The 205700-nt window shown below is 40.8% G+C and overlaps 5 protein-coding genes across 5 annotated transcripts; 3 read left to right on the forward strand and 2 right to left on the reverse strand.

Annotated features, from left to right (window-relative positions):
- Positions 1 to 29106: 29106 nt before the first annotated feature.
- Positions 29107 to 174942, forward strand: LOC140368099 (copine-8). The gene is made up of 20 exons (XM_072454978.1): positions 29107 to 29337; positions 62310 to 62350; positions 66399 to 66445; positions 72454 to 72557; positions 82291 to 82330; positions 95802 to 95878; positions 111294 to 111357; positions 111468 to 111571; positions 113663 to 113767; positions 120046 to 120087; positions 121619 to 121694; positions 132436 to 132489; positions 133026 to 133087; positions 148742 to 148788; positions 153283 to 153464; positions 155426 to 155553; positions 163932 to 164034; positions 166236 to 166293; positions 167301 to 167374; positions 171445 to 174942. Exons 1-20 carry the CDS (start codon positions 29123 to 29125, stop codon positions 171631 to 171633), a joined length of 1812 nt encoding a protein of 603 aa, XP_072311079.1. The 5' UTR covers positions 29107 to 29122; the 3' UTR covers positions 171634 to 174942.
- Positions 174943 to 194477: 19535 nt separating this feature from the next.
- alg10 (ALG10 alpha-1,2-mannosyltransferase) lies at positions 194478 to 198450 on the reverse strand. The gene is made up of 3 exons (XM_072454985.1): positions 198097 to 198450; positions 197331 to 197528; positions 194478 to 196449 (listed from the first exon to the last, which is right to left on the reverse strand). The coding sequence occupies exons 1-3, from the start codon at positions 198259 to 198261 to the stop codon at positions 195394 to 195396; spliced, it is 1419 nt and encodes a 472-aa protein (XP_072311086.1). The 5' UTR covers positions 198262 to 198450; the 3' UTR covers positions 194478 to 195393.
- Positions 198451 to 198608: 158 nt separating this feature from the next.
- Positions 198609 to 199870, forward strand: tprkb (Tp53rk binding protein). Its single transcript, XM_072454988.1, has 4 exons — positions 198609 to 198850; positions 199259 to 199381; positions 199446 to 199622; positions 199726 to 199870. The coding sequence occupies exons 1-4, from the start codon at positions 198710 to 198712 to the stop codon at positions 199810 to 199812; spliced, it is 528 nt and encodes a 175-aa protein (XP_072311089.1). The 5' UTR covers positions 198609 to 198709; the 3' UTR covers positions 199813 to 199870.
- Positions 199871 to 199885: 15 nt separating this feature from the next.
- On the reverse strand, positions 199886 to 202493 carry srr (serine racemase). The gene is made up of 7 exons (XM_072454987.1): positions 202407 to 202493; positions 201750 to 201927; positions 201493 to 201674; positions 200973 to 201103; positions 200743 to 200891; positions 200565 to 200654; positions 199886 to 200347 (listed from the first exon to the last, which is right to left on the reverse strand). The coding sequence occupies exons 2-7, from the start codon at positions 201925 to 201927 to the stop codon at positions 200106 to 200108; spliced, it is 972 nt and encodes a 323-aa protein (XP_072311088.1). The 5' UTR covers positions 202407 to 202493; the 3' UTR covers positions 199886 to 200105.
- Positions 202494 to 202511: 18 nt separating this feature from the next.
- On the forward strand, positions 202512 to 205698 carry trmu (tRNA 5-methylaminomethyl-2-thiouridylate methyltransferase; the record flags this gene model as incomplete). The annotated part of the gene is made up of 9 exons (XM_072453511.1): positions 202512 to 202716; positions 203340 to 203505; positions 204459 to 204565; positions 204655 to 204777; positions 204852 to 205024; positions 205126 to 205179; positions 205261 to 205327; positions 205401 to 205501; positions 205615 to 205698. Coding segments are annotated over exons 1-9 (957 nt in total), but the record flags the coding sequence as incomplete, so codon positions are not given.
- Positions 205699 to 205700: the final 2 nt, after the last annotated feature.

Here is a 205700-nt window from a genome sequence, read left to right on the forward strand (position 1 = left end):
CGCAGAGACCGTAAAGAATATCATTTTTTTTTTTGGAATACCTATTCAATTTCAATGTATTTAGATGCAAAAAGTACAAAGGTAGCTCTATCACTGTCCCACGTGTCATGTGCCTCGGCCAAAGATTAAGAGTTCTGTGTTTTTTCTTTTTTGATCTAGTCGGCACTGTTGCGACGGGCGTTCTAGCAACCTCCATTTTATTTAAGTTCAGGCCGAGCCGAGTTCAGGGGGTCAAAAATGCCCGAGTTGTGGCAAAATGACCATGAATAATAATAATAAGAAGAAGAAACCAGGCAATAACAAAGACTCGTCGCATTCCATGGACTGGCTCGAGCCAAAAATAGTTAGCTCACATCGAGTTCTTGCAGAAATATCAACACACGTCCATGTTCCTGTTCCTGCTGCTGATGTATGAATGTGGACTCACCTGCTGCAGATTTGTGTCCACATAGAACTATTACTAGGCTACATAAAGCTATTTATTACATTTATTTTCTATTGTTTTATTTTTTATGTTATATGCGGCCCACAACCCAGCCTGAACGTCAAAATTCGGTCTGTGGCTCAAAATGTGTGTTGTTTTCTCCTAATCCTTGAACGTCTTCTCTCAAACGCAGCCACCGTGTTTACAAAGCCTCAATAGTGCACTAAACCCACACTAACGCTCACATAATGCACTTTGAGAGGAAGCATACAGTATGTGCGCAGTCTCGAGCAAAGGAGTACCGGTAGGTGTATGCCTTGGAGCTGTTACCATAACGACCAGGACCAAGGACTTGATAGAAATCTGGTCACAGATCCTCATAACTTGCAATTGTGTTTCTTGTGACGCAATATGAAACAGATGCTGGTTGTTTTATGGAAGAAAGCAAACAAATCTAATCTAACCTTAGAATTTTGATGCCATTTAGAAAAGTGAAGTGAGTTATTGATCCACCTGCCTTCATTTATTCAACGCCGAGTTGCTGTAGCACTTGTATAAGAGACTTCCACACTTCCCTCAACTCAGGGACTGACTGCAGTTCATTTAAATATGGTTATCCCAGTATTTATCCAGCATTTATTCCTTCTGTTGACCTGTCAATATAGATCTGACCTAGGTTTTAGCCTAATTCACTTTGTCTTCTTCATTTTACGGCTCTTTAGTCCTGGTTTTGTCACTTTTATGACCATGTGGTCGTCAAGATTAATCCCTCTAGGTTTTCTCATGTTCATTTAGTTGTGTTTGGTATACTATGCACCAAGGTTAGTCAAGTGTTTGCGGTTAAATACATCCGTGGCAGTATATAGTAGATCCTCTGCCTCTGGGGATCAGTCAACAAACACATCTTCAGTTTTCGAGCGCACAATGAGTCATCCAAACACCCCACACTCCAGACCTGAGTGTCCTGATGGAGGAAACCGCTGCAACCACACTCCATTTTTAGCCCGTACTGTTCACGATCCTTTTGGCACTAATAAAGCATCCATCAAGCCAGTGTACAGCAGTCTGAGTAAAATAAGGACAAACTATTTTGAATATGTCTTACCAATTTATAAGGACAGTCAATGTTCACTCCCCAGTATCTCCAACTCAAATGTGTGGAATTGGATTTTTGGAGCTTGATTGTTTTCACTGTTTCCTGGTGGGTTTCTAGGTAGCATACGCGCGATATGCTAATCCACCAGCCGACCGCTGTGAGCTACGCTAGCGGAATCAATATGGGTCAAATGCAGAGGACTATAAATTGTTGCAACTCTTTGACACAATATTCTATACAAATAAGTCGCCATCGTTGTCACGCCGGCGCTTTTGATTAAATTTATGTTTTCAGATACCAATTTGATCACATATACAGGGCTGTTGACAAGGGGGGGGCAAAGGGGTCTGTTTCCAGGGCACCAGGCATTTAGGGGCACAGAATTGAACCCCTAAAATCTTATTAAAGGAAACCTACTTTGCAAAATTCACTTATAGGAGCTTTTACCACATTATAATGATTCCCCCTTTTTGAATCACCATTTAGAGCGATTTTATGCATGTTTGAGTGATGTTTATTCTCTGGCAGCCCCCATTTCACCACTCCTCAGATGCGCCTGTACGTTCTGCAATTTTACCTTTGTGAACAGTGGCATATGAAGGATTCAGGAGTGTGAGCAGCTCTTCTTCATAGAGCAACATAACGTTAAGGGGCACAGAAGTAATCAGACTTCGCCTGGACTCACCCATCCCCCCAGCACACAGTCCCCCTGCCAACCACTGACTGTCACAGCAGCACAGGTGAGGAGTGAGCTGAAGAGGATTAAAGTGAGGAAGGCAGCAGGACCTGATGGCATCAGCCCCAGGCTCCTTAAGTCCTGCGCAGATGAACTGTGTGGAGTTATGGAGCATGTCTTCAACATGAGCCTGAAGCTGAGGGTGGTACCACAGGTCTGGAAGACCTCCTGTCTGGTACCTGTGCCTAAGACACCGCGCCCCAAAGACCTCAACAGCTTCAGGCCAGTGGCTCTCACGTCCCACCTGATGAAGACACTGGAGCGGCTAGTCCTGGACCACCTCCGCTCCACCGTGAGCTCAGCCATGGACCCGCTGCAGTTTGCATATCGGCCTGGAATCGGAGTGGAGGACGCCGTCATCTCCCTGCTGCACCGCTCTCTCTCTCACCTGGAAAAGCCTGGCAGCTCTGTGAGGATTCTGTTCTTCGATCTTTCCAGCGCCTTCAACACCATCCAGCCGCTGCTCCTGAGGGACAAGCTGGAGACGGCTGGTGTGGAGTATGACCTGGCAGAGTGGATCCTGGACTACCTCACAGACCGACCCCAGTTTGTGAGAGCCCGGAACTGTGTGTCTGACACTCGGACCTGCAGTGTGGGGGCGCCCCAGGGCACTGTCCTCGCGCCCTTTCTCTTCACCCTTTACACTGCAGACTTCAGACATGACACGGACAGCTGTGTCCTGCAGAAGTTCTCTGACGACTCTGCCATCATCGGACTCATCACGGACGACGATGACGAGGAGTACAGAGGACTGGCGCAGGACTTTGTGGACTGGTGTCAGCGGAACCACCTCCTCATCAACGCGGGGAAGACCAAGGAGATGGTGGTGGATTTCCGCAGACGCCACCCCACTGCCCCCTCACCAGTGAACATCCAGGGACGGGACATTGAGAGAGTGGACTCATACAAGTACCTGGGTGTTCATCTGAACCACAAACTGGACTGGACTCATAACACAGACGCACTGTACAGGAAGAGCCAGAGTCGGCTCTACCTCCTGAGGAGACTCAGGTCTTTTGGAGTGACAGGGCCACTCCTGAAGACCTTCTACGACTCTGTGGTGGCATCAGCCCTCCTGTACGGTGTGGCCTGCTGGAGCAGCAGCATCACAGAGAGGGAGAGGAAGAGGCTGGACAGAGTCATCAAGAAGTCCAGCTCCGTCCTGGGCTGTGCTCTGGACTCGGTGCAGGAGGTGGGGGACAGGAGGGTCCTGGCTAGATTCACATCTATGCTGGACCATGAGTGTCGCCCCCTGCAGGACACTCTGTCCGCTCTGGAGAGCAGCTTCAGTGAGAGACTGATCCACCCTCGATGTGTGAAGGAAAGGTTCCGTAGGTCTTTCCTTCCTGCTGCTGTCAGACTTATAACAAAAACTGTTAGTACTGAACACTCGCAATACTGACCTAACCTAATACTGATGTGCAATTCTGTCATATGTGCAATTGCTGTTGGAATTCATGTGCAATTCATGTGCAATTACTGTGAAATTCATGTGCAATCTATGTGCTGTCGTGACACATATTCATGTGCAATTGCTGTCGTGATCACATGCAATGGTATTTATGTATTTATTTATTTGTCTATGGGAGTTTTTATTTATTTATAGGAGATCTTCTACTGAAAGTGTTTTTCAGACTTCCTATAAGTGATCTGTTCTTCTGTATCTACCTCTGTATCTACCTGCGTTGCACCAATGAAATTTCCCTATGTGGGACAATAAAGGAATATCTTATCTTATCTTATATCTTATCTTATTTTTTTCGTTTTTAACCTCAATATTGCAATTACCAAAATACAACATAATTATCCACGGTGTCGTCGATTAGAACTATATAGCGGACAAAGGCACAGTATGTCTTCTTTAAAGGGGGGCCCATGTGAGAATTATTGCCTTTCTGTCCACGGCTTGTTTATCTTTTATCTTCCTGTTCAGGGGCATGTGTAAAACTCAATAAACAGAGCGTTCAAATCAATGTCCGGTGGGACTTTAAGCATGTGATGGGGGCATAATACTGCCTGAATGAATGCAAGTGTGTTTCAGAGCCAGAATCCACAGGTGGATCTCCTCTCAAAGATAAAGACATCCAGACGATCGCCGCTCAGATAAGACAGGAATGTGCATCCAAAGCACCAGCACAGATGTGAGAGTGGGGCTCTCTCTAGTGGGCGTAAGTGTTCAGTAAGATTTGTAGTTTTCTGTTAAAAAAGGAATAGAAATGTATCTGAAGAGGCAGATTTCAGCTTACATGATACATTGCACTTACATAGTTGTAGCTGTTATCAATAAATATCTGGCAACATGCTCTGCAAAATAATAATACTTTGGTAAATACTGATAGAAATTAAGAAAAGAAAAACAAGAAAATAATTTGTGGAATGTTAAAGTTCTATCTGAACAAAAAAAAAATATATATATAATAATAATAATAATAATAATATTACTTTGACGTACAAAATAGTGGTTAAATATTGCCACACCAGTCAAGCGAGCCAGCTATAATTTGCAAATGTATTGAATAACACTAGAGCACTAAAATGCTCTCTGTAATGCTTCAATATACATATAATTTAAACTACATTTTGTGGGAAAACTGTGGATTAAAATAATTGTAGAATGAAGTCTGCTGTTTGTGCAGTTTACTTATGTGGACCCCAATGAGTATCATTTTCTGCCGTATTATGATGGAATAAAGAATTAGATATGGATTCATGTAATAATTTTGAAATGTAAAATATTGCCCCAGTATTCTTACATCCCATTTTGGTAAATCTAAACATTTAATTCATCAAAGTGCTAGTTGTTTATAACTCCTAAACCATACACTTCATAGTTTCTAATCATATAAAAAAAAACATTAAACCCTCATTCAGCCGCTTTAGTTCCTTGCAGATGTGGACAGACGTGCTCAAACTTGCCGTCGATCAAAGATGTAGTATTATGTCTTTAAAAATGTACGACGAAGAAGCTGGTCCAGATTAGAATCAGGTTGGCACAGTGTGTGAAGAAACAAACAATAAAAGACACACTGCTGTTTGTGAAGGTTAACCCATGCCAAACATTCCCCAGATTCTTACAATTGCAGCGTCCTAATGGTGCAGCTGCAAAATTAAATGAAATCAGATCAAGAAACAGAAAGGAGAACAACCCGTCCCAGAGCAGAACAAGATATTTATCACAGCATTAGGCCTAATTCTCTGACAGTGGTCATGGAGGATCTGAGACGTACAGCCTGCAGTTGACTGAAAGAGGAAGGTTTCTGAGCACAAAACTGCTGAAAAAACAGAAAAATGGATGCAGCTAGTTTTAGCTGTCCAAGGTTTCTGGATTTATATAAAGACAGGGCAGAGTAGTGGAGGCAGACAGTCCTTTAGGCAACAAGATGTGCTGGGTCATTGGTAAATAAGAGAAACAGAGTCCAATAGTGAGGCTAGTGGGGAATCAGATATGCTCCAGGTCAGTCCTCTCACACTCCAATCCTTAGCAACCAGTGCCCCATGGAAACAGACAACAGAGGGACAAAACAGGACACACCGCGCACTCTTTAATTCCATTTATATTAACAACGTTTCCAGGTCCTTGGGCAGCAAAACGGCTCCAATCCCAGATTTGACTGGAGATGAGCAACCTACTTTCAGGCCACCACTGGGGTTTGTAAAAGTCTTTAAACCAGGTGACATCATTTACATGTATTTGAGCTTTCATTTTCCAAAAGAACCACCTTGATTTTTCATATTTTATGATATTCTCCAGTTTCTCAATTGAAATCACATTGTGTTCCACTTCATATGACTCCATTCTGGAATGTAGAATGTGTTTAGGCCCTTCTGGCACCATTTTCGGTTTTTGGATTGCATTTCCTACTGTCAGAATTTTTTTGTAATACATCCTCACTGTAGACATAACATTGTACTATTGTTCATTTGATCCACCTAATTTTTATTTACATCATTTGCACTTTATGAATTGTGTAAAATGATTATTTTGGGTTTCCCAGCCATTAAGAATACAATATATATGCTAAGTAAGAACACAATGGCAGGTACATTTTTGTTTACATTGACATCACTGACAAAAAGACTAATAATATGCAAATGCTACTCACGTTGCATCCTTTCATGGGAAATATAGCATAATCTAGTTTTTTGATACATGACATTTATTGACATGTTTCGAAGGGTAAAATTATGGAAACTTTTTTTGGCTTGAAGAGAAAAAATCTTTCAAATAAATTGTGTTTGGGCTCACTTACATGAGCCCCAAAACAAAGTTGTGCAGCTCCAACGAATTTATTATTATTTATTTATTTTTCAGTTTTTTATTTTGATGTAGCAATTACCCGTTATCTTATTGAATTGTATGATATGTGATCAATTATTATAATGATGAGCTGATTTAATGTAAGGCTGCACTGAATCTCATACATTGCATTGTATCAATGTGTCCACCAGATGGCGCCAGATAAAAGAGCTGCCGCAGAGAAACACCTGAGGAACACTGGAAGGTTAAAAGCTCATGAAATACATTATTAGAATAAATAAAACATAAAATACGCACATACATACTCAACGTGTAACGAGTAACTTGAAATCCTCAATAGCTGTAGTGAAATGTTACAAAATGCTTCATTTTGAGTGAGACAAGTCTTTTTTTTTACCTGACTGTTTCCACATATTTTGCATATTTTAGTTGAATGAGAGACTAACACACATCAATGGCCATCAACAATGTAAACCCAAAAAATGTATATTCCAGACAATTAAAATGTAGGTTACTCATTAATTATGGCAACGTAGATCTGTCAGTGTAGCTTAAAATTATTTCCAGGCTTTATTATTAAAGTGTCATTCTTCGAAACATTGCCTTGAGTCCTGAGGTTTTGATGCTATCTAATATGTGTTTGAAAGTTGAAGTTTTTTATCTGTGGTGTGTGGTTATAGGATCATCTCAAAATAGGTTGAAGCCATCATATTTTTCGTCTTTTTGTTGCTTTGTAGCTTCAATACATCGTTGTGGCAGTAATTGTTTTGAAATGATAAAAAACTCTCTGAGCAACGAGCATTAGGCCAACATCCATGACATCAGGCACTCAGGCCTTTGCTTGTTGGGCGGCGGGTGCAGGGTGCGGGGAGCGCGGCGGGTGCTGGGTGCGGGGAGCGTGGCGTGTCCAAGGCAGGAGTTTTGAGGCACGTAGTTCTGAAGTGCCAAAACACATGATACAGTGACAACTGTACTGTTTGGTACAACACTTTGGCCTGTTTAAAATGTAAGCATCTTTGTTTAGTTGATATGTATTGATTAGCTCCTTCCAGGTCATAAGCACAGATTTAACCCAGGGATTCTCAGTTCCCTCCATCTGACCTAAACATTTGTCATCTGCCAGTAAAGCCTGTACAGGAGCGTCAGGCACCAAATTACACACAAGATTTTACCATTGAGATAAATTGGTTAAAACGTGACAAGGTTTAATCAAGTTTATTTTTGGTTTGATCAAAAAATATTGAAAACAGAGTAATATTTACGCCACACTGTCAGTTTTAACTTTTTTGTTTTGAAAAAGATTATTTTAGCTTCTACTTTTCTTCAAAATATTTTTTAGGCCCGCAGTCTTTACTAGACAGGAGGGAAAAGCATGAAATGGGGACAAGAGAGATGGGAGGACACACAGCAAATGTCAGGATTTGAACCCATGACACTGAAGCCAGCCACACTCGGAACCCGGCACATGTGCACTGCGTCCCAACCACTCCACCACCGGGCAGCACACTGGCCTCTGCTTTTCAAACAAATGTGCTGATTACTTGTTTGTTTGTTTGTTTGTTTGTTGGCTTATGTCTGGAAACTCTCCAGAAGAATCGATTTACCTTTTCAGTCTTTGCCCAGAAGAGGGCGACATTGCTCCACTGTTTCCAAAAGCCTATCTAAAGGAATCTATCTAAAGACATTGTGCAAAGGCAGTATTACTCAGAGGAGCTGAGGTACAGGTGTTTTGTATGATGTTCACCTCCACTTTAATGGACCTATTCAGTGCCTGAAAGTGGCTCAGACCAGCTCAGACTGATGCTGGACTGAAGCAGACGGATCAACATGCCTCTCAGAACCTGTTTCACATTTTGAAGAGAGCACTCTCCGAGATGAAAGTGGAAACATACAGAATTACATTTTGGACACTGCTGTCCTTGCTGCCTGGTGGTCGAGGGGTCTAAGCAGCAGCATTTATGCCAGGCTCTGTGTGGCCATTGGCGAGAACAAATTCCAGCTCTGACAATTTGCTGTATATCCTCCCTGCTCTCACCCCACCCTCAATTCCTGCTACATTGTCTTTTATTAGACACAAGAATCCTAGAAAAATCCCAAAACAAAAAACGGCTGTTCATTCAGTAACATTCAGTACATGGTTTATTTCTCGTGCAACATCTAGTATCAATTGATTTAGAAAAATATATTATTAAATACACACTTTAGTCCTGACTTGTCAGTTGGGAAGGATTGGTCTCCAAGTAGGCTGTTTCAGAATCAGAATGAGAAAAAGGTTTATAATGATACTCAAAATGTACAGTTGGTCAGAAATTAGGGCAAATATTGGCAGTGAAATGGATAGTTTATTTTTATTTTTGTATCCTTGTTAAAGTGGCCTGAGGGGAGTGGCCTCCTGCCTGAGGGGAGTGGCCTCCTGCCTGGGGGGAGTGGCTCAAATAGTCTGTGTCCAGGGTGAGAAGGGTGATCCGACCTGTTCGTCCCAGAGCCCTGGAGACGTACAGGTCCTGTAGAGATGGAAGTCTGCAGCCGATCACCTTCTCAGCAGAATGCACAATGCGCTGTAGTCTCTGTTTCTCCCTGGCTGTGGCTCCAGTGTACCACACGTGATGGAGGAGGTGAGGATGGACTCAATGATGGCCGTGTAGAACTGCACCATCATCTGCGCTGGCAGCTGGCTTTCCTCAGCTGCCACAGGAAGTACATCCTCTACTGGGCCTTCTTGATGAGGAGCTGATGGTGGCTCCCACTTGAGGTCCTGGGTGATGGTGGTGCAGAGGAAGTGGAAAGAGTCCACGGTGGTGATGGGGGAGTCTGTTAGGGTGTGGGCCTCAGATTTGCAAAGTTATGTGTTGAAGCCATGAATTAAGTAGTATTTAAACTGTCATATGCTAACTGACCTGACCGCTTTCCTTTGGGCCTGTTGGCAGACAACCTAACACAGATGGAGGTGCCCTGTGCCAGCAGGGTTTTGTGAATCACCCACTGGAGACTTCCCCGCTCCTCTGCTGCCTCTGATGAGCGTCTGACGAGCGTCTGGAGGTGCCCCGGGTCACATGACAGGCCACACCTCGGACAGAGAGCAGGCTGTCTCCCCATCTGGAGGGTCAAAGCGGTCCAGCTGAGATCTCAATCCTGCAACAGGCCAACATATGCAGAGAAACAGGAATAAAACCGATTTCTCAATGCAATTTACATTCTGTAGTGTGAAATGGTACTTAGGAAAGAGCATACTTTCAGCCAGTTTAATTTTTTTCTCATAATTCTCTAAAATTGATTCATCCAACTAATATAATCCATATTTATGTTTATCAAGATTTTATTTCTGTTTACACATAAATCCAAATTATATGAACACTTAAAACCAGAAGTTGATGTTTCATTGCAAAGTATTTACCAAAACATACCCTGTGTCATATGAATTTGAAATACCATACTACTTTATTTGTATATTCTGTTTGTACATTCTGCTTTTGAAGGGACTCATTTCTATAAAAACTCCTGGTATATTTCCGTGCACAGTGGTGGAGTCGGATCTCCCACAGTGAAAAGGCAAGTGCGCTCACCACTGAAGCACAGGAGGATTCAGGAGAAAGTATCGTTCCACATGCACTTATTAAGTCAGCAGAGAGCAAAACTGAAGGCGTCTGAACTAAAGGCACTCCAGAGCACGGGGCAAAGTTTTAGGTGTCATTCATAACAGTCGCTCTTCACTTGTGTAAAACTTTGCATTTGCTACTTCAGGTTCAATGAGTCTCCTGCATTTGAAGGGTGATATTTCTGCCATATTTTATGCACAATTCAATTCAACCAAAAGCAAAGGTTCACCTTTGGGGTAGGTGAGTTCAGGAGACAACTGTGCCTCTGTGTGGAGTTTATCCATCGAACCGGGAATACCCTCTGAATCCAGCTGGCACCTTCCAGTACGCCACTGCTGCCAACGCTGCCCTCATCATTCATTCATTTTGTTTTTGTAATGCCCAAAAATTACATTCACAGGAAATAAGCAAATGCCCTAGAGCGTCCTTCTCGGCAAAGAAGAAACTTTTTAAGTTTAAATTCTGAACTCGACAGGAGAAAGGAATCCAGCGCCAAGGCGATGTGCTCTCTTCCTTTAGTTCCTGGTAATACTCTTGCTGCTGCATTCTGAATCAGTTCAAAGCTTTGGTATAAAACAGGGAGTTACAGTAACAATAACCTTGTTGTAACAAATGCATGGATATGTCTTTCAGTGACACTTTTAGACAAGGAAAGGTTTTATCCAGCAGAACTAGAGGCTACACTGACACTGTCCACTGTGACTATCTGGTCAGAGTGTCTCGCAGACGATTAGGGCCTTTGCTTTTTCAGGGTAAGAGGCAAATAACTGTCATTTAGGTTTTTATATCCTCCACATGCACTGAATCTGTCTATTTGAGCTCTCTGATCAGCCACTTGTGTGTCATCCGTTTTCTGATTATCTTACCTAATAGCAGCATATGACGTGTGAACAGAATAGAGGTTAAATATGCATATACATTCTTTGATTTGAATAATGATCCTCTACATTCCGACTGATTGGCAGATGAGTCAGATCAGACTGATTGGCTGATTGGCAATGACATTGCAGAGCTAAGTTTGTTTTAACAGTAGTTGCAGATTTAGGACACTTCACAACAAGTGAAATCAAGAGTAAATCTGTATTTTATTTGTTTGGTTTTCTCCCAAAGAATATGGTAAAAGCAGAAAGAAAAAGAGCTGAAAGCAGCGCCCTGATGGTGGTTGGCACGAGTTTCTGCCTGAAAAGCCGTTCTCAAGCTGAGCTCGTGCCTGAAAATGAATGCTCGAGGACACTGACAATGTGTATTTGTGAGAGCTAGTGGAGGAAAGTTGGAACATTTCTATATATTTAATATCTACTTCCAGTATTATTGTGTGAAAATCGTGTATGCCCGATTCAAGGAAAGAAAGATGATTCACAGTTCACCCGATCAAAAAGTCTGTTTCGATGATAAATGTGACACTGCTGCATGCTGAGGTTTTCTGCTTCTGTTCACTTGATTTTCTTCTTCAGATGTCAAGTACAAACCAAATATTTAGCAGAGAATATCAATTGCAGCAGCTCATTACAGGAGAAAATGTCATAACTCACCATCGACACGATTTTTACCACTCACAGCTAAAATTCTGAATGCTGTGATGTCATCCGCATAACTCATGGCCAAGTACGCTACACCATGGTTATTAGAGAAAATAAATGCTGCTTTATAATTAGATTTGTATCCAGGGGGAAGGACAGGACATTTGAGCCCATTATGTGTTTAATAGTAGATTAACAAGGAAATAGACAAAACATTGTGTTCACTGTGTCTGAGGCTCATTATATCAAAGTAGTAAACAGTAAACAGCATTATAAAGACTTAAGCGTCACTCTAAGTTCCTCATGATAAAGATTGCATTGAATTTTCTTCTTTGTTTTCTGGATAGAGGAAGGTAATTATTGAAGAGGTCTAGGTACATGTGCTAATGGTGTTTTATATTGACCGTCCTGCACTGGCTTTCACTTGCTCACGTCAACTAACTAATCTTTGTGAACAACAGAATCACTACTTCATAGATCTGTTTCCTCACAGACAATGAGGCTGCAGACACTGAAGATTGTTGAGTGAGAATCATTAGCGGTGGTCAGATGGTGCGGTTTGACATCCTCGCCTCAGCCTCTACTCCAGGGCAGAAGCATGTTTTTTAAGGCGAGATACTACAGGCATAATATCATTATTACAGTTTGATCTCACAGTGTATCTGCGTTGACCTGGAAACAACAACGTTCCACAATCTGTACCGGGTCTGTACCTAAATATATGTCATTGTTTCATTTAATCCACTTGCGTCCATAGATTTGTATGGGACATTGTAACATTTTCTCAAAATACATTTTTCTCCCTTTGAAACATGAAGATCAGCTCCTAAGTACAGTCTTGTCGGCTGCTTAACACGATTTAGACGTGCAAAAGGGTTTGTTGATATCTAATTCTGAGATTGTTATATTTAGGTACGTATGAAAATTCCCTTTACTACCTTTTTTGTATCTAATATGTCACTATTAAAACACAATTAATCAATACATTTAAACCTAACTCTATCCATTTTTTCTGATTTAAATGTCCCAAATGTGTGCAATTTGGGACATTTACACATAAAAAGCCTGACAGGACATGAAACTTGTAATAAATGTTTTTCTTGCATGTGTGTCAGTGTTTAGCCGCACACATGTCCCTGACTGTTGCTTTGTTCTGTTCACAGTCAGTCACTGGTCACTCAGACTCGGACAGTGGTCTGGGGCCGCTGTGGCTGTGGCTGTGGCTGTGGCTGTGGCTATGTGTGGCTGTGGCTGTGGCTGTGGCTGTGGCTGTGGCTGTGGCTATGTGTGGCTGTGGCTGTGGCTGTGGCTGTGGCTATGTGTGGCTGTGGCTGTGGCTGTGGCTATGTGTGGCTGTGGCTATGTGTGGCTGTGGCTGTGGCTGTGGCTCTGTGGCTGTGGCTGTGGCTATGTGTGGCTGTGGCTGTGGCTGTGGCTATGTGTGGCTGTGGCTGTGGCTCTGTGGCTGTGGCTGTGGCTGTGGCTATGTGTGGCTGTGGCTGTGGCTGTGGCTGTGGCTGTGGCTGTGGCTGTGGCTATGTGTGGCTGTGGCTGTGGCTGTGGCTCTGTGGCTGTGGCTGTGGCTGTGGCTATGTGTGGCTGTGGCTGTGGCTGTGTGTGGCTGTGGCTGTGGCTGTGGCTGTGGCTGTGGCTGTGGCTGTGGCTGTGGCTGTGGCTGTGTGTGGCTGTGGCTGTGGCTGTGGCTGTGGCTCTGTGGCTGTGGCTGTGGCTATGTGTGGCTGTGGCTGTGGCTGTGGCTGTGGCTGTGTGTGGCTGTGGCTGTGGCTGTGGCTGTGGCTGTGGCTGTGGCTGTGTGTGGCTGTGGCTGTGGCTGTGGCTGTGGCTCTGTGGCTGTGGCTGTGGCTATGTGTGGCTGTGGCTGTGGCTGTGGCTCTGTGGCTGTGGCTGTGGCTATGTGTGGCTGTGGCTGTGGCTGTGGCTGTGGCTGTGGCTGTGGCTGTGGCTGTGGCTGTGGCTATGTGTGGCTGTGGCTGTGGCTGTGGCTCTGTGGCTGTGGCTGTGGCTATGTGTGGCTGTGGCTGTGGCTGTGGCTGTGGCTGTGGCTGTGGCTATGTGTGGCTGTGGCTGTGGCTGTGGCTGTGGCTATGTGTGGCTGTGGCTGTGGCTGTGGCTATGTGTGGCTGTGGCTGTGGCTGTGGCTGTGGCTGTGGCTATGTGTGGCTGTGGCTGTGGCTGTGGCTGTGGCTCTGTGGCTGTGGCTGTGGCTATGTGTGGCTGTGGCTGTGGCTGTGGCTGTGGCTATGTGTGGCTGTGGCTGTGGCTGTGGCTGTGGCTATGTGTGGCTGTGGCTGTGGCTGTGGCTGTGGCTATGTGTGGCTGTGGCTGTGGCTGTGGCTGTGGCTGTGGCTGTGGCTGTGGCTATGTGTGGCTGTGGCTGTGGCTGTGGCTGTGGCTATGTGTGGCTGTGGCTATGTGTGGCTGTGGCTGTGGCTGTGGCTATGTGTGGCTGTGGCTGTGGCTGTGGCTGTGGCTGTGGCTATGTGTGGCTGTGGCTGTGGCTATGTGTGGCTGTGGCTGTGGCGGTGGCTGCGACTGCGGCTGTGGCTGCGACTGCGGCGGTGGCTGCGGCTACGGCTGTGGCTGTGGCACACCGACTCACTGGCGCCCCTCGGTGAGCTCCAGGGGCACGACAATCCCATCAAGAGTTTGGCCACCAACAGCAGCCAGCTGTTCCTCGCCTAAGAGAGAGTCACTAAACATGTTCTTCCACCTTGTTCTTATTGTGGAGCAAAGTGGTCGTTACAATACACGGACTGGACTATTATAGGGAAATAAATGATTGTGTGGACGGTCATTGCGGTTTTGAACTTGCCCATTCGTTGGTTTTACTGAAGGAAAACGTCTATACCTTCACATTAGCTGTTATTTCATATCAGGTACTTTGGTCTTGACACCTTTATTATAACTGCTGGTGCAACAGATGGAGTTGTGTCTAGTTCAGGTGATTTCAATTCACTCAGTGGTCAATATGGGTGCTGTAATTGCTCCAAATAAGCCAATATACTTCAGTATATTTAATCTTTATGTACAGAAACAGTAACAACACTGTTTATTATGTACGATACTAGATCAGGTACGATTTTATTAATTGTTTTCTTAATTGTGTTTCTTTTTCAATTGTAAATGCATTTTTAAAAAAAACAAAGCATAGAACACGTCACAGAGAATAAGACACAGTTAAGGCTGATATTGTTTGATTCGGTCCAAAGTTGGTCAAATAAGTCCATTGTGATTTGGGTCCAGTCCTTGATTGTTTTTGTCATGTTTTTGTTTTGGTGATGGCCTTTTCTCCTTCTGCCAGCAGTATACTCCAAAGGTATCCATTTATTGTATTCGTGGAAGGAGTTCTGAGGCCCAGGTACATACCGATAGTTCTGAAAGATTAAAATGATTAATTATTTAAAGTAATAAATAAATCAGATTTGGGGAAAACTCATCAAAACCTTCAGTGCGAACATTCTTTTCACACTATACTTTACACTTTACTTTTGCTACAGAACACTTCCTGAAATATGCTACGTCATGAGCTGGACTGAAGTGGTTGTAAAATGGGTCAAAAGCTCTTGTCCTCTGCTCTGCCTCTTATCATTCCCTACTTAATCGCCTTAACGCCGAAACTGTAATGAATTTTCTCACATATTTGTTTCTTCCAGGTTGAAAGAACTCCAGTTTCACTCCAGTTCACTTCAATTTATTTTTGTAACACCTAAAATCACAACAGTATTTGCCTCGATGGGCGACAACAACATTGAGAAGCAGATTAAATAATGTTCAGAGGAATTTAGCAAATGGATAACTGTCTTAGCATCGCCTGTCCTACAAAAAAACTACAAAAACCTAGTGGGAAAAAGTAGAAACCGCCAGGCTGTGATACAGTATCCTTATTAAGTCAGAATAAGTCGAACCAGAGTAAGAGCTCACTGTGAAGACCCAAATGGATGTGAGCAGAGATGGAAAGATCAATATTTAATGTTGAGCAGCCGCCAGTGCTAATTTACCTCCAGAGAACAGAGGACTGACTCACTCCCAACGCCTGGCTGTGTCTGAACTTTATTATTATACGAACCCGTCACGTGGTATAATACTCCCACACACAAGAAACTGGAGACAACTTCAGCGGATTTTATTACTAGACTTCGAGCTTCACTATCTAATAAGGTCACGAGATAAGTTCATTTGTGACAGTTTAAATAAGGTTGTCATAAATATAATACCCAGATACAATGTTGGAAAGTACTGGAAATAATGATGAGTAACTGTGTTCTTGAAAATAATGAGTGAGAACAATTGAAAGTGTCGGTTTTTTGGTGGGTGCGTGTGAGGTTCCATTGATTTTTCTTCGAATTAAATTAAAATGATCCAATAAACATACAGTTGTTTGTCTTGAAGAACATTTGCTAATTATCTTTCTGTTTTTATTTATTTTAGTTTTTATGTATAGAATTTTTCATTTAGTTTTACGGTGATTTCCTTTCATAAAAAGAATGGATTTACAAGAATCTTCTCCCAGTTTCCTGGTAAACCGGAGAGTCGGGTTTCCTGTTTCCTGTTGCATAGTTCCACTTTCGCTTCTACCAAAGACACTCCTTTACTGTAAAGAAAAGTATGAACTATCAGTTAGGTATTTATTTTTACTTATTGAAGATAGATTCATGGACAGTAACACATCAAATGCCTCCTTAACATTTTGTGTGTATGTTTTTGAATGAGCTTACAGTATGTTTAAAGGCTTTGGTATGCCAAGTACAATGCTATGTGTAGACCTCACACACGTACATACCCAAGCCTGATCTGATTTGCATTTACATTACGTCTATGTATATAATGGAAGCATGTCCATATAATTGGGGAGCAGCTTAAGAGTGGCTAAGGTGATTTTGCTCCTTCCATCTCAGTTTATTTCATGAGAATAAATTGGTCTTAAATTACGCTTTATGGCAAGAATTTTCAGATTTCTGATATTGAGTCCAGCCACAAAAATGTAAATGGATGGGCTGAATTTGATTGGTTTCTCTCTCTCAACGTGAAAAACAATTGTATAGAACTAAAAACATGTGCAACAACCTCCTCCTCTCTGGGGCCAGGATTCCCCTGAAACAGAGAAACTAAATCTCAGTGTGACTTTCGTGGTTAAAGAAATTCAACAATAATAAAATAATAAAATCAAAAAGTAAATAATAAATCAAATATATATCAGGACCAAATGCCTGGCTTTAATTCTGTTGTCATAATATATTGTCACTGTGACTCAACAGCACCCTTTTTGTGATTGAGCTGCTGATTAAAGCTGAGCTATTACAGTCAAACATTTAAACCACGTTTGGAAGTGAAAATTGAGACAGGAAAATGTACCAATGAATAAATTATCAACACCATTCAATCATAAAACAGCAGTACCTCAGTTTATTAATCCAAAGCATATGTCTTATTTGTTGTGTCCTACTCCAATAGTCCATAGTCTTTAAACGTGTCAGAACAGTCCTTTATAATCAATGCAATTTGTGCCTTTTTCGCTGCCGCCAGGAGGAGACTGCTCCAGAGATGGATGTTGATTGTGTCCATGGCAGAGTTTTTGTTTAAATGACCTAATGACGTTCCATCCTGAGTTCTGTACAAATACATGCATAACACAACAGTCATGTACCTTTACACCCGACACAGTGAAGACATGGACACCCTGAGAAACTATATAGCTTATAGTGCGGGTCCAATACACTCTTCCGCTCTCGGCCTCGAAATATTCCCACTTGAACCTCTCCGCTGCATTTGGTGTAAACGGTTTAGAGCATTTCAGAAGTCCATAGCTCCATGTTTAAGTGTCTAAAAGCTTGAGAGTGGTACAATATTCTGCTCACAGTCCACACACACGAACTAAACCAAATATGCTACAAGAGATCTACAAACTGCACTGTTATTCAAAGTTACAGAAAACAAATCTCTTCTGCCCTGTTGAAAAGAGAAAGATAATTCAGGGAAGGGAAAGTGGAGGAGATGGCAAGTGTTGATTGTGAGAGACCTTTATCTGGGAGCCAGCGAGGCCCGGGAGAAGACAGGGTCAATATTCAAGCGCTGCGGCTCCACTCTGCGAGCAACCACTGTGTGAATCCTCCATCTAAAAATACCATCACCGCCACAGTGATCTGACCAGAACTGATGAGCCGTGCAGCGTGCTCAGCTAATGCGACTACAGACACCCGGTCCCATCTCAGCGCGCCTCAATTATCTACATATATACTGATCGGGAAGAGCAGAGCATATTACACGCCGCTTAAAGCAAATTAAAACGCTTCTATACTGAAGGGGAATGAAAGCGCATCAATGGAAAAGAACGATTGGCTGTCACGAAATGCAGGGTCAATTGGGAAAGTTATTAGCTGCAGAAAGTGTATTAAGATAAGATAAGATAATCCTTTATTGTCCCACATGGGGAAATTTCATTGGTGCAACGCAGGTAGATACAGAGGTAGATACAGAAGAACAGATCACTTATAGGAAGTCTGAAAAACACTTTCAGTAGAAGATCTCCTATAAATAAATACAAACTCCCATAGACAAATAAATACATAAATACCATTGCATGTGATCCCGACAGTAATTATTCTTTGTATTTCAGGATATGTGGTCTGACATTAATGGTATGTGACTCAGAGGTGGGTAGAGTGGGGAACATGTGTACTCAAGGAAAGTTACTACAAAATGATGCTACTCGAGTAAAAATAGTGGAAAGAAATGACTTTAATAAAAAAGTACTGTCAGGATGTGATATCTGATGTATAATTTGAAGTTCATATACATTTATGGAGGGATGAAACAATAATATGAATAATGCATAACATGGTATTTTCGAAACACAAAAATTAGAAATAAAAAACATGTCACAGGAGCAGTACAGGAAACACAGACATAGGCTATAGTCCACATACATTTACCTCCAGAGTAAACAAAACCTTTCCTTCAAAAAACTTAGTAAATACAACTGTACCCTCTAGTTTTATATGGTATATCAAAGGTTTGTTTTTTTTATCTCAACAAGGTATTTCACATGTTGTTTCACCAAACTTTAACATGGTAATTCAAATGTTCTTTTCATTAGAATTTCAATTAACATACCTCTTATTTTTCTGTGGGTTGTTACTTGGATGTACTGATCACCAGGGTCACAAGTGATGCTTTAACTCTACGTTTCAATAGAATTCCAGCCTCATACATTAAAATGGCTACAATGCTTTTTGAAAACATTTAATTTACAAAAAGAAAACATCCACTCATTTGATACTTTCACACCACATCAAAAATGCTTCTAAACCTGGTGTAGCACACAAAGTCACCCCCTGCCCAGGTTTCATCTGGGAATAGTGTGAGTCCAGCCGGATAAGACCCTGAGGACAAACATATATAGAATATATCCCTCTGGGCCACCATACACTCCTCATGTTAGTATTGTATGTTAAAAATATTACAAAACACATGAATAGGGGTGCACGGTGGCAAAGGCGGTTAGCGCTCTTGCCTCCCAAGAAGGGGTTCGATTCCCGGACCAGACCAACATCACATGATCTCTCTGGGTGGAGTCTGCATGTTCTCCCCGTGTTACCGTGGGTTCTCTCCGGGTTCTCCGGCTTCCTCCCACCGTCCAAAGACATGCATGTGTTAGGTAAGATTGGTGACTCTAAATTGGCCCTAGTGAATGAATGTGAGCGTGAACTGTCTGTAATGTCTATGTCTCTGTGTTGGCCCTGTGACGAGTTGGCCACTGTCCAGGATGTACCCCGCCTAAGGCCCGAAGTCACTGGGATAGGCTCCAGTCACCCGCGACCCCGAAAGGGAACAAGCGGTAGAAAATGGATGGATGGATGGATGGATGGATGAATCAGGCCTGACTCAGTTTGGTTTCCATCACAGGCTGATTTTCCTCTTCTTTTTTAAAACTGCTGTTGGGCATTTGAAAATACCGAAAATGTAGAACACAAAAATACCTATACTTTAAACTTACATGACAAACAATCCTTTACTATTATTATTAGCAGTATTATTATAATCATTATTATCATTATTATCATTAGTATTATTATGTGGTTTTTGAATACTGAATATATGCATTAAAATTTGTTTATTTATTCACATATCTCGATGGTCTAATCAGAGTCCTGTATTCTAAATACTTTCACAATGAGTTGAATTATTACAGTGTAAAAACACAACATATTAAAACAACATATTTGTGGCACCTTTTGTTATACATTTATTCATCTCTGATTAGATTTGGAAAAAAACAAACACATATTTTAGCTGTTTGAAACCAAACCTTCATGATCAAACACCATCACATGTATTAGTAAAGTATGATACAGTATAATACTACAGTATAAGTACTAAAGAACGTCACAAAGGCGCCGGTCCGCTCTTTTTCCCCACTTTTTTAACACTTATTGTGCTTTATCTTTTGTATTTTGTAAATATTTTTTCTACTTTAGTTGTACGATCGGGACACACGCTGGAATCGCTTTAATTCAACTTCTTTCGACTTTATTCGGCTGGATTATTGAGTGTTTTTCGTCGTGTCGTTGCGATGTGCGCTAGCTCCGAGCTAGCCGCCCCGGCCCCATCGCGCCCCCCGGCCACCGCCGCTGGTGCGCGTTTCTACAAAGGAGGAACTCATGAAACTGAGGGGGAAACCATCGTCTTACCCGGAGATCGTCACGTTATCCCGGCGGACATCCTAATTTTTCCCCTCCATCCCTTGTTGGGAAATGGGAGGTTTTGTCTATAGGAGTTTTTGTTTATAAGAGTTCTTCTATTAAGAGTGTTTTTTAAACTTCCTATATTCTGTTATCTGTCCTTTTCCTCTGTATCTACCTGCGTTGTATCAATGAAATTTCCCCATGTGTGGACAATAAAGGAATATCTTATCTTATCTTATCTTAATATGCATACAACCAAATGAAAGAGTAACTGTACTGTTATAGATTGAGGCCTACACACAATGGATTTTCTAAATATGCTCTTCTGGTAAATACTTGGTGACTAAAACTGAACTTTACTGTAAAGGGGTATAATTTAGTCTGTGGAGGTATGAATTAGCCCAGACAATAATATACCCACAGTATAAACCCCAGTAATTGTGCCGAGGCCCTTTTATCCATCAACATGTTACACCAAACGAAACCAGGAGAAAGGACTAAACCAGAACTAGGACAGGATCAAACCAAGTCTACATCAGGAGTAAACCGGGCTCAAACTAGATGATTTTAAGAGTTATTTCTAAGTTATCTGTTTTCATTATCATACTTCTGTGCCTAATCTGTGTTGTGAAATGGAAAAATGTCAGATCATTTTAAGTTAATTTACTTGTTGATGTTTAGCGTTTGATTGTTTCAACATGGTCAGCTCAGTAACCTTTGTTCTGTGCTTTGGTCAGTGGACACTGGGTGAAGGACAGAGGCCTCTGCCATAAAATACTATCCTGTATGTGAAGGATTAGGAAAGGTGCCTTTGTGGACATCCTTGAGTGAGCGGCCTGATAACCCACAGCCAGGGATGAAATCTTGGCCTCTAACAATCATTACATTGTGACATCGCGTTCTGACTGTGCCTTTTTAAGCTGGAGTTTGTGACATTCAGTCAGACCAGGGAGGGAGAGACGACTCTATCAGGGGAAGCATTTTGGCTTGTGCGCGGCTAAAATAAAGACAACTTGGTTCTATTCTGCCTTATTTCTCTGGCACTGTTTATAGTATATTTTCCGCAACAGTTGCAACACTGGGATTTCCCAATTGTCGGACAAATAATGGGTATCTGATGTTATCAAATTGCTGATTGTGCTTGTTTTGTATTGAGCATGGCAAGCTTGGACCTATGTTCTACAACAACCACCCGGTTCCTCCACCGCCCACAAACCTCACCTTTCAGTGCACATAATGATATGTCTGATAAATTGTGAGCTTTGTCCATGCTGCAAGCTAAGAATAAATGTCTAATCCAACACTTACAATGAGGACCGATACTCCATGTAGCATTCACTGAGAGGAACAGGGCTTGAGCTTAAGGTGCACTTTATGAGATGTGGGGACAGAAGCATTCACACAATTACAGTTATTGTTCTGGTCCTTCTGCCCTGTAACACATCAGACACAAGAGGCGCTGCTGTGCCAATTAAATAACCATGTTGTAAATCTTTGACATAGTTACTCCCTTGTGTCCAGATAAAAAAAGACAGTTGAACGTTTTTCCCCCCATAAACACAGTTTACAGTATTAAATCTGCTGATTTAAGCCTATGATTTGCAATCAATAGCAATCAATGTATTCATATAATGTGTGGCAAGTCAGGGGTGTTTTAACTTTAGTTACTGTTAAAACCCAAAGCAGAAGATCAACAACGCCACCTGGGCATTCATGGGCCCAGGACCATATTGAAAACATTTTAAAAGGCGCACAGATTCGTTGTTGACGCAAGGCTCATAGACATTTTTTAATACAAGATATGATTTATTTATCAATAACTTATTTCTCTGAACAATAAATTCCATAATAAAAACATTAGTCTCAGTGAAATTACACAATCAGTGTCCATAAAAACAATCACACTTTTGTTGAGGTTGAGAAAAAGGCAAGGTGGCGGAGCGTTCCTGTCCCATCCTGTGATAAAATGTAAATATATGATTATATTTCTGTGATGTATTTTATCTGCATAATAGTGATATATTATCTGCATCATTAGTCTAAGAGAAAAACAGGATGTGTGACAAACTGCATTTGTGAAGGTGTCGTAAAGATGGGCCAAAAAACGTTTGGCCCAGGGGGAGTTTGGGTAATGTTTACCCAAGGCTTTATCTCTAGGAAAAATACCAACTGTTGTAAAAGACAAGTGCCTTGATGTGAAGCTGACCAATGAGAAATGTGACCCGCCTATTCCATAATATCTAATAAAACCAACCTGCATGAGAAAAAAACGTTGTGAGACGCAGGAGGGTCAGCGGGCTGCTTACAACAGCCGGGTGACCCGGCCCGGCGGGCCACACAAACGTCTTGACGTTTCTGTGTCGTTTCCTATTCTAAGTTGAATTGTGTTCTCTGTGTGTTAAGGAATAGCATTGGTGTATGTCTAATTCCATGACACATCCCCCATGACCTAAAAGTTAAAGTTGGTTAGTTTTAAAGATGGAGCAGATATGGGCCTAAAATGCAGCTCTCTTTTACCTCTGCTGGGAAACTTCTGCTGCGCACCCTTGACGGGCAGCGGACGTGGCTAGTTCAGCCGGCTACACACACACGGGACCCCAGGTTCCAGAACAACCAGTCGCCAAAACGCAAACCAGGAGTTCCCCATAAGCACCAGTGCAACATAAATTAGTGGTGGTAGAATTAAGAGATTGTAATGGAAAATGCCGAAACTACCTGAGGACAGGAGAACAGGGCATCCACACGGCCCAATCTGAGGCGGAAGTGGGAGTAGCAGAGGAAGAGGAAGTGGTAGAGGGGGGTTTTTATAGAGCGGGTGACACCTTTTGGGCCTTACAAAAATAAATTGATTTGATTTGATTTGATTTGATTTGATTTGACCTGTTGGCCAATTTGATCCAAGACCATCCACTCTATCACAAATGGATATTCAGATTTAGATAATACATGTTTTAACAGAAGTTAAAATGAAAAGTAAACCTTTTGACCATCAACTAGTTTGATCTGATGAGAAAGCTGAACTAGACTTGATTTGAAAATGAACTGATAGACTTGATGTAACTTAATTTAATGAAACTCATCATTTTATTACACAGTGGGACATAAGGGGTCTCACTCCCAGAAGGAACGATAGCAGACATTGAGGACAGTTACAAGTACCTTGGAATCCCAGAGGCAAATGGCAACCTCGAAGAGGCAACAAGGAAGGTGGCTACGGCCAAATACCTACAACGAGTGAGGCAAGTCCTCAGAAGCCAGTTCAATGGCAAGAACAAGTCCCGGGCAATAAACAGCTATGATAATGGCTACACCCTGCCAGTGATCAGACCCTGCAGGAATAATAGGGTGGCCAAAGGAGGAGATACAGACCACAGATGTTAAGACATGAAAGCTCCTGACCATGCATAGAGGATTCCATCCCAAATCCAGCACCCTGAGACTGTACACTAGCCGTAAAGAAGGAGGCCGAGGACTAGTGAGCGTGAGAGCCACTGTCCAGGACGAAACGCCCAAGATCCATAAGTACATCAAGGACAAGGCTCCTACAGATGACGTGCTTAGTGAATGTCTCAGGCAATGCGGAACAGAGGATGATGAGATGCTGGAGGGACCATCATGGGAGGACAAGCCCCTACATGGGATGTACCACCGGAACAAAACTGAAGTGGCTGATATCATGAAATCCTACCAATGGTTAGAAAGAGCCGGTCTGACGGTCTGATCATGGCAGCACAGGAGCAGGCCCTGAACACCAGATCAATAAAGGCCCAGATCTACCACACCAGACAAGACCCAAGGTGTAGCTGTGCAAAGAGGGCCCTGAGACCATCCTGCACATAACTGCAGGGTGCAAGATGCTGGCAGGGACTAACTCACCACTGCCAATTATAATCTAAAGTAGAATGGCAATCATGCGAGAAGAGAACAGCACTGCATTTTGTGCCACATGGGATTTTGTCTGATTATTTAACATATTTGCTGAGATCAAGTAGTCTTCGATTAAGATCTCAGGACATTCTTATTTTACAGTCCAACACAGAGGTAGGAAAAAAGTCTTTCAGCAACCCTACAAGTCATTTTAGATACAATTATTGTATGCCTCTTAATGAATCCAGAGCTCTGGTTAGAGACCCTCAGTACCAGTGCTCCTGCTTTGCATAATCCTATCCCATTTTCTATTTGTCAGTGTGTTTTAGCTATTTGTTAATTGTATTGATTGTTTTATTGGATGTTTTATTTGTATTTCATATTTGATAAGTTACCAATGACTCTCATTTGGTTTCCCCTGTATAACTAAATGATGAATAAAATATGAACACTTTTCTGTGCGTGCAAAGTACAAACGTACGGAGGCAGTACTATTATTATAATTAAATGTGTACCAATGTCCTTGCCTCTCGATGGTCAGAGAAGGCCATCCACTGAACACAAGTCGCAGTGATGTGTCATGGCTCTACAGATAATATAATGAAGCATGATAAACCTTTGAACACATGAAGAAAAAAGAGCTCCATAACCTAACGCATATAGATTGTAATCGTTTTTCTGTGTAGTTTAAAAGCGAGGGAGTCATCACTCAAGACACCGAGGTATTTGTATTCATGAACCACTTCTGTGACATTCCTTTCAAGAGTGGACCCTTCTGGAACCGACTGAGGCACCGTCTTAAAGTTTGAATACAACATTAGCTTAGTTTTGTCAGTAATGAAGTTTTAACAGCATAATAAATAAATAAATAAATTGTGGCCCGTCGGCTTTATTGACAGGAAAGAAGAGAGTGAAATGAGGGATGAGAGAGAAGGGAGGATGTGCAGTCAAATTGTCGTAGTCGGAATACGATCGAATTCTCGACACTTGGAGCCTGGCATATGTGCTGTGCCTTAACCGCTCGACCACCGGGCAGCACGTATCGGAGACGTTTTACCAAAGTCATTGATGTTCAAAATATATTGGAGAGGCCCCAAAACCGAGCCTATTTAGTCCTGTTAATATAATTTGAGAGCCATGTGACACTCTGACAATACTGAGCAAAATTATCTGTTTAGAAAAATAAAATTTGTTTCAAAAACAGTTTATAGATCTGTATAAAGTGAAGCACAGCACTGTTTCATATCAAGTGCCACTATAATAATATCTGCTATCAAATCCACTGCCGGCTTAAGAAAGTAAGGTTCTATCAAATCTGGTCCAGGGATTGTGTTTTTAGAGCTTTATGCTGTTCATGGACACTAAAAGGTGCAGAATTAAAACGGTCTCCAGAAAACATTGGGGATTCGATACAGGGATTTAATGAGGAAGTTCCTGCAGAATCAAATACAGAATCAAATACAGAGCTAGAGGTTAAATCGTGTTTATTACAGCACTCCAGGACCTCACTTCTTTCATAAACTGGGACACGATCTTCAACAAATGTAGAAAGAGCCTGAGAGAGTTCATTCACAAAAAGATCACTTCAATCACGTTGTCGAATTGATGTGGATCATTTAGGTTTTCAGTGGTGACAAAGAAAAAATGTCAATATGTCTGACAAGAGGTGAAAAAGAAGTATTTCTAAGCTGTTTGAACACATACCTGTCAATCACTGTTGCGCAAATTATTAACACATAAAAAAAAGCAGTTATACAGTCACATAGTTAAAGTAAGTTACATATTTGAGTGATGGATTCATAGTACTAATGGTGAAGTATTTGGTGAAGCCATTACAAGGGTGAATCTACTCTGTAGCTTTTGGCTTTTATCTCCATTGCAGTGTGAAGCAGGTGTACATTATAAACCACGTTAAATGAAAAAAAAAATTAAAAATTCCATAACATTCATGGCCTCTCTGCAGATATTCATCACTGGTGTACAGCTGTAGTAATTATGAGGCAATTTAACCCTAACAAATGGCTTCATGTTTTATTCATGTCGGCCTCCGGGAGCTGGATAATGATTAACGACTATTAGCACAGTCCTGGGTTATTTTTCACTTTGGTTTATGGTGCCATTTAAGACCAGTATTGCGTCTGTGATGAGATACTCACTTCCAGGCAGTCTCCACGATAATTCCTCATCATTGTCGACGCCGATGATCCTTTTGCCCTGCCTTTGACCATGTGACCAGAGAGAAGGCGTCTGATTGGCCCAGAGGTGCTGTAATGGCCGGTACCCCGTGCCACATTGTGTCGGTGTGGGCTGGTGGTGTAAGCGCGTGTGCATTGTGTGTGTGGGGGCTATAGTTAGACGAGCATTTGGGCAGTAAACACACTGAGTAATACAGAGATGCGTCATGTTGGGATCTCATGAAGTGCTACTGTACACCACAAGAAGCAGATACTAAGAACAGACGACTTGAATCTGCTACAAACTATTTTAAGACGGAAAGGTCAGATGGGAAAATAATAATAATAATAATAAAGTCTTGGGCTGTTTACGGCGTTGTTCTTCCTTTTTCTTGGAGGTTCCTCAATCTGGACACCTTCTCAGTAGCGGGTGATCGTATTGCAGCACCTGTGAACCCAATTACAAATCAAATCAAATCATCAAATCAATTTATTTTTGTAAGGCCCAAAATCACAACAACAGTTGCCTCTGAGGGCCACAGGGAGAAATGAATCAACAATGTCTGTGGTGGCGATGGAGTCAGACAATGTCTGTGGTGGCGAGGGACGATGTCCCAGGGTCCTCTGTCCTTAGACTCTCCTTCTCGGCCAGGGTTACAGGGTTGCTCCAGGGTTTTGGTCAGGAAGAGAACCTTGCAGGCGGCGTTGACTGGTGTTTATGTAGTTTAGTTGATGCAAACGCCACACACACCTCGAGCGGAGCCAGCCTCTTCCTCCGAGATGTCCCAGAACACACTGGAGGAACTCTCAGCTTCTTGGGATCCCCCCAGAAGAGGTGAGCGTGGAAAGGGATGTCCGGGTTCTCCCTGCTCAAACGACTACGGAAGAAAATGAATGGATGGATAGATTAAAAAGGTGAAATCTGACAAAAAGAATAATACTGGTTGATAATAATAATAATACTAAATGCTGTCGGAACCAACAGATCAATGTCAATCGATACGGTTCAGCGACAGATTTTTAATTAGCAACATCACAGCGCTGAAGACAGAAATCCACGAGAAAGGTGCGAAACACAAATGGGAGTGTTGGGACACTGCTGTGGGGTTCTGGTGACGACACGTGGCCTTAATAACGTACAACAATATTGCCATCATGTCCCATTATGTCTCTCAGCGCTGTCACAAACCTGAGTCATTATTCTGATCTATAATCTTTACATTAACACTGTTCCAATCCCGGGAGCTCTGGTTGTGTTGTATCCTATTGTGAGATCTTCATAACACTACTGACCCTTATCCTTTCACATTCATCTCACTGTGCTCGTATTCTCCTGCAGCTTAGAGTCTTCTTTTTAATTAAACTCAGATGTGTATCCTCGCTGAGCAGTAGTGCGCGGGGGGAAAAGCGAGGTACACACAAGGGCACTGAACATTTCATTTTTTTTGTCTTCTTTTTTTTCTAAATCATCATATTTTGGGGCTGTGAAAGTGTGTTGAAGCAGCATAATGTGGTCCACTCAAGTTGCTGTTTGTGGAAAATGTGTTGCAGCCGCAGGGGTCCGAAAGCTTAAGGTCAGAATGAGTCACTTTGGTGTATTTTTTTTCACGGTCCCAGTGCCAAAGCCCACCTTTTCTCACACCCGGAGTTCACTGCTGACACACTTGTTACTAAGGGCTGGAGGTGGGTCAGACGATGCCTAAAGCAGATTATGTCTTTCGAAAAATTGCATGTACCAAAACGATTTAAAGTCGCATTATGTATTTTTCTGATGGATGCCATGTGCTTGTCTCCATGGAGAGCTGAGGAGACGCGAGTCCACTGGTAAGAATCACTGTTTTTCCATTTTGTGTGTGTGTGTGTGTGTGTGTGTGCAATAAAACACCTGTAATTTAAACAAAAAATGCCATAGATAAGTTTAAAAGTTGCACATGCTCCTCTAAATGCACTTGTTTTATGACCAACGCCACCTCTAAATAATGGACGCTAGTTATCACTGAGTAGAGGGATTTTCGGGCTCATCCTCTTTCCAAATTTATCACAGCCGAAGGGTAAGGGCAAAACGGCCCCACGTACAACTCTGGACAGAGGACACCAGAAAGAGAAAAAAAAGTACGCAATTAATCACCAAACATGAAGTTGGAGATCAAGAGGACACAAGGTGATTTACCAAATTAGGCCTGACACCAGATAACGCCTGTTTATAAGAGTTCTTCTATTGAGAGTGTTTTTTAAACTTCCTATATGTTATCTGTCCTTTTCCTCTCTATCTACCTGCGTTGCAACAATAGAATTTCACCATTTGTGGACAATGAAGGATTATCTTATCTTATTTGAATGGGGAACAAGTTAACTTAAAAAAACAAATAATTCTAAACTTTCAATAGCGTGTGAGCCGTCTGTGCAGACACATGCATAACCCCGCGCTCGTATTATCCTTATTTCCTTTGGGTAAATGGTGAATCTGCCAAATTTAGCCCGGGAGAGAAGTCAGCTGACGCGTTATGAATCGGGCAAGGGAAGGATATGGGAGAAAGGCGTGCAAAGAAAAGGAGAGGAAACACAAGAAGAGGACAGAAAAGATGAGGAATAACGCCGAAAGGGAGAGCGAGAGAGGGAGAGAGAGATGGATGGAGAGAGGGGGGGATAAGAGAAAGAGCGGTGACATCACATCCAGCCCTCCGCCTGCCGCGCGATCACTTTGCACCTTTGCTCCACTTCCCGCCGCGGAGAGGAGGCGCGCGCGCATATGCACGAAGCGCCGCACACGGGAAGCGCCGCACCACTTCTCCTCCGTCCGTCGCGCGAGAAGGGCGCCGCGGACCAGTACGCCGAGGCACGCGCGGGGGAAACGCGCACTTTTGACAGGATGAACAGTTTTCTGAGCATGGCGTCGATCGGCGACTTCGACCCGCTCAACGCCACGATCCCCGCCACCAAAGTTGAAATCACGGTGTCCTGCAGGTACGGGAATACGGTCACTGTTTGGAGCCGCGGGTTTGTGTTTGGGAACGGGCGCTTTGGACGTGACGGACCCAAACTATGTTCAAACTTTTTTATCTGTTTACTCCCGTGTGGATTTCAGCACCGTCACAGTTTCACCTTTTAAAGCTATTTATACACCTTGTTTAAAAAAAAAAGAAAAAAAAGAAAAGAGTTGTAATATTAAACATAGTTGTTGACGAGCTTTTATTGTGAAAAACAACACGTTTCGCTGTAGCGTAAAATGTCTTATAAGAATGTAGGCTACTCTTGTCTTCCAGAAATAACACAATTGCTTATTAGACACTATTTAAACGCGGGCTATACTGTTTACATCCATTGTTGTTGCCATTGTTCTACTCAATCGAGATGAGAAAACTTATTGCGCGCGTTCTTACTGCATTTATGTCACATTTAAACGCTGGGAAAGCCTCGTGTCAGAGCTGTCACTGTGTCCTTGCTCTGGTATTTTTGCTCTGACAATGACATCAAAAAATAATATTGTCAATGATGTGTTCGCGTGGATAAATCGGGGAGTTAAATTGCAGATGGATGTCGCGCTGCATTATTTGTTACCAAAGCATAATGTGAGTGTTTATGACTGTGAAACGGGAGGCGCGCGTGTTCGCAGGCGCGTTCCGCTTGTGCGCGCGCGGTCTGACGGGATGAGGGCTGACGGCCAGAGCAAGGGAAGATCCTGCGTGTACTTAACCCACTTCAATGGGGGGCTTTCTCTGCCATTTGGGGACGGCTTTATCCCGTGAGAAATAACGGGATGCGTGAGCTGTAAACGGGTTATAGTCATGGATCTTTTTTTCTTATAGTGCCGGCTCTTTAATGTGATGTTAATGTGTTGGAGAAGATGTCTTTTTTTTTTTTTTTTTAGATCGATATAAATGTGTCACCTGTGTTGATTGAAATAGGCTGTACATCGGCTGTGCTGTCACTCATTTTGTATAACGCGTTTATTGGCAGAGAAGAGATCCTAATAACAGATAATAGAGTATGATTCATTGGATATTGGCATATACTGTAATGTGAGAGACCTGGCATAATGCTCTCATGCACTGCTGCTTTAGGCAAGATGATGACTGCAATTCTCTGATGTAGTTTCACTTCTGTTCATTATAGTTCGAAGTTACCGTACACGGCCATATTCAGTATTTATTAAGCGATCAAGAAAAGGCATTCGTTTTGTATTTTATATATGTTTTAATGCTATTCAATGTATTTTTGTAACACTTGAAATCACAACAGTGGCTGCCTCGAAGGGCGACTGTGAGATGCAATGTGAGTTAGCATGACAAAATACAATTCAGGCCACGATTGGGTGCATTTATTATTATTATTTTTTACTGGAATCACATCCATTGTATTATTTATAAAGGTTGTGTTGCTTAAAAGAAAAGTTGATAATGATTATCATTTTAGTGCTGTTAGTGAAACATTGACTGGACTTTGAAGTCATAGTAAAAACTGACATTATCACAGACAATACTTCTGTTTTTTTATGGTATCATGGCGAGTGTGTGTCTTTATATCATTGTTTTAGTACCTTTCATATACTTTTTTAAATGCTTTCATTGTAAACTATATATGAGCCTTATAGTCATTGTATGTTGTTGAATTTAGTCTGAGTCATGCCTGTCCCTTCCCACCTCACTCTCCATGGTTACAGACTGGCCCCTTCTGTTTGAGACTTATATCATTTGTTTTGTGTTGTTTCCAATGGACATAATGGGCAATAACGCCCAACATTTCCATGGAGACAACTGTTCTAATGTGTTCTCCTTCAGTGTGAGTGCGGTGGTGAGAATACCACCAAAGACACACCGATTCCAAGGACCAATGAATGAAGGCCTTTGTGCCACAACAGTTTAAATCTGTCAAATGTGGACAATAGCTTAATAGTGGATTTAAAGCTGCAGAAGTAAAGTACAAAATACAGTTTAAGAGCACAATGTTTACATTCGACAGCAACATCGGAATTTGGCTGATTTATTTATGTTTTCAACAACTGCAGTGCAACTGTAGTACGATGGCTCAGGAACCAATTTATATTAAGATTTAGAACATTTCCAAATTAGGAGAAGAGAAAGAAGTCCAAATGAGATTTTGTGAATTTTAATGAAGGGATGAATATTGAATGGATGGCCTGTTAATTGCTTTTATAAAGTATTTTGTCATCATTACTGTTCTATAACATCATCATATTTCTTTCCTTATAAGACAGTAGCCTCTCAGGTAGAACAAGGATGATTGAGTTGCCATTATATCCACGAGTGAAATAGGGGTCACTTGGAGAAAAGGTTTGGAAACCACTGGTCTAGAGAACCAAATGGGTAATATTTGTCTATATAGTGCTTCGATTATACTATGACATAGTATGACTACTATGGCTTGTTTAGTCTGTGTACTTTGGCCCAGGGCATCCTCGGAAAACAGGTCTTGATCTCAATGGGTTCTCATCTGATTAAATAAAGGTCAATACATTAAACAAAAGGTTAAGCTGTAGTTCGGATGTGAGCACATACCTTTACCATGCGAGGAGCAGTGCTTTTGGTGGAGGTCTGTCCTGTGCTTTCAGGAGATATCGGCTGTTATATGTGTCATATGGGAATCGGTTCTCTCATGATGCTATTTTGGTGGATTCATATCGTGATTCATCGCTCTTCTGTTTAATGCAATGATTTAACACACTCAGACACGACCTCTCCTCCTTCAACCTCCATCAAGCTCTGAGTGAATGACAGCAGGTTTTAACCAATCACATTCATAGTGAGGTATGAACTCTCTAAAGCAGCAGATGACACATATAATACTCATGACTTTAATCAGGATCTATACTGTGGGAAAATATAATAAAATAGTAATAGAAAAAATAGCTTCCAAAAATCCATTTATTATAGTATGCAAAATACAGTATCTCCCTTTGTGTAAAATGTACTTCTGTTTTTACTGATCTCTGTTATTGCAAGAGTTTGAAACATGTTTTACACTAATTAAATCATTTTTATTGACGAAATAACAAAGTATAACAAATATTCAAAGTGTCGCCTGCTTTGTGGAATTGAGCTTTGTGGAGCAGATATTCTTGTCCGGGAATCGTTTTTAATTGCTGGTGACATAAGTGCAACCACAATATTGACACGCCCTTTTGCCAAGCTTCTCCTGCTAATTCACATAATAGTCAGATGCTATGGCAAAGGAAGTTTAACTTCAGATTCGGTGACTTCAGACCGAGTGAGAATAGAGACACACGAGCCGGGATAATCAATGCACAGTGCGTAATGTCAAACTAAATCGATACACCTCCAGCAAGGCCACTTTGTTGTACCATCGCACACATGCTTCTAATGTTAACACAGGCTACGCACAGATACACGTGAAAAGCTCTTCAAGGAAATGGAGAGTTTTCTATTTTGCCATTCCTCATGCTGAGACGTCATACAAAATGAATGATACATTTTAGCTTATCCGCCTACACCTGATTCCCCAGGGGCACCACTCTGAAAGGCCCTCGGTCCAAATATTGCATTATAGGCTTCGATCGGTGGAGACAGCTCACCACCTCGCACCTGTTTTTACACTCCAACAACTATATAGAAAGAAATAAGACGTGTGGGAAGCAATTCTGACGTATGCCGTGTAGCATGGTTCACGTCATTCCCACTATAGGTCTTTCTAATGCTAAATCTGAGCAGGGGAGTTCTGCAGATGGAAATACTGTGGGTTTTCTAAAACAGAGGTGTTATTTTAAGTTCTAACATGAAACACTGAATTAGAGGTACTCAAAAAGCACTTTAGGAGGCCAATAACCTTACAAAAAGCTTAATATGTCAAATTAAGCTTATTTATATGTTGAAAAAAGTTATTTGTCACCAAACTGAAAAACTGTTTGCACACTCATCCCTCTCTTTGTGATATTTACTAATATACCCTTCAATGGAGATTCAACTTTTGGGGACCCCTAGTGCCTGGTGAGGGTGCAGTGCATTTGCTCACTCTGCTAATTCATGGACTCTACTCTGCAGTTTTGCCCAAAGTTCTTCTATTTTCTTTTGAATCCGTCTAAACTGACATGAAAAAGAGGTGTTTCATGATGCAGTGGACTCACACACTGAGAGCATGTGCAGCCTGAACAGTACTCACGGGTTCTGCGCTGTCTGCTCTGGGAAGCACGCACAATCAATAGACTTCATTTGTATGTGTTTCAACAGTATTATCTACTGAATGAGCAATTTAAGTGCTGTTTATTCAATTTCAGTCCCAATTACATACAAAATATTCATATCCCATTTTTAACCTTCCCAGCTAGGGCTGCAACTAATGATTTTTTTTTAAATTGATTGGTCTAGTGATGATTTTTTTTATTACCCGATTGCCTGTGTATATAAGATTTTTACTAAACTAGACCCAGATGAAGCTAACATGAGGACATTCTTGAGGAGTATGTTTACAGACAAAAAAGGTTTTTGGTTATTTCCTTAAATTTTTAATGTAATTCCTACTCATCATAATCATCATAAAAACCTCCTCTCTCAGCACATGGCTTTAGAATCTATGTCTAATCCAGATAATGATTATTTGATTGCTAAGTTTGTTGACAACTATCTCAATAATCGATTAGTTGCAATTAATCAAACTTGTTTCAGTTAACATACTACTACACAGAGAATCGTGAAAGAGTTTAATGCCCCTCAAGGGTACAATACCGCTGTAGGGTTGGTTTGTTTCCTTTCAATTCCCCCACTTTTGGAACCATTAACATTGATGTAAAGGACAGTAACTAATTTTAAATAAGATAGCATTTTTCTTATATATATTATTATGTTATATATTACTTAAAAATATATATTTCCTCACAGCAATAGCAGTAATTGTAGATCTTATTGTAAACATACTTTGAGTTGTTGGTTTGCTTTGTAGTAATGTATTCCATGGTCAACACCTTTCATTTTCTAAGAAGGCAGTCAGTCTTCTGAGAAATGCTCCTTATAACGGGAAGTATTGCAGTAGAGTGGTATCTAAAGCTCTCATCGGCATTGGTTTTTCACAAAATATTTAGTGCACACGTTGATGCCTGAGATGACTATCAAATGTAGGTCAGAAAAACAGCATTTTTCATTGAAGGCATGGATATAAATACAAACCATCTGTTGTATCTTGATGCTAACTCTATCTTTGAAATGTACATTTAATTGTGCTACAGATTTGTCGCAAATAAGACTGAATTGATAGTGGACTTGCGTTTTCTGTGTGATTCCTTCAACTCAACCGCTTCATAATTCACAGAGTAAAAGTATCAAACGAATACAAATGGCGTGTGATTTATTGTTTCTCGATTACACATATGAATGAAGTGTAAAGTACTGTTTACCTGCAGGTCAGGCTGGGGCGGGCCAAGAAATGATCACGAGTGAGAGAGAGAGAGCGAGAGAGGATGCCAAGGAAAGTCGCAAGATCCCAGTTCACTTAAGAAGGGTTTTTAGTCTTGATTAATGTGTTAAAATGCATTATTTCTCAGTGGCAGATAAAGTTGAGAGCTTTCAGGAACTTGTTAGACTGAATCACAACCTTTATTAGGCAACACGCACTCTTTTTAATAGACGCAGGACAGATAGAAAAGATAGCGTATGTGACTCTGCTCTCTTGTCAAGTTATATTAGCTGTAAGGAAAATTCAACTTTTTCTGTTAACATTTGTTTGTGTATAAGGCAGTACTAGCTACCTTGAAAATGCAATATAACATAGGCAATATATATGCAAAGGCTTAGTCCTTGGTGGACCGAGCCTTTGCCATCGCTGCTCCCACCGTCTGGAATTCCCTTCACCTCCAAATCAGGAACTCTGACTCACTTTCAAAAAACAGCTAAAAACACTGACCTTTTTCTAAAAGCCTATAAGCTCCACCTGTTTCATTTGTCCTGTGTTTGTCCTTGTTGCTTCTTCCATAATGTAAAGCATCTTTGTGTCCTGTATAATGTATTGTTTTCATTATAAATAATAATTATTGTGAATATCCCATTATCCCAGACCACCTCCTACAATGTTTGGTACTTCTCTATTTGGTTTATGTACCGTACATAGTAACAAAGTGCATCCATGAATCTGTTCGATGGTCAATGTGGTTCCCTTACGGTGCCGATAAGACATTGACTGTACAACTTTAGTCAAAGAGGTCTGAGAAAAAAGGTGACATTGACTTAACAACATTGATTTTCCACAAATCGTTACAATCAACATGATCAGCAGTGCAAAGTTCACCCTCTGTATTTATAAGGAGTCAGAAGCACATGTATTAATTTCCCACGACAAAGACGCCATGATATAAAATGTGCTTTTTTCATTTAATAACATAAAATAAACTTGCATAACTTATATTGTAAAAGCATTTCTTAGTGTTAAAATGGGTCCATTGTGCGCTGTTTGCATTTAATCCTAGAGTGTTTTTTTTTCTCTGTGAAGCAGGAAGTGCGTTGTTAGCATGCTAGTTGTTATTAGCTTTAATGTGACGGCAAAACTCACTCTGGCCATCAAATCAACTAGTTTCATGTTTTTAAGACCGTACAAATCAGATACAGCACCTTTATGTATAAAGACTAAAGATGTGACAAGTACTTCATTAGTTTTATTCCTAAACATAATGTATTTAAATAAAAAGTAATTTTACTGTTCAGGAAACACAGATGAAAACTATGAACTAACCTTTTTCTCTAAAACATTGAACATGAAATTAAGCTTGCTCCCGCCACCAGAGGTTGGACCAATCACAGAGTAGCATTCGCCAAAGGTGCCCAATTAACCTAAACAAACATAGCAATGCTGATATACTGGATATACTGGATATACTTGGATATGATGGATATACTTTGGCCTATAAATGCAGAATTATGGACGGTTATGAAGTAAAGAATGAAGCACTTTTCTGCATTTGTGGACAGGATGAAATAATTTTCTCTCATCTGCGTTTAGCAAAAGTTAGATTTTTCAGCTTGTTCCGCTTTCACCCAATCAGTTTGAAGTATTTGTCGGAACGTTCTGCCTTTTCTCGATAGCTTTCAGCAAGAGCCATCCCAGATTGATAATGTGTAAAGCTCAACTCACGAGAGCTACACTTCTGCCAGGTTAACATGACATTTTCTGTGCATTGTCCCTGATCAAATAGATACATTCAATAAGTCTGGCAGATTATTAAACCTATGATAAGATATTTGCTCTGTAAATATCAAATACATTTTAACCTGGTGTTATCCATAAGAGGATAGCAAATTATACCATGCAGTGTCTCATCATGAAAGATACATTAGTAAATATATTAGCATGGACAAATAAACACCCTTTCCATCATGCTGACAGTGTTTGAGCTTTGGAGCGTGACATTTCAAACACTATTTATCCTCCTGGCTATTTCCATGATGAATTCATCCTTCTTATGTTTTTTTTTTCTTTTGAAACCTAGTAAGGATTAGACATTTCCAGAGTTGGTTCTGTCTGTATTTGGAGTAAGTGTTTATGCTGATAAGCCTTTTCAAGTAGATAAGAAGAATCAATCCCCAAAGTCACATGACTTTGTTCTTTTTTTGCCTCTGTCGACTTTGCACTGATTGATTTGACAGATTTCGTTTTAGGCGTCATTTTCCTGCTCTATGGAAGAAGCACTTAAAAGGGTAGAACAATCACAACACATCTACTTTTTACAATTATTCTAAAATGAAACACCACCATTTTATATATATTTTTGCTCACATGAAGATACTTTTTAACGTAAAATATGCTTCCTAACACCTCAATGAGTTTACATATAGAAACCTGCATGTTGACACTTTAAACAAACTGCTCTCGCTGTGCTGCCTTCAATCTGGACCCAAAAGCACAAAGCGGGAGGGATTGACACTGGTAACTTTCCTCTGTCTGTTTACACGAGTGTACACAGCGGGAAGCGTCAATGATTTTAGGACGACAGCTGCACTTTGGTACTTTCAAATACTAAGACAAAACTATTTTGAAGAAACTGCCACTTACAGCCACCATTGTCTACTATTCCCCCTGTGTTTTGGCTGTGTGTGTACTCGGTAATGCCTTTTTCGAGTCCTTTCAGTAAAGATTTATGCACTCAAAGGAAATTACTATCGACCATCTTGCGCCTCTTATTCCCGAACTGTGGGGGGCCCTCTACATAAGTCAACACAGTGGCTAAATGCACTTGTCTTCTTCTGTGCGAGGGTAATTGCTCCTAAGCCTATACATCACACTGTTAGCCAGCGCAAAGAAAATGGATTGATAAAGATCCGGGGGAGAGAGCGAGATGCTGCGGAAAGGTCAAAGGGCTACGCACAGACAACAAAGTGGCAGTGCTGCGGGAACATGCAGCAGTGATGAACAAGCAGCATGTTTTATAGCACTCCCACGGACCGGCGCCAGTGGCTACAAGCGCTGATACCTGCGTCAGATTATCACATGTTAATCTTATGTTCGTCGCGTCCAATAAAGAATAAAGAGCAGAGTTAACGCCGTCCGGTATGGCTTTAGATTCAGAGGGCAGGATTTGAAACGCTAGCGATGACAAATGCGCTGTGATAAACGATCAGCTCACACAAATGAACCGCACTCTCTTTTGGGCTGTTCTCTTGTTATCTTTTAGCACTCGCGAACCTCTGATCTCTTGCATTAGTAGTATCAGCAGTATGACATTTGCAGTTTAGTCCGTTCGGCTTAAGATATGCTGTGGAATGACCTTGCTGTCTCATCTAACTTAACTGGAACAAGCTTTTTAGATTTCATCTACCAGAACCTAAATATAAAGAACCTAGAGATCAAAACACAATAAGGTTTAAATCGTTTACCCGCTGATTCTCCTGATCAGATAAAATGAAGTTGTCCCTCCTCTGGGTAATGCAGCCTGGGCAGGACGGTCTCGGGGGGAGCCAGGGGATCTCTGGAGACACAACATACTCTCTCTTTCTGAACCTCTTTCTCTGACTCTCCCGCTAGTCCATGTTTTCGGTTTGGTGTTGTGAAGGTCTTATCATACTTCGGACACGTTCAGCCGCATTTGGTGTAGAATGTTCATTGCTAACATTAGCTCTATGCTGGGTCTCCATGGATATGGGAAAACAGTTCAGTTCACACCATCCAAAAGTCCTTAACTTTTGTCCCTTGACCTGCACAAGTTGCTTCTCGCATTTGGTCAAAAAATGCGAGGAACTCATGTTAACTCATAAAAATGTATCAAAAAATGAATCAACTTACTCAGTCTTCCAGCTACAAGATCAGTAATCATGTGGCATTGTACTGTAAAAATAAAACCTTAAGTGAGTTTCTTCAGTTTCTTAAAGGAGACATATGCAAAACCCACTTTTAAATGTTTTTACCATGTTAAGAAGTTTCTCCTCATAATTTTTCCTCCAAAAGTTTCAATTAGAGTGATTCAGCCAGTTTTCGGTCGTCTGCAGCGTGGGGGGCTCTGTTTTGTCTCATCAGCAGCGCCGGTTCATCCAGTTTGTCGGAAAGTGAGTTCACGTAGTTGATAATATACCGGCACAGCCAAAAATCTTCTGGCTCTCTAAGCTTAAATGATCACACTTACACTATAGTGGGATGCCAGACATCATCAGCAGCACTTAACAATAAGACTGGTTCTGCTAGGAGGAGGGAAATTAAAACTCTGAAAGCTCAGCTGTCCAAATGCAGAAGTCAGAGGCGAGCCAGCAACATTACATCTGCTCTGCTAAAATATGCAACCGGCGGAAGCGTGTAAAGATGCTTATGTGGTGACATGCAAGCATTTTTCCCAGAAATGGATGGATATCTAGTTGTGATAAATTCAAAGAAGGCTGGTGGATAACAGGTGAAAAGACAGGTAATTTTATTCCTGTATAGCGGGCTGTTATGCAGAGAGACAGGATGTAGAAATGTGAGGGGGATTATTCTGGGGGGCTTTCTATGGAGGGCTACATCCAGGGATTGTATAAAAATATAGCTGTTGCAAGAAAATGGTGTGTAAAATGTACCATACAAGTCCAAGTCCAGTTATAGTCCACTTTGGTTGTTATAGGTGGGCAGCATGCTTGTTTTGTCCTCTTAGAACCTAAGCAGAATGAAAGAGCTTTTTATATCAGGCTAAAATATGCAATTGGAGGAATGTTTTTTCTTCCCCGGAATTTGGTCTGTTTCTGATCTGTGTTGTTGAAATGTATTGGATGGAACCTATTTGTAGTTTTAGTATCAGTTCATTTTGTTTCCCGTGTCTTCAAAGAACAAAGGAACCATTTACAGTGACATTTGACGAGCACACATGCTGAATAAAAGGTTGTTGTATTTTCATTTTGAATGGAAAAGAGTAATAAATGAAATCACAATTTTGTATTTGATTAATTGCAGAGCCGTAGGAGGCAATAGCACAACATCAGTTTGAGAAACGTTTGCAGCTCAACTTGCTCTAACGCTAAACTGGTCATTTCACTTCAAGAGATTTGAAGAATATGATTATAACTTTATCGATATCATCTTAGATCCACACACCATGGCCCTTTAAGTCGAGGACACCGCTAGATTTGCGGCGACAAACATCCTGATAATAATTACGCCGCTGGCTCTTGAACGAGGAAACATGGACGTCATTACAAACCCTGCAACGCTGCAAATCTCAGCCCATTTTCTGTTATCATTTCCTTTTGCTCCAGGGAGAATACTTACTCTTTCTCCCGTGTCAGAACATATGACATGGAGGGCATAACCTACCCCATCTGTCCAGTGCGGCCCCTCTCATCCATCAAAACACCGGTGACATTTCAGCAGGAGACGGACCGAAATGAAAGCCCACATTCGAAGCAATGGCATTTTATTTTTTACTCATATTGCATTCCTGAACAATAATAAGACAAATCAAAACATCTTATATCCTCTCCGCCCAGCCCGCGGTTCGGTGACATTTGCAAATATGTGTGATATGTGAATGGAAATTGCCTTGTTTTGTGTTATTTCGGTTTTACACGACAACAGATTGACGTGGCAGATTGTCGGAGGATCGCACTGATTGAGACTTTTTGACAAGTCAGATTACGCGACATGCAGTAAATCACAGTGTCACAGGCCTATTTAGAAGCACAGCGCGAGGGGAGAGGGGAGAGGGGGAGACGGCAGAAGGGGAAGGCCTAATCAAGTCATATCCATCCCGGTCACACTGTGCCGGGGCAAGCATGAATACCACCAGGGATTTGAGCTCTCTCTTCTCTCTATCCGTCTTCTCTATCTGTCTGTGCGTCTGATGTCTAACCCCATGGCCCGGGCCAACATTTCCAAGCCTGTCGTGTCTCCCTGTTCCCTCCCGAATGCACTAAATACACAGGAAACTCAGATAAAAGGCTCAAAGCGATGTGAGATTTTCATGTCTGCTCTGCGGTGTGAGCATCTGTTGAAGCTTGTGCAACTAATGATGCAGTTTATTTCTAATTTGTAGTTGACGAGACATAATGAATTCGGCTTGTGCTTGAGATCTAAAGCCTCAGCCGAAATTGTAAATACAAGAGTTGACAAGCAAGCTGCCTTCTTGCCAAAAATCTACAAATGAAGATGTATTTTACAGTAATGATCTGGTCATGTACAGTTTAGTCTGTTTTGACCCGATGCTCTCTTTTAGATTACGCAGCGAGGCTTTTCTTGAACGGAGGAGGAAGGTTCAGGAAGCATTGCTGTTATCACATAAATCTACACATAAAAATCATAAATTCCCCCACATGGATGAGCGTTGGATGCATGGATGTTTATGAGCGTGGAGTGGCAGAAAGCGGCGCGGCAAAACAAAACGAAAGACGCTGCGGAAATCTCAAGCTGCATTGTGCTAAAACAAATAATATGGGCCAAATATGACTCCAAACTACTACAGAACAATGAGAAATGCCAGAACCGCACTGCTTGTATCCGTCATCATAAGAGCCAGTGACACCCGCAAGCGGCAATGAAGGGCCTTACATCCCACTAAATCTGTTGTTTGGTCCTGCACATGTGACCACACAGAAATAAACTTACACCATAGGCGCTTTTAAATAGCCAAACTGATTTAGATTTGTGAAATAATTGGTGTTGCCCGGCTGTTGAGTGGCGGCAGCACACATGCCAGGCTCCATGTGCAGCCAGCCGCAGTGTCGAGAGTACGAAATCCCGCCTCTGACAATGTACTGTATGTCCTCTTAAAAAAAATCCTTAAGAAAACGTGCAGAAATACTTCAAGGTAGAATGTTTTATGTTATTGTGATCATATTTCAAAAGTGTAATTGATTAATGTGATGTAACAGCACTAGTAATAAACAAAGGGTTAGAGTTCAGTTGTTGTATGCAATAGACTCGTTTTGGGTATAAATACGGATAATGTTTAAGCTGCCGCTGTAATATCGGGGAAAAAGGATTTTGATACCAAGTTTCTATACCAGGTTCTTCCTGACACAACAAAGCATTGCTCAAATTAAAATTATTTTATGTGTTCTTCGGTTTCAGGCTGAAGGATTCCTGATTTGAAAGACAGTTGTCAAAGCAACAGCACAATTCAAATCATAATATTATATCTTGTGAATGGGAAAAGGTCCTCACAAAATCTTCAAATCAGCAAAGGATCATATGGCTGAAATCCATTCATCTACGAACCCGATTCTATTTTATGGTTCAATATAATGATTATCACAGCATAGATGGTGAAAAGGTTCTGTCCAGGTTCCATAAAGCAGCTCTCGTGTAGCTTTCAGGACTAAAAAATAAGGAACCCAGCCCAAGTTATGGATGACAATAGTTCAGTTGGTAGAAAGATTGGCTCATTTACAAACGAAGCAGTTTGTTCCCGGTTATTAATACTGCAGCAATGTATTTTCAGTTTTTGCTCTGTGATGTATTAAGCAACAGATGGATGTTGTCTGTTTGTTCTTCTCTGTCTTTAACCTGTTCAAATGTGTCTTTAACCTGTTCAAATGTGTCTTTAACCTGTTCAAATGTGTCTTTAACCTGTTCAAATGTGTCTTTAACCTGTTCAAATGTGGCTTTAACCTGCTCCTCTCTGGCTTTAAGCTGTTCAAATGTGGCTTTAACCTGTTTAAATGTGGCTTTAAGCTGTTCCTCTCTGGCGTTAACCTGTTCAAATCTATACCTCAGTGGCCCATGATAAATAATGTGAATGTGAAAGCCCTATGTCCTTGCATATGTCTGTGCTTAAGCTTGGATAACTGCCTAACCATAATTCAATGTTTACCACCCTCACCTGTTACTGGTATATTGCCTATAGAGGTGTGGCAATATATCGAACAATGCATAATATCGCAATTGTTGTTTTTAGGGGTGTGCCAAAATATCAATACAATTATATTTAAAATTATATATTGACATGATCATTTTTGGCATAATTTCCTCTGGCCGCTTTACAATTTAGTTGCTTGTTTAAAGAAAAGAAACATTTTGACTGTTTTGATGATAAAACTAATGTATTTATTTTGAGTTTGTGCAGGTTGTAGTTTAACAAAGAAAAATATTGTTAAAATGTATTGGGTTCTCTAAAAAATAGTGATATATATCGTAGAATATTATGAGCAATATATCGATTATCGCATGTATCGCAAAATAGCTATATCATCGTATCGTGAGCCGTGTTTCGTGTATCGCATCGACTTGTGAGGGACCCTGTGATTCCCAGCCCTATTGTTTTGGGCATATGCAAAATAAGAAAATCGCCTTTAATCCAATCTATCAAAAATGAACTAAAAAAGGGACGGAAACATTAAGTATCATCTCCCAAACAAGGTTATAAAGTCATGTTTTGTGCTGCACTTAAACCTGAAGCAAGGCTAACAGCACATTTCACTGTAGCACATTCCATATGCTTTGTTAAATATTGTCTGTACATCACTATGAAGATAATGTAAAAAACAAAGATCTAGATATTATTTTTTTGACAATATTACCCAGCCTTCGTTGCCTAAGTAAATTTAAATTTTATATTTGGAGTCATTCAATATGTACTTTTAAGAGCTTTTGATCATTATATAATATTTTTTAAAAATACTTACTCAGAGTTATATTTTGATTAATTCATGTATGCTCAGTTTTCTTCTACCCATATCACCGCCCATTGCTCTGTCACTATTAGGGGGCGGGGCTTATCATCTCCGCAGCGTTGAACAGGAAGTCACAGACCCATCTCTATTATTATGCCATTTTACATAAAAAAAACAACGAACAAAATGCAAGATCGTGTTCTATGTTATAGTTTATTAATGAATACCAGCAGGAAAAACACAGTCTGCTGTTGTGTTGTGGCGTGGCCTTAGTTCGGGAGCCTCGCGCTCACTCACCGCGGCTCAAAACATGCCGTGGTTTGCTCTCACATCTCATCAGTCGTCACTTGTTCATACAGACGGACATGTGCAGACCCCGTCACTAACCGGCCGCAAACACAAGCAGCCTGCTACACAACAAATACATTCACACTTATCACATCAGAACAGAGAACCCGGCTCAATCCGACCCAAACTGCCGTGCCATATTGTGAGAGGAATAGTCTTCAGGGAAAAGATAATGAAACACGTATTTACCACGATAAATGTTGGACATAAAGGAAAATGGATATGCTAAATGTTTATTTTTAAACTAGGCTATGATAATGCGTTCTCAAACATAAGATAAGATAAGATAGCCTTTATTTGTCCACACAATGGGGAAATTTCGGTGTTGCAACGCAAGTAGGTACAGAAGTAAAATAACAGATAACTTATAGGAAGCTTTAAAAAAACACTCTTAATAGAAAAACTCTTATAAACAAAACTCTTAAAGGCAAAACCTCTCATATTCTTAATAAGGAATAGAATAATAATATAAAAATAAAAAATAAAAAATAACCAAGCATCACCCCGTAAGAACCATCCGGAACTAGCTCTGACAAGAATGCAATGTTAAATTATACAGTAATTTAATCAAGTTGAGAAGATATGAAAGACAGACAGACAGACACAGACGTAATCGAGCTTTTATCCGTACCATCTTTCTAAAGCAAAGTATTGTTGCAACATGCAATATTGCAAAAGGTTGAGGTATTACACCTTTGCCCAAATGTCACTTGGGCGGTTCACTTGTTCCTTCATTTGTCTGTGTGTAAAACAGATGTTTGGGGCTTGTCAGAATCAGACCATCACGTTCAGACCGAGGCCTGCACACATGTGTTGATCCGGGAAACAGGACACTGCACTAAACTGTACTGAGAGCGCTGACAAAGACGATTAAGGTGAAATGCCACTCCAGCTGATGTGAGCCTGAATACCTGTGTGTTTTGGTGTGTGTAGACAGACAGATTGTGAGATAGAAGCGCGTGTGTGTGTATTAGTGTGTCAAGGCCGGGATGGTCTCTTGGCTCTCTCCGCTCCTGTCACCAAGAATTAGGACAGCCCCCTCAAAGCAAAGGAAATACAAGCTGTGTATGCGCAGCGCTGAGGAGAGAGCGGGACGGAGTCTGGGGCAGGTTTTGAGATTATGATTAGGTGATTATGACACAGAGTTCTAGAATGTAAGTGGGATACTCTGCCATTTTGAAATATAGGCATTTTAAATAGACTTTAAAGATGCACGTTTTATTTTTTCCGTTGGAGGTTTACCACCTGCTTGTTTCTCAGTTTTGTCTGGCAATGGTAATGAACTTACTGCTTCTAACTTACATTTTAATTACCGGTGTTCTATTGCTGAAAAGTACCATAAAAAATAGGCAGAGCAGAGTCACCTCTCCATAGGTCTGAACTGTAATTTTGCCCAGTGGTGTCACCTTCTTTTCTCCATAACTAGATATATCTAATGCTATATTGTTGAATATTCCAGGCAAAGCAAGGACAGAGACAAGAAGGTGGCAGGCAGTGGTTTACCAGTGGCACCGCTAGGTCCACTGTCTCATCTTTAACTACTTTATACCTTTAAGCGTGACTCTGAAAAAGGGAAGTAAAGACCATAACTGTGAGCTGTAGCTGGGCGCCGCTGTTCACAAAGCCAGTTTGGACCTAAGGTCATTTTTAACACTAAATGTTCTAATTTGGCATATCTCCAAAACAACAGTATTATTTATTTATATACATATATCGCCCACGTCTAATCTATTGCTTCAATATTCACTTCATATCACCAATAAGACAAGATAAGATAAGATAAGATATTCCTTTATTGTCCCACATGGGGAAATTTCATTGATGCAACGCAGGTAGATACAGAGGTAGATACAGAGGAAAAGAACAGATCACTTATAGGAAGTTTGAAAAACACTTTCAGTAGAAGATCTCCTTCAAACAAAAACTCCCATAGACAAAACCTCCCATTACCCAACAAGGGATGAGGGGGAAAAATAATAAAGATAAAAATAAATAAATAAATACATAAATACCATTGCATGTGATCACGACAGAATTGCACATGAATATGTGCAATATATGAATATAACAATATGCATCAATTGCAAGAAAATTAACATTTCCAATGCATTGAACTTACACATAGGGACTCAGTAATGCACAGTACCTTATAGACTCCAGGTTGTTGAAACTTATTGTTTCTTTTATATAAAGTTCAAGGCTTGGATCAGAAGCTATTATGGGTAATTCACGCAGTTCAAATCTGTAACATTACAGTTCAAAGCTGCATTGTTGTTTTTTACCACCCACATTTCTGCACACGGCTGCACACAACTGGCCTTTCATGCTCTTGTTGTGCTCGCTGCATGACTTCTGACATCTTTGTGTTTGTGTGGATAGATACTTGTGCTTAGCAACAGAGCATGGTATTCTGGGAGCTGTGGAACGAGAGGACTCTACTGAGCATGCTCAGATGCATGCCACAGGTGCCACCAGCTATTCCATTCATTCACCAGGATTCATCTGTTCAAGTATTTCCTCTATGTCGGTGTAATCCCTCATTCATTCAGGAGTGCTCCATTTTAGAAAAGGATTCAAGTGTAGTCATCCAGACACCAATTTAAATTGTTTTGACTTTCATCCAAAAGTCATTCTCAATCTGTGGACCTGGTCCGAGAACTCACATGTTATGCCACACTGGGCTGCGTAAGCCCTGCCCATTGGGAGGAGTTACCTGATATTAGCTTGTCTTGTTCATCTGTTTATTTACACTGTCTGTTTTGACCAAGTTTAACTCATTTTCGATTAAAACTGTTGGAGGAGCTGTTAAAAGATGATGATGTGTGACTTTTTCATTCCCGTCTTTGATCCAATATGGTGAACTTTCTGTAGGGTTTAGGGCGGAGTCATGATATAATTTTTTACTTGTCCTGACACGACCTTTTTATACCAAGTTTCATTTTCGTACGATTGCAACCATGTACCGTATTTGCAGGATTATAAATCGCTCTGGAGTATAAATCACACAAGCCAAAAAATGCATAATAGAGAAGAAAAAAACATATATAAGTATTGGAGTATTGTTTTGATCAAATCCAAGACCAAGAACAGAATTATACATATATGGATCTTATGGCAAAGGTCTTAAAACCTCTGGACTCAGTTTTTCAGCACTGCTTTTTGTTTGATTATAAGGCTCTCACTGGTATTTTTGCCTGATTATTCAAGTATATTGAACATCAGATCAAGTGTTCATATTCCTGGGACTGGAAAAAAAAAAAAAAAAAAAGCTCAACTCTTGTGAACAGTTCAAATATTTGTGTCTGTTACGAAACTCGCTGAACAGGAAACGAGTCCTGCTTTGCTCCAAGTGCATGTACTTATGTGTATGAACTGGTTCAATGAACTACTGCAGTGTCCAACCAGGTCACGGTCAAATTGAGATACAACCAGACAGACAAGGGGATGGGATTCAGGGGGCTTTTCTTTTAATTGTATTTATTTATACAGGTGACGATTAAAAACAGAAATCATGCCTGACTCATTTAAAAACAGTTTTCAGTTGGTTCTGTTCTGCAGCAAAGGACAGAGAAACAGACAAAAGCCAAAGCTACAAGAGCAGACCGCAGACCGTACAATACCCACACACTTCATTTGACAAATAGAGATGGTGACTGGGCAGTTTGTTTTGTTGATGCAATGCATTCATGAATGATGTTACAGAAAAACAGTTTCTGCTGATTTGGGGAAAAAAACAAAAACAAAACTAAACTAAAATATAAAACTGAAACATCATATTTTAGTAAACTGCTAAATGACAGCTGTGAATTATTAGTACATTATTAGTGTTTTAGTCAATTCAGTCAAGTTATTTAAATAACTTTTAAACCTGTCAAAATAAGAATTTTCTAATGGAAACATATTTTATAATATACTTATAATAATATACTTTTAATATGGGAAATCCACAATCAGACCTTCTCATTTTCACAACTCATATCTCTCAGTTCAAACTAAAACACAGAGAACATGAATAAACATTATTGTTATTAGGAAAACCACTCCGTACAAGAAGCTATATAATCCTGAACTTTTAGATAACTTTTAAATATCCATTCCTCTTGAGAGCTGAAAGAAGCAATTTATTTCTGTAACATTCTGTTACACAGCAGGAGACAAACTCTTCCAAAAGCCGTTACAGATATAGTAATTCAGGTAAAAGAAACGTGGGAGTGGAGAGAAAATAGACAAATGTGCAACTTTGATTGTGGTTTTATCAAGAATTCATTGTGCTGGACTATATATCATAATTATTTCATTCACTGGTTTGTTTGATAAATAATACATACTGTATGATGCTTTTGAGGTACTTAATATTGGATTATTAAGTAAGTAAGTATTGAATTATAGCATAAGTAGATCATCATTTTACATTTTGTTTATTGTAAAGCAAAAACTGCAGATAAGCTCTGCCTCTTTATGTAACATTTGACCTCAGGGATCATCTCAAAATAGGTTGAAGCTGAAAAGACTTAATTTTTTTCGTCTCTCTCTGGACCCCCTCCCCCCCAAAAGACTTAAGACTGGCTTCACATAAAATTTTACGCGTTGATAAAACGATAGTAGCTTGATAGACCCTGCTCACCTCTAGTGAACATCCTTTGGTAAGTTTATATTTAGAAGTTATGAACTCTCCAAATAATGTCACCTGTCGCGCATGTTTGTTTACTCAATCCACATGGTCCACGGGCCCTAGGGGCCCTACGGCACATCCCATTCAACCCAAACTGTGAGATGACCACAGAGGATGAGAGAGTGAGAAATTAATGTTTCTTGTCAAAACCTGTAATTGTCAATTGCCTGAGTTTAGACCTTTGACGTGATGTCAGAATGACAGAAGTTTGTTGCTTGTATTTGTTGAAGGTGTCCACATAACATTTTAGAAGTATTTCTAAATTTTTTCAAATAATAATGACTTAAAGGCGTAATGGACGATTTTTGCCGATTTGAGAACTCAAGCAGAAGTGCTTATGCGCACTCCCGCCGTGCGGACCTGCACAAGAGCATCGCGGCTAGAAGTGCGTTTGTTTATTAGCGCGACGGATCGCATCGCATCTCTCGTCTCCCATAGATTTCCGTCTCAAACTGTCTTTCTCTTTCTTAATTTTGTCCTGTACACTGAGGGAACTATATTATGATAGATCCATGCGCTTAGACACGGGGAAACATGCTGCTCTCCCGGGGACGAGCCGACGAGGCTGCAGGTGAGCGGTAGGTGTGTTTTATGATTGATACGTGGCAGGACTAATCGGCAGTCCACGCTACGAGGAAATGAGACTCAGATTTAGGCCAAAAAATCTTCCATTATGCCTTTAAACAGGGATGTGGGTGGACATAGGGGATAGGTGAAAACAATAATTTTCTGAGCACTCGAACCACAAGGTTAAAAGCTCATACAGTTGATTTTGCATTATATCTATCTCCCATTTTAAGATAAGATTTTTATTACTGAAACAACATCCCTTTATCCCTCTCTCTGTCTCAATAAAGGGGTCTCCAGGTAAGGAGAATAACACTTGAGACATCACAACACTGATGGTTTCCTTTATATACAAAAACAGCTGTCAGTCAAGTCACTCAAGTGGCCTGTGATTGGCTCTGGGTAGTTTCCATGGTAACTGTCCTCCTCGTTGGACATTATTGTGAGGTGAACCTGATTGAGCAGACGCGCAGAGGTGGGTCACTGTGGGAGGGGAGGGCTGATAACCCCCCCGACCCGACATGGAAGGCATTTCACATAATTACAGACCACAGCAAAGTCTCACCGCTGCGCTTTGTGCCTCACAAACTCTTCTGTGGACGCAAACACAAGAAGAACCATTTGGGGCCACTTTCGACAAGCTTAGGTCTGGATGGAGGAGGGCTGAGGAAAAGCTGTGATTTATCAGAAGTGAGGTGTGAAACACAATTATTGAATCGCAAAGGCTCTGACTTTTTGAGAGGTATAACATTGTATATCTTCTATTCAAGATCGCCCTTTACTGTATCTATAATGGACATATTCATAAACATAATCAGGTTTAAATGTCCCTTTTACTGCTGCGTTTCATCGAGTCTATTTCATCAAGTCTCCCCCATTAACTTACAACATTAACACTGGAAAAATCCACTAATAGATCCTTTTCTAAGATCTGGAGCCGACTCTATGGTCTCTTCTGCTTCTCACACGTCCAAGTGCAAAATGCAGTGGTTCCCAAAGGAGGGTCCGTGATCCCTGGGGGCCGTCTGAGACAGACAGGCCCCCGAAGGTTGTCTACATAAGAAGCCTATGAAATAAAATGTTATTTGAAATACGTTTTATAGAAATGTGTTCACCTTTACTATTTAAACATATGATTTAGCCTGTATAATAGTCATTATTATGTATACATTTAATGTAAATCCAAGAGGAAAACAGTAGAATAAAATATGAATTATCAATGTCTTGTCCCTGGAATCATTATATTGACCAGAAGGGCTGCCACGTTGAAAATTTAATTCATTAATTTAATTTGTTTAAAATCTATTTCTTAGTGCTACCAGTGGTGGAGTGGTTAAGGTGGTAGCACACATGCCAGGTTCCATGTGCAGCCGGCCGCAGTGTTGTGAGTTTGAATCCCTGCGCTGACAATTTACTGCATGTCCTCCCTTCTCTCATCCCCATTTCACAGTCAGCTGCCCTGTCTAATGAAGCCTACTGGCAAAACAAATCTTTAAAAAAATAAGACATATTTCCGAAACTTTATAAACTGCTAAGTTATTAAAGCATTTAGCAGAATTGTACATGTATTTTGTAAACTGACAACCACTGTGTTATGTGCATTAGTTACCCCTTAACTGCTTAGCCTCCGTCGTGCTTCAACTAGCTACACATTTGAGCGACTAAAACTAAATTTACTGAACAATTAAAAATGATCATTAGCTTCATCATATCTGCAAGACCACATGCAACATACATTAAGCAGTAGTATTTGTTTTGAAAATTTCCCTTTTAAAAATCATCATTGTGGTATCAAAATAGTTATTCTCGTCTTTTTTTTTTCACAACACAGTTCTGCCGTGTCCCGGTTAACTAACCTGTGCCAAATTAACTGTTCCTAAACCTAACCATAATATTGTGAAAAAAACATGTTGTAACAATTTAACATTTGCTAGCATAGCCACCAATGCAAAGTGACGGTTGTGATAAATAATGAACAAGCCGATTCTTTGGTGTTATAATCACGTTTGAAATATAGTATTGTGCCTTTTTAAAATTTCTGAACTGACCGATGCTTTTATCATCTCACCAACAGTTTGTCGTTCAGAAGAAGCTCCTTTCTGTTTCGGCCCAGTCAATGATTTAGGCCGTTTCTAACCGTCTGGTGTCACTTTTCTCTTCCTGTTGTGGTGATTGACAGCTGTCAGTTGCGTCAGTGACAGATGAGACTCTGGGGAATGACTGACTGTGGACTGTTGATAAAACCATAGATCAACTCTGTCAGTTTCACCCAGCCATCCTTCACCCTGATGGTGGTTGTGATGGTATGAACTGGGTCAGTTCAGAGACACAGGATTATATTTGGCTGAGTTACACTGTCCTACGTAATATTTGAGGTTATTTATGATTTATGAGGGTTTTAGTAGATAAGAAAGAGACAAGATATGATTCCCACAAGGCGAAACAAGTCACAAGATTGGGTTTGGAGGACATAACTAATAATAATTAAAAAAATGTTGCAGTTAAGTGTACAATTTTAGCATCACAATGACTCAAATCTACTTATCGTATATTTTGCCTTCATTGTCAGAACTCGTTTTTCTTCATTTTCCACATGTGAGGACAATTTTTGCAGTTTTATGTCGTGAAATTGTGTGAAACATCTTTTCCCGTGCCTATTAGTAGTGGAAGTGTACAGTTTGACACAGTTTGACAGCTGTGTTTGATGTGTTTGTGTCCCTTCTATCTCCACACGTTTGACATCCAGAGGAGAGAGGGGCGTTCCAAGATGCAAAACCTCCAAATCTCTCTCGAGTTATTGACATACCAACAAAACAAGGGTTCGTAATTGTGTGTGATGAATAGCATTGAGTGTGAAACTGGTTTGAGTGGTAGATTAAATGGATGAGTGGTTGTTTGTACCGTTATCGATCTCACAGTTTTGATCCTGAGCCTCAGCGTGGGTCACTTCATGGTCACTTCCTGGTTTTGTTCAAATTCACCGTTATTGTCATTGTATAGCAGATAAAAGCACAATGTCTGTGACTGTGTACCTGCAGCATGTCCACTGCTCGTGTTGTGCAGCCTTTTTGTACGTGTGATGGGAGGTTTGCGTCTCTCCGAGGGCAGAGTAGAGAGGGGGCTGCTCTTAGGGTGCGTGAGGGTCCGGCAGGATGTTTGAGGCACTTGTGAGAAGACGAGTAGATGCTGGCCAGGAGAGAAGAGCCCACCACCTTCTCAGATGTCCTCACCGCCCGCTGCAGGTCCTTCTTCAGAGCAGCTGTGCACGATAAGTACCATGATGTATAACACTATGTCAAAATACTCTCCGTGGTAAAAGTTCATCGACAGCTTCTGGGAAAGCCCATTGCGACGTCTCCAAAGACTGCTGGGTCGTTTGATGATGCCAGAGGTGTTTAGGCTCCAGGTCAGGGTTAGCAGAGGATGTGTCTCTGCTGTCTAGAGGTAAAGCAGCCTCTAGAGCAGACCTGAGTATTTGTGGCCCAAGGGGCAGGATGTGGCCCTCGGCATGTTTTAATCTGTAAGTCTGTAACATCTATCTGCACTTGTATCCTTAAGGAAGATGACATGAAATTAATTAAATAATAGATTCAATAGCCTATATTTGACATAAAAGTGATATTTAATGTTATATTTAATTTTAAATTTTGTTCACACCAATGATTGCGGGCCGGCCCTCTGCTACTTGCCTGGATTCGAATATGAATAAACACATAATAATTCCCCACCCCTGCTCTAGAGCCTGGCGGTTGGACCTCAGCACATGAAGAACACAAAAGTCTGTTCAACTGTGGATCCCTCAGCACGATGCATGATAAGATGAGTCTTTATTTGTCCCCTGTGCCATGCCGCTTGGTCAGGAGAAGAAGGATTTGACCCTTGGTGCATGTTTTGGGTTGACTGTTGGTTTCTTTGTGCGTCAAAGCGGTGTTGAGCGGGTCACTTGCATCTACATCATTTTGTATGTTGGTCGATTCGTCCATGTTTGAGTATTCCTGTGGTGTACTGCTTTTCAGGCTTGAGTTCTCTGAAAATGTCTGTTTTAACCTACCCCTTATCCCCACCCACAGTCTTGTACTTGTGATTATTTGAAAACAGGTCACATGCTCGTGTTGATGATACATATGCACTTTAATCCCACACTTGCATTGTAATTATGTGTGTGTCTGTGTGTGTGTGTAGGTGTGTGTGTGTGTGTGTGTGTAGGTGTGTGTGTGTGTGTGTGTGTAGGTGTCTGTGTGTGTGTGTGCGTGTGTGTGTGTGTGTGTCTGTGTGCGTGCGTGCGTGCCTGCGTGTGTGTGTTTGTGTGTGCGTGTGCGTGTGTGTGTGTGTTTGTGTGTGTGTGTGCGTGCGTGTGTGTGTGTGTGCGTGTGCGTGCCTGCGTGTGTGTGTGTTTGTTTGTGCGTGTGCGTGTGCGTGTGTGTGTGTTTGTGTGTGTGCTTGTGCGTGTGCGTGTGTGTGTGTGTGTGTGTGTGTGCGTGTGCGTGCCTGTGTGTGTGTGTGTGTGTGTGTGTGTGCGTGTGTGTGCGTGTGCGTGTGTGCGTGCGTGTGTGTGTGTGTGCTTTTAATGTGTTTGAATGTCCACTGCTCCATGTGCCTTTTAATTGCCCCTTGGTTATTGAAGTTATTAAGTTATTTGAATTTAATTTAATAATAAAAAAATAAAATAAATACAAAATAAATACAAACATAAAAATAATACATAAATAATAATAATAATAATAATAATAATAATAATAATAATAATAATAATAATAATATACAATTAAATATAATCCTAAATAATAAAATAAAAATACATTGCTTGCTATGGTGAAACGCCACCTTGAGGAGGCAGGGTCAGGAGTATTAGTTCTGCAGTTTGGAACCGAAAGACCTTGGATCCATAAACCATTAGAACTATATGGCTGTTTTAAATTACAAAAATGTTAAATTATGATCCATGTGTGGTAATTAATCACAAGAAAGTAAGAACGACACGTTATTTCATAGATTCATGTTGGATTTAATAACAGTAAGTCTGTCTACATAAAAGCTCAATAAATACTTTCACATGGAGTCATGGCAACAGGAAATCTCCCCAGTCCTTTGTAGATGGCACATATGTTCTGTATTCCTCTATCTTTACCATGAATCATTTGCAGATTATTTCCAGCTATTGTTTGAAGACAGTGATGAGGGGCGTCTCACTCTGGTTTATATGCTGTGGGTTGGACTGTTTGACATTGGCTTCACTTCCTCCTCAGACGAATGGAAGAGGACGTTTTTGATCAGCTTTGATGTGGAAGTGCAGTTTTAATGTTGTTTTAAAAAGCTGCATTTCTGACCAAAGTTATTTGTAGAATCAATAGCATTGTTTATCTATTTTCATGCTCAGTTTATTCATCATGGCTGGAGCTTGGGGGGCATTGGAATCATGAAAAGTGAGCATTGTTGCCATAGGAAACTGAAGCCTGTGAACAGACCCAAACTGTCTTTGAGCAAGACACTTCTTCCAGCAAATGTCTTCAGAATAATTGACGACTCTTTGTGGGACATTGGATTGAGGGAATTCATTTTGTAATGGCTTTTTTGAAATGTTTCTTTCTGGGCTGAATCCAGATCAGTGTTTGCCAGAGCGGGGCAAAGAGACAAACCCCTCCCCCTCAGATTGATCAATAACTATTTTATTTTTTCCGTGATCTTTAAACTGCTTTACAATGTCTGGGAAACAAAAGTGCAGATGGAGATTGTGTATAGTTTTTTTTATTATTATTGCTCTAACCCTTGGCTGTTTTAAACCAAGCACGTACAAGCAAGTAGGGAATGAGTTTGGAAAATCAACAGAATTTTTAAATCATATCTGAGCTAAATACCTTTTGCGTTGAATATTAGTAGTATAAAGTCGTAACAGTGGTTCTTGTTGCATTGGTGCAGGAGAGGAGAGTGATTGATGTTTCTGATTTTCAGTTTTATTTCTTTAACTCAGCTTGAAGTTTCAACCACAACATCTATATAATTTACAGAGTATCCCCCGAAATGGTCTACCTCTGTACAGAGTTCTCTGCCTGACTTTCTTTGAGTGCACTTTCAATAATTTAGTTTTTATAGGTATTTGTTGTGTCAATAATCCACTATATAATACGCACATGACATTCTGTGTATTGTATAATATGAAAGTGTTTTAGTGTCTAGTGCGAGCTGTTGGATTGCTGAAGTGTTTGAGATATTGGCCGTGTGTTTGTGCACAGATCTGTGTGGCGGAGACAAAGGTGTAGTAATGAATTCACACAAGAGGAACAGGTAACAGGAACAAGCAGAGGGGAAAGCATCAGAGCTACTGAAGAAAAACTGCTCGGTTGGGGATCTCTGTACATAGCATCAGTTTCTACCATTTGAATAGATGCTCGCAAAATGTTATTTATGATGACAGACTGAGTAACTGTGCTTATAATGTAATTGGTAATAGGTCCACCAGCTGCTTGTCTCCAGGGATAAAAACATGGATCAAACGAGGGATGTCAAGAGTATTCGGTTAATCCATACATGTATAATCATGTAATCATGATTATACATGATTTGACATGTCTCAGTATAACTGTAAGTAGGGCTGGGCAATTAATCAAAAGATTGACAGATCGAGTCATGTGAAATCGTCAATTATTTAAGTGAGGTTTTGAATCGAGAGTCCACAGTTGATCACAGGTCAGACCTTGGAGGAAAGAATTGATGTATTCACCATCTGCTCCCGCTCGCACCTCGCCTGGTCCCAGAGTGGACAACATCATGGAGCAGCCACGTGTTTCTGTAAACACGGGACTGCGAGCTCACCTGCTTATCTTTTAGTTAAAAGAATAATAGAGGTTCAGACCCAAAAGTGTCACGTATCAGCCAGATGAAGCTCAGACTGTGACAAATGGTTTCCGATTGCAACCACAGAACGCAAGGGCCTGAAAGCTGTCATGTCTTATTTTGCTGAGAAAATTAGCTTTTTAAAGCTGTTCAGTTACCAAATGGCTTTGTATGAAAAGTGAAAGTGCAAAGCGCATCATTGTTTTGTCAGAGTCACGTTTGAAAGTGGCACCTCACAGACACTGCAGTCGTCCTCTCTTCTGCACGTTTTACTTCCTCAAACAGTCCAAACTGCTCAGAGGATGAAAGCCTGCTCCTACATCCACTATGTTTGGCTGTGCGTCATGCAGCAGATATGCACGGCTGCACATCATGCAGCCGTGCATATCTGCTGCACATTATACAAAAAAAGTGTTATTTTTAGAAAAGCAGTTAGTGTGATCGGTATTGGCAGATCAAAATTTCAGATGATTAGTATTAATTGAATATATTGTACCAAAAGATGCATCTTAATGTAAAGTACTTTATTTTGACTGTTTTTTCACATAACTTTATCTTGTCATTCAGAATGTTTAGTAACGAGTAGTAATTAGTGGGAATGAAAGAAAATGAAAGATTTCACAGTTGTTTGGTTATTATCTCAGTAATTGTGAATACTCATTAAATTCAGATTTTTTCTAACAATAATCCTAACATTAAAATGTAATATCGTGACGTCCCTACTTGTATCAAATAGATGTGTTTTTAATGCAACAAACACTAATTCTTAATGAGAGATGTGTCCATGTTTTCCTTGGCTTCCCGCTGTGTAACTTTGTGAAGCCTCCATTGGTCGTATGTTACATGTGTTACAAACATTTTAACTCTCTGTGCCACATATGTAACACAATGCGCAGCAGAAGACACAGTCGTCTACATGAATAACTCTTACTTTGTGTCACTGTTGTATAGGGCTATTTTATTCTAAAACTATTTTATTCTTTAATTCAATAGCAAATTAGCCACATTGGGAGTGGTATGGAAAAGATACCTGTGAAAAGATAAAGCCCAGTCCCACTGAAACTAGTCTGAAACTTGCTGTGCTAAATGTCAGATCCTTATGTAACAAATCTCTCTTAATTAATAATTTTATTTCTTCTTATAATCTTGATTTTATGTTTTTAACTGAAACATGGCTTGACAAAAACACAGGAAATGTAGTTCTGATAGAATCTGCTCCACCCAACTTTAAGTTTGAATCTGAAACACGAGAAAACAAAAAAGGGGGTGGAGTCTGTGCTGTCTTTAGAGATGAAATAATTACCCGCAGGTTGTCTTTTGGGGTGTTTTCATCATTTGAGTATGTATCCTTTAAAATGGAGCTAAAACGGTCTCCATCCATTCTCTTCATTGTTTTATACAAGCCTCCCCAGCACTGCCAAAGTTTTATTGATGATTTTACTGAGATGCTTTCAGTCATATGCAGGTGATTTCAACGTGCATGTTGATAATGTTTGTGACAGAAACGCTAAAGAGCTTGATGCTGTCCTTGAAACCTTCAGTCTTACTCAGCATGTGAGAGGCCCCACCCACAGCAAAGGACACACTCTAGATCTCATAATTACAAAGGGGGTAAATATTTCAAATGTTAATGTGATTGATGTTGCTCTGTCTGATCATTTCTGTGTCTTCTTTGACCTGTCTGTTTCTCCCCAACCTCCGGTTGTTCCTGCAGTTGTTCAAAGGAGACACATAAGTGATGGCACAGGTGCACTGTTTATGGAAATGATAAACTTTGAAAATGTCTCATGTTCTAATGTAAATGATTTGTTGAACTCTGTTACATCTAGTGTTTTGAATGTTCTGGACACCATCGCCCCTATGAAGGCTAAAATGGTTAAAAATAAGCAGAAGGCGCCATGGAGAAATGATGATTCGGTCAGGGCACAGAAAAGGGAGTGCCGCAGGGCCGAACGGAAATGGCGCAAGTCAAAGCTCCAGGTTCAAAAAGAGATTTACAAAGAAAAGCTGAACATGTACAACCTAATCTTATGTAGAACTAGGGAAAGATATTTTTCTGAAATAATTGGAAGCTGCAGTAACAACTCGCGTGTCCTGTTTGCCACAGTAAACAGATTAACAAACCCTCCAGCTCAGCTGCCGTTAGAACTCATTTCCACATCCAAGTGTAATGAGTTTGGATTATTCTTTAATGACAAAGTTCAGGGCATTAAAAATGCTATAAATCCCACAATGCAAAAAATTACCCTAAAACCACCAAGACACTTAGAGCTAACTCACTTTGCACCAGTAACTGACAAAACTGTCCATGAGATCATCACCAGTCTGAGTTCATCTACATGCTGCCTCGATGTGTTACCCACCAGATTTCTAAAGTCTGTGCTGAACAGTTTGTTAGCACCATTCACTAACATAGTTAACATGTCGCTTCAATCTGGAACATTCCCAATGTCTTTGAAAACTGCGGTCATAAAGCCTCTCCTAAAGAAGAGCAGTCTTGATGCCGCAGTACTGAGTCATTACCGGCCCATCTCTAATCTGCCATTTTTGGGCAAAGTCCTTGAAAAGGTTGTTTACCAACAGCTCACAGATTTCCTCTTAATAAACAACTCATTTGATGTTTTTCAGTCAGGTTTTAGACCTCATCACAGCACTGAGACTGCTTTTGTCAAGGTGACAAATGACATCCGCCTGAACACTGACACGGGCAAAGCCTCAGTCTTAATTCTGTTAGATCTGAGTGCTGCTTTTGACACTGTCGATCATGGGATCCTCTTACAGAGACTAGAGGACTGGGTGGGCATCACTGGCACTGCCCTAAACTGGTTAAGGTCCTATCTGGAAGACAGGAAGTACTTTGTTGAAATTGGTAGCTGTGTCTCAGACCACATGACCCTGACCTGTGGAGTGCCCCAAGGGTCAGTCCTGGGTCCCCTTCTGTTCAACCTCTACATGCTGCCGTTAGGTCAGTTGATACGCAGTGAAAATGTGTCCTATCACAACTATGCAGACAACTCTCAGATCTATGTTTCACTGTCGGCAGGTGACTATGGACCAGTAGATTCACTCTGTCACTGCATCCAACAGATCAGTTTGTGGATGCAAAACAACTTTCTCCAGCTGAACTCAGACAAGACTGAAATAATCGTTTTTGGCCACAGAAACAAAGAGAAAGTGTTAGCGGTCACCTCCAGAGTCTAGCTCTAAAACCTACAAACCAAATTAGAAATCTGGGGGTAATAATGGACTCAGACTTGAACTTTAATAGCCACGTCAAATCAATAACATCAGCAGCTTTTTACCATCTAAAAAACATTGCCAAAATCAAAAATATAGTGTCAAAACCAGATTTAGAGAGACTTATCCATGCGTTTGTCTCCAGTAGATTAGACTACTGTAACGGCCTGCTCACTGGCCTCTCCAAACGAGTTGTAAAACAGCTGCAGTACATCCAGAACGCTGCTGCTCGGGTCCTGACTAGAACCAGGAAGTATGATCACATTAGTCCTGTTCTCAGGTCTCTGCACTGGCTCCTGTGGCTCAGAGAATAGACTTTAAAGCAGCTCTGCTTGTGTACAAGTCTCTCCATGGCCTAGCACCAAAGTACATCTTGGATATGTTAGTGCCATATGAACCATCTCGGACTCTGAGGACCTCAGGGACCGGCCTCCTGCTGGTGCCCAGAGTCAGGACAAAACATGGGGAATCTGCGTTTCAGTTTTATGCAGCTAAAATCTGGAACAGTCTTCCTGAAGATGTGAGACAGGCTTCTACTCTGACAATGTTCAAATCTAAGCTAAAAACAGTTTTGTTTAGCTGCGCAAATGACTGAAAGGATTTTTTCTTTGCACTCTTCTCTTTTGTTTGTGATTTAATTAGTTTAGAAAATCAGTTGGAATTTAGTTAATTTTATTGTATTTCTGTTTCTGTAATTTCTTTGTGATTTGAATGCATTTTTCCTGCTGTGAAGCACTTTGAATTGCCTTGTGTATGAAATGTGCTCTACAAATAAACTTGCCTTGCCTATGGCGCGGAGCGGTGAGGTCCTGTGGTGTGTCCACTGCACAAACTGATCTGTGCTGCCCCGGTTGGCTTTTTGCCCCCAGAACCAGGGTTTCCAGGCTTCAACAGCCAAACCTGCAAAGAGTGTCTGAAAAACAACCCAAAACCTGCCAAACGTCCGGCGCAGCTTTATTTTCCACTGTATTTATGAAAGTAGCACTCCTCAACGACCTGCCCCTCCTCTCACGCTCAAATAAAAGCTCCACAGAGATTTCATTTGAGCTTTGGATTGGTGGATTAGGACTTTCATTAGGTTTATTCAAAAAATTAATACATTTACATGGAAAAGTGCTCTGGTCCAATCCCTGGACAAAATGTTGGCCTGAGGCAGCTCTTAAAAAGCTGCAGACTTTAGCACTCAATGATGGACAAGAGAGAACACAGACTCATTTGAAAATGAAACGACAAAAAGCCAATATAATTTAATTTCTGACCGAACAGTAACTTGATCTTGTGATGAACTGACTAAATTCCAGTGATGCTGTAGAAACACAGAGAAGTAAAATAAATGCAGAAGAAACTGATAATAAACCAGAACTTGTGTCTAGGTTTAGCCACGTCTCAGCGCCACAAACTTGGAATTACTACTCATATTTTTGTGAATTCCTGAGATCAGCATTATGAAGAAAATACAGTATAAGTCAAAGTATAATTTGGAAACGCAGACCTCCATTAACAGAAGTGTTCCAAGATGCTCTGAAATGAACCGGTCTGAGTGACCCGGGCAAGTTGAAACGTGGCTATTGAGAATATACTAAATATAAAGTAAGATTAAACTGAAATGCACATGGTTTTTTCTGGTTTTGTCTCATAAAATAGTTTGAAGTTGTTTTGTATGTGTTTTTATAGCCCCATATAATAAAATGATAAAAGGGTCATAATATAGACTCCATTATATCACAGCAAGACACTGGAACTAAGTTTTAATGGTTTAAACCTCCTACTTTATTTTATAGCTTCTATTAAAAAAACATGTTCTTCTCCAAATCCCATTGCACAAAATAATAACCTCTTTTGACGTTATTTCCACTAATAAAATGGTTCCGTTCGTCTTTTGAGTAAATCAGAAATATCTCGTATTGCTAATGTCACTTGTGGCCCAGAGCGCTTCGGTTTTTCAGTCCCTGAGCACTCGCTTTGCCGGTACTTTAAGGTCTTAATATGAAATTAGATGTCATAACTGCTTTTATAAACCTTTTCACGTTTGCGAAGTATCCAAGTTGATTTTTTCTGGATTGAAAACTCTTTGCTCCCCCTATTTGAGATGACAGGTACGTTATTAGAGAAATAGTGAATCACAATGATGATATGACCCGCACAGCAGATGGTCATAGGGATGAGCTCAAGAGATCGCCGCGCCCTGATTACACCTGTTTTTATTGCTCAAAAAAAAGCATTCTTGCCATGAGCGAGGTCGCCTCCTCACAGATTAGACCTGTAATGTGGCCTAGAGGTGCCAATTGCTTGTCTCCATGGAGATAGAGATAAACTATACAACATAGAGACAGTTACAATGTCATATTAAGATAAGATAAGCTATAAAGATATGCCTTTATTTGTCCACACATGGGCAAATTTCGGTGCTGCAACACAAGTAGATACAGAAGAAAAGAACAGAGAACACTCTTATTAGAAAAAAACTCTTATAAACAAAACTCCTATGTACAGAACCTCTCATATTCTTAATAGGAATAGAGAAAAATAAATAAATAATAAGATTGAAAAATAAAAAGATAAATAAAATAAAAATATAAACATAAGCTAACATAAGACAAATAATACTAATCATAGAGGTAAAGTAAACACTCTTATTTACAGCAGTTCTATGCACATGAATGTGACATTATTGTGTAAAGTATGACAGTAATTGCACATGAATATTACAGTATTGCACATGATTAAGTCAGTATTGCATTGAGTGTTATAGAGCTGATGAATAAATAATAATAATGATAATCTTGGCAAAGCAATAGCAAGCATCTCTATGGAGACAAGCACATAGTGGACCATCCACCAGAAAAGTTAAATAATTCACCTTTAAAGGCGCTGTACCTGCTTTTTACTGTCTTAAAATTGTGAGAAAAACTAGGTCATCTTAAAGTCTTTGCAGCTGTCCACATGTTCATGTATTGCTCACTTTCCAAATGCCTAAATATTCACCACAATGAGTTTATAAATGTTTTTCACAACTTTCAGAGTCCACAGCAAGTCTTTTCCGTCATGGTAAAGCTAAGACCAAGTAGCCTGCAAGAATAAAATGCTCTATAATTAGATGTCGAAAGCGCACAATGGTCTCATTTTTGCCCAAATACAGTAGATGCTTTTTCAATATGTGCTGGGGCAAGTCTGTTTTTCATAAATAATAAAGATTATACCATTTCTTTACATTTTCCTGACAATGCTCTCATTCTTTTCTGTGCCTCCTCTTGTGTTCACAGAAACCTGCTGGACAGAGACACCTTCTCCAAATCAGACCCAAGTAAGACCCACCACTGCCTGTTTGTCTTCCTGTCTGAGCTTGGTTCTGTCTGAATAACGTGTGGTGGAAAAGTACAGGGGGAGGAACTAATCTTCACTGTGTAAACATGTTGACTCTGCGTCTCATATTACAACTCTGGTCTTCAACTGTGACTGAAAGACACATTATTCAAAATGCAAATAATTCTGCTCTCAATGGGATGTTTTCGATCGTCAGTATTTTTACTTTAGTTAAAATTATTATACTTTCCTTGTAACTATCTTTATCCATATCTTGATTTTGATTGCAGGCACGCTTTTCTTGCTCACCATTGCAAAGGTTGTATCTTATCATATCCAACCATAAGGTGCAAACAAAGATAAGCCCATCTGAATCTGTTCATATTTAAAGGTGCACTAAGGACATTTCCTGGTACTTGTGATGGGCACGCTATCTTGTCTCCGTGGAGATGTTATTGCTTTGACTGGAATGTTCCACAGTATAAAGCCTTTAAACATTTATGAACACAACATTGTAAAAGCCGGGATGAAGGCAGAAGTGAAGTGGAACATAATGTGATTTCTATCGAGAAACTGGGCAAACTTCAGAATATCACAAAATTTGAAAAATTTGATATGTTGTTTGACAAAGGAAAACCACTCGGATACATGTGACTGATATCAGAGCCTGGTGTAGACACATTTACTACTGTTCTTTGAATCATTTGTTTGTAATTGGAGATTATTGCAGACACATAACACCCAGATTTTTTTTATTTTAACGTTTTACTGGTCAAATAGTTTTTCTGTTTTTCTACATACACTTTCACATACATATCACAAAGTATACTTTTTTTGAAGCTCAAGTACAATTTTGAGGCTAGAAAATGATATTTTGTACAGAAGAGCTGACAGTTCTACCCTGGAAATGGAAAACTGTTGCTTAACCTCTATTCTGGAATTTTAACACAGAGCATTTCAAAAGGTTTATTAAACATTAATGATAAAACTATAATAATAATATCACATACATTACATACATATTATTTCTGGGATCTGGCTTCTTCTAACCTTCTCAGAGACAACACTTAGGATTAAAAAAATGCATTTGGGAGGAGGATGTGAATGTATTTTAGCTGAAGATACAGGCTTTTCCTCCTCTGCGTCTGAATGTGACTCACCTCTAGGGTTATATGTCTAAGTGTGCATTTGGCTCAAGGCTGATCTGAGTAATGCACGGACCAGCTGAGACCACCCTGCCTATAGAAATATCAAGTGGCTGTAGCTCAGCTCTCCCTGTATGCTGTTTATATTTATATCACTTTATCTCAGTTGTGAACATGTTTCTCATCTATCTTTCATATTCACTTTGTATTAGGCCTGCCACAATCTTTCTTATACCATCTTATCGTCCAATACATTACATCAACTAGACCCCCCCCCCCCCTTCTCGCCCCCTCTCCCCCCCCCTCTCTCTCTCTCTCTCTCTCTCTCTCTCTCTCTCTCTCTCTCTCTCTCTCTCTCGCTCGACTGGCTCCGTCACAAAAGCCTAAAGAATAAAGTCTAAAGAATTCCGCAGACACTCATAATACCCAAATTCATTTAAATGGGGAAAAAGTACTAATACTTTTGAAGATTCTGCAAAACGTACAAGTTGTTCAAATGTCAAAAGTAATAGCACACGTACTACTGCGAAAGCGATCATAATGAGGTATAATATGTTGAAATCGGTTAAAGCGAGTTGAAACTGGCTAAATGGAAAATCATGGAAAATATAATAATAAAAACACTCACAATACAAGAACATATAGTGTCTGCGTGACATCACGCAGACACTCAATTATATTATTTTGGCCTTTTTTATGTACCGTGATATTTTATCTAGTATCTCGATAACAATAGTCTGACAAAATTATGTCAAACCAAAAGAAAACCTGTCATTACACACATTAGTTGAGGAGTGAAATGTCTTAATCAGCTCATTTTGCTATTAAAGATAATGCTATGAACAATATACTCAATGTTAAAATGTTCTATCTTCAAAACGACATTCACAACATTATCTAAATTCCGATATATTGCCCACCTCTTGTAGTAAATCATATTTGATACATTTTTTATCAATTTATGATTTACATAATCATAATTACTGCTTACCTGAATAATCTTGGCTTATCTATAATATAATAAACATGCATATAGAGCGATTTAGCACTAGCTACTGCTGATTGTGTGTATATTTTTGTACAGAAAACATTGCACTCCCCTGCAATAGAGGAACATTACACCAGTCTTGTGTGTGTGACAGTCAATAGTTCATAGACAGCAGTATTAATCCACTGGAGTTGTATCGTCTGCTACCTTTAAACCCCAAAGACACGGGGGGAAACCTGAAAACTTCCTCGTACCGTGCAGTCAGCAGCAGACACTGTGAGTGATGAAGGCGATGCAAGATGTAGAGTTGTCTGTCTTTTGCAGAGCAGCTCTTTGATTGTGCTGAGTGTGGTGAATCCAGGGCCCTGATATGAAACAAAATGGCAGGAAGAGAGCTTCAGTGGAGAGGGAGCAGTGGAGCGAGCAGATGATCCACACATGTGTCACCTGCTGTTCAAAACACACCTCCGAGAGAGAAAACAAACCAGCCGAGGCTCCATGGAAACGCCTTCAGACCGAGCATTAACTGTTGTGGCAAAGAAATGTTATGTACTGTATTTTTAGTACTATTATGAACTGATGTAGATGCTGATGGGCATACAAGCAGCTAATGTTTTGATTCGATTTTATTATTTTAAAACCAGTAATTGTCTAGTCCGACTACATTCTATCCGTCAAATAACATAACATAACATAACATATATAACAATAAACATATTCATCTGACAAACCCACTGGCTTTGGAAAGAGGGATGAGACAGGGCTGTGCTTGGTCCCCCCTGCCATGACAGTAAATGCTGTTGAATGCCGTTCTGATCAACCTAAATTGTCTAAACGTTTTAAGATAAGATAAGATATTCCTTTATTGTCCACACATGGGGAAATTCATTGTTGCAACGCAGGTAGATACAGAGGAAAAGGACAGATAACTTATAGGAAGTTTAAAAAACACTCTTAATAGAAGAACTCTTGTAAACAAAACTCTTATAAACAAAACTCTTATAAACAAAACTCTTATAAACAAAAACTCCATAGACAAAACCTCTCATTTCCTAATAAGGAATGGAGGGGAAAAATAAAGATAAAATAAAATAAAAACAGCTAACGTAAGACAAGATAATACTAATAATAATGGTAAAATAAACACCCTATTTACATCAGTTATATGCAGATGAATGTGACATTATTGCATGTGAGTACGACAGTCATTTGTAATTTGCCAAACCCTTTGAGTAGTCATGGAGATGCATTTTTCCTCAACGCTGCCCGGCTTTGAGTTTTGAGAAGAACTTTGGACCGTGCTGCTTGCTTGACGTGCTGTTTACTTTACTAATCAAACACTCCGCTATCGCTAAACCGTTTCCACTGGGTTAAAGGTGTGAGCATTGGCGCGTGTGGTTATCAGACTGCTGTTCCATCAAAACATCATCCAAATCCTTCAATGACTCACTAGCAAGCTTTGATACCTCCAGCCTCTGTTAATGCAGCATTCACAGACATTATACTGTCAACTGTCATCTTCTGAATCTAAAATAAATCACACTTACCAATAATATGTACCTTCACTCTTAGAATCAGTGTGAACACAGACACTTCTTCCTCTACAAATAACATTAAAGACCTGCTGAAATGAAGCATGATAAATGACTTCAGTAATTTGCCTTTTAGTGGATTGTTTTGTTTTGGAAAATTGCAAAAAGCATGAAATTATGATTTTTATGCTCCCAAATAGGACATTATGACTTTCTGTTCTTTGATGTTGTTTTTATATTATGCTTTCATACATAATTTGTCAAACTCTGCTGCCTTTGTTCTTTCAGTTCTTGATTTAGTTTACAGACAACAGCCTATGAACTGAAGCAGGTGCAGTTTAATCAGAATGTATTACTAACCTACTTTTTCCTCTTTTATTACAGTATGTGTCCTCTACTCACAAGGAATGGGCAACAAAGAGTGGCGAGAGGTAGGTACATGACCCATAGATCCTTGCAGTTCTCAAATGGGGGGTCGGGCTCCAAAAATAACCTGATTTTCACTGTCTTAGATGATGTGAAAACAGAGCCTGTTAGTTTTAAATGTTTTGCAACTGTCCAAATGTATTGCTCACTTACAAATTACAGATTGCCTTCTTACCACCGTAATAATTCACCGTGATTTGTAGTTAAATAGTTTATAAGCACTTTTCACTTCTTTCAGAGGGAGCGAGAGAGTTGAGTTTGGCCTCATGGTAAAAACAACAGTGCACAACAGTTCCTGCTCCATGAAGAATAAAACGCTCTATAATTAGATGCAGAGAGTGCACAATCGATTTTTAGATTTGACTTCTAATAAGAAAAAAATGATACAGCTCGTAGGTATTATGCAGGATTTTCATTCGTTTTTAGTTGTCAATATCTGCTAAAAATAGATGTGCAACAGGCTTGTGCTTATAAGATAAGATAAGATAAGATAAGATAATCCTTTATTGTCCCACATGGGGAAATTTCATTGGTGCAACGCAGGTAGATACAGAGATAGATCCAGAAGAACAGATCACTTATAGGAAGTCTGAAAAACACTCTCAGTAGAAGATCTCCTATAAACAAAAACTCCCATAGACAAATAAATACATAAATACCATTGCATGTGATCCCGACAGTAATTGCACATGAATATGTGTCACGACAGCACATAGATTGCACATGAATTTCACAGTAATTGCACATGAATTGCACATGAATTCCAACAGCAATTGCACATACGACAGAATTGCACATCAGTATTAGGTTAGGTCAGTATTGCGACGGGATAACGTGACGATCTCCGGGTAAGACGACTGTTCTCCACAGTTTCATGAGTTCCTCCTTTGTGGAAACGCGGTACGGCGCCGGCCGGGGGGCGGGGCCGGAGCCGGGGGACTCAGAGCCAAGACACATCGCAACGACACGACGAAAACACTCAATCCAGCCGAATAAAGTCAAAACAAGTTAATTTAAAGCGATTCCAGTGCGTGTCTCGATCGTTCGTGAAGTTCCTCTTTCATATAAACGTGTATATAAACGTGTACCGACGACACGCCGTACTTTAGCGCGGCCGGAGGGCGCGGGGGGAGGGGCTGGTGGGCTCGCTCTGAGCTAGCTCACGTCACAACAACACAACGAAAAACGCTCAAATCCAGCCGAAAAAAGTCAAAAACAGTTGAATTAAAAAACTATTCCAGCGCATGTCCCTATCGTACAGTAAAATAGAAAAAATATACTAACTATATTTACAAAATATAGGAGATAAAGCACAATAAGTGTGAGAAAGAAGAGAGAGCGTTTACACCGGGCTGCCAGCTGTACCAGCGCCTTATGACGTAACGACATAACAACAAACTATAAAAATACATAAAGTGTGGACATGGTGTGGCCAGTAAAACTTTCCCCAATAGAAAAGAGAAATACCTGGTTACCTATTGGGCGTTGGCTCGTCAATCAAACTCACAACGTTCCTACCGTAGCTAGGGCTGGGTATTGCCAAGATCCAGCGTTCACGATACGATACGTATCCCAATACAGGGTTCACGGTACGATACATATCCCGATACAGGGTTCACGATACGATACATATCCCGATACAGGGTTCACGGTACGATACGTATCCCAATACAGGGTTCACGGTACGATACATATCCCGATACATGGTTCACGGTACGATACGTATCCCGATACAGGGTTCACGATACGATACGTATCCAGATGCAGGGTTCACGATACGATACGTATCCAGATGCAGGGTTCACGATACGATATGTATCCAGATACAGGGTTCACGATACGATATGTATCCAGATACAGGGTTCACGATACGATATGTATCCAGATACAGGGTTCACGATACGATATGTATCCAGATACAGTGTTCACGATACGATATGTATCCAGATACAGGGTTCACGATACGATATTTATCCAGATACAGGGTTCACGATACGATATGTATCCAGATACAGGGTTCACGATACGATGCGTATCCCGATACAGGGTTCACGATACAATACGTATCCCGATACTTGTATATTCCTATACACTTCTCTCATTACGGTATGTATCCCGATACATTTTTGAAAAAAGGGTAAGAAGGGAAAGAAATCACAGGCAAAATTTGCCTGACGAAGGCCCAGTTGCCGAAACGTTGCCTCTTCACTAATACATTTTTATTTGCATAAAATTTTTATTTCTTTCCCTAATACAATTACGCCATTCTCCTACGCACCTGTCACAGAATCTGATGTGCGGAGCACCGTCTTGATATCTGAAAAAAGGGTCTTAAAAATGTACGAAATGGGTCATGTTTTTACTAAAATGTAGAAAATTTATGAAATTTCATGTTTATCCACAAAGCACTTATTTATAAATCCATTATGCTCTAATAACTTCACACATCCAACCAACTGATCCAAATAGAAATATATGGAACACATTCTAGTAAAGTATTGCATGTTTCTTGCCAAACAATTGGCATCTTCTGATCAGCTCCTTCTCACCTCGGCCGAGAGGAGCACGGCACAAATGGCAGATCAGAAGTACTATTCCGCCTTGTTTAAAGCCTCCGTGCCACAAAAATCTTTAAAAAATAATATATATATTAATATTATTATTATATATATTTTTTTTAATCGATACTGTGACTCTCGATAAGGAGTCTGTGGCGATATGTCGCCGTATTGATATTTTGAACAAAACCCTATCCGTAGCTGACTAGTCTACGTGCTTTGACACTGCTAACTCCAATGCCGTAGTACTTTCTATAGCACAATGTTTGTTACAATGGCAGACAAGAAGAAGCGGCAAAAGAAAAGTAGGGGAAAAGGGGCAAAGCCAAACTAAAGTGTTTATAGGAGATTCTTTCCTGTGATTGAAGCAGACCAAGGGCCTAAAAACAGGTGCTAAACTTCTGCGGGACAAGTATGTTTTATTTATCATTTGAAAGCTTGAGTGTGTTTTTTAATTACACACATGTGATATGTTTTGAGGTAAAATTGTGTCATCAGCAGCGTCATGCTGCGCCTGGTGTTCATGAGAAAACAGGCGATTCTGTGCTTGTTGCCTGGAAACATCATAGATTAGTTTAGAATTGCAAAGTAGCCGAAGTATTTGTGTCATAAATAATTTTTTTTTGCACATTTGCACTTGTCATTTCAAACTTTGCAAGCAAACAGATGAAAAGACGAACATATTTGTGACTATGGCTCTGTTTTTGTCTATCTGTTATTTGCGCAGTGTTAAATTATCTTTTCTGTCAGACCTTCACAATAAAGCTGCTTCTCTAGCTGGAAGACTTTATTTTGTAAGTGTCGTTGGGAGATGTTTAGTTACTATTTGCCAACCTCTCACAAATGGCAGAGCAACTTCGTTCTTGGATTATTTTATTGTCCATAGACGTATAAGACAATAAGAGGAACATTTGTGGACAGTGTCTGTGTAAAACAGGGGTGTCAAACTCATTTTGGGCCAAATTTCGACGTTCAGGCTGGGTCACGGGCCGAACATAACGTAAAAAATAAAACAATAACAAACATAAGAAATAAATAGCTTTATATACCCTTGTAATAGTTCTATGTGGACACTGTTGCAGAAATCTGCAGCAGGTGAAAGACTGAGTCCATATTCATGCATCAGCAGCAAGAACTGGAACATGGACTTGTGATATGATGTTGATATCACAGACATGTTGATATTGCTGCCCAAACTCAATATGAGCTCACTATTTTTATAGTTTAAGCTTAATTTAGTGACAAATTATTCCTGTAGAGAGTCAAATGAGTGCTCACAGCAGCTTCACTCTGTCATGTTCAGTTTATTACACGCTGACCTGTTGCCCCTGACCTGTTTTCCTCACAGAGCTGTCATCACAGAAGTTTGTTTTCTTGTTGTTAGCTCCACATTAGTGCCATCAATTTCCCAAAACCGCAGGTCTTTTTCCTGCACGTTGGCACTTCTCAGCCCTCGGCACTTGCACCGGCAGCACATACAGCAGCGCCGAGCAGCGCGGGGGAGGGGCCGCAGCAACAAAGGATTGTGGGACTTGTAGTTCTAGCAATAAAAACGCCATTTATTGGAAATTAATAAATATAAACTAGAAATGTTCCGCGGTTGGGATTAAAACGTATAGAGGGCTGGATGTTGCCCCCGGGCCACATGTTTGACCCAAGTGGTGTAAAACAAAGGGAGCTCGGAGCGTGGCTGCAGCTGCGAGCATGGAAAGCGCACGGGAAATAGCTGAGTGACAGAGACAGACAGAGCAGCTCTGGGGCCCTTGGGACTTGCTGCTCTCATGCTGTCCCTGCCTTACGCCGGTTCCATACTGGCCGTAAATGTTACACCTGGGTGTCCAAGGCCAAACGTAAGGAGGTAAGGAGGAGGTTTTACTTAGGCAGCAGTGGAAGAGGAGGGGTGGGGATGCATGCACACCATTTGACAATGGACTAACAGTTGGACTTCTCTTTCCTTGCAAAAGCCTCTTTATTACCTTTAAGGGATAATAATGCTCATGCTCATAAGAAAGTAGGTTGCCTGCACAAATAAGTAAGTTAGGATCCTGAGAAAGTGTAGGTGTTTGCACAGCATCCCTGATACAGATGGCAGATTGCCTGCAGCTTCTGTTCTGATGCTGGTTAACAGATAAAGATAGAAAACAGACAAAGCCACAATTTGTAATTATATCCCTCGCTCAAACCCTGCTTTGACCCCGCAGAAGAACGCAGCACATGACTACCTCACCTCACCTTGCACAGAACATTTTATAAGTCTGTGAGCTGAAAAAGCATCTGACCTGCAGGTGCAGCTTGAGTTGAAATCTTCTTGAAATGCCACTTTATCTATAATTCCTTTGTTTTTATTCCAATTTCAAGTGATGGGCAAAATGAAGCCACACTTTGAAACGTGATCAAGCTAAAGTGGCCATGCAAAATTCTTGGGCTTCATTTTCCACTAAACTTCAACTGCTGAAGACTATTATGCGTTCAGAGAGCCTGGAAAATAAATATTCTGTCACTAAAACTTCAAGGTTCTGAATGCAAAAGTATAGTGCCATGACTTACATGATTTATATCATTTTTCAATTAAGTAGGCCTATAATCAGCATCATGTGCTGTACATTTGATCAGGTGGGTGAGTTGAGTGACAGGTGAGCCTGGTGCCACATCACTGATACAAATAAATCAAATAAACTTTTATAATCAACTCACTACTTACTGTTGGAGGACAAGTTTCCAAATAAAAAGAGATTCACCCACATCTTACTTTTTGATAACAAATGTAACTTAAACAAATTAAACCACATCACGAGCCAGACTCTAAAAACAGAAACCAGTTGCTAAGGAACTAAAGCTTTGTGTTTAAACGAACATAATCTCATTAAGGTCCTTCTAATTTCATTTGACTATAGCAGCCGTGCTTCATGCTGTAAATCAAAGTGAAATAACGTTGTATAATGCACCCATCAAAATGAAACCGCACTTGAACATTTGATGAACAATTGAACTGGACAGAAATGAGGAAATCCCCTTTCATGGCCGTTTATCTAAGTGGATATTTTAAAGTGGCATTTAGCACAGGTAATGAATTCTAATCTATGTAAATGACCACAGACATGTGCCGCCCCTATCATTGGCTCTTCAGCACAGAGGAGAATGGTCTGTCATCTGCATGCATTATTAATAAAGCTTAGCAAATGCTAAAGTGCGACCTCGCTGACCCCCATTGACTTGATGCTTGAGCTTCATCCTGGTCCATTAGTCCAGAGGTGAATAATCCTCTGCAACCACTTAAAACACTAAGGCCTCTCCTGGGGAAAACTGTCAAATTGTTATTTCACTATGTTATTTCACATGGTGTAAGAACTAAGAAATATGAAATATATCTGCTCATGCACACAAACTTACATAAATGAATACGTAACATACGTCCTGTAATGTAACGATGTCTTCTTTTTGTTTCCTGTCTCTAGTTCGGGAGAACAGAAGTGATTGACAACACGTTAAATCCAGACTTTGTTCGGAAATTCATTTTGGACTACTTCTTTGAAGAGCGGCAGAACCTCCGATTTGACTTGTAAGTAGATATATAATACATATATACACACATATACATACATATATATATATATATATATATATATATATATATATATATATATATGTGCCTGTATATAAAACCATTTTTTCCCTGTATGTTAATTTGGAGTCAGAGTTGGTGCTCGTGCTCTTCTCCACTCGTCATATGCCACATTACTAGGCTCATGTGGAGAAGGTTAAGTAGACTATGGTTTCCAGTGGTACTTCAAGTCATCACAGTAGAAAAATGTCAGTTTAGAACATTATTCAGGTGAAAGATTTATTTTGGGGTGATGGTACATGAACAATGTCACTGTTTTAGATTCATTCAAACACACCAAGTGATGATAGTATAATGTTTATACAGAGTCTTGACTTTGTTAACTTGATACTGATAGTAGTGTCTTCATGCGCTAGGGATGCCACAATATCACGTGACACAGAGTCACGATTATTGAGGGAAAATATTGCAATTTTACAATTAATCACAATAATCAGCAAAATAAAAAGGAAACATTTATACTGTATTTTTTATGTTTCAACTTGCACATATTCCTGTGTGAGTAAAATGTGTTCATTATAACAATTAACCTGCCAACCATTTAATACAGCAGATTATTTTGAAAATAAAATATAATGGCCACAAATGCATTAAATCTAAAAAGTTAAGATTATTGGCACCTCATTTTCACGCTTTTAAGTATTATATCAGTTATTAGTGAGATGACCTCCATTGCTGAGAAAGTCAACTTTCTTTTGGCTTACATCAACAACAAACTACTTTGTGAAGAATAAAAACTGTGCTAACAGGTAGGATGACGCTCTGGCACTGCCTGTCTCCTCCTCTTCTCCTTTCTGTCTCTCTTCCAAAAGCTCCGAAAGCTCCACTTTCGGCTCGTGGTGAGCGGCCGCTTTGCCCCAACAAGCCGCCAGCGCCATGAAGCAGCGGTTTAAAACATCTGCCGCTCAGCATGCCACAGTCACACGCTGGACAATCATTATAAACAGACAAAGGCTTGTGGACGCACTCTTTCGCTCTCACTCTTTCTCTCACTCGCTCTCACTCTCATTCTCTCACCTACTGATTCACTTTCACTCACTCAGTCAGTCTCTCACCTGCTCACTCACTCTTTCACTATCGCTTACTCGCACTTTTTTCAGGGCGTCTCGAGGAGAATATAAACCATAAGTTTCAAACAAATCAGAGAATGTTGAGTTTTTCACACAAATGTGTTACATGGGTATTTATTTCCAATCCGATCATAAAAACACATTAGTGAGTGAAATATGAGCTCCGCAGATCAATTCCAATAGGCGTGACTTGTCCTTTAAAAAACAGGTAATAAAGCCTTTTTTTTGGGGGCGTGTTACGCAGAGACCGTAAAGAATATCAACATTCTTTTGAATATTTATTAAATTTCAATGTCTTTAGATGCAAAAGGTGTTGTTTTGAGCGCGATCGGACGAAAAACCTAGGACAAGTACAATTTTGAAAAGCGGTGCCACTTTGATTCGACATGGCCGACTTCCTGTTTATCATAGAGCGATGCTGCCAGGTGCGTTTTACTCGTCAAAGGTCAGAGGTCAAAGGTAGCTCTATCACTGTCCCAAGTCTCATGTGCCTAGGCCAAAGATTAAGCGTTTCATGTTTTTTTCTTTTTTGAACTAGTCGGCACTGTTGCAACGGGCGTTCTCGCAACCTCCATTTTATTGGAGTTCGGGCCGAGCCGATTGCGTCTATGACCCCATGTGTGACCTATGACCCCATGTGTGACATTCATCAATGTTAGGGGGTCAAAAATGCCCGAGTTGTGGCAAAATTTGACCATGCAAAACTATAATAATAAGAAACCTGGCAAGAACAATGTCTCGATCCATTCCATTCTGGAAGGCTCGAGCCAATAATAAGAAACCATGGCAAGAACAAAGACTCGTCGCATTGAATAGCTCGAGCCAAATATTAACGTTACTAACAAGTACATCAATATGGTAAATATGTTACGTCTTATTTGCATTAGCCCTGTCTCAAATGACTTCCTCTTTTAATGTGCTGTAGCATGTCCACAATGTGTGTTCATGTTAGTGCCTCTCTCTCATTGGATCAGGCTGTCTGGAGTGTCAGTCGGGTCACGTGATTCTGGGACTATGACCGAGACAGTATTACTTCTGTATTCACCTTATACCAGAAGCCCATCAAGCGCCTTCATACGGCGTAATCCTTCTTCCGGTTGTATTAGTTAACATAATGGCTGCTGACCTGAAGAGAAAATAAGTTCTACACAGACAAAAATGCGTTTTCATTGCTTAGACTTTTACCGTGTTCTCCATTTCCACAAACATAGACTGGAATTGCAATAACAACGGGAAAAAGAGGGGAAAAGGTAGGCAAGATATAGCTTGTCAATGTAGCCTGGCAGCCAGACTGGTGCTCTCTATTCTATAAAGGATATCAGTCTGGTCATTAACAGTGTTTAGTGCTTGATTTGACTGAGGTTTGTGACTTTTTTAAGTTCTCTGTTTTCTTGCGAGGTGTTTTTCTCTTTCGTTCGCATTGTAATCCAATGTTTGTTTCGATACCAATGAACAATGTGTTTGTTTGGTTTATTCATAACATAGGCTCGTCAATCATGCCCATTGGAACTCTGGGAGATAAGAGCGGACATGACACATCTTTGTACGGTATATGGTTTAGGCTGCTATAAATGTGTCCTTAGAGCTGGAAGAATTTGGGTTCAGCCCCCTAGAATTACACTCTCACGATGGTTAAGTCTGTAAGTTAAGTCTCTCTTCCCCGTTGTCCATTGGCTCAATAGTTTGTGTGAGTTAATCCTGCTGTGACTAAACAAATGCCACTCAGGTATTTGCTGTAACAGACGCCTGCCACATTTCTTTATGCCTCTCCTTCATTTGGATGCCGTTGTGTTGGGCTTGGAGCGGGTGTGATGCAGTGAGAGGCACAGCACTGGAATAACATACATAACTCTTCTCATTTGCTCTGGGCAGTACATTTATGCCATAGTTTACAGTCCTCACATCTTTGCACAGTATTTACTTACCACAGTACTTACTAATATGTATCTTTATAGTGGGGCCCTTTTTTAAATGTCGCTAGTATTAATTAGGGCCGGGTATTGCCAAGACATTTTGAATAAAGTGTCTTAAAATGTACCAAATGGGTCATGTTTATATATGGAAATATATGGAACACATTCTTGTAAAGTATTGCATGTTTCTTGCCAAACAATTGGCCTGGTCTGAACATGCTGCAGCAGCATCTTCTGCACAGATCAGCTTCTGATGTCCACAGCTCCTTCTCACCTCGGCCCAGAGGAGAGCCGCACAAACAGCAGATCAAAAGTACTATTCCACCTCGTTTCAAGCCTACGGGAAACAAAAAAAAAACAATATATATATATATATAGATATAGATATAGATATATTTTTTAATCCAAAAAATATTGATACTGTGACAGAGTCCGTGACGAACGTCGTATTGATATTTTGAACACAACCCTAGTATTAATATTAAAATAGCTTTTTATTAAGAATTGTTATTAAAAATGTATTTTTAGGGATTCTCACCTTTTCTATTAATGCTTTAGGCTCTTCCTCTTGACACAAAAAAGAGTTTTAGTGTTTCCAAATTGCTTCTCACCTTTTTCATTGTACTATACAACAAAAAAACATTTAAATTTACTTATTTGCCTCCCTTGACCCCTAATCTAAATCACTACTTGTGCCACAGACAAATATACAGCAGTGAAGTGAAGTGTTCTGTGTTCTTTGTCTGAATGTTGTGAAGACATATGCACACACACATGTTGTGGCCATTTTGTATCATTTCTGCCTGTTTATTATACAATGTGTTGTGTTCAACAGTGAAGAGGTAACTTATAAAGCAGTACCAATCAAAGCAATACTGCATTCCACTGCTTGTATTCTTACATGTTTTCAGTCGGACATGCTTCTTATGTGCCATATGTTTCTAAAAATAGAACATGACACAAGATTTCATTGGTTAATGAAACTGTTTGTCGCCTCAGGACAAGATTCCTTGGCCTTAAGTCCACCACGAAGCTGTATTAATATGCAACATGTCTTTTAATTGTTATTTATGAGACCATTTTATGTGTAATAGACCTGTGTCCAAATGAGAAAAAGCTGTCGGCCTGATGTTAAGTGCATTAAGGAGAGGAGGAAGCTGGACAGAGTCATCAAGAAGTCCAGCTCCGTCCTGGGCTGTGCTCTGGACTCGGTGCAGGAGGTGGGGGACAGGAGGGTCCTGGCTAGATTCACATCTATGCTGGACCATGAGTGTCACCCCCTGCAGGACACTCTCTCTGCTCTGGAGAGCAGCTTCAGTGAGAGACTGATCCACCCTCGATGTGTGAAGGAAAGGTTCCGTAGGTCTTTCCTTCCTGCTGCTGTCAGACTTTATAACAAAAACTGTTAGTACTGAACACTCGCAATACTGACCTAACCTAATACTGATGTGCAACTCTGTCATATGTGCAATTGCTGTTGGAATTCATGTGCAATTCATGTGAAATTCATGTGCAATCTATGTGCTGTCGTGACACATATTCATGTGCAATTGCTGTCGTGATCACATGCAATGGTATTTATGTATTTATTTATTTATTTGTCTATGGGAGTTTTTATTTATTTATAGGAGATCTTCTACTGAAAGTGTTTTTCAGACTTCCTATAGGTGATCTGTTCTTCTGTATCTGCCTCTGTGTCTACCTGCGTTGCACCAATGAAATTTCCCCATGTGGGACAATAAAGGAATATCTTATCTTATCTTATTAAACGAACCAGCCACACTGACCAATATGCAACCTGCATGAAGCCCATGCCAGAGCACACCTCTCCTGGTTTGGAACAAAGGAAAATTGTACATGATTTATAACAAAAAACGTTGAACATATCAGTGAGCACTGTTCAATCTGTCATCCGGGAAAGAGCATCCCTGATCAGCCATGCAGCCAAGAGGCCCATGGGAACTCTGGAGGAACTGCAGAGATCCACAGCTCAGGTGGAGGAATCTGTCCACATTACAACTGTTAGTCACGCACAACACAAATCTGAAAAACAGCCATAAGAAGTCCTGTCCTGTGTCTCAGTTTGCCAGAAGCCATGTGGAGGACACAGCAAACATGTGGAAGAAGGTGCTCTGGTCTGATGAGACAAACTCTATGTGTAGTGTAAAACTAACATGGCATATGACTCTGAACACACCATCTGTCCCACTGTCAAACGTGATGGTGCAGCCTCATGCTGTGGAGCTGCTTTTCTCCAGCAGGGACAAGGAAGCTGCTCAGAGATGATGGGAGGATGGATGGAGCCAAATACAGGACAAACTTGGAAGAAAACCCGTTTGCAAAAGACTTGAGACTGTGAGGTTCACCTTCAGCAGGACAACACCCAAACATAAAGCCAGAATTATACTGGAATAGTTTAAAACAAAACATATTCATGAGTTAGAATGGTCCTGTCAAAGTCCTGACCTAAATCCAATTGAGAGTCTGTGGCAAGATCTGAAAAGTGCTGTTCACAAACGCTCTCCATCAAATTAAACTAAGCTTAAGTTGTTTTGAAAAGCAGAACAGGTAAAACTTCCAGTCTGTAGCAAAGCTGGTTAGAGACATACCCGAAAGTCTTCAGCTGGAATTACAGCAAAGGTCCATCAAGTATTAACTCAGGTCCTGAATACCTGTGCATGCTGCACTTTTCAATTGTTTTTATTTATTTCTGTTTTATTATATCTGTAAATCATGTGTAATTTTCCACTTCACCTCTTTCACAAAAAATGTCAATCAAATTTACACAAATGTGAAAGTTCCATGGGTACAAACAGTATTGCCACTGTATATGTTTGTGCTGAAGGAAATTACAACTAAGATTTCCCTCAATATTACATATGGCCCCTTTAAATAAGTAAAAATCGATTGGCCAACTATTCTTGATATTATTTAAAAAATTCAAACTTTATTAAACTAAATTATTAACTGTTGGGATTATTATGTTCTTCTGGTCATAAGATTCAACACATAAATACTTTTCAGTGATTTTTGTATAGAATAATAACAACACAAATGATATTTGTATAATTGGTATGATGACCTGTTTTAGCTCCGGCTGTAGCTGTTCTGTTTGTGACCTTTGCCCTCGAATGAATGTGGACTGATTACCTCTCTCTCCTCCTGGACGGACATGAGGTTTCTGCTCTGACATATTTATCAAAGCTCTGCTGGTGGAACTGGGGAATAAAAAGAGAATAGGCAGAGCAAGGACTTAAACACGCCCTGTGACCCGTCGCTGTGGTGGGGATTCTTTGTGATTGTCTGGACTTTTAACTATTTCTCTTTCAATATCACTGCTGAATGACTCAAATGAATGGATACAATCAAAAACAGCCATGCTTCAACCCATTACCATTGCAGTAGTCAATTGTCTTCAATATTTCAATATTTATTTTCAACCACAAGCCTAATAAATTATTAGATAATATATATTTAATGATCAATGACTAATTGTAACAATTATGTTTAATATTGGACTCTTACGACGGAGTATAAGGGCCAACCCCCCCCCCCCAAAAATGCGGGGAACTACGAGAATAAAGTCATTCATTAATTACTTTATTCTCGTTAAATCTCATAATTTAAAGAGAATAAAGGCAGATACACGGTTCACTTTCAGCACCATGTTATGGGCTCCCCCCCAGTGTTGCATAATGGTACAGTCCAGTAACAGCTCTGTTTTGTATGAACTAAGTTTAAAGCTCTGAAGCTGATCTTCACTGAGCCAGATGCATCTGTGGAGTCTTCATTACACAAACACACCACCGCCAGGACGCAAATGGCGCTTGGTTAAAAGTGAATACAAATGCCCACAATAGATGTTGATCTTTATAACGCGGGTCTTTTAGACATCACAAACAATCATGTCCCCGGTGCAGTGTCACATGTCAGGTCCTGATGCCATGATGTATGGATGATGTGTGGATGTTGTATGGATGATGTATGGATGATGTATGGATGATGTATGGATGATGTGTGGATGATGTATGGATGTTGTATGGATGATGTATGGATGATGTATGGATGATGTATGGATGATGTATGGATGATGTGTGGATGTTGTATGGATGATGTATGGATGATGTATGGATGATGTGTGGATGATGTATGGATGATGTATGGATGATGTATGGATGATGTGTGGATGATGTATGGATGATGTATGGATGATGTATGGATGATGTGTGGATGTTGTATGGATGATGTATGGATGATGTATGGATGATGTATGGATGATGTATGGATGATGTATGGATGATGTGTGGATGTTGTATGGATGATGTATGGATGATGTATGGATGATGTGTGGATGATGTATGGATGATGTATGGATGATGTATGGATGATGTGTGGATGATGTATGGATGATGTATGGATGATGTATGGATGATGTGTGGATGTTGTATGGATGATGTATGGATGATGTATGGATGTTGTATGGATGATGTGTGGATGTTGTATGGATGATGTATGGATGATGTATGGATGATGTGTGGATGATGTATGGATGATGTATGGATGATGTATGGATGATGTGTGGATGATGTATGGATGATGTATGGATGATGTGTGGATGATGTATGGATGATGTATGGATGATGTATGGATGATGTATGAATGATGTATGGATGGTGTGTGGATGTTGTATGGATGATGTGTGGATGTTGTATGAATGATGTATGGATGATGTGTGGATGTTGTATGGATGATGTGTGGATGATGTATGGATGATGTATGGATGATGTGTGGATGATGTATGGATGATGTATGGATGATGTATGGATGATGTGTGGATGATGTGTGGATGATGTATGGATGATGTGTGGATGATGTGTGGATGATGTATGGATGATGTATGGATGATGTGTGGATGATGTGTGGATGATGTATGGATGATGTATGGATGATGTGTGGATGATGTATGGATGATGTATGGATGATGTGTGGATGATGTATGGAGGATGTGTGGATGTTGTATGGATGATGTGTGGATGATGTATGGATGATGTGTGGATGATGTATGGATGAAGTGTGGATAATGTATGGATGATGTGTGGATGATGTACGGATGATGTACGGATGATGTGTGGATGTTGTATGGATGATGTATGGATGATGTATGGATGATGTATGGATGATGTGTGGATGTTGTATGGATGATGTATGGATGATGTATGGATGATGTATGGATGATGTGTGGATGTTGTATGGATGATGTATGGATGATGTATGGATGATGTGTGGATGATGTATGGATGATGTGTGGATGTTGTATGGATGATGTATGGATGATGTATGGATGATGTATGGATGATGTATGGATGATGCGTGTGCGTAAAACTTATCGCTTTTAGGCTGTGCCAAACACGATCCGGGCATCAGGAGCTGAGTGGAAGCTCAGACAGATGTTTGTGTTCTGTGTGTTTTACTGAGTTTGTCCAAGGGATCACAAAAGGTTAGAATCGGAGCATAAAACTTAAGTGCACACAATGAGCGCGTGAGAAGAGTGACTGTGCTCAAAGTGCCCACGTAGAGAAACAACACTATAGAGGAGCAGAACATGTGTGAATATAACAGCGAGGCTGCTCCTCCTGTCTCTGGGCGGCTGTGGCGCGGAGCACGGCTGCTGTTTGAGCCCATGATGCACTACAGCTGCACCATGGAGAAAGTAAAGCCTTTATCCAACTGTCTGTGGATGAGGAAAGGTGCTGCTAAAGGCAGTGTCTTGTCTTGTAATAAACACACGTAAGACATCGTTTTAAAGAACAGGAAACACTTTAACATCTATTTCAGGCTTTTATGTAGTTCTAAACTGTCAACTCATCCAAGCCCGTTCTTTTGCGTCCTGACCGTGGTGCTGAAAGTGAACTGCTCACGTCACTTTGAATCGGCCCCTAAACTACGACTTTTTTCTCATCAAGTAAGGAGTTTTTTCACATTAATTAATGACTTTTTTCTCGTTATTTTATGACTTTTTTCTTGTTATTTTATGACTTTTTTCTTGTTATGTCTTATTGTCGTTAATTTACAACCTTTTTCTGACTTCAACTTTTTTCTCATTAATTAAGGAGTTTTTTTCTCATTAATTAATGACATTATTCTCGTAGTGCAACGCATTTATTTTTTTGTTGGTTGGCCCTTATACTCCGTTGTAGACTCTTGCTTTAGGTATTGAGGTTGTGTTGCTCAGCCAGAGCAAAACTATCCTAGAGTAGGGGGTCAAAAATTGACATTTGAATGTGCAAACCTGGTTGTTCTTTCAAAAGCCCTCGTATAATGTCATAGGTGTAATGTTTAATCTTCATAGTCATAGGTGTCAGTCACATCTTTGCCCCAGGTCACCCTTGGAAAAGAGGTTTCGATCTAATAACTTATTTGTTAGAGTTTGATTAAATAAAATGAGGATGCCATATTTATTCCAAAAAAAACAATATTTGTTTTCATCATGTATTATTTAATTACTGTCCATTTAATGCATCCACTGTAGAGATGGAAATGCCCTGCACTCTCCCATGATGCACTCTGACGTCCTGTTTGGACTTATTACTGTTTCATACGGGTCTACAATTCTCCCCAGCTGAGCCTCTGTCACAACCTATAGCTCTGCATTGCACTGAGCCTCCCCTCTGGTTCTCTGCCCTACAGGTATGACGTGGACTCCAAGAGCGCCAACCTCTCCAAACATGTGAGTCCAAAACACACTCCACTACATTCTTACACTTGTAGAGCTGTCGGGCAATACATTGTTTTTTACTACTTTCAGTCCAGTACATGATGACGTGATTTGAACAAATAAATGTATTGTATTGTAAATGTGTTAGTGACAGTATTAGTGGTACTTGTGAATAGTAGTAGTGGTAGCAAGACATTTACCATTAGTAGTGGTAGTAAAAAATAATCAAATATGTAGTATAAGTCACACCTTTTTTCATAGTTTTGGCCGGGGTGCGACTTAGATTTATACTTTTATACTTATAGTTATACTCCCGAGCGACTCATATGTGATATTATTTGTTATTTTCACACTTGCAACAGCATTTCATACTCCAGTACTGAACCTATCTAATACACAGTGATTTCCTTGGCCACTTTTTTAGCTCTGCGTCTTGCCATAGTTGTGATTAGCAAAGCAGTAATTAGAAAGAACAATACAATCATTTAGTCTTTGAATAAAAGGGGGATTGTCGTTCGAAGAGGCTTGCGGTACTGAGAGTCCCCAAACACCAAGGCTAATTGTATGCAAGCAGACATGAGCCATATTAGAAATGCCTTTGCTGTTATTTATAGCATGGTTGTTTGGGTAAATAATTTTGATCTTTATGCAGTGATGGGTCATTGACTCCTTTTTAACAAAGCAAAGGAGACGGGCCTAATGTACCTAATACTTGTGTAATGAAAGCATTATTCAGTCATTATAATCCATTTGGCACTTTAAAAGCAACTTGTCCCGGTCCCTGTCACATTTGAACTGCTGCCATTTTCACACCAAGCAACGAAATACAGTTCCTGCTTTCAGTAATTATGAGTAATAGTTCATCTGGGAAGAGTAGATAGATACTTTCACTTTCTTTGTCATCGACAGAAAATGAGGGCTGTCAAGATTAAGCAGTTAATTACTCGACTCTCTATTGTAATTTAACAAACCCTGTTTGGGACCCTTCCTTGTCTTTTCTTATTATCTGAAATCGTGTTTACCGTTAATGTTGTTGTCTAACCAGTTCCTCCCCTTAAAGGAAACGCACTGAGTAAGCTTCAAAGCATGTAGACAATGTCAGTAAATTTAGTGTCGTCAACACCCTTTAGTGCACTGGATTAATGACAAGTCATTTAACTTGTCAGTAATATTTAACACAACAGGTTTTTACTATTTTAGCAAAAATTACAAATTCAGCAAACAAAATAGTTATTTTTTCTTTCCAGTGGCTCAAGACAAATCATTTACTACAACACATCTTTTCTTTTAGACTCTGTGTGCGATAGAACAGCCCTAAATACTATTATTGACTGTTTTACGCTGATGATACTACACTATATGTTGCATCTCAACAAATGTTCTCACAGTCAGAGAAAGAAAAGCATGATATTTTAGACATTGCTCCTGAGGAATGCATTTCAATCCAAGCAAAAGAAAAGCAAATGTTTTTCAACCAAATGTCGATATCAGATTCAGTGGCGGCTGGTCCATTAAGGGCGATGGGGCGACGCCCCTCCTGTCAATCAGCCAATTATGTCAAATGGTCTTCAAATGTTTGCCTCTGCGACAGTAGAAGTGTTTACACCACGGACCTACGCTGTTTACGCTGGAGACACAGACACATGGATCATGGCGGCGTCAGGGAAAGTGACTATAGTGTTCAAAGCTATGTCCAAAATCATTCAGAATGGACTCCTTGACTGTGTGCTGGCTGTGAATCAAAACTGTATTTGTGATGAAGTGAAAGCGGCTGATTTCTTATCAATCCGAGCCGATCAGACACCTGATGTGTGCAGCGACTGCAAACACACCAAACAGGAGTATTTTTAGTTTATTACATGGATAATGCCAATGCTGAACGTTTATTCATAAATAGATACTTTGGTTATTAGAAAACCTAAAGAATGCTATAAATGAAATGTCTTTAAGGACAAATTTCCATATTGCAATGTTGATATAAAAATCCCACTTAGAAGCTGATCTTTTTGTTTCATTTTCTGTATTGTTTTATGAAGCTGGCACCAACAATTCTTTTTTTTTTTTTTTTTTTTTATCTTAATATAGTAATTGCTACTATGAACTATAAGGTACAGTATCAGTGAGGTTTTTGTATTGCTCTTTACAATCTTTATAACTTTATAAATTATAAAATGCAATTTTATGTCAAATGTATTTTCTCACAAATGGCATCTGCCTCTAATGGCAATTAGCCCCTGGTCATGTTGCAAGGCTGGTGTTCCACCCAGAGACAGCAGGGGGAGACAACGGACACTTGACAAATGTACCGAAAATACATAAACCGTTGCAGTACTTTAAAGACGTTTCATACTACTTTTCGGGCTGTACAGCGCTCCTGAATAAAAGCCGCGCACACGAAATTTACGAAGAAAATATAAATTATACATATACAGGCCGCACCTGACCATAAACCGCAGGTGCCCACGTTGTAAAATGAGATATTTACACATAAATAAAAGCGGTAGTGATGTGTCTTTTGACCCGGGGTTCTGGCGATGCACCTGAGGTCCGCTGCGCTGCGGGACTAGTTAGACTAATTTCTCAGTGATTATGAGTCTAATTGCAATAAAACACACAGCATTTTGAGGCTTAAAATATATAAAATACAACGCGTCCCCTGACGTCTTCTTCTAGAGTGTGTCAAACGCTTCCTGCTAGAGTGTCCCCCGGTGGTCGTTAGCCAGCAAAATCTATAAATTAGACGCACCATTGTAATGACCGCAGGGGTGGGGGAAAAGTGGCGGCTTAAAGTCCGAAAAGTACGGTAGTTAGTTCTCCTTAAATTGGAGAATACATGTTGTCTTGATGTTCTATGAACACAAGCCGGTGCATGGAGTGCTGCCTCGGACTCGCCTCTCATTTAGACCAATAACAAAACCTACCATTATTGAAACTAAAAATCCTCATCCAGCCCAGCATCCTAGCAGAGCATTAGACTGCTCACCCATCCTTTGTCTAACTCAACGTTTAATCCATGTTCCAGAGCTGTGGGATTGTTCCACCCTGGAATATTTAAGAAATATCTTTCACGCACAAAGAATGCTGTACATGGCACATGATTTATCATAATTGAAAAAACACCCTAATTATAGTCAATGTACGCTGCTTAGATGATCATTACTATTTATCAAAGTTAGCATGCTGGGGCAGTTACTACTCCTACATATCATCAATAATGAGTAATTAGTAACTATCATGTCGCACTTCATTTCGACACATCTGTCGTCCGTCAACACACGCTGACCAATTAAGGATCGTTTCAATGCTAAAAATAATATTTCTATTTCCATGCAGCAAATTGATGACATGATTCAGTGTAAACCAGTTGTACTCAGTCCCAGAAACAAGCCTTTCATTTTATCACATCTCTGTCAGCTTTTAAGTTCCATTCAGCAGGAAAACTCGAGTTTGTCGCTTTTATCCATCTTCATTTGTGCTTTTCTTCCCCCGGCGCCGCCACCTCTTCTTTTTAAAAATCAATAACCCTCATACAGGAGACAGGCCTGCAGACTGGGGAGCTGACTCTCCTGGGAGGAGTTGGAAGCTAATGCATTAGTGTGTTGGAAATAGTGGGCTGCACCTGGGAACAGATGAAAAGCAGAGGCAGCCCTGAGGAGAAAGTAGACACTCATAAATCATATTTTAGACTTTTGTTACAGATACTTTATGTCAATATCACAGAGTATATTCAAGTGCTGAAGTCCTTTAGTCGATTAATCCCATGATGTTTTCTTGGGACGAACAAAACCCTAACCCTTAAAGTGCATTTCATATTTTTCTAGTTATTACTTTTGGTGTGATTGAACCCTAAAATAAAATAATTGGCAGTTTGTGTTAAAAAAAAGAAAGAAAAAGAAAATAAGAAGAATAAAGCAGTTCTAAAAAGGAATCCTTCTATCAAAATTCAAGGACAATGTTTAATAATAATAAGTTTACATATTTATTTTACAAAATAAAGGTGATTTATTCTTCAGTTGTGTGAAAATTGCTATTTTTACAGCATGGTTGCTAGGTAAAAGTAAGGTAAGGTGAGGTAAGTTGAACTTTATTGTCACTGAGAGAAGAAAACTTCTGCTACAGTGCCACTTAAATACACGACACACATAATTCAAATCAAGGTATATTCATATCATTCCAATTAAGATAAACATACTGCACGCATCTATGGTTCATGAACCCTGTCACAACTTTTTGCACATAAAGTACATGTATAAAGTACAATAGAGATGGCGATAATTTCAATAAGTTACAATTATTAACCGCCCACTTTCATGTGGTTGAATAGCATTATAGTCCAATAGGTCCCCATAAAATGACAGTGACAAGGTTCAAAACAATGTGCAACAGCAATTAAAAGCTGAGCCTTTACACATGATATTAAGTTAATTATTTAATAACTTAAAATCAAAATCACATTTGTTTAATTACACCAACATGGGTCAACTATTCTTGTTTAAAAGTGCTGCTGCTTTAGGGACAAAAGAGAACCGATAGCAGTTTGTTTTATATTTAATGGCTCTAAATCGTTCAAATTTTGAGAACAAAAAGTGATTTGGGTTATTAGAGATTTTCATTATGAGCCTGAGCATTGGTTCCACAAAGATTGTTTGAGAGTCCTCACGACAAGCCTTACATCTCTTCACCTCATCAAAGTAAAGTGATGGGCTGTCTGATTAGATTAAAATAATAAATGTAGAATTACTTCTTTGTATGTTGCATCTGCGGCTCATGTCCAACCACATTACAAAGTTAATTTTGAACTTAAAAAGAACAAATAAATATGCAAAATAGGCGTAGCAAAATCCTTAATATGATCAGTTTATGAAACCTGTCATATGCACTTTAATAGTTTTGATAGCTTTTGTCAGGTCTTTAGTTGACTACAGCTCTAGTACATTCATCTTTTACAAAGCCCATTTCCTCTCCCTTTGTAAAACCTTTCATTATTCATTTTCCCCGCAGCTCTAAGTCCAGCTTTATTCATATCCACCATCTCTCTGTTGTACTTGTTCAAAGCTTTTCAATCCCTCACAAATAACACAACATCAGAGCTGTCCCTCCCTTGTGGTTATTCCTGTCCATTGTTTCCATCCCAAACAGGATCACAATACTTTACATTTGTGTTGTGCTTTATAAACTTGGCAAGTATTCTGTTCACTGCGAGGTAAACATGGTGGGAGGCGCTTTCGGCACCCAGGAGTTGTATTAGAGACTGTACCAGGAGCTGCCAAACTTATAACTTACAAAAACACAATCAACCAGCGCTACACTGATATATTTAGCATGTTTCGTGTCCGCCCTAGTAGACCGTATATAATATCATCAGTTGCTAGGAGATCGGTAACTCCATCGCACCACCTCCATCCATCCATCCATCCATCTTCTGCCGCTTTATCCGGGGCCGGGTCGCGGGGGCAGCAGTCTGAGCAGGGACTCCCAGACTTCCTTCTCCCCAGACACTTCCTCTAACTCCTCCGGGGGGATCCCGAGGCGTTCCCAGGCCAGCCGAGAGACATAGTCTCTCCAGCGTGTCCTGGGTCTTCCCCGGGGCCTCTTCCCGGTGGGACATGCCTGAAACACCTCCCGAGGGAGGCGCCCAGGAGGCATCCGGAACAGATGCCCGAGCCACCTCAGCTGGCTCCTCTCGACGTGGAGGAGCAGCGGCTCTACTCCGAGCTCCCCCCGTGTGGCCGAGCTCCTCACCTTATCTCTAAGGGAGCGCCCAGCCACACGGCGGAGGAAACTCATTTCGACCGCTTGTATCCGCGATCTTGTTCTTTCGGTCACTACCCAAAGCTCATGACCATAGGTGAGGGTAGGAACGTAGACCGACCGGTAAATAGAGAGCTTTGCCTTTCGGCTCAGCTCCCTCTTTACCACAACGGTCCGATGCAGCGACTGCATCACTGCAGCCGCTGCACCGATCCGCCTGTCGATCTCACGCTCCATCCTTCCCTCACTCGTGAACAAGACCCCGAGATACTTGAACTCCTCCACTTGGGGCAAGGACACCCCACCCACCTGGAGAGGGCAAGCCACCTTTTTCCGGTCGAGAACCATGGCCTCGGATTTGGAGGTGCTGATTCTCATCCCAGCCGCTTCACACTCGGCTGCAAACCGTCCCAGTGCATGTTGCAGGTCCGGGTTTGATGGAGCCATCAGGACAACATCGTCTGCAAACAGCAGAGATGAGATCCTGTGGTCCCCAAACCGGACACCCTCCGACCCCTGACTGCGCCTAGAAATTCTGTCCATAAAAATTATGAACAGAACCGGTGACAAAGTGCAGCCCTGGCGGAGTCCAACATGCACTGGGAACAGGTCTGACTTACTGCCGGCAATGCGAACACAGCTCCTGCTCCGGTCATACAGGGACCGGACAGCCCTGAGCAAAGGGACCCCGTACTCCCGGAGCACCCCCCAAAGGACACCCCGAGGGACACGGTCGAAAGCCTTCTCCAGATCCACAAAGCACATGTGGACTGGTTGGGCAAACTCCCATGAGCCCTCGAGCACCCGATGGAGGGTATAGAGCTGGTCCAGTGTTCCACGACCGGGACGAAAACCACTCTGCTCCTCCTGAATCCGAGGTTCGACTATCGGTCGGATTCTCCTCTCCAGTACCTTGGAATAGACCTTACCCGGGAGGCTGAGGAGTGTGATCCCTCTGTAGTTGGAACACACCCTCCGGTCCCCCTTCTTGAACAGAGGGACCACCACCCCGGTCTGCCAGTCCAGAGGCACGGTCCCCGAACGCCACGCGATGTTGCAGAGACGTGTCAACCAAGAAAGTCCTACAACATCCAGATACTTTAGGTACTCAGGGCGGATCTCATCCACCCCCGGAGCCCTGCCACCGAGGAGTTTGCGAACAACCTCAGTGACTTCAGCTTGGGTGATGGATGAGCCAGCCTCCGAGTCCCCGGTCTCTACTTCCTCTTCGGAAGACGTGACTGAGGGATTAAGGAGATCCTCAAAGTATTCCTTCCACCGTCCGACGACATCCCCAGTTGAGGTCAGCAGGCCTCCACCCGCACCGTAAACGGTGTTGGTGAGACACTGCTTCCCCCTCCTGAGGCGCCGGACGGTTTGCCAGAATTTCTTTGGTGCCGACCGATAGTCCTCCTCCATGGCCTCCCCGAACTCCTCCCAGGCCCGGGTTTTTGCCTCTGCGACAGCACGAGCCGCGGCTCGCTTGGCCTGCCGATACCCGTCGATGACCTCCGGAGACCTACAAGCCAGAGTGGCCTGATAGGCCTCCTTCTTCAGTCTGACGGCATCCCTTACTTCCGGTGTCCACCACCGGGTTCGGGGGTTGCCGCCACGACAGGCACCGGAGACCTTGCGACCACAACTCCGAGCAGCCGCATCAACAATGGAGGCGGAGAACATGGTCCACTCGGACTCAATGTCCCCAACCTCCCCCGGGACATGGGAGAAGCTCTCCCGGAGGTGCGAGTTGAATACCCTACTGACAGAGGGCTCCACTAGACGTTCCCAACAGACCCTCACAATGCGCTTGGGTCTGCCAAGTCTGTCCGGCTTCCTCCTCCGCCAGCGGATCCAACTCACCACCAGGTGGTGATCGGTTGACAACTCTGCCCCTCTCTTCACCCGAGTGTCCAAGACACGCGGCCGGAGGTCTGATGACACGACAACAAAGTCGATCATTGACCTCCGGCCTAGGGTGTCCTGGTGCCATGTGCACTGATGGACACCCTTGTGCTTGAACATGGTGTTCGTTATGGACAATCCGTGGCTAGCACAGAAGTCCAATAACTGAACACCGCTCGGGTTCAGATCGGGGAAGCCGTTCTTCCCGATCACCCCTCTCCAGGTGTCACTGTCATTGCCCACGTGGGCGTTGAAGTCCCCCAGTAGAACAACGGAGTCCCCGGTCGGTGCACTGTCCAGTACCCCTCCCAAGGACTCCAAGAAGGCCGGGTACTCTGCACTGCTGTTCGGCCCGTAGGCCGCCACAACAGTGAGAGACCTGTCCCCCACCCGAAGGCGGAGGGACGCGACCCTCTCGTTCACCGGGGTAAACTCCAACACGTGGCGGCTGAGCTGAGGGGCTATCAGCAAGCCCACACCAGCCCGCCGCCTCTCCCCGCGGGCAACACCAGAGAAGTGGAGCGTCCAGCCCCTCTCGAGGAGATGGGTTCCAGAGCCCAAACTGTGCGTGGAGGTGAGGCCGACTATATCTAGTCGGTATCGCTCAACCTCCCGCACAAGCTCAGGCTCTTTCCCCCCCAGCGAGGTGACATTCCATGTCCCCAGAGTTAGTCTCTGTGTCCGGAGATCTGGTCGCCGAGGCCCCTGCCGTCGACTGCCGCCCAGATCTCTCTGCACCGGCCCCTTATGGATCCTCCTGCGGGTGGTGGGCCCACGGGAGGGCGGCCCCACGTCGCTCTTTCGGGCTGTGCCCGGCCGGGCCCCGTGGGGTAAGACCCGGCCACCAGGCGCTCGCCATGGAGCACCCATCCCAGGCCTGGCTCCAGGATGGGGCCCCGGTGACGCCGATCCGGGCGACGTAAACGGCCTTGTTCGTGTCGTCGTCATAAGAGGCTTCTGAACCGATCTTTGTCTGACCCGTCACCTAGGACCTGTTTGCCTTGCGAGACCCTACCAGAGGCATGAAGCCCCCGACAACATAGCTCCCGGGATCATTCGGGCACTCAAACCCCTCCACCACGTTAAGGTGTCGGTTCAAGGAGAGGTGCACCACCTCCTTCATATGAAGGAGGCACCACCTCCTTCATATGAAATTACATGATCTTAAATAAAATGACCGCGTGAGACAGAACAAAGTTGCACATTTACAGCAGCGATGTGAGATCTGCCGGATTGACGGACGCAAAGTATTTTCAGAACGATCAATGAAGCCAAAAAGAATCAATTACACTCATTTCATCTCAGTGAAGAGGGCTCTGTTAGAGGAGGACTGAGACGCGGCGAGAGGTGACGCATTCATTATTTCAGGCGAGCGCCGGAGCCACTTTGTAAACAACGATCGGTCAGCACCATGGTCAGCGCATATTTAAGAGCTGCATTTCAATATTTAAAAAGCAGGAGCGGCTAAATGTGCGGCGGTGTCAGGTCGGTGGAACGTTGACACATGGTTTGGTGACTTTCAGTGCTGTACGAGTGTATGATCAATAAGGCTACGTGCTAACATGCTAACATGCTAACATGAACAATATGCCTAAAACGGATTTCAAAATAGTTTTAGCTTTCCAAAAATGTCTTCGAATGTATGTAGTTTGCTTTTTTTACAATAAAGGATCCAGCGTGTTGCGTTCCAGTCATTCTTGGACGGTTTGTCTGAGTTGAGAACAACCGGCATGACAGTAACCACCCAGTCAAGTAATACTAGTAAAACAAGTGCTCAAACCAGCATTAAAGTAAAAGTAAAGTATTTACCTGGACATTGTGATTACATTTCCAGTGTATAAAACTATATGTGAGAGTGAATTGTTGCTCTTGTTTACATTAGCTCGCTGTAGACGTTAGCGACATTAGCATAACCCTTGTTTATTACTGCTGAACTCAGCTGTAAGGCAGGTTCACAGGCAGCGGGAGGACAGTGGAGCGCAAATACAGATAACATTACTAGGGCAGAGATTAATTTGTTAATTAATGTTGTGCAAAAAGGTCAATAATCATTATATTAAGGCTTTTTTTAAAATCTGAAAATAGCTCTTTATTTTATGTTTAGGCCTAAATGTTGTTGAATTTACCCAGTGTTGTGCTATTTTCACTTGAATATGATTTTGATTGTATATCAGGGACAAAATAATTCAAAAATGTAATCGTAAGTCTAAATAATAACAATAGGATCAGCATTTCAACATTTTTCAACTAAATTTATTTTCATTTTATGTCCAAATGTGATTTTTTCCCCCCGGATTTCCAATATTATGTTTGTCCAGTCCTTGATTGTCAGCGCAGGTTGTGTCCTCCATTTCATCTTCCTAAAGTATGCTCCAGAGGCATTTACTGTGGTGTGAAAATGTGGCACTCAAAGGCCTGATATTTTTCTTTCATGGAACTAATAACTGAGGTCTATAATTGCATTGTCAGAGAGCCTACTGGTGAAGGATGCACTTTGAGAGTCACTGTGAGGATAATAAATACTTATTGCCATGTACAAGTCTCCACACCAGTTCTGTCATCATTCGCAACATAAGCCAATCATTATGCATAAACAGAATGCAGCTTATTATAAAATCTAAGGGCCTACTTTTATGTAATAAATATGAATATTATCATCATTATTTTTTGAAATTATTGACTTCTATTCATTTTACTGAGGCTCAGTCCAAAAGTCCCCAAACATACACACAAACATTAGTCAGGGGTTAGAAAACTTTGAAACTTCCTGTATTCTGGTGAATTTTAAATGTACTATGTTACCAGGTTATTTTCCTTTCACTTGATTGCATGATGTGGGTTTCTTTTTCCCTCTGGATATGTTTTATTGCGTTGCCGTGCATGTATCGGCTGCATTGATGTTGGCTTTCACTTCATTCTTTCACACTTTTGCATCTTTCTCCATGATTATGAGGCTGATTGTCGTTAAATAAATAATCCTTTTGTAGTTTGACACCAACAGATCCGTTTACCCGCATTGGCCCTGATCAGCACATCTGACTATTCCGAGTCTGTAAAGTCCACTGCTCGCTGGCTGCGCTCGTGTGAGAGACAAAACAGAAAGAGGAGGGGAAAAAAGTGACTATGGGGAAAGAGGAGAGTTAAGTTTTTAGCAGGTCTGAACAGAGAGAAAGCCGCACTTCTCGTGGGTGTACAGCGCGTATACTGCAATACGCAGGTAACGACTACACCACTCTCAGTTTGATGTTTTTACCGGGACCTTTATCCGTCAGACCTGGGTCTTTTTGGATGATTTAAAAACTCAAGCTTAGACTCTTTTTTAGCAAGCACTCTCTGTTCAGAGTTTGATCTATTCCTCAAACAGTAGAGACACCATGGGACACTGCGCCCTCTGTGTGTGTGTGTGTGCCCCGTGTGTGTGTGCGTGCGTGTGTGTATGTGTGCGTATGTGCTTGTGTGTGTATGTGTGTGCCCCGTGTATGTGTGTGTGTGTGTGTGTATGTGTGTGTGTGTGTATGTGTGTGTATGTGTGTGTGTGCCATGTGTGTGTATGTGTGTGTGTGTGTGTGTGTGTGTGCCCTGTGTATGTGTGTGTATGTGTGTGTGTGTATGTGTGTGTGTGTGTGTGTGTGTCCTGTGTATGTGTGTGTATGTGTGTGTATGTGTGTGTGTGTGTGTGTGTGTGTGTATGTGTATGTGTGTGTCCTGTGTATGTGTGTGTATGTGTGTGTATGTGTGTGTGTGCCATGTGTGTGTATGTGTGTGTGTGTGTGTGCCCTGTGTATGTGTGTGTATGTGTGTGTGTGTGTGTGTGTGTGTATGTGTATGTGTGTGTCCTGTGTATGTGTGTGTATGTGTGTGTATGTGTGTGTGTGCCATGTGTGTGTATGTGTGTGTGTGTGTGTGCCCTGTGTATGTGTGTGTATGTGTGTGTGTGTGTATGTGTGTGTGTGTGTGTGTGTCCTGTGTATGTGTGTGTATGTGTGTGTGTGTGTGTGTGTGTATGTGTGTGTGTGTGTGTGTGTGTGTGTGTGTGTGTGCGCGCGGTAAGAGAGAGGGTCTTGGTCGTTTTTTTGACTGATAAATGTGACGTTCACATACTACATTAACGTTTGCGTTTCAAGCATTGAAAATAAGAACTAACTCTAATGAAGCTGTCGGGTTTCATCAAATGTATTTTCTAACTCTGGCTCTGAAATGTTCTTTCAGTTCAAACTGTGTTCCACTAAAAGTCGGAACACTAACAATCCGAGCTCAGAAGACTAGAAAGCACCATTAAAGCATCATTTACTGAGATAGAAAATTCAACTTTGGAACATTCTCCATGAAGAGAGATAGATTTATGCAATGCTTTGGAATATATTCGAGGTAAAGCAAGCACATCTCCATGGAGACAAGTACCAGGAAAATGGACCAGTCAAATGTCCCCTCAAAGTAATGGTGTTAATACTTAATACTTTAAAAACATCCATAATGAAATAAATACCTCTATATCAGTCTATTTTTGGTTTGAAATCTTGCAAGATGGGGCTATAAAGATTTTATTCTTATTAGATTAGATAAGATAAGATAATATAACCTTTATTTGACTTTAGGTAGTTCAGTCTTAAAATATGTAAGATAGATGGTTCTTGATTGAGAATATAATAAATAGGGTTACTCTTACTTAAGAGTATTTTTTATTTCATATATCAAACAAACTAAATATTTCAGTAGTCATAGTCGTAATTATTGGGATTAATCGTTAGGGGTTAGAGTCAGCTATTCTTGTACCATTTTTTCCAGGTTATAGTTTCTGCAATCCAATTCCCCAATGCCCAGTTAAAGGTGTTATAAGATAAGATAAGATATATCCTTTAAAGAAGCAGTTTCTTATTTCTGAATGCGCTTAGAAAAAAGCTTTATGCCCTTTTGCCACCCCCCTTTGTGCTTTCCTTTCTCCGTGTATTCTGTTGCATCATATGGTCGGCAAGGATGGCAATTTAATTTAGCCGCAAAGTGGAAAGGGATCCGAGTGCAGCAGGTGTTGGGCTGTGGGAGGAAGACTCAATCCACTGCTGCCAAAGCAAATTATCAATGGGAAACATGAAATACTGTCAGGGCAGTTTTACACCATAGGCTCATGGATATGCACATTTATTCATATTTCACTGTGGTAATAGATGCAATGCCAGTCTGGGTTTGTATTCCACATATGAGGGCATTTTTTTATACAACCAACTGCAACTTCCTGAATCCAATCCACCATTATTACGTTATGTTATTGCCCTTTTGTTATAAGGGCGCAATGTAACGTTTTTTTTGGAGGGCCACCTAGTTTTCTGCTTTGAGATTTCATTGCTTTTTCCTGAAATTTTTCACAGTGACGCATTAAACTCATCGATCTGCTCTGGTCTTTCCTTCCGTGCGGATGTTTTTATTGCTTAGAAAAACCCCGGCAAACATCACATGTCACTTACGTGACATACCGACATACCGACATACAGATGACACACTAGTTCAAGTGCATATTGAGGGTTTATTCAGAGTGTTAAGGGCTGTAGGTTTTCGAGTCAGAAAACAGGATAAACAGGACAAAAGAACTAGCTGGATGATATTGGCGTACAGTATAAGCAGCAGTGGATTTGGATCGTTCGAGCAACATAAAAGCAATAAAATATCCGTGGTTTGTCTGTTCTGTTTCTCATATTTGTATAGCATTTACTGGTAAATTTAGCAGCCTTGGTTTGGACTGTAATTGAAGAAAGGCTCAAAATCAGTAGTGAGTTGGGACAGTCGTTGGCAGGTTGTTTTGGGGCTCTTCTTATTGACTGTTCTCTTCTCCTCACAGGACTTCCTGGGCCAGGCACATTGCGCTCTGGGAGAAGTGGTGGGGTCGCTCGGCAGCCGCTTGGAGAAATCTTTGGGGTGAGTAGGTCGGCTCAGTTTTTTCAGGGCTTAATCGTGCCACAGTGCAGTTCAAACATGAGCATTTCAAGGACAGAAGCATTTATTTACCTGCAGGTGTGGTTTAATGGCCCCCTGCAGAACATTCCAGGCAAAGCAAGGAAATCTTTATGGAGACGAGCAGGTGGCAAACGCCCCGCCAGCAAATTTACTGACCAATATGAAATTTGGGGGCCGATACAAGGCCAATATGTAAGGAATTTGCAGGTGCCAATAGACGATATAACTACTGATATATTTAGTATTTTGAAGTACTCTATTCATTTTAAAATGGGTTTATTAAGGTGACATTTACTGGCTGAAAGTTTGTTTGCACAACAATATTTTTGATAGACTTAAAGCATTGAAGAAACTTTACGAGCCTGTGGTGAGCCTACTTAATGCGTGTGCATTGCAGTAATTAATATGCGTAAATTCTGAATATTAATGCATCTTTTCATGACTTATTTACGTGTCGATGTCAATTCACTAAACATGTACAGCCATGAAATGAAGCCAAAAAAATTGTCTGAGGTATTAAAATTAAATATACATTTTTCAATATTTTTATGGTATGACCCAGCCAATGAGAGAACATAGGTGTGTTTACAGTGCGTTTCCATGTGCACATTAACCCGGTTATCACGCAGTATCCTGGTTATGACAGTATTCTGGATATAGTGTTTACATCAGAGAAACCAGGATAATACTCATATACTCATACTACATATATACATACGGCATCTGAATAGGCCCCACCAAACCCACTGGCTGGTTCCGGTTGCCTTAAAACTGCTCCATTCATTCCTTGTAAGAAATGAGCCATCTCTCACTGAAATAAATTAATAATGAATTAACACAAATCGGAGAGCGAGTTACTGATGGATAATCACTGACGACATGTCATCGAAGGAAACTTACGTGTTTATAAAAGTAAGTGTATCGGTCTCAAAGCTAAACATACATTAACTTAAATGTAAAACAGACAAACTTGATAAAAGTACAGAAAATGTAAAGCTGAGTGTTTATAAACAGGTTACTTCAGTTTGTAGTGATGGTATTTGAACATTATTGATTAGATTTATTGTATGTTAGCAATAGCTTAGAGACAAAATCACTTACTTTTATAAACATATAGATTTCCCCAGTTGACGTATTTACATGGTAAATAAAGGTCTTAACATGCTGCCTGTGATTATCCATCTGTCACTTGCTCTCCGCTTTCTGTTAATTAATTATTGATTTATCTTAGCGAAACTTGGCTAATTCAAGGAGCTAGCCGCCCTATTCACCTTATTCTGGTAGCCGGTCGGGGCGCTGCCATACTAAATAATCCATTTTCCAATTATATCCGTTAACACATGACTGCTGAACTGGAGAGAAAATAAGTTATTCTAAGTCATTGTACTTTATAGCATACTGTAATTTCGAGGTGAGACTTTTCCCTCTCCACTCAAGTAAACAGAGTTCTAGAAGTGTGATTACAACAGGAGTGCTGATCACACTTCCAAAAAGAGGCAAACGTGGGTGGGGCGGAATAAGGTCAATATTCTGGATATCTCGAGTGGTAACTGTGGCAACAATGGCACAGATATGGCAAGGAGCACGCGTGTGTAGCTCGCAGGGATAAAATACATTCAAATATAAGATGAAGATAAGATATATACATTCAATCGGCTATACCATTGATTTGTATGTGAAAAAAACATTTAATTTGTCGTAACTCAGCCATCTGATCGAGGCTGAGCAACGGGCAAAGATAATGAATTTCTATTATTCAAATGTTTTTTTTGGTATTTTGTATTTTGTTGTTGCTATGGCCACAGTGCTCATTTATCCATCTCTCTGAAACAAGCACTTGAACAGCGAACACCATATTTCCACCTGCCTTCAGGTTTTTGTTTTTTTTATGAGGCCCAGGTTGGCCTAAAGTGCAAAATGCTGTCGTGTGCAGTGAGGGTTGAGCCGAGTCGTGTGGTGAGAGTGGCTTTTGAGATGATGTCTTGGGGGAAAACACTCTCCAATCGGTTTAAGTGCAGGCTGTTTAATGTTGATACCTTTTATAATGTCCTCAGAAAACCAAAAGTGGTGATCTTACTAAAGCTGGTTTTGTGTTCAAGGAAAACACTGGGTCTTTGTTCTTCAATTAGCCTAATAGAACAGGAGTGGCAAGGGTTTGGAATAATGGACAATGAACTTGACATACAGCAATAGCAATTTCAATAAACATCTTCTAATTATTGAAATTGCTTTTGCTATTGCACTTTCTTTTACACACTAAGCTAATCACAATGGCTGTGGTAAAGCTGAGATGCCAAAATAAGACTTACTTGATGACAGCAACACAAGTTTCCGAAATGATTGGTCAAGAGAGAACGCAAGGTGAAAAAAAGGTAAAAAGCATGTATAAATAAAAAAAAATAATGATTTCTCACCAAACGCTTTATCTTGTGATTTATCACCGTGTTTCCAGTAGTGATAACTTTATTTGTTGAGCCGACACAATTAGCAAAATCGACGTTAGCATCAGAATCAGAAAGGGGTTTATTGCCAGAATTCACAAACATAGGAACTTATCTTCCAGTGCAGCATAAAACAATGAATTAGTCAAAAAGAGAACAATTTAAATCTGCTATGGGATAAAAAATAAAAAAATAAGCATCAGCTGTGGCATGCACGAATCAAACTTTATCCAAACCCAATGCATTTCATAAAGAGATGTGAAAATGTGGTGCAGTTGTCAGCTTTTCACACTCTGTTGGAAAAGCAGACCCTCATTAACAGAAGTATTCAAGACGCTCCAAAGTTAACAAAAATCAGAAAAGGTTAATTGCCATTGTCAATGAACAGAATTAACAAACATAGAAACTTGCTTTGGTGAGGGAGAACCTGAGCCAGTTGAAATGTGGCTAAATTCACGACGCTGCTGGCTTAATTTATCTTCAATGCTCCAAGCTGTTTAGAAAACCAAACACTTTAATTTTTACTGTAGGCACTACATATTTGTTCATCTAAATTAGTATGACATTCAATTTGTGACTCTATTTGTGCTGGGACTGCCAATCACTTTTGTTTATAACCCTTATCTTTTTGCCAGACAAAGAAAACGCATATTCCATTGTGTTTTTCCATATTGCATTTTTTTTTTTTCATTTACAGCATCTCTGAAGTAATTCTCTCCCTGACTAAAATTCGTATTATTGTTGACATTCTGCTGTCATTTTAGCGGCAAAGAGACCAGAATTGAATGTCATGAATAATTGGTCATTGGCGGTGTGCTGTCAGTGTGCGTCAGGGCTGCAGGTACGGAGCGACCAGCTGTAGAAGTCATTGTGTGTTGAATCCAGGGCAGAGGCACACACCTGCAGCCCCACACGACAGGGGGATCTTTAACCATTCTAATGAGTGCTAATTACAGCTAATTACATTGTTCAATCAAACTCCGGTGGGCATTTGAGGAGCTGAGGGAGTGTGCGGGGAGAGCGACTGACAAACAGGAAAAACAACAGTGAAAAGAGGATTCAAAGTTCTCACCGGTGCAAAACGGTGTCGGCGTGTGCAGTCACAGCGTATTTATTGACCTGATTGGAGTCAGAGTCGTTTTCCAATCAAGGTTAGTGTCAACACGCACAGAACGAATTAATTCAATTGAGGCCATTTTTTGGTACACAGAATATAATTGGTTTTAGGGTCGTCAAAAGTATCTAAAATCAGATACTAATTGATACTAATTTGAGCCAGTATTGATACTTATATCAGATTTCAGAATAAGCGGTATCGCATCGCAAAATGCGACGCAATTTCTCTCAAATGCGATGCATTTGTCAGAAAAAAGGGCTTTTGTATCGCAGCTTTTGCGATACAAAAGTGTGTGTTCAATTGTATAATCAAAGCGCCTAAAAGCACTGATCACTCGTCAATCGATCGTCAATAAATCAACATGACACATGTAGGACGCCGTGTTGACATGACGAGTCCCGCTGCTGTCACAGATCGAGAGTCTGAAAGTGGGAGGAGCCACATGCGGTAAAGTTAGCGTCACAGATACAGACTTCCGAGGTCAATAACTCCTAAACCAAAAGTCTTTGCAGATCATTCACATGCCAAAATATTCATATTTACACTGCCAAGTGACTACATCCTCGGTTTAAAAATCAGATGCGTATTTTGGGCGCAGCGAATTACACTGATCCGAATGTGCAGCCAGAGCCGAGACGAGTGCTTAGGGACCGTCATCAAATGTGCAGCCGGAGCCGAGACGAAGTACTTAGGGACCGTCATCAAATGTGCAGCCGGGGCCGAGACGAAGTACTTAGGGACCGTCATCAAATGTGCAGCCGGAGCCGAGACGAAGTACTTAGGGACCGTCATCAAATGTGCAGCCGGAGCCGAGACGAAGTACCGTCATCAAATAGCAAAACTAAAAATGGAAACGTTTTGTAGCTGGAATGGAACGTCAAATAGAGCGGTACAATTTGAATAACGCATAAAATACACTATGATGGACACCACAGCAACCTTTATTTTTCCATCAGAAGCTTAACACATATTTTTTTGTGAGTGTAAAGACAATTAATATGTAAATGAGACTCCTGCAAATAGTCATCTGATTGATGAAAGTTGTAAATAAGTTAATCTAACTTGGTGTTTTATTTGCAAGTTTTCTGGGTTTTTAAAAAAAAAAGTTTAAAAAGTGTTTAAAAGTTCATTTGTTAGGAGTCTGTCAATGGAAAATATTGATATTTTGCTATGCAATTATCAAATTGCTATACAAATTTGAAAAAATTAACAGATTGTTTAGCAGCGCCGCTATACAAGTGAATTACTTAAATGAACACATTAGCATGACAAAATGTGACCTTTCCTTGTTTAGTTGCTTTGTTTTGAGCTTTTTCAGAACAAGCTTAAGACCACATGGTAACACAAAGAGCGTTTTATCATTTTGTGTGGAAAATTATGCAAATTAAGGCAAAAAAAGTTGGTATCGAGTATCGTGTCTATTCGCGTTTACCGTATTTTCCAGACTATAAGTCGCACCGGAGTATAAGTCGCACCTGCCAAAACTCCGACTCTCGCTGAGACTACGTCACGGGGTTGGCGGGGGACACACGCTCTCGCTGAGGCTACGTCACGGGGTGGGCGGGGGACACACGCTCTCGCTGAGACTACTTCACAGGGTGGGCGGGGGACACACGCTCTCGCTGAGACTACGTCACAGTGTGGGCGGGGGACACACGCTCTCGCTGAGACTACTTCACAGTGTGGGCGGGGGACACACGCTCTCGCTGAGACTACTTCACAGGGTGGGCGGGGGACACACGCTCTCGCTGAGACTACTTCACAGGGTGGGCGGGGGACACACGCTCTCGCTGAGACTACTTCACGGGGTGGGCGGGGGACACACGCTCTCGCTGAGACTACGTCACAGGGTGGACGGGGGATTCTCGCTGAGACTACTTCACGGGGTGGGCGGGGGACACACGCTCTCGCTGAGACTACGTCACAGGGTGGGCGGGGGACACACGCTCTCGCTGAGACTACGTCACAGGGTGGACGGGGGATTCTCGCTCTCGCTGAGACTACGTCACAGGGTGGGCGGGGGACACACGCTCTCGCTGAGACTACTTCACGGGGTGGGCGGGGGACACACGCTCTCACTGAGACAACGTCACGGGGTGGGCGGGGGGGACACGCTCTCGCTGAGACTACGTCACGGGGTTGACGGGGGACACACGCTCTCGCTGAGACTACGTCACAGGGTGGGCGGGGGGGACACGCTCTCGCTGAGACTACGTCACGGGGTGGGCGGGGGGGACACGCTCTCGCTGAGACTACGTCACGGGGTGGGCGGGGGACACACGCTCTCACTGAGACTACGTCACAGGGTGGACGGGGGACACACGCTCTCGCTGAGACTACGTCACAGGGTGGGCGGGGGGGACACGCTCTCGCTGAGACTACGTCACGGGGTGGGCGGGGGACACACGCTCTCGCTGAGACTACTTCACGGGGTGGGCGGGGGACACACGCTCTCGCTGAGACTACTTCACGGGGTGGGCGGGGGACACACGCTCTCACTGAGACAACGTCACGGGGTGGGCGGGGGGGACACGCTCTCGCTGAGACTACGTCACGGGGTTGACGGGGGACACACGCTCTCGCTGAGACTACGTCACAGGGTGGGCGGGGGGGACACGCTCTCGCTGAGACTACGTCACGGGGTGGGCGGGGGACACACGCTCTCGCTGAGACTACTTCACGGGGTGGGCGGGGGGGACACGCTCTCGCTGAGACTACTTCACAGGGTGGGCGGGGGACACACGCTCTCGCTGAGACTACTTCACGGGGTGGGCGGGGGGGACACGCTCTCGCTGAGACTACTTCACAGGGTGGGCGGGGGACACACGCTCTCGCTGAGACTACTTCACAGGGTGGGCGGGGGACACACGCTCTCGCTGAGACTACTTCACGGGGTGGGCGGGGGACACACGCTCTCGCTGAGACTACGTCACAGGGTGGACGGGGGATTCTCGCTGAGACTACTTCACGGGGTGGGCGGGGGACACACGCTCTCGCTGAGACTACGTCACAGGGTGGGCGGGGGACACACGCTCTCGCTGAGACTACGTCACAGGGTGGACGGGGGATTCTCGCTCTCGCTGAGACTACGTCACAGGGTGGGCGGGGGACACACGCTCTCGCTGAGACTACTTCACGGGGTGGGCGGGGGGGACACGCTCTCGCTGAGACTACGTCACGGGGTTGACGGGGGACACACGCTCTCGCTGAGACTACGTCACAGGGTGGGCGGGGGGGACACGCTCTCGCTGAGACTACGTCACGGGGTGGGCGGGGGGGACACGCTCTCGCTGAGACTACGTCACGGGGTGGGCGGGGGACACACGCTCTCACTGAGACTACGTCACAGGGTGGACGGGGGACACACGCTCTCGCTGAGACTACGTCACAGGGTGGGCGGGGGGGACACGCTCTCGCTGAGACTACGTCACGGGGTGGGCGGGGGACACACGCTCTCGCTGAGACTACTTCACGGGGTGGGCGGGGGACACACGCTCTCGCTGAGACTACGTCACAGGGTGGGCGGGGGACACACGCTCTCGCTGAGACTACTTCACGGGGTGGGCGGGGGACACACGCTCTCACTGAGACAACGTCACGGGGTGGGCGGGGGGGACACGCTCTCGCTGAGACTACGTCACGGGGTTGACGGGGGACACACGCTCTCGCTGAGACTACGTCACAGGGTGGGCGGGGGGGACACGCTCTCGCTGAGACTACGTCACGGGGTGGGCGGGGGGGACACGCTCTCGCTGAGACTACGTCACGGGGTGGGCGGGGGACACACGCTCTCACTGAGACTACGTCACAGGGTGGACGGGGGACACACGCTCTCGCTGAGACTACGTCACGTGGGCGGGGGGGACACGCTCTCGCTGAGACTACGTCACGGGGTGGGCGGGGGGGACACGCTCTCGCTGAGACTACGTCACGGGGTGGGCGGGGGACACACGCTCTCGCTGAGACTACGTCACGGGGTGGGCGGGGGACACACGCTCTCACTGAGACTACGTCACAGGGTGGACGGGGGACACACGCTCTCGCTGAGACTACGTCACAGGGTGGACGGGGGACACACGCTCTCGCTGAGACTACGTCACAGGGTGGGCGGGGGGGACACGCTCTCGCTGAGACTACGTCACGGGGTGGGCGGGGGACACACGCTCTCGCTGAGACTACTTCACGGGGTGGGCGGGGGACACACGCTCTCACTGAGACTACGTCACAGGGTGGACGGGGGACACACGCTCTCGCTGAGACTACTTCACGGGGTGGGCGGGGGGGACACGCTCTCGCTGAGACTACTTCACGGGTTGGGCGGGGGAGCCAGATCGCTCTTCGCAAGGGTGGGGGCGAATCTCGAACCAAGCCGTTTGCATATCCGGGTTTGTGAGTGGGGTCCAAGGTATGGGTGATATTTCATAACTATTATGTTATGGGTGTTACACAACACTTATTATTATCAAATATACACTTAGGGTAGACTACGAAACAGGAAAAATAGCATGATATGGGACCTTTAAATATGGAACCTTTAGACACATCTAAACATACTACACCTGTTGCGATATGTTGCTACTGTATCTTAAATTTCCTTAGTAGTATATATCCATCTTTCTGTACTCACAATAAATAGTATATCATATTTATGCAAGTCAGAGACATTAAGAGGCTTCAGAACCTTTGGGAGAACCAGAGAATGCTCTCGGCCAGCTGAGCCACTGCTGCTGCCTCTTTGATACCTCCAGAGCCCACAGAAGTGCTCCTTCTGGTACGCGCACATGCAGTAGTTCTGTTGGCAGACATGTTCCTGCATCTACACGGCTTCCATGTTTTGCGGGCAGCTCATGAGGCAGAACTCATTTGACCTATTTCTACTGAATGTGTGGAGTATTTCAAATGTTTTTGGGGTAGTTTTTCCAGAGCTGGCTGATTTGACATGTTTTACAATACATCTAGTTAGTGGTTTTTTTGTTTTTTTTTTGGCATACTCGTGCTGTGACTTAAACACTCGGCAGCACTTACTTTGTGTTTCAGAAGTGAATTGTAATTAATTCAAGCGCAAAAGTAACTACTAAAAGTTTGATGTGGTTTTAGTGTTGTGGGGCTCCCTCAAGGCTGCCTCTGACCTTTAGCTTCAAATACACTGGAGCTCCACTTGGAAAAGCACTGAAGTTTGCATTTAGACTGGAAGAACAATTTAAATGTATGTACAGGCATTAATGTAAGATTCATTATTAATACTATGCACGCAATTTATGGTTCAGTTCAGGTTGGGTGTGATTTTTGACTTTTTGAATTTAATTTTTGTTTATACAGTTTTATGTTGTGTTTTTATTTTCACTTAATTTGGCTATAATTATTTCTAGTCTTTGTTTTATTTTTCACTTTTTAATTTGGTTGCATTACCAGTAATTATTTTTTAAATAAAAAAGAATTAAATTATTAAAATGAGTCATGCCTGAATCACTGTATTATGATCATATATTATGTAAATGTATTGTATTCATCATTCTTTATTTTCACTCCTGTCCCTCACGGTCAATACATGATTTAATTTGAGTACACCGCGCCAATATTTGATCTTTTGAAATGTACTTTTTCAAACCCATATTTTCACTCGACATGATTTCATTCACCGTGATGTTATTGCATTCACTGCGCTTTTTTCATCATATCTTTCATATAATATTGTTTTTTTTGTACGGCCATGCGCGATATACTGGAAAATCTCTGACAAAAGCGGATGACGATGAATGGTCTGATTGTCGCCTTTGTGAAGATGAGAACACCACGACACTGGTCCTGTCTGCAGTTTGACGGGGGCACGATGTCAATGATCACCTTGTGTCTCAGTTTGGGGAGAAACCGCAGAAATTAGCTGAATTCTCAAAAGTTGCGACTACAATTAAGATTCTTTTCAGGTTCATTTGCTGAACAGTGCATAACGTGTCTCTTGGGTGTTTTTTTTTTTTTTAATCCAGAAGTGGTCCCCATCTTAATTACCCACCTCTCGCCAGCCGCTGATTGCAGACGCTCGCTTCTTGATTACAGGATTCTCAGTGGTATCCGATCTTTCCACACACATAACCTTGCACAAATGTAACATAGTATGCATAGTGAGGCTGAGGTATAGACCGCCAATGCTCTCATCAAGAAAGCAGAACTGATAGTTATTTTTTCCTTTAATTGCTGTTGCCAAATCTTCATAGTCCAAATTAAATTATTAGTCGACAACCGGGTAATAGACAATTTGGTCAACTAAAACAAAGGCTGACAGTTCTAATTAGTGAATAAACTCTTTAATGGATGGTTGTTTGCCAGTACATACCGTAACTGTGTTGTTATAGTTGTGGACCTCAATCATTGTTTGCATTATTATTCAACGAGAGTTCATCAGGAATGTGCTAAAATGTGCCTGTTTATGTCGTGGTGGAGATGAAAAGTGTTGGACCACAAAATGAACTACAAAAGCAGAAAACACACCCACATTTTTAAAGGTCATATTTAATCATAGACGATATATGAGTCAATATTCTAATTTTGCATATCTTCAAAACAACAATTGCAACATTATCCACTCTTTAAAAAGTTTTGTCAATTTTTTTAACTTTCTAATCAATACTAAAAACTATATCAAAACTGGATGTGAACAAAAATCACAGTCAAAGTAGTTCTTTCAAAAGTACATTGTGTCAGTTGAGTGATAACTTGTGTGTTCAATCTAATAGTAGATGTGAGGGAGAATTTAGCTGTAAACAGAATATTTGTTTACTCCAATTTTGGAAGAAATTCCTTGCAAAATGTAATTTGACACTATTTACGACCTGGACCTTCTCACACTCCAGTTTAAACGAGTAAATAAGGTGCCAAACTCAGCAGAAACGCCCTAAAATGTCGCCCTATTTACTTACAGTGCACAGAGCCACCTTGTACTGTAACTGTTGACACTGTGAAAACCCTGCAGCACAAATGCATTTCTTCCTATGCTAATGAGGCTGTAGGAGCGGCATGTATGAGACAAACTGTGGCATCCATAAATCAGCGTGTAACTCCGGCCCCTCACTGCGCACGCCCACGTCTGGAATCCGTCTGGCTCCAAAATAATGACCACATCGAGCTCACGGAAAACACAAGAGGGGGCGCAAAAAGCAGCCATTTGACAAAATAACGAGCCGGCGTGTCCCATTCGATATCCCGTCGCCGAGGGGGAACTGTCATGGCGTTTCCTCGGGCATCTTTCACCTGTACATTTAACATGAGAGGTGGAGGGTGAGAGTAGGAGTGTAGCTGTAGGTGGAACAACAACTAGTGTGCAGAGTTAAACATGTGACGGAGCAGAGGAGACGGAAGGGCGGGTGCATCAGCGGGAGGCGGGGCTCCCTTTGGTGCTGCTCATTATCTCTCTGTTGGGAGTAGCTGTTCTCAGTCAGAAGTCAATCAGAAAATCACAGTGCAATCAGCTTTGTTAGCACTTGCCACGGTCCATCAACATAATACTGAAAGTGACTGGTTTATATTTAGTCCACTTTACTATACAAGTCTGCTTAGTTTAGAGTGGACTGCACAATGCACTTACAGTACTACATTATTCATTAGATTCAATGTATTTTAGTGCAGCCCAGTATAACAGCCACACAGGTTTTCACAAAAATTATGGTGATTTGATCAAACTGATGTGTGATTTTAACATTTATCAAATTAAAAAACACCAGCCATGATATTATTATTAATAATATTGTATTGTATTGGTCTTTAGAGTCCCTCTCAAAGTACTGAAGTGTAGTCATTATTCTTTCACACCTCTCGGGCTGATCTTTATTGATTCTATCTTCAATTGAGTCATTGATGGAGACTTAATTGAACAACATATTTATTAGTCAATTATTTTATTGGGATTAAACTATTTTTTATGGAGCAAAAAGATGAAGGCATGGAGTTAGTTTGAGATTTTTGGGGAGTGAATTGTGAGATAAATACACTGTGTACTTGCAGTATAAATGTTTGTACTTGTGTGATCTTGTCAGTGCACTTTGGGTCAGATACATGGTTTGATCATCAAGATACTTCATAGTTTTGAGAGCTTTTGTTGCCCCAACTATCGCCCCCTTTTAGTTGATGCACAGGGCATCGTTTACTGTCCTCCACAGTGGCACAGTGATTGTAAGCATCTATTGTAGCTGCAGCTTCCTTTGGATAGACTGAGGCTGCTAATCTGGGCCATCAGCCTCTCCGTCATTCACTCACATCAGTCACACGAAGCTGGATGTCTTTCCTAAGAACACAGAGACTGAACTGGAATCGATGCTTCTAAAAGATAAACTTTCATTTATTCAAAAGCTTGACTCCTAATGTCAGGTTGTGAAGTCTGCTCTCTGAAAGAGAAGCTTAACAGATGCGTGTCAGACCTTTAAGTGCACGGCAAAATTCAGTGTATTTCTAATAACCACTGAGCTTGAAAAATGTGTTGTATCCATAGCAACAGCATGTTTTTGGAAAATACAAGGAAATAAATAGGCCCTTTTCACTAAACCGACCGGCTAGTTCCAGTTGCCTTAAAAATGCGGAATTCCACTTCCTGCTCAGTTCATTCCTTCTGGGAATTCAGTCTCATTAAAATAAATCAATAAAGAATGAGAGCGAGTTATAGATGGATAATCATTGACAGCATGTTAAGACCTTTATGTACCAAGTAAATACTTCACCTGAAGAAATCTATGTGTTTATAAAAGTAAGTGGTTTTGTCTCTAAGCTAACGCTAAGATATAATGAATGTACCGTAGTCAATAATGTTAAAATAACTGAGCTAACCTGTTTACAAGAACACTCGGCTTTGCATTCTATGTACTTTCACCAAGTTTGTCTGTTTTATATTTAAGTTAATGTGGGTCAGCCTTTAGCTTTGAGACCAAAATGCTTTCATAAGTTTCCTCCGATGACACATTCACATACGTAAAAGTCTTAACATGCTGCCAGTGATTATTCATCTGTATTTAGCTCTTCATTGTGACTAATTCCCATTGAGAATGAATGGAAGGAAAAGTGGAGAGCTGCACTTTTATGATAACCGGAACTAAGCGGACGCTACCGTGAAAAGGGCGTATTAAAATATTAATGGCCAGAGTAATGTGTTTATTTTTTGTAGCATCTTGTTTGAAAACAGCAGCGCTTCCGTGAAAGACAAATATTCGAGTTGAAAAGCTAAAAAATCCTAGGTGACATTACAGAAGATGCTGGAAAGCTCAGAATAGCGATTCTCAAAAGGCAGAGCAGTCACCAGCATCACTATCTGTAAATATCAACAGGACAAATATCAAGTGGAGTGAAAGCCACACACTAGTCTGTACAGTCTGTTATGAAAAACATTCCACTTCTCTATAGGTTGTGTTCATGTGACATCACAACATACTCTCAGAAAATAATATGGAATACATGGATGGAGGGCCGCTACAGTGAATATCTTTAAAATGCATTTTGTTGGTATAATACAATGAGTTCTTCGGTTCCATTGACTAATTCAACATGAATTAAAATTTATTTTCCAGATATTTCATGGCAAAATACAGTGCTATCAGTCTGGAAAAGGGGCTGATCCTAACAAAATGTCACAACACTGTATCACGTTATTAGCAGGTGATGTAGAAATCTACATTATAGCAGCTGTAAAATTGACATGAAAAAATAAATTTAAATGATTTGGTTGCACAGATTTACATTACAGAGTGACACATGAAATCAAAAGTGAATGTGAAAATAACTTAACACGAGGAGCCCAGTTTTCAGGTTGAATAGAAACTTTGACGTTACTTCGAAGCAGGATTCCAGTCCTTGGTTTTCAAAGTCATCAAAATGTAGGGACTTGGATACATCTTCATCAAGAGGACTGTCTTTTGGAAACATTGGCAATATTTTAGGTCATTTTGTTTACAAGATCCTATTTTTAGAACGCTCAAAGTCGCAAAAATGTACCAAGAAAACGCCTCTGGAAATGATCTCTATGCCTCATCTTCAGTATCTATTTCATTGTGATCTGTCTGCTATTTCTGAAGCACTCTTGTCTGGTCTATTGAGTTGGAGTTAAAGTGGACTTGAATTACTCTCACTGTGAGGTCCTCGACCTCAATTCCTGTCAGTCTAAATGAGAGTGGAGGTGCTTCCTGCAGGTGTGGAGCTGTGTCAGTGCTCTCAAACGGAAGGCAAATTATCCACTGCTGCTTCTCTCACACGAGGATCTGTGCCACGCTCAAGGGGTCATTAAAGAGATTCAAGTTTGGATTGTTGTATTATGAATTGGATCCTATGCAATTCAATTATTATATTCTTTAAAAATTATTCAATTCTGCTTTTTGGGGGAAATGGTCATATCGTCATTCAGTTCATCCATTTCTTGCAGCTCTATGTTCAAACACAGACAGTTTCCTCACCCACTCCTACAATTTGTCAGCCTTCTTTATGCTCAGAGTGAGTGACGGATGAAGTTCACCAATTGCAGTAAAGTATGAACGGCCTGACGAAGCTGATGTTTTTATTTACCTCTTACAGGCTTCACATAAATAGTGACAAAAATCTAAATTGTGATCTGGCTCCCGGAAAATATTATTTGACATGTAATTGAATTGTTTAATGTTTGGTTCTCTAAATAGCTCAGGGTAAAGGTAATGCAGAGAAGGCTTTGTTGTCAGCACCAAAGCAGATGTAGCTCCAGTAGAAGCTGATAATGCACTTGGATTTATCAAGTTCATCAAGTGCATTTCAAATTAGAGGCATGATTTTGTACATAATCTACTGCAGTGACGTCACTTTCTATTATGAATCTCAAGATGAACCGGCTGATTGATAATCGTGATCATACAGGGCACAGTATGATTGTAAGAACTAAAAATAATGATAATCAGGATCACTTTAAAAGCAAAACTTAGACATTCAATTCACTTTGATTCATTTTAAAAGTATTTGGCTGTTAACATCACATTTACTTTATCATTCACAACGTTTGAATTCATAAAACTGGTCACATAATAGAAGGATGGTGATATATTAGAGAATGTGAATGAAATTGAATGCATTAAGATAAGATAAGATATTCCTTTATTGTCTACACATGGGGAAATTTCATTGTTGCAACGCAGGTAGATACAGAGGAAAAGGACAGATAACATATAGGAAGTTTAAAAAACACTCTTAATAGAAGAACTCTTATAAACAAAACTCTTATAAACAAAACTCTTATAAACAAAAACTCCTATAGACAAAACCTCTCATTTACTAATAAGAAATGGAGGGGAAAAATAAAGAAAAAATAAAATAAAAACAGCGAGCGTAAGACAAGATAATACTAATAATAATTTATTATTTGACTGTTGTTTGGTCATGGTGTCAATAATAACTGAATAATCACAAAATCATCATGCATCTTCTCACAATAATTGCATATGTTAAAATTTGACATCACCGCATTCCTATACTCTATATATATTCTTCATAATCTACTGTAGCCTCCTTGTCAATACCTGTGTTGGTTTACAATACTAGATAAACATGCAGAGTGAATGACTAATGCACCGAATTGTGAAGTGACTTTGAGTGTCTGGAAAAGCACTATATCAGACTAATACATTATTCTTTATATTGTACGGCTCATTCCACAAAACCTTCATCCGACCTGCCTCGGGACTTCTCCAGCACCAGTTGCATTTATCCTGTATCAAATGATGCTCGCACACTCACCTTCCCCTTCGCAATGGTTCGTATAATTGCCACCAATTAGTTCTATGTGTAGACTAATATGTGTTTGCTCTTTCGCTGTGTTTTGTTCCAGAGGAATCTCAGGAAAGAAATGTGGGACCATTATCGTGAAAGCCGAGGAGCTGAACAACTGCAGGGTGAGGAGAATTATTGAGGCTTTAGGATGTGGAGATAATCAGGGCTCACTGTATGTTTCGTCATTAAAATCCCTATTTACTCCGTGTCTTCTATCTGCCGCTCTTGTTAGGAATCCGTCATGATGCAATTCTGCGGAAACAAATTGGACAAAAAGGATTTCTTTGGGAAATCGGACCCCTTTCTGGTTTTCTATCGGAGCAACGAGGATGGCACGTGAGTATAGCCCTCTTCTGCTCTCTCTCTCTCCTCTTTCATCTTTGGTTCAATCCTGCCTGTGCCAGAGGAAATTGGTTTCATTGATTGGCTTCAGATCTGAGCTGCCAGGAAGAAGAGAAACTGTGGGAATCGCATGGCTGTGTTTGCACAGGGGGTAAAGTGTGCATATTAAGGGTGTTTCTATAACACTGTAGGATTCTTAAGATTACTGTCGTGACAAGGGGAATTCTGCAAAAAACAGTTTAGATACGTTAATATTGTAACTAATTGTAGGATGTAAGGGTTTGTGACTTGTCTTATATGTCTAGGGCTTTTAATTGAAATTGTGAAATTACATAAGATTACAATACAATTATCTATTATATGCTTTATGCTTTTTGTAGTCAAAAATGAAAATGTGGCGGAAGTAGATTAAAGACATGATAAACTTCTTCAAATGAGAAATCTTACAATATATATATTTTTTTAAATGTAAAAGTGAGAGTTTCAATAAGAAAAACATGCTCGGCTCCAGGACAACATAGATGAATATTAGACTTTTTCCAACTGTATCCATTTATTTGTATTTGATTTAGTCATTTTATGTAATACATGCAGATTTATGAGTACTTTATTACTATATAAATAAGTTCAGCAAGTGCCATTGTCACTGTCTCCTTCATAACACCTTGGTTTGGTGCTGCTTAAGTTGGGTATTTTGCAGAATGTAACTTTTCTGAAGGGGATCTATCATGCATTTATTTATATTAGGGCTGGGCAACGATTACATTTTTTAATTGCGATTAATCACATTATTTCCCTGATTAATCGCATTTTCACGTGCAAAATTCAAAATGAATTCAAAAGAAGTGTAAAGTGCATCAGCATTTTTATTTAGTCGCAAATATTAAGTATTCGCATGCCACAAAATCCTGAGCCACAATCATTAAAGATGAACAGGCCACTTCAGAGGTAACGTCAGAAACATTGTAATCTCATTAAACATTAGACACTCCAAACACATTTTAGGAGCAGCAGAACCAGTCTAGTACCAAATGTTCCTAAACCAGAAAACACTTCAGTACAGTTTGTACATTCTTAGAACTTGACACTAAAGCGCCATAACATGAGTTGTGCAAACAAACACTTAACCAGTTAAATACAAATAAATACATTGTGTACATTTTAACTTAAACAATGTTATCAAACACAAAACTAAAGCTTATTGACACTGCCAGGGCATTGAAAAGAACCAGAAAAGTTTGTAGGTTCCTAAAACTGGGTGTTTTTTACTCCTCTGCACTCCTGGGACCAGCATATACTTCAGAGCTTAGCAGAGTTTAGTCAATATCATTATTTGCTCCAAGAGCTGCGTCTTAAGGTTTTTTTTTTATCTTGCGGGTTTGTTTTGGGTCTTTTTCCGGGTCGTGCGTAGGACGTCATCTCTGATTGGCTGCTGCGGCGCATCTGCTGCAGCGAGCTGAACAAATCTGAACACGTCGCGCCGGCTGCTTTGGCCGCCTCGGTCGCCTCATACGCGCGCTCAAAGCGTCGAGAGCGTATGAAAACGCACCAATCGCGCCGCAAAAAACGAAGAAATCGCGCCGCGGGAAACGCACTACGACGCCGCCGCGGCGGTGTGGACTGGCACCTTAGACCTGCGTTAATGCGCGTTAAAATAATTGATCGCGTTAAATAAGTGATGAGTTAACGCGATAATAACGTGTCAACTTGCCCAGCCCTAATTTATATACTTTTTTATTACTTTAAAAATACCTCAAAAAACAAAATAAATTTACTTTTCAGGTAAAGGAATTCACAGGATGGAAAATGTAACAATAATTGAATTGTGAATGCTCTTTAAAAATGAAAAAAAGTGATATTGTAAACTTTCAAAAACGTTCAAAACCTTTTGTGATTCATTTTACAGAAATGTGTCCGATAATTAAATCTCAACCACTATGTTTAAAGACACATTTCTGTTCTGACTTTTGTTATTGGGATAGATATAAGCTTCCTCATTTAGGTGCGTTCATGTCAAAGGAGCTTTACTTTGTTACTGAGGTAATCCACATTATTTTGATTTATTCTTACTCTTCCATCCGGCAGGTTTACCATTTGCCACAAGACGGAAGTGATAAAGAACACTCTGAACCCGGTGTGGCAGGCCTTTAAGCTCCCAATGCGAGCGCTGTGTAACGGGGACTCCGACAGGTCAGTGAGACGTCCTGAGACCACCTAAACCAGAACGTGAAAAAACCTCTTTGTCCAATACAGCAGAAGGAGCAGGACCATCGCTCCACAGAGAAAACTGAAGTGTGTGTTGCATTCTGGGAAAACTGTAGGGCTGAAATTGCAACACGTTTAAGACTGTCTATGTTAAGATCAATGTGTTCTTCAAAAGGCTCAGAAAAGAAGAAAAGGAACAAGAAAGCTCTATTGTTTTGTCAAAATTAGCTTTTACTTTCACTTGGCATTAGCATTACCGACCACTTTTCAGTTCTCTCAAATGAAGGAAAGTAAATTCTCCAAGATAGATATTTAATCATACTGTGCGTCGACAAATATATATATAATTTTGCTCAATATCCACACTTCTTTAAACTTAGCAAATGTTTGGTGGGAAAGTTATAAATGTTTCTCAGCTGCTGGCCGCTGCTGCTGGCTAAACTGAATGTTTGGCCAAAATGCTTGTGTAAATGTATGCAGTTTTCGGGTACTTGTACTTCGAAAGTTTACTTCTGGGAGGCCCTAAGCAGTTATAGGTTTCTGAGTAAATTTTTAGTCTTTGCTACATTTAGATGCATTTTTAAAAACAAGCAGTGGAAAGGTTGTGCTCTGTACTTTGTCCTTAGTAAGACTCAAACTCAGTGACACAACTACAGTTAAGGAGGATTAAAACGTCGCAATTTTTGGATAATATTTTACAATTGAAGTTTAGCGATACGCTCTAAACATGCTTCTATTATGTCAGGCGAAGATACTGCATCTGCATCAAATTAAACATAGAAATTAGACTGCTTACCGATACATAATATTAGAAAGTTTTTGTTTTATTTCCCTCCTGAATTTTATGGTCATCATAAAAGTCTGTTCTATGATTATTATACAATAAGGTTAATGAACCAGCGAACTACAACAGACAGTGAGGATGATTAGTCAAGATTATGTCGAGAAAGTTTTTCTTAAGAAATGACACAAACAGCAAAATAAGTTTGTTTTACATTAATATAGCGAGTAACTTGTTCATGTTGTTTTATATAATTAGTTGATATTTATGTACATATTTTCTGCTTAATTTTAGTGTTATTAAATATTTGGTTAGATCCCACCATGGAGATGTCACAGATGTTTTTGCATACATTCTTACTGTCAGTGGGGGTCCCCAGAGTTGACCTGTAATTCTGCCTGGTGATGTCTGAAGCTTGTCTCTATGGAGATAGATCAATTTAAATCCCTTCTGTGGAGCATTCCAAGCAAAGCAGCAAAATCTCCATGGAAACAAGCCGACCCCCTACCAGAGAAGTTAGAGCACCTTACATACTTCAGATTGAAATATGAAGTTGAATGGGGGAAGTTATGGGAAATAGAAAAATGGTAAGATAAATAATTTAAATACCTAAAAAGGCAGACAAAATGTGTTCCTTCCTCCTTCTTTTCCTGGCCTGATGGCTTTATTTGACAGGACAGTTTCAGCATGAAATGCAGCACCCTTAGCCTCCGCACCACCGATGAGCACCTTAGCTGCTTCTTTCCAATCATGAAAATATATTATATTGTGTTATATCTCTTTTAAATTACAAACCAAAAAACAAAGTGGCTAAAGTTCTTTCATATTTCCGCTCCAGTCAGTTCTCAGTTGGTACACAGCCTTTAGACAATTCAGCTTTGTTATAGGAAACACCAGCAGCCTCATGTATAAAGATGTGTTTCCATCCTCTGGTCTAAAGTCAATAGCGGTCATCTTGTGGTCTCCCAGACTACAACAGTCATCTGGAGTTGGCCCCTATAATCTTATTAGAAGAGGAGAATCGCACTAGGCGTATCAAGAGGAGACATGCACTAGACTACACACTTACAGCGCACACAAGTACACATCAAATCTGTGTGCCTGGGAGGAGAGATAAGCAGGAGCTCTGTTGGCAACAAAAAGAAACTGTGTCTTGTACATTCAGCGCGGCGCTCAGTCCGACACAACGAGCAACGAGCGCACAAGATTAGGCCAATCATTGTGGGCTTCCTGTCGCTCCTTCAAAGCAAAGAGTAATGGCGGACATCCAATTTAGGTGGACAATGCAAGAATGTGGACGCTAAGACAAAATACATCTAAGAGCTGTCTGAGGCAAAGGGGATTCATTCATGTAACCCAGAGCAGTGGTTCACAGTGTGATACGTTTACCAGTGGTGGTACAAAGACTCTTCTTCAGGCAAGGCAAGTTTATTTGTAGAGCACAACTCATACACAAGGCAAAGTGCTTCACACAACAGGAGAAAATACATTAAAATCACAAAGACGTGACAGAGATCACGAAACAGTAAAAGACATAAAAGAGAAGAGTGCAAAGAAAATCATTTCAGTCATATGCTAAACAGCTAAACAAAACTGTTTTTAGCTTGGATTTGGACATTGTCAGAGTAGAAGGAAGATTCAGATTTTAGCACAGATTCTCCATGTTTAGTCCTGACTCTGGGCACCAGCAGGAGGCCGGTCCATGTTTAGTCCTGACTCTGGCACCAGCAGGAGTCCGGTCCATGTTTAGTCCTGACTCTGGGCACCAGCAGGAGGCCGGTCCATGTTTAGTCCTGACTCTGGCACCAGCAGGAGTCCGGTCCATGTTTAGGCCGGTCCCTGAGGTCCTCAGAGTCCGAGATGGTTCATATGGCACTAACATGCCCAAGATGTACTTTTCTGCTTGGCTATGGAGAGACTTGTACACAAGCAGAGCTGCTTTAAAGTCTTTAAAGTGATAGGACACATATTTGCTGCGTATCAACTGAAATAACGGCAGCATGTAGAGGTTGAACTGAAGTGGCCCCTAGATTGACCCTTGAAGCACACCACAGGACCAATTTCAACTAAATACTTCCTGTCTTTCAGATAGGACCCTTACCAATTTAGGGCAGTGCCAGTGATGCCCACCCAGTCCTCTAGTCTCTGTAAGAGGATCCTATGATCGATAGTGTCAAAAGCAGCACTCAGATCTAACAGAATTAAGTTTCAGTTGTAGTGTTTTCTTGATATGGAATCAGTTTGATCCACATTTTACTCCTCTTTTGGACTACTCCCTGTTTATTACTTCTATATAATCTATAGCAATGACGTAGTCCTGCAGACCTTTCCTTGTGTTTAGAACAGCCAGGTACTTGCTTTCTATCCTAAATAAATAAAAAAAAAACTGTGATTTTGCCATTTGTAACCAGTGCATAGTTGTTATTTAAATGCTCATCACATTTGACAAAGAGTTATAAATCACTATCTATATCAAACGTTGACCTTCAGTTCCTAGAGTTAACTTATGACTGTAGGATTTGTGGCGCTCTGTGAAACAAAACCAACATTTTGTTTTGTGCATCGTTGTCCAGAATAACGTTAGATAAACTAGGTTGTTAGCATGTATGCTAACTGTGGTAATTGCTAATGGTAACAATCTACACAAAACAGTACCAAATGTGGTTTTGTTTTCTAAATGCCCTGGTGTTTCTCACGAGTTTGAGTGGTTGTCAGTCGCCAAAACAGACCTGGATTTTTATAGCTTGCAATGTTTTGAAGGGTTACCTCCCATGAGTCCGAAGGTTCGCTAGTCCGAAGGTTTTAAAGGTTCACTAGTCCGAAGGTTCGTGGTCCAAAAGTTCGCTAGTCCGAAGGTTCACTAGTCCGAAGGTTCACTAGTCCGAAAGTTCCTCATAGGCTAAAGTGAAGGTGCAGACGGCATCGGGATGTAGTCAGTCTGTAAAATGCGCACGAAGCACAAAGACACGCACTGGGGCTCGTCACGTTTAATGTACCAGCTGCTCACAACTATACACAGCAAGTTGTACTGTGTATGTGAAAATAACAAAGGAACATATCGAATCCTCCGCTTTATTCCCTCATTTGATTATAAGAAATATGCGTGATCAAAATCCTCCACTCTATGCCTTCATTTGATCATAAGTATAGAAATGATATATGTATATATAGAAACGCGTGATCCGATCACCGTAGGATTGGTAGTCAAGAAGGAAATTCAGCTGGCCAAGACGGGAGTGTCTACAGAGCCGCGGCGCGCGGCCGAAACTGCTGGGCTATTTGAGTTAATTCATTCATTAATAATACGATAAGGAGCTCAGGCTATGCACAGAAACAAGTCGGTTATGGAAAATATGTGAGTTTAATCATAAAAAGTGCATCAACACTAGAAAAGTCTTAAAAGCAGTGTGTGGGGCAAAGGGAGGCGAGGAGAGCCCGCTGCACGGAGACACAGCTTTGGTGAGGAGAGCCGCGAGTAGAGCCCACTGCGCGGACACACATCTTCGGACCAGTGAACCTTTGGATTTGTGTACCTTAAAATTTCGGGGAAATTTCGGACCCGTGAACCTTCGGACTAGTGAACCCTCGGACTAGTGAACCTTCGGACTAGTGAACCTTATATTTTCTGAATTTTTGGACTAGTGAACCTTCGGACCAGTGAACCTTCGGACTCGTGGGCAGCCACCGTTTTGAAGCTAACTCTAACTGAAAATGCATTAGTGCTAACTTGTGGAATAATACCGGGCTTATGGAACGCTGCCTTTTGTTAGCAAACACTGTCTGTTTAGACAGGCCCTGGTTTAGACTCTTAGAAAAGCCAAATCTTATCTTTGATGGTACTGGGTATGAAACGTTTCAGAACCACTGAACTAACATTGGCGAGTTCATCTAACCCTTTATTTGTTTCTGGGGTGAACCAACAGTAGGGCCAAGCTTGAGCGAAATGACAGCTGATGTGCTCCCCACACTGAGCGACACCCATCACCGAGAGCTCAAAGCTCAGAGGCTCCCGGCCTGCTGCGGCTCATCTATTCTTTTTCTCCTGCAATCACCCTTATAGTTTTTTCTTTCTCGACCGTCTTCACAGTCCCCTACTTGTTCCCATCTTGTGCGCTACATCCTCTTTGTCCATTTGCTATCCCTGCTCTCACCTCTCAGCTGGGCTTTTGTCAGACACAAATGACCCTGTGCTTGAGGAGTTTGATGTGGACGGATCTCATCTGACACACTCTTTTCTCGATTTTGAACCGTTTCCGTGTTCGCTGTAATGGGATGCAGATGAAAAAATGTATTTGGAAAAGCATTACATGTGGCGGGTGCAGTGACAGACAGGCAGCAATACAGATAAGCAACAAAGCGTCTCAGCGGTCTGTGCTGTGACAACAAGGGGGGGAAATACATTTTAGCCTGCAATATTTGAATTCAAAAAGTAATAAAGGAAAACACAGCTTCTCAAGTAAAGGTGGAAAAGAGTTTTTGCCACTGTTCCTGAGGTGATTTTATTCTTCAAAAATACCACTGTGGTAAATAATGAATTGCCTTACTTGACTCTTTGTGATACTATGACAAAAATAGACACTTTAATGAAGTAAACTAAACTTTTATAGTACTAATACCTTCCTGTGTGGAGTTTGCATGTTCCTCCCTGTGTCTGGGTGTGTTTCCTTCAGCCTCTCTGGTTTTCCCCATCAACTAATAAGGGATCATCTCAAAATAGGTTGAAGCTGAGTCTAACGTCTAAACGCAGGCAATTGACAATTACAGGTTTTGACAAGAAACAGACAGAGTCCTTTTTGTCCTTTTGACAGAGGACAAATTCCCCTCACTATGGAAAAATATAATTATGGACATATTTGTCAGGGCCTTTGGTTTCCTCTACTGTTGAGCCTGGAAGCTCTTTCTAAAGACTAAGGCCATATATTTTCCAACTTGTCTTTGATATTTCTTATAAAGAGATATGTTAAAGTGTACTTAATGTATCATTTATGAGGAATTGTATTGCAAATAATGTAAAAATAACAGACTCATTATTACAATATCTACCAATTTATTCTGGCATCTCTCATACCTGTAAAAACACAAGATCCTGTGGTGGTGTAGTAGTAGTAGTAGTAGTAGTAGTAGTTTTACTCAAGAAAGAGCACTGTTACTTTATGCAAAAAATATGGTGTCAGAAAACTGCTCTGAAAAGTAACATAGCTTCAAAAAGTTACTTAGGTAGATACTTAATACTTATACTTACTTAAATACACTAACCTTATTTTAATGGCTTTTCAATCCAAAGAATATATGTCTTTAATTTTACGTAAATCCCACAAACTGTGACGTGTGACATTCATTCATGGCCGGCTGGTCGTGGACAATCACCTACTGCTTTGCTCTTTCGTGATTATAATTTGCGCTTGTGTCTGTGAAGATAAGACAAATGTTCTTAATTCGACATGATTCGTGCTGATTGTTTTGTTTATTTTTTTCCCAACAGAACAATCAAAGTGGAGGTGTATGACTGGGACAGAGACGGCGGGTATGTGATCACTTTTAACATTCGCATTTCAAATGTATGGAATCAACTCTAGTTCTATTGTGTTCTCCTAATTCATTGCGATTATATTTCCTTTCCAGTGAACAGTATTTGTTACTTATTTACATAGGAATTATACAGTCTCTTTCAAATAAGTGGCTGCATAACAAACCATTGACTGAACTCAGTTAGAGATACATTTGGGTGAGTTGGTAAATTTTTTAAATTTTGACATCCAAAACAGTGATATTACTTGAATTTGGTTGTAAATGTTTCTCATGTCAAGAAGCACATGGAATTGCAAATGTGTAATTGTAATATGTACCTTTCAAATTGCCATACGTGATATTAAAGGCTGTTAAAGTGCATATGACAGGTTAAATGACCCATTTCATTCAAATGTAGTTTTTTACCAAACTTTATTCCCTTGTATTCCTTAGTTTGACAATTTCTGTGAAGTTTATAAATGTGCATGTTTAATATTTCAAACACCTAAAAGATAAGATAAGATAATCCTTTATTGTCCACACATGGGAATGCCCTAATATTCATTTTTTTTCCTACATAGTTTTCTTTAATGCTGAAATTGCACTATTCTATCCCTCAAAATGGTTAAGTTTCAGAAGGTTTTTTTCAAATCAGATGTGTTTGAAGTTTCTACCTGTTTTTGAGACACAGATGTTTTATGAATCAATTCAAAACAGTAATTTCTTCTGATTTTTAGAGATCAATTAGCTTTTGTTTTGTGTTTTGATCTGCAACTCACTCATGAAAATACTCAAATACTGACATTTTTCCTCGATATTGTAACATAAAAATGTACCTTTTTTTTTCTCTGCAAATTTTCACATCTTTATGGAAAACATAGGCAACAGAAAACAGTGCAGAAGGAACTCATGAATGTGTTTTATTTTTTTTGTTATAATTTGTTTTTCTACACATTGCTAAAATAGATTGGGATTCCTGGGATTACAAATGGGATTACAGATGGGATTACAGATGGGATTACTGGTGCCCCCATAGGTCTCAGTGTTTAAATGAACAATAGTATTTCAGCCCTAGCTTGTGTCTGCAGTAGGTTAGATGTGGAGCTGTGTTTAAGGTGCATCTGGATCAGGACTGACACAGCGAGACAAGCGACATCTTTCAAACTGTCGTCGAGGGGAGTGATTCCTCTGTCTTTTATACTCTAACTATACATTCACTTTCGCTGTGTCTGCTGGGGAATATTCAGAGTAAATGTGACTCACAAATCCTTTCTCAACAAGACAGTTCGGGAAGATATTGATAAGTGTGATGCCTTATTTAATGCACAAACAGAAAGGCCTAAAAATATATCAGATTATTTCAGATCATGTGACCATATATTTTCTAATACCTAGTAAAAAAAATGTAACTTGTTTTTGGATTTGGCTTACACAGCAACATTTAATCTTTGGTTGAGCGTTCTAGTGCGATGGCATGTTGAATAACTATCTCAATGCAAGTGCAATTAGCTGTTTTGTTAATTGTCATGTTTCTTTGCATGTTCCAGTCATGACTTCATTGGAGAGTTCAGCACCAGCTACAGGGAACTTTCAAGAGGCCAAAGCCAGTTCAATGTTTATGAGGTAAGTACGTGACATTTATTTGTATTTAAAGTCAAAAGGCAGATGTATTTTGTCCAGACAGATGATGGCTCAGCAAACACAAACCCGACATTTGAAAACATTATGATGCATTCCTGTACCGCAAGCCCATCCGGGTGAATTAGCTGTGGTAATCTGTTATGTTTCTGACATTTTCCAAATTTCTGTGGACAGCCAGAATAAAAGAGACACGCAGAATGTGAATGAGCTGGAAGGGATATGAGATTTGATTGCAGTTGTCAAGATGTATTAGCAACAGCAGAGAGGCAGAGACGAGTCTGAAACAAACTGAGACAGAAACATGACAGGAATATGAGAAAGTCCCATGGAATTAATAGATTATTACTAGTCATATTTAAACCAATATGGATGGTATGGGGAAACGCGTGGTTCGAAATTTTTCTAAACTTGTTTATTTTTCTTTTAAACAGTTTTGTATATTGTGAACAAAGAAATCTTGTTGAAAATATTTTGTGCCTGTGTCATGTCTGCCTCAGCCACACTCAGAGCTTTTCTCTCCTTCTTTAAAGGCGGTATGGATGATTTTTCGGCGATTTGAGAACGCAGGCGGAAGTGCGCATGCGCACTCCCCCGTGCGGACTGATACAACACACACACGTGTTTGTTTATTAGCGCAACGGAGCGCATCGCATCTCTCGTCTCCGTAGATTTCCGTCCACTTCTGCGTCAGCTCGAACTGTCATTCTCCGTCTTCATTTTGTCTCGTGCACTGAGGGAACTATATTATGATAGATCAATGCGCTTAGACACGCGGAAACGTGGGGACGAGCCTGACGCGGCTGCAGGTGAGCGGTAGGTGCGTTTTATGATTGATACGTGGCAGGACAAATGATTTATCCACGCCACGAGGAAATATGATAAAAAATTTGCTGAAAAAAATCCAGTCCATACCACCTTTAAACCACTCACACTGAAGTTACTTTGAGTCTTATTTTGTCACTTGACCTACACTTACACTATGTTTGATTATCCGTGTTTTTCATTGATACTTTTTGGTCTTGAACAGCATGTAAAATCGAAAAGACAGGAAGGACAGTACATTTTGAACCAATCATATGTAAGATAAGATAAGATAAGATAATCCTTTATTGTCCACACATGGGGAAATTTCATTGTTGCAACGCAGGTAGATATAGAGGAAAAGGACAGATAACATATAGGAAGTTTAAAAAACACTCTTAATAGAAGTTATGTGATTGCATGTAATGTGTATTTTGGTTGTATTTTGGCAGCTCTGCATCCTTCAGTTGCTAAATATTTAGCCTGTTAGTCTCTTAAATGTGCTTAACAGACAGGGGTAGTAGCCTGTTATTTTAAATATAATATGTTGACATTATCTTTTGAAATGGTTAAATGTTGGCTCAGGTATGTTTTGGGGTCCCTGTCCCAAAAGTCTCACTCTCTGTTGTGCCCCTGCAACAGCTACGGATCCACCTTCATTTTTACTGAGCAGGAGGAAACATTAAGCTCAAATTCCTGTCAGGAGAACGTCTGAACCTCTGCTTTAGGTTGCTGCACAGTGATAGTTTTGTGCCAGTCTGGTTGAGAGGTGAAGACTCAGGCTGTGATGTTGCGGTGTCACATTGCTTTCCTGGTCAGCGCACATCTTATATATTTATGAATTTCTTTCTGTGAATATGAGGTTGTTTTTGTAAAATAAAGACTGATATGTAGCTCTGATAGCGCTGATGGCAATTACAAACAAAGCATGTTCTGTCAGAGTGTGTTTCTCTCTTTAACACGTTGCACATAGAGCGCACCAGGCGACACAGACTTGACTCAGCCTGTTTTTAGCTTGAGATACATGAAAAGCTCTCTTCATGATTTGCCCAAAACTAATTAAATCAAATGTCGTACCTTGCATATCCAGAGGACTGAAGCAGATCAGCCTTCATCTTTTGTGCCCTGATGCTGTAATAATTTAGTGCAGAATATGCAGCACTGAAACTGGCTCCAGCCCATGTCCAATCGGGTCAGCCAGGCCCATAGGTTTAAAGAAAAGAAATGACTACGTAGTGCTCCAGCCTCCGCCCAAAAGGACGTGCGCCTCAGCTCAAATGTAGTTGCGTCCTAAGCGACTGCCTGGTTTGCTTTTGCCCTTCTGTCTGGATCTTTAGAAGTCTCTAGCCATGAAACTGTTCTCTTTTTGTTTCTGTGACGGAATGGCAGAAACAAAGAACAATATTGGCCGAATGGTATCATGCTTTTGCATTTCTACTAGTAATAGTATAAGCTTTTGTACATGGATGAAAACGTTTGTAAATGTTTTGTAACTGCACATCAAATGGAGGATTATTCTGAAAGTAAACGTGCTCTTGTTTATACAAATGTTCCAACAACAGATCTGTCCAGGTTTGCATAACCTATTTAAATTTACATAATTATTTTAAAATAAATCTTGCATAGTTAATAAAGTTACGTATCAACTTGCCCTTTGGCTGGTGCCACTTAAAAAAACATAGTGTTTATTCATGAAGATGTCGTTGTCCCTGTTTATTTAACATGACCTTTTCAGAAACAATGTTTCTGCAGTGTTTCATTTGCACTTTGAATAAAAAGTCTATCATAAACTCATAGCAAAATCACTAACCATCATTAATATGCTACTCTGGCATTTAAGAATATAGGTAATTGATTAGAGTGTTAAAAAAACAAACATTATCAGCCCAGTTTGTCTTGCCTGTTTCCTCCTCATTCCCACGCCTCCCTGAGCTCTGACAGTTTTGATGGATAGGACTTATCTCTTCAGAGTCAACACGTCTTGATTAGCCCAGCGCCGCGCAGAGACGTGAGCTCCAGAGACGTGAGCTCCAGAGACCTCCGTTTAAGCTCCTGTTGTTTGCCTAATAACGCGCAGATGCAGTGCAGTCATAACACAAAATGCACGAGCCTCGTTTCTCTTATCTCAGTTAAGATAAATATTGTTGCCAAAAATGTATTGCAGTTTAACAATATATTTAAGTTTATAACTTTACATGGTTGTAAAAGATGACACTAGGAAATTACCTAGCAACCACGCTGTACTCTGGGCCTAAACTGATCTAATGTTGTTCCAAAAAAGATGTAGTTGAATGTTTAAAAAGTTGTTTCTTTTGTGTAAATTATGCATAAAGTTGGAATGGATTAAACTAGTCTGAGTCTCCCTAGTGTGATGTCATCAGTTACTTCCTGTATATTTCAACAGATGTTTAAACTTTTAAACGGCTGCTTGATTTGTGTAAAACTATAATGTACAGATATGAATACACCAAATAAAAATACGCATTTTGATTCTGTTTCTTTTATTTTTCATTTTTCAAAATTTCAAACATAAAACAACAAAACAAACAAGACAATACCAGAGAAAACAAACTAGATAAATAGTTAAGGCGCAAAAAGTCCAAAATAAAAGTCAGTTTCTTATTAAAAGTGAGTCTCAAGTCCAAAGTAATTTAAAACCATTTCAGCAGCGCCTAAGAATAGTCACACTGTGGACAGTCCAGTGAAATCTGTTTAAAGTTAATTAGAACATGCATGGAGAGGTGAACTGTGCGATCACAAGTCATAACCCCACGGATATATCTAAGGTCTCATTAGAACAAATCATCAGTTTTAAAATATGTACTTAAAGGACACACATTACGCATTATTATTTGTATATTTTTCCACCTACTATAATTGAATGTCTTAGACTTTATTCTTGAGACAGACTTCCTTCTTCTTCTTCTTCTTCTTCTTCTTCTTCTTCTTCTTCTTCTTCTTCTTCTTCTTCTTCTTCTTCTTCTTGCTTCTTGCTTCTTGCTTCTTGCTTCTTGCTTCTTCTCGGACTCATATGGACATGTAATTTGACAGTAGAAATGCTCAGAATGAGGCCATGATGAATGGACACTGTGAGCTCTACATATAACATGTCATACCTGGAATGTTTGGAGTGTTTTCTGGGGTTCAGAGGTCGAGAACTTACTGAACAGGATTCATCAAACTAACCAGAATTACCGGTAAGCGAAATACAACTCCACGTACTGTATGTTTAAAAAATATTAAGTTGTGGGCCGCCTGGTGGTCGAGCGGTTAAGGCAGCAGCACACATCAAGTCCTGGCTTTCGACAACTTACTGCATGTCCTCCCTTCTCTCTCAGCCCCATTTCACACTAAGCTGTCCTGTTTAAGAAAGCATAAAGTGTGGCCTTTAAAGGTGCACGTTGTAACTTGCTTGTTTCCCTGGAGATACCGGTAGTTAAGTGTTAAAAAGCCTTTCATATCTCCACTGAGCCAGGCAAGTGACGCCACCAGGACAAATGACAGGTCAGCTCTATGATAGGGCACCCTGCTCACTGTGAGAATGCATGCTTTTCTTCTTCTTATTACAGTATTTTTTGCAATGAAATCTCCTGAAATTAAATCAAATCAGATACGTTTAACATGCAGAGAGATCTGGGCAGCAGTCGACGGCAGGGGCCTCGGCGACCAGATCTCCAGACACAGAGACTAACTCTGGGGACATGGAATGTCACCTCGCTGGGGGGGAAAGAGCCTGAGCTTGTGCGGGAGGTTGAGCGATACCGACTAGATATAGTCGGCCTCACCTCCACGCACAGATTGGGCTCTGGAACCCATCTCCTCGAGAGGGGCTGGACGCTCCACTTCTCTGGTGTTGCCCGCGGGGAGAGGCGGCGGGCTGGTGTGGGCTTGCTTATAGCCCCTCAGCTCGGCCGCCACGTGTTGGAGTTCACCCCAGTGAACGAGAGGATCGCGTCCCTCCGCCTTCGGGTGGGGGACAGGTCTCTCACTGTTGTGGCGGCCTACGGGCCGAACAGCAGTGCAGAGTACCCGGCCTTCTTGGAGTCCTTGGGAGGAGTACTGGACAGTGCACCGACCGGGGACTCCGTTGTTCTACTGGGGGACTTCAACGCCCACGTGGGCAATGACACCTGGGGAGGGGTGATCGGGAAGAATAGCTTCCCCGATCTGAACCCGAGCGGTGTTCAGTTATTGGACTTCTGTGCTAGTCACGGATTGTCCATAACGAACACCATGTTCAAGCACAAGGGTGTCCATCAGTGCACATGGCACCAGGACACCCTAGGCCGGAGGTCAATGATTGACTTTGTTGTTGTGTCATCTGACCTCCGGCCGCGTGTCTTGGACACTCGGGTGAAGAGAGGGGCAGAGCTGTCAACCGATCACCACCTGGTGGTGAGTTGGATCCGCTGGCGGAGGAGGAAGCCGGACAGACTTGGCAGACCCAAACGCATTGTGAGGGTCTGTTGGGAACGTCTTGTGGAGCCCTCTGTCAGTAGGGTATTCAACTCGCACCTCCGGGAGAGCTTCTCCCATGTCCCGGGGGAGGCTGGGCACATTGAGTCCGAGTGGACCATGTTCTCCGCCTCCATTGTTGATGCGGCTGCTCGGAGTTGTGGTCGCAAGGTCTCCGGTGCCTGTCGTGGCGGCAACCCCCGAACCCGGTGGTGGACACCGGAAGTAAGGGAGGCCTATCAGGTCACTCTGGCTTGTGGGTCTCCGGAGGTCATCGACAGGTATCGGCAGGCCAAGCGAGCTGCGGCTCGTGCTGTCGCAGAGGCAAAAACCCGGGCCTGGGTGGAGTTCGGGGAGGCCATGGAAGAGGACTATCGGTCGGCACCAAAGAAATTCTGGCAAACCGTCCGGCGCCTCAGGAGGGGGAAGCAGTGCCTCACCAACACTGTTTACGGTGCGGGTGGAGGCCTGCTGACCTCAACTGGGGATGTCGTCGGACAGTGGAAGGAATACTTTGAGGATCTCCTTAATCCCTCAGTCACATCTTCCAAAGAGGAAGTAGAGACCGGGGACTCAGAGGCTGGCTCATCCATCACCCAAGCTGAAGTCACTGAGGTTGTTCGCAAACTCCTCGGTGGCAGGGCTCCGGGGGTGGATGAGATCCGCCCTGAGTACCTAAAGTATCTGGATGTTGTAGGACTGTCTTGGTTGACACGTCTCTGCAACATCGCGTGGCGTTCGGGGACCGTGCCTCTGGACTGGCAGACCGGGGTGGTGGTCCCTCTGTTCAAGAAGGGGGACCGGAGGGTGTGTTCCAACTACAGAGGGATCACACTCCTCAGCCTCCCGGGTAAGGTCTGTTCCAAGGTACTGGAGAGGAGAATCCGACCGATAGTCAAACCTCGGATTCAGGAGGAGCAGAGTGGTTTTTGTCCCGGTCGTGGAACACTGGACCAGCTCTATACCCTCCATCGGGTGCTCGAGGGTTCATGGGAGTTTGCCCAACCAGTCCACATGTGCTTTGTGGATCTGGAGAAGGCTTTCGACCGTGTCCCTCGGGGTGTCCTTTGGGGCGTGCTCCGGGAGTACGGTGTCCGGGGCCCTTTGCTCTGGGCTGTCCGGTCCCTGTATGACCGGAGCAGGAGCTGTGTTCACATTGCCGGCAGTAAGTCAGACCTGTTCCCAGTGCATGTTGGACTCCGCCAGGGCTGCCCTTTGCCACCGGTTCTGTTCATAATTTTTATGGACAGAATTTCTAGGCGCAGTCAGGGGTCGGAGGGTGTCTGGTTTGCAGACGATGTTGTCCTGATGGCTCCATCAAACCCGGACCTGCAGCATGCACTGGGACGGTTTGCAGCCGAGTGTGAAGCGGCTGGGATGAGAATCAGCACCTCCAAATCCGAGGCCATGGTTCTCGACTAGAAAAAGGTGGCTTCCCCTCTTCAGGTGGGTGGGGTGTCCTTGCCCCAAGTGGAGGAGTTCAAGTATCTCGGGGTCTTGTTCACGAGTGAGGGAAGGATGGAGCGTGAAATCGACAGGCGGATCGGTGCAGCGGCTGCAGTGATGCAGTCGCTGAATCGGACCGTTGTGGTAAAGAGGGAGCTGAGCCGAAAGGCAAAGCTCTCTATTTACCGGTCGGTCTACGTTCCTACCCTCACCTATGGTCATGAGCTTTGGGTAGTGACCGAAAGAACAAGATCGCGGATACAAGCGGTGGCTGGCCGCTCCCTTAGAGATAAGGTGAGGAGCTCGGCCACACGGGGGGAGCTCGGAGTAGAGCCGCTGCTCCTCCACGTCGAGAGGAGCCAGCTGAGGTGGCTCGGGCATCTGTTCCGGATGCCTCCTGGGCGCCTCCCTTGGGAGGTGTTTCAGGCATGTCCCACCGGGAAGAGGCCCCGGGGAAGACCCAGGACACGCTATAGAGACTATGTCTCTCGGCTGGCCTGGGAACGCCTCGGGATCCCCCCGGAGGAGTTAGAGGACGTGTCTGGGGAGAAGGAAATCTGGGAGTCCCTGCTCAGACTGCTGCCCCCGCGACCCGGCCCCGGATAAAGCGGCAGAAAATGGATGGATGGATGGATGGACGTTTAACATTCTAGGCAAGGCAGTAACATCTCAAAAGGGAAAAGATAAATCCCACATCCAAGATTTTGTGGCGAAAAATATTATCCGACATTGGCTGCGAAGGAGCGTCGACTTAATAATAAATTGCAGCAGTGTTGTATTTCTTCTCGCGTTTTTAAAAGACACATTTTTTCCACGGTATGCTGCTTTCATTACTACACGTGCACTAAAGCAATATGGCTGATTCTTGACGTTTTGGTGCACCACAGGAAGCCCCTGTCCAGGTGGTGTTAAATGTTCCCATGTTACAGTCAGTGCACCTCCAGCTCCACAGGCAGCGCTGTCCTTGTGTGGCCTCTCCAAACCGAACCAAGGTGAAATGCATAAAGCCCACCATTTGTCGTTTCCCCGGGGTCCCTGCTGCACGTTTAACCTTGGCTTGGTTTAATTTGGACCTTAAAGCTTCCTTTTGAAGCTTTTTGAGATTCAAATAGTGTTTTAAGTGCAGAGACAGCGGGCCTGGTGTAATATGTCTTCTTAGATTGGATCAGATTGTGCGGATGTCCTTGGTCTTTATACTGCATCTCCAGCTAAATTAAATATAAAATACTCATTGTGTAATTCCAGGACTCGGGGATGTGCTCCTCTTTGGATCTTACTTGTGGGTTCAGTTTTAACTAAAGGCGTTAGGGTTGGGATGGGTTTGAAATGTAAGAATATAATGTATTATTCATCGGAATGACGAGACAGAAAACACACAAAGAGAACAAAATTACATAATTAGTATTGTTCATGTTTGTCTATTTATTGTTTTGCTTTTTAATTATAGCATCATTGTTTTGAATAATTTCAGTAATAGCAAATACATTTATTTATTTAGTTATTAGTTATCACCGCAGCAATAACTATTCTTTCTGGGGTCCTGGGTACATGGTAAATTGCACCCTTAATGTAACCTAACCTATATTGATTGTATATTGGTGGTAAACTGAAAATAAATAGATTACAGGATTCATTTTGATGCCATCCTATGTGTAATTAAATGAATGAGGTTATAGTTGTAGTAGACAAAATGTAAATGCTAAATAAAGGCGTGTACCTTCAAAAATGTAGTTGTATTGCATATTGTTTATTTATTACTTAGAGAATTGTATTTTTTTTAAACACATTTTATGTAGAGAATTGATGCAGAGATAATCAATACTAAAAGTAGTATCAAAAATGTTTCAAAATAGTATGAATACATAATAAATCATAACTCCTACAGTATATCAGAACCACGTTGTAATTAATGTAGAAGCGACTATTTTTGTGTTGGAAACTACATACTAGTGTCTGAAAGAATATATGTTTTTCTTTTTAATTGTTATTGTGGTATCGAAGTCTGTATTGTGTACTCAGCCTTTTCCTATGTCATGAAATCAAGTTGCAAGTTTTGTCTTGTGACAACTGTGATTGATATAATCAATTATTTTTTTCTGGTTGGCAATGTATATCTCTAATGAAATTAACTTACCCTTTGGGATGAATAAGAGTCAATTTGATTCTGAATAGATATTCCAATATAATTTGATAATGCACACCCTGTATCAGGTGCTATTATATTTATTCAAATGTAGAGAAGCCGAAGGGACATTTTGTTCACTGCATATGGGAATGTAAAGCAATCCAAGATGTCCTGCAGGAGGTGATGAACAAAGGCAGACAAAATGTATCTGCAAGCAGCCCTTTAGATGCTAAGATGATATCATTACACCAAAAACTTTAATGTAAAATCAAGTTTATAGATCATGCAGTTTTACAGGCAAAAAGTTTGATACTTCTTAACTGGAAAAAATCTGATCCTCCTACAATTGGTGCTTGGTTAAACTCACTGGCACAATGTAAGGCATAAGACCATATGGAAACCCTTTGTGGACTTTATAAACCAGGCGGATATAGTCACAGGAGTAGTGGGCTCTCTTTAGCAATATGTGTATTTGAATGTATGTTAGTATGTATATACATTTTATTTTATTGCATTTACTTTTTATTTAATTTATAAATTACTTATAAATAGACTTTAAAGCAGCTCTGCTTGTGTACAAGTCTCTCCATGGCCTAGCATCAAAGTACATTTTGCTGCTGGTGCCCAGAGTCAGGACTAAACATGGTCCGGCCTCCTGCTGGTGCCAGAGTCAGGTCTAAACATGGACCGGCCTCCTGCTGGTGCCAGAGTCAGGACTAAACATGGACCGGCCTCCTGCTGGTGCCAGAGTCAGGACTAAACATGGACCGGCCTCCTGCTGGTGCCAGAGTCAGGACTAAACATGGACCGGCCTCCTGCTGGTGCCAGAGTCAAGACTAAACATGGACCGGCCTCCTGCTGGTGCCAGAGTCAGGACTAAACATGGACCGGCCTCCTGCTGGTGCCAGAGTCAGGACTAAACATGGACCGGCCTCCTGCTGGTGCCCAGAGTCAGGACTAAACATGGACTGGCCTCCTGCTGGTGCCAGAGTCAGGACTAAACATGGACCGGCCTCCTGCTGGTGCCAGAGTCAGGACTAAACATGGACCGGCCTCCTGCTGGTGCCAGAGTCAGGACTAAACATGGACCGGCCTCCTGCTGGTGCCAGAGTCAGGACTAAACATGGACCGGCCTCCTGCTGGTGCCAGAGTCAGGACTAAACATGGACCGGCCTCCTGCTGGTGCCCAGAGTTAGGACTAAACATGGGGAATCTGCGTTTCAGTTTTATGAAGCTAAAATCTGGAACAGTCTTCCTGAAGATGTGAGACAGGCTTCTACTCTGACAATGTTCAAATCTAAGCTAAAAACAGTTTTGTTTAGCTGCGCATATGACTGAAAGGATTTTTCTTTGCACTCTTCTCTTTTATGTCTTAAATTGTTTTGTGCTGTAATGTCTTTGTGATTTTAATGCATTTTTTCCTGCTGTGTGAAGCACTTTGAATTGCCTTGTGTTTGAAATGTGCTCTACAAATAAACTTGCCTTGTCTTGCCTAAATGTTTTTATTGCCAAATGAGAAAGTGGGGAGTGGTGGGAAACTAAAACTAAATTTAATATATTATACTTCCATTCCCAGGATGACATTATTGTACTCGACATCACTCATGTTCGCACGTCAAATTATCTTATAAACTTATAAAACGTATACACAGACCCGAGAGGCAATTAACCTATTCTGATTTTCAATTTAAGAAATGGCAGATGACCTCATTGTTTTTGTGCACTGGTCTATACACTGTTTTCCTCCTGTGTGCGCTGAAGCATGGCTGAATACAAATTTGCATAAAGATTGATCTAATAAACGTTTTACCTGTCTGCATTTTAAATACCAGAATCAAAATGCACTTTGAATGCCAATGCAGAAAAGTACAAATAACTCTGTTTTTGTTATTGTAGGTGGTGAATCCAAAGAAGAAAGGAAAGAAGAAAAAGTACCTCAACTCAGGAACGGTGAGTCCACAAACATTGCCCAGTTTGAATTCAGATAAAAAGTGGATTGTATTTGGACATTTTGTATAGTTGAAATAATAATGGACCCATGCTGATTTTCACAAATCCAGAAATAAATGGATTATAAATGTTCAATGCCATTAAATCATGACTCCAGCATGTGGTTGTGTCCAAAAGGCATCACGATCCATCCATCCATCCATCTTCTGCCGCTTTATCCGGGGCCGGGTCGCGGGGGCAGCAGTCTGAGCAGGGACTCCCAGACTTCCTTCTCCCCAGACACTTCCTCTAACTCCTCCGGGGGGATCCCGAGGCGTTCCCAGGCCAGCCGAGAGACATAGGCATCACGATGTAAAATGAAATAGCTCAGCCAAGGGACTTTACTGTGATTACACTCTCTATATGTACACGCCGCCTTCAGTTTTATTACCTTTTAATGAATAGCTGCAAGGCACAATGATAGTACATAAAATACACATTACAATTCAGATGGTGTTGTGTGACTAAGAGTGTGGGATGTGTTCCTTTGGCTCTAGGTGACGCTGCTGTCCTTCCTGGTGGACATGGAGGTGACCTTCTTGGACTACATCAAAGGCGGGTGGGTCATACGCTGTGTTTCATTAGACTCCCACAGAGACGAGGGTCCATGCTGTTTAATAAGGAGGGCCACGCTGAGTGTCTGTCCGTTTGTCTGTCTGTCTGTGGTCATAAAAACCCCCACAGTGACTTAACTAAGATAATGATCTTCTCTGTCAAGCCTGTAGACCATTTGCCTTTAGGGATGCTACCAGCTTCATACTTCACTGTATTATAATTCATGTTTTTGGGGGCTATTCTTGCAACTTTTCACTCATATTTGTCGTACATATTCCAAAGCCTTAAATTGCTCGACAGTAATTTTGGAGTAGAAGAGAGAAGAGGCTTACAATTCAAAATGTATTGGAACAGAACATATAGAAAACTATTTCTTCATATTTTGACAGGTTCCTGTTCCTACAGCATAGGACAGAAAAACATTCACAGAGCAGACAAGCACAGTAACACTTCATAACCCACACACGCAACAGCTTACAGTGACTTACAAATGTAGCTTGTAGGGCACACTAAAGATGTCATGATATCAAATGTTACTGACATCACCATTTCACAATTATTTGCGATTGTTGGATCTGGGACCAAAAAAACATTGAAATCTAGCTGCAAGTCTAGTTATAATTAGTCTGTCATATGTATAAACAGCCAGATTAAAAAGTTATTTTTATGCAGTTTGACTTTTTTGGAGAACAGATTGAACTGAAATCACTCATGTTGCAGTTTACAAATCTCATGATACAAAGTTGTTTAGGTCTCTTGATTATATTGTGACCTGAATACTCACAATGATCAATTAAACAAAGAATATTGACGTCCCTAGTGTACTTCAGGATATTGATTTTGGACTTTGTATGATTATCGTGGTTATCGAAATAATTTCCCCCCTATAACCTAATGTCATACTGTCAAGAAATTAGACATACACCAATGCTATTCCTTAACACACAGAGAACACAATTCAACTTAGAATAGGAAACGACACAGAAATATCAGACGTTTGTGTGGCATGCATGGGAGAAAATGCGGGGACCGGTGACGCAGGCTGTTGTAAGCAGCCCGCTGACCCTCCTGCGTCTCACACCGTTTTTTTCTCATGCAGGTTGGTTTTATTAGATATTCTGGAATAGGCGGATCACATTTCTCATTGGTCAGCTTCACATCAAGGCACTTGTCTTTTACGACAGTCTGTATTTTTCCTAGAGATAAAGCCTTGGGTAAACATTACCCAAACTCCCCTGGGGTGTTATCCCCCTCCCTAGGATAAACATTCTTTGCTCCATCTTTACGACACCTTCACAAATGCAGTTTGTCACACATCCTGTTCTTCTCTTAGACTAATGATGCAGATAATATATCACTATTATGCAGATAAAATACATCACAGAAATATAATCATATATTCACATTTTATCACACATACCAACTTAGTTTTTAAGATGTTAAATACCCTATTATCCACACTATAAGGCGCACTTAAAAATCTTAAATTTTCTCAAAAAACGTTATAATCCAAGTGCGATTTATATATGGATAAATTCTGGTTGTGCTTACTAACCTCGAAGCAACGTTTTGTTTCGCTTATATACGAAAAATGATCAAAAATAGACCATTTATTGACCGTGCACCTTATAGTGCAGAAAATACGGTGCAAAACTTAACATTCATTCAAAAGAGCTCTGACTATATAGAGTGATAAATGCATTATGCAGCTTATCGTGTTGTTCCACTGCTTTTTTGTATTGTTTTTTTGTATTGTTTTTGCCAATGCGTCTCTGTGGACATTTTGAACATCTCACCAGTAACGTAAAATGTTTAACGACCAATTCCCCATGTGGGACAATAAAGGAATATCTTATTCTAAAATCACTGTATAATGCATATGCTTCAATATGGCAAATATGTACAAATAGCTGCCTCATCAGTGCGTTCAAGCATATTATAAACAACCTCATTTCACCTTCATTCCTCAGCCTACCTGCTTTACTTAGCACACCATCGCCACTTTCCAACATCTACTAAAAACGGTCTGTTTGGTCAAATGGTTCAAGAGAGAAGTCTAGACTGACAGATGGCATGACTCAAGGCTTGATTTATGTAGTGTGCGTTATTCATAGTGTGTGTTGGGTTAGTTGCATGTTGCGTAGGAGAGCAGACCCAGAGCACCCAGGCATGTCATGGCTGTTCGCCCACTTTCGCTCCCTTCATTAGACTCTCAGAGGGGGAGACCGTCGGGAGAATCAGCTTGTGTGTAATTATAGAAACTCTCCACAACAGTCCTGCTTTCTCACCTCCTGCCCTTGCACTGGCATTCGTCTCTTGCGCCACCTTCACCTGATTTTGCCCCTGCACTAGCTGCCGCGTGAAGACAAACCTGAGATTATGTTGTCAAGTTGTTTGTCCGAATGTTTTGTTCTTTTATCTAAAAAAAACCCAACAACAACAATTTGGCTCAGTTCAAGAGTAATGTGATTAAATCTGGAAGGTCAGTGTTGCATTGCATTTATTCAGTCACCGTTTGTGATTTATTGTTTTGGCATAATATCATGTTACATCTGCAGCTGCTGGAGGCATTAGCTAAGATAAAGGTCAGGAAAAATGTCCCCAAAATCACAAATTTGATGTCACAAACTATATTAGAGTTTTCCTTGATTCTTGCTTTAGTTTATTTGTTAACCAGAAATTAAAACTAGCCACACAGAGAAATATATATATCGAGATTGTTTGGTAGCATGTTAAAGGTGCACTGCGTAGCTGGTGGATGGTTCATCCATGAAAACATTATTGTTGGCAATAGATGTATCCATCTCCATGGAGACAAGTGACCATCAGACCAAGATCTGTGGAGAGCAATACAAATAATTGCCCCCATCAGAAATGTCATGGAAGGCACCTTTAAAGTAACTTGGCTCACGCCAGATAAATTCTCCTGATATTTGTTTCACAAAGTCTTGAGAATCTGGTCAGGCTTGCACTGTTCAGTTTGAGCCCGGCCGCTGATTGACAGACCAATTGCATTGTAGTTTGGGCAGAAGTCAAAAGGACAAACCAAGCCAACATGATGACGGATGTACTTGGCCTATTTTAGCAGCTCTACAGACTATATTGATTTTTAAAAACGTGCACATAGAAGCGCTTTGTGCATTTGTGGACGGGGAAGATGTTTTGGCTTGTTCCTGTTGCTGTGACGCTTTGACCAATCAGATTAAAATATTTGTCATGACGTTTCACCTTTTCCCGACTGCTTTTGGTGAGAGCCTGTCCATTTTTGAGATGCAAGCTCACTCACTGTAAAGACACAGGTTTTATTTATGGGTCCCAAGTGACCTGACGGAATTGTTGCTACTGCCATCTTGAGGACAGAAGCTGTCTGCTGCGCTGTGGGAGCTCTGCCAACAAGAAGTCTCAAAAGAAAGGCTCATTCTTTTGTATCATCCCCAAAGACTATTTGTGTCGCCAGAGATGGTTTACTGCCATCATGAGGAACTAGTGAACTTACAGAAATCACTCGACTGAGCAATGAGCACTTTGTTTCAGATAGTTAGCACTGGCTAATGACTATGTTAACATATTATATTAACATATAGTTAACATATTAAAGCTATGCAAATAAATGTGATTAGCCTACTTGCAGACTTAACGTTAGCCTAATTTTCTACTATAACATTTAATGATCTGATACTCAGAAAACAGACTGCAGATCCAAATAAAAGGTCTTTTATTAACAAAAAATCCCTGGAGACTGTGACAAAATGACCCTGGAGCTGTGTGCCCAGGGACACAGCTCCAGGATCCAAAACCATCTCCACCTGTGTGTTTAGGGGTGTGAGTGTGTGTAGGGGTGTGAGTGTGTGTGTAGGGGTGGGTGGGGTTTACAAAGAAATGTATGTAATGAATTTGTGAAGACTCCAGGAAGAATAGCAACTGGTTTTCCGGAGCTAATAGGGATCTTAATAAACTAAACTAAACTAAACTGAACCTGAGGAAAAACAGGAATCAAAAATGATCAATAGTTCAGAGGATGAAGGCAAGAGGGCTCAAAAAGTGGTTTTCTACCGCAGACAGAAAGCCGACACACTGGCACTGGCAGGGCGGAGATCCAAAGTCATCACAGACTGATGAGGAACAAGTGGGCAGCAGCACACCTGCAACTGACAGGGAGGAGACAAATGACACAAGGGGAGGGCAGAATAACAAGAGGGAGGAGCCGAGGTCCCTCACGACAGATACAAAAGCCGTGCTCTTGAAAGCTTTGAGGGCTCGTCTGTCCAGAGAGCGGCTGTGGACGAGGACGCTTAGGGGGAAATGTTCACAAAGGCTAGTTGTGGCACGATGTTGCTGCTTTTAAGTGTTGTCAGCGACTAGTCAGACAGTTGATTAAAATAGATTTTCATTTTCAGTGCGGCATGCTATTTTTCAAGACTAAGAGCGGGGATAACTTACAACAGACGATGACGTCCTAAAAAGATACATCCAAAATGTAGTTTTAGTAAATGTTTTGGTAAAAAGTCACATACTGTGTCTTTAAATGCCCACCACAAATCCTGCAGTAATTGCTCGCAGGAAGAGCCTCTTACATAACATCCCTAAAATCTACATAGAAACCACAGATGGATAACCCTAACTCTATAAAGTCAGCCTTCTATATCTCAGAGTATTAGTATTGTTCTATTAGCATGACTAATGTACAATAATTATAATATTAGTAGAAGTGAATTTTGAATATCTTACTGGCGCATAGTATATTTAGGCAAAAAGTACTCTCATTATTCGTATTGTTGCTCTACACACAGTTTTTCAACCTCTGCATTTCCTCAAAAAAGCCTCTGCCTCTCACTGAACCTGGCCCCCACAGCTCCCTTATCTCCTGACTGACAGCTCTTTTTGAAGCTTCAGCCCAATCAGCTAATTGTTCACTCGCTCGCACTCAGAAACGCGATCTGCCGCTTAGCATTAGCATAAATCACTAATTTGAGTGCGCCTAAATCTACCACAACGTTGCTTTGATTCTTTTCATTTTGTTCAGCGTTAGTACCACCCATCGCTCCGCACAAAAAGCCCCTCTTATCGCCGTCAACGGAATAAAAATGAAGAATTGTTGAGTGTATCTTTCATGCAGAGTTGTGCTTTGAGGGTTGCACTGTCAGTCACGGTGACAGATATTGTTTCCCCTTGTTTGGGGATTCGAGGTTGAAAAACAGAATAGACGCGGGAGGGGACGTCTCCTTGTATTGAATTGATTTTGAGAGCCTGTGATTAGCTGTGATTTGTGTACAATTAAATCCTGAAGAGGAAGCTGGAAAATAGCCCATTGGGGTTATGTCACTGAAAGAATAGTGACGCAAAACAAAAGCGGCTCTATTCAGGTGGGATATCGTCTCTTCCCACTGTTGTTCCTCACAGAAAACGCAGAACTACAACATCTGCCGGGACGTCTTTAGGACAGGGGACATCACAAGCCCTCGTGCCTTTTTTAGGCCACTCTGTCCACTCATGCATGAATCCACCCGCCGGCATTTCTGACTTATGAGGAAAAAAGGACATTTAAAGCCACATTTTAGGTTTAAAAATAGGAATCCATTTATGTCAAGCTAGGTGATGGCAAAAGTGTTTATTCTATTGCATTTTATGTAGTCTGGACCTCAATATGAACACCAGATGTTTGACTTCCGTATGGTTTTGTCATGAAATCAAAACTGCTCTTGTCCATGGAAGTTTCACGAAATTATAATATTAATAAGTGGGAAAAGAGGTGAGAAATATATTGAAAAATGTATAATGTTTTGGAGATTTTTTAAATTAGAATATCGAGTGTATCATTTTTTAATTAAAGCTAATAAAAATGGCCTCATTAAGAGATGAAGAAGAGTTTTGTCCATAATGCCATAACTTTATTTTTTTTTTAATTCTCAGTGCAAGCAATACAAACCGCATTATTATTATTATTGTCGCACTTAACATCAATCTAATGTCTGTGGTGGAAATCAATAAATATTTACAAATTGGCCTGCCTGCTCTTCAACAGTTAAAGTTTAAGCTAAAAAAAAAGAAAAAGTACATAACTGTATAGAAAGTTTCTGCCCCTTCAGTGCATTTTCTGGTCAAAGTTATTGCCACAGGTCTTGCTTTAGGGCTTCTTCTTTCATGGCACAAATGAAAACGTGTATGCTGCCGTTCAGTATTCTTGTGTACTTCTGAAGACGCTGCTTTGTGGAGTCTTTGGGTTAAGCCTGTGCCTTCCCTCCTGCTGTGTGGTATTTTGTTGCACTGGTCCCTGACTGAGCTACACAGCCGGCGAGAACAGTAAGTGACAGAGAACCAGCTGCTAAAGAAGAGAGACCGCTCCCCTCCCTAAATGAAATCGCGGATTATTTCTGCTGCTCAAACTATAAAGAATTTGTAAAGAAGATGGTTTCATACTGTCTGTATTAGACCAGTTATAAATGGATCACTCACACTGAAGTGCAGAGAGGAAGAAATTAGAGAACAGATGTACAATTTGATGTGAAAAGGCGCCACTCCATTTGTTCTGCAAATGCAATACTTAAAGGCGTAATGAACGATTTTTCGTTGATTTGAGAACTGATTTTGAGAACACAAAAAAGCCTCGATGCTACACGTGCGTTTGTTTATTAGCGCGACGGATCGCATCACATTTCTCGTCTCCCGTAGATTTCCATCTCTTCTGAGACAGCTCGAACTGTCTTTGTCTGTCTTAATTTTGTCCTGTACACTGAGAGAACTATATTATGATAGATCCATGCGCTTGGACGCAGGGAAACGTGCTGCTCTTCTGGGGACGAGCCAGAACGAGGCTGCAGGTGAGCGGTAGGTGCGTTCTATGATTGATACGTGGCAGGACTAATCGTAGTCCACGCCACGAGGAAATGAGACTCAGATTTGGGCCAAAAAAATCGTCCATTCAACCTTTAAAGATTCATCATGTGACTTTTCTGATGAAAATTCCACCTGCTTGTCTCCATTGAGATGCTATTGCGTAGTCTGGAATTGTCTTGTATTTCATCAATTACAGGTTGCTCAAAAAGACCATTCTGTGAGTGGCGACACCTCTTCGCAGATCTGACCTGTAACTATGGTAAAGGCCATAGTGTAGATCAAAGCATTAACATCACATTAAGTGCAAAAGACAGGTTGGACAACTCTTTCTCTCTCGTTCTCCTTTTTTTCAACGGTATAGCTTAAAACACAAACATTAAAGATAAATGCACCTTTCGGCTGCCAACCGCCATTAAAAGCAACACAACAACAACAACAACAACATACTATAAAGTAGTGAACATGTTTATTTAAGATTTGACTAAATATTATACCTATTTTCCCCCAGTTTGACAAATTAGGTGAAGTTTAAAATATTACTTCCTGGTTGGACACAGATGGGACACAGGTAGAGGTAATGCCACAGCTGTTACCTTTCAACCATATTGTAAAAAAGGGGTAAAATCCATTTAAATTACACAATAATGATTTAAAAACTAAGAATATAATAACTAACACCTTTATTTTGTTAAATGATCTTCTAAACTGTCAGAAAATGGGTAAATGGTCCCTGCATTTTGAATGAAATGTCACTTATTGATGATTGATTTAGAACTAAGCTTTACTTCCTGTAACTTTTATTTTCCATTTTTACTCACAAACTGCCCCTTTTGACTGACGTGACTATGACTATGATACATATTTACCCCACCAAACTAATTAGACACGCCTGTCATGTGATGGTGTGATCAAACTGCAAAACGTTTGATGGTTGGCAACACAGAATAACTGTAGCCAATAAATTATGTACCGATGCAAGCAAATCACCATTTGTAATAATAAACCATAACACCCTTTCAAATATATGGCGCTACATGCAAGATTCAGCCCCTCCAGTAAAATTGAATAATAAAAAACATTAGTTAGTGCCCTTATCTTTTAGTTTAGCCCTTTTAAAGATCATGCAGACTAGACCTTGAACCATATCTCTCCCACAGCTGTGCTATTATGTCCCTTTTGAAAATAAACGGGTAAAAATGTCAAAGACTTTTGTGACGCAAAAACATGAACGTCAGTCAAAGGCGCAGATAAAGTTGTAAGTGTATCTCAGTTATTCACACAGATTTTCTAGCGTGTGAACTTGGACGATTAGCTGCCTTTTCATGCACAGGCATTTTCCAGTGCCTTGAGGACAGTGGGCGATAAGGTCCTCACAACACTCCTACCTGAGTCTGACTCTTATCATTTCTGCGTCAGACTGCTGTGGCTTTAAGGAGGTTCTGCACCGTTGCTTCTCTGCACACCTCACTCCAACAGCCAAATCATCACGTTTGCACTGTTGGTACAGAAATTGTCCGCTTCATGTCCCGTTATTTTCTCAATTTTTACCGCAGTGTAGTTAGTGGGCAATGGGTTTTTCAGGGCATGTGCTAAAATGACTTATAATAATAATGATAGGCAGTATTGGCTTTTGGATTTAACAGTATGAACAAACTATGGAATTGCATGCAAATCAGTCCATTATTCACTGCATAAGTAAAACCCACTTAAACCTCATTCGTCATAATTCTAAGCTTGTGAGTTTATAAGTGGTTTATGGTGCGACTGAGCTCCCAAATAAATTCATTAAAAAGAAAACTCATGTTAGAAGTTTTGTATTTAATGAGATATTTCAGGCTGAAAAGGTTTGACAATCTATACAGTAGTGTGTAGTACATTTACTTGAGTAACAGTTTGACAGAATTGTATTTCTGATCTAATCCAAAACTAAGTACATAGGGTTAGGGTCTTAAAAGGGCAAAACTATATATATATTGGGCTTGTTACAGTAGTTCTAAAAGTGAAACTACCCAAAAAAGGACACTTTTATTTTTTTCAAATTGCAACAAATATTAAAACTTCTTGATCCACATTTTGGGAAACACTTTTTACACCCTATTCTGGTTTGTCCATTATCTATGTGTTTTTAATGCTTAACGTTTCGGTTCAGGTCCAAAAAAAACGAAACCCCGGTGATTCGGTTCTGGACTCATAAAATATAGCACTCAAATACTATATCCTTTTTGTTCTAGAATCTAGACCATCTTAAACCTTCCATTGATCGCGAAATTCGCGCTGGAAAAGACGTAAACACTGCCATACGCCGCTGTCAATGGAGCACCCGGACCCTAATTAGTGACGCACGCGTCTTTCGGGCATAAGTTGAAGCCGGCGAAATAAGTTTAACGATGCGAGAGACAGAACCGTGTATCCACATGTGAACATTGAAGCCGGTAAGATCTCTGGCTTTATTTGAACTGTTTTAAGCTGTGGCCTCCGCGTGCAAGGTTGTAATCGTTAATGTAGCGCGTGCTAGTTTTTGTAACTCTGTTATTTTACACTGTGACTTAATTATTTACACTGGTGTATTGTGTTTGAAGGTTTTTACCTGACTTTTGATGCTAATGGATCTGTAACATTAAAGAGTGGAAATGTGTCTAAAGGCAAAACATTGTATCAGATGAAACAGCTGCTTTGACCCTTGACCCAGACTGACTCTGTCAACAATACTCAACATGCTCTTGTTGTTGAGTTGAGTCTTAGCTAGTAGCTTGTGATTTGTAAGTTGTATTTTCTGTTAAAAACAGTGAATAAAGCAGAAAAGTTGAGTTCATTTAAATCTGCAGTTAAGCCTTGTGTTTGATAGTCGTCCTCGTTCATGTGTCTTCAACTTAATTTAGCGAAGTAGCTTGTGTTATGCTGTTATAACATTATGTAAATATGGCATGGTTTAGGTCCGGACTCATTAGGTCCGGACCTGAACCTAAACCTCTGGATTCGAATCCGGTCTTGAACCTGAACGTGGGTTTAGGTATGCATCCCTATTTCTGGGACCACTACTTTATATTTCTACTTGAGTAATATTATTTTGAAGTAGCAGTACTTTTACTTGAGTACAATCTCACCTCTGATAGTGGAAGCATAGTAGTAACTTAACCATATTTGGAAAAGAAAAAAGACAATAGTGGTGAGGATTGGTTGATGGAGGCCGACAATTTGCTTATTAAAACTTTGTGTATGAGTTTCACGCGCACAAAACCTTTGAAAGCAGAATAATATATTAAGCTTGATTAAACATCATCATTTTTGCCTGATTAAAGCCGAAGGAACGGTTGACCTTTTAACAAAGCGCTTTGTTCCGCTTCCAATATGAATATTCACTGTTTACTGTCACAATGGGGATGTCAAATGCTCAAGCGCTGCTCCGTGTCTACCAACTCTTTTACTCTTTCCAATAATACAAAAAAAGTTGCCGCCGTGTAGCTCCGAATCCACTCTACTGCTATTGGAAGTGGTCTCCTGCTAACATTAATCCATACACATAGCGTCACTCTCCAGAGGCACTCGTATTTCACTCACTTTTCCCTGACAACCCTTAAACTCTGCACAATAGCCGGCTGACACATTTTGCAGTCCGGTGACGTATCCCCAACTTAACTGTCTGCTTCCTCTACAATTGTGGCATTTTATCAGTTGTCAAGCAGTCTACCTTGTCTCGCCTCCCCCTGCCCACACGCACATGTCAGAGACCACGCCGTGTGCATCTACATACGTAGCGTCAGCAGAGGGGGGGAGGAAAGGGCATACATAATTGATGCTTCCAGGCTGGAGTTTGCTGTGGCGCTGAGAAAAACAGACTGAAATTTAAGCGATGTCCGCAGTCGTCGCATCCGTCCTAATTCCTGCTGCAGAAAGACTAGCGTGGCTACTTGTCATGCAGCGTTTAAAAATGATTATTTGCTGCGTGTTATTGTGATTAAGATAAGATAAGATAATCCTTTAATGTCCACACATGGGGAAATGTTGGTGTTACAACGCAGTAGATACAGGGGGAAAGGACAGATAGGAAGTTTCATATCTTAATAGGGAATGGAGGGAAGAAAATAAAGATGAAATAATAATAATAAAAATAGCTGGCATAAGACAAAATAATACTAATAATAATGGTAAAGTAAATACTCTTATTTACATCAGTTATGTGCACATGAATATGACGTGTGTGAGTATGACAGTAATTGCACATGAATATGACGGTAATGCACATGGTTAAGCCACTATTGCACATGTTCAGGGCTAACAGTGTTTGTTTGTTTGTTTAACGAGGGTTGATATGGCGATAAACGAAAATCGCAGTAGTTTTCTTAAAAGCTTAACAACTATCTTTATGTCCTTGTGAAATATAGTAGCTGTATTTGTTGGCTTTAAAGGGATTTATAATGTAATTTCTGAGCTTTTAATCATGTTTTCGCAGCGTTTCCTCATCATTAGTTTAGTCCAAGTTGTATTTTGATTGATTCATGTCTGAGTCACTTTGCATTGTTCTACATTTGAAGCTTGAATGCTCAGAAAAGTTATGTTTTCACCTACCCCCAGTCCCCGCCCACTAATTGACCTATTTGCAATTATTCAAAATATCAAGATTTATGTAGGTGTATTTATGTTTGTCTTGTAGCCGTTTTCCAAGAGTAAATTAAAATCTGCTGCATGTCATGTTTTAATTTGACTATGAAGAGGCGGGGCTTATAGTTTTGAATTGGACCTGTTTCTATTTTAACGAACAAAATGTAAACTAATGATCAATGTATGTTGTAATTCAAGAACGCAGTTGGCAAACATAGGACAATAGGCCAATAATGTCTTGACGTTATTGGTGCAACTTAAAAATAATGAATAATAAAATAATGATAATACTAACATCTATAAAGTCAAATATGTCATACTTACCGGTAAAGCAAGAATCTATTGATAAAAATAAGATAAAAAATTCAAATTAAACTTTCTCTTAGTATGTACACAGAAACACAAACATTTACAGATGGTCGAAAATGGTGCAGAAAGTGAACAGTGCGTGACTAGTATAAGTTGTATGATTGTTAAAGTGGCAGGTGTTAAGTGTTCATGAGTCCAACAACAGAGGGAAAGAAACTGTTATTCTGGCGGCAGGTTCTAATCCAGATGGACACTATTACTACTATGCATGGTACTTTCTATTTTACTTTCAATTTTGGCAGCACTACTTCTACTTGTACTGTGCGATTAAATTTATTTTTTGCCATGTTAAAGGTTGAATGGACGATTTTTTTGGCCCAAATCTGTGTCTTATTTCCTCGTGGCGTGGACTGCCGATTAGTCCTGCCACGTATCAATCATAAAACGCACCTACCGCTCATCTGCAGCCGCGTGTGGCTCGTCCCCCGAGAGCACCACGGTCCCGCGTGTCTAAGCGCATCGATCTATCATAATATAGTTCCCTCAGTGTACGGGACAAAATGAAGACGGAGAAAGACAGTTTGAGCTGTCTCATAAGAGACTGAAATCTACGGGAGACGAGAGATGCGATGCGCTCCATCGTGCTAATAAACAAACGCATGTGTGTGTTGTATCAGTCCGCACGGGGGAGTGCGCATGCGCACTCCCGCCTGCTTCTCAAATCGCCGAAAAATCGTCCATTGCACCTTTAACTGTCCTTTTACTTGAGTCCACTGCTGACTGAAAATGCTCGGATACAGTTGTCAAGTTGTCAAACCTGTTCAAATCTAAGTTACATTCAAGCAAGTCTGGGCCTAAATAAAATAGTTTCAACAATGTAATTGTGTTAAGTTTTTCAGTGAGATTACACATTAAAACTTTTTTTTACATTCCACTAGAGATTGAGTTTCTAGATTTAATTGAAGACAGTGAAGACATTGTATCACTGTAACTCCACCTTAACTACTCCCCATTGTCTGAACAGAAGCGTTGTAATTATTTTTACTGAGTAACTTAATATTTAGTGTGGATAAAAATTAAATCAAATTGAATATTGGTCCATGACTCATCGTAGATTTCTCTCTAAAGTCATTAAACAAAGATTATGAGTTAATATTAAACCGGAGTGTACCGCCCCATCCCACTCAGCCAGTATTTATCCTAGCGCTGCAGACTGTCAGAGCTGCACTCATCATTAACCACTCCAGGCACACTATAATGAAGACTTACTTCAACCAGAACATGGACTCCATCAAATAACATGTTCAGGTGTCCTTAGTATCCTCTGAGGACACCTGAACATCTCAATCTGATCCACCCGAGTAAAATCATGTTGTTGAGTTGTTGTTCAATAACAGTCCACTCATACAAAGGGTGAGATTAGTTTTATTCTTTTGCCAATACTATTAGATTGTGGTTAATGTCTGTTAACACCTTTATTATTATTTAAAAAAGACATACAGAAATCAGCAAGATTTCATAAAGCTGTAGTCTAATTAGATATATACAACAGTTACTATATTAAATTGGGTTGAAATCAGGATCCTCCCTCATCAACAGTATGATTTCTGATTCATTTTAATGTTAAGAATGACTCCCATCAAATCAGTTTTTTTTTTTATGTAAATGTATTTTTTTTATTATTATTAAAGAACATATGATAAACTAACAGAAAAAGAAAAACACAACGGAGCAGACATAAAATGAAAGCAGCAGACATTCAACAAATAAAATAACTAATACAATCATGGCCTGGAGAACTCATAACATCATATTTTGTCCAAAGTCTGTCAAATTTGTCCATTCGGAATTGGAGTCCAAATGCATTTTGTTCCATTTTACGTATGTCCAGTATCATAGTCCAGTCCTCGATTGTCGGTGCCTTTTGTGTTGTCCATTTTCTTTGTGGTGCCTTTTTCGCTGCTGCCAGGAGGAGGCTCCAGAGATGCTGCTGGTTGTGTCCATGGCAGGAGTCCTGAGGCCCAAACACAGAGTTCTGAAATCCATAGGAATGATGATGTCATACATTGTCTGTAAGGCTTTGTTGAACTCAGTCCAAAACTGAACAACAGGACGATCCCAGAACACATGATAGTGATTCACCTCCTGCTGCCACATCCTCTCCAACAGTCTGCATTTCCCTGTGAGTGACGTGCACTTTGACATGGAGTTATGAAGAAACCAGACACACTTTTCCAACTGAATTCCCTCCAAACCTGTGATCACGTGGTTCTCGAGTGGTATAGTTTCAATAAAGCATCTGCAATATAAAAAGATTTATTTCCATCCAGTGTTGCATTATTTTTCACTATTGATCTTGTATTGATGATGTGAGAGTGACCGCTGCACAAAGCCGTCTCCAGCTCGTCCCAAACACCCTCACTGAGGTTTAGATCTGTAATACATTAGTTTCTGCTTCTCATTAGAGGTTTTCTCTGCTTAATTCCAATGATTTGACCCGTCTCAAACACACCGACATCTTTTCCATGACCACGGGATTTGTCTTTCCACCTGCATCAATGCACACACAAACTTTGCTACATTTTGTGGATGTGCAGTGGCAATTGTTTTGTTGTGATCAGTCACAAGAGGAGGAGAGGTCAGCAAAAGAGGAGAGGTGTGAACGCACTGACAGACCCGACAGAGCTTCTAACTGGATCCTGTTGCTCCAGGTTAACACGTTTTGAAAAGGGGCTTGAGTTCGATGTTAGGCCTTTATATTTTGTTTTCTTCCATTTCTTTGTGCCAGTTTGGAAAACAGCTTAACATGATCAAACATGACAGGAGATACTATAATCAAAGATGTGGCATATGGGGGCAAAACAAGATTGATTTGTTTTGACAGTGAGCAGCCTGGTGTCAAATAAGATCAAATAATTGTCAATGCTGTTCCTAGATGTATTAGAAATCAGCGGATTCATTTAAATGTGCCAGGATCAGTCAGAATGTCAGCGGCGCCAATGGTCTTAACAATAATTTGGTCTAACCACTGATTTTACTCAAAATAATTCCCAGGTATATATGAAAACATTTTATTGATTGATTTACTGTAAATGATATCAAGGTCTCATGTCTGGTCCCACTTCTCATGTTTATCTGTTGATATTGCAGTCTTATTTTCAAATGAGAATGCTCCAGATCTGATGTGCACGCTGAACAGATTCCTCTTTTCAAGGGCATTAGTAATACAGTACTTGTTTAAAAAAAATAATAATCTGATAATTAGACGTTCAGCCTTAGTTAAATGTCACATTTCAATTTTCTTTTTAAGAATATTGAATCATTTTGCATTGATTGGATGTATCCTCAAAGATGTAATCATATTTAAAAAGGACTTTTTTCTAAGGTTGATCAAAGAAGGACTAAAGAAGGACTAAACCAGGACTAAAGCTGCACTAAAGCAGGTCTAAAGCAGGTCTAAAGCAGGTCTAAACCAGGACTAAAGCAGCACTAAAGCGGCACTAAAGTGGCACTAAAGCGGCACTAAAGTAGCACTAAACCAGGACTAAACCAGGACTAAAGCAGCACTAAAGCAGCACTAAATCAGCACTAAACCAGGACTAAACCAGGACTAAACCAGGACTAAAGCAGGTCTAAACCAGGACTAAAGCAGGACTAAAGCAGGACTAGGACTACCAGATGATGTCTCTGTAGTGCTAGGTTTCGTCGAACTCCATTAGCAAATGTTCTTCATCATTCAGTACATTCCTTTATAAACACTGTCTGTTTCCACTGCCAAAGGGCAAGACGAGCTCTTTCAAACATTGATCAATGAGATTCGATTATGTCCACAGTTCAGCATGATTGTGTGTCTGCCGTCAGTGCAAAGGAGTAATTGATTAACGAGACCGTCTCTTTCTCTGTTTTTCTTCTCAAGGACTCAAATAAACTTCACCGTCGCCATTGATTTCACGGCCTCCAATGGTGAGTATTGTCACACCTGTTCATTCAAACACAATTTTAAAAGGATTTCAATTTAACTGAGGGTAAGGTTCCAATTATGGATTATATAAAGTGGTAACAAAAAGTACACAGGAATGTTAAAATAGCAAGAGTGTTTTGTTTTTTTTGAAGACTTGGATAATTATATATTGGGAAAACAACTGTTTGAAGTACTTACTGAAAAATAATGGAGGCAAGAATGACATTTTTTTGCAAAAACCACCACCTGATGTTCCACACAATGGCATTAAACTAGTGAGGTGCATTCAGGGGAGGCAGAGCCAAACTTTCTGTTTGTGTTAATAGTGTTAATAGTTTTCATCAGGTATGTATTTTAAACCCCCTTTCCCTTTAATCCAATATGGAACAATAATTTTCAATTAATCAGAGTCCCGTAACTCCCGTTCAGATACAGGGAGGTGCGGGGGAGGCGGGGCCATGAGGCAGCACCCTGCTCTGCCTCTCGGAGCACATTCTAACGCCTCTCAAACTGTGCTGGTGTGATGCAGATAATGTGTCCTACCTTCTGTTTATAACAAATAAAACATGCTTGCGCTATGCTCTGTACTTCCATATTCTGGATAATGTATGAAATGTTGTTCTGAAACGTGTTTTAGGCTCACAGATTCATTATAAAACCACAGTAAAAGTTCACTCAGTGAGGTTAAAAATACGCTCCTATCAAAATGTAAAGATAAGACCAGAAACTTTTATTTATTTTGGTCTGAAATAGGCTCAATTAGAATTAATTTTGACCTTCTATAAAATATTTGTCACGTGTTTGTGTAAAGAATGCTGAAATTAGATGTGTAGCATAACTCATTGTCTGTTGTCAATTAAATTATGTTTAAGGTGCTCTTTTGGGTTCATTCGCATTTATAAATCTGACTCTGAAAGAGTCAGTGCTTCACTAGCCCTGAACCTCACCGCACGTCACTGCATTAAACAAATCTATCTCCATGGAGATGAGTAGATGTGCAGACTTTTTTCACCGGGGCCAACCAAAGTAAGGCAATACATTTGAGAATTGAATGCTTAAATTGACTTTTCTGAATAATAATTTCAAATAATCCAGGTTTTAAATGTTTATGTCTATTTCCTTTTTTTGTTATAATGTGCAATTTTGGAAGTAAAATGAAATAAAAATTGTTATTTACCTCCAATCTACTGCCCACTCAGAGGGGGGGGGCAATCTGAATTCACGTCTGTGGGAGTAAGAGCTCTCCTTCACTGTGGTTCTCCCTGAGGTTTACACTTTATCCCACAGGTTTTTTGTGTGTGTATTATTCCTTGCTGAGAAGGAGGGGCTAAATGTATAAATCGATAGTTACAGAACACTTGTGGACTGGGTGAACAGGCACGGGGCTCACGCCAACTCAGTTACTGAAACGCACAAAATGTAACACAAATTTATTATAGGCTATTATATAATAATATATTATTTTATACAAATCAAGCAGTATTGGTCCACACGGCTCCCAGGGTCTCCTCCTGTCCCTCCTCATCCACACGGCTCACAGGGGCCATCATTTCACCATTGTGTACGAATGTTTGTCCTTTTAGACAAAAACTAGAGCTTTGGTTGAAGAAAAAATGACCACAAAAACATGACACACGAAGGCAAAAGGGTGCTTCTAACTTATGTGTCAAACAGCTGTTTGTTTAATCTACAATATTAAGCTAACATTTGACCTTTGTCCTTTTGCAAAATTCCTATGAACATTGTTTAATCTGTTTCTGATTGTTTCATTGTTTGATTCTCTAACCTTCTGTTGATTGAATCAACAATTCTGAAATGTCCGAGGCAACTGCTGTTGTACAAAATAAATGTAATTGAATTGTACATTCAATTGAATTTCAGAATGTAAATGTCAGATCTATGGAAAGGCGTCTCCGCTCCCTGTCAGAACACATGTTTTCACAGTTGTTTAAGCACTAAAAATGTAAAAAATAATAATAAAAGAAATAGATACGTTTAATACCATACTGTGGAACATTCCAGGCAAACCAATAACATCCTCTCCGTGGACACAAGCAGGTGGCAGACTCCAAAAGAAGAGTTACATATGGCACCTTTAAATTCATGCATAAATCAGTAATACTGAGAAGCCTTTTTGTACATGAGTCCAATTTTAATTTGACGCAAATTCAGCTGCAGCTACTTGACTTTTGACTGCGACATTAGACAACTGCACCGTATTTAACAGCTCCAAAGCGTTTATTCAAATCTTATGCAGAGGGGAAATCGAGTCCTAATAGCTCTCTCATCACACCTGGCAGGCCCATCCACTGTCATAACATAGTGTAATTTAAGCCCGTGTTATTGGTCTATCCTTGTAAATGAGGGCCACCGGTAATACACCCAAGTCCCATTAGGTTCAATGAGAGATTCAAGGCTGCAAATATAAAAAGTGGTTTTGTCTGGCTTTTTCATGGTACATTCAATAAAGTCAGCACACTTCAAATCAATGTAGCGTTTTAGTTGGGCCATTGAATTCTGCCCAATGCAGCACTTTAAAGGCATTGATAGACTGAGTGGTTCTCCCCCGGCCTTTGAGGAAAGAGTGGGTGTTTGTGGGTTTGAATCCTGGTGAGGAGGCCAAGCATAATTTCTTTTCATGTAAAGTAAACTATTCCTTTGGCACATGGAGAGACTCTGAGGTCAGCCAAGAAGACTTATTTAGAAAAGGGAACATTTTCCTCAACAGATTGAATGTTCAATCAAAAGTAAAGTAATTGCTCAAATTTAGATTATAATTTTTGTTTTGTAGAATTGATGTATTCCGCAAATAACTGGCGCCATTGAAAATCTTACTAATTACATTTACATAACAAGATCGAAGTGGCTCAAACATGACTGAGCATCTATGTTAATAATAATAGTAATAATAGCCCCAATCTGTTATTTATTCAAATAGAAAAGCAAAGAATCTAATACATTTAGATTTGAGAATTCAGTCATTGATTAGCCCTTGTTCAGGTTACTTTAGATGCTTTGAGAAACTAAATGAGAAATGTTATTCATAAAAGTTGCTTGTTTTGATTTATTAAAGTCATTTTTTTTTCTCTTGGCAATTTTGTGGTGAGCATCTCTAAGCTCACCACTGAAGATTATTTGCATGCATGGTTTATAGAATCCCAAGATAATACCAAATCAGAGGCTGCAGATTTGCAGACAGATGGCTATTTCCTTGTATTTTTGAGATGTTTGAATTCACCCTTGCTGTGCAAAACCTCTGTGGTGTTGCCCTCATTTAACAAAACCTTTGTGAAGACATTCCTTGTGTTAATTAGAAGCAAATATTGACAATGAATACTGTGTCTTTGTTTAAAATAACAAGCCTCGAGCAAGAGGAAACACAAAAGCTTTGAATATATATTCAAAGGGCAGATTTAAACAGCGTTTGTGAGTCAGAGCGTGTCTGTGCATGAAAATAACCAATATAAACACATAGCATTGTATTGATATTAGTTATATTGATCCAATTCTTTCCCCTCTGACCCTGAACTAATTGGCATTTTCAAGTAATCAATGAAACCAGTCACTTGACATTTTGGCGTCATTCATCTAAAGGATTGTACAGCAACAATTAAAACTGTATCGACTGGATCATTTTCACATAATAATAATATTATAAATGAACCAATAAAACAAAGAAATAAAATGAGCCTATGATTACAAAAGTGCCTATGAAAGGTCGGAATACTCATATTACTAAAGCGCATTTATGATCATGATCATCGTTTGAAATGTTTTCCCAGTTTGGGAATTTTGTATTGATATGTCATGACATCAGACTAGGAAATTCCATAACTATTACTTACGTAGTAATCATTTTGTAAACGGTTTAACATTTTGTCCAGGGGGTGGAGCTTAGTATTCTTAGTGCTAAGTTTTTTTTTTTTAAGTTAAGGAAATGTTTATTTTTGATTATATATTATGTTACTATAGGGTTAGGAACAAAATACCAAATATTTAGGGAGTGCTGGGGGAGTCCATAGTCACTGAAATTATTGGACTAATTCAAATATATAAGACACTTTTCATTTTTTAAAATCAATGTTTAAAGGGTAGAGCAAAATGTGTTCCTTCTGTGCAAATTGTGCCAAACTTTTGCATAGTCATTTGTGTCATTGTTATGCTGTACTTCCTGTATTTTTATTATTATTTATATCTATTATACCACCAAATTAGAACATCATAAAAATATGCCATATGTACTTTAAAACAGTATATAATTATATTTCCTTTGACTGAGAGCTTTTTTTTTGTGTGAAACAAAGACTAAAAAGTGAATTAGTTGCCATGGAGAGAAGCAGGTAACGAACCCTCCACCAGAGACGTTATTGCACCTGCTGAATGGAATTAAACAACTCAATATAAGACGACCGCAACTGTTACATGCCGTGGAAAGTTATTCTTAATGCATATTCTGCCGATATGCTTGATATCTGTACTTGTTTGTGTTCCTGTAGGTAACCCCGCCCAGCCCACCTCTCTGCACTACATGAGTCCGTACCAGCTGAACGCCTATGCCATGGCCCTCAAGGCTGTGGGCGAGATCATCCAGGACTACGACAGCGACAAAATGTTCCCCGCGCTGGGCTTTGGGGCCAAGCTGCCCCCGGACGGCCGACTTTCCCACGAATTTGCCCTGGTGAGAAAGAGAGAAAGAGAGAGAGAGAGAGCACTGCAAAAATGTATTTCTAGTTCAAGATAAAATCACTTGAAATAAAGACGTATTGACACGTTCAGATCTATTTATTGGCACTAGATGGACAATTATTTCCCTTTTTGCAACATATTCCTAGTCGTAATATTGTCAAAGGTGTAAGGAGATTTTACTTTTACCCCATTGACAATTAAATATTACTACTACTACTCAAATACAGATTCAAATTCTAAATTCAAGTTATTCATTCAGTTTTTATCATGATAGAGAGTGGACTTAGGGACAAACATCAAGGACAGGCATTATTGTAGTCTGGTGGAAGTATTGGTATTGAAATATGCAGAAGGTTAAATTAAAAGTCTGATATGTCTTTTTTTGCATCTGAGAGCGAAAACTGATGGTGTTTTCTCGTTGACATGAGCCTCAAGCTCAGCAAGCGTTATGGACGAGGTCAACAGGTTGTTACACTCGTACATGCAGAGCTGCAGAGAGTACAGAGGCTGTTGTCCAGCACCATGTCTCTAATGTATTGAAGTGTACGGTGGAAGTACCATGTCTATAGTGTACTGAAGTGTACTGTGGAATTACCATGTATCTAATGTACTGAAGTGTACTGTGGAAGTACTATGTATCTAATGTACTGAAGTGTACTGTGGAAGTACTATGTACCTAATGTACTGAAGTGTACTGTGGAAGTACTATGTATCTAATGTACTGAAGTGTACTGTGGAAGTACCATGTCTGTCCAATGTAAAAGTGCCACTAACAGCACAGACCTGCACATATGACCATACCGATTCCAAAAATATAAACTAAATGAGAACACCTTTAATTGTGCTGTAGCCAAAGCCTGGAATGACCACCAATCCAATTTTTGACGCTGAGCACCAAACATTTAAATATGCTACTAGAGTTGGGCAATATATCAAAATTTTGATCATTTTGTGAATGTTGTTTGGAAGGTTTGTAACATTTGAATATTGAATATATTGTTTATAGTTAAAAAAAATGCTACGAAAAAGCTAATTGAAAATAAAAATTAAAAATGTTATGCATGGTGGGATTAAGCATTTGTATGGTATTTAAAATTTGACTTGACTCATTAGTAAGTCCTCAAGAATAATTTAGATTTTATCTATGAGTTTCAGGGTGATGAAATTCCCAGAGCAATTAATGATTCAAAACATAATATCCTAGATTTTGAATCGGCGAAAAATCGTCCATTACGCCTTTAAGTAGAGCTGGGTTTCGATTCAAATTTCAAGAATCGATTCGATTCCGATTTTTACGTTTCAAAATCGTTTTTTTTTTTTTTCGATTTCTCAGATCCCATCCGATTCGCTCCGATTTCGATCTGATTTCGATTTGATCCGGGGGTTAATGTTATTAAAAATGAAAAAAGTATTTGAACAGTTTCCTTCACTTCATGACTGTGTAGAGAAGCAACATATTAAAACTAGTGTTATATCAATATTGAACAGCAAATCTTACAAGTATTGGTAGTTACTGATGGAAGACTGATGAAAAGGTTAAGGGTCAATCTACCTTCAAGAAAGATAATCCAGGAGTCCTGTATAATCTTTCTTGAAGGTAGATTGAAGTTCACTGAGGGAAATGTAGTAAATAATTTTTATTTAAAAAAAAAAAAAAAATCGATCTTTGGACGTACGAAGCGATAATCGGTCATTAATATGCGAATCAATTAAAAATCGGAAAATAGATTTTTTCAACCCAGCTCTACCTTTAAGTCATGTATATGTTCCAGAATCACTTTTTATTATGCAATTTTAAATGTTCAAAGTAGCGCTCAGTTTTGCTTTTTTTAATTCAAATTTGTATGATATAATATAAAATAACAATCCTGGTGGAAGTAATGACTGAAGAAATATGTGGCCGGTTTATTTTATGGTGTTAATAATCAGCTCTTGTAATAATTCTTTTTCCAGAATGGAAACCCTCAGAACCCCTACTGTGCCGGGATAGAGGGCGTGATGGAGGCTTATTACCAGAGCCTCAAGTCAGTGCAGCTTTACGGACCAACCAACTTCTCGCCTGTCATCAATCACGTTGCCAGGTAACTGCAAGCTCTATCTGCCTCTTATGCAAACTTTCCTTTTCTTTTCACTCTGTATTATAGTGGTAAAGTTTGACTGCATGTCATTTGTATCAAATGCAATTGTTAAAGCTTTATGTTTTTTCTTGGTCGTTGCTTTGTTCGCTAACGGCAGGGGGAGATAAAGGACACTTTCCCTTGGCTCACAAATATGGAGTCCAATTAATTAATGATCTCTATTGCTTTGCCTGGAATGTTCCAAAGTACGCCATCCATCCATTTTCTGTCCATCCATTTTCTACCGCTTGTTCCCTTTCGGGGTCGCGGGTGACTGGAGCCTATCCCAGTGACTTCGGGCCTTAGGCGGGGTACACCCTGGACAGTGGCCAACTCGTCACAGGGCCAACACAGAGACATAGACATTACAGACAGTTCACGCTCACATTCATTCACTAGGGCCAATTTTAGAGTCACCAATTTTACCTAACACATGCATGTCTTTGGACGGTGGGAGGAAGCCGGAGAACCCGGAGAGAACCCACGGTAACACGGGGAGAACATGCAGACTCCACCCAGAGAGATCATGTGATGTTGGTCTGGTCCGGGAATCGAACCCATGATCTCCTTCTTGGGAGGCAAGAGCTGCGGTTGCCTTGAAGGGCAACAGTGAGAAAAGGTTAAACAATGTTCATAGGGACTTGGTAATGTCCCAGCATCCCATGTCCTTATACAAATGTCCCAGCATCCCATGTCCTTATACAAATGTCCCAGCATCCCATGAACTTAAACAAATGTCCCAGCATCCCATGTCCTTATACAAATGTCCCAGCATCCCATGTCCTTATACAAATGTCCCAGCATCCCATGAACTTAAACAAATGTCCCAGCATCCCATGTTCTTATACAAATGTCCCCGCATCCCATGTCCTTATACAAATGTCCCAGCATCCCATGAACTTAAACAAATGTCCCAGCATCCCATGAACTTAAACAAATGTCCCAGCATCCTATGTCCTTATACAAATGTCCCAGCATCCCATGAACTTAAACAAATGTCCCAGCATCCCATGTCCTTATACAAATGTCCCAGCATCCCATGTCCTTATACAAATGTCCCAGCATCCCATGAACTTAAACAAATGTCCCAGCATCCCATGTCCTTATACAAATGTCCCAGCATCCCATGTCCTTATACAAATGTCCCAGCATCCCATGAACTTAAACAAATGTCCCAGCATCCCATGTTCTTATACAAATGTCCCCGCATCCCATGTCCTTATACAAATGTCCCAGCATCCCATGAACTTAAACAAATGTCCCAGCATCCCATGTCCTTAGACAAATGTCCCAGCATCCCATGTCCTTAGACAAATGTCCCAGCATCCCATGTCCTTATACAAATGTCCCCGCATCCCATGTCCTTATACAATGTCCCAGCATCCCATGAACTTAAACAAATGTCCCAGCATCCCATGTCCTTATACAAATATCCCAGCATCCCATGAACTTAAACAAATGTCCCAGCATCCCATGTTCTTATACAAATGTCCCAGCATCCCATGAACTTAAACAAATGTCCCAGCATCCCATGTCCTTATACAAATGTCCCAGCATCCCATGAACTTAAACAAATGTCCCAGCATCCCATGTCCTTAGACAAATGTCCCAGCATCCCATGAACTTAAACAAATGTCCCAAGCTCCCCTGTCCTTAGACCCTCGTTTTTGGCAAGGAAAAATTAAAAACCTGGAGGAGTTCCACAGTGAAGGAGAGATCTGACTCCTTCAGACGGACGCGCTTCAATTTGCAGATAATGCGCTTTATTGCTCAAGAATACCGTCTCCATGGAGATTTAAGTTTAAAGCCATACTGTGGAACACGCTGAGCTATGTAGCTATGATTGGAGTCAAAATAACATTCCAATGAATTCGTCCATTCGATTTAACCCAAAGCTTTTCCTTGTCTCCCATAACGTTACATTTCTTGCCGTGAACTTTAATTACAACTCGGAGGATAGTTGTTCTTTTCACAGTTTCATCCTACGGCCTTTCTACTCACATAATTCAATTTATTCCCCTATTGACACTCTCAACATGTATGTTCTTGTTATAAGCTCCCAAGTGTTGAAGCTGTTTGTTTCATGTTATTTTGATTTGTGCTGCACTGACAAAAATCCACATTTTAGGAAAACTGCGCATTCGAACCTATTGAGGAAAGCCTGTAATTAAAAAGATAAAACTGAACTGAAGTCTCGTTAGCTTTTCACGTATTTTTGGAGAAAGATTTAGCAAGACTTTAATTGTAGCGTTACACTTGAAGAAGCAGAAGGCGGAAAATGAGGACATAAGCGGCAACATGGCACTGTATAATTAATGTCATTTCTCTACAGCTTTCTGTGAATGTTAACTATTTCACACCGTTTCAGTAGGGTTCCCTTTGCTTTGAGGAAAATATTAAATAACAAGAAATCATGCTGTTTGTAGGACTGGAAAATGAGGAGAAACATTGTTTGCGCTGGCATTGATTTGGGTTTGACTCTGAAGTCTTGTACCAAACACATATCAAGCTGTGCCACTTACATTATTCCACTGAAGTTAAACAAACTCAACTCGCGTTTCTGTACGTACTTTATAAATGTTTTTGCTCCACTTCATTTAGTTTGTAAGATTGAAAGTATTGCGAGAATTAACACGTCTTTCAAGGGATTCAACTTCATTAGAAATTGCAAAATAAAAACTTGGACTTTTAGATCATATTCAAAATTAATTGGAGGGTTCACAGCGGTAACAAAGCAATTTCGTGTGTGCTCCTGTTCTCATGGAAGTCATTAAAGATCTCATTACATTGTTCATTTCGCTTTATTTAAACATTTTCAAAGCTTCAAATCGATAGGGCATAAGATAAGATAAGATATTCCTTTATTGTCCCACATGGGGAAATTTCATTGGTGCAACGCAGGTAGATACAGAGGTAGATACAGAAGAAAAGAACAGATCACTTATAGGAAGTCTGAAAAACACTTTCAGTAGAAGATCTCCTATAAATAAATAAAAACTCCCATAGACAAATAAATAAATAAATACATAAATACCATTGCATGTGATCACGACAGTAATTGCACATGAATATGTGTCACGACAGCACATAGATTGCACATGAATTTCACAGTAATTGCACATGAATTGCACATGAATTCCAACAGCAATTGCACATATGACAGAATTGCACATCAGTATTAGGTTAGGTCAGTATTGCGAGTGTTCAGTACTAACAGTTTTTGTTATAAAGTCTGACAGCAGCAGGAAGGAAAGACCTACGGAACCTTTCCTTCACACATCGAGGGTGGATCAGTCTCTCACTGAAGCTGCTCTCCAGAGCGGACAGAGTGTCCTGCAGGGGGCGACACTCATGGTCCAGCATAGATGTGAATCTAGCCAGGACCCTCCTGTCCCCCACCTCCTGCACCGAGTCCAGAGCACAGCCCAGGACGGAGCTGGACTTCTTGATGACTCTGTCCAGCCTCTTCCTCTCCCTCTCTGTGATGCTGCTGCTCCAGCAGGCCACACCGTACAGGAGCTGATGCCACCACAGAGTCGTAGAAGGTCTTCAGGAGTGGCCCTGTCACTCCAAAAGACCTGAGTCTCCTCAGGAGGTAGAGCCGACTCTGGCTCTTCCTGTACAGTGCGTCTGTGTTATGAGTCCAGTCCAGTTTGTGGTTCAGATGAACACCCAGGTACTTGTATGAGTCCACTCTCTCAATGTCCCGTCCCTGGATGTTCACTGGTGAGGGGGCAGTGGGGTGGCGTCTGCGGAAATCCACCACCATCTCCTTGGTCTTCCCCGCGTTGATGAGGAGGTGGTTCCGCTGACACCAGTCCACAAAGTCCTGCGCCAGTCCTCTGTACTCCTCGTCATCGTCGTCCGTGATGAGTCCGATGATGGCAGAGTCGTCAGAGAACTTCTGCAGGACACAGCTGTCCGTGTCATGTCTGAAGTCTGCAGTGTAAAGGGTGAAGAGAAAGGGCGCGAGGACAGTGCCCTGGGGCGCCCCCACACTGCAGGTCCGAGTGTCAGACACACAGTTCCGGGCTCTCACAAACTGGGGTCGGTCTGTGAGGTAGTCCAGGATCCACTCTGCCAGGTCATACTCCACACCAGCCGTCTCCAGCTTGTCCCTCAGGAGCCAGCGGCTGGATGGTGTTGAAGGGGCTGGAAAGATCGAAGAACAGAATCCTCACAGAGCTGCCAGGCTTTTCCAGGTGAGAGAGAGAGCGGTGCAGCAGGGAGATGACGGCGTCCTCCACTCCGATGCCAGACCGATATGCAAACTGCAGCGGGTCCATGGCTGAGCTCACGGTGGAGCGGAGGTGGTCCAGGACCAGCCGCTCCAGTGTCTTCATCAGGTGGGACGTGAGAGCCACTGGCCTGAAGCTGTTGAGGTCTTTGGGGCGCGGTGTCTTAGGCCCAGGTACCAGACAGGAGGTCTTCCAGACCTGTGGTACCACCCTCAGCTTCAGGCTCATGTTGAAGACATGCTCCATAACTCCACACAGTTCATCTGCGCAGGACTTAAGGAGCCTGGGGCTGATGCCATCAGGTCCTGCTACCTTCCTCACTTTAATCCTCTTCAGCTCACTCCTCACCTGTGCTGCTGTGACAGTCAGTGGTTGGCAGGGGGACCGTGTGCTGGGGGGATGGGTGAGTCCACACTCCCTGAATGTTCTTTTGCTGCAGCTGCTCCTCCATCCTCCTCTTGTAGCCGGCCTCAGCCTACCTGATCTTCCTCCTCAGCTCCTTCTGCACAGTCCTCAGCTCCTCCTTGTTCCCTGACCTGAAGGCTCTCTTCTTCTCCTTCAGCAGAGCCTTCAGTTCACGGTTAATCCATGGCTTGTTGTTTGGAAAACACCGCACCGTCCGGGAGGGAACAATGTTCTCAAAACAGAAGTTGATGTAGTCCGTGATGCACTCTGTGATGGTGTTGATGTCCTCCCCATGTGTGTCATAAAGCTCAGTCCAGACAGTGGTGCTGAAGCAGTCCCTCAGAGCCTCCTCGCTCTCAGCAGACCACATCCTCACCTCACGGGACACCACAGGCTGCCTGTGCACGATGGGTTCATACACAGGCCTCAGATGTACAAGGTTGTGGTCCGAGCTGCCCAGGGGAGGGAGGGGGGAAGAAGAATAAGCCTCCTTGGTGTTGGCAAAAAACAAGTCCAATGTTCTATTCTCTCTGGTGGGGCAGGTAACATACTGGGTGTATGTTGGTAGAACAGAAGAGGGAGAAGCGTGGTTAAAGTCACCAGAGATGAGGAAGAGAGCCTGTGGATGCTGTGTTTGCAGCCTACAAGTGCAGGAGAGCAGTGCTTCACAAGCATTTTCAGCATTGGCAGACGGGGCCACATAGACTGTGATCAAAATCACATGTGAGAACTCCCGGGGCAGATAATATGGCCTCATGCCAATAGCCAATAGTTCAATATCCTTGTTACATAGCTGCTCCCTCACTGTGCAGTGTTCGGGTTTGGACCAGCTCGTGTTCACATACACCGCCAGACCTCCACCTCTTTTCTTCCCGCATTCTCTCGTTCTGTCCGCCCGCAGCAGATGAAAATTGTCCAAACCTACAATAGAGTCTGGCATTTCTGCTGTTAACCAGGTCTCTGTGAAAATCAAGACGCTGCTGTCCCTATAAATCCTCTGGGACCGCATGAGGCTCGCTATTTCCGTCATTTTATTTTGAAGGGACCTCACGTTACCCATGACTACGGCGGGAACCGACTTCCTGTTTTCTCCTCTCTTCTCTCGGAGTTTACGTCCAGCCCGTCTGCTTCGTTGCGTTTTCCTTAGGATGTCCGCCGGGATAACGTGACGATCTCCGGGTAAGACGACTGTTCTCCGCAGTTTCATGAGTTCCTCCTTTGTGTAAACGCGGTACGGCGCCGGCCGGGGGGCGGGGCCGGAGCCGGGGGACTCAGAGCCAAGACAATAATACAAAAAACTCTCAAAAATAGTCTTTCAAATCTCTATAATCTAATCATGTATCTGACACTCACAAGCCCACAACTGAACGAGAGTTTACGGATCACAACTATTTATTCAGAAAAGTAGTAGATTACATTTATGAGTCACTCTCAAATCTTCAGCTAGCTCACAAAATATATTTTCTTTTCTGTTGTTGTCTCATAGAAATCCTATATATATCTAAAGAAAATAATGAGTCGACTAAGAAAACTTGTGGTTGACTAATGCTGCAGTGATGTTCTCCTGGGGAACTTGAGAAAGACGAGTTGAAAAATGCACATAAACGCTTGCATCATCAGACCAACAGATTTGTGCAAGAAAGACATAACGTCAGCTAAAGTAAAAATAGTAGGATGTTTTCCAAAGCAAACGTTTAAAACTTGACTGCGTTATTTGAAATGAATGACCCAGACACGCTGCTGTTGTAATTAATAAGCATTTAATATTGTAATGCATATTAATATAGGTATTAATATACCTTTCATTGTTATTGCATACTGAACACACACACACACACTCCACATTCTTGCTCTGTCTGCTTGTGTCTGCTTCTCCCCCAACTTCACTGTCTGGGTCAAGGGTCACATCTCACGACCATATTAGGATGTCTTGGAAGGTACAGCCTGGTACGGCTGGTGCCAGAGAAGATCCACCTTCTTATGAATATTCATATTCTTTGTCCTGTGTGTGAGAAACCCCCCAGACGAGGGGCAGACCGGTCTGGGGGAACTTGAGGGACAGGCGTGTTTTAATCTGTTAGTTTTGTAATTGTAGATACTTTTATTTTTCACGACCATATCATGTCTTGTTATTCTCAGTATATTAGAACCCAACACTGCAAACCAACGTGGAATATGATTTTACAAAAGTCTTGACGAGGCTCTTTTGCTCTCTCTGCTCTGGATCTGTGTTTTAGACCATCTCTGACCTTTCACTCATTCTTAGGTCTAGCTCCATCTCTCTCCATCGAGCGCTTCTGAATCACACTCATCTTTGCACCACATCTTCTTCTATCCTTCACCTAAGTTCACCCAAGTCCAAATCTCACCTGGAGGATCGACACATTGTTGGAAAAGTTCATTGTATCATTTCTAAAGAGGTCTGCGCCACTTGATGCTGAAACGGTTCAGAAAAACACTGTGAGAAAACGATGCGTAGATGACACAGACGAGGATCATGACATCGCTGTGTAAATATCAGATACGTTTGAGAGCACGGCTTCGAAAGGTCAGGCGTAATATCACGGGGGAAAATGAGAACCCTCCTGAGCTTCTATTAATCAACTGATTTGTTAGAAATGTACAGGAGACGGAGCCTAAAGAGAAGTAAGAGTAGAAAGTGACATGACGTGTAAGAGTAAGGTTGTCCGTGGCGCTTTTGCTAGTTTCCCTGGCCTACTTTTCTGTGAAGATGGACATTTCTATTACTTTTCTGAAGGATGTACAGTCGTAAGTAATAACGTACTGCGCAGTCCAGAGCAGGGACCAAATCATGTCTGACACCAGGGCAGCTTGAGCCCTCCAGAGAAGAGAAAAGAGGAGTATTTTGTGGTACAGCACATGTAATCAACAATTTATTAGCAATAAAAAAGGAGAGCTTCAAGACCTCCTTTTTTGATTATTAGTTGCGTTGAATGGCTAATAAATTGTTGCAAACTGTCAAATGGGGTAGGAAAATGTAATAGGAAAATGAGGATGAATCTAATTGATCAATTCTGGTTGTGTCATGTCCAAATAATACGACCAATCATCAAAATGGAATGTTTGAAATATTAACTTTATTGAAATAAGTAGCTCTGTTATCAAACATTTGGCTGCTGCGACTGAACACATTTGATATTTTGTCGCCTTGAATTGTTTTGTTGCACGATTTGTACTCAAATAAACGTGTTTACCTTGTCAAAAAAACAAACAAAACATGATAAATGGTTTGTGAATATCTTCTATTGTGTATATCACAATGTGTATAATAAGCTATTGTGACTCAAGTGTGTTTCAGACTGTATTTTATTTATCTTTATTTAAAGAAAAGGGAAGATATTTTCATAAGGCTTTTCTTCTTTCTGCTCCTTTTCTTTTGTGTGCATGGAAATGTACTTATAAAATAGTATTATATTATATGAATCATTGTGTTCACTGTTGAAATGATAAATTAATAAATGAGTTTTGAAGGGAGGTTGAATGTTTAATTTAGTTTGAATGTTCATGTGAGTAGAAGCCTGTTGTTATAAAGGTCAGTGTTTGAGGTTGTGATGAATGTTGGGCCATACTTGCTTTGGAGAAACCTAATATTTATCTAAATTGTGGGACTGACATACTGGAATGTAACTTTTCTTTGTGTGTACGTGTTTTTAAGGTTTCCCCTTGTCTCTTGTGCAGATACGCCTCCTCCGTGAATGACGGCTCTCAGTACTTTGTCCTGCTCATCATCACAGACGGCGTGATCACAGACATGGCTCAGACCAAGGAGTCCATCGTCAATGTGAGCATTATTTATTTATGATTTATTTTGAGTCAACATTTATTTAACCAGGAAAGTCCCATTGAGATGACTCCTCTCTTCTCCAGACCTTCTTCTGTACGTGATTCTATTTTGACAAAAAGCAGCACTGAGGCTTGATATCGCACAGAATACTGTCCATACTTCATTTGGGTTTAATTTGATCAAATACATTTATCATACTGGGAATTTTCCATTTAAAACTACATAACATCAGAACAAAGATTGGTGTTTGTTTGAGTTATTTATATGAAACACTTAACTTACATTTGGTACATTTTATTAAATTAAGAGAAATCAGGGCTACAAAGTTGACTTTTTTGTTGTTACTGTTTTATTAATTGGAAATAACAATGCCACTGCATAATATTAGAAACGTTTTACAGAAATAGTTATTGCACATAGATCATATTTTGCAGAGTAGCATTATAGCTGTAATATTTGGGGAATTGCCTAGAAATTACCTTAATAAAACCATATTATTGCAATTTGTTACCATATCATTACAGTGCTGTAATGTAAAGTGCTATAGATGAATGAAGGAAAAAACTAGTCATAAGTAAACATATTATACATAAAATCCTGTTTTATGTTATAACGCTGGTCCCTCAGCATGTGCTTACTTCAGGTTGTATTTCGATTAAGTCAAAGGGCTATTTTTATGCAAGCTTTTTAAGCATATATTTTGCTGGCTGCTGATCAAATTGCATCTGTAAAGCACGTGCTGGTATAATCCTAAAATATGCTTAGAATTGTATGTGTGCACCTGTATTTGCTCCCACTGGTTTAATCATAGAAACTGCCGGAGTTCCCTCAGACTAAACCCATTTCAACATGAATTTAGATGGTAAAATACACAATAAACCTTTGAATGTGTTTCATGAATTGAAGCATTAAGTTGCATTTCTTTGGAAGCAGATTCTTTTTTCCAACCCTATTTTTTTGTGAGAAATAAATAACATTGTTTTTTCATAAAAATGCTAAAAATAAATAAAACACTTCTTTAGGGACACAAATGTATTGGGATATTTTTCCTTAAACAAACTAATTAAAATTGACTTTCCAGATGGTTTCGTCAAACTGTTTTGTGCCAAGTTTAGGATTTACTTAGGATTACTTACTTACTTTAGAATTTAACACTTAGGATCTACTTGTCATAATATTTATGTCTTTACTCGTTATAACATTAGGAGACTAGTCTGTGCACAAACCCAAAAGAAAGAACTTTGGTTGCCTGGCCAACCAAAACCAATATGTTGCATAGACGTGCTGTATTCTGGCCCCACTATTTCCAATCAATTTTATATTTATTTATTTTTTACATATAGATCTAAAAAATGTTTGCAGAAGAAATCCTGTTACTTAAATAATTGCTAAATTTGCTTGTATAACACACAATAGTCATACATAATTAAAATGCATACATTTACAAGTTATTAATGTACGCCTCTTTTTGAACCCTGCACTTATCATCATTGTTTAATAGATCCCCATTAGCACTGACAGCGTACTGCATCATATACTGTTCCGGGGGTCATTTTTAAATCCAGGCTTTGATTCTGAGCTCCAGCACCTTGACAACATACTCTACACCCCTCGGCGCACTCTTCATCACTGTCACGTTCAACCTAAACTATAGGAAAGGCAACACGAGAACAAAAATGAACCGCAAACGACCACAATTCCCTAGATTTTTGCTTTTTGAAGACGAGGAAAAAGAACAAAACAAACAAAACAAACTAAACCCAACGGGAAAACAAAGATGTGTCAGCAGATGACAGAGGCAGGAAGAAGAAGAACTCGTCCTAAAGGCATCGTCAAAATAAATGTTTTGTATCATCTGTCCCCCGCTTCCTTGGGTCACAACATTACTCTCCCAACACACACACATCGCTTTCGGAGTCCGTCATTTGTATGCCGTCAGCCTATTGGTCCCCGTAACATTATACGGCGCGATGTCTCGACCCACGCAGCGCTCCGGGTGGTGCCATACGAGCGAGGCATCAAAGAAGACACATATGCTCGCCAACACACACACACACACACACACGTTTCACAGTTACATGCTGCTGTGTATAGGCAGAAGTATAAGGAGCGGAGGGGGGTGTACTGTTATCACATGTTGCGCCTCGTGATGGTAACTTTTGGATAACAGATAATAACAGATCTCTTCTCTTTGCTAGGCCTCCTGTCTGCCCATGTCCATCATTATTGTGGGAGTGGGGCCAGCAGAGTTTAATGGTAAGAAGATGAAACAAAAAGTGTGGTAAAATGACTTTAATTCAGAATAAAAATCTTTGTATTTGTATTGGCTCATTTCAAGATATTTGAAAAGCAATATCTAGAATTGTTTTTCAGGGCTGTAACGATTCATTCATTCATTGATCGTAATCGTGACTAATCAACAATAAAAAATGGTTGCAATTGTATTTTGATCATTGTTTTCTGGACCATATAGCCTCGAAAACACATGCCAAAAGACCTTATTATATATAAGACAGTGCCATTATTAAATCAAAATGTCCAAAAATGATAAAACCATTTCTCACTTTCATCAATGAAACACTGTACACAGTCCCCTTGTTAAAACCTTTATTTGGTTAAATAATGTATTTAAGACATCTCAATGTACAATGGAAATAATTGTTTGACTAGTTGACGAATCTAAAGTATGAAAAACTTATTTACTGAAAACTGTAAGAATTATTTTAGGATCTAGAAATTAAGTTAATACATTAATACATCTGAAATAGTCTCTTAGCTACTGAAATCTAAGTATATATTCTAATTTCAAGTAATCTGATTAAACCTAGATGGTAATTACTTTAGCTTTGTATGTGATAAAAGCATGTTTGAAGGTTTGAAAGGTGGAATTTTAAATCGTACAGGATTTGTGTCTGTTTTAAGATTGGCCCTAAAGCTTTGGAAAAGCCCTAAAATGCTGTCTTTTACGGAATGGCTATGTTCCTTCCTCAGAGTAAATTCATAAAAAACCATGCTCGCTAAAACAAATGGAAATGAAATAATAACCAAAAAACCCTGTTAATTCGACATGTCACTATTACTAAAAGAATGATGAAGAGTTGCTGTTTCAATATCTATGTATGTTATATCTAAAATACACTTTATTTTTCCTCCTTTTTTATCCATATTGAATTATGCTACTTTCTTTAAAATCATAGATTGCAATTTATTCAGTGTAAAAGCTGTACATTGTCTTAAAAGTGTTAATTGTTTGTTGCCCTCAGAAATGGTGGAGTTAGACGGTGATGAAATCCGGATCTCCTCCAGAGGAAGATACGCCGAGAGAGACATTGTTCAGGTTTGTGCAATATTCAATATAAAAAACAAATTATGATTAAAAACATGTTTCTACTTCTCTAAAAATGAGAATTGACCATTTTACAAAATCTTTGTCGTAAACAAGCAACTAAAGTTTTTAGTTTTTTTTAAATAATTATAAAATATCAGCTGTTTATCCATCCACATACAGTACTAAATTGATTAAAGGTGGCCTTTACTCGTAATTAACCTGGCTAATTAGTCCATAAAATCACAAATTGAATTACATTGTTTACATGATTTGACATTATAATATAATAAAACACACGCAACACTGATATAGCTTTAAGCTTAGATTATACTTCCCACTCAGAGTGCAGCGGAGAAGATCTTGGCAGAATTTATAGTCGGTGCGTTTCATGCGGCTGCAGATAATATAAACCGGAGTGTGCTACTAGGACCGTCCGCATAGTTAAACAATATTCCCTGACGCTGTCGTCCTCGGGGACACAGCTTGAGGGGGGATGTCAGCAAAAATGACTCAATTTCACTGCGTGGACCCTCGCTAACGTCGCGGACCTGTGAAGCAACCAAGCTTAAGTCTCAATGTCTTCTCCACATTTTTCTCTGACCTTTGGTGTTTTTTTACCAAAAGTGCGACGCTGTCTCCAATAGTGAGTCACTGTCCACCACCTGAGCCTGTGGATAGGACTGACAGCAGCTCACCTCAGGCCTGCAGTTCACAATGGAACAGCTGGATGTACAGACAGGCCGCCCACGCCACCCATACCATGTAGCCTGTCCTTTACTTTACAATGGTCGAGACCGAGCTCCTGCCTGGTGACTCCGGAGCAGCTATTGAACTGTAAAGGACTGCAGGAGGTCTGAAAGAAGTCACATATAAGCAGAAAGAACATTGCATTATGGTCAAATGTAAGAGAAGACAGCTGAGATAAAGTGACCTTGATGTGACATGACAAAGGATGAATTGTTGCAATGAGATCATGCATAATTCTAAAGGATATAATGTGGAAGTTTGAAAAAGAGACGAGGGGTCTCTTTCGGTCTCACTCTCTATTAACATGCCGTCGTACTGATCGTGACTAGATGGCTGAAATTTACAGAACAAGTCTGGAGAGGATTTATGGATTTATAAACCAGCAGAGAGGATTCTCAGAGCCACGTCGCAGGCCGAGAAAACGTTATGTTTTCAAGGAGATTCAGAGCTATGTGTTTTTGACGCTCGGAGGGGAGAGGACTTTCTAACCAGGATTTATCAAACTAATAGGAATGAAGCTTAATGCTACTCCAGTCATGTTTTTGATAAGGGAATAGGGAACATGTGTCATTTAATCAACTTCCAACGACAAAGAATCAAATAATTTAAATTTAAATATGTAAATTGTCTTGTGGAAGTTATGTTCCCCACCATTTGTAGCTATTACTGTTTATATTATTTATATAGTTTGTTACTAATCATACTTAATACTAATCGTAATATTATACTTAATTATACTTAATTCCAGACTATGTCCTATGTCTACATGTATTAAAGGTACACTTTGTAACTTTTCCGATGGAGACCTGCTTTGTCTCTATGGCAATGTTATTTTTTTGCCTGGCAGGTTCCACTGTACTGGCTTTAAACGTATCTATCTCTTAAAGTTTTTTATTGGCCAACAATAAAGAAAACATATTGAAAAATAAGCATTCTCACTGTGGGCAGGCTTGCCTCGCCACAGATCTCACCTGTAACTGATGGCATCACCTGCTCATCATGGCACAGAGCTTGACCTCTTTTTTTCCTTTTCTTTTTTCTTTTAAAGTCACGTTTTTTAAAGGAAGAGTAGTGTAAAACAGTCGGGCTACAGATATATCTACAATTCTAATCTAATTATGTTACACCTGCATATTTTCCTTTGCTTTGTTGTGTAGCGTCAGATTGTCAGGTGCCGTATCACGCATCGCTCAACACAAACATACAGGAGCCACTGAAGTAGTGTTTTTCCCACGTTTTGACCTTTTTTCCTCAACTGTCACATCTTCGGCTCAAGACCTTTTTCTTGCCTCACGTGGGCCCCGCAGCAGCAGAAGCAGCGGCGGCGCTCGTTAGCTGCCTTTTTAACAAGCTGCACATCCACTCATACATACATTCACACACAAGTCTATGCCCAAGAACAAATCCAATGTGGAACTTTCAGAACATTATAACAGCTCGGCCCACAGCCTCTCATTATGAGCCGGTTAATAAGTCGGGGTGACACAAAGAGCAGAGCCGATCGCAGCAAGGGGTTCCTGCACAAATTGGCGTCGTTATATTATGTGATGCGGCGATTAGGAGACAACTCATTAATGCGATGAAACCCAAGCTCATTATGTGTACATGCAAAGTGACACGTGTAGATCATCCGGCAGCAAACTGAGGTGAGAGGTGCTAACGCTGCCGCAGTGAGAGGAACTCATGTGGAGGACATGTAAATAGAAACACGCAGAGGCGGAAATGCAAAGAAAGTGTCTGAAAGATCGAACTCGCTCGGACTCAAGGTTCAGACCGTTAGCCTCTTTTGTAATGTTTGCGCCTACAATATCACATTTCAGTGTATTGTGAGAACAGATGTAATATTTCACAATGACTCCAGGACCAAACGGTGAAATCCTCATGGCATCACTTGCAGTCACTAAAATGTGACCAGCTTTATGAAATCAATCAATTTCTGAATGATACAATAAGCCAAAGGTTGATTTTTTTAGAAGCATTAATGTACAATTTTTTTTGGCAATTTTATACTTAGGCCGCAGTTATTTTATTACTTGGTTTACGGATTTTGAAAGGAATTATATTGCACAGGCGGACAGAATATAAATATAACTATAATTTCAATTTCCAAAGATATTTTCTTCCGGGTTTGCCCAAAATGCACCACGGGAGGAGAGGGGGGGAGACGCGGCGCGCAGGAGCGTGTAACAGTAGATTTAGCGTGTTTTAGACGGACAGAATTGATGCTTAAGTGTGCACCCTCCCCCACCCACCCAGTCGCGGCAAAACGCGCTGAAAAAAATGTGGTAAACGGGATTAAAATGTGTATTTGCAATATAAAGGCGCACAGCAGACAGAAAGACGGGCGCGTGCTCTCCCCAGGGCCGCGCGCAGGGACAGACCCGCTCCGTCACAGACTTCCGCAGGAGTTTGGCGAGAAATTGCTTCACGCGCTCTTGTCTTTTGACTTAATATCGCTTTTTACATTTAATTTTGTCTATTTTGCTTTGTCGGCGGTACTTCATAAAAAAAAGAATTATAATGATTTATTTTATTTATACGGTATAAATCAATCATTTAAGTGTGGCGGATCCGTAAACCAAGTAATAAAATAAATAAGGCCTTAGAAAAAATATATGGATAAAGCCAACAGGTTAGATAACATATTTATTTTAAAAGGGAACATTGTCTTTCCATCTTTGCCACTTACCAAAGCAAATTCTTAAGCCACTTGAATCAAAATTCAAGAACAGTTTTTAATCTAATCGTGACCTGAAAATCTAATGGAATCTCACCCCAGCTGTGTACAGAGTTTGCCAATTCAAAAATATACACTTACTACAGAATGTATGCTTTTTAGATGTGAACAACTGTAATATGTTTGCTCTAATGCAAACCAATAACGTTCAGTAAATATCTCTGATCCGCCGTATTTACTAAACTTATTTGGTTTGTTCGGTACGAAAAATGCAAAGTATTCCAATCCCAAAATGTTTCAAACAAATTCTCCCCAAATTGCACGGTTTGTTTATGAATGTAATGCACTTAAGTAGGTCACAAATGGACCAGCGATCCGCAAACTGTGACGGTTAAGTAGCTCCCTGGGCTTTTGTGTGTGTGAAAAAGACACTTGAACAGTTTCCTGCTGTAATTACCGTAGCGATGTTGGAAAGCTCACAAGCAGAAAAGCTATTACAATTTTAACATTTCTTCTGATGTTTTTTGAGAGTGCTAAATGGAGTATGTTTAAAAAAAAAATCACAATTGTAATCTGGCAATCTCAAAGCATGATATTAGTGTCTCTACGTAAACTGTAACTTTAAAAAAATGACCATGTACCTCCTCTTTTCCAGTTCGTCCCGTTCAGAGACTACATAGACCGGACAGGGAACCACATCCTCAGCATGGCGCGGCTGGCCAAGGACGTCTTGGCCGAAATCCCGGACCAGTTCCTGTCCTACATGAGAACCCGCGGGATCAAGCCCTCGCCGGCCCCGCCCCCTTACACTCCACCTTGCCAACCACTTCAAACCCAGATCTGAGCACTGAGCCACCAGAAGGGGGTGCTGCGTACGTGTGCCAACGATGAATTTTAACCAGAAATACTTCCATTTCCTTGCGGCCAGCTCTTGTCGTCGTGGATACCAGTGGTGTTTCTCGTGCTGAGGAGGAAGTGTGAGTGAGTCGCACTTTTGGGGACCGGAGGGGCCAATCGGAGTCTGTTTACTTCCAAGTGTCGAGTATTCCTGTTTGTGTCTGGAATTGTATGGTATTTTTGGACATACTAATGGATCTGGGAAAGTTGGGGTTAGTTGATGCCATCTTGTGATCAGAGAAAAGGTTGTAGGATATTTTGATGAAGAGGTGTATTGTCTGGAATGATGTAAATCGAATGTCTTCAGACTACGAAGGAATTACTTGATCGAACTTTTTGTAAATAACGTTCACTTTCTCTTTCTCTTTCTCTCTCTCTCTCTCTCTCTCTCTTTCCAACTCACACATGTTTACAGTAAACTCTTAACAAGGCTTTTTACTGACTTTTATACACAGTGTCAATTACCTTGTAATACTCTCCACTCTTTTTCCTCTTTCTATCTCTTTCTATCCCTGGCATGTGTGTCAGGTAGCAGCAGTGCAGGTCCTGGTAGCTCCTCTGTACCGTACCGTACCATACCATACCGTGCTGTACCGTACCGTACTGTATTCTGGTGTTTATATTCAGACTTTTGCATGAGTGTAGCTCAGTGCATGCATATAGTGGCCCTGCACTACCTCCTCTCCCATCGTTTGAATGAGTGCGTGCGTCGTGCAAGAGGTGAGAGTCTGTGAGTCTGTCTGTTCACCTAATGTCTGTCAAATGTCACAAAGACTATTTTCCTACTGTCTAAATGGCTCTTTCCTTCTTTACTTTGTCGAATACAGAGCAGTGTTTCCATGCAATGCTATTTTTGATTTAGTGAGTTAGTGAGCAGTCTCTCTTAAGGTTGCGTCTTTTGCAGATCGAGAAGTCCTCTGACTGATCCTCTGAGTGACCCTTTGTATTTTTATTGCATTTTAAGTACATTCAATCCCATCAGGTCATAAGCTTTTTTGAATGTTAAAATTGAATGGAAACACAGTGACTGTATGTCTATGTCTCTCTCTCTTCCAAACTGTCTTGGCAATATGATGCCCTCTACTCCAGGGGGTGCTGTCTCCCTATGTGTCCAAATCTACACCCCTGCCCATGTTAAAATGTAACAGCAGCTGCTCTCAAACTAAATACAGTTTGAGCAAAAAGAGCCCAGTGGTCAAAAATGCAGAGAAAACATGTTTTCCCTTAGTTTGCTTTGTCAATTTAATTTTATTGTGTCTGTTTTAATCGCACCTTTAGCTTTTATACAGCTTTTTATATGTTTGTTTTTAGTGTGCATATTTGTACCGTGCCAATCATCTGTAAAGAGGTGATATCAAGTTCAAGTCTTAATTTGTATTTGTTCTAAAAGAAGAATTTGTAGATTTTGTAAAGAATGTGAAGAATTTTTTGTGGTTGAATTGAGTGAATTGAGGGTATGTGGTATGTATGAACCTGAGTGCATTTTGAGAAATGATGTTTAATGTTAAGGTTCTAGCAAATAGAAACAAGCAATTAATTAAAAAAGACCATTACACATACTTAATTAAACTTTTATTACTTACATCTGTTGAGGCTATCATTTAAGATGTAACAGTCCGATATTGTTTTATATAGACTTATTTCTTATGTGTTTCTGAATAACCTTTAACTGCAAATTCAAACACATCACAACAAGTGTAACACAATCTAATAAAATAACAACAACATTTGAGTTGCATTATTTGAGTTGCACAATTTGAACATAAACAGTTACTTACATAAAATGTTGATGTACCAAATGTATATCCTACTATTACTATCGCTTTTTTTGATTTCTTTGCTTTTGTTTCCATCTTCTCCCCCAGTGCCAGTGTAGCACAGTGTAGCAGTAGCAGCAGTGTTTAGTCGCTTGAGTTGTTGTACAGTTGGCGTCAAGTAACCAGCACAGTTTGGGTTCGTGTGCGTCAAATAAGGCACCTCATTACTGTACGCCTCTCCAAACTGTTAGGCATCTGGGACAGAAGGGAGCGACACTTACAGTATGTAGCTTTGGTGATTGGAAAAGAAGAGCAGATCAGAACACTTTTTGAGGCAGTTTTTCGTAACAGTTTGAAGGCGAAGACATGCTTTTATATTTTTTATGTTTTTAACACAATTGGCTTTACTTCATGCCAGGTAAATAGAAGGAAAAAAATCTAAATGTCAATCTACCTCCTGATTATGTAATGTTGATCAGATCCCGTTAGACATTTTTAACCGGTGGCATCAAAGAAACAAGTCTGCAGAATCAATTGAGACACCGTGAGATATTTCTTTTTACAGAACACAATATAGTGCCAAAAGCGTCAAGTCATTTGTAGTTAAAAGTTATTTGTTATATTGAAACTCTTACTGAAAACCAGGGATTTGTTTATTGTTGCCAAAAAGAAAGATTTATAATCCAAATTGCTGTATCAGTGCAAATATTTGCCAGGTTGAAATGGTGCATTCTCGACACAGTAGAAAGCCAAAATGAACATGAAAAATGAAAAATGAATCAAAAATTCTCAGCCAGAAACGAAACAAAAAGGATTTGATTGTAATATAATATAAACGTTATACTTATGTGTTCCCATACTATAACCATTTATGCCATTATTCTCTATTATTCAGTTCAATCGGAAAATGCTTGCTAACGCCTAGATTAGAGCCTGTATTTTTGTGAACGAGTGAATGCCTTTATAAGTACAGTTCTAAATGTTTGAGTTTGTGCATGAATGATTTGAATATGTACAGTGAGTGAAGTATACACACAAATCTTTGTTTACTAAAACTATCCAAATACTATATTGTTGCTTGTTATATCTTCTGAACACCGTGCACTATGTTTGCATGTACAGTTTTACAAAGGATGCACCAGTTCCTTTTGTTAAAAACTGAGTCTTTTGAAATATCAAATCTATATCAAATTGTAAAATTGCCTTAAATCTTTCACTGTTTTTCTTGGGTTTGTGCGATGCCTTCTTCAGATATTGTTTAAGAAAGTAATTGTGATATATTTTGTGTCAGTGTTTTTAAATTGCTTTTTAGTGCATTTTCTTTGCGAAAATTAAATTATAAAATATATTATCTATCTTTTTTTTGTTTTTTATTATTATTGTGATTAATCAGTGAAAGCATGGCTGAAGTACTGATTGTCTAATATACATTTAATAGATGACTATTTCTGTATGAAAGTATGGATTTTTAAATAAATATTCATATTTAAAAGTAAAAATATTTTCTTCTTATTTATTGTATGTTCAACCACAAACTGGTGATTGAGAATTGTTACTGATTCCCAGTGGTTCATTTGGATTAGCCGTGAAATATAAAAATCCAATTTGATGGTTGGTTCATTCTGATAGATGAGATAATCACCATTTGGCTCCAGATAATTATGGTAATGTCTAATTCTGCAAGCTCAATTTTCTCTACAATAAATATATTTTCTTTGATTATGTCACAAAAGCTAATTTCTTATGTCTCATCGCAGACTCCTTTGGCCAAAGGAACAACAATGTCAATTTAAGGTGCACAATGTGAGGTGCAATAGCAAAAGCAAAAAAAATTCGACAGTACCACCACATACATGAGAATGTTGATACACAGACACAGTAAGCTTTACTGTTGTTTAAAATTGTATTGAAATTTCTAGAAAAATACAATAAAACATAGGTCACATGTATTAAAGGTTGAATGGACGATTTTTTTTTACCCAAATCTGAGTCTTATTTCCTCGTGGCGTGGACTGCCAATTAGTCCTACCACGTATCAATCATAAAACTCACCTACTGCTCACCTGCAGCCGGGTGAGGCTCGTCCTCACGAGCAGCACGTTTCCCCGTGTCTAAGCGCATTGATCCATCATAGTATAGTTCCCTCAGTGTACGGGACAAAATGAAGACGGAGAAAGACAGTTCGAGCTGACTCATAAGAAGACTGAAATCTACGGGAGACGAGAGATGAGATGTGATCCGTTGCAAACGCACGTGCGTGTTGTATCCGTCCGCACGGGGGAGTGCGCATGCGCACTTCCGCTTGCTTCTCAAATCGCCCGAAAAATCGTCCATTGCGCCTTTAACAGTTGACTTGAAGAGTCTGTAATAAAGTTGATGATGATGAGGATAAATCCATACATTGATAATGAGATAATTAAAATATGTGTTTTTTACCACATCCAATGTATAGCTTTACCTGAGCTAATTCACAATTAAACTAAAGAGTTTTGTTTTCCAAATTTCAAAACTGGCTGTGATGGGTGCATGGCTGAAGGAGCAGAGCAGCCGCCTCAGAGGGACAGGCAGCCACAGCCGCACAAACGTCCACTTCTGCTGCACTTTAAGGAGCTGTCAGCGGCCAGCAAGGAAGTGAGGCAAGAGAATCCCTTTGTAAACAGAAATGGTGGTTTAAGATTGAATCTTCCAATAGAGTATAGCAGTAGTTTGAAGCCATCAGATCTGGCCATTCATCTGCTAATTGGGTACTCATCAGTGATGAAGGAGCTGCAGCAAACCAACAATATGATTTTGATGCAGCCAATCAAAAATAGGACCATGCGATGATTGGCCAACTTCAATGCGTGCGAGCAGAATGAAAGCAAGACACAAACACAACAGTACGTGGTCGTCATGTCCAAAAGTATACATCTATCGGTGCAGAAAACCTAAAGAAGAAAAGAATTGATGATGAAAAGCAATCTCAACAACACTCTCCAGGTATTGTTGAACTAATTTTACAAAGAGATTTTAAGTGCTGCTGTTTGAAAGTACATTGAGTCTGTCATGTTAGTGCTCCGATAGGGCCCTGAGGCTGGCGGCAAGACGAGAGCTCTGGGCCGGGGCCCTGCCATAAGCAGTAGGCCAAAGCAGAATGACCACCTCACAGCCTTGCCTATTCAAAATGTATCTGGCCCGCTTAAAGTTGAGACTAAATTGAACAAAAAAGAATGCCCTTAGCCTATTTATACCTCATTACAACACTCCTGCAAGGATATCACATCCAGCAGACCCATTCGCAGAATACACTTCAGGTCTCTACCAGTATGATGACAGGCCAGAGAACTTCAGGGAATGGTATGCTTCATTCACTGGCGCGACAGCCGAAGTCCACCTCACACCAACTCATGCGCTTGACCTAACGACAAAATGGTTAGGAATAGAGTCAAGCCATCAAGTGAAACGTATTTGCTCAATTTATGTCAATAACCCATCATAGTTCTGCAGAAGGCGTGGGAACGTCTACATGAGTGTTATGCAGCCCCTGAAATTATTGAAAAATCATTATTTCAGAGAAAGACACTTTTCCCAAACTAACAAAGGATAAAAGGTCATTTGTTACAGAAGATCCAAGACACAAAAGGAGGATGGCTATCTACTCGGCTTGTTCTATCAGGATACTTGGGATTGGAATTGGGCCAATTGTTGACAAAGTTCCATACAGACTCCAGGAGCATTGGATGTCTCAAGGCTCACAGTATAAAGAGGACAATCAAGGACATTTTCCACATTTCAATTACATATGCAAAGAGGCTGAGAAATTTAATGATTCCAAGTTTCAATCAACAAAATAACCAAGCACACGTAAAACCAGAAAGACCCAACTTTAAGAACTTCAACTCTGGTAAACCCATCTCTGTGCACAAAACGAACCTTACAACCCCTAACGAGGACATTAAAAAGAACTGTCCACTGCTCAATAAACCACACCCCCTCAAGAAATGCAGGACACTCAAGGAACAAACTACTCTATGAAAGAAAGGGCTTCCTCAAAGAGAAGGGGATCTGTTTCAAGTGCTGCTCTTCAGACACTCATCTCGCCAAGGACTGTAAATTTAAAGTTAAGTCCTCTGAATGTGAAAGTACAAGCCACGACACAATCATACATCCTTGTCCTCTACCACAGAAGATGGCGGGGAAGGAGAAAATCACTCGGACAACCTCGCTGTAACTACAAGTTGCACTGAAGTCCAGGTCAGTGGGGTCGTTCTTGTTCAAAAATATGTCTCCCATGGGTGTACCCTAAAGGTGGCAAAGATAATGCAGTCAAAGCTCATGTAATACTTGATGACCTGAGCCACTTTTCCTCAGATAGGCCTGAGTTTTTTTTGTTTTTTTTTTACTTTTCAACATTAAAAATGAGTCTGCTATAACCTAAAACATGCTCTGGCTGTGTTGAAACATGGGGGTGTGGCAGTGCGCGCCTGCCATTTTCTACCGCCAGGGGGCGCCTATAAAAGGGCGCTCCTGCTAGCTCTCACTCTCTGGCCATTGACACTGCTGTCACTTCCGGGTTTGCGCCGAGGGTTGGGTTCCCGTCGTCCTCAGGTATGACATGGACAGACTGATAATTAAGTATTTTAATTCAATCTTTAAACCTAATTTTAGCTTCTTTAGTGCCGTCGCTCCTAGGCCCTCACCCCTGCAACGTCTCGCTTGTGTAACGCTCCCGCGAGTGTCTGGTGGCTTGCTTAGCCCCACTGTTGCTGTCGGCCACGGTCTCGTCCACGTTTGGTCGGTTCCGCTGTCATATGCCCCGACTGTCTGGCGTAAATCCTGTGGATTAAGGCGTGGTGCACCAGGAAAGTGGTACGTGTTGCCGTTCGCTTAGCTCCCACGTAAGGGGCCGTTACACTAACGAAACTGTCCATAGGTAATGGGAGATCACGGAAGCTGTTGCGTGGAACGATGGCTCTGAGGACGACCTGTGTCTTGTCTTATCTTTTGTCTTTAGTCTTGTCTTGCGTTTAGTCTTTTTGTTTTGCTTTTGCCTTTATTTTACTGTAAATTTACTGTATGACGTGGCGGTCCTGCACTTGGTGTGGCAGGTACCGTAAGTGACTGGGAACTGACCTGAATGTTACGTTTTAACTGAAAAAATCATTAAATTATATCTAAACTGAACCAAGTGTCTGCCAATAACGAACCCGCATGTACTTCACTTTTAATTTCGGTCCTGGGCCTATCCCAGGTGGCGTTGTTGTTGTAAATGCCTGCAGCACCCTCGTCTTGCCACAGGGGGAAATGGCTGAAGGCTTTCAGATTGAGTCTTTAGATGGGTCAGTAGAAATCCCAACTTCGCAATTCGCTGTAGCGGTCTATGGATGTCCCAAGGCCATTCAGGCAGGAGCAAAGGACTGTGGTGCGGACACAGTTAAGTTTGTGAAGAGGAACTTTTATGTTTACAACAGCCTTATTCCTGTGTCTTTTCCAGCTGAAGCAATAGACTTGCTCCAAAGAACTCAAGCCTCACTTGCCGAGTCTAATCTGCATCCACACAAGTTCACTTCTAACTCACAAGCAGTCATGTAAGCCTTTTGCCATGAAGATTGTGCAGATATTGGCAGGGAAGTAATTCATTTATTCAGCGTGATTTGAGGCTGTGTTCTCAGTGCGCATGTGCAGACCAACAAGCTGCTCTTTGCTCAGGTTGTAAAAGCACATGTTAGAGAACGGAACATGAACGGGCCTCTGTTCAAGGTGAAAACTCAGCACCAGAGATGAACAAAGATTCCTGACGTTCAACTAAAAGACCTACAGCCATGGTTCAGCAGAAGTGAGGGGTAAAACAGGCTTATTTGGATATTTTCAGAACAATGTAAATCATTTTCATTTTTATTTTAACATTGCTTGCCTTGATTGCATGGCACAGATATAGATGTCATTTCTATTCAATAATTCCTGTCACAGCCCTGGATTTATACGTTTTTAATTTCCGACTGTCAAGATGGCCGACAGCCTAGTAAACACATGGACAGTCCGGCTTCATCCATCACTGTCAGCCTATGTACAACACTATTCCCACTTCCAAATATGTGGCAATCTCTTCAGAGACCCTAACAAATGGTAAGTATGCAAATGTGTCACCGACTCATCCACAAATTGATTTGCCACATTAGCATGAATTTGCTAAATTAATTATACAGCAAGATGAGGACTCCGATATCCTTAAAATATATGTGCACTTGAGCAGTGATGGAACCATATACAATCTTTTTGAAAATGTGTCCATTTTAAAAGTGCTATTTATTTATTTATTCACTTCTGACATCTTAATTGCTGCTGGGGAAAGAGGAGTTGTAAAATGTCACCAAGGAAAATGTTGACTACTAACTTTTCCCCCCGAATTGGATCAGCAGCAGTAATAGTCGATAAGGTCATGCTCTAGAAAATATCGGAGGAGTTGAGCTTATCAAGTGTACACATGGCACATCTTCCTGTGGAGTTGGTTAAATTTAAGTACGGAAGCAAATTTAAAGGCGCTGTACCAGATTTTTACCATCTTGAAACGTGAAAAGAGAATTTGTTCATTTTACACACATGTATTTGTCACATATCTAATGCATTCCCATTCAGCGCAAGCACTTTCATCTCTAGACCCAGAGCGAGTTGCCAAGTACCGTAATTTTTGGGCTTTAAGACGCTACTTTTTTTGCACTCTTTGAAGCCTGCAGTCATTATAACGGTGCGTCTAATTTCTAGATTTTTACTGGCAAATGGCTAGTAAAAATAATGTGAATGCGTTCCTTCTGGGGTCTGTGTTCATTCTTTTTCATTTTGTTCAATAAGGTGTCAGATTTCAAGAGACTTCTAGGTAAAAAAAAGTTATGTTGCCCAACCAGAGCCTGGCAAGTGTGAGAGCTCCGAAGTTGTAGCGGCCGATAGCGCTATTGCAGACAGCTAGAGATCATCATCTTCAAAAAGACAGTGTTTGCAGTCTCCAAGCTGTAAAACAGCTGCAGTACATACAGGACGCTGCTGCTCAGGTCCTTACTAGAAACAGGAAGTACGATCACATCATTGAGTGTTTTTGGGTTTGAAAATCGACAAAAGTAGAATATCACAACATCACATATATACACACACAGCATACAATATATTAACGGTTAAAACAACATACAATGTTATTGAATGCTGTTTTAACCTTTGTTTTAACCCTGTTCCATTCGGTGCCCTGAATGGGGGACAAAGGTTAAAAATTATTCTAAGGGCCCAGGGCTAACGAGGGCTGGGCCAGAACACGTTCCGTGTATGGACAAATGGCTAGATTTTAGTTTTAGAGTGTTCATTTAAGTGTATCATCGTCATTTAATCCATTTTTCACTGTCGCCCTCAGAGGCAACTGTTATTGTGATTTTGGGCGTTACAAAAATACATTGAATTGAATTGTATCATGTTATACTTCCTCCAGTTCATGTGTGTGACAAGTAAAACAACTGTATTTTGCACCCCCCACTCTCATAATGGTTCGGTCCATTCCTCCGTCGCTTGGGCCCCTGAGCTGCCAAACCTGTGCTAAAGGTTCACTGACAGAGTGGGACAAACGTGTGCGTTTATGGTGCTTTGTGTCACTAAAAACAAGAGGCATAGAGTGGGCCCTTGTCATTATTCTAAAACTAAATATAAGTCAAGTCTGTCTCTCTCTCTCTTTCTCACTCTTGTCCCCTGTGGGATTCAGCACGTGTCAGAGACACAGGTTGAACGTACTTTTTTCTTCTGTCTTTTTCTTAACGCCCAAAATCACAAAAGCAGTTGCCTCGGAGGGCGACGGTGAAAAACGGATTAAACAGTGTCCATAGGGACGAGCGGCGATGTCCCAGGGTCCCCTGTCCTTAGACCCTCCTCTCAGCCAAGAAAAACTAAAAAAAAAAACTGGAGGAGTTCCACAGTGAAGAAGAGATTTGACTCCCACAGACGGACGCCTCAGGAGGAGAACCAGATCTTCAGGAGGAGAACCAGATCTTCAGGAGGAGAACCAGATCTTCAGGAGGAGAACCAGATCTTCAAGAGGAGAACCAGATCTTCAAGAGGAGAACCAGATCTTCAAGAGGAGAACCAGATCTTCAAGAGGAGAACCAGATCTTCAAGAGGAGAACCAGATCTTCAAGAGGAGAACCAGATCTTCAGGAGGAGAACCAGATCTTCAGGAGGAGAACCAGTTGTTCAGGAAGATGAGACACACACACACACACACACCATAGTTTTAGAGAACATTTCTGTGTTCGTAATCACTATCAGCACTCCCAGAGCTGCTATCAGTTTTATTTGACAAAAATCAACCTCATATTCATTTAACTCCAATTAAAAATCAATTTATTTTTGTAATACCCAAAATCACAACAGCGGTTGCCTCGAAGTACGACAGTGAGAACAGATTAAACAATGAACAGATAACATTCTTATGCGTTTCTGACGATTTAATTAATATATATATATTTACACTTACAAACAGGCTAGATATTCAGCTTTCTGCTTTATCCAACAATTTGACGACTTTTTCCCGTTCAATACATCATATTTTGTTCAAAATTGTTCATTACCACAGTTCTAATTTTATAATGTTCTACCCATAAATAACTATCACAGGGTCATGAGTCTGTGCGCTCACTGACTCTTCGCAACTGTATAATTAGTTTGTTCTTGTTTTACTCTTGTTGTTGCAGTGCAGCTAATCGCAATCATACTTTTCATGGCTAATTTATTGAAAGCATAACATTGTTCTGGGCATAATAGAGCTATATATGCTTTTGAACTTGGTAATGCTTCATTTTACAATTGTATTGAATAGATTACAGTTTACAGATTACAATAAAAAGCAAGAAATCTTTAGCACAGGGGCTATCCCACCAAACAAAGTAAGAAAAACATGATAACCTGTCATATCCACATTAAATAGTTCACTAGAAAGGACACCAACCCCAGCTGGGATGTAAAGTGTTTATTGACATACGAGAAACGTGAAAAATAGAATGTACAGAAGCGCATGCCGTTTTGGGGGTTCAGGCGATGAGGGCTGCGGGCTCCCGTGCCTCGATACCCCCATCTAGGAGATCAATTAGAATACTTAGAAGCGGGTGGGAGGGAGTCCCACGAAGTCCAGAACACAGATGTGTGACCTGGATTCTTAAATAGTGTAGCCACCGGAAGGGGCGTGAAAGGGGTGTGGTCCTCCTCCTGAACTTAAGATAACAAACTTATCTTCATTTGCAAAAGGTAGTGCGACAATGGTGAATCAAATAACTTCTCTCACGGATAATGAAATTCCTTTTGTTTTAGAGTGAGAAAATAAGTCTGTATTTAAAGCCTCTGACTTTCCTGTAAACATATTCTACTTACCCGCATTGACAGAGTATTATTAGTAACTATCCTTATTCTTGTTTAATTGGATTCAAAGGCGTGAGTTGGTACCTCTCCATTGTCCTCACAGACTCATATTGAAGAGTTGCCAGCACATGTATAGGAGAAGTGCAGCACAAACAGGTGCAGAGTGGGAGTTGGATTGGATTAGTGAAGCTCTCAGACATGAGACTAATGAAGGAGTGTTGTTATCAGCAGCACCACCAGCGCTGAGGGAATTCTGTAGGACACTGTCAACCATTGGAAATGGACATTTTCTTTTAGTCCTTTCGACATTGAATTTCTGAGGAAAAGCAAGGGAAGGAATACAATCATATACAGTAAATCTTTGAAATAAGGCATAGCTACAAAGCTTATATACGTGTTTGTTAATGTCGGTGTAATCCCTCATTCGTCCAGGCGTGTTCCATAGTAGAAAAAGTGTTAATCATTATTTAACGATTTAATGATTTACAAATGTTTAACATTATTATCATTATACAAATTATCAACTAAATTGAACTGATCATTAATTAACTCTAAGGCATATCTACAAAACATTTATAAATGTTTAGTAATAATTAACTAATCAACAAAAGAATTAATCATTAACATTAACTAGCGCTAACACTAACCTTAATCCTAGCCCTATTATTATTATCATCATCATCATCATACACTGTTTTATGTTGCACATTAAGTAAGTTCCTAATTTGTAAATGGTACACTAACTATGGCAATAAATCTGTCCCAAAATCTGTCAAATATGATATAAATATAATTAGTTTCCAGTCCTTAATTATGTCAGCCATTATCTTTGTGATGTCCCTGGTCCCTGCTGCCAGAAGTATGCTCCACATTTATTGTGTTTATGGCAGGCGAGGCCGAGACACACTTCTGGTGGAGGATCCGTCACCTGCTTGTCTCACAAAACTTCTTTGCCTGGAATGTTCCATGGTATAGACATATGTATATTTAATTTATTCTATAACATGAATTTCTTGGTGGCCTGCTTGATGAATCTTCTACTTGTTTCTGTAACATGGACCATATGAGTCACTATTACAACTTGAGAATCAAAGGAAGAAATGTAATTTTTCTCTCTGATGGACTATTTGAGTTGTTGCCACCTGAGCCTGCTCACCTGCTCCCACTCACTTGTTATTTCTGTCATCTACTGAATAAATGGAAATAGAAAAGGCAATGTTGAACCACTCACTAATTTAACCTCTCTGCCCGTTACACTAACACCAACACTACCTGTAGTTCTTACAAAATAAAAGCAGCTGCATTGACAAGCTGCACAAAGGGCCTTATTGTGGAAAGGTTTTAAAATTACAATGCCATAACTGCTCAGACGGTGATGCAGGTGACGTCGACGAAAAATAAGCAGATGCATTGAATTAAACACTTATTCACATTCAAATGAGAAGCCTTTTGTCTGGACAGTTAGCAGACTCAATTGGACTTGAACCACTTTCAGCTCAGTGTATTGAACTAAATTAAACTTTAGGAGACAGAACAAACTTCTGGAGAAGCAAGGTAAGATTGTTCTGTTTTTCTATTTGCTTACACTGTGAGTTTTATTATTTTGCAGTACCACCTTTCCTTAGAATTCTCAGAACTTGTTTTGTAATAGCTTATTGCCGTTTACACTACTTGTAAAGCAAGGCAAAAAGCGTCCATATTTTTGTCATGTCAGCCTTAATTTGTCATGTTTCCTTTGAGTCAGGGCTATTTCTCACCTGAGCTTTTCTATAAATATCTTTGTCGCTCACTGTGTCCCATGAGGCCTGCGCAGAGGAGATGGATGGACTGAATGGGGTGAAGGGAGGTGCAAATATCACTGTCAATCAACTCTAATGTAATGTGTGGTCTTACAGTAGAGAAAAGATGAAAAGACCCTTGACAGAGGGAGACTGCAGGAATATCCATGAAATGCCCCCAGTGTGATGTTAGCTCATCACAAACACAATAAGACAAATTAAAAACACATCTGTAGCGTGTATCAGCTGGTGTCATGTTGTTTTGCTGTGCTGCACATTTGCCTCTTGAACCTGCTTCATTCCACACTGTTTCCAGTAGAGGGCGACATACATCAATTACAGGCATGTGCAGGGCATAACACCGGCAGCACCCAAAGAAAATATATTTTAAAGGGGCCATGCCATCTTTAACAGGTCACATATTAAACAAAAAATAGGTTTTTGAGCTTTTACCATTGTTCCCTCATCAAAAACATACTTGGAGTTGTTTTTACCTTCTTTCACGCTATTTTGATGAATCCTGATTAGAAAGTCCTCTCACTCTAAGCGTCAAAAATGCTCCTTTCTGTTGTGTTTACCTGTTGTGTGTATAGTCATATTCTACCTATAACATTGCTCCGACATTTTCTGCGCTGTTTGTAAGTCCAAAAATGTCTGAGCATTTCTGCCGTCAAGTCTTAACAATTTCCACTACACTGTGTGGGGGATGTGTTATGATGCGTTCACACATTCAGTTTACTTGTAAAGTCTTTGGTGGACGCGCGTCCGGGACATGTCGGAGGCAGTGCAAATCTTGCGTTTTGAGCATTTGACGCTCCAGTGACGTACCTATGTGGTTCATCATCCGGAAAAAAGACCAAAACAAACCCTGCATCAGTAAAAATCATCCAGATGCTGCTCTCAGAGCAAATGGTGAAATACACCTCTCGTAGCTTCTCGTGGACACAGACATGTCACCGAGGCGATCTTCTCTCTGTTGTTGGGCTTTGTAAAGCAAATACGAAGTGCTTGACTTCAAGATGCATAAGCGTCAAAATAAGACATTGGGCAAGACAAGCGATTTGTTTTTTCTTTCAATATGTAATTCCCTTTGCCGCCAGTAGATGGATTCAACACTCCTATTCCTAGCGGAGTAAATGTCTAAGAGACTAAGAGATGTTTTTTGTTCTAAAACATGAGATGCCAAAGTAAAGTAAAGTGCCTATGACAATACAAACAATAAATAAATATTTTTTATAAATCATATTTATACCCACCCACGTTTTATTTAGAGTGATTCATGTTTGAGCTTTATTCTACAACAATCGAGGCGCCACTGCTCCCAAAATCCCCATTTTCACCGACCTGATACACGCTCACTGGTGCCCACTTCTTGGTGCTCCTTTTACCTCTAAAACAGTGATATACAGAGCTTCAGCAGCATCACATTACATCATGATCCATATGTGTCATGGGACAAAAGCATAACATGTCTTCTTTAAAGCTGAGAAACATCAAATAATATGAGAGTTTAAGTTGTTTCAAAAAGCTTGAAAAAGGCTCAACATAACACATTTAGTATAATGTATCAATATTATAATGTCAACAAAGCAACTTTAGTGTCAGTTAAGTTTAGATATTATATTTCTGTATAATATGTGGAGCAGAATTTGAGAAAATGTGAGAAGTCTAAATATAATTAGTTATTACAGAAGTGAGCAAGTCATTACATCCCAGCATCTACACTTTTCCTAACCCTTTTCATTAATTGTTTAAATACTTATTCGGTGAGTGGTAATGTGCTAATTAGACAACACAAAGACTGGAGAGCGGGTTTTGGTGAAGGCGTGATGTCTTAATGCCTGAGTAGGTCTAATGAACACTGTGCTGGTGTCTGTCAGCTTCAGCCCTAATTATGTTTCTCTGTCCCTTCTGACACGGCTGTAGCTTAGCAACCTGCTTTGGCCACAGAAATGACACAGAAAATACCCTGAAATTAAAGAATAGGCTATAAAACTTACACGTTTCACATGTGCACATGTTTTACATACATGAACACGGGTTGTGTTGTCAGAGGGGTGTCAGAGCATGAAGGTTCAATATGCAGTGCAGCGTAAACACTCGTCACTCGCTGCCTTGTGCTGCTGGAGGAACATGGCAGTGTTTCTCAACCTGGGGGTTGGGCCCCCACGGGGGTTTGTAAAATGATTTCAGGGGGTCCCCAGATGATATGAGGAAAATTGAAAATGTAAACAAGGCTTGACACCCTTCAAATGCAGTGGTACATGTAGATTATTATTGTTTATTATTATTTTTGTGTGTTTTGGGGTCACAAATGTCAAATATTGTTATTATGAGGGTTGCAACTAAAAAGGTTAAGAACCACTGGCCTTTTCACTTATTCCGTCTGGTGGCGCCACCAGACGACGTAATCCTTCTTCCGGTTGTATTTGTTAACATCAGGCTGCCGAGCTCGAGAGAAAATAAGTTCTGCACAGAATAAAAAGCCATTTTCAGGCCGCCAAGGAATCGGTTCATTGTTGACATGTTGGTCACATGAACTTTGGATATTTTATACAATCAATCTACTCTGTTGCATATTTAGACTTTTCCTTGGCTCTCCATTGGAGTTCCAGCTGGACCGGAAGTGCAATTACAACAAAAGTGCCGATTACGTGGGAAAGAGGGGAAAGTGGGCGGGGCGTAATAAGGTCAATAGACTCTTTCTGTCATCCAAGTTTTTGAGATAATCTCTCCAGCACAAACCACAGCCAAAAACAGAGAGGTGCATTTGTTAAAGTGTCACGGCTCAGACTTGCCCACGCCTGGATTAGATTCTTCCACACTCACACTGATCCGCTCCAGACTTTTACGAGCTGCCTTTTGGAGAAGAACGTGGGCAGCCTTTAATTATTGTGTGCTGCCAATAAAACAAAACACATGTTTAGGCCTCTCCCCCCGCCCATCTCTCCCACTTCCAGCGTGTATAAATATAAGTCTGAAGAGAGGTGACTTTGTATTAGCAAAGACAGGTTGTACAGATTTGTTGATATTGACATGTGAATCATTCATTCAAATGAACAGTTTGCATATAATGAAATGACATGTTGTGAGAGAGTTCTTGTATTGACTATTTGTCTGTTAATTCTGCAGCTAATCACATATTAAAAGCTTGACAATGACAAACGTCTGCTGCATATTCCACTGTAAACAATAACCTCCTCGTGTGTAATCAAAGTCATGAGGCACTTTCAGTGCTTTGGGCCCAATTAGAGCTGGCATTTGTTTTCTCTTCAGTACTAACCATTTTGTCTTTTCACTGTTCTTCATTTACACATTTGAAGCAATGATATTGTTATTGCATTTAACCAAAAGAATAACTCTCTCTCTCTCTCTCCTCTCTCTTTTCTCTCTCTCTCTCTCCTCTCTCTCTCTCTCTCTCTCTCTCTCTCTCTCTCTCTCTCTCCTCTCTCTCTCTCTCTCTCTCTCCTCTCTCTCTCTCTCTCTCTCTCTCTCTCTCGTCTCTTCTCTCTCTCTCGTCTCTCACCTCACTCACTCACTCACTCACTCACATCACTCACTCACTCACTCACTCACTCACTCACTCACTCACTCCACTCACTCACTCACTCACTCACTCACTCACTCACTCACTCACCACTCATTCTCTCCCTCATCTCTCTCTCACTCTCTCTCTCTCATTCTCTCTCTCATTCTCTCTCTCCTCTCACTCATTCTCTCTCTCTCTCTCTCACTCATTCTCTCTCTCTCTCATTCTCTCTCTCTCTCTCATTCTCTCTCTCATATTCTCTCTCTCCCTCTCCCTCCCCTCATCTCTCTCATTCTCTCTCTCTCTCTCTCTCTCTCTCTCTCACTCACTCACTCACTCTCACTCACTCACTCACTCACTCACTCACTCACTCTCTCTCTCTCTCTCTCTCTCTCTCTCTCTCTCTCTCTCTCTCTCATTCTCTCTCTCATTCTCTCTCTCATTCCTCTCTCTCATTCTCCTCCTCTCTCTCTCTCTCTCTCTCTCTCTCTCTCTCTCTCTCTCTCTCTCTCTCTCTCTCTCTCTCTCTCTCTCTCTCTCTCTCTCTCTCTCTCTCTCTCTCATATTCTCTCTCCCTCTCCCTTCCCTCTCTCTCTCCTCTCTCTCTCATTCTCTCTCTCTCTCTCTCACCACTCATTCTCCCCTCTCTCTCTCTCTCTCTCATTCTCTCTCTCCTCTCTCTCTCTCTCTCCCCTGTGTGGGTACCTACAGAGGTGAGGAGTTTAGACAGTGACTGAGTGGCAGTGACAGACAGAGCCTCCTCACTGGATGGGACAACAAAATTCTGCACACAAGTAGAACCTTTTCTTTTTCATGAGTTTTCATTTGGCTCGGACTTGGTTTACCCCTCGTAACTTACAGTTTTAAAATAAGAGTTAGTTACAGAAAAGGCATAATATTGAGTGGAGGAGTTCAAGTATTGCGGGTCTTGTTTATGAGTGAGGGAAGGACGGAGTGTGAGATTGACAGGCGGATCGGTGCAGCGTCTGTCAAATTGACTAGTATTTATCTGTTATGGTTATCCAAAACGTGTTAAATTGTCAAACATGCTTGCGGCTATGAAGGCAGAAAAAGAATAACCATAGAAAGAAAAAAGAAATAAACTGCTTGAACTGACCTCGTTCATCCTGGTCTTCATTTAAGGGCAATACCATTAGCAATTCTGAATTCATTTTTAGCTGTGTTGTATTTGTGTTACATTTGGCTTTGAATAAACTTTTAGGTGATTTAAAATTGTCATACTTTTTTAGTTTACTTAACGTATGTGTATACATGATGAACAATATGATTTCTTTACAAGCTTTTGGAAAATGTTAACTTGTGTTTAAATTTCTATAAAGGGAGTGTCTACAGAGCCGCAGCGAACTGCTGCGCTATTTGACCGCGCCGTTTTAGACCGTGCCGGGTTAGGGTTAGGGTTAGCCATGAGGCTAGGGTTAGGGTTAGGGTAGGGTTAGGATTGGGGTTATGGTCAGGGTTAGGGTTAAGGTTAAGGTTAAGGTTAAGGTTAGGGTTAGCCATGAGGCTAGGGTTAGGGTTAGGGTAGGGTTAGGGTTAGGGTTAGGGTTAGGGTTAGGATTGGGGTTAGGGTTAGGGTTAGGGTTAAGGTTAAGGTTAAGGTTAAGGTTAAGGTTAAGGTTAAGGTTAGGGTTAGCCATGAGGCTAGGGGTAGGGTTAGGATTGGGGTTAGGGTCAGGGTTAGGGTTAAGGTTAAGGTTAAGGTTAGGGTTAGCCATGAGGCTAGGGTTAGGGTTAGGGTAGGGTTAGGGTTAGGGTTAGGGTTAGGATTGGGGTTAGGGTTAGGGTTAGGGTTAAGGTTAAGGTTAAGGTTAGGGTTAGGGTTAAGGTTAAGGTTAGGGTTAGGGTTAGGGTTAGGGTTAGGGTTAGGGTTAGGGTTAGGGTTAGGGTTAGGGTTAGGGTTAGGGTTAGGGTTAAGGTTAGGGTTAAGGTTAGGGTTAGCCATGAGGCTAGGGTTAGGGTTAGGGTTAAGGTTAGGGTTAAGGTTAGGGTTAGCCATGAGGCTAGGGTTAGGGTTAGGGTTAGGGTTAGCCATGAGGCTAGGGTTAGGGTTAGGGTTAGGGTTAGGGTTAGCCATGAGGCTATATGGCAGTGCCGCGGTTCCGGAAACTGCTGGGCCATTTGACCGCGCTACGGCTCTGCAGCCACGGCCTTCTATAAAAGGGTTAGGGTTAGGGTTAGGGTTAGGGTTAGAGTTAAGGTTAGGGTTAGGGTTAGGGTTAAGGTTAGGGTTAAGGTTAGGGTTAAGGTTAGGGTTAGCCATGAGGCTAGGGTTAGGGTTAGGGTTAAGGTTAGGGTTAAGGTTAGGGTTAAGGTTAGGGTTAAGGTTAGGGTTAGCCATGAGGCTAGGGTTAGGGTTAGGGTTAGGGTTAGGGTTAGCCATGAGGCTATATGGCAGTGCCGCGGTTCCGGAAACTGCTGGGCCATTTGAGGGTTAGGGTTAGGGTTAGGGTTAGCCATGAGGCTAGGGTTAGGGTTAGGGTTAGGGTTAGGGTTAGGGTTAGGGTTAGGGTTAGCCATGAGGCTATATGGCAGTGCCGCGGTTCCGGAAACTGCTGGGCCATTTGACCGCGCTACGGCTCTGCAGCCACGGCCTTCTATAAAAGCAGTAACATCTCCATGAAGACCCTCTACCTGAAAAGTTACATAGTAGACCTGACCTTCAATATAACCCGTTTTAAAATTTCACCAAACGCTGCTCATTATTTTGGACACGCACAGAAAGAGGAAGACAGCGAGGTGGAATGTTTTCCGAGTTCAGTTTGGGTTTTGGATGGAGACGTCTGGAGCTCATGTGGACCATCTTCACAGAGACACACAGGCCGCACCAGAATAACAGTCCGCTCATTTGTTCTGGCACAGGACAGAGGAGCTGGAACACGCACCATTTCAGTTTGACAACATTTCCGTGGTTAATTGTTAAGCTTAAATGCTTTCAATGTTTGACAACGTGTAGCTTTATAAAATATATGTATATATTGCCTTTTTACTACAACCAATGCATTATCCCTCCCTTCCCTTGTACCAAAGTAGAATTAAGCAACACAACTGTTTGTTTCTTTCCCTCCAAATTGAAATGACCATGATTGTAATTGTTCTCATAGCCCCGATATGTTTTAAATGGGGAAAGGTCTTCACAAAACCCTTCAAATTAGAATGGTCTGAAACTGTGAATAGACTAGCCTACTTCACCTTTTGTACAATGACAAAATTAACAGAGAAAGGGAGTGCAAACAGGTTTGTTTCATGGATAAACTATAAAGCTGATAGGGTTAATTTGGCCTGAAGGCTTTATTTGACAGGACAGTTGCAGCGTGAATGAGAGAGGTAGACATTCGGCAAACCACTGCTCCACCGGCGCGCACTATAAAGCTATTATTCATTCATTATTTTTTTTTTATTTTCTACCGCTTGTCCCATTAGGGGTTTTTGGTGACTGGAGCTTATCCCAGAGACTTTGGGCCTTAGGTGGGGGACAGCCTGGACAGGGGCCAGCTCGTCGCAGGGTGAACACAGAGAGAGAGGGTGTTTCCTGAAGCCTAGGTGCCTTGCCTTGCCTCAACAAAAGACAGATCCTTCCAATCCAAGGCAAGTTTCCTGCCTCAGCCCAAAAAGACGGCTAATGGAACAAGCTTCAGAGGGTACGAGCTGCAGCGCCACCTTCACACGAATAAACAAATGTATTCATGTGGGGGCATGATGGTCACATATTCAAGGGGGGCACACACATTCTGTTGGGAGATGGGGGTGTGGCATATATTCTGGGGGGTACATAATGCGGCGGTGGTTCTTTTTGAGGAGAGAGAATTATCTTTTTATTTAATTTTTAGGAGGGTCTTATATAACTATAGTATGTATTACATTTAAGCTGATTCAAAAGCAATCCAGATCCATGCTCTTATTTCTGATTTTCTAAAACGAACGTATCCTTGGTAAATTAGCCACATGCTAACCAAACCAAGGACACAAAAATTGGAACATGACTCGGATGATGTGGATGCCTAACCACGCCCAGATCAGACCAAGGCAAGGCGCCCAGGCTTTAGGAAACACCTACAGACAACCATTCACTCTCACATTCATTCACTCGGGGAAATGTTAGTTTCCAAGTTTACCAAACATATGCATGTCTCATGTCTTTGGACGGTGAGAAAACCCATGGTAACACACAAGAAGAACATCCTGCACCTGGAGAATCGTGAATCAAACCCATTGCTTTACTGGAAGGCAAGAGCTCTAACCACTTCATCATAGAATAATATTTGCTGCTCCTCAGGGATGTTACACACTGACTAACTCCTTGTATAAGCTCAACAGTAGCAATAGCAGAATGGTAACTAACCAAGCACCCTAGCGATGCACTGTTTTTCCAACTCACCTTGTCGTCTATCCACTAATTATTCTGCCTCCATAAACTTACATAACTGTGAAATAATTAGGCAATAAGGACTGATTGCATTTGAAGATGTTTCTTCCTCCTGTCATCAATGGCTTGGAAAAACAAATGCCGCTTTCAAATTAATTGCTCGGAGCATCCTAAGATTGCACAAATAGAAAGTGCAGAAGGCACACAGGAAGATTTTGTTTTTGTGAAAGTCATGTCATCACAGTAGGAAGCAATGAGGAAAAACATGCAGTAATTAGAGCGCGCAGACAGACATCGAGGCCTGGGGACACTGGTTTAAACTTCAGCCCAATGTACTGCAATCCAGACCACTGTGGTACTTTTAACTTACATGCATGTCAACTACTAGTGACTTTGAAACTAGACGGATAGCCTTTGTTTGATGCTCTGGAGATAAAAGCAAAGAGAAAATCTTCAAAGTCGGGATGAAGAATGGGAAAATATATACACACGTCCCAATGGCGGACCAGAAAATCCCATGTTTTCAAAGAAATCTGTTTGAAAATGTTGTTATTAAAATGTTCATGATTCACAGGGAAATACTGGCAGTTGGAGAAAGTGTGGCAGCCAAGTGCCCTATCATTGTCATCTGTTTTGGGACTGTTCAGCTGCTCAAAAATATTGTACTGAGATCAATAGGACGCTGCAAACTGTTTTTAGCATTGATATCCCACTGGACTTCAGCACTATGTATATGGGCCTCAAAACTCCTGCCATGTACACAACAAATAATTATCTTTGAATAATACTTCTGGCTGTAGAGGAAAAAAAGGATGAGTCAAACTGAACCAACGGCCAAGGACTGGACCGACGTAGTAATGGACATAAAAAAAACATAGACAAAAATTACATTCGGAAAGGGCAACTTTGACAAACTCTGGTTTTATGTTGGACAGAATGGGCCATAGCTTGTTTGGAGTGGCTTTTGTTTCTCTTAATTTCCCTTGCGCTCTGTCTGTGTCGTGATCTGTGTTTTTGTTCTGTTTAAAAGCCTTTAAAACTGAAAAAAAAAAAAAAAATGACTGAGGGTGCATCTGAGTTTCAAAAGGATGCAAAGACAATACTCTTCCATTAAAAATATTTCAAGCTCTTCAAATGAGTGGGCAAATGTCGCATGCACCCTTCTGCACCCCTGTAGACTCAGGCCTAATTGACAGGAGGCATAAATATATACTCTATACTCTAGTTATATATTGAGTGTGAAGATGCATGTGTTTGCGAATCTGGATAAATTTTTAGCACCTCAAGAAGCAATAATGTTGATATTTCTGCTCTGTGTTGTATAAAATTATGTCTTCACAGCATCGATACAGTTTTCAGTCTTTAACACTTATCGCGCAGCCTATATTTATCCATGATGCTTATGAGTGTAATTTACAGGGAACATTTTCCAGTGAACTGAAATTATTTGATCAGCACTCTTCTGCTTTCAAATTAAATATCACTGTTATGTTCTGTAGTTGTTGTTTTTTTTTATCAGTAATCATTGTATTCAATCCACCCTTCCTGTTCTGTAAAGCACTTCAAATGACTTGTGCTTGCGTAATGTTATGTTTGTGAAACATAATTTAAAGCTCGAATTTCTGAGAATTTTCACACATAGGGTCATTATTAGATATATTAAATATTAAATACATAACAAAATACACAAGCTATTGCTTGAATACAAAGTGTGTTTTAAGATCAAGGTGTTTGATAAACAGCTTTTGATTTCATAAACCCCCAAAATACTCAACTCAAACCTAGAAAGGATATTTGAGAAAGAATAATCTATAATAAGCATTAGGGGAATAAATGCTAGAACAGATCGATTTATTGAATGTGAAAAAGTTTAGTTTTGGTAGTGTCCATAGCTTGAACTGATACAAATTAAGATTACGAGTGCCTCCTAGTGGCTAAGCAATAGAATAATCCACAAAATCAACTCGAATGAAAAGGTGCTTTTTACAAAATCAATTCACTTTATTATTAATGCAAGAAAAAAAACAGGACACATTCACAGTGGGCCAAATGAAAAGGGGCACATTGTACTACGCTGTACACTGTAAAAATACTATAGGTCACCAAAGATACTACAGGCCAAGTGCTGGGGAAGAAAATGCACCATCAGCACACTTAGTTTGGGATAAACACAGAGATAACGGCGATTATTACGTACAAAACATTTTAAATTACTGGTCAATGTTAAGAAAAATGAAATACAGCCACTTACAAATATTAAAAACACAATGGACAAGACAGACACATTTAGATTGCAGTGCACAAAGCAATAAGAGAAATCAAAAGAAGAAAAAGTGTTTTCTTTGTAACCGTTTCATATAAGATCCCAGTGTACATCACATATTAACAGTCTCCAATACAAAAACACAGTATGGCTATATCTTCTCATTTGGTCGTTTGGTTTTACAAATGTGTATTACAGTCATATTTTACAATGCAACAGTTTTGTGTATGTACATTCTGTGGATTTTGTATTATATCATTTGAAACATTACCTTAAATATTTACAGCTCAGGCTACAAACACAATGCTTATTCAGGGGTATTTAGTCAAATGAGTGCTTTCAAAATGCACGTTCACTCGTTCTTTCATGCCTTCATTACCAAATATTCAAACTTCTTTTCCTCAAGATGCAGCATAATATTCAACTTTGAGGACCAAATGTTTACCTGCTTTTGGCTTATAATCAAATGTCCATTATCAATATGCTTGACTGATGCATAATAAAACATGCATGAAATTCACAAATGTGTTGTGTGCGCCGTGTAGACCAGAAAGCTGCAACTTCACTCCAAATGCATCATCTTAATGTAAAACTGTCGACGTCATTTTCAAACCCTTAAAAAGAGCATTGCTTTCACCACATGAACCTTTGCTTGGCAGTGCTGTCCGGCCATTGAAAACTCTTATTAATAAAGATATAAATGGTCGCCGCGTTTACCACGGTGTACAGAAGAAACTCTATAATCAGTCGAGGGAGAGAGGGGAGTGGCATGTGCAGGCGGTACATCAGATATGGAACAATAAAGTACCTGAACTCGAGTAGTTTTTGGGGTACAGTGGCGGCCGCGATACAAACCAGTAACGCCAAGATCCAAAATAACGACCTGTACTTGACGGAGTCCAGAAAACTCCAACCGGCAAGGACATACGCTGGAACAACAAGATAACGGACCAGCTCGTGCCTTTGGAAAACGTTCTTCCACACATAGAAAGGGTAATGTCGATTGTCAGCCAGAAGGTACTTGTGAACAAAAGTGAACTTCCAAACAAGAAACAAAGCGAGAGCCGTCACCGCCGCAAAGAAAAATGGCTGCCTTTTCAGGGTTTGGAGAAATCGCACAACGCGATAGTAGCAAACGTTGAGGGGCAGCGCGAAGAACAGGGTGAAGGAGAGGAAGTACAACAGCTGGGGGAAGTTCAGGCACGCTTCATGACTCGTTCTGTCACCGACGACTATGCCATCGTTTAAGACTATGAACAGGAGAAATCCAATGGCTACAAGAAGATAAGGCCAGACCAATAGTAAAACAGACTTGACGTGCACAGGGTTAGTCACAAACTCCAATGTGAAAACCAGCACTTTTTTTACACCGCTGAAATTCAAAGGAACTTGGGATTTGGGCTCGTCTTTCTTCTTGGTCTGCTCCGCCCTCCAGGTTTCGTCCATTTTGGCGGCGACCAAACATCCGGCGCAAAAAGCCACCCAGATGATGTTGGTTTGGCGGAAGAGTATGGCGCACACACCGAGGAGCGCCGAGGCCTTGTGGCAGCCGTAAAGTGTCATGAGGTACGTGAAGAGGATGAAGAAAGTAGAGCCGGCGTCAGTGTAGTACAAAAAGTTGAAGAAGTACAGCACTGGGAAGGTGGAGAGGGAGAGAGCCGAGAGGATACGACGTGAGGCAGTGCGAGTCTAAAAAAAACAAAAACAAGTAAATAAAAACAATAGTGAGACGTAAAGCCTGAAAACATGTCCAAAACTGTTGCACAGTCATTTAGTTATTCATTTGCTTCATTTAATAACACAGTAGGAGTTTGTCTTTTCATTTTTGGCATTAACTTTTAAAAATCATATAATCCAAAAGTGTTTATTGTAAAGCAGTGTTTTCAAAAGCCAAATAATAATGTTGCATAATATTTTCCATAATCAGTATTTGTAGGACATTGTAGCAGAAAGTGAAGAAAGAGTTTACAAATTTCAATATTGACAATGAGTGAATGTTTTGGACCCTGAATTATTCAATGTCACCAATGGAAGTGGTAAACTGGTACAAAAACCGTAATGTTTATTGTCTAGTGCTTTCCAATGGATTTCTGCTCAGTGTTCCCTATAAGCAGGTGTGCTAGATCTTCCATTAATGTTTTGACAAACTGGGGCAGAATTAATGTAACATTAAAGCCGCGCTAGCAGCTCTAACCACCCACGCGACCATGTTTTGATCACGATTTCCCCGACACTGCTTTATTCTTTAGACTTTATTCTTTAGACCCCCTCCTCCCTGTACCTCCGTCACCTAGCAACAGAGACCCGCCGCAAATCCTGATGCTAACGCTAATGCTAAGACCACGGCACGAGAGGATATTATTTATTACATTTCAATGTCTCTAGATGCAAAAAGTGCTGTTTTGAGCTCGATCGGACAAAAAACCTAGGACAAGTACGATTATGAAAAAAAAAAAAGTCTAACGTGGCGGCGCCACTTTGATTCAACATGGCTGACTTCCTGTTTATCATAGAACGATGTTTTGCAGGTTTGTTGTGGTATGGTCAACTGTTCATTAACACTACGCTACCTTCTCTCGTTGATGCAGTTTGCAGGTGAGCAGGTAGAGCAGGTAGAGGTCGCCGCAGTTGAACAGCAAGTTGATGAATCGCAGCATGGCAGTGGAGCAGACGACATCACCGCTCAGGTCGGCCAGCCACACAATCGGCTTTATGACCCCCACAGAGGCGAGGTAAAGGCCAGGGAGGGTGGTGATCATAGGGTCCCACTGCATAGAGAAATGTGAAGACAATGGTAATGTAATAGAAGCTACGTATTCAAGATAAACAAATTTTAGATTTCCACATTTTAGATTTCGAAATTGCAGTTTGAGTTGGCGTGTTATATGATCACAATGGCCGCAGTCATCTTGAGGTCTTCTGCAAAGAACAAAATATCTTGTTTCTTTTCTTTTTAAAGAAATATCTTGAGATTCTTACATAAGTTAATTAGATCATATTTCAGTATTCTAGCTAGCATTGATAACTAATCAATGGAGCAATGTTGAGATTTCCAAGCAATCCATTACATATCAAGAACACTACTACTATATTTAAAACAATACAAATTTTACTGAGACTTTTTAATCAAACAAATATATGGTAAATTAAAGCCAAGTACTGGGAGAGACTTTCTGCATAAAACCTAATCTGCTGAATATAGCTAACACACAGTTCAATTATGTGAGATTGCTGTGAGCTTAAAAGAGGCTTTGTTCCATCATTAAGTGAGCTGCTGTTTGCTAATCCCCCAACCAACAATGTATTCATTTGTACACTTATATTTAGACGGTTTACCTCATTGAATTTTCCATGGCAGTATTTCTGAGCTTGTGGGACGTGAAAGATCTCATCCATGTAAGGCTCCCTCTGCTCTCGGGTGACTCTGGAGAAGACCAGGCAGGAGATGAGGAAGTTGGTGCTGCAAAGAGCTGTAAAAATGTAGCCTTCAAATTTCTCCATGGTTTAACCGAACCCGTCACTCGGGCTACAACTCAATTCAAAGAAGACTAGCTTTGATCGGGCTTGAAACGCATCACGACGCGGTTTCAAAAGCAATCCTACGCCGTTTTGTTGTTATATTTGCCGTGTAGATGAGATTGCGCGGAAGAGTTTGATATTTGACAGCTGGCGGTGCGCTTCGTTTAATCACTCTACGTCGAACACGGTCAAGTTATAAAGGTTCCTATGTTAAAATAAAGCTTTACACGCTCTCTTTTTAATACATAAAAGCGCATTAATACCAGGCAATAGAAACTTAAATAAACTTGATTTCATTGCACTGCTACTCATTATTTTTGTTATGTTTTACTTTGGATGGTGCCACTGTGTTATGGTTCCCCCTGAGCTGACGTTCACGTGAAGAAGCGCTGTAGTAAAACGTGCTGTTTACTCTGTAAAGTTTCCAAATATGCATTTAACGCAAGAGTTAGAGTTATTCCCGGACCATAAAGTCACCCAGATGCTGTTCAAGGATGTTAAAAACGCCGCCGAGCTCAAGCAGAGTGCCGTGGAGGGTAAATTCAATGGAGCTCTGATCAGTCCTACAATGGTAAGTCAAGGAACATTTTAATGTATATTAAAATGCATATTAAATGCATTTTAATATACATGTATATTAAATTGAAAACAATTGCATATCAAATTGAAAACAAAAACAAGTACATTAATCTTTGTTCTGATTTAATAATAACGAAATGACTGTAATAAACTGCCATTGTAATTTGTATGGGTATGGAATAATATCAAATAATCACCCTAGGCGAGCTACTCCCCCCCCCCCAAAATAGTGTTTGGATACATAGAAGGGGGCGCAAAAAACTCCGCCAAGCAAAAAAAAAAAAAACTCTTTTTTTTTTTTTTTTTTTTAAACCCAGAGGGGGGCCTATACGGCCTAGTGGAAGGGTCGGCCCTGATTGTGTAGATAAACTAATTTGAACATGTGTACTGTGCATTACAGGTGTTTAGCCCTTTCCAGGCGCTGGTAGCTGCAAACAAAGCAGTGCATTTACAGAAGATTGGTAAAATGAAAACAAGAAGTCTGTTTTCAGAGATCATTTTCAATCTTTCACCCACTAATAATGTAAGTGGTTCAGATATAAACATTTCCCATGTCGTTTTCCAATGTAATGCATCTTCTGTTACAGATCTCAGAAGCCTTTAAAAGGTTTGGGATTTCCGATGGAGACAGCTCAGTTTTGGTGGTTTTAGTTCATAATCAAGATGACGCTCCGCCTTTGTCAGAAATCGTGAATCGAGTGGCTGGACAACAGATCCCAGTACATGACATATCCTCGCTCTCGGACACGACCAAAGTCAAAAAGGTGCATTTGTAAATTATTATCCAAATACTTTCTAGTAATTGTCAATGTTTCTTTTCCATAGAATTATCCTTCATTATTGCTAACTTGGTGTTTTGTCCTGCAGTTCTTTAAAATTACTCCACAGGAGGAGAAGATTGGGACACTGTTGGATGCAGTCGTGTGCAGAATGGCCATTAAAGATGTTCTGTAGCCACAAGATGTTTGAAAGAGTTTTATACAGTAGTGTTTTGAGGTTTAATTTGTGTTATTTGTTTTGTACATGTATCTTGAAAAAAATAAACATATAAAAATAAGTTCTGGTTGGGTTTTAAGTGGATTCAATTCATTGATAACTGACAAAAAATATATAATTGAATGTACTTTTGTATTTGGCACAACCAGATTTTACATTGCACAAATATTAGTGTACTAAAAGTCATTATTATTATCATTATTATTAAACAGCCCTTTATTCAATCTTAATCCAAAACAGTTGCACTTCTCTCAGTCTGGAAAGTTCATGAGCTCATCTTTGCCAATGTTGCCTCCACTGAGGATGCAGACCACTTTCTTTCCCTCCAGATTAGGGACTTTATTATTCACAACAGCAGCAAAGGCAGCCGTCCCTGAGGGCTCCACCACCAGCCCTGCTTTGTAGAGGGTGGACACGGCCGATTTGATCTCCTCGTCGCTTACAAGGACAATCTCCTCCACAAAACGCTGGCACAACTCAAAAGGCAATTTACCTACAAAATAAAAAAACAGTGTTTGTCAGTACTCATATATTATAAGTATGTTTCCAGCCAGCAATTTACAACCCACTAATAGGAAGGTGATTAAATACAAAAAAATATGATATATATATATATATATATATATATATAATATATATAATATAAATATGAAAAGGCAATAGAAAAACAAATTTTGAGTATGATCCATGATTCTTTGACCAACCCTTACCAGCAAACGGTGGTGCAAGTCCTGATGCTACGCTCTTTGCATCCATACCAACTGGCTTCTTTTCAATAAAACTTTGGAACATGGTACAAGCTGAAAAGGGAGGGAAACATGTACCCAGTAAACCCAGTAATCTTCACAAGAATGTATTACTTATCAGTTTTTCTGGTTCGTCCCTGACCTCCCTGTGGCTCCACACCATATATCCTGGTCTTTTCACATCCAGACAGTTTAATAGCAGCAGCTACACCGGCCAGAAGCCCCCCTCCACCACAACAAACTACCACCACATCAGGGTCAGGGAGCACTTCCAGCACCTCCAGGCCAAGACTGAACGTGCAGATAACATGACAACACTAAGAGAATTGGTAGAACTACCCAACAGACATTAATACACTTTAAATCCAGTACCTTGCGTGTCCGGCTATGAGATCCAGATCATCGTACGAATGCAGAAATGTCATGTTTTCCTCCTGAACACAGCGGTTCACCACATCCATCAGACAAGGGGTAGGAACTCTCTCAACTTCAACTCCAAAACCCTGAGGAAAAGTATGACCAGAGAGCATCATTTACAGCGCCTAATGGCTTAACTGATCAACACATATGAAAATTTTACATATTTCTTGGACAACTACTTTTTAATTGTCATTGTTTTCCATCCCGGTTAGATGCCACAACTCGCAAGTCGTTTTGGGTCACAGTTTCTCTGATCGCACCGGCGTTGTTCATTCCACTACTCACTTCGAGTAATAATGTTTTGAAGTAACTTGAGTCAAATGTTTGCCTTCTCTACCCACATAATACTAGTTTATGAATGTGTTTGGTGAGTGCAATGGACTGAACTCAGCCACAGGCATTTTAATAGTCTGGCATGATAACTTATTACAAACAATAAAGGGTTAGGGTTAAAATCACATACAAATCTGACCTGTATGAGAATAGACCTGGACACTGGGGCTGTCTCTGGCATCACCACTTTCCCCTTAGATCCATAGTGCTTTGAAGCATATGCAAAAGACTTCCCATAGTTCCCAGCGGACATTGTGACAAAATGACCACCCTTCTGTCTTTGAGCAAATTGGTGGGCAACACCTCGAATCTTAAAGGAGCCTGTCAAACAACGGACAGTGCACATTGACAAACAGTGATTGCATAATACGGATGAATATGGAGCCTGACACTGACCGGTTCTCTGCATGTTTTCCAGTTTGATGTGGATATCACAGTTGATATTCAGCGGAAGGGTTGTCTGTACCCAGGAGATCATGGGAGTTTGTATGACCCCCAGTGGGCTGCTCTTCACCACCTCCTGGGCCTCTCTGAGCAGCTCCAGGGTCACTGTATCAGCAGTCACTTGAGTCATCTGGAACACAAAACATTAAAATAAGTTAGCATGTTTGAATGGTTTTTGGTTTGGTTTATGTTTTAAATGTGTTCATAGTTTTAAAAGTGCACTAAGTAACTTTTCCAGTAGGATCACCAGAAAAAGATACATTGTGAACCATTAATGATAGCTCTTTTCGTTATTAGTACAGGGAACAACACAGCAAGCTCTGACACAAAACCCAACAAACCCATGGGTTTCAGAATGTTGAGGACCGTTATAACCGTTGCCATAGCTATTAAAAACAATTATTATATTTTTGAATGGGAAAATGTCCTCAAAATGAAAACCATGAATGGCAAAGAGCTCATGTTTTCCTTCTGAGTCGCACAGACTTGTCACTTGACCCTTGGATCTGTTCATGTGCAGCACAGAAACTTAACTTTCTTAACTTCCTTAACCTGCAATGCAAAAGTCTTAATGAAGGAACTGTTTCAGTTGGTGATTAGACAACTCACCTTGGAATTTCACGATTTTCCCAATTTCTAGAATCAAGCTCGATTACGCTGTGTTGTACTGCTGCTTCGTTTCTGTTCTTGACTCGTTTGTTTCCACACGGACACTTTTTACCGACGGATCGCAAATAAACATGGCGCCCTTCCACAATTTCATAATCCGAAAAGAAAAATACGACTTAAAACGGCTGTGAATACGGTTAGATTGGTATATTTTGCAGCTAGGAAACCATGGGCCTTGTAAGGCACATCGTGTGTGCCATGTCAGGAGGTGTTGACAGCTCCGTGGCCGCGCTGTTATTGAAGAGACGAGGTGAGGTGACACCAAAACACATGCCTTTAGTTCTTTTCATCGTTATTAAAGGTCATGTGACAGGTTGGAATACACATCTCACTAAAACGTATACACAATTATAGTTCAGATTTTACTGAACATTCGACCTGTTTGTCCCGTTTGACATTTTTTGTAAAGTTTAGAGACAAAATCTATATGCATTACACAACAGTTATTGACAAACAATAATACCATATAACACCCGTATGTTGTTGAATGATCATTCAAACCGTCCTAAAAGTGTATTGTGTCTGAGTTTTCAATGACACGACGCACACTGATGGTTCACAAACTGCAACTTATCAGAAGTAAAACTATGATAAACATTTAACACAGGTGCTATCATACCAAACTAGTTTTTTTTTTAACTAGTTATCTGTTCTTTATTATTTACTTCTGTACCTACTTTGTGTTGCAACCCTGGAATTTCCCCATTGCGGGACAAATAAAGGCTTATCTTATCTTAACTAACTGTTTGAAAAACAGGAGAACCTTTCATTGTGTCTTTAAGGACACTGGTGCGGACACGTGTTCCATACTTGATACAAAAAAAGTAAAGCAATGTTCAAACAAATAATACTTCTACAAATGTTTTCGTTAAGGTTATAATGTGACTGGAGTGTTTATGAAGAACTGGGATTCTTTGGACGAGTCTGGTGTGTGTTCCTCTGATAAAGACTGTGAAGATGCCTACAAAGTGTGTCAAACTCTAGACATCCCCTTTCACCAAGTATCCTACGTCAAAGAGTACTGGCTTGAGGTTTTTACGTGAGTATCAGTCACTTTATTGCTGAGTACAAGAATGCAGTATTTCCCATTGATAAAGGAGACTACGGTGGTCCTGCATAGTCTAAAACAACCTTGACTAATACATGGGCAGAACAAAATCACATATGTTCATTCTATACTCCTAATCTTTAAACGTTCATGTAGACTGGTTAAAGGGCACATATTATGCAAAATTGTCTTTTTTGAGCTTTTGACCATGTTCTAACATTGTTCCCTCATCAAAAACATACCTGGAGCAGCATTTAGCTTCATTTGCGCTAGTTTGCAGTAAAAATGTCTTTGATAACTGACTTAGCTCTGACGTGGCGCTGATAATCTTCTTTGCCGTTCTTAATTCCATAAATCATAGCCAGACTCTTTTCTATCATATTATCATGATCAGCACATCTGCGTGCTGAGACCAGGACATTATCCCAAAGCATGTTCTGTGAAATCTGTACCTTAAACTTTTGAGTAGTAGCGCCATCTACTGGCTGCAATGGGAAATGACACAGATTGCAGTATTGGAAATAAGCAGACCCCCATGTAATTTTGTTTGTTATAAATATTTTCTTTTTTATTTCTAAAACATGAGATGCCAAACTAAAGGTACTCAAAGGCATGTTTAAAGGCCAATAACAACTTAAATAATCATAATATTTTCCCCTTAATACTATATTATATAGTGTAGTGTCTGCCTAAAGAATACACATACAGGTAAAGCTTTATTTTAACACTTGAGGAAACTGTACAAAACAGGACTACACTGACCTTTTATAGGTTTGTGGTAAAACAGGGCTGTGGGTGAGTTAGTAAAACAGCATCATTTGGGGGAAATGATCATGGATCATGTCTCTGCAGATCAACATTTCTGTGTATTTGATGTGCTGTTTTTATTTAGTCTTGTTCTGAGTTTCCTCTGACCATATAATGACTTTTTTTTCTTCTTCCAGTAATTTGTTAAAAGAATACCAGAAAGGAAGAACTCCAAATCCAGACATTATGTGCAATAAGCATATCAAGTTTAACCATTTCCACAAGTATGCAATAAATACACTAGGTATATTTGTTCTCCTCTGTAAACCATTCATAATTTAACATCCACTTTTATTTTTACATCACGAGTTGATATGTTTTCTGCTTTGGTAGGGGCTGATGCCATGGCAACTGGACACTACGCCAGGACCTCCCAAGAAGATGAAGAAGTATTTCAACAGAGGATCTCCTCACCTCCAACCAAATTGTTCAGGGACAGATTTGAGCTCAGAAATCGTAAGTCACATTCCGTCACTATTTTTATTTTCAAGGCTAGACTTTGATCAATACATTATTGTTGTCAAGTGCAGCTGTTCGGTTGCACCAAGGAGCTGACCTCTTTAAAGACCAGACCTTCTTCCTCAGTCAAATCCCACAAGATGCTCTCATACACACCCTGTTCCCATTGGCTGGACTCACCAAAGACTTTGTTCGAAAAATAGCGGCTGGGGCAGGTCTCCACCATGTACTCAAGAAAAAAGAGGTGGAGTAAACATGTCATAAAGTGATTGTGTATTCAAGACTATTTTATGCCTGTATATATGATATGATACAACACCAAATTATGATGGTATATTCTTACAGAGTATGGGGATCTGCTTTATTGGAGAGAGAGATTTTGAACATTTTATTTTAGAGGTGAGAGAGAAACACTATAATAACTTTGTAGTAGTGAAAAATTCAAGTCAATCTGAAGATTAAAAAAAAAATTTGTTGTAGTATCTTGAGCCTCAACCAGGAAACTTTGTATCTATTGAAGATGGTTCAGTAAAAGGAAACCATAAAGGTTTGTTTGTTTTTACATGTATTTTGACAAATAATGTTATAATTAAACTTGTGTTTCCGCTCTATTCACTTAGGCTGGTTTACTTTGACACTGGGGCAGAGAGCAAGAATAGGAGGCCAGAGGGACCCCTGGTTTGTTGTAGACAAAGACATAGCTACAGGAGATGTGATGGTGGTGAGAAAATTAACTTTTATAAACAAAATATTATCCATTTATTTTGGTATTACCCTGTTCAATAACAATATAAAGTATATATTCCATAGTGTTGTCATTTTATTTTTCTCAAGGCTCCAACCACCAATCATCCTTCTCTTTTTCGGGACACAATAAAGACAGATCGTTTTCATTGGATCACAATGGAGCCGCCTCGAGA

This window comes from Eucyclogobius newberryi, unplaced genomic scaffold (genome assembly GCF_026437365.1).
Source record: "Eucyclogobius newberryi isolate DKJ021-1_F unplaced genomic scaffold, fEucNew1.0.hap1 SCAF_2, whole genome shotgun sequence".
Classification (NCBI taxonomy): Eukaryota; Metazoa; Chordata; class Actinopteri; order Gobiiformes; family Gobiidae; genus Eucyclogobius; species Eucyclogobius newberryi.

Bases quoted from the DNA above. Each gene is read 5' to 3' on its own strand.
- LOC140368099 (XM_072454978.1), top strand. From the start codon at position 29,123: ATGCACGAAGCGCCGCACACGGGAAGCGCCGCACCACTTCTCCTCCGT. The intron at 148,789-153,282 runs GTGAGTATTGTC...GTGTTCCTGTAG, and splicing joins TGATTTCACGGCCTCCAATG to GTAACCCCGCCCAGCCCACC. The intron at 153,465-155,425 runs GTGAGAAAGAGA...TTCTTTTTCCAG, and splicing joins TTTCCCACGAATTTGCCCTG to AATGGAAACCCTCAGAACCC.
- tprkb (XM_072454988.1), top strand. From the start codon at position 198,710: ATGCATTTAACGCAAGAGTTAGAGTTATTCCCGGACCATAAAGTCACC. The intron at 198,851-199,258 runs GTAAGTCAAGGA...TGTGCATTACAG, and splicing joins CTCTGATCAGTCCTACAATG to GTGTTTAGCCCTTTCCAGGC. The intron at 199,623-199,725 runs GTGCATTTGTAA...TTTGTCCTGCAG, and splicing joins ACACGACCAAAGTCAAAAAG to TTCTTTAAAATTACTCCACA.
- alg10 (XM_072454985.1), bottom strand. From the start codon at position 198,261: ATGGAGAAATTTGAAGGCTACATTTTTACAGCTCTTTGCAGCACCAAC. The intron at 197,529-198,096 runs GTAAACCGTCTA...TTCTCTATGCAG, and splicing joins GCCATGGAAAATTCAATGAG to TGGGACCCTATGATCACCAC. The intron at 196,450-197,330 runs GTAGCGTAGTGT...TGTTTTTTTTAG, and splicing joins AACTGCATCAACGAGAGAAG to ACTCGCACTGCCTCACGTCG.
- srr (XM_072454987.1), bottom strand. From the start codon at position 201,927: ATGACTCAAGTGACTGCTGATACAGTGACCCTGGAGCTGCTCAGAGAG. The intron at 200,892-200,972 runs GTACTGGATTTA...CTGCACGTTCAG, and splicing joins CTCATAGCCGGACACGCAAG to TCTTGGCCTGGAGGTGCTGG. The intron at 200,348-200,564 runs GTAAGGGTTGGT...TTTATTTTGTAG, and splicing joins ACTTGCACCACCGTTTGCTG to GTAAATTGCCTTTTGAGTTG.